The sequence below is a fragment of the Garra rufa genome, chromosome 22 (genome assembly GCF_049309525.1).
Source record: "Garra rufa chromosome 22, GarRuf1.0, whole genome shotgun sequence".
In the NCBI taxonomy this organism is placed as follows: domain Eukaryota; kingdom Metazoa; phylum Chordata; class Actinopteri; order Cypriniformes; family Cyprinidae; genus Garra; species Garra rufa.
In genome coordinates, this window is record NC_133382.1 from 25,977,881 (window position 1) to 26,216,506 (window position 238,626).

Here is a 238,626-nt window from a genome sequence, read left to right on the forward strand (position 1 = left end):
CGGGACTTTAACGCGTTAATTTAGATTAATTAATTACACAAAAATAACGCGTTAAATTTTTTTAGCGCATTTTAATCGCACTTAGTTTTGCACAGCGGAACGTTGCTCACTGGATGAGATTCGGCGGACCGATTATACTGGAGCACCAACTAGCGTTCAGACAAGCTGCGTCCGTCCGTCCTAAATAGTATTGTATGTCCCAAATCGTAGTATGTTTAAAAAAGTATTCCAAAGATTCCCGGATGGTCTACTACTTAACGATCAATGCACACTCTAACGGCTAATATTGCCCACAACACACTGCGCCGTGAACGAGGATTCGATTAGAACTACAAACATGCATAAAAAGTGTTAAAAAACTACAAACATGGAGGATATGCGCGACCACCGGACAGGTAGAGAAAGGGGTTTGAGTGATAAATAATCAGTGTGTAACCTGATAAAAAATATTTTTTAAATGTTATCCGCGTTATATTCCCTGTGCAGCAACATTTATAATGATAGGTTTGGTCATTAACGTTTAAATGCATAATTAAGCAAGCACAAGAGCAAAGTTCTCGGCATGAAAGACTCGTTAAAGAACGTGCCAATTAATTTCTCTCTAATACGGCAGGAAATTAAATTAAACGAAATGTAGATAATGTTAACTGTGATGATTGACAGGGCAGTTTAAACAGTGACAGGATTCAGGTAACTAAGCAACAGAGCGTCCGTTAAAGACACAGTTATGACGAAGTAGTATGTCCCAAAGCTTGCCTACTATTCTGCTACATACTCAAAAGTATGTACTTTTCTTCACAAAAAGAGTACATACTTATAGGGCATAGTATAAGTAGGCGAATTGGGACGCAGCAAAACAAACCACAGTGAACATGGATAAAAAAAGCTGATGGGACCGCTTTGGTTGGCCCTGTGGATGGGAAATTTTGTTATAAAAAACGAATGGATGGAAGCGTCGATAAGAGCATGGTTGTGTGCAAGCAATGCAACAAGGAATTCGCATATCACCGCAGGACATCGAGCCTATTGCTACACTTAATGGCAATATTGCACTGGTCTGTTGGACTTGGTTGAACAAAAATAAACAATATTTTGTTGCTTAAGCTTATGTATTCAGTCATTATTCAATGGTATACTAAAAATCCATATAAAAAAACTTACTTCTCACTGTTCCCAGGTCAAATATTTATATGCGATTAAAATGCGATTAATTTCGATTAATTAATTACAAAGCCTCTAATTAATTAGATTACATTTTTTAATCGAGTCCCGGCCCTAATAATAACCCATAGCAGCTCTATACAGGTGGAGCTGGGGAGGTGGAGGGTTTTTAAATGTAAGGCAGTAAGCTTATTGGCTGCATTTGCAACATGAACTAAGTAGTTTATCGCTGTGAATATCATCCGTTTGCGCCATCAGAGTTTCATGACAGAACTTGGTATGGAGTTCTTTTCACAGTTGTTTTTTTCTCTGTTACTCCCAAATATTGTTATTACCAAAATACTGCTATTGTTCAAATCAACTCAAAACTTGATATTAAGCATCAGCTGTTAAAATTCAGCTAGATTAACACAAAAAACTCAGAGGCTCCATTCTTTCCATAGAAGCAGCTGACAACACACATCAGCTCCCACAATCCAATTCTAACGTCCCATAGATCATTTCTTCACACCCTGAACCCTGAACTGAGGGCAACAGAAAAATGACAACCATGAGGGTCCTCACAAGCATTTCTAATGAATTAACATGCTTGTCCATCATCACACTGTATTGTGAATACATTTCATGTCCTGTTAATGATATTCATGTGGTCTTCACAATATCCTACTTCAGTATGAAGAAACCTCGCTTGCAGTGTCAGATGTCAAAGTATTTAAAACAAAATTCTGGGCCAACTGCAGAAAACTTTTTATTGAAACCTGTTGTAGCTTTTCAACACAGCAACCAGCTGAAATGTGATTTCAAACCATTTTCAGGCACTGCAACAGATTGTTCTTGCTTTCAAAAGAGTCCTTGTGGGGGAAAAAAATTATTATTTTACCAGCATTACGCTGTTTTATAACCAGCAAGACGAGGGAAATATCATTATCAAGTGACACCTCTTTTAATTTAAGGTGAGGACATGCGACATTACTGTTTTATTCACTATTTTGAAGGTTTAATATCGAAAAATATTAACCTTGAGGGAATTTGTCTGAAAGCCTTGAAATTCGGTTTAATGGATAACGTCAAGAGACACAAAAATCCAATTTAGAGACATTAGACAGCACATATTAATAGACTTGGTAAGTAAAATAGACTTGATACCTAAACTGGGGTCAATGTCAACTCAATTTAGAGACTAATTAAAATATCTTAACCTTAATTTACCTCATGCTGTTCCTAAAGTAGCAACTGGGAATAATATACATCTCTAAGTGTTTAATATTTATGCAACATTCAAATCATCTACTGCAGTGGTTTAATGAAACACCACATTTGTTTTTCCTTCTGCCTATTTTGTCCAACTCTCTTTGGGGGCATCATTATTCGACCACATCACAGAGCGCCTGTAGCTTCTAAGCGAGTCCCTTACTCCCTCCAACCACTCATTCTTTTTGATAAAGGGGGAGCGTAACATGGCAGACACAGCTTGGTCCCTGTAGTCAGCACTACAAACTAATGACTGTCACAAAACCAACTCCTCTATGATCAAAAGGCCCCATAAATAAGGTCTGTCAGCGGAGGATTGTCTCTCTCTCAACAACAGTGCCAAAGCACAAAAGGTGCATTGCAGAGTTGAGTGTCGAGCATCTGTGCTGCAATCTCACAGCGTTCTGAGCCAGTAAAAGACTCTTAAAAATCAAGTGGTGCACAACTGTCATACATGAGCTTGAAATGGCTGCCCATTTTGGCCGTAATTTAAAGTTTGAAGCAAGGCTTCTTGCTGTGGGGGTGCGCAGCACACAGCAGTGTCTCATGTCAACCATTCTGTTTAAAGTTCACGCTGTCAATCCCCCTTTCAAAGGGAGAGATTACACGAACAGTGTTTAAAGCTGGTGACCCGATATAAATGCCAGCCAGTCTGGTTATTCAAGCAAGTCACGACTGAAAAAGGGAAAACCCTTTTAAATTTGAGCACAAAAAACAACAATAATAACAGAAACATTTAAATATAGCTATAGAAATGGTCCTTAAAATAAATTGTTATGAAAAATGTTGTGGTGCTCTTGTGAACGCATGTTGAAGACTGACACGGAAGAAAGGAAATGATTGAATATAGACGTTATTTTTGTTTTCGTAGTTTCATAAAATTACAGCTGAACCACTGATGTCACATGGACTATTTTAAGTCCTAACTACCTTTCTGGGCCTTAAATGTGGTAGTTGCATGGCTGTCTATGCAGGGTCAGAAAGCTCTCAAATTTCATCAAAAATATCTTAATTTGTGTTCTGAAGATAGGTCTTACAGGTTTGAAATGACATAAGGATTAAATAATGACAGAATTGTTATTTTTGGGTGAACTATTTCTTTTAAAAAATATGTATTTACACAAACAGTATGAATCAAATGCCTTCCCAATACCTGAAACATCAGGTAACACTTTTTATATGCAAGTATTTTGACATGTTTGTTCAATTTGCAATATCATGTCACTGAAATTGCATTAGAGTTGAAGTTTTGCAAGAGTTGGCAATTATTATTACAGTCATAGTAAGCTGTCATTTAGTAGGAGTTTCTTTTCCAAAGATGACTCACAGACATTTACAAGGATATTCCCTTTGGTCATAATAACAAATGACTGTTCCAGTCTTATAAAGTACAAAATCTTGTAAGTTTATTTGCAGGAAAAGTACTCTTGGCTGCAACGTGACACTGAATGAATGGAAGTTTAAAGGATGAGACATTGTTAATTACCATGTCAGACAAGCTTTGGTCTAGAATTATTTATATAATTCAAAGCTGCAAATGAGGATAAGATGCAAATCAGCAAACGGATGTAGAAAAATGAACCTTTAGACAATCATTCATGGAGAAATATGAGCATGTGTGGGTGGATGGACGGACATTTGCAGGACATAGCAGGTAATATGTGCCAAGACCTGCATTTATTCTATACGATGTTCTGTTTTGCCTCTTTAGGACTGTGGAATTGGTTGTGATTTTCTAATATTTGAAATGCCGTTTCATGGCATTTGTATTCTCATCTTGCATTATTATCTGAAGTAAACTGAGAAGTCCTTTGAGAAGTATAATTGCCTCATTTGTGAACAACACTTTGTGAACAGCACAATTTTCTCAAGCTTTCTGTCTGCAAGAATTACAAAGATCAAAGGTTCTCCCAAATGTGAAAAGGTGAAATGAATATTTGATGTGGACTGGAAGAGACCATGAAATGAATCACCCACCAGAGCAATTTTCACACACTTTCAGTCATAAACGGCAGAAACACAAATAAATTTCACAGAGCAGCCCACTAAATCCTTCCAATCCAAGTTACATTATTTATATAAATAAATCAGCCATACCACTCAAGAAATTTCACTGCACATTTCTCAACAAATCCAATAATGTTATAGGCTATACGAAGAGGAATGTATTTTGTTACCTTGAGTTTCTCAGGTTTTCATGTCAGGTAATTTTTAATCACAGTTAAAGGGATAGTTCACCAAAAAATTAAAATTCTGTCATTAATTACTCATCCTCAAGTCCTTCATCATTTGATGAAATCCAAGAGCTTTCTGACCCTGCATTACAGCAACATATCTGACAGCTTCAAGGCCCTGAAAGGTAGTATGGACATCATTAAAATTTGACATCAGTAGTTCAACATTATTTTTCTGAAGCTATGAGAATACTTTTTGTGCACAAAGAAAATGAAATTTCTTTTCTGTGTCAGTCTTCAACGTGCGTACCACAATGCAGATTTATATCAAAGATCTTCAAAAGGTTTGGAACAACATGAGAGTAAGTAATTATTGACAGAATTATCCCTTTTAAATTCACATAAAAAATGATTCTGTCATCATTTACTTGCCCCCTTCAAGTTATTCCAAACCTGTAAGAGTGTCTTTCTTCTGTTGAGAGTAAAAGACGACGGACAGCTGTTGGTAGCCACTTACTTCCATTTTTTCCCACTCATCCTTTGGAAGTCAGTGGAAACATGAGGGTGAATAAATGACTAAATTTTGATTTTGGGGTAAACTGTCCCTTTAATGCTAATCAGCTCCTAAGGCATAAAAATCCACTGCATAGTTTATTTTGTGACAAAGAGTGTTTATTTATGATTGCGGAGCCTTCGATTTTGCACACAACCCTGAAGAAACCAGAGGATTGGTTGGCTTATAGGTCAGAATCGCGCTCCATCCAGCTGTAAGTGTTGAATATTTCATAATATTCAGACATAACTGATAACAAAGCAAAATATGCACAAGAATTCCATGAACCATTTATTCCTAGAAGCAGTCAATTAAACAAATGTTAAAATACACCTTATAGACAGCATATTTAATTTAACATGAATGAAAATGAGGCTGTGACAACTGGAGATACAGTCTTTAAAATGGCACAAACTGTTTAAAGGTCTTAAATCACGTAATTATTACAACCCACAACTTTCAAAAGTGTTTTAATTGAGTGCACTGAATGCACTGTTCATCTGTCTCTCACAGCCTCACACCATTGCATCAGCAACAACTTGAGGTTGTCTACACTGGACACAACAAAGTGACTGTTGCAAAACATTTGAACCTTGCGTCAGTTTACTGATGGGGAGTTGTCACATCCAGTGGAGCAGGCATTACTGAATATAATGGGTTCTATAGTATTTTGACGCACCACTCCACTTTTTAGCTGTACAAAACACTTGTTTAGCTGCTTGATATTGCAAATTGGTGTCTTGCCATGTTATTTAAATATATTATTTTATCTAATTATGAACACACTTGTTTGTAGTACAAACAATTTTACAGTTCACTGCATGTTGTTGTTCCTTTCGTTATTTCCTTATAGCAGATAATGAACCGAAAGTCTCACCCATAGGCTTACTTCCACGGTGAAGAAAAGGGTAGATATATTAGTTCAAAAATGTGTCTAATTTCGACAAAGCGTGGTGCCAAATAGCCCAAATCTGGATTATATCTGCCACTCTACAGAAGTGGTGCAAAGAGTTGGAAACGTCTTGAAAAAATGTGAATGCATGCAAATTGTATAATATCCAAGGTACACATTTCTAGTAATTGTGCAGTTAATTCTAATATTGTATTTTTAAAAGGTTTTGGAATATTTGTCCTCTCTCCAAATTTCTCACTACTGAAACAGTAATAATAATTTAATTAGAAGGGTTATATTGACCCACAGTATTAAGATTTTGCTTACATCTACATTGTAAATATATATATATATATTTAAAAAAAATCAGAGGTAAATCAATAACAATTACATTGTTAACAATATTTAAAGTGTAAGTTATGAGAGCTGTATTATTTTTAATCCAATTCTTCGTTGTAAAAGCCAAAGGTTGATCATACTGATTTCAAAGTTAAGGATTCATTAATTTGAATATACATTAAACCAAAAACTATCTTGACATCTTAGTTGATAATTCAGTATACTTTATTTTTGACAAAACATCCCATGTTTCGGTAGTGACAGCACATTTTCGATATTGACAGTAATGTAACATTACAGAATTTTAACCCACATACTACAACACTAAAACATAGCCTACTAAAATACAAAAAAAAATTGCATAACTGTACTAAAATTTCCCCTCAATAAAGTATTATGTGTTCCCTTTGGTCACTACCTAAACAATGACTGTTTAGGTAGTTGCAATTTTATGGGATAGCACCCAAAAAACAAAGATGTCACTACCGAAATGCCACCAAATGTTTCAGTAGTGACACTTTTAGATACTTTTAAACCTAGCTCAAAGATGCTAATCAGTACATGGTTACCTAGCACAGTTCTGACCAGTGGTACACATATAAAAACTACAGCACCCTCCAAAAATATTTGCACCCTTGATAAATATGAGCAAAGGCATCTGTGGAAATTTGTGGTATTATTTATCCTTATAATCTTTCATTCAAAAAATTCATAAAATTCTAACCTTTCATTGAAGTAAAACAATGGAAAGTGGGGGTAAAATCTCATTATGAAGTAAATGTTTTTCTCTAGTTCACGTTGGTCACAATTATTGGCACCTTTAGGAATTCTTATGAGTAAAAAATCTCTTAAGTATATTTTTATTCCTATTTTAAAAAAATTAGCACACCAGAGTGACTAGGAGCATGAAATTGTCCTGTGAAATTATACATTTGAGGAACACAAAGGCCAAATTCCCTTAATCATCCATCACAGTGAATAAAACCAAAGTTCATTGTTCTGATCTGCGAAACAAGATTTCTGAGCTTCACAAAATATAAAGTGGCTGTAAGAAAGAGCTAAAGAATTGAAAATCCCCATTTTCACCATCAGAGCAATAATTAAGAAGTTCAACAGAAAATGTTACAAATCTGCCTGGAAGATGGCGTGGGTCTATATCATCCTAATGCATGGTGAGGAGGAGAGGAGAGAAGAAGAAGCACCAACATGGAACTGGGAGTCTGAAGGATCTGGAGTTATTCTGAAATAATTGTCTCTGGTCTCTTGTCAGATGTTTACCAAACTCATTAGGCATTGTAGGAGAGACTCAGAGCTGTTATCTTGGGAAAAGGACTTTGCAATAATTGGGCGCCAATAATTGTGGCCAACGTGAACTAGAGAAAAACATTTATTTCATAATGAGATTTTCACCCTACTTTCCATTGTTTTACTGTGAAAGGTTCGAATTTTGTGAAGTTTTTGAATGCAAGATCAAAAGGATAAATGACACAGATTTATTTCCACAGCTGCCTTTGCTCATATTTACCAGGGTGCCAGTATTTGTGGAGGGCACTGTAAATAAATAGAAAATAAAACTGAATAACAATGACAAAAAATGTGTTTGTTAAAAACGACGTTCCTTATTTTTTTGAACTTCAAAAAGACCAACATTGGCAAAAAATACAAAAAATATTTCAATATTATTAGTAAACATCTAAGATTTGAATACTTAAATGCTTTTTAAATTTTTAAGTTTTTTGATTGTTAAAAAAATTACTAAAAAAATAAAGTTAAATAAACTAGGGTTGTACTTGTTTCTAGTTGTACTACTTAAATAAATTTGATAACATACATTGCAGCAACTGAAAAAAAGTCATCAGTAATGGCTCTGTACTTTTCACTAACAAGACATAACATAAACATAAAAATAACTTGTTCGCAGGAATCATTCACTCACAAATCACACCCTCTAACTCCCGCTCTGTTTGTTGTTGTATGCAAACGTTGATGTGCACTCTAACTTTCTAATGAACTTCTGACAAACCACATGTGGACACAAACCGGGATGTTTTCCAGACTGGATTACGGAGACTATTGTTGCAATTTTTTATTTTTTATTTTTTTCTGGAATCCTGATGACAGTAGTGGTAGAACACTGAGTAGCGCTTAGTTTTTGTGTGAGAAAAAGTCAAGGGTGAATGTTTTGTACAGCTGAGACAGGATGTGATTAAAACCCACATTTGACATCACTCACAAACGGCCTACGGAAAATAATGACAATGATGGCATAATTGTGGCAACATGGAGATAAAGGCAAACACGTCACGGCTGATGTTATCGGTTTACTATAGACGTGCTGCTTGTCTGGCATTTAGCCGATACATAACACATGAGACATAAAAACAAACTAGGTGTGAATATTCATATAGCACCTTCAGTTTGTGGTGTTACAGCTATAACATAACAGGAACAGTCTGTTATGATATTGTTCCAACAGAAACTGCATTGGGCCAATCAGCTGATTATTGTGGTCTTATTTTAAATGTCTCTTAAAATAAACATAACACTCGGACCTTGGGAACACTGAATATAATCATGCTTTTAGAGGCTTGCTATTTTTAGCAGTAACAAGAGATTGCATGTACTCTATGGTGTCTCATTTTGGTTTGCAGTAATTGCGCAGGCAGCGGGAGTCTGTCAGGCAATCACATTTGCAGACAATCAATGAACAACCCTTTAAAAAACACCAATATAGACCTAAGCATATATAGGGAGAGAACAAAGACAAGCAATCAGAAACCGGAAAAGCGCAGCAGAAATCAGTGGCAACCTGTGAACAAACAAATACTGCACGAGCAATTTATGTTTCCAGCATAGTCTAGCAAAATGTTACATGGAGTTGTTCCAGATATGTTTAAACTTGGGCAGATGAAAGCAAAATGAATCAAATAGTATGAAAAGAACTTGTGGTCACATTCAACTTGAACATTTTGCCCAGATCAATGAAGTTGAACTATGCAGAGTGTGGCGCATACCTGCAAACACCAGCTCAGAGAAGAGCTGCATGCTAATAATGTGAAGGATAAAAATCAACAGAAAAATGGATAGATGAAAGAGAAGAAAAGGAGCAAGGGGAGACAGAAGAGTTCAAGCAGCGTTGTCAAAGGATATAACTAAAAATTCAAGATCAGAAGGAATCAAATATACAGCTTTGCAACCTGGTTATTGAGAAATGCATATTGATCAATCACTATTCTGAATTTCAGGAGGACGGCTAAGGTGGTTACGGACCTGGAGAGGGTTGAACCAGCCGCCTGTGAGGTTTTCCTTGAAAAGAATTGTTTGTAGCTATCTCTTTTCAAGGCAGAATTTAGCTAGCAGGTCATAATCTCTCTGTAAAGTAATGCTTAGCCCCATAATATAACACTTACTTTGATTGATCTAATAAGTAGTGCTGAAAAGCCAAGCGTTTGATTTGTGTTCTTGTTGCAGGTTATGTTTCAGTTTTTTTTCTGCCTCACATAACTGTCAGTGGTAATAAATTCAACATAGGTTCATTGGTAAAATAGTCCAATATACAATTCACTGCAGTTTCCATCTGTAATTATCACTAGTGGCAGTAAAACGGCAACAACTTTTAATTCTTCTCACACAAATTATGATTATAGGGGCAGATTAAGATTCATTTTTACACATTTCCTTGTACAATTCTGTTATTATTACCTTAAAACACTTTTACAATAGTTCATGATTTGTAAACTAATACATGTTGAGATGTATATCCCATAACTAGTTCCATATGTATAGTTTTTCTAATGTGGTAAACTTGCTCAGTAACGCCCCTGGTATGGCATTGCTTATGAGTCTTGTGAAACGCAAGATATGCTAAAAGCTCATAGATTTGTCAAAGCAAGCTACACTATATTGCCAAAAGGATTGAGACAGCCCCTTCTAATGAACAGGTTTGACTGCCGTAGTCATTTCCATGAGTACAAATCTTAATATTTAAGCATATAATGATATTCTAAGCAATTGTGTGCTTCTAATTTTATAGCAGCAGTTTAGAAAGGACCCTTTTCTATTCTAACATGCCAATGCCTCTGTGTATAAGGCATGGTTAAAATAGAAATGATTGATTCAGTCAGTGTTAACGAACTTGACTGGTCTGCTGAAAGCCAAGTTCTAATTTCAGTTGAACACCTCTGGTGTGACTTTAAATGCAGACCTTGAGCCAAAAACTCATCACCAAACACCATTGACTTGCACATGCACTACATGGACATGTATTGGGACATCCCCTTCTTTAGAAGAGAAAAAGGCACTTCCAAAACTGTGGCAACAAATATGGAAACATAATTAAAGTATTTAAAAATTGTATTTCCATCTCTGTTGCAACAGTTTTGGATTTGTCTAAAAGGACTGTACCCATGCGTACAAGTCACTGGTGTTTGGTGATGAGTTTTTGGCTCAAGGTCCGCATTTAAAGTCAAACCAGAGGTGTTTAGGACTTGGCTTTATGCAGATCAGTCAAGTTCTTTAAAACTGACTGAATTAATAATTTTGATTTGAACCTTGCCTTGTACATAGAGGCATTGTCATGTTAGAATAAAAAAAGGTTCTGTCCAAACTGTTGCTATAAAATTGGAAGCACACAATTCCCTAGAATATCATTATATGCTTAAATATTAAGATTTGTACTCATGGAAATTGCTAAAGTAGTCAAACCTATTAATTAGAAGGGGGTGTCCCAATACTTTTGGCAAAATAGTGTAACTCCTTTCAAGGCAGAATTTAGTTAGCAGGTCATAATCTCTCTGTAAAGTAAGGCTTAGCCCCATAATATAACACTTACTTTGACCGATCTAATAAGTAGTGTTGAAAAGCCAAGCATTTTATTTGTGTTCTTGTTGCAGGTGGCATTTCAATTTTTTTCTGCCTCACATAACTGTCAATGGTAATAAATTCAACATAGTTTCATTGGTAAAACGGGCGAATGTACAATTCACTGCAGTTTCCAGCTGAAATTAACACTAGTGGCAGTAAAACACCAACAACTTTTATTCCTTCTCACACAAATTATGATTATAGGGGCAGATTAAGATTTATTTTTACAAGGTTCCTTGTACAATTCTATATTATTATTACCTTAAACACTTTTACCATAGTTCATGATTTGTAAACTAATACATGTTGAGATGTATATCCCATAACTAGTTCCATATGTATAGTTTTTCTAATGTGGTAAACTTGCTCAGTAACGCCCCTGGTATGGCATTGCTTATGAGTCTTGTGAAACGCAAGATATGCTAAAAGCTCATAGATTTGTCAAAGCAAGCTACACTATATTGCCAAAAGGATTGAGACAGCCCCTTCTAATGAAAAGGTTTGACTGCCGTAGTCATTTCCATGAGTACAAATCTTAATATTTAAGCATTTAATGATATTCTAAGGAATTGTGTGCTTTTAATTTTATAGCAACAGTTTGGAAAGGACCCTTTTCTATTCTAACATGTCAATGCCTCTGTGTATAAGGTATGGTTAAAATAGAAATGATTGATTCAGTCAGTGTTAACGAACTTGACTGGTCTGCAGAAAGCCAAGTTCTAATTTCAGTTGAACACCTCTGGTGTGACTTTAAATGCAGACCTTGAGCCAAAAACTCATCACCAAACACCATTGACTTGCACATGCACTACATGGACACGTATTGGGACTTCCCCTTCTTTAGAAGAGAAAAAGGCACTTCCAAAACTGTGACAACAAATATGGAAACATAATTAAAGTATTTAAAAATTGTATTTCCATCTCTGTTGCAACAGTTTTGGATTTGTCTAAAAGGACTGTACCCATGCGTACAAGTCACTGGTGTTTGGTGATGAGTTTTTGGCTCAAGGTCCGCATTTAAAGTCAAACCAGAGGTGTTTAGGACTTGGCTTTATGCAGATCAGTCAAGTTCTTTAAAACTGACTGAATTAATAATTTTGATTTGAACCTTGCCTTGTACAAAGAGGCATTGTCATGTTAGAATAAAAAAAGGTTCTGTCCAAACTGTTGCTATAAAATTGGAAGCACACAATTCCCTCGAATATCATTATATGCTTAAATATTAAGATTTGTACTCATGGAAATTGCTAAAGTAGTCAAACCTATTAATTAGAAGGGGGTGTCCCAATACTTTTGGCAAAATAGTGTAACTCTTTTCAAGGCAGAATTTAGTTAGCAGGTCATAATCTCTCTGTAAAGTAAGGCTTAGCCCCATAATATAACACTTACTTTGATTTATCTAATAAGTAGTGTTGAAAAGCCAAGCATTTGATTTGTGTTCTTGTTGCAGGTGGCATTTCAATTTTTTTCTACCTCACATAACTGTCAATGGTAATAAATTCAACATAGTTTCATTGGTAAAATGGGCGAATGTACAATTCACTGCAGTTTCCAGCTGAAATTAACACTAGTGGCAGTAAAACGGCAACAACTTTTATTCCTTCTCACACAAATTATGATTATAGGGGCAGATTAAGATTAATTTTTACAAGGTTCCTTGTACAATTCTATGTTATTATTACCTTAAAACTAGGGCTGTCAAATGATTAATCACGATTAATCACAACCGAAAGAAAAGTTTATGTTTATATACTAAATGTGGCATTATTGTGTATATTTATCATGTATATATAAATACACACACATACATGTATAGATTTAAAAAAATATTTATGAATAGTATGAATAGTTATACTTCTATTTAATTTAGGATTATAAATATTTTCTATATAAATCTAAAACATTTTTCTTTAATATACATGTATGTGTGTGTATTTATATATACATAATAAATATACACAGTAAACACACATTTAGTATGTAAACATAAACTTTTATTTTGGATGTGATTAATCGTGATTAGTCATTTGACAGCCCTACTTAAAACACTTTTACCATAGTTCATTATTTGTAAACTAATACATGTTAAGATTTATATCCCATAACTAGTTTCATGTATAGTTTTTCTAATGTGGTAAACTTGCTCAGTAGCGCCCCTGGTACAGCATTGCTTGTGCAATGCAGAATGATCGGATATGAGTCCCGTGAATCACAAAACATGATAAAACCTCATAGACTTGTCAAAGCAAGCTAATGGTAACTTAGTATAGTTCTCACATGACGTGTGACAGCCGCTTTCTGTGCGTGTGCTCTCAGAAAACTCTATATCACAAGTTTAAATGAATACAGCTTTAAAACACATGATTTCAGCACAGTAGAGATGAAAATCAAAAACAAACAGATGTTTTTTGGCAGAGTATCTGTAGTGTGAGCTGTAAAGACACAGCTCCTATTCTACAAAAAGGGGCGGGGAGCAGCAGATCATTTGCATTTAAAGAGAAATGCACGAAAACAGCGTGTTTCGGCATCTACTCAAAACAGGTATTTTCAAAATGATATAATAAATGATATGTGGGGTATTTTGAACAAAAAAAAATCACAGACACATTCTGGGGACTACTTAGACTTATATTACATCTTGTAAAAAGAGGCACAATAGGTCCCCTTTAAGAACCAATGTAATATAATTTTGCAGAAATGTCACCACAGGCATGTTTTTTTCCTATGAGCCCGAGTTGAATAATACATTAAAATGTACAATTCCATTAAAATACAATGTAAAACAATTGTAAAATAAAATAATTAGCATATTTAAATATTTTATATTAAAGAACTTTATCTAAGATAAGAGGCAATATATTTTTTTAAGCCGCAAATAATTTGTAAAAGTTGTAATTTATGCAGTGCTGGTGCAACAGTCCTCTGGTCCAGTTATTTAACAACCGTTTCTTCCACAGCCCAGACACAAAATTACATATTCATTATAGAGTCATAATTTAAAAATCAGTGTTAACAGACATACAATGTGTAAATAATTTCACCATTCATTAGAGCATTCAGATGCATTATGTGAGACTGGAAAAATGTTTCTAACCCTTGCATTCATCAATCGAATTCTGAGTGCACTTTTAAGAGTTATTACCGCAGTATGAAACCTTGCAATCTTGACAGAAGGCTGAAGTGCGCAGTTTGCTTATCTAATTATAAACAGCATGAAGGTCGTTTGTTTAAAGACATCTGTGCGTTATTTGATCAGGGTGATGCTTTTAACTTTGTTAGTTTAACACCATGTGTTCTGTAAATGCCAAAGCAGGATCTACCTTTGCGTGTCGCTGAGCAACAAACAAACTGGTAGAGTCTAAAACACTGTGAACAGTAAGAAATATTAGCACTTCTTGTCCATTCAAGTAGAGGACAGGAAAAATAGTTGTATTAAAATGAACAAATGCCATAATTAATGAGCATTCGAGATTTTGTTGTCATGACAGCAGATGTTGACATCCTTCGCAAAGCATCAGTTTTTGCAAATTTGTGATGACACTGCTCTGCATATTAACTGAATGGAAATTAAATGGGCTTTTTGAAATCACTTCCAGCCAATTTATTAAATAATTGCCTGTAGCCATGTCTGTTTTGATAAGGGCTTTTTTATTATTGCAAGGCTCCTTTTGGATTTTTAACTAGGGGTATATTAATACACTCCAACAACAACGACACACACACACACAGGGTTACACACGAAACGCCATAATTAAGTCATACTGCTTCCTCTCAGAAGCAGGAAGTATGCAAAACACACTTCAGTCTTGCACTTTATGCTACATCTATAATTAAGCTGCCAAAATAGCAGTATTATGCCTAAAGCACATTTGGGCGCAGTAATGTCACAATCCTACCAGGACTTGGTAATTGAAAGTCTAGAAAACTTGATGACTTTATCACCTAGTTTGACTACACTTACTTGTTATAATAATAATAATAGCTAATTTCGAGCACAGAAACAGCCAAATGTTAAATATTAGCTGCAGTGTATTCTGTTAGGGGCGGTACTATAAAAAGTGTTCACAGTCTACAATTTACTTTGCTTTGCAATCATCATATTCATATGGAATATCTTTATGAAACAGACATTGGAGAAACTGTCTCAATGAGCTATTATGTTAAACTTGTACCTTGTATAGCGTTACTTATACAAATTAGAGGTGTCAGTCAAATTAATTATATGATTTATTCAATTATATGCAAATTAAATAATTAAGAAAAGTAGTATACACACACAGCTAATTTTTTTACCAAAATAAGAGGGATTATACAAAATGCAAATAATTTTTTTATTTTCTACTGACCTGAATAAGACATTTCACATAAAAGACATTTACATGTAGTCCACAAGAGAAAATAATAGTTAGATTTTTTAAAAATTACCCTGTTTAAAAGTTTACATACACTTCATTCCCACAAGTTCCTGGGTTTTTCAGCATTTTTTTAACGCTTTCCAACAATAACTATGATTTTGAGATCCATCTTTTTACACTAAGGACAACTGAGGGACTCATATGCAACTATTACAGAAGCTTTAAACATTAACTGATGCTCCAGAAGGAAAAAAATGCATTAAGAGCCAGGAGTGTAAACTTTTGAACAGAATGTACTTGTGTACGTTTTTCTTTTTTTCTTTTTTACTTAAATATCATATATTTTTTTTAATTAGTACTGCCCTTCAGAAGCTACAGAAGATACTTACATGTTCCCCAGAAGACAAAATAAGTTAAATTTACCCTAATCTTCAAATTCCAAAAGTTTTCACCCCCGGCTCAAATACACAAAAATGCAGGGAAAAAAAACAAACAAACAAAAAATCATTCAGGTAACAACACAGTGTTAAGAATCAAGTGTATGTAAACTTTTGAATGGGGTCAATTTGATAAAATGTATGTTTTTTGATGTAAAATATCGTATTCAGGTCAGTAATAAATAAAAAATAACATGCATTTTGTATGATCCCTCATATTTTGGTAAAATAATTAACATTTACAAGAGTGCAGAAATATATATATATATATATATATATATATATATATATATATATATATATATATATATATATTTTTTTTTCCATTTAGGTGGTATTAAGTTTGAATTGCTTTAAAAAATTCCTTATGTGTGAACATAAAATAAATATTTTATTCATGACCCATATGGTGTATAAATATGCATAAATGTGTATTAATTTTTAAATATATTACATATAAAATACTTATAGACACACATATACGTATATACACACAAGACTGAAAACATAGATTCCGGGTATCTAAACTCATTCCTTGGACATGTGTCCATCTAGAGAAATCCTTGAGTCTCTGTTCAATCCTTGAGACCTGCATTTCTCATCTGGCACCTCCCCCTGCACCCCTAGGGCTCAATCATTACATCGATTACAAAACAGGATTACAGGGCAGTCACATCAAAAGGCAAGGCCTGAAATGACTCCTTGAGATGATGAGAACACTCAAGCACCAAAACAGCGCTAAACAAAAGGCACCTGAGGATACATGGAAATGACTTGACTGTACGAACCAGCGGGGAAAAAATCACAGCAGTCCAGCAGATATCTGCAGCAAAAGAGCTCAGCTGAATATCCAAAAATATATAGATGATGAATTCTGACCTTGGTTTCTCCTTGGACACATCATTAGGTTCAGCGTTCACCGCGCAGCACAGAAAACCCGGGAGAAACCTTAAAATGAATAATTTTGCACGTTTTAATGATATCTGTGGAGACCTTGTTAAACCATCGTCTTTTTCTCATGATAAGTGCCCCATTATGATTGACGTTACATCTGTCAAGCAAGACAAGAAAAGTTCCTGGCAGGGTTATCATTTAAAACATAGATTTTTTTTTCTTTTTTGCAGTTGTGTCTTTTATTAGAATAAATCAGTCTGGTCTCCCTAATACAGGTGGTAATGAGCTTAACATGGTCATTAATATAGATGAATAGCTTATGTTTCCTACCACCAGCTATATGATGGATCAATTGAACTGATGCATTTCAAAGGTCAACTGCTAACACCTAATCAAAAAGCAGGATTGATTCTCTCCAAGAGTCAAAGACTCAAAGCAAATGTTTCTGCAACCCCATCGTGCTGCATATTTAACCAGGTGTGAGGTCAAAAGCCTTTTGAACTCTACAAAGAATAGAAACTATTCAGAATTTTCTCAGAGCTTTTATAAACACAAAAACAAAGATGCATGAATGCAAGCATAAAATAAGATAAAACAGAGAACACAGATGAAAACAGTAGACAAAAACTCAGATTTTACACTGTGGAATTCCATAAAAAGTATGTATAGTCCAGCTGGCGTTGACTGTCTTTGCACTGATGAAGCGTTTCTAGCCCTACAGGCGAGTGCCCAGTTGTGTGAAGAGAGACGGGAAGTACACAACTGTTTGATTTGATCTTTGCTGGCTACACAGCATGAAGACCAGAAACAGTGCCTTGCAGTACATACTGTCTTCTTCCCTGTTCTGTTTCACTCTGCCTTGAGCGTCCTTTCCTTTGACATGACAATACACACTTACACAAGTCCTAGAGGTCCATGCAGTAGACTGTCAAGTTTAGTTAAGTAGTAAGTAAGTTTATTTGAGAAAACAGCTTACCCAAAAATGGGTGAGCAAAAAAGTTTGCTGAAAATTTACTCACCCTCAGGGTACCCAGTAGATGAGTTTGTTTCTTCATCAGAACAGATTTGGAGAAATGTAGCATTACATCACTTGCTCACCAATAGATCATCCGCAGAGAAACAGCTAATAAAAACATCACAATAATCCACAAGAGATCCACATGACTCCAGTCCATCAGTTAATGTCTTATGAAGTGAAAGGCTTCATCATTAAACTGTTTCTTAACTTCAAACTGTTGCTTCTGGTTAAAATTTGAGTCCTCTGACAATAACATTGCTTTCTTTAGTGCAAAGTTGTCTGACAAACAGTCCAAATATGTGAGAGGACAATGAGTGTCTGTGAAGTTTCAGCTCAAAATACCCCACAGTTCACTACCTGATCTAAGGACGAAAACGTACCTGTGGGAACTTTTTTCGCAAGATGCAAAATACGCACCAATAAGTACATATCACTGCAGTTTTCAAAAGAAATGAACACTAGAGGTGGTAAAACAGTGAGCACTTATAGTCGTTTTCGCACAGTTATGATTACAGCTCCATATGTTTCACTATCCAGACTTAACAAGCTTTCCTCAGTAGCTCAGCCAGGCACGGAATTGGACTTAGGATGTGGAATCCTTGGGTACGAATCCCGTGAAAAACATGAATCACAATAAAAGAGCTGAAAGATGAGAGATGGAAAGCTAAAACAAGCTAAAATAGCATGTTTGCTAATGGTTTATACGTCAAATTCACTTTTGTTCATACTATCGGGTAGATTTAGGTGTAGTGCGGATGGTTTGTTATTTTAAAATGACAGCTGTCACATAGCATTAGAGTTAGCGCCACTTAATGAACATTTCAAGTCAGAGCTAAATAAAACGTACCATAAGTGCGTTCATCTGTTCTGGAGAAGAAAAAAACAACAACACTCTTTTAGTGCCACTCAGTGGACATTTCACATTGAATATGTCACGTATATGGAGGTACTTATTTCGCGTCTTGCCCACTGGTTTGTTTTCGTTATTAGACCAGGTTGGATCATTTATTATCTGGAAAATGTCATTTTTAGGGCATGTCTAAAAAGAGCTGTTTTAGTGTGTATCACATTAAATGCAAATAAACTGCATATTCCCACACTGTGTTCAGAAGAGGGCATAGTTTATACATCTCTGCTTTGCATACCTACAGAAATAAACAGTAGAAGCAACATGAGTGAGAGAACCGGTGTTTAGCCGTACATATGGGAAGCCAAACACTCTGAAAGAAACATTCCAGAAATTTTGGAAACTTTCCAGGATTCCTGGGAGTTTTGGAAAGTTTCCGGAAAATTACCAGAAATTTTCCACTCCTTTGCAACTGTAGCTATAAGCCATCGAACAGATCAATTAAAATACTTTGATAATGTACACACACAAATACAGTTAAAACATTAGCTAAACATTACAACGACATAACTTTTACAAAGCAGTCTGAAGTGAAATTATTTGTGCAGATATAAACGTATTTAGGTAGATTTTGACTTTGAGAATCAAAACCGCCTAATAAAACTAAAATAATGGTTTGGTTTAATGTGTATTAAAATATAAGGAATGCGAGGATTTGTATTCATTGTAGGCTGGTTGTGTTCACACACTTCCAAAACACATTTATGTCCAAACCTGCCTGATCTCATGATGGAAAGATACTTGTGGGAACTTGTCCGCAAAACGTGAAATACGTACCAATAAGTACATATCACTGCAATTTCCAACAGAAATGAACACTAGAGGCGGTTTCATACACAGTTATGATACAACTCCATATGTTTCACTTTCCAGACATAATAAGCTTTTCTCAGTAGCTCAGCCCGCTCAGAATTGGACTTAGGATGTGAAATCCTTGGGTACGAATCCCGTGAAAAACGTGACTCATAATGAAAGAGCTAAAAGATTGAAAAACAAGCTAAAACTGCATGCCTCAAGTTGCAAATGGTTATTACGTCATATTCGCTTTTGTTCATACTATCGGGTAGGTTTAGGTGTAGTGCAGATAGTACGTTACTTTAAAACGTCACAGATAATTTATAGTTAAAGCGCATGTTACACATACAAAACCAACATGACATAAAACATACCATATGTGCGTTCATCTGTTCTAGTGGCAAAAAAAAAAAAAAACGATCACTCTTTTAGTGCCACTCAGTGGACATTTCACATCAAATACAACACAAAACATACATGGCAGTACATGTTTTGTGTCTTGCAAAAAATTTCCCACAGGTACATTTTCGTCATGAGATCAGGTTGGATCATTTATTATAGCATCTAGAAAATCTCATTTTTGGGGCGTGTCTAAAAAAAGAGCTGTTTTGGTGTGTATCACTTTAAATGCAAATGAGCTGCATATTCCCGGCTCGTCTTCAGAAGAGGGCATTGCATATATATCTCTGCTTTGCTTTCCGAACATATGGGAGGCCAAAAACAGCAAAAGTGGGACGAAACAGCACGATGTTACAGAACCACGCGACTTAGGCCCAATCCCAATTCTATTTTCTACCCCTTCGCCTACCCCTCACCCCTTCCCCTTGTCCCTTGAAACAAAGTGTAAAGGGGAAGGGCTAAAATATTTCCCCTAAGAAATGGGACACCACTACAACACTGTGATACGTCATCATAGGTTGTCGCTAGTTCCTAATGTTACGTCAGAGGACATGCGCAGATGTTTATCACTCATTCCAAGATGTCAAAATGTTGTCATGTTGCAAAAAGTACAAATGTACGATATACGCACCGTTCATTCACATGTGGCCGTAAGCAAAACAAACAACGCGTTATCACATGCGCGGCAAATTGCTAATCAGTGTAGTGGTGCCTGGAGAAGTATATATGCTTCATTTGTGAATTTCGTTTTCAACTTTCTATTTGAACGCGTTCGTTTTCTGGATCCTTGGACTAAAATGTTTACAGGGGTTCACTTGTTTAAGAAATTTCTGATCGTAAAAATCAGCTTCTTTTTATTTGTAAGGTATCGTTTTTATTATTATGTACTGATATAAATTACTGGTGCGGTGAGCAGGCGCAGGTGCATTAGGCGCAATCATCAAATACATTTCAAAGCAAGCCGGCTCCACGGTCCGGACTGCATCATCACTGCCTTTATTGGGTGTTTTGAGCGAATATTTACATTTATTCACATGACTGGATGTGGTGGACTGCCATGATTTTGGCGAATGCAGGACACTGAATAATGCGCATCAGAGGGGATTTAAAAAGTGGAAGTGTGTATACACCGTATACCTGCGTACACCCTCCACTACACCACCGTTGCAAATTGCCGTGCCACTGGTCTTTCATGTTTCTAACATGCAGTCAAGTGTATATGACATAAAAATATATTTTGTAATATCGTGCAATCAGTGCTATCTGCTAGCAAACTTTAGCGATTTTTTTGCAAACGTTTATTTACAAAACAACACCATAAACACAAACACAAGATTGAAGGTAATATACATATAATGAAACATTGTCATCAAAATCCTTATTAAAGGCAAAAATTACTTATATTTACGGGTCTGCTTGCTCGAGTGAGCAGCCATGTTGGAAATTTCTCTTAGCCCTTCGTTTGAAGTGAGGTCCTGAAAAATCTTCGTTTGGAGGGCTATCTGGCCCTTCCCCTTACCCCTACCCCTCCAACCAAAAGAGAAATGAGACACCCCTACCCCTTCACGTGAACGCGCCAAACGGAGGGGTAGGGCTAAGTGTAGGGGTAAGGGGTAGAATTGGGATTGAGCCTTAACAAGCTTGCTCAGTAGCTCAGCTGCCACGGAATTCTGAATCCTTGGGTATGAATCCAGTCAGAGAGTTGAAAGATGAGAGATTGATAATGCATGAAGGTGCCCTTTAATGATAATAGTATAGGTCATGTAGATTACTTGTGGGTTATTGTTATGTTTTTATCAGCTGTTTGGACTCTCATTCTGAGAGCACCCATTCACAAGTGAAATACTGCAAAATTTCTTAAAATCTGTTCTGATAAAGAAACAAATGTGTCTACATCTTGAATGCCCTGAGAAGGAGTTTATCACATTTTTATTTTATAGGGTGAACTATTACTTTTTAAAAAAATCGAAATAACCACCAAAGTTGATCTCATCTCATCTTGACAGATAAGACAGAAACAAAACAAAGTCCTTTAAGGCCTTTTGTATTTGTGAAGATTATATGATTATATGCAATAAAAGCTAGTCTGCCTTGACAACTTTAAGCCCTTTACAAAAGCTGCTCTCTGCAGGACAGGACCATGGACAGCTCCCTATTAACACACCTGAGAAGACTGTTTTTCCCAGCAGATGAAAACAAGTGTCATGCAACTAATCAAACCATCAAGAATTGTTACGGGAAGTGCTTACACACAAACAACTCCCTGTGACTTGTGTACTTGAATTGGCCCTCTTGTCTGCGAGTTCCTCTTCAGCAGCTTTTATAAAGCATCATCAGTATTCAGCTCCCACTGTTATGCTACAGTTCTGCCCTGCCAATCATGTGTCTCAAATACCCAGAGAGCTCTCAACTTCATGCACACAGTGTACTTACTGTATATAACAACATTCTCTACTTCATGCGGTGATGCCTTTCCGTTCTTTCATTCTTGTGCAAGGATCTACTTGGATCAATGACGGCTCCATTCACAAACATAAAGCAGAGTTAGATTGCAGAAATGTGGTGAATGCTTTAATATAAAATCACTAACCTTTGGTATTTACTTCATAGCCTCTTGAGATATCTTCCAATATATGATTGCCTTATATAGTAAAAGTGAAATTTATTCATATAGACCATATCAAAACAACAGGTGTTGCCTAAAGTTCTACGCTGCGATATCAAAATGACATTTAATGCATGAGGACCACCAAAACATAAATCCATGCTTAACTAGAACAAGAACACCTCCAAACCACTGGGGAAACAACTCTGGTGCATCACACAGCTTGCAAAAACTGAATTTAACATTTTCTCTCAGGAGTGAAATTTAGAAAAGGTGGTTTCATTTTACAACAAATGCACTCTTAAGATTGCTGCTTGTTTTAGATGTAAATCAAGAAGAAAAATTAATTTTATATTAGGTAGGTTAAAACAATATTAACAAACAACAAAATTCAACAATTGGTCTGCCATGTTCAAAACAGTTAATGTTCTTTCTTGACCTTATTTATAGACATTAAATGTAGCTACATTTAAACAGACAGTAAGGCAAAATTATAGCTGAATATTCATTCTGTGAAGTAACAAAGACGTTTTAATCCTAATGAATTTGTACAACAGCACAACTGAATCTAGTGTGTGCATTTGTCTGATTCACGAACAAATTACTCTTAGGAACCAATTCTTTTTAATGAGGCACTTATTCAAATTCAAAAGCAGTTGTGAACTTAATCGTGAATGAACGGTTGGCATCAGAAATGGAATCTGAGCCACTCACAGCTGATCACCCCAATGAACTGTGTAATAAAGCGTTTGCACTTACATCACGATTTGGTCAGTTACCCAGATGCGCGGCCATACTGGCGATACTCTGATGTAAACAACAGCATGGACTCCATGATTAATGTACTACTGAATACCTTATTCTGCTAATTTATGCTGTCTAAACCACGGGAAAATGTGTGGAAGCTGCTAAATCATGTAGTGAAGGACTTAATAAGCAGGAAAGGGCACAATATGTTGACAAACTAAATTAATAGATAGTAGAGATATATGTACAAGCAGTATTAATTAAGATATTAGCGTAATATTTTGCCTGGTTCAGTTTGGCCACCAACTGGTTCAGTTTTTTGCACTCTTCTCCTTGATTTGTTGTAACTAAAATGATCTTAACTCTTTTTCCCAGTCTGACCGATTATTACAGCCCAAAACTTGACAATAATTTATCATTTTCAACAGCAATAATTAGAAAAAATATGCGAATTTCATTCAGTTCAGTGGCATTGTTTACATTTGGCCAACTGATGACTGCTCCTGAAAACACCCTATAGCTAATGCCATATTGATAAAAGTTTATTTAACAGTACTGTTGAATCGAGTGCAACAAAGCTTTTTGCAGGATAAAACTCAAAGGTGGTTGACATGCAAAAATATTCTTACAAATCAGACTTTTAAATAGATACATACACATGACATTAATATACTAGTGACTTTTTACGTGACGTTTACTTTTGCTGAAGACATCTAGAAAAAAAAAGCACCTTAGTTCATATAGCTAAAATAATTCATTGTAGTCTAAACTAAAATGTCAGTAGTGTGTTAAAAGGTAGCATATAGGCTACGCACTTATGGAGTGATTTAGAGTGAAGTAGTAATTTGTCTCTTAAATGTTTCATTTTAGCAAGTAATGGCTCCCTAGTCATTTTTATATTCTGCAGCACCGAATTTCACAGGAAAGGTTTATGAGAACGTTGCAGATCTGTGGGAATAACCCAAGGTCAGGCGCACCGTGGTAATGGGGTTACCGTCATTTGCCACACGCCAATGCAGAGGAGGAAAATATTCCGAAATAGCCTATATTTCACAGCGGAATAACTATTTCGAGAAGGTATCATTAAAATAATAATAATACTCGGTTCAAAACGTGTCTGGAAAGCAGGATGTGGAAGGAGTGAAGCAGGTGCCAGAATACGAATTTATAACCTTGATTGAATAAATAAGATCATACAAATTATTTGTTGTAACATTTCTGCGTTTTGTACAGTTTTAGCAGATAGTATGCGTTTCCTTAGATATTCAGGGTATAATAATAAAAAGACATAAACAAAAAATGTAAATAAAACGCACGATGTATCTCCCTAAACTTTCTCCGAAACATTTAGTGGCGGAAAGGCAAGTGCGGAGCATCGGTTTGACGTCAGGAGCTGCGGACACCGGCGAGTGAGCTCAGACACATCTGTCAAATATCCCAACAGTAGGCTATGTGGGGTCTGGCGCACCTGGCATAAAGTTCCCGTGCAGAGCTCCACATTCAACCCGAGCGCAATGAATTACAACAAGTCTGGCAGTGTGAGCGGTCCGTCCCGTAGCAGCAACTCCGGTTCGGTGGACGAGCTTGTGATAACATCGACTTTCGGGACGCTGCTGTCGGTGGTTTACATCGTTGGAGTTTCGGGAAACGTCTACACGCTGGTAGTCATGTGTCATTCAATACGCTTCGCCACTTCCATGTACATCTCCATCATCAACCTGGCGCTCGCGGACCTTTTGTACCTCTCCACGATTCCCTTCGTGGTGTGCACGTACTTTCTGAAGGACTGGTACTTCGGGGATGTGGGCTGCAGGATACTCTTGAGTCTGGACCTGTTAACTATGCATGCGAGTATCTTTACTCTGACAGTGATGTGCATGGAGCGCTACCTGGCAGTGACTAAACCGCTGGACACTGTGAAACGCTCCAAGAGCTACCGAAAAGCCATGGCGTGGGGAGTTTGGATTTTGTCCCTCGTCCTAACTCTTCCCATGATGGTCATGGTTAACCAGACTACTAAAACAACAGCAGATGGTGGGGTGAAAAGGATGTGCGCGCCCACCTGGGCACCCCAGGCGTATAAATTGTACCTGACCGTCCTGTTCTGCACTAGCATAATGGCGCCAGGTCTTGTCATTGGTTACTTATACACAAAACTAGCCAGGACGTATCTAGAGTCTCAAAAAACACCGGCTATTAATAAAAGCAGCAAGCGCTCGCCCAAACAGAAAGTTTTGATCATGATTTTCACGATCGTGCTCGTGTTCTGGGCTTGTTTTCTGCCTTTTTGGATATGGCAACTTGTGCCCCTGTACCACAAGCCCTTCAGTCTCGCCTCACACACGCACACGAGCATCAATTACCTCGTGGCGAGCCTGACTTACAGCAACAGCTGCATCAACCCGTTTCTGTACACGCTCCTCACCAAGAATTATCGGGAGTATCTTAAAAACCGCCACAAGAGTTTTTACCGCTACACTTCATCGTTCAAAAAGCGCCCACCGAGCTTGTACTCTTGGGGAAAGTCTGCGTCATCCAGTAATCAGTTTGAGTTCAACTCTGAGACGCTTGTCATGGCGCAGTTAAAGGTGATGCAGTGAAGAGATTGGAAAGCTTAACCCGTTCGTGTAAAGGTAAGCATGGTTGTTTAGTTAGTGCAACTTTACTGTGGCCAACGATGACTTTCACAAATAGCCATTCTAAAGTTAAAGTAAGTATTAATATAGCTGAACATTTTTTTTTTAATTTACTAATTATTAAAATGTAGTGTGTTCAAATAAGGAAAATTATCTCTGGACTTGAAATAGCTATACTTTTTTGCTTGTCATTATTATTGCATGAAATAATTTTTATACAAACAAAATATCCTAACTCCAACCCAAAAAATAAATGTTCTTAAGATTTCTTCTTTTCCCAAATCAATAATAACTTAACCTCTTATTAGGTTATGACTGAAATGTCACCCTGAACCACAAAACCTTGGTTCAAAATTATATATTTTTTTATTTTATGTTTCTTTTATATTAAGTAAAGACCATGTAACATGAAGATATTTAGTACATTTCTTACCATAAATATATCAAAACTTAATTTTTATTAGTAGTATGCATTGCTAAGAACTTCATTTGGACAATATTAAAGGTGATTTTCTCAATATTTCGATTTTTTTGCACCCTCAGATTCCAGATTTTCAATTAGTTGTATCTCGGCCAAATATTGTCCTATCCTAACAAACCATACATCAATGGAAAGCTTATTTATTTTATTATTATGTATTTATGATGTATAATAATAATGATATACTTAATAATAACAATGTATTATAATATAATAATATAATTTTAAAATATTACAAATCTAAAAATAAACAAATGACAAGGGGTATTTGACTGTACAGCACAACATTATCATCTACTAGACAGCATTACTAAACATGGATTTTAATCCAAAAGCAATTCATTTCTTTATTTTTAAGCATTCAAATTTTAAAAAATTCAAAAACTGTAGCAAACACCAAAGATGTCAACTTTTTCACCAAAACTCATTACCATCATGCATTATTTTATATTTCCACACCATCACACGTGATATTAATATCCATTTAAAGGCTGATCCAGGCCATAACCTAATCATTATGAAAAAAAAAAACAAGAGATAAATGCTGTAACAGAGGAAATTTTGAAAAAAACGTTTGGTATCCCACTGGAAGAATTCATCTTAAATGTTTGATTAAACACACACTTTTCTCCATTCACAAACAATCCACTCATGTTTTCCAGATTTGTTTGAACCATATTTGACCAAAGCACCTAATGTCTTTCAGTGGAAGAAAGAAATATATACACAGTGCTGGCCAAAATTATTAGAACACTGGTATTTTCACCAGCTACAAAAAATGGTTAAAGTCAGTTATTTCTATCTTTTGCTGTAGTGTGTCAGATGGAAATAAAAGTTCACATTTCCAAACATTAATTTTGCCATTAATTAAAAAAAATCCAAAGAGTCTGACAACAGTCAGTGCTGCACACAGAGATTTGATCTCATCATCATCCGCCTGGAATGACATGAAGAATAAAAAAAAAATTGAAACAATTGGGATTGAGAAATCCAGAAAAACTGTGGCAACGTCTCAGTTTGTTCTGTTTCTTCATTCCAGACAGACTGAATGATGATGAGATCAGGTCTCTGTGTGAAGCACTGGCTGTTGTCAGACTCCTTGTGCAAACAAAAACCTCACTGGATTATTACAATTAATGGCAAAATGAATGTTTAGAAATGTAAACCAACATTTCCTATAGACACACTACAGCAAAAGACAGAAATACCTGACTTAAAACTATTTTTAGCTGGTGCAAATACTAGTGCTCTAATAATTTGGCCACCACTGTAAACAGACAGACAGACAGATAGATAGATTGTTTTTGTTCCCTAGTGCAGAAAGAAACAATTTCAGAAAAGTGACATCCACGTAGGACTGTGAGGATATCAAGACCTTGATACCTCTGTTGAGATTATCTGACAAACCCCATACATTTTCATACATATTATGCAGAAATTCTAAAACATGAATGTGACACATTTGTAATTACAATGGCAGAAGTGGAAAGCACTAATGCTGAATACTGTACAAATGCTAGATACATTCAACTCGCTAATTCACTTGAATAAATCACACATTAATAGAAAATTGAATAAAAATACTGCTGCATCCCAGCCAGATGGAAAAGCATGTTATCAGAACTTTTAATAAGTTTTATTGTGCCAAGAGTAACTGTTCCCACATATTTCCAAGTCTAGCATGTCAAAATGCTGCCTTATCAGAGAAATATGTTACTTTCCACAGGGTTGCAATTAAGTGGATAATGGAAAACAAGTACAATACTGGAAAATTAAGTTTAATGAACCTAGTCTTAAATCCATCATAGGGTCCATATCATTGTAATAATACAAACTGACACATTCATTTACAATGACGTCAGCTCACATTGAGATTTCTTATAGCCAATCTACAATTTACTAATGAAAAACAACAAATGGTAAACTAATCTGAGACATAAGTGCACTAATACTATGCTCACTCATCACTAGTCCTTTCAGCTGTGATTGCATACCATAAGAAATAAATCTTGACGTGCATCACCAGACACTCAAGGCCAAAATCATCATTTGCAAATTCCAAAAAAGATCACTTTCCCATCTCACAATCCATATGGTGGCATTCACCGCTTAGGGCTAAACTGGTCTATGCATATTCATGCATTTGAACTCTGTTCCTCAAGCACTAATGCATTATGCTCAGTCAATGAGTCTGGCGTATTTCTGGGAAAAACTGATACAGAAAAAAACAAACTTGCCAGGAAAATTAGAGAAATTACCACAAAGGTCATGCTGACAGTCTGCGGACTTCATGTTTATTATTTATTGATATAAAGGAAATTCATAATGGCATTTCAGATCGGTACCATCAAGATTACCAGTTGCCAGTTGCTTAGATAATCCATTTGGACGACTAAGAGAACAAACCCCTGTCGTGTTCTATTTTGGTTCTCAATGTCAGTAAGGACTCAGTGGTCCTTCAGTTGTGTAGAGTGGAAAAATCTAACATATTCACTCACTCTATCTACCTCTGGCAGAACCAAGGATGTGGAAGGATAAAAATGATTCTTGCAGTCTCCATTTCTCTGAAGACAAAAGAACAGAAGCCATACAACTCTGTATAGGCTCTGACGTTTTCATGCAGTCATCAAACTCAAGAGAGGGTTGTTGACGCTCAGACCAGGGTCAAAACTGTTATGGGACTTCTTAAGTAGCTCTAAGTGCCAAGCCTCACGCTGGCAAAACACTCTGAGCATCATTTATCATGGAAAGATTAGCTCAAAAGTGGAAGAATTGAGTCTGATGTCAAGAGAGGGTGTATCACTTTACTTAATGGCACTGTAGAGAAAGCACTCATATTAAACAAAGCCTGTTTAATAACAAATTGTGCAACCGCAGATTGAAGGCGCCAGTCAAATGTAACACATTTCCTTTCTTATTTATCAGGCTCTTCAAGAAATTAAATCAATCGCAATCTCGCCGTACGTGTTTTTGTTGGGCTCTGCAAGTGAGTAGTCATAGGAAATTGTATGACTTAAGTGTAAACCGTACCACCAGAGGGAAGCTTGTGTTACTGTAGCCATCAATCCAGAGTTTCTTGCGAACTGCTTGTGGTCGAACTACAAGCTCGAATGTGTCCATCCTTTGTTTTGCTGTATCATTTAATTAGCAACATCTGGTCTTCAAAACCACAACACCCACTGGCAAAACCTCTCTGCCAAAAGCTGTACTTATCAGCTGTGCACTTACATTCCAGGTTGAAAATCTGTCTTAAAATCGGAAGCAGCTGCCAACATTCAGGCAAGTTTTAATCTTTATGACTAGATAACATGTATGAATGTAATGAGATTAAGAAAGATCTTAAAAGGATTATAATATCAGGACTAATGCAGATCAATCTAGCGCATACACTCATGTAGAGCTGAGGTCAGAAGTTTACATACACTTTGCAGAATCTGCAAAATGGTAATTATTTTATCAAGAGGGATCATACTAAATGCATGTTATTTTACATGATGTTGATGTTACCTGAATAAGATATTTCACAAGAGAAAATAATAGTTGAATTAAAAAAAGACCCCATTCTAAAGTTTACAAGCAATTGATTCTTAATACTTTGTTGTTACCTGAATGATCTACAGCTGTGTTTTTCTTGTTTAGTGATAGTTGTTCATGAGCCCCTTGTTTGTCCTAAACAGTTAAACTGCCCGCTGTTCTTCCCACAAATTCTTTGGTTTTTCTGCATTTTTGTGTATTTGAATCATTTACAACAATGACAGTATGATTTTGAGATCCATCTTTTCACACTGAGAACAACTGAGGGACTCCTATGCAACTATTACAGAAGGTTCAAACACTCACTGATGCTCCAGAAGGAAAAACGATGCATTAAGAGTCGGGGGTGAAAACTTTTGAACAGAATGAAGATGTGTATATTTTTCTTATTTTGCCTACATATGATTTTTTTCTTCAGAAGCTACAGAAGATACATGTTTCCCAGAAGACAAAATAAGATAAATTTAACCTGAATGCATGGTTTTTCCTTCTAAAGCATCGGTGAGCATTTGAACCTTCTGTAATAGTTGCATATGAGTCCCTCAGTTGTCCTCAGTGTGACAAGATAGATCTCAAAATCATGCAGTCATTGTTGGAAAGGGTTCAAATACACAAAAAATGCTGAAAATTCAAAGAATTTGTGGGGCCTTAATGGTTTTTCTGAAGAACAGCGGACAGTTTAACTGTTCAGAACAAACGGACTTGTGAACATTTATCAATAAACAAACAAGCAAAAAAAAACAGTTGTGGATCATTCAGGTAACAACACAGTATTAAGAATCAAGTGTATGTAAACTTTTGAACAGGGTCATTTTTATAAAATAATTACAATTATATTTTCTTGTGGACTATATGTAAATGTCTTTCATGTGGAATATCTGACTCAGGTCAAGCCATTTTGGTAAAATAATTAACATTTTGCAGATTCTACGAAGTGTATGTAATCTTCTCAACTGTAAATGTACAGTATCAGTCACAATGTTGATTTATACCAATCGAAAATGTGGTGTCAGCAAGATTTTACATTTTTATTGTTAAGGAAATGATACGTTTACATTGTAGAAATATTCTTTTTAAATAAGTGCTGTTCTTTTAAACTTCAATGAATCCTGACAAAAATGTATGTAATGACTTCGTCCACAAAAGTGTTAAAAGGATAGTTCACCCAAAAATGAAAATTCTGTCATTAATTACTCACCCTCATGTCGTTCTAAACCCGTATGACCTTCGTTTATCTTCGAAACACAAATAAAAATATTTTTGATGAAATCAGGAAGGACATCATTAAATCAGTGGTTCAACCTTATTTTTATGAAGCTATGAGAATACTTTTTGTGCAAAAAGAAAAAAATAATGACTTTAATCAACAATTTCTTTTCTTCCTTGTCAGTCTTTGATGTGCATTCATGAGAGAGTCAGAAAAGTCAGAAAACTCGCAGATTTCATCAAAAATATCCTAATTTGTGTTCCAAACATTAATGAAGGTCTGACAAAATTGGAACGACATGAGGGTAACTAATTAATGACAGAATTTTTCTAACTCTTTAATGAGCATTAGAGATCATTTCAAAAACATCTTACTGACCCCATACTTTTGAACACCAGCGAACATCCTCCTCATTTTTCAAAACAAACAAGCACATTTATGCTCATGATGCACGACCAAGACATCCATCGTCTCAAGCAAATCCAGCTCATCACAGATAAATAAGCAACTCCACAAGATATGGAAGGATTGTATTTCAATCTATTGCATACAGTGGCAATAAATCAACGGTTCAGCCTAGTCACTGAGGTGATCTACCCTGAGACACAAAACTCTGATTGCTGTTGGCAAAAACCTATTTGATTTGCATAAACCTGAAATGAGACATTTAGGAAGAGTCTTTGCACACTAGTTAATTTTCATCCTTGCAACAGATAAATCATGAATGAATAAGCAGCTGAAAAAAGGAACATTACAGCCCAACAGGGATTTCCAATTAAGCTATTGGTGATGCAACAGGAACAGCAAATTAGCCATCAGCTGAAAATTCATGAATCATCACATACAAGTAGAGAGCTTCTCTACCTATTATAATAAAGCAGATGCGTGCATTTGAATAACAAGCATTAAAAAGTATAAGCGGATTCAGAATTTGTCTAATTTAAGGCTAAAAATGCATTTTTGCCTTTGTGTCGTTCCCTAAAATTCACCACAGGTTTAAACGAGAGTAAAAAAAAACAAACTACTGAGAAGATTTTGATGGTTACCCATGCTTAACATGAGAGAAGTAACAACCTTCTGTTCTCAATCTCACTTCAACTCACACAACAGAGAGAGAACATTCAGTTTTGGGCCGTGGGTCTGTAAACAGAAGCCAATTAGCTGTTACATCTCAAAACAAAGTGTCAAAAACAAATGTGTTGTGACTGGTTGAACTTGACTTTTACCACATAATGTCAGTGTAATTAAAACTAAAACCGTTGAAGGAGGGAATGTTTCCAAAAGCTCATCAGACACGTAATACAAAATTGCATACTTGGCACTGGAAAAGTTAAAGAGACCTTGGAATAAAACATACAAAGTAAACTTTCCTTCTCTCTTTTATCAAAGATATCAAAAAGTTTTTTTTTTAAACTTCCACACAAGTAGGAATGCATGGAATAATCTTTGGGTATCTGATACACTGATGTTTCATTAGTAGCATAAGTAGTTTTTGAAAGCAATTCTACAAAGAACATTTTTCAGGTGGTGACAAACAGAGATATTTGACAACTGGGTTTGCAGCTTCTTGTTTTCATTACATAAACCTGTACTTTCATCCCACTTGTGTCTCCTGTCTAGACAGTGATTTAACTATAATAATATAAAAGATTTCAGCCAGGAAAGAAAGTATTCAATTGTAAAGAAGCACCTTCAGAACGAACGTTAAACCCACAAGATGCGTGTCTGCAAAATGACGGCAATTCAAGTAAACCTCTTGAAAATACAAAACACCACTTAAATTAAAAACATAAAGGAGACAAAAGCCATTTGAGCACAGAAAATCCCAAACATTTTTTCTAACGGAACAATAAGAGTTTTTTTATAAGAGGTTTTTTATGCTATGAACCTGACTGTTTCCTGTGTGTTTGCCCTAGGGTTCCTGTCACTCATCCGTCCCTTAGAGCCGGGTGGATCCTACGGCAGGGAGGGGTTATCAATGGCATAATCGGGGTCACATGTGAAGGACACCGTAATGGCGTATCGCGTACCCCAAGTGACCTTCTCCACATGATGGAGGTTCTCAGAACCGGATGAGAAGAAAGACACCCGACCTGCAGGAGATGAAAGAAGATGGACAATGACAGAGTAACAGGAGTTATGCTGAAAAACTGCATATGAAGTATGCTAACATCAGCCTAAAGTCAATCAACAATGTAAGAATACTTTTTAAAAAAGAAGAAAAAAAGACTTTTCTACAGATTCATTACGATTGACGGTTTAAGCTGTATCTGAAGTTATTGTTTGTGTTTACAGTGGTCGTATTTAATGGTGACCAGTACACGGTAAATCTGAGTGCTCATGGATATGATTCTTTTTAGAGATTCGAATTGCATTTATTCCACTTATAAAAAAATTAAACATACTTTTGGCATTTCTAATGTATTTATTATTGAAAATATCTAATCATTTGGCAATGAATGGTATTTCCCCCCCCCCCCCCAAAAAAAATCATTCTTTAAAATGACTAAAATATGTGAAATGGAACCATTAACCTATCATCATTGTTAAAAGGAATCTGTAAATCTTTCATTTAAAAAGCGTCAGTATCGTTTTCAAACTGATATGTATGAAAGCCCATTTCCGCCACTGTGTAAGAATAAAAAAGGTTATTGTGACATTTTATCTCACAATTCTGAGTTTTGTCTCTGAATTGCATGATACAAACTCACAACTGACTTTTTTTCTCAGAATTGTTAGTCGCAATAGCAAGTTATAAAGTCAGAATGGCAAAATTTAAACTCACAATTCTGACTTATTTACTCAGAATTGTGTGATATAAATTTGCAATTGTGAGTTATAAAGTCAGAATTGCGCGATATAAACTCACAATTCTGACTTTTTTACTCAGACTCAGAACTGTGTAATATAAATTTGCAATTTCGAGTTATAAAGTCAGAATTGTGATATATAAACTCTCAATTGCGAGTTATAAAGTCACAATTCTGACTTTTTTTCTCAGAATTGCATGATACAAACTCACAATTGACATTTTTCTCAGAATTGTTAGATATAAAGTCGCAGTTGCAAGTTATAAAGTCAGAATGATATAAAGAGATAAACTCGCAATTCGGACTTTTTTTTACTCAGAACTGTGATTTAAATTTTCAATTGCGAGTTATAAAGTCAGAATTGTGAGATATTTCGAGATATAGTCACAATTCTGACTTTTTCCTCAGAATTGCGTGATGTAAACTCACAATTGTGAAAATAAAGTCAGAATTGCATGATAAAAACAAGCAATTCTGACTTTTTTTTTTTTCTTGCAAATGCGAGTTTGTATCTAGCAATTGTTTTTCTCGCAATTACAGGTTTTACAAAGTGGTTCCAAAGTATCTCTAAATAGGTGTTGGTGCTGGAATAATTACTTAAATGTCCTAATTTTACTTGGTTGGACTTCCTGATTTCATTTGAAGAAGCAAGGCCTTTGCTAAATCTGATATTTATGTAAATTACCGCCATTATGTCTGCCTGGTACTGACCTTTGTAGACCATTCTTGATCATGAAAGTTGTACAGAGTCTCATTAAATGTTCATGTTTTTTTTTTTTTTGAAAAGCTGACTTTTAGAAGTGAAAATGCATGTGTAAAATTCTTTGAATAAATGCTGTGAGTTGGATGCGCACTGCTGGTCCATAATGCAACATAAATCCTTCAAGCTTGATGAAAGTTTGGGGAAATCGGAAGTGTTAGGCAATGCTATTGGAACTCTGTAATGAAAACGGATGGAAGGGATAGCGTGATATGTTAAAGCAGAGAAAATGTCTAACAGAAATATGCTCTGTGATTTAGAAATGTCAACAAAGTATGATTTAATGCACTAATCAACATATGAATGAATATTCAGTTTATGTGTTGTTTATAAAAAAGAGGCTTATGACGAACTATAAAGTATGGCATACAAAGCTATTTGACATGAAGTTCCTACTTTAAAAAAAGACAATAATAAATATTAAGATAATAAATTACATTTGTGCGCATTTTAATTCTCTAGTTGAGCACGGAAGTATTTTCATTAGCATGTCAGTTCATGGTTAAGGAGGGGGAAGGGGGATAAAACTTAATGTGCTTGATATTACATGAAATCCATTCATTTATTATTACCCATGTTCAAAGAAATGTGTAAGCAGGCAAGCAGTTACATAACAGATCGCAAAGACAATGCAACAGGGATTTTTTAGGTCAACAAAAAAATAATTAACTTGGAACATAAAACAATCCTTAATCATTCCTGCATTGAACACAGCAGGCTTTAATATTTTATTAATATTACATTTAATATTACAACATTCTGACAGAGTCTGATATTTATGAAACACTTCTTTCCTGTGAATCAACACAAAGCTTAATTTTTAGAGAATCAAATTGCATTTGTTCCACTTACATTTTTAATATATTTATTATTGAAAATATCTAATAATTTGGTGATGGAATGTCATTTCTTTTTTCCAAAAATTCATTCTTTATAAAGACTAAAATAATCATTAAATGGGACCATTAACCTATCATCTTTGTTAAAGGAATCTTTTAAATCTTTAATTTAAAAAAATGTCAGTATTGTTCTCACACTGATCGGTATGGAAGCTTGTTTCTACCACTGAATAAAAAATGTAAAAAAAAAAAAAAAAGGGTTATTCAAAGGTTACTTTATTTCATAATTCTCGCAATTCTGATTTTTTATCTTAGAATTGTGTGATATAAATTTGCAATTGCGAATTATAAGGTCAGAATTGCGTGAAATAAACTCACAATTGCGAGTTATAAAGTCTGAACTGTGAGATATAAAGTCACAATTCTGACTTAATAACTTACAATTCTGAGAAAAAAAAGACAAAATTGAGTTTATATCTTGCAGTTCTGACTATATTTCTCAGAATTGCAACTTTATTTCTCAGAAATGTGAGTTTATTCTTAAGATTTGCAAGCTTGTCTCGCAATTCCTACTTTATAACTTGCAATTGTTAGTTTATATCACACAATTTTGACTTAATTTCTCAGAATTGTGAGTTTATATCTCACAATTTTGACTTTACAACTCGCAATTGCTAGAAAAACTCTCAATTGCTAGAAAGAGTCAGAATTGCAAGATGTAAACTCACAGTGGGGACTAAATTGTCAGAATCAGCAGAGACAGGCTTCCATAGATCTGAGCATCAAAAGCATAAAAGTCCAGAATACCAATTATAATATTGATAGTAATAACTAATCATATGACAATATATCTTACTATATCTTACAATATGTCTTACTATAAATCAATGCTGTTTATCCACCTCGTTATTGATTCTTAAAACAAACTAATTAGATTGTTACATTACGTAAATTACTTTGATGGTCTGATTATTGGGATATCAGCAAGAGGGGAAACCATATTTTTTAAACTAGACATTTTCAGCAAAAACATCCCTCCATAAAATGTTAGATTTCACAGTGACCCATGCAGGTTAAAGCTGGAGGAAGTTATTAAAAACCGCATGCTGCCTCCACGCTAATTAGCCAAGTCTAATTCTGTACACTTCAAGTGAAGATGCATAAGGAGACATTTGCTAAACAGGATATTTATGCAAATCACCTCCGTTGTGTCCGCCTCGTTCTGGCCTCGCTGTCCATTTTTGATTGTGAAAGTTCCATTGAATATTATTAAAATGTTACTGCACATTTGAGAAGATGACACATTAGGATCAGTATAAATGTGTAAATAACACACTGCATTACGTTGCTGGAGGAAAGTGCATAATGCCATAAAACCTGCAAGATGAAAGAATGCCTAAGGACATCTGGAGTATTAGGGCTGGGAAATTTTAAATCCTGATTACAGTGTTTGCATGGAAATTAGGAGAGGGCTGATATCAAGCAAGAGAGAAACTGGCTAAAAGGAGCAGGTTCAATGCTTTAGAAATTTGACAAATTGACAAATTAAGCATGAAAGGCTCAGAGAAGAGCACAGGGTTTGCCAGCATGTTGTCATGTAACTTGGTTCACTGTGAAATAATAAAATGGCAATTACTTTAGAGTTCCTAATGATGTGGTTTGATAGTATTTCCATGTCAGAAGTGAAAAAAAGTTTAAATTGGAAACAAAATTAAAAGGGAACATTTCTCTGGTCAACAGAAAAAAAAAATGCATATGATCTAGTCTATGAATCAACGTGTTCATAAAACGTGAAGATTTGGGTATGTTTAAACAGGCAAATGCACAGATAGAGTGAGTTTGGACATTTTAGTTTTATTTGGCCCAAGACATTAATTCTCAAATGAATGTGTGATCCAGAACAGCATTTAAGTTCTGATTCTGCAAGACTGTGCAAGCCTTTTCGACATCCCATGTCACAGCTACCACAGTTAACAACATGTAAATTGAGCACCTTGCAGAGCAGCATCCACAGAATTTAATTTTTGGATGAACTATGCCTTTAACAACAAGTAAGCTAGTCTAGCGTTGGAATAAATTAGTGTTATGCAAGGTTGGAAATGCCACCAAAAGGAATAAAAAATCCACGGAAATTCACAATCAAGTGTTATTTTCTTGTATATTTTAAAGGAAACATTGGATACCCATTTTCCACAAGTTGCTATGATTCTTTAGGGACTTCATGAAATGTCTGCATCATACTTTGGTTAAAATTCCTCAACGGTCATAAAACAAATAAAACAACACCCGTTTTACTTCGTCAAAAACAGCTCTGTTCACAGTGACCCGTTTCCCACCCCACCCCTCTCACGTTTTTTGTGTATTCGGTGGCGCGTAACCATCAAAAACAAAACTCCTCCACTGCGTTCTCAGTGGCTCTGATGTCAGGAGAAAATAAAGAATCTTGTGTTCACTTTTACATCCAACTACAAAACACCTACATTGCTTACGAGAAATTGTCGCTACAGCGACTTAAGCATGGAAAAAATTGCGGAAGGCAAACAACTGGCTGAGGGCAGAAATATGTTAATATTGGACAGTCTGTCACAACGCAGGCTCATTGAAAATATGTGCTTTAAATACCCTCATTACGTACCTTGCTGTGCGTTTCACGGCAGTTTCAAAGTAAAATGTCCAAAGAGTGGTGTTAAAACACACGTTCAATACGTGACCGTGGAACATTTTATTACGTTTGTACAGGAACGTATTGCTGTGTTTTTATCACGCTGCTTGAGGTACATATTGCGGCTGTTCAGATTTCAAATACCCAGGTAGTGTCGCTAAAGATGAATGCTCTATCATGTTGGAAAAATCCCCTAAACCCAGGGTTGCCAGGTTTTCTCAACAAATCCGCCCAATTGCTACTCAAAACTAGTCCAATCATATTTCGACTGGGGTCCCCCCAGTAAAAATTGCATTCCGTGGGGTAAAATACACATTTTTTTGGCAGGGTTCCCCTGGTACAATTCACATTCCAGGGGCTAAATATCACATTATTGGGGTTGGACATGAAAAACAACCTGTGGCAACAGTGTTAAAGTTAAAACCGTGGACTTGGCAACACTGCCTATACACCAAACCCAACCCTAAACCTAACAGTGTTAACAAATGCAAAAGTGATATAAAAATGCAAACCTACTATTAGAAAACTCATGCATATGAAGCTGTATATGAGACAACAACGTTCAGAAGTATGAGTTTTCAAATGGAGCAGGATGTTAAAATTATTTTGAAGCCATAATATAATATTCTGCAAGTAACTGTGTAAAAATTTGGCTTTATTAATCAAAACTCTTTACTTGTAAATCATACTTGCGTGAAAAGGAAGTTTTACTGCCTCTATTGTTCATTTCAACTGGAAACTGCAGTGATTCGTATATACACTGCCCTCCAAAAATTTGGAAACGCCCTGGAAAAGTGGGGTTTTGGACAATATTGGCATGAATCCTTTTTAATTTGTGATAATTCTGCACTGATAAGAGACAACACAAACTACAAAAACATATTTAAACAGTTTATACATAGAAAAAACTTTTGATTCATCAAAATATCCACCATTAGCAGCTATTACAGATCTGCATAATCTGGGCATCCGAGCTGTCAGTTTATTCAAACATTGACTTGATATATTACTCCAAGCCTCCTGAAGAATTGCCCAAAACCACACTTTGCTAGGGGTGTTTCCAAACTTTTGGAGTTTCGCAGAAATGTATATAGAGGCACGGATTTCCAATGAGCCTATGTTGGTCCGTCAGCAGTTGTGGGCGGGGCTTGTGCAGTATGACGTCATACTGCTCAGGATATCGAAACGGCTTGATAATTGAGAATGTTTTGGTTTTGGGGGGATTAAAAATAATCACCGTAAAGACATGATAGACTGTATTTCACCACTTCAAGGTCTTCTGCTTTTAAAAAGTGTCCTTATACAGTATTTGCATATCAAACACTTTTCTTTTGTCTGCCATCACAGAAATGAACACAAGCCAAAAATACAGGCTTTTGTTTTTCCACCTGACAATAAAAACGCACCTGTCACCTCCTTTAAACTCCTCAGCTGGTTCTATCCGTACGAGTCGCTTGCTGGGCTAAGAGCATATTGCACCTCCGTGACTCTCAAATCAGGAGATGCAGCTGTGATCCCAGAGGATTCATCCAGCGCCAGGCGTCAATTTTCCCAGCGCGACAAAACTAAAGTGCTTTTCCCCCACCCCGATCTAATCTTCTAACATACCACGTCATCTTTCACACTCTTCTTATGTCTGTACAGACCCCCTCTCCTCTTTCTCATCTCACCTCTGTCCTCCTCCCTTGTGTTTAGCGCTGTGTGCCTCAACAGGCCAATATCTCTCCTGCTCGCATCAATCATGAAAGAGGGAGGTTGATTGTCAGTCTAGTTATAATTACAGCCTGTTCGACAGAGTTATCCATCAGACTAATAATTACCTCAGCGAAGATCAGGGCTCATCAGCCACACCTGATGGATAATCAACACACCGACAGCGCACACTGCCTCTGCCACCCAGTGAACAGGAACACGTTCCAGCTGCTACATCCAACACAATGTATCCTAATTCATTTAAAACTGGAAACAGACATCCAAAACTCATCACACTAGCTGGAGACGGGGCACGACGGGAGGGAGAAATCCAGAGCTGCAAACATTGGGGTCTGATGAATAATGCATTATGGGTATTTTAAGCAGTGAAGTGACACTGATGCTGAAAAACTTAAACAAAATAACATATATCACAAAAAACACTACCTCACCTTATTTCACCATTTTTTTCATACATGAAATATATATATATATATATATATATACACACTACCGGTCAAAAGTTTGGGGTCAGTAAAAGTCTCTTATGCTCAGCAGTGCTGCATTTAAGTAAACAAAAATATAGAAAAAAACTGTAATATTGCGAAATGTTATTACAATATAAAATAATGGTTTCTATTGAAATATACTTTAAAATTGCATTTATTCCTGTGATGCAAAGCTGAATTTTCATCAGCCATTACTTCAGTCTTAAGTGTTACATGATCCTTCAGAAATCATTCTAATATACTGATTTATTATTAGAATGATCTATATTGGATCTATATTGGATTATACATTGCAACAGTTGCCCTGCAAAGTATTTATTTAGAAATTGTGATATTTTTTCAGGATTCTTTGATGAATAAAAAGCTCAAAAGAATAGCATTTATTCAAAATATAAATATTTTCTAACAATGTAAGCATCTGCTATCACTTTTTATCAATTTAACACACCCTTGGTGAATAAAAGTATTAATTTCTTTTAAAAAAAAAGAAGAATAAGATTTACTGACCCCAAACTTTTGACCGGTAGTGTATGTAATGTATATAAACTTGTGTGTATACAGTTGAGGTCAAAAGCTCACATACACCTTGCAAAATCTGAAAAATTTTACCAAAATAAGAGACCAAAATGCATATTATATGCATATTATTATTATTTTTTCTTAGTACAGACCTGAATAAGATATTTAACATAAAAGACGTTTACATATAGTGAACAAGAGAAAATAATAGTTGAATTTATAAAAATGTCCCCGTTCAAAAGTTTACATACACTTGTTCTAAATACTGTGTTGTTACCTAAAAGATCCACAGCTGGGTTTTTTTTCTTTACTTTTTTTGTTGGTGATATTTGTTCATGAGTCCCTTGTTTGTCCTGAACAGTTAAACTGCCTGCTGTTCTTCAGAAAAATCTTTCAGGTCCCACAAATTGTTTAGTTTTTCTGCATTTTTGTGTATTTGAACCCTTTCTGTTCTGTTTCTGTGATGACTGTATGATTTTGAGATCCATCTTTTCACACTAAGGACAACTGAGGGACTCAAATGCAACTATTACAGAAGGTTCAAATGCTCACCGATGATCCAGAAGGAAAAAAACTACTGCCCTTCAGAAGCTACAGAAGAAGCTTACATATTTCCCAGATTACAAAAGTAAAATAAAAAAAAAGATATTACATGATCTTAAAATTGAAAAACTTTTCACCACCCGGATCTTAATGCATTGTGTTTCCTTCTGGAGCATTAGTGAGCATTTGAACCTTTTGTAATAGTTGCATATAAGTACCTCAGTTGTCCTCAGTGTGAAAAGATCATACAGTCATTGTACAAAAAAAAATAATTTGTGAGACCTGATGGATTTTTCTGAAAAACAGGGCAGTTTAACTGCTCAGGACAAAGAAGGGACTCAAGAACAACTATCACTAAACAACAACAACAACAAAAAATCTGTTGATCATTCAGGTAACAACACAGTATAAAGAATCAAGTGTATGTAAACTTTTGAACATGGCCATTTTTATATAAAAAAGATATAGAATAAATTTCATTTATATGGATATATAATAAAAAAATAATAATTATATCTATACATATACGTGCAAAAGCATATTTGAAATGCAGACACCTGCCATCACTCTTTAATGGGCTCAGAGAGCAGTACGTGATCAAAAGTCAAGCTACGTGGCAAAACACCTCTCACCGCATGGGTGAAGATTTTAAAAGAAAGGAGCCTGACAGTTTCTATCATCATTGTGTGACGCCACTTTATCCGAGTGCACCTTGACCGAGTTGGAAAATAGCAGACATTATCCACTCAAAAGTGACAGATCCTAATAAAGAGCTGAAAGGTAAATGAATTCACATGCATGAGCCAGCTTCTCCATGCAGACCAAATAATCAGGCAGCTATTCACAAATCACGTCATCGTGGGGACATTATCAAAATGCCAGGCGGAGAAAACAAAACAATTATTCCATGCAGCAGGTATGTAAAATAAGTCATAAAGAGCACGTGGAGCGTGGTTGTAATCGGTGCGATAGAGGAAAGAGTTTGAACGAAATCTCATGTTACTGCACACGGCATACAAATAAAAAAGTGATAATTAATGCTAATGTTTTTGCACTTTAAAATGCAACTGCTGAGACACTTACACAATTCTTTAAATTGACTCTGCTGTGTGAAAGAACCTCAGTGGTGCCAGTTACCAAAGTTAGAAAGTTTATACACACTACCTGCAATGTACCTTTATGACAGATTAACTGGTTTTAGTACTTATCCCTTGTGGCTTCCTACAGGAGTTACACTTCTTGCTACTTTCGCTAGATCGTTTCGCTAGATAAGACCCTTATTCCTAGGCTGGGATCGTGTAGAGCCCATTATAAGCCCACTATATGGAGAAAAATCCTGGAATATTTATCCTAAAAAAAATAAATTTCTTTTCGACTGAAAAAAAAAAACATGACCTGGGGTTGAGTACTAATTCTTTAAGATGCGGTTTTCCCTCCTAATAGAATGCAAAAATGGAAACTTTATACACATTACACAAAACAATCAATCACTCATTCTATTTTGCATATTATTTTCCACATTAGGCTCAGTTACCAGGCAGAGCATGACTGATCTTAATTTAAGCAGACATAACACCATGCCTTGCAAGAGGTCATTTGAATACTCCGGAGCACAGAAATGAATAAAACTGCCAGTGAGCATTAGGTGTAAATCTAACAAGGTTTTAGCTTTAAGCATTTTCACACATTTCATGTATATTTCATTTAAATTCATGTTCAAAGTTTGAGGTTGGTACGATTTATTTATTTGTTTATTTTTGAACAAGTCTTTTATGATGAAGGCTGCATTTATTTATTAAAAACAGTTATATTGTGAAAAATTGCCACAAAATAGTTTTCTATGTTAGGTAAAATATTTAAAATATATGGAAGCTCGTTTCTGCCACTCAATAAAAAATAAAAGGTAATTTGCGACGTTTTCTGACTTTTTCCTCGCAATTGCAAGTTTACTTTGACTTTTTTTTTTTAAGTTGACTTTTTTTCTCAGAATTGTGATATAAACTCATGAATCTGACTTTTTTTCTCAGAAAAAAACTCACAATTCTGATAAATAGGCACAATTCTGAGAAATAAACTCATAATTCGGACTTTTTCCTCAGAATTGTGTGATATAAATTGCAACCGCATGTTATAAAGTTACAAATGTGAGATATAAACTCTCAATTCTGAGAAATAAAGTTGCAATTCTGAGAAATTAAGTCACAATTCTGAGAAATACACTCATAATTCTGACTTTTTTCTCAGAATTGTGTCATATAAACTCGCAACTCCATGTTATAAAGTCACAATTGTGAAATATAAACTAAAAATTCTGAGAAATAAAGTTGAAATTCTTAGAAATAAACTCACAATTCTGATAAATAGGCACAAATCTGAGAAATAAACTCATAATTCTGACTTTTTCCTCAGAATTGTGTGATATAAATTGCAACCGCATGTTATAAAGTTACAAATGTGAGATATAAACTCTCAGTTCTGAGAAATTTAGTCACAATTCTGAGAAATACACTCATAATTCTGACTTTTTTCTTAGAGTTGTGCGATATAAACTCGCAACTGCATGTTATAAAGTCACAATTGCGAAATATAAACTCGAAATTCTGAGAAATAAAGTTGCAATTTTGAGAAATAAATTCACAATTCTGACTTTTTTCTCAGAATTGTTTCATATAAACTCGCAACTCCATGTTATAAAGTCACAATTGTGAAATATAAACTAAAAATTCTGAGAAATAAAGTTGAAATTCTTAGAAATAAACTCACAATTCTGATAAATAGGCACAATTCTGAGAAATAAACTCATAATTCTGACTTTTTCCTCAGAATTGTGTGATATAAATTGCAACCGCATGTTATAAAGTTACAAATGTGAGATATAAACTCTCAATTCTGAGAAATAAAGTTGCAATTCTGAGAAATTAAGTCACAATTCTGAGAAATACTCATAATTCTGACTTTTTTCTCAGAATTGTTTCATATAAACTCGCAACTCCATGTTATAAAGTCACAATTGTGAAATATAAACTAAAAATTCTGAGAAATAAAGTTGAAATTCTTAGAAATAAACTCACAATTCTGATAAATAGGCACAAATCTGAGAAATAAACTCATAATTCTGACTTTTTCCTCAGAATTGTGTGATATAAATTGCAACCGCATGTTATAAAGTTACAAATGTGAGATATAAACTCTCAGTTCTGAGAAATTTAGTCACAATTCTGAGAAATACACTCATAATTCTGACTTTTTTCTTAGAGTTGTGCGATATAAACTCACAACTGCATGTTATAAAGTCACAATTGCGAAATATAAACTCGAAATTCTGAGAAATAAAGTTGCAATTTTGAGAAATAAACTCACAATTCGGACTTTTTTCTCAGAACTGTGTGATATATACTCGCAACTGCATGTTGTAGTGACGATTGCAAAATATAAATTCGAAATTCTGAGAAATAAAGTTGCAATTCTTAAATAAACAATTCTGATAAATAGTCACAATTGTGAAAAATAAACTTATAATTCTGAATTATAACTCGGAATTGCATGTTATAAAGTCACAATTGCAAGATATAAACTCAAAATTCTAAGAAATATTAACTGAAAATTCTGAGAAGAAACTCACAATTCAGACTCAGAATTGTGATGTAAACTTGCAAATGCATGCTATAAAGTCACAATTTTGAGATATAAACTAGAAAGCAGACTAGCAGACAAAGAAAACAATATTTTATGGAAGCCCATTTCTGCCATGATTAAAAAATAAAAAAAAGTTATTGCAACTTTTTATCTCGCAATTATGACTTTTTCTCTTTTTTTTTTTTAATTCGGAGAACAAATCCTTTTTCCCCCTCAAAATCGAACTTTATAAAAAAAGAGAAAAAAGTCAGAATTTTGAGATATAAACTCACAAATGTGAGGAAAAAAAAAAGTTTTTATCATGCAATTCTGAGGGGAAAAAAGTCAGAATTGTGAGATAAAAAGTTGCAATAACTTTTGTTTATTTTTTAATCAGTGGCAGAAATGGGCTTCCATAAAATATTTGTTTTCTTTTCTTTGTCTGCTAAACATTTTTTATTATTATCAGTGCTCCAAACAGCTGTGCTGCTTAATATATTTGCTAAAACGTCAATCATTTGAAATATAATTTTCTTTGTAAAAATGTCAAAAGATCCCATTGATCGCCAGTATATTCAACCTGTTAATAAGCACAAATAATTTAATCATGCCAATAATCTGCATTTTACTACAGTTTACTATGCTGATTACTTTGATTAATTGGCATATCATTTAATTAACCGCATCATTCATTTGATTTAGTGTTTAACATCAACTGACAGCCTTAATTAAAACCTAATCATGTTTGAATTACTTCCATGCCTTTATACAAACCCATATGATGTATGTGTGTGATATTATTTGTACAGTATTTACCAGCACGTGGCTCCACCGTCCTGTTGCTACTGGGGTCCATGAACACAAACCGGCCGCCACCGAACTCCACCCCAAAATCAGACAAGTAGAGCAAAGTAGTGTAGTCAAACGATCCGTAAGTCTCCTGTTAAAAAAAAAAAAATCACATTTTACAAAAAAAAAGAACATTTCTTTTCTTTAAAACCTCAAACAAATCTCAGCATGAGCCCTAAAGCACTAATTAGGAGGTTTTAATTATTAATCTTAGTTAGTGGAATTTTAATTTTGCACTTGAGGGGAACAGGGTGAACAAAACGGATCATGATCTCTTGATGTATTAAGAGCTAACACATCAAGCTAATTCTAATTTCTAATTGACTGACAGTTTCATTACTCACCAATTTATTAAGTAAATCTCAAAAAAAAAACACAACCCTCAAGTAAAGCCTAAGATTTCCTGGCTTAACGAAAAACGGTAGAATTTAACAGGGTCTCTGGGACTTGAAACCCTGCTCTGCTTTATGAGGGGAATCTCTTTAGTGATCCCAAACCACACAGGCGTCACTGCTCAACATGTCGAATCAAACTTTTAACTACTTTAATCAAATCTAGAGTTTAAGACTGCCAGTCTTCTGGCGGCCACCCGTTATTTCCAGTGGTTTTTCAGAGACGGATTAATGAAGAATACTCCACACACCTATCGCAGAGGGAGTACACTCAGCAATTGAGACGCTGATTTGTTTTTATTACTCTACAAATGCCAAAATATCATCCCACATCCCTAAGGACAAACCCTACCAGCACAGCACATTATCACTATGGCGTAATGCGTTTCTGTCAAAACACGAACTGATTCAAGTGAATTGTAAAACTGAATAAGCAAATGACAGATTATGACGCAACGCAGATTACGAAATTACATTTCAAATCAAACCAATAGGTGCAGCTACAAACTTCCATGACCTTTGGGTAATCTGTTTATCTGTTTGCCTCTCATGCGACATGAAGAAATTCAAAACACGAAAGCAATTCATCTTCAATGTAAGCAGTTTATTCCACTAATGTATTACAGATCAATTCATAAATGTACAACATACTCACAGATCAAAGCTGCATTGCTAAAACCGGACATAAACGAACTTGAACTGATTTTAGATCCTCTCAAGACCTCATTTCGACAGCTCAAAAGTGAAGAAGGAACATTACGCTTTGTTTCAAAAATAAATCATGTCTTTTAAAGGCAATGCTTTTGTGATAAAACAGGGCCGGCCAAATAAAGAGTTCAGGACATAACTATGCTGTAACAAACATCATTGTTTTGGATGCAAATTTTGTTGAGCATTTCCATCTTTAAAAGTTTGGAACGTTAGCCTCAAATATGCTTTAAACCATACGGGCCAGGGGTGTACCACAAGTCTTGGCCCCTTGCTCGTTATGCATGACTATTTATAATTAGATCTGATTAAGACAGACATTTATGTTTTTTTTTTTTTTTTTGTATTTTGCCAGTCTGGTGCTGAGAAATTTTTTGTTAACGTATAACAAGTCAGCTTAAATGTCATATAAATCAGCATGCATCTGTGCAAATCAATATATCAACATTCAAGTGTGTCACTGATTCCTGTGATTTCAATTCCTGTATAAATACATTTAAGCTGTATCTGTGCAGTATTAAAAGTCAGTGTAAATACCAACCACTCTAAAATCAAATTCAGTCCTCTCTTAACCCATTTAAGCCCACCAGTTTATAGTTGTCATTTTCCTTTCGTAATTATTTTTCTAGATGTTATCCATGATTTATGTCTCAATGACATGCAAGCAAACAACCAAATAAAGGATTTCAAGAACAAAAAAAAGCCATAAACTTCCTTCCTGTCACATGAGGCTGTCAACTTCCTACCCCTACTTAAAGGAAGCATGGCGAGGGCAAACCCTCCCAAATAAAGTTAATTTTCATGTTACTAACAAGTACTTTTTGTTGACATAATCATAAAGGTCTCTAGAATCATCGAAACAAAACTAATCTTACAATAGATCTATAGTTTTTTGTATACTTGTTCAAAAGTCGAAGTCTGTGTACATATAACATATATAATGGGGAAATGGGGTGTACTGTTGCTAGCATCATTGTTTCTCTTGTTTCTAGCTTGGTCCTGGCTGGTCAGCGGGCTGGTTTTAGAGGGGTTTTTGGCCACTTCCTTAGCTGGTTTGGCTGGGAGACCAGCTGGAACAACTAGCTATAACCAGCCTAAACCAGCTAAAACCAGCATAAAACAGCTAAAACCAGCCAACCAGTTTAGCCTGGTTTAAGCTGGTCATCCAACCTGGTCTTGGCTTGACCAGATGGAACAACCAGCCTAAACCAGCTAAAACCAGCATAAAACAGCTAAAACCAGCCAACCAGTTTAGCCTGGTTTAAGCTGGTCATCCAACCTGGTCTTGGCTGGTCAGCAGGCTGGTTTTAGAGGGGTTCTGGCCACTTCCTTACGGCCCACCAGCTTAGGCTTTTTTTCAGCATGGTGTTAAAAGCAGTTATTTTGAGTTAGATGTCAATATATCAACATTGAAGTGTGTCATTGCTTCCTGTGATTTTTGATTCCTGTAAAAATACATTTAAGTTGTATCTGTACAGTAATAAAAGTCAGTGTAAATACCAAGTACTTTAAAATCAAACTCAGCCCTCTTTTAAATACTTGTCTTTGTATTTTGCCAGTTCGGTGCTGAAATATTTTTTGTTAAAGTTATAACAAGTCAGCGTAAATGTCATATAAATCAGCATGCATCTCAAGCGTGTGATTGTGATTCCTGTAAAAATACATTTAAGTTGTATCTGTGCCATAATAAAAGTCAGTGTAAATACCAAGTACTTTAAAATCAACTTCAGCCCTCTCTTAAATTATTCTCTTTTTATTTTGCCAGTTTGGTGCTGAAATATTGTTTGTTAAATGTAAAACAAGTCAGCGTAAATGTCATATAAATCAGCATGCATCTCAAGCGTGTGATTGTGATTCCTGGATAAATACATTTAAGCCGTATCTGTACAGTAATAAAAGTCAGTGTAAATGCCAAGCACTTTAAAATCAAATTTAGCCCTCTCTTAAATAATTCTCTTTGTATTTTGCCAGTTCGGTGCTGAAATACTTTTTGTTAAAGTATAAGTCAGCTTAAATGTCATATAAATCAGCATGCATCTGTGCAAATCAATATATCAACATTCAAGCGTGTTATTGTTTCCTGTGATTTCGATTCCTGTATAAATACATTTAAGCCGTATCTGTACAGTAATAAAAGTCAGTGTAAATGCCAAGCACTTTAAAATCAAATTTAGCCCTCTCTTAAATAGTTATCTTTGTATTTTGCCAGTTTGTGCTGAGATATTTTTTGTTCAAGTATAACAAGTCAGCTTAAATGTCATATAAGTATCCATCTGTGCAAACCAATATATCACCATTCAAGCGTGTCATTGTTTCCTGTTATTTCGATTCCTGTATAAATACATTTAAGCTGTATCTGTGCAGTATTTACCATTATACACTGTAACTAGTTCATGAATCCGTGCACCACTGGGCTGTGGGGATCTCTCATACACCAGTTATTGAATTTGAGTACCAATTAATTTCATATCTGTAATAATTAGCTGATGCATGAATATATGAATATATTATTCCTTTTATTCATATACAAATCCCTTTGCATTTGCTGTAAAGATTTGCTGATTTAAAATTCTGCTTTATTTCAAGTCACTGAACTCATTTGATGTGAAACATGATTTATTTATAAATGTCAACTTTGCAATAATATGGCCTATTAAAGCCAGTTCAAAACATCTGGGCCTTTGTGCATGGAGATATTTTTGGTCCATGTTCTGAGGAAACTCATGTGATTGGCAGTTTCAGAACACTGGTCATAGAGTAAACATTAGGAGTTCTTAAACATTCCTGGGATATGAGTTAAAAGCTAGACGATAAAGTGTTTTTGGATGTGGATGATACCTTATCGATATGTGGGTGCCAGTACTCATCATGAGTGGTTTTGGCCGAGGTACTGTTGATCCGCGAGAAGAAGGTGGGCTTGGTGAGGTACATCTGTTTGGAGTCCAGACCAAATGTCTCTGATATTGCCTTTTGAATTCGGACACGGACATCCCTGGTTTAAAAAAGAGCACATAAAATTTCTTAATATAGTACACATTTGCTTGTGGTACTTTTATTCATCCATATCCATAATAGGTATCATACAACCACAGGTTTTCAAAGCCAGCTAGTTGGTGGGCTGCCACAAAGACCAGCTGAATAATCGTTAACGAAGGCCTGAATAATTAGGTTTGTCAGGTAACCCTGAAACATTTTTGTGTTCAGAAAAGTACAAGAATTTTTAACTTGACACGTCATCTTAAAAATGCAATACTCATGGTGTAAAAGGCTACAAAAACAAAAACAAACGAAAAACAGCACTGTTCACAACGAAATTGACCAAAGATGTTTGTCTGAATGTGTATAACTAAAATGAAACAGCTAAAGATGATTATCACTGATTATTAGACATCAGTTTTTATTTTATTTTTATTTGAATTTAAAAGCACCCAAAAAATGAACTTTTGAAATCTGAAAATGCACTCTCCCTAAGGTCATCAAAGATGTAGACTGGTTAGTTTCTTCATCAAAACAGATTTGGAGAAATGTAGCATTACATCACTTGCTCACCAATGGATCCTTTGCAGTGAATGGGTGCCGTCAGAATGAGACTCCAAACAGCTGATAATAATAATCCACACGTCTATAAATTAACATCCTGTGTTTGTTCTCTATCCATAACATTCATTTCTCTAGGTAAAAAGTAATCTTTTAAGGAGAGACATATGCACTGATCAAACACTGGTTACAAGCAAAAGCAGTCCAAAACAGTTCTAGACAAATATGTTCATGGATTTTGATGTGAGGGAGAATAAGCGATGGACTTTTTTACTCGATTTTGGCAAGAAGTGACAGTTTAATGTTAAAATACCTTAAATAACTGATCGACTGGAGTTGTGTGGATTTTAACAGCTGTTTGATCATTCTGACGGCACCCATTCACTGCAGAGGATCCATTGGTGAGCAAGTGATATAATGCTTAATTTCTCAAAATCGATTCCAATGAAGTACTCAACCTCAAACCAAACAAGTTCAAAACAAATGGATTTTGATGTGAGAGGAAAATTAAGGAAAGGCTTTTCCCCTAGATTTTGGCAAGAAATTACAGTTTTTTCTTCAAATTTTCTTAAAATACCTTTGTTTTTTGCAAACTTTTTCTCCTCACAAAATGTTAACTGACTACATGGATCACTGTGATTCTTTTATCAGCCGTTTGAACTCTCATTCAGACGGCACCCATTCACTGCAGAGGATCACTTGCTCACCAATGGATCCTTTAAATCAGAATGAGAGTCTAAATGGCTGATAAATACATCTTAATAATCCACATCTTTTAATTATCATTATGTGAAGTGAAAAGCTGTGTGTTTGCCCTCTATTCATTTCTCCAGTGAAGAAGAACTTTTTTAAATTAGGAAAGAAATATGCACATATTAAGCACTCGTTACAAGCAAAATAGTCCAAAAGAGTTCTAAACAAATATGTTGGTGGATTCTGATATGAGAAGAGAATAAGGGACAGACTTTTTCACCCGATTTTGGCATGAAGTGACAGTTTAAAGTTAAAATACCTTAAAATACCTTTGTTTTTTCACAAACATGCTGATTTTCAACTGATCGACTGGAGTTGTTTGGATTACTGTGATTGTTTTATCAGCTGTTTGAACTCTCATTCTGACGGCACCCATTCACTACAGTTTCTCGATAACGGTTCCAATGAAGTACTCAAACCATCTATATTTTTGATGGCCTGAGGTTGTTTCTTCATCATACAGATTTGGAGAAATTTAGCATTACATCAGTAATGTTTCTCTCCAATGGATCCACTGCAGTGAATGGGTGCCGTCAGAATGAGAGTACAAAACAGCTGATAAATGCATCACAATAATCCACATCGATTAATTAACATCATGTGAAGCGAAAAGCTGTGTTTGTCCTCTATTCCTAATATTCATTCCTTTTATCAGCCGTTTGAACTTTCATTCTGATGGCACCCATTCACTGCAGAGGATCCAGTGGTAAGCAAGTGACATAATGCTGAATTTCTCAAAATTGGTTCCAATGAAGTACTCAACCTCAGGTCATCGAAGATATAGATTGGCTTGTTTCTTAATCATACAGATTTTTAGAAAAATAGCATTACATCAGTAATGTTTCTCTCCAATGGATGCACTGCAGTGAATGGGTGCCGTCAGAATAGGAGTCCAAAATAGCTGATAAATGCATCACAATAATAAACATTGATTAATTAACATCCTGTGAAGCAAAAAGCTGTGTTTGTCCTCTATTTCTAATATTCGTTTCTCCAGTGAAAAAGTCATCTTTTTTAAATCAGGAGAGAAATATGCACAGATCAAGCACTGGTTACAAGCAAAAACAGGCGAAACAAGTTCTAAACAAATGGATTTTAATGTGAGAGAAGAATAAGGGAATTACTTTTTTTCCCAGATTTTGGCAAGCATCAGTTTAAAGTTAAATTACCTTAAAATACATTCTATCCCTAATAGTAATTTCTCTGGGTAAAAAGTCATCTTTTAAGGAGAGACATATGCACTGATCAAGCACTGGTTACAAGCAAAAGCAGTCCAAAACAGTTCTGGACAAATATGTTCATGGCTTTTGATGTGAGAGGAAGACTTTTTTACTCGATTTTGGCAAGAAGTGACAGTTTAATGTTAAAAATACCTTTGTTTCTTAAAACATGCAGCTTTGCTTTACAAGATGTTAACTGATAGACTGGAGTTTTAACAGCTGTTTGAATTATCATTCTGACGGCACCTATTTACTGTAGAGGATCCATTGGTGAGCAAGTTATGTAATGCTTAATTTCTCAAAATCGATTCCAATGAACTACTCAACCTCAGGCCAAAACAAATGAATTCGGATGTGAGGAAAGACTTTTTCTTTGGCAAGAAATGACAGTTTAAAGTTAAATTATCTTAAAATACCTTTGTTTTTTGCAAACTTTTTCACCTCACAAAATGTTAACTGATTGACTGGAGTTGTGTGGATTACTGTGACTCTTTTAACAGCTGTTTTAACTCTCATTCTGACGGCACCCATTCACTGCAGTGGATCCGGTGGTGAGCAAGTCATGTAATGCTTAATTTCTCAAAATCAGTTCCAATGAAGTATTCTACCTCAGGCCAACCGAGATGTAGACTGGTTTGTTCCTTCATCAGAAGCAATTTTGAGAAATGTATTATTACATCATTTACTCCCCGATGGATCCTCTGTAGTGAATGGGTGCCGTCAGAATGAGAGTCCAAACTGCTGATAAACGCATCACAATAATCCACATCTAATAATTATCATCATGTGAAGCGGAAAGCTGTGTTTGTCCTCAATTCCTAATATTCATTTCTTCAGTGAAAAAGTCATCTTTTCTAAATCAGGAGAGAAATATGCACAGATCAAGCACGGAGTACAAGCAATAACAGTCCAGAACAGTTCTAAACAAATATATTTGTTTATATATAAAAAAAAAAAAATAAGGGATGGACTTTTTCACCAGATTTTAAAACTTTTAGAAGTTAAAATACCTTCGTTTCTTACAAACATGCAGCTTTTTCGCTTTACAAGATCTGATCGACTGGAGTTGTGTAGATTATTTGTGGATTAATGTGATGCTTTTATTAGCTGTTTGCACTGGTAAACAAGTGATGCAATGCTGAAGTTCTTTAAATCAGTTACAATGAAAAAACAAACTCATCTACATCAGATTTTCATTTCTGTGTGAACTATTTCTTTAAGATTAAAACAAAATAAAATAATACAATTTGAAATGAATAGATGTTTAGTTACTTGAAACATCACTCACCTGTACAGTTCAAAATCTTCTTCTTTAAAAATGTCCCTTATCTCATTCTTAAAATATCTGGAAATAAAAAAACAGAAAGGTTCACTTGAGATAAAAACCACCTTAAATATTAGTAGGATGGCAGCCATTTAAAAAAAAATACTGAACTGGAATACAGGCAGCAACAGATTCACACAAAGAGGACCAAAGTGTCACCGCAAACGTGCCAACACATGCCAGCTGTACTCATTAACTGCCAGGACAGTGCCAGCCTGTGTGTGGGCACTGAAGTGCAAACCCCATATACAGACATGATCTTTAGCAGCTGAAGCTAGAAAGTCATTCCATCATTGCTGTCATTGATTTCTGCTCTTCTCCAGAGGCCCAAGGGTATACTTTGATGTGCACATGAAACGCACCTTGAGAAGTCTGATAGAGCTGTGATTTGAATAGATCAAGCTGTCGTTGAACTTCAATTGGATACGACTTCCTGTTAGACTCTGTATGAAGCCACACAGCATACTCACCTATAGATATTCACAAACTGCTTCCCCATCGACAACGCCCCAGAGTGAAGGTCCAGGATGGAGGCCTGTATGCAGCAAAAAAAAAAAAAGAATAAAGACACGTTTAGAGGAAACGGTCAATATTTGGCAAAAAAGCAATGCTTTCCCTAGTGTTTCTGGTTTGAATAAACTCCAAAGACAACCACTAAGGGCTTGCATCTACCCTGAGCGCTGCACTGCACTGCTGAGGTTGTTGTTATTCATGCTCAATCACACAGTCAACAGATGGAGTCCACTCAGTCCTGGTATTCCCTGCTCTCTGTCTTCACACACTTCATAAATCATCCTGATGGGGTTGATCTCCTCTTAAAAACTCAGCGGGAACTTCTGTTACACCCTCTTTTAGTTCACTGCTCACACTTTATAAAAGGCCTCTTTGCCTGGTAGGATCTCAAGACTAGGTTTCTATCTTGAAAATTGATTTTATGTAACATTAGATATTCTCTGTGTAATTCAGTGAGGTCAAAATAAAGATAGCACATCACAAAATGAATCTGCAAAAGTTACCACACGCAAACATGCTTCAATTCTGTATTTTTGTAGGGTAACATGAAATGTAAAATTACAAACTGTATTATCAGAATAACAATTTGGTTGAAACGTTTGAAAAAGTGCACACTTACGTTTAAGAGGTTAATTTTATTTATTAATATTTTTAAATAAATGAATACTTGTATTAAATAAGGATGTCAAAAGTGACAGAAAATACTTTTTTTTTTTTTTTTTTTATAAAAGACTATTCTAAATAAATGCTGTTCTTTTGAACTTTACATTAATAAAAGCATCCTGAAAGTACCATGGTTTCCACAAAAATTTAAAGCAGCACAGCAGTACTCAATAGTGATAATAAGAAAAGCTTCTTAAGCATATTAGAATGATTTCTGGAGGATGTATTTTACACATATTGCAGACTTACAGTCAAACCAAAACCAGATAATTGGTAATTGGTTAACAAAGTATTAATTGTTGTATAAATATTGTCTTACTAACAGTTGTCTGAATTTTTGGTTGATTGTAATCTATTATATACCTTTATATCTACAAATTTGTTCTGACACAGTTTAACTCTGAGGTCTTACCATTTTCTAAAATATAGTGAGCAAACTGTGATAATGTGAGAAATGTTAACGGTGTCAGAATACATTTTGGTTTAACTTTAAGTAATTGCTGCTGAAAATTCAGCTATGCCATCATAAGAATAAATTACATTGCATAATATATTAAAACAGACATCAGGTATTTTATTACCAGCAATGGTGAGCATAAAAGACTTCTTTCAAAAACTTTTTTAAAAATGTACCAACCTAAAACGTTTGAATTGTAGTTTTACACGAATTTCAAAATATCTTATTTTGGTATTTCACTTTTTGATTTATTGATAAATACATTCAAGCTAGAATGGACATCTTGATTATGATATAAAGCCTGATTTGGGACTGCTCCAAAGAACATTGTTTCACAAACTTGCTTAAATGATCCTTTAGGAACATTTTCCAAGCCACAATACGATCATCTACAAATCAGTGAAGAAAAAAGATGTTATTTATAACAGCGGTTGTAGAATTCTAAGCAATACTGGACCTTAAATTCAGTCAAAATTGTATCTGGTTTGTTTTATTTTACAATATGGTTTAGGTTTCAGCACCACATGCACTTTTCAACAATGATCTTCTCCAGTATTTTCCCATTAAGGAGCAGAGTGATGAACTGGGGAGCTGAGCTTAATCCGTTACTAATGCAAAATGCAATTTCAACAACCACTGAGAATTTCACATGTTGTTCCCATCAAACACACAACAGCTGATTCCAGAATCTACCACACATCATATGTGATTTTTCTCAAATGTGCTCTTAATGAGAGTGCCTTCCTGTGGAAACTCAATCATACCAAACAAAATGGTGCCATCTAGACACATAATGGAAAAGAAGTTTGCTTCTGAATCCCAGCTGGAGTCAAAACCATAGTGTGTACTGCCCTCTTGTGTTCTTAGGCAGCTGCTACCATGATAGATAAATATTTTTAAACACAGATGCAAGAATATGACCAGAAAAGTGTCTACTCACACCACCATCTGAGCCAGCAAGTGATAAGCCCCGCTCAGCTAACCTGTGAAATAATATTCAAAAGTTTGGGGTCAGTAAGAAATTAATATTTGTATTATGCAATGATGCATTATATTGTAATGTCAACAGTAAATACATAATCAGTAACATTTTTTACCTTAAAAAAACACAGTAGCAATGTCAATATTATTATGGCAATGGTAAAAATCACTTGTTTCTCTAAAGAAACACTGTTCAACAGTGACACCAGCAGGTAAAGCATGCAGTGAGTTTGCTGGGGAGTAATTGAGAATGAATGGGGGAAAGTCACGTGAGAGGAGGAAATGCCTCCATCGTGATATGATTGGATATAACTGGTTATGTTTTTCTCTGATTGGTTCATGCGATAAATCCAGCGTCCTGTGTTCATGTGCATTCTGCGTTTGCGAATTAGTCTGAATAAACAATATAATGGCGTTAATTTGAAAACCAATTTAAAACAATCAGTAAACAATGCACACACTTAGATACAACCACTTTGTTATGTCAACATAAGACCAAAAATGGCATTAAAATATGATCTGTGGGAGTTTTTAGTAATCATTTTGGTGAAATTTAAAGTAAATCTGTGTCTGTGACCAATATTTACAGAGCTTTGATGACTAATGATCCGAAAAATTCAAAAAAAGTTCAAAGTTAACTACTAAAAATAACAGCTGAACATAAGTTCACAAATAAAATATATTGTTTAAATTGTTACTGCCTTGAGTTATATATTTTCCTCTTTTTTTCCTCTTTCTGATAGTGTAAGTAATGTTTATTAAGCCAGGAAAAAAAACTTTGCCTCCTCATTTTGGAACACCACCACACACCACTGTTACAAATTATTTCTATTTCAAATAAAAGTTATTTAAAACTTTATATTCAAGAAATTGCTAGTATACACTACCAGTCAAAAGTTTTTGAACAGTAAGATTTTTAATGTTTTTTTAAAGAATGCTGTTCTGCTCACAAAGCCTGCATTTATTTGATCCAAAGTACAGCAAAAAAAATTGAAATATTTTTACTATATAAAATAACTGTTTTCTATTTGAATATATTTTAAAATGTAATTTATTCCTGTGATTTCAAAGCAGATTTTCTAGCATGATTACTCCAGTCACATGATCCTTCAGAAATCATTCTAATATTCTGATTTGCTGCTCAAAAACATGTATTATTATTATTATTGTGTTGAAAACAGCTGAGTAGAATTTTTTCTTTGATAAATAGAAAGTTCAGAAGGACAAAATTTTCTAAAATAAAAATCTTTTGTAACATTATAAATTACTTTATCATCACTTTTGATCAATTTAAAGCATCCTTGCTAAATATAAAAATATTCATTTCTATAATTTCTTTCCCCAAGAAAAAAATATATATACTGAAGCTTTTGAATGGTAAGGTATAGTGTATAATGGTACAAAATATTTTTATTTCAGATAAATGCTGGTCTTTGATCTTTCTATTCATTAAAGAATCCTGAAAAAAAAAATACTCAACTGTTTTAAATATTGATAACAATAAAAAAATGTTTCTTAAACAGCAAATCAGCATATTAGAATGATTTCTGAAGGATCATGTGACACTGAAGATGGAAGTAAATGTAGATGCTGAAAATTTAGCTTTGATCACAAGAATAAATTACATTTTAAAATACATAATAGAAAGCAGTTATTTTAAATAGTAAAAATATTTCACAATATTACTTATTTTGCTGCATTTTGGATCAAATCAATGCAGGCTTGGTAAGCAGAAGAGACTTCTTTAAAAACCATTAAAAATCTTACTGTTCAAAAACTTTAGACTGTAGTGTGTAACTTGAAATAAACATTACATTTTAAAGTACAAGAAAAATTTATTTTCTTGTAACACATACTCCAATAATCAGTTTTAAATGCAATATTGAAACAATTATTTTTACAGTGAAATATGTTACTTCAGCATTAAAGGTGCAGTGTGTAGATTTTTGCGGCATCTAGCGGTTAAGTTTTGAATTGCAACCTGATTGCAACCAACGGCTCCGTCCACCGCTCACCCCTCCCTTTACAGAAACTACGGCAACCGACACGCGATTAAGATGTCGTCGTTTCAGACAGCAAAGAATAATGAAGTTTCTTTTAAAACGTAAATAAGAGAATTATATTTACTTGATAATTCAATAAAACGATGTTATTGTGAATATTGCAGTTACTTGTTCATCATTGTGTCAGTGTTTTTTCCCAAGAACAGCAGTGATGAAACGCGATCTGTAGAGCAGTTTGTCCGTTCAGGGCTAACTTACAGTAGAAACATAAAGGCGGCTTCCATGTGGGGGGACCCGCGGTGTATGTAGATATAAACTGGTAATTGTAAGGTAATAAAAACATAATGGTTAATTAAGTAAGGTCTTTATTCACCCCTGAAAACATAGTTATGTATATGATATTGCATTTCTGTCTAGAGATAATCTTAAATATTACACACTGCACCTTTAAATCAGCATTTTAGAATGATTTCTGAAGGATCATGTGAGACTGAAGATTGGAGCTTTGTCACCACAGAAATTAATTAAAATATATTTAAAAAAAATGTTATTTTAAATTTTACAATATTACTGTTTTACTGTATTTTTGACCAGCTATATAAGAGACTGTGTACTGACCTCAAACTTTTGAACAGTAGTGTGTATATACAACAAGATATTTGTCAGTGTGCATGTACCTTCTAAGCTTCTGTGCCTCCTCCAAAGTCACAACACTGTCTGAAATGGCTCTGCCGCATTTTGTCGGGGTGCAACCTGAGGACACAATGCATTAGCCTTTCATATCGATTCATTAATTATGACAGCGATTAAAGCATCTGGCTCTATGCCCCTGACAAATTCTTTCTTCAAACTGCATATTTAATTACACATTCAGCGAGGCAGCTTGCCCTGCAAAATGTACTGCATAATGACTCTATAGAGATTGTTCCAGCATCATTTGAGAGAAGAGGTGCTGTCAGTCAGGCAATATTCACAGTGGGGTGTTCTATTGACTGCAAGGCTGTACATCCAATCAAATTCCACAGTATGCAGCATTCTGGCACAGATGCATATGCAACTTAGTAGAACCCAGTTGGAATTCCTGGGAGAATTCAAAAGATCGACCACCACAACAGCTACTTTTAGCTTCAGGACAATATATTTTCCCTCTTTCCATTCTCTTTCCCAAAGCTTATTTACGCTCGTCGTAAAGAGAGTGGGATGAACTGGAGCCAAGGGAGCGCTTGTTAATCCCAGCACTTGCTTTGTTCGTGGTGCCTACAGCTTTTTGAAGCTGGTGTGAGGTTCTGTAATGAGTCCTATGTGGGAGGTTTCAGACTGTCAATCACAAATCTGGCCTCCCACCAAATATCTAAATTCATGGTTTAGGCCGATGGAATGCACAGGTGCTGATTTTGTTCAAGTAAAGCTTTCTACTCCTTGAAGTTGCTTGGAAATGGGTTTCCGCTGATACAACAATGCATTTTAGTTCAAATGTTGCCCCAGTCTGACACTACTAAAAGTTTTTGAACAGGAAGACTTTTAATGTTTAATGTCTCTTCTGTTCACCAAGCCTGCATTTATTTGATCCAAAATGCATCATTTTGTGGAAAAAACGTTAAAATAACTGCTTTCTATTTAAATATATTTTAAATCGTAATGTATTCCTGTGATCAAAGCTAATTTTTCAGCATCATTACTCAAGTCTTCAGTGTCACGTGATCCTTCAGAAATCATTCTAATATGCTGATTTGCTGTTCAAGAAACATTTATTATTACTATTATCAATATTGAAAACAGTTAAGTACTTTTTTTCTTTCAGGATTTTTTATTGAATAGAAAGATCCAAAGATCAGAATTTATTAAAAAAAAAACAAAAAAAACCTTAACATTATACACTATACCATTCAAAAAAAGAGTCAGAAATTAATACTTTTATTTTGTAACAATGCTTTAAATTGATTAAAAGTGATGATTAAGACGTTTATAATGTTAGGAAAAAAAGCTTTCTATTAAACAAAGAAACCTGAAAAAATTCTAGTCAGCTGTTTTCAACATAATAATATATATATATATATATATTTTTTTTAGCAGCAAACCAGAATATTAGAATGATTTCTGAAGGATCATGTGACTGGAGTAATGATGCTAAAAATTCAGCTTTAAAAGCACATGAATAAATTACATTTTAAAATATATTCAAATAGAAAAAAAGTTGTTTTAAATAGTAAAAATATTTTAAAATGTTACTGTATTTGCTGTACTGTATCAAATAAATGCAGGCTTGGTGAGCAGAAGACACTTCTCTAAAAAAAAATAAAAAAAATGTACTGTTCAAAAACATTTGACTGGTAGTGTAGTTTATATCAATACCAAGTAAAATTTATATTATTACAAACTTTTGGAAATACCGGTGTTCAGAAGAGGAAAAAAATGTCTAACCAAATTTATATTCTATAAAATCATACATGTATTATTTTTTATATATATATATATATTGTTTTCAATAGAATTAACAAGCAATACAAGTAAATGCCTTAAATGTCACTGTTAAAAACTATAAAATACTTCCAAAATAATTGTAATAGAATACAGTGTATGAAAGAAATTGATAATAATATCCAATAGAGAAAAACAAATTTGCAATACATCAATTAGAGTTTAATATGCAAATATCACAAATAAAATGATTGTAAGATACATGTAGATACATGTATTGTAAATCCAATCCATGTAAATCAATTGTTTAAGAAAAAGTTTCCCCTTTTGAAGTGATATAATATTATATAATATCAAATTATATATTATAAATATATTTTATTACATTTTCTTTATAAAAATATTTTATTGATCAGCTTGATTTTTATTCATTACAGATGATTTTATTTTAAATGCCACTATTAAAAAACATAATTATACTTGCAAGGTAGCAAAAGAATAAAAAATGTACTAAAATATAGATAGATGAAGTAAGAAGAGTTTGATAACAATATGAAATATAGATAAGACCAATTATCGCAAATATCACAAAAACATAATTGGAAGGTCCCTTTTTATCAGTTTAAAATAAACCAAAAAATTGTTTTAAATTCCCTATAACATTTATAAAAACCAAAAATACAAACCAAGCACAATAGAGTGTTTTCACGATGCATCATCAATTGGCCATATTGGCAGTAAACAATACCACTGCACCGAACAAAACTCACATATTTTTCTGATTATTAGTGCTAAAAATTGTCAATTATCATCATGTTTTGGGCTGTACTAATCAGTCGGACAGAGAAAAACATGTGGAGTACTATAGACTGCCAAGAGTTATAACAAATTAAGAAGAAGAGGTAATTGCGGTTGGCCAAACTGAACCAGGATTTCCAGGACAAGAATCTTGACAACATTCATGTTAGTTCTTATCATTTCCAGTCAGGTAGGTGAAATATTAAGCTAATATCTTAATTAATACTACTTGTATGCATCTTTACCACTTATTAACTTTAGTTTGTCAAAATATTGCACACTTTCCTGCTTACGAAATCCTTCTCTATATGATTTAGAAGATTTCACACGTTTTTTCCGTGGCTTAGACAGCATAAATTGGCAGAATGTATTCAGTAGTACATTAACCGTGCCATCAATCAATGCCGTTGTTTACATCTGAATATATAGATATGGCCTCTGGGTAACTGACCAAACCGTGACGTAAGTGCAAACCCTCTATACTGTACTGTAACACCTATAAACTATACTGTAATACCTATAAATATTTTAATGTTGTCTTCACATTGAGTGACTGGAGTTCAAAGAATGAATGAACAGCCACCTGCATACCTGGAAAGAACTTGTACTTTTTGTAGTCTTCAGAGCACTCAACTGTGAACACTCTGGGCTGAGTGAGGATCTCGCTTCTTGAAACCAATGTGTGTGTAAAGTCATCAGTCCATGTGAAATACACCCAGCTCACTAGTCCAGTGGCTCCTGTCAGCAGCAACAGCGTGAAGACCTTTCCTCTCCAAGAAGAGGCCTGTCTCTGCGCATTTCCCCTGAATGAACACACACCAAATGAATACAGAACACAGGTGCGAGGGACAGACAGGTGTGCATTTCATCCATTTGTTTGACTGAGAGATTGCAAAACGAGACGAAAAAGTTAAATATATATATTTATTCTGACATGAAGTAGCGTTACGTGAAGTATTACGCATGTAAACAATGCTGATTCTGAAGCAGTATCACTATTAGCTGCAGCAATGCAAAGTCAACGTGTGTTCATAAAGTTTTAGAAATTGAAATCATTACCTCTTTATTTTCTTTTCAATGGCGCTACTTTCAGGATTTTTACTGATTACTCGTCGCTGTACAGTCATGTTTATTAAATATACCTATCTGCTTGTATCAACATAACACGTGTATGGTTTCGTTTCATTCAGTGTTTGTCCACTCACTGAACTGCCATAATGTGAAAGCGTCCAGTGTGAAAGCGTCCGCAAAAACGTCGTGTCAAACGCTGGACATTTAGAATATCAAAATAAAAGTCCCTCATGTAACGTTTATACAGAACAATATTATATAATATATAACAAATGTTATTTCTGGATGCTACTGGATGTATTGTGTAACGGTTATTCATATAATTTATTTCTAATTCGAATTTAACTAAACTATATTCGAAGATATTAAAAAAATGAACTTATATGGGTTTTATCTAGGCCCTATTTAAAACTTATTTCAAAATAAAGGTTTACCACACACATACGTTGGATTGTAAGTTTGTTTATACCCAGTCGGTTTAAATTTTAAAATAAGTAAATTAAAATAAATCGTAATATGGAATGGAAGAACTACAGAAACAAACTAATATTTAAACCCTGTGAAAAGTGTAACTTACAGTCTCCAGTTTTTAAGTATCTATTTTATACAGTAATCAGAGCTAGTCTGGTCTTAAACAGTCAGTTTTACCAAAAATGTATTCTAGCGAATAGGATTGTTTGAATTTTAAATAATAATGAGGTTACTCTAATTGGCTTGGGTTCTCATAAAATAATGCCCTTGTTTTTTAGCACTCAATGTATTTGTTGTGAAGATGCCTAAATATTTGTCACAAGAAAACACACATAGCAGAACTAACTTGCTTCTAAATTAAATAAATTGCACTGCTTATATTTATGTACAAACAAGGTATAAGGATAATTTCCCTCAAAACCAATAAATGTAATCAAAACACTTTAATTGGTGAACAGGCCAACTCATACAAAAATAAAAACAAAGTCATTTTCCTTGAACCGAAATCTGCTTATACCAAGATTTCAATAATTGAGAATTTGTGCTTCAGATAGAGGACTTCTGTGGACCACCGCTTTTCAATGTTAGGCACAAAAAAAAAAAAAAAACATTACTTTCCAAAGTGTTTAATGTCCCACTAAATTCTCAATGTCAATGATCAATGCTAGATCTCCACTACAAATCAATCACAAATCACATGCAGGAAGCTCTCAAATCAACACTGGACTTTAGTCATTTAAAAACATCATTCTCCCACAAGAAATTACTTTTTTTGTTGAATATTTATAATTGCACACTAAACAATAAATGAAAACATAAATTATTTTGCAAACGATGTGTGAATGAATACATTTACAGGAAAACAATGAGATAAAAAAAAAAAACATACAAAACATTGAATTTTAAAATGACAATATTGAGGGTATTTAACTTATTTGATGGTCTATTGCTGGCAAACTAGAAACGGAGTTTGCATTGAAATACTGATCTGAAAAGATCAGAGAAAAAAAAAAAAAAGAATATAAGAATAAACATCAGTGCAGACATACATGTGTGTTGGGGTAAAGGTTATTTTAATCAAAGAGGACTAAAACCTTTGTAGGATTGGGCCGTTTTAATATAACCACCCTACTTGGCAAACAGTACACTGTAAATACAAAACGGTATACTGCAAAAGTAAACGGCAAACAATACTCTTGATCATACCAACTTAGAAAAGAACTTTCTAGTGTGTGTGTGTGTGTGTGGTAATTTGATTGGCAACTGTGCTTATTACAGAGCCTCTTCCTTACAACCAAGTTCCTTTGAATCTCTCATCTACAACAATCATTTAGAATGTGCATCCATAAAATGAGGAAAAAAGGAAAAAAGATATGCACTACTGCAAACAACCGATGAACCGCAGATAACCGAAACCCAAGAATCTGTATCACAAAGTTGCTGTAATTAAAAAACTTTAAATGTAGAAGAGCTATACATTTCTATATGACATTTTAGGATTTTATTGTAGTTGTACAACATTCCCTGATGGCCTGTGCTGGCCGTTGAGAGATACAGAGAAGAACAAAAAAATTCAGAGGATCAGAAAGATGAAATTGTCCATTTGAAAGAAAAGAAACATTAAAAACTCTCAACTGGGGAAAACAAGTAGGTCTTGCTCTATGTTGTCCCTTTTTGCTGTGAGAAAAAAAGTTCCACATGTTGGCCATACACACATACACACGGGCAAACTCACACGCATACAACCATTTCACACAGCAGCAGCTTCTGATGTTTATTCTGTGGGAGAGAAACACAAAGACGTGCTTAGAAAATCAGGTCATTTTAACCACTGAACCATATTTCATCACAAATGGAATCTAAGCCCATTTCCACCAAAAAAATAAAGGTAACTGCAACTTTTTAAATCTCACAATTCTGACTATTTTTCTTGCAATTCAGATTTTTTTCTCAGAATTGCATGATACAAATGTGCAATTTGGACTTTTTTTTATTAGATTTCTATAAAATGATTGCGGGACATAAACTTACAATTACGAGATATTAACTCACAACTGCGGATATAAACTGCAATTGTGAGAAATAAAATCTGAATTTTGAGAATAAAGTTAGGATTGCAGAATATAATCTTGCAATTACTAGAAATAGAGTGAGAATTGTGGGATATAAACTCGCAACTACGAGAAACAAAGTCAGAATTTTGGGATGTAAACTCGCAATTGCAAGAAATAAAGTCAGAATTGCGAAATATATAGTCAAAGCTGTGAGAAACAAAGTCAGAACTGTGAGATATAAACTCGCAATTGCAAGAAATTAAGTCCGAATTTTGGGATATAAACTCGTAATTGCGAGAACTAAAGTCAGAATTGTGAGAAATAAAGTCAGAATTTTGGGATATAAACTCGCAATTGTGAGAAATAAATTAAGAATTGCGAGAAATAAAGTCAGATTTGCGAGATTATAATCTCACAACTGCGAGAAACAAAGTCAGAATTTTGGGATATAAACTCGCAATTGCGAGAAATAAAGTCAGAATTGCGAAATATATAGTCAAAGCTGTGAGAAACAAAGTCAGAACTGTGAGATATAAACTCGCAATTGCGAGAACTAAAGTCAGAATTGTGAGAAATAAAGTCAGAATTGCAGGATATAAACTTGCAATTGTGAGAAATAAATTAAGAATTGCGAGAAATAAAGTCAGATTTGCGAGATTATAATCTCACAACTGCAAGAAACAAAGTCAGAATTGCAGGATATAAACTCGCAACTATGAGAAACAAAGACAGGATTGCAGGATTTAAATTTACAACTGTGAGAAATAAAGTCAGAATAGTGGGATATAAACTCACAATTGTGAGAATTAAAGTCAGAATTGCGAGAATATATAAATATATAAACTTGCAATTGCGAGAAAAATTCAGATTCGCGAGATTATAAACAACTGCGAGAAATAAATTCTGAATTGTGGGATATAAACTCGCAACTGCGAGAAACAAAGTCAGAATTGCAGGATATAAACTCGCAACTATGAGAAACAAAGACAGAATTGCAGAATTTAAATTTACAACTGCGAGAAACAAAGTCAGAATAGTGGGATATAAACTCACAATTGTGAGAATTAAAGTCAGAATTGCGAGATATAAACTCACAACTGTGAAAAATAAAGTCAGAATTGTGGATATAAACTCACAACTGCGAGAAATAAAGTCAGAATTGCGAGAATATATAAATATATAAACTTGCAATTGCGAGAAAAAGTCAGATTCGCGAGATTATAAACAACTGCGAGAAATAAATTCTGAATTGTGGGATATAAACTCGCAACTGCGAGAAACAAAGTCAGAATTGCAGGATATTAACTCGCAACTATGAGAAACAAAGACAGAATTGCAGAATTTAAATTTACAACTGCGAGAAACAAAGTCAGAATAGTGGGATATAAACTCACAATTGTGAGAATTAAAGTCAGAATTGCGAGATATAAACTCACAACTGTGAAAAATAAAGTCAGAATAGTGGATATTAACTCACAACTGCGAGAAATAAAGTCAGAATTGCGAGAATATATAAATATATAAACTTGCAATTGCGAGAAAAAGTCAGATTCGCGAGATTATAAACAACTGCGAGAAATAAATTCTGAATTGTGGGACATAAACTCGCAACTGCGAGAAACAAAGTCAGGATTGCAGGATCTAAACACACAACTGTGAGAAATAAAGTCAGAATAGTGTGATATAAACTCGCAATTGTGAGAAATAAATTCCGAATTGCATAATTGTTGTGAGTCCAGTTCTAAGGGGAAGAAAGACTGATATTTTCTCAGAATTGCAGGTTTATCTCACAAACTTGCAATTCTGACTTTTTTTCTCAGAATTGTGAGTTTATATCTCCCAATTGTGACTTTATAACTCGCAATTGCCAGATAAAGTCAGAAATGTGAGATTAAAAAGTCACAATTACCTTTTTTTATTTAGTAGTGGAAACAGGCTTCCATCGTTTAGATAGCCAAATAATTTATGTGCATTTTTTTTTGAAGTGCCTTACCTATGTTAACTTCTTAGCCTTGTTGTACAGTGAATCCACAACTTTGCTCATGTTCTGTATGGTTTCTAGAGCTGCCTCGTAAGACTTGTCCACAGGGGGCTCTTCGAATATGATGAGCACACCTTCACCTTGATCAAGAATGCCTGCAATAGTAGAACTCCATCAGGTAAATGAATTCATTTTGAGGATTTTGCCACTTTTATTAGATTTAGTTACATACTTTATGAACATATTTGGTATAAACACTTAAAGAGGCCATATAATGCTTTTTAATGTTTTCATTTTGCTTTAGTATATAATGCATCTATTAGCGCATGTATTAGATCTGCAAGATTACAAAGCTCATAGTCTCTTACAATATGGATCTATTCTAACAGAGAACATCGCTTTAGACCTGCCTAAAATAAAAGACTGACGTGTAGATACTGTATTGCTTACTTGGGCTTGAAATGTTATGAATTAAACCAATGCCATTATTAACTGTTTGTGTTTACAACTGCTTTAGAAGCACGCTTGAAATGTTTGGCAATTGTCAATGCACTGGGAATTCAGGGTTTTTCAACAAGAAGGGGTTTTGTAGAAACTGGAACTCTATTAGAGCATTTCAGACAGACTGGGACAGAGGTGCTGCAATAATGCATGTTTTTTGTTTTTTTTTGGTTTTTTTTTTACATTAATGCATGTTAACTTAACAAAATAATGACCTTTTACTATATGACCTCTTTAAAATTAGAGAATGGAACCAGTGCTATAATGTCACGGTTATCAGTGCTATTAAAAAAAAAGACAAACCATGAAACTTTTTGTCCAGGATCATTTGTGACAGTTTCCTCTCAACATCATCCTGTGAAATAAAGAGAGATGTCTATTTTAGTGATCATGCATACATGGTAATATGTGACCCTGGACCACAAAACCAGTCTTAAGTCGCTGGGGTATATTTGTAGCAATAGCCAAAAATACATTGTATGGGTCAAATTTATTGATTTTTCTTTTATGCCAAAAATCATTAGGAAATTAAGTAAAGATCATGTTACATTAAGATTTTTTGTAAAATTCCTACTGTAAACCTATCAAAATGTAATTTTTGATTAGTAATATGCATTGTTAAGAACTTAATTTGGACAACTTTAAAGGTGATTTTCTCAGTATTTGGATTTTTTTGCACCCTTAGATTCCAGATTTTCAAATAAATGTATCTCGGCCAAATATTGTCCTATCATAACAAACTATACATCAATAGAAAGCTTATGTATTATGAGCTTATGAGCTTTCATATGATGTATATATCTCAGTTTTGTAAAATTTAAACTTATGACTGGTTTTGTGGTCCAGGGTCACATATATTCACTGTTTTATTTCATAGTGATTTTAATGTCGTCATGATTAAAGCTAATATCAGTTTTTAAAACATTAAAGGGATAGTTCACCCAAAAATGAAAATTGTCATTAATTACTCAGCCTCATCTTGTTCCAAACCCGTAAGACCTTCGTTCATCTTCAAAACACAAATTAAGATATTTTTGATTAAATCTGAGAGCTTTCTGACCCTGCATAGACAAAGCAACTGCCACGTTTATGGCCCAGAAAGGTAGTAAGTACACTGATAAAATGGTCCATGTGTCAGTGGTTCAGCCTTAAATGTTATGAAGCTACTGTTTGTGTGCAAAGAAAAAATAACATTCCTCTGCTTGTAAACAAGGAGCACTTTTCTTTTAAAAGTGCATGGATTGACTTGGAAGAGAAGAAATTGCTGAATAAAGTCACTATTTTTGCTTTCTTTGCGCACAAAAAGTATTCTTGTAGCTTCAAAAAATTAAGGTTGAACCACTAATGTCACATGCACTATTTCACCAATGTCCTTACTACTTTTTGGACCTTGAACGTGGTAATTATGTTGCTAAAGATGAACAGGTTTGGAAAGACATGAGGGTGAGTAAACTATCCTCTACTCTGTTTCAAGTGAGAAAATACTACCTGAAAACAGCCATATATGATTGCAGTTCATTTATAGCATACCTTCAAGCTAAGCTTTTAAGAACAGTGCTACATTGCACCATGAGTGTATAATAGAGCTATTTGTTGTTTGCTTTTGACATCTGAAGGAGCATTTAGACATGGAAATAGTGATGGGTGCGCTATGTGACCTCATACTTAACTGGATACTCTGTATGAGTCAAAAGCTTATGAACAGAAGAGAACAGTTTGTACCTTTGAGAGTTTGATGAGGCCTGCTATGTGTGTTATCTTGAAAATAGAGAAAAGAGAGGAAAAAAGGGCATAATAAGATTGCAGGCTTTGGCTCTTTGTAAATTAAGTGATAAATGAAAAATAAATTATACACTTTAGGAATGGACACACTACCTGTACTCTGGAAAAAGGCTCAATGACCCGAATGAGGTTCTGTTCCAGCAAATTGTCATAAAGCTTGGCCAAATGTGTGTTGATGATGGGGTCGTCCCTCAGCTCTTTAGTGTACTCTGTCAGGGCCTTCATGTGTGAAAGAGCAAACAGAAAGCTGAGCATGACATCAAAGACTTCAATTAGAAAACATATAGAGACAGTCAAAATCTCACCTTTTCAAAATCTGCTAATGATCTGTTCTTGCTGGCTTGTGCTATACATCTCAGTGCATCGGTCTGATGGAGAAAAAAAATTACAGGGTACAGCTATAAATGAGCAGTTGCTGTGGGGAAAAAAAAAGTCAAATGTGTAGCAGGTTGGTAAAAGCATATGCTCAATCATAAAAGCCTGTTGCACGAAGAACCACTGCAGAGCATTTGTTTATAAGCGGCAATTTTATCTATAAAAAGTAACAGGAATTTTAATAAGCTTACCTGTCGCCCTGCATATCGCAAAGCCAGTTTCCCACTGATCAAGGCCTGTACTTCCTCTGGCCTGGAAGAAAAGAAATTAATACTTTTATTCAGCAGGGATGCATTGTATTGATCAAAAGTGACAGTCAAGACATTTATAATGTTACAAATAATTGCCACTATTCTTCTTGTTTTTTTGAACTTTCTATTCATTGAACAATGCTGAAAAAAAACATTACTTAGGCATCAAATCAGCATATTAGTATGATTTCTATATTTAAAATAAAATAATATTTCACAATATTACTGTTTTTACTATATTTTTAATCAAATAAATACAGCTTTGATGAGATTTCTTTAAAAAAAAAAAAGTTAAAATCTTACCAACCCCAAACTTTTGGAAACTAGTGTATAATCTGTGATTTTAATACATTCACTACTTTTTTGCACTTAAGCTATGGAAGTCATTAAGCGTAGGCGATGATTTATGGATACGCATTGTGCTGAAGAAATGAAAGCCTAAGTATTACTTAGTAAGGCGGTGTTACATAAGAGAGCTTGGCATAACTAACACAATGATTGTTGTATTATCCTGTGGCCTCCCACACACAAAAATAGGGATAAACTGCAAGTGGTTATCTCACTTACAAGCTAAGCATGATCTTGCAGAGGAGCATGTATTTCAGTGCAGTGACTGCCCTGGGGCTGTCAATGGAGTCGTAGCCTTCAAAAGCCTCAAAGAAGTAAGAGGAGGCAGTTTTCCAATCTTTTTCCTCAGCTGCATGGATAATACCTAGAGTGAATAGGTGAAACGGTCACAAACCAATGAGAAATACAATTTTTATTTCAAATGCACTTGCAGATCGTTATACTGAGAAGTCAAACTTGCCTGACTGCATATCAAGAGCCGCCTGGAGCTTTGGAGGACAGTAAATGGCATTGGCGGTGGTCCTGGCTGAGGTGAGAGCAGCCCTGGCTTTGGGAAGGTTGCTGAGAGCGTGGTAGGTTTTACTCTCCAGCAGCTGGACCTCCACCAGCAGAGCTTTATCATCCATCTTTTTCAGCTCCTGTAGCAACTGGGTGCCTAAAGACAAAGAACTTTTAAGTTTTAAAATGTTCTAATTATTTTTAGTTTACTGCAAAACATAACAATTTGAGCAAAAAGACAAATTAACATTAAAAAAAAAAAATAACATTCATTGGACAGACATGAATTTAAGAAATTCTTATTATCTGGCTCAGATGTTTGATTCCACCATACATTCACATTTATTTTTTACATTATTCTTACCAAGATGAAGGGCTTCCTGATATCTCTTTGTGTCAAAGTAGAGTGAAATGAGTCGAGCCTGATGAAAAAGAAGAAATATTACTGCTTTTTGATCAAATAAATTCAGCCTTGGCAAAATACAAAAGTGGGAAATATTAAGAGAAGCAATAATGATAAATTATATTGTATACTACTATGTCATGATAACGATATAGTTCAAATAAAAGAACTTTCTATTCAAAGTATCCTATCAAAAACGTTACATGGTTTCTACAAAAATATAAAACAGCATCTTTTTAACATTGATAATAATAAGAAATGTTTTTTAAGTCTCTTCTGCTCACCAAGCTTCCATTTATTTGATCCAAAGTACAGCAAAAAATTATTATTTAAAATAAATGTTTTCTATTTGAATATATTTTAAAATTTAATGTATTAAATCAGTCACATGATCCTTCAAAAATCATATTCTGTTTAGCTGCTCAAAACAACATTTATTTTTATTATTATGTTGAAAACTGGTTAATCTAAAATAAAACAGCATTTATCTGAAAAATAATATATATATATATATATACACATACATACACACACACATACACACACTGACTTTTGAATGGATCTTTGGATCTGATTATCAAAGAATCCTAAAAAAAACTGTTTTAAATACTACTAATAATAATAACATTGAAAAATGACAGTAATGACGCTGAAAATGTAGCTTTGTACACAGAAAATTGGTTTTATTTTAAAATATATTCAATATATTCATATTTTCACAATATTACTGCTTTTGCTGTATTTTGGATCAAATAAATGCTTTAATTTCATTTTAATTTCATTTAAAAAAATGAATAATGATAAATTATATTGCTGTCTACTACTAGTAATTTTAGTTTAATAATTCATTAAATAGTTTAATTAATTAAAATAACACTAAATACAATTATTTTAAAATAATATTTAGAACTATGATGACTATTATATTAATAAAGGCATAATAAAAGTAGCATGTTACAAATAAACAAAAATCCAAATTTTTACATTGTGTTATTATTAGACAATAAAAAGCTGTGGCAAAAGCAATGTAACACATGGAGTGGCTTATTGCTTTTATTTAAAAAAAAAAAAACGCCTGCTCTCTTTTAATGTTTTTCTTAATTTAGTATACTAATATACAATTCACTTGATGTCAGTTCAGTTCGGCATAAACTGTTTATGCAAATTATCTTTACCTCTAGGGCTTGTCTGAGGAAGGTTCTTTTCTCAGCTTTAGCCCATTCGATGCATTCCAGGCACAGCTCAACCTCCTGGCCCGTGGCTGCCTCCATGTCCAGAAATAGATCCAGGAGCGAGCGCACCAACCGGGCGGCCTTTGCCTTGCTTATGGAGATCAGAAAAGGCCTTACAAATTTCAGCAGGCCTCCAAGCTCTAAAGAAACATTAAGCAATAATAGTGTGTCACAACAGCAAAATATTTCTACAGTAGGAACAGCACACCCCCCCCTCCTCCCAGAATTTTGATTCCAACCTGCAGCTTGTCCCGTCTTAGCCAGGAGAGTGCCCAACTCCAGGATGCTCTGCTCCTTGACACGAACCGCCTCTTCATCATCTTCCTGGACATCTCGTCTCACTGTAAAAGCCAGACAAAGAAAGAATACAAAGTTTAGTGGTAACTAATAAAACGTATAAAATCTTCCATCAATATAAATTCATTGACCTACATATTACACCTAATATTTCATAAATATTTTATTAGTTAAGATAATATGCTATAGTTAGAATTAAAATGATTAAATATTAAATACAAAATTATTAATAATACAAATATTACATACACTACCAGCCAAAAATTTTTGAACAGTAAGACTGTTAATGAAATCTCTTTTACATACCATGCCTGCATTTATTTGATCAAAAGTACAGCAAAAACAGTAAAATTTTTAAATATTTTTACTATTTAAAATAAGTTTTCTATTTAAATATATTTTAAAATGTAATTTCTTCCTGTGATTTCAAAGATGAATTTTTACCATCATAACTCCAGTCACATGATCTTTCAGAAATCATTTTAATAGTCGGATTTGCTTCTTTAAAAACATTTATTATTATTGTTGAAAACAGCCGAGTAGATTTTTTCAGGTTTCTTTGGGGAATAGAAAGTTCAGAAGAAGAGCACAGAGATCTTTTGTATCACTTTTTATCAATTTAAAGCATCCTCGCTAAATAAAAGTATCAATTTCTGTAATTTCTTTCCCAAAATCCTGAAAAAAAACTTTACTCAACTGTTAAATATCAATAATTATAATTAAAAAATGCAACAAAAAAAAACCCCAGCAAATCAGCATTTTAGAATGATTTCTGAAGGATCATGTGATACTGAAAACTAGAGTAATGATGCTGAAACAGCTTTGATCACAAGAATAAATTACATTTTAAAATATATTTAAATAGAAAAAAGTTATTTTAAATAGTAAAAATATTTCACAATGTTAATGTTTTTGCTGTACTTTGGATCAATTAAATGCAGGCTTGGAGAGCAGAAGAGACTTCTTTATTAAAAAAAAAAAAAAAAAAAAAAAAAACTTCAATCATTTTATCTTAAACGATTTTTTTAATCAATATTGCTGTTTAACTGAGAAAAGCTCTCCCTGAACACTCCCCCATCAACCATTGGTGGAACAAAACATAATCCAGCCCCCGAACTCTTGCCATTGGCTGAGCCCTTGTAGCTATGTTGGACTTGTCAGGGTGATCAAAATAACAATAATGTTTTGAAAATTATCTTACAAATTGCTTACTTATAGCCGTCTCTGCGTATTTATCTGGGCTGAATACTTCAAATTATTATTTTTTTAAAGATACGCTTATTTCACCTTATAACTTTTTAATAACTTTACGTAATAATAACCAAGTCATACGCCTAATTATCTTCAAATTCGAAACCAAAGTTTTCATAGGACTCAAAGGAAAAAAGAATCAGGATGACATGAAAGAAACTCAACAGGTCTTGAAGACGACAAAAATAAACAGGCAGAAGATGACAAATAATCGGCGGAAGTTTTAAACTATTTAATCTAAGACTGCGTGTTATGCCCCAATTAGGAAGCCCGTTTATTTAATATAAAATAATAATTACAATTTCAGCAGCCAAACAGAGACAGAAATAAATCTCAGCCAATGTCACGATTGCAAAAACAGAAATGTCAAAGCCTGCTTTAGGGTTGGTATAAAACACGCCAATCAAGTTAAAATTGTCATAATACGTCAATCCCAAAATAAACTAATCACCAGTCAAGCTATAATTAATATAACTTTAAAAATAATTCCCAAATATATGTGTTAAAATGCGCCTTGGCCTGGACGGGTGGCTAATATTGCAGGCTAACTGTCCATACACACTGGTTGTGGCTCAAACCGTAGTGAGCTGCCTACCTAGACAGTTTTTAGCGACTCGCAGGCGCTTTCAAACATTTGATTTTACATTTTCAAGCATACATAAGAAGTCAAACAAGCTGTCTTTCTTCTATATTCGATTCGAACTTCCAAACGCGACAGTAAGTTACAAAAATGCTGCCTATGGAGGCAGCTCAGTAGGTTTTGAGACGCGCTCACTCACACAGTACAGTGAGTCAGCACCGCAGCACCGGCTCATGGCTCCCCAGCCTTGCTAATGCTGAAGCAATAAAGTAGCCATGCAGAGTGAAAAGTAAAGTTCTACCAAAAGGAATTGAAGACAGCTTTACCTATTGAATGTAAAATGTCAATAGAAGCGTTTCTGTCTGTGCTGATGAGAGACTGAGCTCTCTGAAACTCCACCACTGCCGCGGCTGCCATCTTCCCTATTCAAAAATCTCACTGCCCACAAGCCCTTGCGAGCCCAACCGGAAGTAAGTTAATACGTACGTACGTGCGGTGGCAGTTTGGGGTTTGTAGTATTTTAAGCCTTTACTATTTCTAGTGCACGATTCAGTAGCTAAAACATTTCAATATCAAATATTACTTTATTATTCTCTATTCTGTTGTTATTGATAATACTATTATTAAGGTTATACTTTCATTTAGTAGGCTACCATGTTTGTACAGTTTTCATTTTTTGTTTGTTTATTTTAAAGGTCAGTAGGTGGTGACAGAGACCCCGATGCTGAAAACTCCTGTAAAATGCTGCTATAAATAAGGTCGCCTAGTGTATGGTTATCCTTCTATGCCATTTTGCTGTTTATGGGTGAAATACACTGCCTTTTGCTGAATGAAAACTCATACCCAGCTAACAAAGAACGTTTACATGTAACTTGGCTAAAATTCTGGCAAAGTTCTCTCAGTTATGGACAAATTTTCTTTCAGTAACGTTCATTCAATGTTACATGGTTTTTACCACATGTATAAAGACATTATACGTCGATTGGAGCATTTTTCTTAAACATTTTTATAAACAGGACATTTAAAAGTAACACTAACACTAGCATTCTCTATTCTTTTTCTATTATACACTACCAGTCAAAAGTTTTTGAACAGTAAGATTTTTAATGTTTTTTTTAAAGAAGTCTCTTCTGCTCATCAGGCCTGCATTTATTTGATCCAAAGTACAGCAAAACTACTACTATCTTCATAAAAAATATATTTTCACTATATAAAATAACTGCTTTCTATTTGAATATATTTTAAAATGTATTTTTTAACCTGTGATCAAAGCTTAATGTTCAGTATTATTACTCCAGTCTTCAGTGTCACATGATCTTTTAGAAATCAATATGCTGAGCTGATTTAATGTTCAAGAAACATTTATTATTATTATTATCAATATTTAAAACCTGGATTCTTTGATGAATAGAATGTTTTAAAAAAAGTGATGATAAAGGCATTTATAATGTTACAAAAGATTTCTATTTCAGATAAATGCTGTTCTTTCTTCTATTCATCAATGAAATTTAAAAAAGATAAACACTAAAGATTCTATAATAATAGTTTTCAAATCAGAATATTAAAATGGTTTCTGAAGGATCATGTGACTGGAGTAATGATGCTAAAAATTCAGCTTTGAAATCACAGGAATAAATTACATTTTAAAATATATTTGTCACAGCACAGAGGGAGGCAGAGACGGAGGTGAATGTATAAGATAAAAGGTAAGTTTATTAACAGGTTTGGTAAGTATATTGAAGCAGGTATTGAGGTAAGAGTTCTTATCTGAGATGTCCAGCGTTCAGATAAGTAATTCCAACTATGGAACCAGGAAACCATAGAGTCCACGGGAAGAGCATGCAGGGGTGTGATCGGTAGATCAGACAACGAGGAATGAATCTGTCCGGGTATATATAGGGGAGCTGATTGGATCCAGGTGAGTAATTAGTACTCAGGTGACAGTGAACGTGTGTGTGTGTCTTCAGGGGGCGTGGTTGGTGGATCTTGCTGTGGTAGAACTCTGACATTACCCCCTCCTCCAGGGGCGGCTCCCGACGCCCCTCTCCAACGTCGAGGACGACCTCGACCGCGAGGGGCAGGACGTTCTGGGTGGCTCTGGTGGAAGTCCGTCAGAAGTTGAGGATCGAGGATATCGTCTCTGGCCACCCATGATCTTTCCTCCGGTCCGTACCCCTCCCAGTCGATCAGATATTCCAGGCGGTTGCCCCGACGTCGGGAATCCAGGATCTCACTCACGGTGTAGATGGAAGGTTGATCCAGGATCTCCGGAGGAGGGGTATCAGCTTCAGCTCCAGGATTATCTGTGGCAGAGGGAAAGTACGGTTTAAGGAGTGATACATGAAAGGTGGGATGGATTCTGTACCTGGGTGGGAGCTGAAGCTGATATGTCACTTCGTTGATCTGCCTCAGGACCTCGAATGGACCGATGTAGCGGGGACTCAGCTTTTTGCACGGTAACCTCAGCCTGATGTCTCTCGTAGACAACCACACCTTGTCTCCAGGTTGGTATAATGGGGTGGGTCTTCTACGAACATCGGCGAATTCCTTGTGGCGTCGGATGGCTCGTTGTAGATGTTGATGAGCTGAGTCCCACACTCTCTCGCTCTCTCGGAACCAGTAGTCTACAGCTGGAACATTCGTGGGTTCCTCCGTCCAGGGAAACAGCGGCGGCTGAAAACCGAGTATGCACTGGAAGGGAGTTAGTCCGGTGGTCTCTTGGCGGAGTGAGTTCTGTGCATACTCGGCCCACGGGAGGAACCTGCTCCAGCTGTGTTGGTCAGCGGAACAGTATGACCGGAGGTAACGTCCAGGCTCCTGGATCTTCCTCTCAGTCTGGCCGTTGGTCTGTGGGTGGTATCCTGATGAGAGATTAACAGAAACACCAAGTGACTTGAAGAATGATTTCCATACATGCGAGATGAATTGTGGACCCCGGTCCGACACAATCTCCACGGGGAGACAAAAGTGACGGAATACGTGCTGGAAGAGTAACTCGGCGGTGTTCATAGCCGTAGGTAGGCCTGCCAAGGGGAGAAATTTGCAGGCCTTGGAGAAATGGTCCACTACAACCAGCACGCAGGTGTTACCTTCAGATTCTGGGAGGTCCGTCACAAAGTCAACCCCGAGATGGGACCAGGGTCTCTGCGGGATGGGTAGTGGCACCAGCTTTCCTGTGGGCAGATGACGAGGAGTATTAGAGGTGGCACAGACTGAGCAGCTTTGGACGTACCTGATGATATCCCGGGTCATACTGGACCACCAGTACCGAGATTGGATGAGCGAGAGGGTCCGTCTGCTACCTGGGTGTCCAGAGCCCGGAGACTGGTGAACTGTGTCCAGAAGGTGTTGATGCTGGGAGCTGGGTACGTAGATTTTACCTTCTGGACATTCCGGCGGAGCAGGCTCTTGGAGAGTGGCTTCGTGGATCCAGGTGTCAATGTCCCACTGGATGGGGCTAACGATGAGATCTGAAGGAATGATGTTTTCAGGCTCAACCACGGCATCGTGGGAGAATTGTCTGGATAGAGCATCAGCAGGAATGTTCTTGGATCCGGAACGGTAGGTTATCTTGAACTGGAAACGTGTGAAGAATAATGCCCATCTGGCTTGGCGGGGGTTGAGTCGTTTGGCTTCTTGAAGGTATTGAAGGTTTTTATGGTCCGTGATGATGGTAAACGGATGGTTAGCCCCTTCCAGCCAATGACGCCACTCCTCCAAGGCGAGTTTGATGGCAAGTAACTCACGATTGCCTACATCGTAATTTTGCTCCGCCGGACAGTTTCTTGGAATAGTAGGCACAGGGATGGAGGAGAGTGGACTCACCAGCTGCTTGCGACAGCACTGCTCTGACGCCGATGGTGGATGCATCTACCTCAACTTCGAACGGGAGATCGGGGTTCGGATGGTGTAGGAGAGGAGCAGTGCTGAAAATCTTCTTAAGTTGCTGGAATGCTTCGTGGGCAGAGGTGGTCCAGACCAGATGTTTGGGTCGACCACGTAGGAGGGAGGTCAGGGGTGCAGTGATGAGACTGTAATCCTTTATGAATCGGCGGTAGAAGTTGGAAAACCCCAGGAAGCGTTGAAGTTCCTTGACTGTACTGGGTTTGGGCCATTTCAGGATGGACTGCACCTTTTCCAGGTTCATTTGCACACCCTCGGGGCTGATGTTATAACCCAGGAACTGAATCTTAGTCTGGTGGAACTCACACTTCTCAAGCTTGAGGTACAGCTGATGTTGGCGCAAGACTTGAAGGACCTGACGGACGTGCTGGCGATGTTCGGCCTGGTTCCGGGAATAAATCAGAATGTTGTCAATATAGACGACCACAAACTTATGTAGAAATTCCCGGAACACCTCGTTCATAAACGTTTGGAAGACAGAGGGACTGATGGACAAACTGTAGGGCATAACCAGGTATTCATAGTGGCCAGCAGGTGTTATGAATGCTGTTTTCCACTCGTCTCCCGCACGAATACGAACGAGGTTATAAGCACTCCGCAGGTCCAGCTTGGAGAAGATGTGAGCCCCACGGAGTTCCTCGAGGGTGGCAGGAACGAGTGGAAGAGGGTATGGTTGTTGGAGGATGTTGGCATTAAGTTGACGGTAATCAATACAGGGACGGAGACCTCCATCCTTCTTACCCACGAAGAAGAAGCTTGAGGCAGCTGGTGAGGTGGATGATCGAATGAATCCTTGCTTCAAAGCTTCCTGGATGTACTCCTCCATCGCCTGGCGCTCCGGGTTGGACAAAGGGTAGACGCGTCCTTTAGGTAATTGAGCCCCAGGTAGCAGGTCGATGGAACAGTCCCATGGCCGGTGAGGAGGAAGTTGGGTGGCAGCTTGCTTGCTGAAGACGTCCTCGTAATCCTCATACTCCGCTGGGATCTCCACATTACTGTCAGTCTCAGGACTTTCAATCTTGGTTGATGCGACGGTCAGTGGAGCAGAAGCTGGAGAGGGTAAACGGGTAAAACAGTTCTTCAGGCAATGTTTACTCCACCCGATGATATCACATGGATCCCAGCGGAGTTCTGGATGATGACGATGGAGCCAAGGACGTCCCAGAATGATGTCAACCGTGGAGTTCTCCAGTACCAGAAACTTGATTTGTTCCTGATGAAATAAACCAACTTGCAGAGTGATGTATGGTGAAGAATACCGGATCCGCCCACGTCCGAGTGGTTTTCCTTGGATGGTCTTGACAGAAAGTGCAGGGCTATGGCGGTGACGTGGCAAGCGTAAGAGATCTATGCATTCTTGTGAGATGAAGTTTCCCGATGAGCCTGAGTCAAGGAGAGCAGAAACACAAAGATCTTGTTCAGCAGTACGCAGTGTCACAGGTATAAGAGTCAGGTGAGCAGTTTCAATGTCTGATTGAATAGTACTCACCACCGGACATGGGGGTCTAACAGGACAGGTTCGTAGAAGATGACCAGGTTGTCCACAGTATAAGCAGAGTCTTTCCTTGATGCGACGTTGACGTTCTGACCATGAGAGACGTGTTGAATCGATTTGCATGGGTTCTGGTACTGGAGAGCAAGCTGCCACCATAGCGGACTGAGGAGCGGTTTCAGGTGGCTGGCAGGCGGCTAGGCGCTGGGATACCCTCGTAGCTCGCTGTAGAAAGGTCTCCAACCCGATGTTGTCGTCATAGATGGCCATAGCGGCGCGAATATCCGGGTGGAGACCGTGACGATAGGCACCCAGCAGCGATGTCTCATTCCAGCCACTAGCCGCCGCCAGCGTCCGGAAATGAAGGGTGTACTCGTGGATGGAAGAAGAACCTTGTTGCAGTCGGAAGAGCTGATCAGAAACGGTGAGTACATCTGTGTTTGAACTGAAAACCTCAGAGAAATGACAGGTGAATTGCTCAAATACCTCAATACCTCAATACCCTCGATACCACGACTGAGGTGAGTCCCTTGAGCAAGGCACCGTTCCCCCAACTGCTCCCCGGGCGCCGCAGCCATGGCTGCCCACTGCTCCGGGTGTGTGTTCACGGTGTGTGTGTGTTCACTACTGTGTGTGTGCACTTGGATGGGTTAAATGCAGAGCACAAATTCCTAGTATGGGTCACCATACTTGGCCTCACCTCACTTCCTTTCCTTTCCTTTCCTTTCCTTTCAAAAGACTGAATTAAAGGAGTTTTAGCTTGCCATATTGACTTCGCCCATTGTAGAGCTTTTCCGGTGAGTAGGGAAATGAGAAACGCTACCTTCGAAAATTGCTGTGGTTGCATCTTGATGAATAGTTGGACTTGCAGTAGGAAACCGCTACACTCAGCCGCTTCACCCGAATATGTGTTTGGTAAAGCCATGGGACTTCCTGAGGCAGATGGCGGCGCGGGAGATGGTGTTAGCGCCGCTTTGAATGCTTTGATGAGTTCGGTGAGTTGATCTGGTGCAGGTGTTTCCTCGTTGTCCATTATGTTGTTGGTCTGATCTTCTGTCACAGCACAGAGGGAGGCAGAGACGGAGGTGAATGTATAAGATAAAAGGTAAGTTTATTAACAGGTTTGGTAAGTATATTGAAGCAGGTATTGAGGTAAGAGTTCTTATCTGAGATGTCCAGCGTTCAGGTAAGTAATTCCAACTATGGAACCAGGAAACCATAGAGTCCACGGGAAGAGCATGCAGGGGTGTGATCGGTAGATCAGACAACGAGGAATGAATCTGTCCGGGTATATATAGGGGAGCTGATTGGATCCAGGTGAGTAATTAGTACTCAGGTGACAGTGAACGTGTGTGTGTGTCTTCAGGGGGCGTGGTTGGTGGATCTTGCTGTGGTAGAACTCTGACAATATTCAAATAGAAAACAGTTTTTTAAATAGTAAAATATATAAAAAAAATATATTACTGTTTTTGCTGTGCTTTGAATCAAATAAATGCAGGCTTAGTGAGCAGAAGAGACTTCTTTAAAAAACATTAAAAATCTTACTGTTCAAAAATGTTTGGCTGGTAGTGTATGTAATTAAATATTTGTATTATTAATAATTTTGTATTTAATATTTAATAAATTTAATTCTAACTATAGCATATTATCTTAACTAATAAAATATTTAGAAAATATTAGGTGTAATATGTAGGTCAATGAATTTATATTGATGGAAGATTTGACTAATAATGTATCTACTTGTTTTCTTTTTATTATTATAAAAAACACCCTTTAAGACTAGCATTCCCTATTCTTTTTCTATTCTATGTATTTATAATCTAAAAAACAGCACTTACATATTACGCTTTTGTTGATTTTGATTGCTTCTGCTGTCACTTTGGATAAAAGTGTCTTCTAAATGACTAAATGTAAATGTTTAAACTTTCAGAGAACATTCAAAAATAATAAAAAAAATTACATAAATGTTCGCTGGGTATTAAGAGTTCATATAACAAATGCGATTTTTTGAATTTCTTAAAAAAAAAACAGTTCATAATATAAAATTTGCTATATGGTGACTTTTAGTGAAACAAAAATATAAAAATAGTGATCAAATCTAAGGAAATGCTAAACAATGTTAAGAGACCATTATATCTAAACTTAATTAATTGTTAGCCTAAATAGATTTGGAAATAAAGAATGTACATTTAAATAAATATTACAGTCAAATATGGAGGATATAAAATGTTTTAGAAAAATGTAGGTTATATAGCTATTCTAATATATTTAAATGCATGCAATTATAAACAACCTACATATTAGCTATCTCTTTATTCTGATCATTATTAACTTAAACTAACCTAAATGACCTCCAAGTCTAAATATTTGTTGTGATTGCCAAGTGCACGAAGGCGGGGCAGTGGAGCAACATCCGGACTTAAGCAAACAACACACAGGGAGGCGCTCTAGCACATGTTTTCTGCCAGCAGGACGCAGTGCGCGGGGCTCTGACAGCCCAACATCAACCTAAATCCCGTATCTGCTGGTGTGGACCAATAGCACAGCTTCACAGTTCTCAGCATCACCAACCAAAGGAGACATCCAGCATCCCCAGACCACTGGAGCGCCTACAGAGACCTCCGACAAGACGCGAAGATTGTTTTTGTTTAATTAAAAGCCAATTATTCTATTGGAATTTAGGCTTCCTGACAATCTCGATATTCAATCTTTTTCTTGGGGTGGCTGGTTTTGCATCTCCTTGATGCGCATTTTATCAAGGATAAACCCAGACTGCCATTACTGCGGCTCTTGTTTTGCCAAAGCATCGTGGAGGAGAGCAGATTCCTGTAAGTGAGCTACATTTTATCGAAGCTTGTGTATTCATATATGTTATATTTGGTTGATTATTGGCCATATTTTTAAGGCATTGCAGTATTCAGAAAAGGAATTGGTTAAATGGCTTGGTTAATGTTTATTTTGTTGATTTATCTTTCTTTCATTCGTTATTCTAATTTTGTATAAGTGATGATAAAAATGAATGCCAGTAATCTAGTGCTCATGTAAACATCGCAGGGAGGATCACACATTTTCAGAACCTTGGACAGTGGCCGATATATTTGAGCAACGTAAATACATTAGTGTAGCTGAAAAACTCGTTTTTTGTGGTTTGTGATTTGTTAAATCATCTACAAACAGGAATTGAATGAGAATGAGGATTAATATAATTAAATGTTCTATTAAATGCGAATTTACGGTGATACAGTGGAATCAGTATTTACAAGAGGGCAGTAAACAGTGGAATCTGCAATCATGGCGATGTCTTTATTTATGTTCATTGGCGGGTTTGAGATGCTGTGTATTTTTTATTTTATTAGAGTGTAAAATGTGATATTGTGCGTGTGGTAGATCAACGAATCAATTGTTTACATTGTAGAAAACCGTGTAGTTGAAAAATAAATATTTGATTATTACTATTGCGAGCGTCTACGACGATTATCTACGACGCAATACCTTTAAAAGGCCTGTTTTCGACATAAAGAAAACAGTAGGGTACTATCGTCAAATGTAAAGCCACCAAGAAAAATAAAAAGCAATTTTAAGTTCACATGTGTAGAAGAGATTACATAAATATCAATAATATATAGACACTTTTTACCCAAGGTAATTATTTTACACCTGAGAAAACCCATCGCGAATATAGCATTAATAATTTAAGATTATTTTAATGAAAACAAAAGGCCTAATTCAGAGACAAGCATGCTGTATTACTGTTCTTAGTGGACTACTACAGGTAGAACCCTTATTTGTGTTGATACAATTTAACATGAGGACAAATAGATCAATCTCATATTCATTAAATGTACTAGTATTATATTATAATGAACCTTTTAATCTGAAAAGAAACTATATTTTGCAATTATACTGCATACACTCTGTGATGCTAAAATGGTAATCAAAATACACATTTATGTGTCCCTGGACCACAGAACCAGTAATAAGTGTCAGTTTTTAAAAAATCGGAGATTAAAAGCTAAATAAATGTGAAAATCTGGAATCTGAGGGTGTAAAAACATCTAAATATTGAGAAAATCACCTTTAAAGTTGTAGAAATTAAGTTCTTAGCAATGCATATTACTAATTAAAAATAAAGTTTTGATATATTTAAGGTAGGAAATGTGCAAAATATATTAATGGAACATGATCTTTACTTAATATCCTAATGAGTTTTGGCATACATTTTTTTTGACCCATACAATGTATTGTTGGCTATTGCTACAAACATACCCATGCTACTTACAACTGGTTTTGTGATCCAGAGTCACTTACATTATTGCTATATTAAAAGGACTATTAAAGTGTGTCAGGAAAGCACCAATTTGATGTATTTATATATGCTTTTTTTTGTTTTACAGGCTTTGCAGTGACACAGCTCTCATCCATCCCGACATCATTCTTCTTTAAATAGAGCACCAACCTAAATTTGGATGTGTAACACAGATTGAACCAGTCTCAGGAAGCAGTGGGGCTCCAGTTTGGTGCCTTCTTTCGCTGACCCCTAACCTTGAGATTCTATTAACCCGCTCCTGGCATCATGGGAACCGTGCTTTCGCTTTCACCCAGCTACCGGAAGGCCGCCTTGTTTGAGGATGGCCCGGCCACCGTTGGACACTACACGGCGGTTCAGAACAGCAAGAACGCCAAAGACAAGAACCTAAAACGTCACCCGCTCATCAACGTACTACCATGGAAACGAATAGTAGCCGTCTCAGCCAAGAAAAAGGGGTCTAAGAAGGTGCAGCCTAATGGCGGCTACCAGAACAATGTTTCTCACCTCAACAATGAGAACCTCAAGAAGTCACAGTCTTGTGCAAACCTCTCCTCCTTTACACAAGACCAGTCGAGTCCGTCAAACCAAGGCTCTAAAAACTCCAACAACACAGTTTCATCAGTCAAGAAAGCACCTCTTTCTAACTCCAACGCTGTTCCAGGGACACCTAAGAGGGTGATCGTCCAAGCCTCAACCAGTGAATTGCTTCGCTGTTTGGGAGAGTTCCTCTGCCGGAGGTGCTACCGACTCAAGCACCTTTCTCCCACCGACCCTGTGCTCTGGCTTCGTAGCGTGGATCGTTCTCTGCTGCTCCAGGGCTGGCAGGACCAGGGCTTCATCACTCCAGCCAACGTGGTTTTCGTCTACATGCTCTGCCGCGACGTGGTCTCCTCCGAAGTGGCTACGGAGCACGAGCTGCAGGCCGTCCTGCTGACCTGCCTCTACCTGTCTTACTCTTACATGGGCAATGAGATCTCATACCCTCTCAAGCCATTCCTGGTGGAGACCTCCAAGGAGACATTCTGGGACCGCTGCCTGTCCATCATCAACATGATGAGCGCCAAGATGCTGCAGATCAACTCGGATCCTCACTATTTCACCCAGGTGTTTGCAGATCTCAAAAACGAGAGCCAGAAGGAGGAGGAGAGGAGTCGTCTGCTCATCGGCCTGGATCGGTGAGGGGGCTCTGGAAGCGTCTTTGGTGGTACTCTCGTCTGGCATTTTTTTAAAGGGATAGTTCACCCAAAAATGAACATTTTGTTGCAAACCTGTCAGCCGTTTTGAAAAATGTTAGTGTTTCTTAGTCCAGAAATAATGGCATCCAGCAGGGTTGTTTTGGACCCCATTGACTCTCACTAGCTGTGTTTCCATTACCCTTCGAATTGCGCAAATTGAAATTGCAAATTGAAAATATGCCTAATTTTGCAAAATCTCTCATATTTCGCAAAACATTTTCATGCTCGCATGAGGTGGTTTTTCAGACAAATTGAAAAAGGAATATTTCGCAAATTGAAACTATGAATTGAAAATATGCCATAATTTCACGAAAACTCCCATAAATCGCTAAACGTTTTTACGCTTGCATGAGGTGGTTTTTCAGGCAATTTGAAAAAGGGAATATTTTGCAAATTGAAATTGTGAATTGAAAATATGCCTAATTTCGCAAAAACTCCCATATATTGCAAAACATTTGCATGCTTGCATGAGGTGGTTTTTCAGGCAATTTGAAAAAGGAATATTTTGCAAATTGAAATTGTGAATTGAAAATATGCCTAATTGTGTAAAAACTCCCATATATCACAAAACATTTTTACACTCGCATGAGGTGGTTTTTCAGGCAAAATTAAAAATGGAATATTTCGCAAATTGAAATTGCGAATTGAAAATATGCCTAATTTTGTAAAAAAAATTTCATGCTTGCATGACATTTTCATCGCAAAACATTTTCATGCTCGCATGAGGTGGTTTTTCAGGCAATTTGTAAAGGGAATATTTTGCAAATTGAAATAGAGAATTGAAAATACACCTAATTTCACAAAAACACCCATATATCGCAAAAATGTATTTACATTCGAAAGAGGTGGTTTTTCAGGCAATTCGAAAAAGGAATATTTTGCAGAACTGCAATGGAAATGGCTTTTTCGCATTTACAGGTCATCTTGCGTACATAAAAGTCACGTCATTCTTTAATGTACTATAACCTCAAAAAACACCTCATATGTGGCCGCGCACCGCAGCTCATTCAGTTTCAGAAGCGTCCCAGAAGCTGCATCTCTGCGCTGCTTCTGTAGATGTCTACGTCTCCTATGAATAAAATTAATGGCTAATGCGGTGGCTGTGACATACATACTGTAAACCTACCAACATCCATTGCCATGACTTATCGCGAGAGGAAAAATTACGTTTAAGTCATATAACATCAGTTAATGGAAATGCTGTCATTTCGCAACAGCTTTTATCAACATATATAAAACATCACAAAAGTTTTGCGCAAATCTATAATGGAAACGCACCTATTGTAGACTCTCAAAAGGTTCCAAGAGGGGATTTTCGCAGTGCTACCATAGAAGAACCAGTTTTGGTTCCACAAAGAACCTTTCAGTTCTTAAAGAAACATTTTTTTGGCCTTTATTATGACAGGACAGTGAAGAACCAACAGAAGGCGAAGTGGGAGCGAGAGAGGGGGGCGGGATCGTAAAAGGTCCTCAAGCTGGGATTTGAACTTGGGATGCCCATAGCGCAACAATGCAATATGTCAGCACACTTGACCACAAAAGAACCATTTTTATTAGTGTGAAGAACATTTTAAACATCTTAAGATGTTCTAATACCAAAAATAGTGAAAACAGTATCTTCTTTTGTCTCTTCTTCTTTTAGAAGAGGGTTTTCATTTTGGGTAAACTATCCATTTGACTAGTTCCTACATGGATGGAATAAATAACAAGATATGTTTTAGTGTATTATTCACATTCATAAATTTTATAGGAAGCTATGGGTAATGCTAATGTTGTTCAAAAAGAGTAGTGAGTCTTTCATTACCTTTATCAATGGCAATTTTGGATCTGAGTACTAAGAAATGCCAGACTTGAGTGGACCAAATGCTCTGAAGTAGTGAATATTTAAAAGCACTGACAGAAAAGACTTCAAAAGACACAACGAGACAAAACGAACAACACAACTTTGAATGTGGACAGAAATCCAGCTGTTGTCTAGCTGACTTCTGGACACTTTGCACCAAGATCCTTGCCACCACTGTCAACACAAATGGAGACTGATTCATAATCAACAGACGCTTGTTCTCCCGTGTCCACGAAAGCGGACACTCGCTGAATGCTAAACACCTTGCTTGTTACAGCCAATTGCAAAAAGGGAAGAGGGGCGCCAGGTTGAGCGTGTTTATGTTCGCAAGCCACAAACAAAGAATAAAGGGAAAGGACTTTGAGGCCAGCATTGCACAGTGGCTTTTGATGTAGATGGTGAAAGGAGCACATTTGTAAGAAAGACCTACTTTATTTTCATCCATGATACAGAATCTCTTCTGTGCGGTTTACGTCTCGGACGCTTTTCATTTGTTATTTTTTAAAACAGCTGAATGCACACACAAGCTGGATGGTGTAAACTACTTGGAGTTTTTTTGGTTTTGTTCTTTTTTTTAAGCCGACTGCATATGTGTTTAGGGAATGAAATATGAAAAAACAAGTTAAATAATAGTTTATCTTGCTATGCCTGCTTCATTGAGCCATTTTGTCATTTTGTTTTGTACTCAGACTAGTTTCAACAGGGGGCTCTGTTTAGAAAAGCCTGTAAATGTATCAAAAACAGTGCCATACCTTTGATGAAAATCACGTAGGTCTAAACATACCAAAGGCCGGCAAACTTTGGAACGGTAGGATTGTCATTAATAACAAGTATCTATCGGAATCGTAATTTATTGTTATTTATTAATTATTTTCACACATTTCTCTCTTGCATTTAGAGATTTTAGTAACATGTTGTACAAAAAAAAAAAAAAAAAAAACAGAGCGTTTAGAACGATGGCTACCTTTTGGTGTGGAATGAAGATTACGGTTAATGCATAGATTTGCATCGAATGAATTATTCAAGGCGTGAGCGTCTATAAGAGCTTAGTTTAAGACCATTTTCAGATCTGAGAAACACCAAGGTAATTCATCATAGTGACAGACGATCGGTTTCAATCCAAGTTAAATACGTGAAACCAGTTTCTCTGTGAAGTACTGTTGGGATGTTCTACATATCAGCACTGCAAAAGCAATCATGAGTGATTAACCCATGACAGCACAGATGATAACAAGCTCCAGGCATTAAACGGAATGAGATGTGGTCTATTTCTGGAGATAAGAAGTGATTTCTATCACATTTACATAGAGGAATGGTTTTCAAGTACCAAATAACATTACAAACTGACATTTACAGCCACATTGATGATTGATCAAACTGGATCTGGGTTATCGAGGGGAAATGTGTTTTATGTGATCTATTTGCCCGCTTTAAAACATCTCAACAGTGCTAAACTGTGCATGCTTTCTTTCAGTAGTTATGTATCTCTTTCTTTGTAGTCAAAAAAAAAAGAAAAAGAAAAGAAAAAAAAAACAGAATGTGACAGTCATATAAGCAAACATTATTATGTCTCTGTTAACTCATGCAAAAGCCTGTTCTTCTCATGATATGAAAGTGGGATGGATGGATACTGTCTGACTGCTTGCCCTGCTGCATTGCTTTACGTGACCGAAGGTCAAGGAAGCCAATAATTTGCTCAAAAACGTGCCAGGAGGTTTGGATATGGGACTTGCACTTGAGGAGGAGGAGACTGCAGGGTTTCGAGGTTGTGGGGGCTTAAGTAGGTGAGCCCTTCTTCACCGCTTGCCTGCTATTATTTGCCCCCAGCCCACAACAATGTGCCATTTTTTCACTTGCATCACAGAGTAGTCCTTTGGAAAAAAAAACACAATAAGTAAAAAGATTAAACTCCTGTCAAACTCTCTCTGTATCTTTTGCGTAATTCTTTGTAGACTGAAAACAGTATTACAAAAAAGGATTGCATGAGTGTGTGTGCGCGAAACGACTGTATTTGTAGAAGAATGTGACGTGTATGCGTGTTGATTTTCTAGGATCAGAGCATGGCCGTGCTTATTAGAGGGTAGGACTCTATAGTATCAGGCTAGGGTTTGACAGGCGGGAGGGGGTTACGGATGTGTTACTGTTTTGTTCTTTTCAAAAAGACGAGAATCTGTTGCTGTAACTTTTTGCATTTTGTTTCTGCTTATTTTTATTTATTTTTGTACTGTGATGACAAATAAACTGATGCACTGATCGTTAAAGGTAGACCGCGCTGTGGTTGTTTCAGGAAGGTTTTGGCTGATGTCAACTAACGGACACTTTAATTCTCGGCTGGTTTGTTCAAGTTGTACCTACTAGTCACATTTGGGTACAGGTTTGTTACATAAGCAGATTAGCGACATGAAAACTGGCAGTTCACCAACATCTATTTTTACAATTATGTGGCCTCACATTATCACAGACTGGTTTATTTAAGGATGATGGTAGCTTCTTAAACAATAACATTTTTCTGTTACAGTATATCACAAACTGTTAGTACACCCCTCACATTTCAGCAACCATTTTAGTATATCTTCTCAAGGGACAATACTATAGAAATGAAACTTGGATATATTTTAGAATGGTCAGTGTGCAGCTTGTATAGCAGTGTAGATTTACTGTCCTCTGAAAATAACTCAACATACAGCCATTATTTTCAAAAAAGTTGGCAACAAAAGTGAGTGCACCCTAAATGACAACAGCAGTGTGTCCTATTCATCATGTTTACGTTTTTGTCTGCTTGACAGGACCATACAAAGTTGTGTATCTTGTATTAGAACATTTAAAATTTGGCGCTTTAAGTACAATTCTCTCATACTGGATGTCCACTGGATGTTCGACATGGCATCTCATTGCAAAGAACTCTTATTTGAGAATTAGAATGGTTGCTCTCTACAAAGATGGTCAAGGCTATTAGAGGTTCAGTAACACCCTGAAACCGAGTTACACTACAGTGGTCAGGGTCATACAGAGGTTTTCCAAGATGGGTTCCATTCGGAACAGGCCTTGCAACGGTCAATCAACAAAGTTGAGCACTCATTCTGTCCATCAGGTGCAGAACCTGGCTTCAAAAAGCAGATGCATGAGTGCTGCCAGCATTGCTTTAAAGGTTGTAGAAGCAGAAGGTCAGCTTGTCAGTGCTTAGACCATACGCCGCACACTCTAGCAAGTCGGTTTGCATAGGCGTCGTCCCAGAAGGAAGCCTCTTCTGAAGGCTCACAAGAAAGCCCACAAACAGTTTGCTGAAGACAACCTGTCCAAGAGCATGAACTACTGGAACCATGTCCTGTGGTCTGATGAGACTATAAGATTAACTTGTTTGGCTCAGATGGTGTCCAGCATGTGTGGCGATGCCCTTGTGAGGAGTGCCAAGAAAATTGTCTTGTCTACAGTCAAGTATGGTGGTGGTAGCCTCATGGTCTGGGGTTGGATGAGTGCTGCTGGTACTAGGAAGCTGCAGTTCATTGAGGGAAACATGGATTCCATTATGCACTGTACATTCTAAAGCAGAACATGATGCCTTCCTTCCAGAAACTATGCCGAACGGCAGTTTTCCAACATGATAACGACCCCAAACCCACCACCAAGATGACAACTGCCTTGCTGAGGAAGTTGAAGATGAAGGTGATGGGGTGGCCAAGTATGTCTCCAGACTTGAAACCTATTAAGCACCTGTGGGGCATCCTTAAGTGGAAGGTGGAGAAGCACCATGTGTCTAACGTCCAGCAGCTCCTTGAGAAGTGGAAGAGGATCCCAGCAACAATCTGTGCAGCTTTGGTCAATTCCATGCCCAGGATGATTAAAGGGGTCTTCGGAGGCCATACTAACTTGTACTAACTTTAATGTTGTTTGAACATTAATCTGTGTTGGCAGTTTGTGTACACAACCACCCTACAATGATAAAAATCCACCCAGTGGTATTTTTTTTAATCTTTAAAAGTAATATCCCCTTTTTAAAATCAGGTCATTCTCAGTTTCTTGGCTGTGTGACGGCACACCGACAGAGAGGCAGCTCCCACGATAGTTGATTGATATGAGCGCCTTACCTTAGACCCGCCCTCACCGAGCTGAAACAGTCTGACTCCGATCGCCATTGTGTCGACTCAGGTGCAGGGGGAGACAAGAATGTCTCCGATTGAGGTGTCCTGTTGTTGGATGTAATAATGAACACAGCAGTAGTCATTTACTCCCGACATCTGAGCCGCTGAAGATGCAGAGGATAACATTACTTTTAAAAGGAAAGTGCCGATCCCGATCTACATATGCATTTATGTTCGTACAAATCGTTCCTGATGCAGCTTCACCCACAGCAGAAGTGAGTATAAGGGTTTTTTTTATGCATCTTTGCAAATCGCCTTTATTAATAATGTGCTTGGTTGCAAGTTTCGCCGCTAAATCCGCTAAACGCACTAAATGTGGCTAAAGTAAACATTATAGCTCATCATCCCAGGCAGAGAGGGGCGGGGTAAGCAGAGCTAATTTGCATTTAAAGGAACCATGCAATAAAATGAGTTGCGTTTTTGCAGAGCTGATTTTGACAAGGTAAAAGGGTGTTACTATTGAGAATTTTTAACCAAAGTATATTATAGACTTTCCATTAAGACCCTAAAGAATCATATGAACTTGTGAAATAGGGCATCCGATGACCCCTTTAAGCCAATGACACATAACAATGGTGCTAACACAATATATTGACACTTTGGACAAGTTCACTTAGGGTGTACTCACTTTTCTTGCCAGCTATTCTGTCAATAATGGCTGTATGTTGAGTAATTTTCAGGGGACAATAAATCTATACTGCTATATTAGCTGCACATTGACTACTCTAAAATATATAGAATTTCATTTCTATAGTATTGTCCCTTGAGAAGATATACTAAAATGTTTGCTGAAATGTGTGGGGTGTACTCACTTTTGTGACATACTGTATATGAAGTATGTACTCACTTTAAAATATCATGTTGTGTATAAAATCCTCCATTATCTACATTTTATGAAATATGATGTGGTGCAACCACTTTTATTCATATTATAAATTTCATCATGACCTTTTATGGGAAACGAGCTTGTTTTGTTCAGGTGGCCAATTCTGTGCTTGTAAATAATATATGCCCCAGATTGGCAGGTTTTGTTCAATTGATGGTTTATATACATAAAAATCCTTTATTTTAGTATCATTTGGAATAGATATACAGTCTTGGCCAAAAGTTTTGAGAATTACATAAATATTGGAAATTGGAAAAGTTGCTGCTTAAGTTTTTATAATAGCAATTTGCATATACTCCAGAATGTTATGAAGAGTGATCAGATGAATTGCATAGTCCTTCTTTGCCATGAAAATTAACTTAATCCTGAAAAAACTGCGTTTCATTGCTGTCATTAAAGGACCTGCTGAGATCATTTCAGTAATCGTCTTGTTAACTCAGGTGAGAATGTTGACGCGCACAAGGCTGGAGATCATTATGTCAGGCTGATTGGGTTAGAATGGCAGACTTGACATGTTAAAAGGAGGGTGATGCTTGAAATCTTTGTTCTTCCATTGTTAACCATGGTGACTGGCAAAGAAACGCGTGCAGCCATCATTGCGTTGCATAAAAATGGCTTCACAGGCAAGGATATTGTCACGTATGTGGTCCATCCTGTCTTCTTGAACTCTTGCACACACATTCTGGACTGCAATCCCCATAAGCCACTGCACCTATCACTGCACACACCTGCTCCTCGTTTCCCACTGCACTGATTGCTGCACACATCTGTTTCACATTGACTCTCATGCATTTAAGCCACTCACACACACAGCTCTTCGCGAAGTCTTGTATTGCCCCGGCTGCATTTCTAAGCGTTTTTCCCAGTTTCCTAGTCTCCGTGTTTTCAGAGTTTCCTAGTTTATTCCTGGTTTTGTTTCCTGTTTTGCCTTGTTTTCTATGTTTGTTTCTGTTGTTACTTTGGACTGCCCATTTGGTTTTTGACTCACGCTTGGTTACTGGTTTACTCTCTGGATTATCTTCGCTGTTGTTGTTTGCTGGTGTTGACCCTGTTTGCCCCGACTACGATCTTGACAATAAAATGCTGCAAATGGATCCGCACGTCTCAGTCTGACCCCCTGTTACAGATATTGTGGCTACTAAGATTGCACCTAAATCAACAATTTATAGGATCATCAAGAACTTCAAGGAACTTCAGGGCGTCCAAGAAAGTCCAGCAAGCGCCAGGATTTAGAGTCTCCTAAAGAGGATTCAGCTGCGGGATCGGAGTGCCACCAGTGCAGAGCTTGCTCAGGAATGGCAGCAGGCAGGTGTGAGCGCATCTGCACGCACAGTGAGGCGAAGACTTTTGGTGTCAAGAAGGGCAGCAAAGAAGCCACTTCTCTCCAAAAAAAAAACATCAGGGACAGATTGATCTTCTGCAAAAAGTATGGCGAATGGACTGCTGAGGACTGGGACAAAGTCATATTCTCCGATGAAGCTTCTTTCCGATTGTTTGGGGCATCTGGAAAAAGGCTTGTCCGGAGAAGAAAAGGTGAGTGCTACCATCAGTCCTGTGTCATGCCAACAGTAAAGCATCCTGAGACTATTCATGTGTGGGGTTGCTTCTCATCCAAAGGAGTGGGCTCACTCACAATTTTGCCCAAAAACACAGCCATGAATAAAGAATGGTACCAAAACCCCCTCCAACAGCAACTTCTTCCAACAATCCCACAACAGTTTGGTGAAGAACAATGCATTTTCCAGCACGATGGAGCACCGTGCCATAAGGCAAAAGTGATAACTAAGTGGCTCGGGGACCAAAACGTTGAAATTTTGGGTCCATGGCCTGGAAACTCCCCAGATCTTAATCCCATTGAGAACTTGTGGTCAATCCTCAAGAGGCGGGTGGACAAACAAAAACCCACTAATTCTGACAAACTCCAAGAAGTGATTATGAAAGAATGGATTGCTATCAGTCAGGATTTGTCCCAGAAGTTGATTGAGAGCATGCCCAGTCGAATTGCAGAGGTCTTGAAAAAGAAGGGCCAACACTGCAAATACTGACTCTTTGCATAAATGTCATGTAATTGTCGATAAAAGCCTTTGAAACGTATGAAGTGCTTGTAATTATATTTCAGTACATCACAGAAACAACTGAAACAAAGATCTAAAAGCAGCAAACTTTGTGAAAACTAATATTTGTGTCATTCTCAAAACTTTTGGCCACGACTGTATATGCAATTTGAGTCATTTCAGATGTTTAATCTTTGTACAATATTAGAAAAAATGAAAAAAAGCATGTAATTTTAGTTTTGTAATAATGCATTTATTAGTAATTTATTAATGACTTTTTAAATCTATTTTACTAGATTCCACTGCCAAGCAAAGTAAAATAAATGCTCATAGGCAGCATGTTAAATCTGACCCTGCAGTCAAGCACAAACTCCATATGCCATTTTCTACTGTAACTAAGATGTTCATGCTGTCATCTTTTTTTAAAGAAATCCAAACAACAATTAGTGTTTTGTGGCTCTTTAATGCGTTGTGACAGATCACTGTAGCATCTCAGTTCAAGTGGCATGTGAAACGATCATCTCTTCATCTTTACTAGTTATAGCACGAAATAAACATCAATGAACATCAGAAGATATCTTGTTTCAACCGTGTAAAGTACACACCATTTTTCAAGCTCCACAGACGTTAATCTACTCCCCTGTCTGGTTTGTTTTTGAGACAAAAATGACGGATTTGGCATTATGATTAGTCAGATCTCCTGTTAATCAAACTCCCAGCGAAGGGTCAATTGAGCAGGCAAGATTAGGCAAAGTTCAGAAATAACTGAGGCTAAAGAAATGTCTCTTTAAATAGATTTTTAATGATTTGTCTTTGTGTCATTTAGAGCTACCACTCATTGTGTGGTGCGACCAGTAATAGCAATAACTGTATTAAAATAAAATATCTAATTTCTGTGGTTGAAATATGAATCACTGCTACAGTATGCTCAAGTAAATGGTATTTTAAAAACGTTTTTATCAGTTTTATGCAGTTTGCAGGAAAAATAAGTCCGCTAACTACATTAAAGAAGGCAACTCTGAAATTGTAGAACAAAAATATGAGATCATTACGTACAAAAACTCAAAAGAAATACAGATACTTGGTTTCTAAACACATTAATTACTGAGAACATCTAAAAAAAATAAATCAATTAATTTTTATATAAATCAAGGTTGCACCACATGAATTTTTTTTAAGGCTACGGACAATTCATCTAGATAAAAAAATACTAAAATCACTTCATTTAAAATCGCAATATAAATTTGTGTACACAACATTCTTAATGTTTGAACAATTACAATAGATATTATTTTTTGCATTTTAAAATTTGCTATCAAAAATGCTTTTACATCAATGACCCTAAAATAGATCTCAATTCTCAAAGCCATACTGGAGTGTTACAACATTTACTACAGTGATTGTTACAATAATTTGTCTATATTACTAGCTACTATTACCCTATAGTAGAATTACCACAGCAAAGTACCATTCATAAGTTACTACAATTTACTTTAGTATGTTTACCATAGTATGCTTCAAAAACACTAGTATTTACTAGAGAATTTTCCATGGTAAATTTGCTATTTTAATGTGGGAAGCAGATTCATTACAGGTACGAAATAAACGTATTAAGTTGTCTTTTGAAAAATGCACTTAAATGACATATACACACAACAGATATTATTTAGTAGTTTCATTTTATTTCTCACGCACTGTAAAAAGTTTTCACCAGATTCAACTTAAAAACCTAAGTTCAGCAGCTCTCTTAAAATTTTAAGTTAAATCAGCTTAAAACTACAAGTAATTTGAACTTATTATAATAAAAATTAGTTGATTTAACTTGTGAGTTGAAATGACCAAGTTGATCTAACTTAAAATTTAAGGCAGCTGCTAAACTTAAAGGGATAGTACACCCAAAAATGAAAATTTGATGTTTATCTGCTTACCCCCAGGGCATCCAAGATGTAAGTGACTTTGTTTCTTCAGCAGAACACAAACGAAGATTTTTAACTAAAACCAGTGGAGTCTGCCAGTCAAATAATGGAAGTGGATGGGCACCAAACCTTTAAAAGTAAAAAAAAAAAACATGCACAGACAAATCCAAATTACACCCTGCGGCTCGTGACGATACATTGATGTCCTAACACACGAAACGATCGTTTTTGCGAGAAACTGAACAGAATTTTTATCATTTTATCACAGGCACGTCCATCTGTCCTGAGCACGAGCTTTTCATCTGGCTCGTTACACGTGTACGCGTTCTGGCGTAGTATACGCAAACGTTGGAAGGGGAAATCGGTGAAAAGTCCCGGATGAAAACGTAATCTTTAAAGCTTTAAATCGGTTTGAACAATCTGGATAAGCGCAAGTAATTACCATTTTGAATAGCCGCTATACCCACAATCTCTGTGCACTGTGTAAACAATGGGGGTTTATGCATGCGACAGATCACTTCCAGCGTTTGCGTATACTACACCAGAGCACGCACACATGTAACGAGCCTAAAGCCCCGTTCACACTACACGCGACACGCAGCAACAAAGCGACACAATCCCATTCATTTCAATGGAGAGTTGGCGATTTCCGGCAAGGAGAGCAACAGCGACCGTTGGCGACCGGATGTGGGCGTGTCCAGCGACGCGACAAAGTTCAGAATCTCTCAACTTTATGCAAATGAAGAGCGACTTTCGGGAGCGACAGCCAATAGGAAAGAAGACGACAGTGCTCATGTGATCATTCTCCTTTCTCGTGTCATCCTTTGCAATCAGGGGACCCACCCTCCGCACCATCTCATCAAATTGGGTCCGGTCAAGCCTGAAGTACTGCTGGAACTGGACTTCATCCAGCCGCAGTTCCTGCACAAGCCGGTGGTACTCGCTGTGCTGACTCTGAGCCTGAGTGATTTTAAGGACCCAGACGGAACGGCGTTTGCGTTTTTACCGTAGATAAACGCACACAATGGAAAAAAGGACTCTCTGTTTCTCATTCAATTTTTGTTTGTATGTATGGATTCAGTGTATATTTATATTATATTCAGTCTTTTGCCTCCAAAATGTTTGTATTTAGCAGCAAGATTCGCTGTCAACAATGACGTTACTAAGCAACCAGTATTAAGAACGCCCACTAGCGACCTCATCGCCAGCCTCTGGCGACATGCCAGTGTGAACGGGGCTTGATACTAAACTCGTGCTCATGACAGATGGACGTAGCTGTGCATCAAAGGTAAAAAAATGATATAAATACTGTTTAGTTTTTTGCAAAAAATGATCGTTTCGTGTCTTAGGACATCAATGTATCGTCACGGGCTGCAGGGTGTAATTTGGATTTGTCTGTGCATGTTTTTTTTTTACTTTTAAAGGTCTGGTGCCCATCCACTGCCATTATTTGACTGACAGACTGCACCGCTTTGAGTTAAAAATCTTTGTTTGTGTTCTGCTGAAGAAACAAAGTCACCTACATCTTGGATGCCCTGGGGGTAAGCAAATAAACATCAAATTTTCATTTTTGGGTGAACTATCCCTTTAAGTTTTTAAGTTGAAACGGGTGAAAACTTTTTCAGTGCACTAATAGCTTTGATTAGGACCAGTAATACCCTTACCTATGTGGCCTCACCACTGATTTAATGTGTTCTGCATTTTAATCCAGTACAGTAATAAAATTATGATTATTCAAACATAAGCTAAATATCCATCATGAACTCAAGAACAAGCATTAAAATCGAGACTAAACCGTGGGAACTATGATACCTCAACATTGCTGTATGTGGATCCGCTGTGGCCACGCCCACTAATGACAAGATTGACAGGTTCAACTATCGTCATCAGCTTCCCAGCGGCAAACAGCTGCTCACCCTGGAATAATAGCAGTGTGTGACAAATCAATGAAATAATGACAGTATATCAGTGTGATGGAGCAAAAAGCCTTGGAGCAGACACTTCAAGGGCATGTTTATTTTCAGGAGCAGATATTTGATACGCAATTTATTTGATTAAAAAAAACTAAACAAATCAGTATGCAATATAATGGTTTAAAAGCTTTTCATTACTAAATGCACAAGTTATCGCATTAATATACATATGAAAAAAGCTCTATAAACTGGATTCCCTTTCTGATTTGGTCCAAGCATGTGTAACAACTTAAAAATTTAAAACATCATTTTAAAATATATTAATTAAATAACAGAAGTATAAAAGTAGGCACGTCATTTGATCGGATAAGACTCAAAGATTAACCAAGATGAACAGGTACAATTACAACAAAGAACATAAAAGACGTTTACCTGGGAATTATTCGGCACTTAAACGGAATCACTGTGGTTCACGACGAGAAAGAAGGAAATTTCTTTATATAATATAATGATCATCTCCACAAAATGGGTTGGATTTTATGCAAGCGAACAATCACATAACTCCTTTTATCATGGTAAAAGAGCATTCACAGAGCACACAAACTGTCAGTATTTTTCTACTGAGGGCCAAAAATATATAATAGTGTCTAATATATAATAGTGTTTGATTAAAGAAAAATAGACTTCCTTACAAGACAACTTTTGGAAATGCCATTTATTGCATTTTCTTGAGCAGAAACTGAATTAGAGCGTCAGACTTTGTCTTCCTAAAGTACTACATGCATTCTTTTACTGACACACTTTACCAATCCAGGCTAATAGTCAAGAGAGAGTACAGGGACTGAGGAAGAAGATGAGAGAGTGTGCACCTGTTTGAAGCAAAATGGAGACTGTGATCAGAGTTCACATGTAACTTGAGGCTATTTAAAACCACACTGACTGTGGTGCATCACCGATCACTTGCTAAAAGTGACAGTCTAACTGTGACTTGGACGGATCAGTCTGTGCCCACAGCTCACTATCGAAAGCACATTGCCTCCATTTTAATCACACCCAGTGATTGGAGCTTAGTGATATTTTTGGCCACCAGAAACGATCCTAATTAACTGATAAAAAAAAGATCTCTCGCTAGAAGCCACGAACAAAACAATGAAACAGATTTATGCAAACACCTTAGGAATGAAGAACAGCAGTCAGTTTGTAGCTTGGCACTTTCTTTATCAGTTACGAAAGCTTCAAACTGGGTCAGACATCTTGGGAGTTTCTACTCAGAACTCTGTTGATTTTGTTCTATGATTCAATACTGCTCTCTTTCTCTCTTATTTGAACACATTTACACACATAGATGTGCAAAGTTCGTAATATCAACACTTGCTGCTTGCAGTGTTAATATTGACAAAATATTGAAATATGACTAGAACTAACTGGCAGAAGTAAAAAGCCTAATGGAACAATTGGTTTGGAGGATTTTCTTCATCTTGTGTTTTTCGGCTCTTAAAATGGCGATGACTTTGTAAACATCATAGTGCCTCTTTTAATGGCTTTATCATCATAGAAGTGATTGATTTTTTATTTTTATTTTTTTGCTTTAAGCCAGTGATGTGAAGAAATAAAGGGACGACTAACTAAAAAATGGCTTGGCCCTGTCTGATTCTACTCCAAGATCCTGAAATATGTGAATAAATGACAGCTCCCGTCCTACCTACATTATATATATAGTGCATACAGTACATTATATAAGCTATATCCAATATGACAGTTTCTGTATACAATATGTGTATAAATGACCAGCTATATGCAGAAAAAGAGGATGCATTAAATTACGAGAGAGTTTAACGCTCCTCTCTGAGCAGTTAATGAGTTTAAGGATATGATCAACACATCCCGCTCAAGAACATCCGATCAAATTCAGCAGCAACTTAGCTTTCAGACTGCTTATGATCTGTGCAATATGTCGGGACACAAGCAGAGCTATTCTTCATCCCACATGAAGCGATGATCAAAACCCAACAGATTCCCTTTGAAGGAAAAACCTCAAAACACAAGATAGATATTTTTAAAATCCCGCATATCCTGTTCCTCATAAATATTACATTTACGATTGCCCTTCATTTGGTTGTAATGTTTAATAAATAAACAGCACCAAGTTTGGTAACTCATCTTCTTTGAGGGTCTATATGGCTACCTCCTTGTCATTTTGAAACTAATCTAAACTGACGTTTGGAATTTAGGGAAGTTTTGTTTCATGATTAAATATTCTTTTTTGCCTGTCTTCAGGCAAATTTGGTATGGCTTCATTTTTGAGGTTTGACTCAAAAGTTTGGACTAGCACACAAAATAGATACCCTGCTGTCAGTGTCCTTTTTTAAAGGGGCCGTTTTGGGATCCCTGGTCCTCTAGTTGCCTGGCACTGAGAGAATGTATCCCGATCGGCTCTTGGTGAAGTCTGGCTGTGATTGGTTGATCTTGGTTTCCACGACGACTGTACACTTCCTTCCATTCATACTGCAGTGAATGGGGCTGACAATGTTCACCTGTAGCTTCCTCTTCTCACTAGAAACACACAGAGAGAAAAAGAGAGAGTCAATGAAATATCCCATATGTTCTTGTTTTTGTTTTGGTCCACAGAGCTCTGTGTGGTTGTCACATCTGGTTGGTTGGTTCTGGCTGGATGGGCATTTTACGCCAGACTGTCTCACTGAGGGGATCAATGAAGCACTAGAGTAATTGGCTGAGAGAGAGCGGCTGTGTTTTTAGAGAGGGGTAAATGGAAATATAAAAGTTCAACTGTCTCACACACACTCTGCAGTTGAAGTGCAATCGAAGATCTAACCGCTAAAAGCCTAGTTACCTAGCAAACTTTATATCAGAAAGCTCTTCTGATGAAGCCATTTTGAACATTTACATTATATTATAATATTACAGGGTTCAGTAGTACACATTAGACTCAGCTGACACTTAAACCATTGTGTTACAAGAAAGATGAACTTCCACTTGCTTTCTTTAAATGGAACCCTGGATATTAAGACTTGTGTGGGTTAATGTAAATCTTTTATGAGTTTCCCACCACATGTTTTAGTAAGAGACATTATTTATATTACATTTTTAAAAAATCCATGTTTCATACATATTTTGGACTATGGGGGCACTATTATTTCGATGACGTGAATGGTTGCACTCTGTACTGCTGCTGCTACCTGTTGCTATTTTTAGCACAACACAAGTTGGAAAATAAAATACTGATACAATGCCCACAAACCCACATTGAGCTTTTGAGTGTAATTTTCAGTTGAAGGGCAACAAGAGAAGCGATGTAAGTCTTTACTGTACTGTTTTCCTAGCGATAAGAAGAGGAGAAAAGAATTGAAAGATGCCTGTGGATGAATAAAAAGACAGCTTGGACATCTACAAGCAATATGAATGCTCCTCAGCTAAATTTCAAGTGTCCCAGAAAAGGGTATGAATACTTATGTAATGGAACATCATTTACTGATTCAGAAGAGTGACCTTCACTAGGCAGCTTTTTAGAGAAATCCTGCAGATGATAAACTCCCCATTATAAAAGCTCTGGCTCTGTAAGTTACTGTACCAGCAGGTTGCTGCGCCAGACGTTTCTATGGCAACCCAATAAACCCCATCATGTGGTAGGGCTGCTCCAGTCAGCCAAAAGTCTGTCTCAACCAGCATCAATCTCCCATATCATTCACAATCATTTCAAAGGGTTTGAAAACCCTGTATTTTCTCAGTGTATATACTATACAATTCCCTTAGCTTCCTATCAAGGCAGCAATGAAAGGTTAGTCGATGAATTGCTTGAGGTGTAGTTAAGTTTTGATTTTAGCAGCAGGGAGCGGCATGAAAACTGTAGATTTCCCCATACTGAGTGTCCCTCTGTGCGCCTGGCTCTCTCACACAGTGCTGGGGAGCAGACAGCTCCACATGGCCCACTGGAAAATCAATTCTTTCCAGCCCTCCTCTCCCCTGTGCCTGTGCCCTTCACGCCAACTGACTCACCACCTTTGAGGCCTGCTCTGCTACCCAGAATAGAAGAAGTATTAAGGGAAGGTGAAGGGGGAGGGGAAGTGAGCACTCAGGAGATGCAGAGGTAGCTTGTAAATACCACTCAAGTCCACTTGTCAAATGCCAGACAGCATCATGACTGACTATATATCTATATTCTCAAGCTTCATTCTGCGATTCATCAGTTTATTGAACAAGTATGCACCTTTATGAAGACAGTTTCTGATTTCCACAGATCTAAAAAGACACCAACAGGCAGTTGACACTAAAACCATATTTAAAAATATATAAATATCAGCGCCTCACCCTACCTTTTTGAACCGAAGTACACAGCTGAAGAACTAACCACACGTGACCTTTGCAACTGAGATTCGGAGCGCTGTTAACATTCTCTTACGATCACTATTCTGCATCAGTATTTACAGTGAGAAAAAAAAGATCCCCTGCTAATTTTGTATGTTTGCCAAAGAAATTATCAGTCTATAATTTTAATAGTAGGTTTATTTGAACAGTGAGAGACAGAATAACAATCTAGAAAAAAAAATCTAGAAAAATGCTTTTCATAAAAGTTATAAACTGATTTGCCTTTTAATGAGTAAAATAAGTATTTGATCCCCTATCAGTCAGCAGGATTTCTAGCTCCCAGGTGTTTTTTATACAGGTAAGAAGCTGAGAGTAGGAGCACTCTCTTAAAAGAAATGCTCGTAATCTCAGTTTGTTACCTGTATAAAAGATACCTGTCCACAGAAGCAATCAGTCAATCAGATTCCAAACTCTCCACTATGGCCAAGACCAAAGAGCTGCCCAAGGATGTCAGGAACAAGATTGTAGACCTACACAATGCTGAAATGGGCAACAAGACCATCACCAAGCAGCTTAGTGAGAAGGCAACAACAGTTTGTGTGATTATTCGCAAATAGAAGAAACACTAAATAATGGTCAATCTCCCTCGGTCTGGGACTCCATGCAAGATCTCACCTCGTGGAGTTTCAAAGATCATGAGAACGGTGAGGAATCAGCCCACAACTACACGGGAGGATCTTGTCAATGATCTCAAGGCAACTGTGACTATAGTCACCAAGAATTGATGGAATTGGTAACGCACTATGCCATGAAGGACTGAAATCCTGCAGCAACCGCAATGTTAACCCTGCTCAAGAAAGCACATGAACATCATGCCCTTCTGAAGTTTTCCAATTAACATCTGAGTGATTCTGAGGAGAACTGGGTGAAAGTGTTGTGGTCAGATGAGACCAAATTCGAGCTCTTTGGCATCAACTCAACTCACCATGTTTGGAGGAGGAGGAATGCTGCCTATAACCCCAAGAACACCATCCCCACCATCAACAATTGAAGTGGAAACATTATGTTTTGTGGGCATTTTTCTGCTTGGGGGGACTGGACAACTGCACTGCATCAAAGGGACGGTGAATGGGGCCATGTGCCGTCAGGGCCAGGGCATTGAAAATGGGTCGTGGATGGGTATTCCAGCATGACAATGACCCAAAACACACGACCAAGGTAACAAAGGAGTGGAGCACATTAAGGTCCAGGAGTGGCCTAGCCAGTCTCCAGACCTTGATCCCATAGAAAATCTGTGGAGGGAGCTGAAGGTTCGAGTTGTCAAATGTCAGCCTCAAAGCCGTAATGACTTGGAGAGGATCTGCAAAGAGGAGTGGGACAAAATCCCTTCTGGGATGTGTGCAAACCTGGTGGCCAACTACAAGAAACATCTGACCTCTGTGATTGTCAACAAGGGTTTTGCTACTAAGTATTAAGTCATGTTTGGCAAAAGGGTCAAATACTTATTTCACTCATTAAAATGCAAATCAATTTATAACATTTTTTGTGTTTTTCTGGATTTTTTTGTTGTTGTTGCTGCTATTCTGTCTCTCACTGTTTAAATAAACCTCCCATTAAAATAATAGACTCATGATTTCTTTGTCAGTGGGCAAACATACAAAATCAGGGGATCAATTTTTTTTTTTTTTCCCTCACTGTATCTGGAAAGAAGTTTCAGCTGTAGTAGATTTAGTGGGTCGAGGAAAGAGGGAAAATGGGAGGAGAGAAGAATGAATGTGTGTCTGCAACACAGTCACACCCCACCTCCAAAAATAGCAGATATGCCCCTGGGCTAATCCGTCTTCACATCCTCAAAAAGAGAAAAAAAAAGCTAAAAAGTATTATGCTTGCTGTGCACTTGAGCAAGCACTGTGCACTGACTGCACTGCCTTCCTCACATGGTGTTATCACACACTTCACATGTGCAGGTCTCTCACCCTTACTCTCTTTTTCACACACACACTGCACCTTTTAGAGGTTGCTATTATTGAAGCTTGTCCTACAGTAAGAAGGGATTAGAATACAGAGATACCTAAATAAAAAAATACAGACTACAACAAATCACATTACACCGAATTGATTAATTAATGAACAATATAGCTTTGCTACATTTGCTTTTCATTGACATTTAGTTTATTTTCAATGTGTGAAATCTACCAAAAGGAGCATGACATTTATTGAAGCACTGGTACTGATGATGAATAAGTCAGGTAGACAGATTACAGTAGGAAATATAATTATTCAGCTTCCTCAAATCCCTCTGTGCAGTAAAGCCCGCCTTCTAAAACTATTATTTATCGAACACAAGCAGAAGCTTTAGCTGCTAATATGTATCAGATCAGTGGCGGGGCTTCACTGCCTCTGCTCTTTTTCACAATTTTAAAGAGAGCTGTTAAGGAGGAGATTACAAAGTAGGTCATTTAGAAGCATGGGGAGAAAAGGCTTAGCAAGAAAAAATATTGATCAAAGCTTGGGCTCTTCTCAGAGAACAGCGGGCATGAATACGAAAGAGGGCAAGGTGGAGAAAGAGTGAGGAGGGGAAGAAAGATAAAGGGATGAACAAGTAAGTGAAAATGAGAGTGCAAAAGAGGAAACAATAGAAGGCCAGACCTGCAGGGAAAAACAGAAAAGAAATTTTCTAATAATAATAATAATAATAATAATAATAATAATGTGCTTCATCTGGTAACGTCTCTATTTACTGGTTTCATTAAAATATGTATGTTGAATCCTTTTATGCATTAATTCTAAATTAGAAAGAAATCATTTTGTTACAAAAGATATTTGAAGTGTTTTGTCATCACTCTAAAATTAAAATTACGCTATGATTTACTCACCCTTAGGCCATCCTAGGTGTGTATGACTTTATTCTTCAGACTAATATCCAAACAAAGTTATGTTAAAAAAATGTCCTGGCTTTTCCCAGCTTTATAATGGCAGTGAATGGGGGTTGAGATTTTTAAGTTCATTAGTTAATTAAGTGCATCCATCCATCCATCATAAAAACTGCTTCACACAGCTCCGGAGGGTTAATAAAGGCCTTCTGAAGCAATTAGATGCATTTTTGTAAGAAAAATATTCATATTTAAAACTTTATAAACCGTAATAGCTTTCGCTAACTGTCATACTCACGTTCACAAGAGAGTGGCGTTCCAGTGGATGATGTAGGACGTAAGATTTGTTGAGAATATGCTAATCTCACAAGAACCAAGTTTTGTTTACTGCAAAGGAAAACCAGTCTTCTCTTAGCTTATATCGAAATCATCCAAAATTTAACCTTTACAAATCATTGTTTTGTACTTCTACAGTTGAGGTCAAATGTTCATTATTTTACCAAAATAAGAGGGATCATACAAAATGCATGTTATTGTTTATTTATTACTGACCTGAATAAGATATTTCACATAAAAGATGTTTACACAGAGAAAATAGTCCACAAGAGAAAATAACAGTTGAATTTATAAAAATGACCCCGTTCAAAAGTTTACATCCTGAACAGTTAAACTCCTTCAGGTCCCACAAATTCTTTGGTTTTCTAGCATTTTTCCAACAATGACTGTATGATTTTAAGATTCATATTTTCACACTGAGGACAAATGAGGGACTCATATGCAACTATTACATAAGGTTCAAACGCTTACAGGTAAAAAAACTTTTTTGAAATCAGAGTAAATTTAACTTATTTTGTCTTCTGAGAAACATGTACATATCTTCTGTAGCCTCTGAAGGGCAGTACTAGGGATGCACCGATACCGATACTGGTATCGGTCTCGGCCCGATACTGAGCTCCTGTACTCGTACTCGTACTCTTACTCGTTAAAATTGCCCAATACCAAACACCGATACAACACAGCTGTGACAAGTGTATATTCAGACAAAGAAACATCCACAACAGAACAACAAACAGCAGAATGGAGTCATTAGAGGTTAAGGATGTCTACGAAGTATATGTATGCAATTAATATAATGTTAAACTTTCAGTAATGCCTGTATAGCTGATGTGTGCAAGAAAACTGATAGCTGACAATTAAAGCACGCAGCTGGATTGATCGTGCAGTGGCGTAGATGCGCGAGCTTGTCAAATGAATGTCCCTTTCTCACAGACATCACTGGAAAGTTTGTAGTTCAGTCGGATATGTCAAAAGGGGTCTACAGTGCGAACATCACACTCGCATTTGCGACTAAAAATTACTGCGTGCGACTGTTAAATAATATTTAGGAGCACCATGTACGACTGACCCGATCAGCATATTTGTGTTTGCGCTCAGAGGAGATTTAAAGGTTTCTACGTGTTTTTGCAACGTTGAGTAATGTATCACAGACATATCTCTCCAATCCTTTCATAAATAAAGTGTAGAGAAGGTGTAAATAAGAGACTGATTGTGCAGTATAGACAGCGTCGTTGATTATAATAGAGCTTTGTGATATCGCGAACTAAGCTTTTACTATTTTTTAAGGGAGTTTGTAAATGGGATATTGATTTAATACAGCACAGCATTTATATAAACAAGAAGTTATTATTAAGTGACTTACATTGCCTGATTTTGCTCTATTTCGTCGTCAAAACTAGTCTGAAACAAGTCACATCTGAGCCACTGCGCATCACTCAAACACAGCGTTGTTTCGTTTATGAATGAACGTGCGTTTTTAAACAAATCTAGTGAAATGATTCAGTTTCCCATTCATAAAGACAGTCACTCACTTTATTCCTGAATGAACCATCCGTTCGAACGAATCAAATGAATGATATGATTCAGTTATTAAATCAGTGTCTTGCCGCCATCTGCTGGCAGTCATTTAAATCTTTATTATTTCTGTATTAAAAAAATGTAGATTTAAAACATTAATCTCAACATGAATTTAGGAATTTGGTTGCACTCCTGCCACCTCTGAGCCTCATTAAGCATATGAAAAGGTAAAAACAAATATTAAATTTACAGTAATAAGCCGCTGCAATGGAGCTGCTCTAATGCTATTGAATTAAAGATGATGTACCATAGAGCAAAAAATTAACAGTGAAAGTAACAAAAAGTTGTAAAATACATTTTAATGGGCATAATTAACTGTAGAAATAATTGAAGGATATACAGTCAAACCAAAAGTTATTCAGACACCACATGTAATTTTTATTATATATTTTTTTACTAGTGGGTGGGGGACACTAGTTCATTTATATAAGTGAGCATAGCAAAATAAACTGTGACATAATATACCCAAAAAAGTTTAATACAGTGGACTACCAGTAAAATTGATAATTTGGGACCAACAATTATAAATTCAGGTTTGCATATACCCGGTTAACAGCATGCCCACGAGACTACAGGCTGCCATTGAGGCTAAGGGTGCACCTGACAAAGTATTGATAGTTGTGTAAATATTGTCATACTAATAGTTGTCTAAATCATTTTTGGTTGATTGTAATGCACTACGTACCTTTCTATTAAAGTTATCAGACATTATCAAGATGAATTTGTTCTGACACATTTGAACTCTTGTCATATTTTATTACCATTTTCTAAACTATAGCGAATAAACTGACAATGTGAGAAATTTTCAAGGTGTCTGAATAAATTTTGGACTGACTGTGTCTATTTGATAAAATGAAGTTAACAAACTACCATTATACATATTTTAGTTTCTGTACCCAATATTTTACTAATTTACCAGTAAATTAAAAAATATCGGTACTCGGAATCGGCAAGTACCAAAAATAAAAGTATCGTATCGGGCGAGTACTGGAAAAAATGGTATCGGTGCATCCCTAGGCAGTACTAAATGAAATATATATATATATTTAAGCAAAATAAGAAAAATGCACCATTCTGTTCAAAAGTTTTCACCCCTGGCTCTTATTGCATGGTTTTTCTTTTTGGAGCATCAATGAGCATTTGAACCTTCTGTAATAGTTGCATATGAGTTCATTAGTTGTCCTCATTGTGAAAAGATGGATGCCGAACTCATACAATCACTGTTGGAAAGGGTTCAAATACACAAAAATGATGTAAATTCCAAAGAATTTGAGGGACCTGAAGGATTTTTTTGAAGAACAGCGGGCAACTGTTCAGGACAAACGAGGAACTCATGAACAATTATCACTAAACAAAAAAAAAAAAAAAAAAAACACAGCTGTGGATCATTGTGGATGTAAACTTTTGAATGGGGTCAGTTTTATAAATTCAACTCAAATTGTCTCTTCTGGACTATGTAAATATCTTTTATGTAAAATACCTTATTCAGGTCAGTACTAAATAAACAATAACATTCATTTTGTATGATCCTGCTTATTTTGGTAAAACAATTAACATTTTGCAGATTCTAAAAGGGGTTGTAAACTTTTGACCTCAACTGTATATCATGACCAGTATTTTGTTTTGCTTTCTCCACTGCGCTTAAGCTACATCCTATGTCATTTGTTGGATGCTACTCTCTCGTGAATGCACATATGAACATTTTTCTTACACAAACACATAAATTCACTTCAGAAAATCTTTATTAACCCACTGGAGCCATGTGGAGCTCTTTTTATGATGGATAGATGCACTTTATTGGACTTCAAAATCTCAACACCCATTCACTGCCATTATAAAGCTTGGAAGAGCCAGGACATTTTTTTTTATATAACTCCGATTGTATTCATCTGAAAGTCATATACACCTAGGATGGCTTGAGGGTAAGTAAATCAGAGTAATTTTCATTTTTGGGTGAACTATCCCTTTAACATCAGTGAATCAGCATGATTCTAACAGGGGGGTAATTTGAAGGCTCAGATCAGATCAAAGCAGGAAGCTGCTCTATAGTTCCTATGGAATATCTGCATGATTTCAAGCTTATGAGACAGCTGCAGGTCTGCTCCTTGACTAAAGACAGACCCTGTGTTCCCGTCAAGTTACCAGGAACTGAAATTACCGGCAGCAGTAATATTTAGGCAGACACACAAGGTCTTCAGGGTTCACATGGATCAAAGTAGAGCAGAGATTACCTGTGCTGAAGGTTTAGAATGAGTCTTATCTTTACTAGAACTGATTCTGATGAACAGCAGGTGTGTAGGGTACAGTATGGACCTAATAATTTGAACAATGTCCAGACTATCTCTGCAAAGGGTGAGGTAAACCATTCACATTCGCTGTAGACAATCTGTTCCTCAATGGTCACAATACAATAGGACAGATGCCCCATGAAAATCAGCACACTCTTTACATCCATCACCCACTGTTATCCACCCTGTTGGTTACTGAGGAGACAATGTCACTTCCTGAAAGAATCCCCATGGGAGCTGCACAATCAAAATGACATTTTATGGGGCAAGACTTTAAAACAGTCTGGGTCCAATTTTGGTCACTTAAAATCATATAAAAATAATCCTGACTTATATTGAAAGATTTTTATTTTTATTTTTTTCAAATAAAGACATGTTGATGTTATATGATGGTATAACAGGAGGAAATCAATAGTGTTAATGCAGATCTCTCAGAGCGTGGCAGGTAGCAAGGACAGCCCAGCACTTCATTTGCAGCAAGAGGCTGTTGCTGGAGTCAAGCATAACTTAGCAAAGCAGCAAATAATGTCTATATACCCATAAAGCTCCTTACTGTCATTCAACAGTGTCTGAATATCAAAGCACAGCCTCAGCAGAGGATCACTGCGGGAGGGTCAGTGTATGTAACAACTGAAAGAGTTTTGGTAATAAAAGACCAGAGATGTGAAGAAAGGGAGTGTAGACTAGGGGTATAAAAGAGCAAAATGGAGAGGCTGAGTGAAGATAAAGATGCTATGAGTGATTTCAGATGTTTTTCTAACTCCAAGGCCAGAGAGTAACAAACAATTCACTGAAGAAGGCTATTTCTCTGACTAGTGTATTTCTAGCATGTACACTACCAACATTTTCAAAATCTGTTTAGTAAGATAATTTTTTTGAAAGAAGTCCCTTATGCTCACTAAGATTGCATTTATTAGATCAAAACTTCAACAAAAAAGTAATATGATGCATTAATTTTATAAAATATTATTACAATTTAAAATCTATTTTTTTATTTTAATATATTTTAAAATGTTTTTTTTTTTCCTGTGATGACATTTGTTTTTCTTCTGTCACATAATCCTTCAGAAATCTTTCTAATATGCTGATTTGGTCCCCAAGGAACTTTTATTTATCCATGTGATAACAGTTGTGCTATTTAATAATTTTGTGCAAACCAGGATTTTTGATAAATAGAAAGTTGGAGGGGAAAAACTTACACAGCATGTTTTAATTTTCTGTAACTTTTGATCAATTTAGTGCATCCTTGCTGAATAAAAGTATACATTCTTTCTTCTTCTTCAAAAAGTCCCCAAACTTTTAACCAAGCAAACTCTGTCTAGAATGAAAATATCCCTCCTCCTTTAAACATGACCTTGTATTATATTTGAATTTAAAGAAATAACAATAGAAATAAAATAAATAATAACTTTCATAAGTGTAATTTCGAGAGAGAAAAAGTAAAATACAATATAATACTGTATATATTCACTACCCGTCAAAAGTTTCTGAACAGTAAGATTTTTAATGTTTTTTAAAGAAGTCACTTCTGCTCACCAAGGCTGCATTTATTTGGTCCAAAGTACAGAAAAAAAACAGTACAATTTTGAAATATTTTTACTATTTAAAATAACTGTTTTGTATTTGAATATTTTTTAAAATGTATTTTTTCCTCTGATGTCAAAGCTGAATTTTTAGCAGCAGGACTCGTCACACGATCCTTTAGAAATCATTTTGATATTCTCAAAGACATTTGTTGTTATTATTATTATTATCATTAGAATATTATATTATTAGAATTTTTCAGGCTTATTTGATGAATAGAAAGTTCAGAAGAACAGCATTTATCTGAAATATAATTTTTTGTAACATTACGAATGTCTTTATCATCACTTAAAAGTATTCATTTATATATATAAAAAAAAAATAATAAAAAACAATTCTCAAAACATTCTCAAAACTTTTGGCCACGACTGTATATATATATATAAGTTTTGAGAATGTTTTGAGAATTGGCCCTTATTTTTCAGGACCTCTGCATTTCGACTGGGCATGCTCTCAATCAACTTCTGGGCCAAATCCTGACTGATAGCAATCCATTCTTTCATAATCACTTCTTGGAGTTTGTCAGAATTAGTGGGTTTTTGTTTGTCCACCCGCCTCTTGAGGATTGACCACAAATTCTCAATGGGATTAAGATCTGGGGAGTTTCCAGGCCATGGACCCAAAATTTCAAAGTTTTGGTCCCCGAGCCACTTAGTTATCACTTTTGCCTTATGGCACGGTGCTCCATCGTGCTGGAAAATGCATTGTTCTTCACCAAACTGTTGTTGGATTGTTGGAAGAAGTTGCTGTTGGAGGGTGTTTTGGTACCATTCTTTATTCATGGCTGTGTTTTTGGGCAAAATTGTGAGTGAGCCCACTCCCTTGGATGAGAAGCAACCCCACACATGAATGGTCTCAGGATGCTTTACTGTTGGCATGACACAGGACTGATGGTAGCGCTCACCTTTTCTTCTCCGGACAAGCCTTTTTCCAGATGCCCCAAACAATCGGAAAGAAGCTTCATCGGAGAATATGACTTTGCCCCAGTCCTCAGCAGTCCATTCGCCATACTTTTTGCAGAAGATCAATCTGTCCCTGATGTTTTTTTTGGAGAGAAGTGGCTTCTTTCCTCACTGTGTGTGCAGATGCGCTCACACCTGCCTGCTGCCATTCCTGAGCAAGCTCTGCACTGGTGGCACTCCGATCCCGCAGCTGAATCCTCTTTAGGACGATCCTGGCGCTTGCTGGACTTTCTTGGACGCCCTGAAGTTCCTTGAAGTTCTTGATGATCCTATAAATTGTTGATTTAGGTGCAATCTTAGTAGCCACAATATCCTTGCCTGTGAAGCCATTTTTATGCAACGCAATGATGGCTGCACGCGTTTCTTTGCAGGTCACCATGGTTAACAATGGAAGAATAATGATTTCAAGCATCACCCTCCTTTTAACATGTTAAGTCTGCCATTCTAACCCAATCAGCCTGACATAATGATCTCCAGCCTTGTGCTCGTCAACATTCTCACCTGAGTTAACAAGACAATTACTGAAATGATCTCAGCAGGTCCTTTAATGACAGCAATGAAATGCAGTGGAAAGTTTTTTTCGGGATTAAGTTAATTTTCATGGCAAAGAAGGACTATGTAATTCATCTGATCACTCTTCATAACATTCTGGAGTATATGCAAATTGCTATTATAAAAACTTAAGCAGCAACTTTTCCAATTTCCAATATTTTTGTAATTCTCAAAACTTTTGGCCACACTGACTCCAAGCTTTTGAATGGTATAGTGTATGATGTTACAAAAGCTTTTTATTTCAGATGAATGCTGATCTTTGAATCTTTCTATTCATCAATACTTGGCTGTTTTCAACATTACTATGGATCAAACAAATGCAGGCTTGGTGAGCAGAAGAGACTTCTTTTTAAAAAATAATACAATTCTTACTGTTCAAAAACTTTTGACTGATAGTGTAGAAGTGGCAAAAATTCAAAAAATAATAACTGCATGAATGACTGATATTGTAGCAGTAATAAAAATAGTAGTCATAATAGCAGCAGTAGAAATAGTAAGTGTAACTGTATTAGTATTAGTAACAATAACAGTAGCAATTATGAAGACAGAAACTGTAATTATGGTAGTGGTGTTAAAGATAGCAACATGTGTAAATGTATAAGCATTTGATTATGTTCAATTAGAAGAAATGAGAGGATTGTAAAGAAACAGAACAGGAGTTAAAACGGCTGTGGAGACAGTAGATGCAGAGCAGGTGCCCAAGAGTCACACAGACGGGAAGAAGGGAGAGGAGGGGGTTTGAACATGAGCCAGCGAAGCATCCTCTCATCATCACATCTCTGGCTGGTTGGAACGCATAGAGTGAAAGAATGTAAGACACAAGGGCAGTGGGGGTGGAGCGGCGCGAAAGAGTGAGACGCGGCAATGCAGAGCTAGCACAGGAGAAAGTAGGTCATATTCATCCACTCCAATTCAAACGCACACAAGCACAATATCATACCCATCCACCTACACTCCAACAGCCATATAAATCCCCCAACCTGTTCTTCAGCTAAGCCTTTCACTACAGGATGACTGAACACACAAACACACCAGCTCATAAATAAACAGCACAACACTGAACAACAATTTACTGTGCATATTTCATGCATTTGAATTCTAATCACAAAGTAGTTGGTAGTACATAACTACAATTATATAAGTGTGAATACTGAATGTATATTGTATAAACCATTCATTTATTTTAAAGGAACACTGTCCAACAGTGACCCTAGTGGTCAAGTTTCTAGCATGAGCTTGCTGTGTTTTCGAATGCTGTGTTCATTCATGGAGCTGGTAATGCTGCATCTGCGTTAATTAATTGTTCTGATTGATTGCTTTGTTGTGCCTGGCAGCGTTTAGTGCTTAATTGCTTATGTCTGGAGTCGTTACTGCACCACCTAATGGACTGGATGGTGAAGTGCTGGATGAGGCATATGAAAGCAATGGCAGCTGCTAGAAATTTACAGTAAAAAAATGGTTTAAAATACACTTAAAGAATGAGTTCACTCCAGAATTATAATTTCCTGATAATTTGCTTACCCCCATGTCCTTCAACATGTGCACGTATTTCTTTCTTCAGTGGAAAAAAAATAAGGTTTTTGAGGAAAACATTCCAGGATTTTTTCAATATAGTGGACTGGAAAGGAGATCAGCAGTTTGAAGTTGAAGTTAGCCGTTTTAGTGCAGTTTTAAAGCGTCTACATGATCCAGCCAAGGATTTTGGGTCTTATCTAGTGAAAGAATCAGTCATTTTCTTAAAAAAATAAAATAAAACTAGCTCTGCGATGCAGGTGTGACTTCACACATTACGTAATCAGGTTGGAAAGCCTACGTCCTCCAACTTCAAAATCGTCTGACATTGTTGTTTTACCTTTTTTGTAAAGGCCGTTTGACTTTCTTTGCACGTTCACTTTGCAAACACTAGGTCGGTACTTCCACCTACGTCATGTGTAACCTTTCCAATGTGACTACGTAATGTGTGAAGTCGCAGAGCGAATCGTTACTGCAAGTTACTGCAAGATGAGATTGTGGTTATAAAGTAAATACTTTTATTTATTTATTTTTTTTAGAAAATGACGGATTGTTTTGCTAGATAAGACCCTTATTCCTCAGCTGGAATTGCATAAAGCCCTTTGAAGCTGCACTGAAACTGCAATTTGGACCTTCAACCAAGAAAAATCCTGGAATATTTTCCTCAAAAAACTTAATTTCTTTTTGACTGAGGACAGAAAGAAATGAACATCTTGGATGACATGGGTGAGTAAAATATCAGGAACTTTAATAATTTATTGTTCAAATCATGTTTGGAGTCAGTAAGTTTTCTTTTTTTTTTAAGAAATACTTTTTAGGAAGGATGTATTAAAAGATTCTAAAAATAATCACTGCACAAAGATATTAAAGGAGAAGTTCTCTTCCAGAATAAAATTTTACAGATAATTTACTTCATATAGTGGACTTCTATGGTGCCCGCGAATTTGAACTTCCAAAACGCAGTTTAAATGAGGATCAAAGGGCTCTAAATGATAACAGCTGAGGAAGAAGGCTCTTATCTAGCGAAATGATTGGTTATTTTCTAAAAAAAATTTACAATTTATATACTTTTTAACCTCAAATGCTAATCTTGTGTAGCTCTGCCTGAACTCTTTGTATTCCAGTTCAAGACAGTTAGGGTAGGTCAAAAAACTCCCATCTCATTTTCTCCTCCAACTTCAAAATCATCCTACATCACTGCAGAAGTACCGACCCAGTGTTAACAAAGTAAACATGCAAAGAAGATCAACCGCCCTAAGCTAAAACAGCGATGTAGAACGATTTTAAAGTTGGAGGAGAAAATGGAAAGGGAGTTTCTCGACTTACCTTAAATGATAACTATTGCCAAAATGCAACCTGGGCTGTTTTTTTTTTTGTTTTGTTTTTTTTTACTGTAAACGAGACAAACATATCTAAAAGCATAATTACGACAAACGAGCCTTTTTTGAGATTCACTGTGATTTAATTTTGTGGTCAGTGGCCGGTGAATGGGAGTTCTAGGGGCATTACTTTGAGCGCATCAAAATCGATATTTTTACAACACTAAGAAGGCTCGACACACCATGAAACTTTGCCCGAAGTATCGCCTGGGTCTCTACACATGAACTCGAGCATTGAGAACATTGTTTGTGTACACAGAGTTTACTAAAAAGAAAGGTTTTGAACAACTCACTTTCACTGTTTGAGTTTCCGCTCGCGGCTGTCTTGCCAGTCAAGAAGTGTCGATCTCCGAATGCGAGGATGGATAGCTCCTAAAGCATATTTCCATATAAACGCACGGCTAATTCGTTGTTTTGTCGCAAGTGAGAAACAATATTAACCTTCTAGTTGTAAAAAGAGCCTCATATAAGCCTAATATTTCGTCCTATGGAGTCCATTCATTCGCATTCGGAGATCGACACTTCTTGACTGGCAAGACGGCCGCGAGCAGAAACTCAAACAGTGAAAGTGAGTTGTTCAAAAACTTTATTTTTAGTAAACTCTGTGTACACAAACAATGTTCTCAATGCTCGAGTTCATGTGTAGAGACCCAGGCGATACTTCGAGCAAAGTTTCATGGTGTGTCGAGCCTTCTTAGTGTTGTAAAAATATCGATTTTGATGCGCTCAAAGTTATGCCCCTAGAACTCCCATTCACCGGCCATTGACCACAAAACGAAATCACGGTCAATCTCAAAAACGGCTCGTTTGTCGTAATTATGCTTTTAGATATAAGTTTGTCTCGCTTACAGTAAAAAAACAGCCCAGGTTGCATTTTGGCAATAGTTATCCTTTAACTGTCTTGAACCGGAATACACGCAGAGCTAGACAAAGACGAGCATTTAAGGTTTAAAAAGTAGATACATTTTAATTTTTTTTTTAGAAAATCGATTGTTTCACTATATAACACCCTTCTTCCTCGCCTGGGATTGTTTAGAGCCCTTTGAAGCTGCATTTAAACTGCATTTTGGAAGTTCAAACTTGCGGGCACCATAGAAGTCCACTATATGGAGAGAAATCCTGAAATGTTTTCCTCAAAAAATATAATTTCTTTACGACTGAAAAAAAAGACATGAACATCTTGAATGACCAGAGGGTGAGTAAAGTTTTTACTGTATTTTTGAACTGCATTTACATTCTATAAAAAAACTAATTTTATTAACTCCTCACTTAAAATGAAATGAAATATGAAATGTTTATTTTGTATTGATAGTGCAGCATAAAAGGTTCCATATTCCCTCAACCTGCAAACTGTGCAAAAATCAAAAGGAAAGTGGAACATGAATTTACACCTGACTAATGAACAAATGCAGAGAGTTGACTGTGCGTGTAAGCACATCAAAGATTGCGAATTCCAGCTTTTTCGTTTCGCTCAGATGGGGTGAAATGAGTTTTCCCTCTGCAGGCTACTGTAAGTGACTCATTTACATACGAATTTCAGTATAATCACTGCAACAGGCAATTCATAGCAGCCTTTACCTTGAAAGGGCAGGCAAATGGAGCTATTTAGAGAATCCTTGCTCTCGCTCTCTTTCACTCATTAGTATTCTAAACCGGCAGGCCAACTAATGGACTAAATATCAGACAGACATGGATCGTCTAGTTGCTATGGGAACTGCATCTGCAGCAGCGAGAGTGAGGTGAGGTGAGAAATACAGAGGAAAAGAGAAACAGATAGAGATGGAATGAGAAAGAGAACTAGTGGAGGCTGAGAGAAATAATGGTGGACAAAACAGAAGACGGAAAAGAAAAATTAGAGAACTAGAGGGACAAATGAGAGGTGACCATTTGGAGCCTGGAAAAGCGTTCAGCATGAAGGACGACCTTGCTGAAGGACACAATGATTGCAGCCAGCACCTCGACCAAAGTCGCTGGCAAACAGACTAATGAGGCCTGAAAAAACGTTCACATTATTGTGTGCATTTATAATCCAGCACATTAGGCACAGAGCAGCTTCCTGCCTCAGCTCTATGCTGTATCATGCCCGCTTCTCATTACACTGACGCTATAACACACACTTAAGCTAGCAAGCATCTTTGGAAATGGAAATCTGATCCCATCAATGAAGGAAATTCACTTATGCCTCTTCTCTAAAACTCTCCTCTTAAAGTTATTGATTTATAAAGAATGAAGAGTGCTGCTGCACAAATTACTGTCTGGAAAAACATTTGTATTATTGTCATATTTGGTGTTTTCTATATTGACAATATAGGTTTAACTCTAAAAAGTTTTTTGTATCCTGGGGGATACAAACATTTGAGAGGCTTTGGGGAGAGGCAGTAAAAGTGAAAAATAAATAAATTAAAAATAATGTATTATTAATATTTATATAGTAAGGATGCATTAATTTGATCAAAACACATAGCTATTTTCTATTTTAATATACTTTAAAATGTAATTTATTCCTGTGATGACAAAGCTAAATTTTAGCAGTCATTCTTCCAGTGTTTTATGGAAACCCGTTTCTGCCACTGAAAAAAAAAACATAATTTCGACTTTTATCTTGACTTCTTTTTTTTGTTGTTGTTTAGAAGTTATAAAGTCAGAATTGTGAGATATAAACTTAAACAAATCTGAGAAATTAATCCAGAATATATAATGATATAAGCTCCCAATTGCAAGAAAAAAAAATTGCGGAGTCAGGAAAAAGTCAGAATTCTGAGTTTGAGAAATAAAGTCACAATTCAGATTTTTTTTCCTCACAGTTGCAAGTTTATATCTCACAATTCTGACTTTATAACATGCAATTGTGAGTTATTACATCAGAATTGTGAGATATAAACTCGCAATTCTAAGAACATATCAGTCTTTCCCCCCTCAGAATTGGACTTAACTCACAAAAGAAAGTTTATAACTCACAATTCTGATAAAATGTCAGAAAAGTGAGATAGAAATTAGAAATGCAAGAAAAAAAAGAATTGTTAGAACTCACATTTGAGAGACAAAAGTCAAAAACGTGTTATTATCTCACAATTCTGACTTTATAACACACAGTTGGAATAGAAAAAAACTCAGAATTGCACATTTCTATTAAATCTGGCTGACTTTTTTTCTCAAATTGCAGGACGTAAACTCGCAATTTCAAGAAAAAAAAAGTCAGAATTGTGAGAAAAACTCGCAATGACCTTATTTTTTATTCAGTGGTGGTCTTTTGTAGTCTTCAGTGTCACATGATACTTCAGAAATCATACTAATATGTTGATTGGGTGCCTTAAAATTATTTTATTATTATTATTTAATTTTGCAAATAGCTGTGCTGCTAAAATGTTTGCAGCAGCCATTATACTTTTTTTTTTTTTTTGATTATTAAAAGTTCAAAAGAACTGCATTTATTTGAAATGTAAATCTTTTGGAAAATTATAAATGTCTTTACTGTCACTTTTGATTAATTTAATACATCCTTGCTATACAAACATTAATATTAATTTATTTTAAAACTAGATTTTTTTTTACATTTATTTAGTTTATTTAGATTTTAGTTTTGCATTTTAATAATAGAAAGTGATAAGCTGTTATTATAATTGTCAAAATGAGCTTAGTGTTCAGAACTGCGGATTTGTCTTCACTCTTAGTAATGTGACAAGACCTTGTCAGTCTTTGTCACACATGAAGCATGTCAACCCAAATTTATTTAACTGATTTGCTTCCCTCTCAAAAGTTCACAGGAAGGACAAAACGATGGCATTTTCCGGTATAGCTTAAATCAACATATCTCTATCAATTACTTAATTATATCTTCTGAAAACAATTCACAACAAAACAAAACTGGGGTTTGATTTAATGTGTTACTCTGCACAAAAAGGGGAAGTAAGGAAGTGTCCAGAGCCACCATGATCCCTATGCCATCATGCCTATCCACCTTATTCTTTAACGCAGAGGTAAGCCTATAGGCGAGACTTCCGGTTTATTATCCACTATAGGAAAATAATGAGAAGAATAACAATGTGCAGTAAACGGTAAGACGGTTTGCACTACAAACCAGTGTGTTCATAATTAAGACAATACATTAAATAATACAGTGAAATACACCAATTTGCAATATAAACAAGCTGTTTTGTACAGCTAAAAATAGCTGAATGTGATGAGACTGAAAGCCAGACCCATACAATTTACAAATAGCTGCGCCCACTCTTACGGTAAAACTAAGGTGGATAGCAATCAGGTATCAACCTCAGAAATACTACTGGATCACTATAGGGATTGCTGTAAATTCCCCCTCTCTCATATACACACACACACACACACACACACACACACATTCAGACTCTTTGTCTCCACTCCTTTGCAGCACTGCACATTAACAGCATTACAGAGAAGTGCAGATTGGAATCTGGCCCAGTTTTGTTAGCGAGGGTATGGAGGTCATTCTGAGGCACTCTGGGTATTAAGCACACAGAAAGAAAGAGCAAGTTGGGATCAATAGAGAGTAATGGCATGTGATTTTGCTGAGTTGAGAGAGTAAAAAAAAAGAGATAAAAGATTGATCATCTAGATTTTAGCGGTGCACATGGAGGCAATAAAGCGAATCCCTAAAGCCAAAAAAAGACCAAACCTGAAGGATGATTTAATATCAGTAAGTGATTACTGTCAATGAGATTTTCAATGACCTATTGACCTTCTATATGCATGTCAATATATAATTACAGTCAGAGGAAGATGCAAAGCCCCCCATTTGCTCTCCTACCGCCTGAAGTCTTTGACCCCGAATCCTTAACGCTATAATGATGTCAGAGGTTCAGAAACGACAGTCACTCAGACATCCATCCAAACCCCTGCTTACTCTCCCAGGAGCTTTTAAACAGGATTTGAGTCCAAAAGGCACTATTCATTCCTTCAGAGAAGTGTTAAAAGCAGACAGACTTAATGAATTCCTGTAGAGAACTCTTTCATTTAACTTCACAGAGCCTTTTAGTTCAAGCCACAGTGATCAATAGAGACAAGGGTCTTCATTCAGATGAGACACTAGCAGAGCTGACACCAACACCTTTGTTTCGAGCCCAATTTAAACAGATTACACAAACACACTGGAGTTGGCATCTCACAGTGGAATTCCCTCATTTGAAAGAGTTACATAGGCTAATGATGGAGACTGAGGACTTTTCTTCCTGCAACAAAGTAGTCAACAGAACCTTAAGACTCAAAATAGTCCAGCTAATCCTGACCCGGGTCTTCACACGTTCTATTTAGTGCAAGAGTGAAGCGCTGCTTGATATCTCTGACAGGATGAGTGATGGCTACAGTGATGCAGACAGATGTGTTTGAGTGTGTGCGCATATCGGGCTGGGTATGTGTGGGTGTGTTTCCGTCGGGCTGTAGTTTGAAACTCTTTGAATAATGCTTAAAGGCAGGTGTGATGGCTGGAGCAATGAGGTATTCCCTCTGTAGAGAGAAAGAGGTGCAGTGCTTCCTGTGTGCCGTGCATGCCAATGAAGAAGAGCCTGGTTAAAAATAAAGCTGCAGTCACACAACCTTAAATATTTAATCTCCTACATCGCTACGCTGGAAAAGATGAGAGAAAGTAGAGAAGGATGAAAGAAATATTGAGACTTCACAGGGAGCATTTTAAAGGGATAGTTAACAAACTCTAGTTATGTTATTATGTACTCACTCTGATGGCATTTAAAACTTAGGCTGGGCTATATGGCCAAACATTTTATCATCAATAATGATCATTCATATTTTTTGCCATATCATACAACATCAATATTTATTATGTTATTCATTTACCATTATTGAGGAAGGAAATGATTTCAACATGTTAGACTTCAAGTATAAATGTAAACAACCTGTTTGTTCACAATTAAATTCCATAGAGTAAGCTGTACTCTGTGGATGTATATATACACATACACACACACTACCAGTCAAAGAGAATGGGGAAGTGTGTCCAAACGTTTGACTGGTAGTGTATACACACACACACACACACACACACACACACACACACACACACACACACACACACCCATGTTGGGTTTACATGTTTTATGGGGACATTCCATAGGCGTAATGGTTTTTATACTGTACAAACCGTATTTTCTATCGCCCTACACCTACCCTACACCTAAACCTAGCCCTCACAGGAGATTGTGCACACTTTTACTTCATCAAAAAAACTCATTGTGCATGATTTATAAGCCTGTTTCCTCATGGGGATCTAAGAAATGTCCCCACAAGGTCAAAATCTACTGGTATTCCTATCCTTGTGTGGACATTTGGTCCCCACAACGTGATGAATACCAGGTACACACACACACACACACACACACACGCACACACACACACACACACACACACACACACACACACTCCTAAAGGCTGCTCCTAAAGGTTTATTTGATCAAAAATACAGAAAAATAATATTGAGAAATATTATTATGATGTAAAATAACATTCTTCTATTTTAATATACATTAAAAATCTATTCACCATCACATGATCCTTCAGAAATTATTCTAATATGCTGATTTATTAGCAGTGCTGGAAACAGTTGTGTTGCTTAATATTGTTTTGAAACCCGTAATACTTTTTAGTATTAAAATAGGATTCTTTGATAAATAAAAAGTTAAAAAGAACAGGATTTATTTAAAATATATATATTTTTCTAACAATATACACTACTGTTCAAAAGTTTGTGGTCAGTAAATTGTTTTTTTGTTTTTTTTTTAAGAAATTATTTATTTTATTCAGCAAGGATACTGAAAAAAGTATCACAGCTTTCAAAAAAAAATTTGGCAGCACAACTGTTGCCAATACAGATAATTCTAATAATAAATCAGCATATTAGAATGATTTCTGAAGGATCATGTGACACTAAATACTGGAGTAATGGCTAATGAAAATTCAGCTTTGCATCACAGGAATTTTTTTTTATGTATATTAAAATAGAACCATTATCTTACATTGTAATAACATTTATATGTAATAACAACGAGTCTTACTGATCCCAAACTATATATATATTTTTTTTTTCATGCAACTACTAACTGTATAAATGAATTTTTCAAAATTCCCAATTTTTCCTCATGTCATTCCAAACCCTTAAGACCTTCGTTCATCTTCGAAGCACAAATTAAAATATTTTTGATGAAATCCGAGAGCACAGATAATGGTTATTTTTGTTTTCTTTGCGCACAAAATGTATTTCCGTAGCTTCATAAAATTACAGTAATGTAATGTCACATCGACTATTCTAACTATGTCTTTGCTACCTTTCTGGGCCTTGAACGTGTCAGTTCCCTTGCTGTCTATGGAGGGTCAGAAAGCTCTTGGATGTTATTAAAAATATCTTAATTTGTGTTCCAAAGATGAACAAAGGTCTTACGGGTTTGGAACGACATGAGGGTGAGTGACAGAATTTTCATTTTTAGGTAAATTATCTTCACACGCAGTGCGCAATTTGTATGAATAGGTTCAATGCTGCCTATGTAGACAAAGTGAGATATGACAAATGATGGTGTAGGATCAACACAAATCAAGTCTCAGAGAAAAATAAAAATGTTGAGAGAGAAAGTGGGCACTTAGAGAAATAATCCTCTCTATTTATGCAGAGCCGAATGAGTTCAGAGACTTTGTTGACAACATTCTTAATGCAGATAAGAGGGTTACAATTTTACTCGCATGTGGTACAGACTGTGCCAGTCAGACTGATTTTCAATACATGAGATGTTCTTCCGGTCTATTCATAGCACAGGAGAAACAGTTATGTCTGCAGTTTTCCCGTAAAGCCACTCTGGCAGAAAAGTCAAACCAGTTCAGTGTCAAACCTCAGCAGAACATGCCCAGAGATCCTAACTCGCTTAACAGCAACATCATAATGTGATAGATTCAGTTTAATTGAAAATGATTTAAACAGACTACAATTTTTGTACCACTAGTTCTCAAAAGCTGCTGCACAAGCTCTTTCCTAGTCGTCACTGTTGAAGTGAACTGAGAGAGTAAGGAACAGCCTTCTCTGCGGTGGCTAGTGCTCAGGCTGCTGTGCAGGACAGCAGAGGAGAGATAAAGGTTAAGTACAGATCTACAGGGAGAGGAAAGCAGCAGAATACAGCAGCCTCAGAGCCTGGCCTTTTGTTCAGTGAATGGATCATGCTGATGGATGGACCCAGAGAGAGCTTACGGCTGCAGGTCATTAGCAGCGAAACGTTAGCAAGGTGTTTTCTAAAAAACACTCGGCTTGGGGGATACAGGGGCTTTATTTACAGAAAAAGCAGTGAAGCATCTGTATAAGGCAAGTCGATATCACTCAGTACGTTTACATGCACAGTTGTTTTTGTAGTCAAGCTACAAACCTCATCTGTCTGGCCTAGAACACATTGCACAATGCACTATGAAATTGATGAAGGATTAAATCAATGTTAAGTTCTGCCATGAAACTCTAGATGGCGCAGGCTGAAGGGTCGTTAGCATAACTGATGATATTTGCAGCGTTAGACTATTTGGCACAAGCTGACTAGTTCTTGTTGCATATGCAGCCAAAGAGCTTGCTGCTTAAAACTCACTAGAGAGTTTTGCAGTATACTTTTAGAGTTTCTCTGAAACCCTCTACCTCCCCAGCTCCACCTGTATAACCGGCTACGGGTTATTATATATGCTACAGTACGTCTTAAAGGGTTAGTTCTCCCAAAAATTAAAATTAGCCCATTATTTACTCACCCTCAATGCATCCTAGGTGTATATGACTTCCTTCTTTCAGACAAATGCAATCGGAGTTATATCAAAAATTGTCCTGGCTCCTGCAATAGGGCTGGGCGATATGGCAATAAAAATTATCACGATAATTTTTTCATATCAGTCGATATCGATAATTATCACGATAAATGTCAAATCTTTATATCTATCCATTTTAAAGGCAGATTTTTACTCCTGAATGAAAGAAAAACTAGACAGTTAATTATTATTTATGGCTTATTGTCAGAACATGACAAATACTTTCCAAACAATGATCAATTGAGGTAGAATACAGATTAGAATATTACTAGTAAAATCAACATCAATAGAATACAATATTATTAATATTAATAGAATATATATAAAACGTTTTTATAAAAAAATAAGAACTGTAATATGATACAACACAAGCTCTGACTGTAAATGCACAGTGATTTTTATTTATATTTATCATTCAACAAAAATAAGAATAGACAAATCTTTTCAGCATGCCAATCCCTTTGTGCAGCTGATTTAACACATTTTGTATAAATAAAAAAATATAAATATACATAAAAAAAATAATGGGTCAGTGCTCTACGCTTACTTTTCTTGCTAACCTAAAAAATTTAGGACCACATTCTAAACAATAATCAAAACTCTGATAAAAAAAATTTCGCCTTCCTATTATGATGTGATATTTGACTCCTCAAAGTGATTTACAGGGGAATTTTGTTTTTTACCTTTGTTTTTACCTTTTCATATGTTTAATGAGGCTCAGAGGTGACATGAGTGCAATCAAAATTATCATAAATTCATGTTGAGATTAATGTTTTAAATAAAACATTTTGAATACAGAAATATTAAAGATTAAAATAGTTGAACAGATCTGCCAGCAGGTGGCGGTAAGACACTGATTTAATTACTGAATCATATCATTCATTTGATTCGTTCGAACGGATGGTTCATTCGGGAATAAAGCAAGTGACTCTCTTTATGAATGGGAAATTGAATCATTTCACTAGATTCGTTTAAAAACGCACGTTTCATTCATAAACGAAACACCGCTGTGTTTGAATGGAGATGCGCGCAGTTGTGACATGTTTCAGATTACTTTTGACGATGAAATAGAGCAAAATTGTAGTCAGACAATGTAAGTCACTTAATAACTTCTTGTTTATTTAACTGCTGCATAAGATCAATATCTCATTTACAAACTCCCTTAAAAATTATTAAAAGCTGTCACTCATCTTAGTTCGCGATATCACAAAGCTCTATTATAAACAACGACGCTCTCTTTACTGCACAATCAGTCTCTTATATACACTCTCTCTACACTTTATTTATGAAAGGATTCGTGAGATATGTCTGTGATACATTACTCAGCATTGCAAAAACACGTAGAAACCTTTGAAGCTCCCCTCAACGCAAACCCAAATATGCTGATGGGGTCAGTCGCACATGGTGCTCCTAAATATTTTTTTTTACAGTCGCACGTAGTAATTTTTAGTCGCAAATGCGAGTGAAATGGTCTCACTGTAGAGCCCTGTGGCTGTAAACTAATTACTGCGTGCGGCATCCGGAAGTGCGGGCAGCAAAATGCCTGCGCAGCGTTACGCATAGTGTGTAAACATTATCGAGCGCTTATCGAACTGTCATTATCGTTTTATCGAGAGAGAGAAAAAAAAAAAAACTATATCGTGGTAATTATCGTTATCGAATTATCGCCCAGCCCTAGGTGGGTGTTTCTCTTTATCAGTCCAAAACATATCTAATAAAGTGCATCCATCCATAATATATAGTGCCTCACTGGGGGGTGAATAAAGGCCCCCTGTAGCTAATTAATGTGTTTTTTAAGAAAAATATCCATACTTAAAATATAATAAATCACTTTAATCTAGCTTGTGCTAACAATGACGTAGGACGTCTGCGTTGCGCACGCGCTACTCAGAAGTACTGAACGCGGACACGCAGTGAAGAGATAAAAACAAAACAATGGTCATTGGTGGATTTGTAAAGAAAAACGTTGGAGGATTTCGATATAAGCCAAGAGGAGAATGGGTTTACTTTGACAAAATCAGGAAAGTTACTTTGCTCCTGAAAACAAACGTTGGTTTCCGCGAGCCTCGCAGGCACATAAGCAATGCCAACGTCGGTCCGGAGCTGCATCCATGTACAATTGTTAGAGCAAGCTAGATTAAAGTGATTATTATGTTTTACATATGAATATTTTTCTTACAAATATGCATTCTCTACAAGAGGCATTTGTTCACCCCCTGAAGCCATGTGAGGCACTTTTTATTATGGATGGATGTGCTTTATTGGACTTGTTTTGGACTGATGATGAGAAACACTCGCCCACTAAATTATAAAGCTTGAAGGAGCCAGAACAATTTTTAATATTACTCCGATTGCATTCGTCTGAAAGAAGAAAATCATATACACCTAGGATGCATTGAGTATGAGTAAATCATAGGCTAATTTTCTTTTTTTTTTGGTGAACTAACCCTTTAAACACTCACAGCACCGTATCGGTGCATGTATTGGCAGTAGGAAATTTTCTCGTAACTGTAATTTTATAAAGCTACGAGAATACTTCATTCAACAATTTCTTCTCTTCTATGTCAGTCTTTGACATGCATTCATGAGATTACCACAACCTTCACAAAATTAAGGTTGAACCACAGATGTCACATGGACTATTTTATCCATGTCCTTACTACTTTTCTGAGCAGTGAGCATAGTAGTTGCGTTGCCGTCTATGCAGGATCAGAAAGCTCTCGGATTTTATTAAAGGTGCCATAGAATGGAAAACTGTATTTACCTTGGCATAGTTAAATAATAACAGTTCAGTACATGGACATGACATACCATGAGTCTCAAACACCACCATTTCCTCCTCCTTATGTAATTCTGGTGTTTGCAAAAGACCACCGAAAAATAGGCCAATTCCAACATAACACCGACTATTACGCAATAGTCCCGATCTATGTAGATATCAGAGAACAATTTAAAATATTGTTTCAATGCATTCTATGGCACCTTTAAAACTATATCTTCATTTGTGTTCCGAAGATGAACATCTCACGGGTTTGGAACAGCATGAGGGTGATAATTAAAACAGAATTTTTATTTTTGGGTGAACTATTCCTTTAAAGGGGTATTTTTAGGGAAACTTTGAGTGAATTTTGTTATGGTGTGTTTGTTTTAAATCATAATCGGCTCTGTCAGCTAGGCTCATTTGTTTACAAAAACACACACACAAAATGCAAACTTTCATTCAGACTGCCCCCATCTTACCCGTATCTCTTGGCTTTCCTCTAATCTCAGTACACAAACAGACACACACTTTATATTTCCAGAGATAACCTTTAGAGTCCATCTCATTTTTCTGATTCATAAGCCATACAAAATCATCAAACGGCCTGTTATACTGTCTACCGCCAGTCGATTTCAGGAAGTGGAACCCCTCAGCCATCAAAGTATGACACACCAGGGCATAATTTAGCAAACATCAAGCGGAACATATTGTATCTCCTCTCTGTACCATCCTCAGCTTTTGTGCAATCATTTGGCAAATTCTAGGAAGCCTAAAGTAGCTCTCAAATCTAGAAGACACACATTTTTCTCCCGCTTCAGAAAAAGCCATAGGGGGTTCCAATCCGACAGGGCTAAGCTGGCTGCTCTGTCCTTAAACGCCCTAAACTGGCACCGCATACAAGAGAGTGGATGAATTATCACGGTTGGCACTCTTAGCCTTATGTGCCCTGGCCCCGTCCCCAGAGTCCTGCTATCTCTCCCAAATCGCTCTCAGGAGTGCCCCCTGTTGGTGTCACCTTTTGAAGTGGCTGAGCAGGGTCCCAACCAGCTCTCCGATGCGGCTGTCCCCCGCTGGCACCATGCCCTGCAGGCACACGATTAGGTCCCGGTTGTCTTTGGTGTGGAAGACGACCAGCTGGTCTTTCCCAGGGGAAATGCTCACTCCGGTCACCTGAGACAGGAAGAAAGGGCGATGCGAGTTAAAACAGCACTCATACAGACACACAGCAGGCCAGCATGCACTAATAAGCTCTGCTATAATTTAGTTCTCATTATCGCGGACCTGCAAACAAGGGCCCTGGGTTTTGGAGGTGCACTCGCAGGAAACATTACACATCTGTTTGTACATCGAGGTGTGGGAACAAATCATAATTTATTGTGTTACAATGAACAAGGTGAAACACACTGCTACTTCCGGAGCAGATGACCTTCAGAACCAGTTGTATGTTAGTATACAGTGATTTATATTCTATTTATTAATATTTTAAATTAGCTTACATTTTTCTATTTTCAGTTTTATTTTAATTTTATTTCTGTTTAATTTTAGTATGTTTTAGTAGTTGTATGTATGTTTTAGTTTACATTATACATTTTATTTCAATGAACAATTTTTAAATAGGTTTAGTTAACAATAAAAACACTGTTCAAAACAATAATTAAACGTGAGGCTCATGATAACTTTTTTTTTAATTATGTTTTTAAATAAGTCTCTTCTGCTCACCAAGCCTGCATTTATTTGATCTTAAATACTGCAAAAGCAGAAATATTGTGAAATATTTTTACTATTTAAAATAACTGCTTTGTAGTTGAATGTATTTTACAATGTAATTTATTTCTGTAATTAAAGTTACATTTTCAGCATCATTACTCCAGTCTTCAGTGTCACATGATCCTTTAGAAATCATTCTAATGTGACTGGCGTAATGATGCTAAAAATTCAGCTTTGAAATCACAGGAATAAATTACATATTAAAATATGTAAAAAATAGAAAAGAGTTATTTTAAATAGTAAAAATATTTCAAAATTGTATTGTTTTTGCTGTACTTTGGATGAAATAAATGCAGGCTTGGTGAGCAGAACATACTTAAAAAAAAAAAAAAAAAACATAAAAAAATAAAAATAAAAGAATAATTAAAAAAGCTGCAATCTGACAAGAAATACATAACAGAGGGCAAAAATATAAAGGAACCCTATAGAGACTGGCCACCAAGTCTCTTAAAAAATAAAAAGCCACAATAAATAAATAATCTTTTATTGAAATTGTGAGGCAAGCTCAGGTTGGCAAAATCGGGGAAAAAAATATAAAACATTCATAATTTAAAAATGAATTATTTTTTCAGCTGCTCTGAAAAACATGTTTGAAAAGGTTCCTGGAAAAAATGTGAAATTAAAAGGCTGTATGTGTACAGGCATAAGTTTTTATTTTCATGGTCACCACTTTTAGTCTAAAAATTTTTTTTTTATAAATGTTCTTCAAAAATATCTAGAAACCAACATAAATAAAAAGATTACATTTCCAAGAACTCATTTTAAAATTAAACTTCCAGACATCCTTTTGACCCTAACACAAAAGCAAGTCTCCATACACAACTGCTCTTATCACGAGACACTTGAAACGATTGAAAATTCAGTTCCGTTTCCTTGAGGTAAAATTTCTTTGTCTTTCATCCTCATCTTATTCACCCAGATAAGGGCTAGGGTTCAACAAACACAGTCTAGGCTATAGGGTAAAACAGCTAACGGCAAGGGGAAAATCGAGAGTACTGACTCCCCCGTGGTTAAGTATTCTCAGGCAAAAATCACTAGCTGAATAGATTAAGAAACCAAGGACTCTACACCACACTGTCAATACCATTTATCTCACCCTCATTTATCTTAAACTAAACCTCGGCTGGATGGGAACCATCTCTACCCCGTCTAAGACCTTGGTGATGGTCTCACAGAAAAAAGAACAGGATGGCGACAGCTGGTGTGACCAAATTAGGTTCAAATGATAATATGGTCATTATGAGATGCCGGATATGAGCAATTTGTCACTTATGAGTAAATATTTAAAGACCAGTTATGAAAGACAAATGCGAGCAGTCAAACATGACACCGATGACCGGGCCAGAACAAGCTGTGGTATCCTGATATCCACATAATGCTTGTGGAAATATGGATCAGGCAACCTTGGTCTCTCTAATCGGTAGGGAATGAGTCACATTAGCACTGACTTCCTGTGTTCGGATGTGATTGAAGAAACTGTACTGCTCCTGCTGTTTAGTCAAAGATTCATTATGTAAGAATTATGCGGTGGGATTTTGTGCACTATAAGGTATAATATAAGGTTTTTTCTCTTTCTATAGCAATAATAGGCAATTTTATTATCCTTTCTTCTTATGATGCTGAGATAAATGACCCAAACAAACAGCATTCAGAAACATAAAAAGGTCTATAATAGAGATAATAGAGATTTCAATAGGAGCACAAAGAAAACAAAACAAAGAAAGCCTATGGAAGTGTGAAGACACACACAAGCCCGAGCAGAAGGAACACACCGAGGAGGCAAATTTGTGCACATGCCGGAACGATACTAGACATCAGCTGATCTCCCCTCCCGCTCCGTCACCATGACAACCCCATCCCCTGGGATGTTGGCATGACAACAGCGGAGAAGGAGATGGATGAAGGAGGAGGAGCGTAGCTGAGTTACAGAGTGGATTGTTTGGGGGGGAGGAGATTAACGTGGTGTTTATTTATTTATTTTTTGGATAATATCTCCGTAATGTTTTTTCTAGGACAAGGTTCCAGCCCAGCCATTTAATAATGCAATCAGTGTCCTTGATATGCTTTTGTCTTTGAGGTGTTAGCTGTCACATAAATCATTCTAGCCATTTCCCTGACCTGTGCGTTCTGTGACACTGGAGCAATAAATAAATGTGAGGGGCAGGGAAGGTTCAGCTGGGTGGTGACCTTTACCAAATCAAGAGATGTTAACTGCTCTTTTCCAGCATCCAAAAAGGAACCAGAGATTTACAAACATAAACCATTTATTATTTGACCCACTACACATTTAATGTCCCTTTTATGTTTAAGTTACATGAGAAAATGTATTGAATTGAACGTGGTCAATAAATTTAATTGTGTCACTTTCATTGTCGCATTGTCGTTAAATTAGATTAATTAATTTAATACAAATTTGTGAAAGAAAGTAATACTTTTGTTCTGCAAGGATGCATTATATTGAACAAAAGTGACAATAAAGTCTTACATTTTAGTAATACATGAATAGAAAGTTAACAAGTTAAGAAAGAATTTAACAGATTTTTTTTGCAATGATGTACCACGGTTTCCACAAAAAATATAGCAGCACAACTATTTTTAATATTATTATTATTACAAAAAAAATTATTTAATTGATTATTTATTTTATCAGCAATAGCTGATGAAAATTCAGCTTTCCTATTACAAGAATAAATTACAATATTAAGACTTGTATGGCTCAATATAATGTTAATGATGTCTCTTACGTAGTAGAATATGTAATACATAGTAGAAAACCCATGAAAGACTAATGTTATTTAGTTACAATGCCACAATTGTGCTTTTTTGATTGTAATTTTCAGTCGAAGGGCAACAAGAGAAGCGATGTAAGTCTTCACTGCTTCCCTAGTGATAAGAAGAGGAGAAAATAATGGGAAGATACCTGTAGACGTATACAATTTTCTAAAGACGTGCGTCTTTGTTCTTTCCACTTTAGCCCTGATGCCTTTGAGGCTTTTAATAGACCACAGCTAATGAAGAAGCTTACAAATGGCAGAGAAAAGAAATGCTAGATGCCATCCTGGTGGGATGTAAACCTGCCAACGCTTGTCATGACACCACAGCCACTGATGGAGTTTCTCAGCATGGATTTCACTCGATATCCTGGGGCGTTTAGACTAAATGTGGTGAAAAATTGATGATATACCATTTGGTTTAAGCCTACATTTATATCTATAGCCACCTGTAAGCTCTTTCAGTAGCTGTGGCGATCGTATCAGTATTTTATTTTTTGTGTATTCCGAGTTGTGTTGCGGTAAAATTAGCAAAAGGTAGCACCAGTAGCTCACTGAGTGCAACCATTTTATGTCACTGAAATAATGGTGCCTCATAGTCCAAAATATGTATGAAACTATGTGGAGCTTTCTACTACATATTTCAGCAAAAGACATTTATGCTACATTAAGCCATACCCAGGGTTCCCTTTAAAATATAGTCAAATAGAAAATGGTTACTTTATATTATAATCATATTTCAAAATATTACAGCATTTTTACTTACATTTTTACTATATTTTTGATCAAATATAGCCCTGGTGAGTATGAGACTTCAGAAACATTTTAAAAATTGTATCAACCCTGTAGTGTATATGTATACATTCAAAAACACAGATATCACTATTGTTTACTGATAAAATATATTTACTAAATCATTCACTAAGAATAAATAAATACATAGTGCTCAAGTGCTCAAGCAGTAAAAAAGTCAGCATTACAGGTCTAAACCCTTGTAAAGCTAATCCCTGATACAAAGGGGTTTAACCTGAGCCACTTCAAACAAAATGGAAAAATAATTTAGTGTAGCGCTACATTATGTAAAGTGACCATGAATGAAAAGACAATATTTTAGCTCAGGATGAAATGTTTCAGGTTTACAGATTAAAATAGAATTTATCAAACCTGGAAAGATATAAGCAGAAGCAACCATTTTTAAAATTTAGTTGCAACTTATGAAAAAATAATAAATTGTGATTGCTAATTTCTTTAACCACTATAAACTGTATTTGCACTCCAAATACCACTGACAAGCATATTCTGCTACTGTGTGAATGCAACTTATGATATCAAGAAGGTGGATATTTACATTATAGAGTGGGATGCTCTTCATGGGCTTGTACAGCTTGACAGGGTCCATTTTGTAGAGGTGGCGATCAGTAATGAGCAATGCACGGTCCTCTGCTTTATTGAAGCGATTGATCTGTTGAGACAGTAATATTGCATGGGTTAGCATTACATGCAAAGCAAACATCTGATACTGGAGCAATAATTCAAGTAACTGTCAGTCATAGAGGATTCGAATATAATGAAGGACATACTTTGCGGACATTGCAGGAGAAGAGGACTCTCATGAACTTATCTTTCCTCTGCAGATCACTGGAAACAAGAGTAAAGGAAGATGCTGTCCCAGGACTGTCCTTTTTCTAAAAACAGAAACAAAGTTTGTGTTCAACATAGTAAACTAAATATATTATAATTTATTTTTCAACCAGATGGTTTTAAACACTAACCAGGTAGTTGCCCTCCCAGGCTCTCTGCAGTCCGAGATCTGCTCTCTGCCCCTTCAGACACTCTAATGTGGCCACTTTAGCCCTGATCTGCACCGTCTCTTCTGGAGACAGGTCTTTAATGAGCGTCCAGGCCCACCATCTAAAATAGATTTAAATAAATATCAAACACAAAGCCATTTCCTGCAACATAAATTGGAATTGATACAGTATAATATACACTGTAGCTAAAAGGTCACATAATGAAACCACATTAGAAATACAGAATTCAAAATTAAAATTTAAAAGCAAATTGATTTTGCTGAGAAATAATGAAATTCATGTAAACTTAAGGTAGATCCACCCAAGCTGTTATGCTGATAATAAGCTGTATTGAAAAATGCTTTTACTTTTTTAAAAGTGATCATACGTTAGCTTTGTTACTAGAAATCTAAACACCAGTAATATTATTTTGATGTTCGGGCTGTTTTCTGCATTGTTTTCAGGGTCAGAGCTGTGTTAAGGCTCTTGTGAATAGATCTCCAGCAAGACTTTGATCCAAAGATCAATAAGTGCTTCAGGCAACAACAACAGCCCTGTTGATTGCAAGAGAGCCTTTCCTTACTTAAAGACCCAAGAAACACACAAGCCCATAGCAAAAAGAAAAAAAAACATTTTCTTGTCCAACAATGATAAAGAGTTGAAAGCATCAGAGTGAGTCAGAGACATTACATTGTTATGGTAACATTAGACCATACTGTGTTCCCCGCCATATGGCTGACGTAAATGCAGCACAGCTGGAGTCATATATGACTACCCCATGAGTCACACGGAGCACCAGTGAGCCTATCCACTTCCTGTGTTCCTCTGCAACTCTGACCTGTTATAGATGTTCCTCAGTGCCTCCTCAAACTTGCGCAAGACCTTGGGCGGTGTGGGCCACTTCACATGTTTGCCGTGATCCTTCATGCCACGGACGTTTTTGAAGCGCCGGTTGACCTCGCGGATGTACGACTTCACCTTGTATCTTCTGTACGCCCGGATGATGATGAGGGCGGCACGCATACGGCGGTAACGCATTCTGGCCAGTGTCCCACGCCACACCTGTGTGAAAGAGTGACAGAGTGTGAAAGGACATAATATTGCAACCTAAATCTCAAGCCTCAACTATTTGCCAATATGCCTTTTTGACTCAATTTAAATTTGACTCTACAATAAATATACAGTGAGGACTTCATTTGATCCCCTGCTGATTTTGTATGTTTGCCCACTGACAAAGAAATTTAATGGTAGGCTTATTTGAACAATAAGAGACAGAATTATTACAACAACAACAACAACAACAACAACAACAACAAAAAACAGAAAAAGCATTTCAAAAAAGTTATAAATTGATTTGCATTTTAATGAGTGAAATAAGTATTTGATCCCCTATCAATCAGCAAGATTTCTGGCTCCCAGGTGTCTTTTATACAGGTAAGGACTGAGTTTCAGAGCACTCTTTTAAAGGGAGTGCTCCTAATCTCAGCTTGTTATCTGTATAAAAGACAACTGTCCACAGAAGCAATCAATCAATCAGATTCCAAACTCTCCACCATGGTCAAGACCAAAGAGCTGTCCAAGGATGTCAGGGACAAGATTGTAGACCTACACAAGGCTGGAATGGGCTACAAGACCATCACCAAGCAGCTTGATGAGAAGGTGACAACAGTTGGTGTGATTATTCGCAAATGGAAGAAACACAAAATAACTGTCAATCTTTCTCAGTCTAGGACTCCATGCAAGAACTCACCTCGTGGAGTTTCAATGGTCATGAGAACGGTGAGGAATCAGCCCACAACTACACGGGAGCTCAAGGCAGCTGGGACCATAGTCACCAAGAAAACAATTGGTAACACACTACGTCGTGAAGGACTGAAATCCTGCAACTCTCACAAGTCCCCCTGCTCAGGAAAGCACATGTACAGGCCCATCTGAAGTTTGTCAGTGAACATCTGAATGATTCAGAGAAGAACTGGGTGAAAGTGTTGTGGTCAGATGAGACCAAAATCGAGCTCTTTGGGATCAACCCAACTCGCCGTGTTTTGAGGAAAAGGAATGCTGCCTATAACCCCCAAGAACACCATCCCCACCATCAAACACAGAGGTGGAAACATGCTTTGGGGGTAAGGACAACAGCACCGCATCAAAGGGATGACGGACGAGGCCATGTACCTTAATCCCATAGAAAACCTTTGGAGGGAGCTGAAGGTTCGAGTTGCCAAATGTCAGCCTCGAAACCTTAATGACTTGGAGAGGATCTGCAAAGAGGAGTGAGACAAAATCCCTTCTGAGATATGTGCAAAACTGGTGGCCAACCTCTGTGATTGCCAACATGGGTTTTGCCACTAAGTACTAAGTCATGTTTTGCAAAGGGGTCAAATACTTATTTCACTCATTAAAAAGCAAATCAATCTGTAACTTTTTTTAAATGCATTTTTCTGGATTTCTCTCACTGTTCAAAAAAATCTACCATTAATACCATTCTTTGTCAGTGGGCAAATGTACAAAATCAGCAGGGGATCAAATCATTTTTTCCTTCACTGTATATAACATGAAAAAATATTTTTATACATTTGAAATACATTTCAATTTTAGACTTTCAACTTTAAAAAAGGAAACACTAAGCTGTACAAAATGTACTGTAACCTGATAAAGTCTATTTTTAAGCTGTAACTGAATTCAGTTACCTTTATTTCTTGCATCCAGATGCACAATTCAAGTATTTCCGTTACTTCAAGTCTAAATATAGCAATTTTTATGTTGTTTATTTGTGTATGAGAATACCCCTGGTAGAGATACAATATACCATGATGCCATATATAACACATTTGCTCCTGTGTGGAATATAGCTAGACTCTCTAATGACACATATAATCTGATCTGTGGCACCCAAAGTGCATTTCAGAGGGTGTAAGGCCTGTCTTAGACATCAATAATAGATGATAATGGACCTCAGGGGAGCAGTTTGAGTGGCTCAGTACTCAGTAAAAATCCTAACCATATGTTGAATCCACTTTACATTGACTTAGGTGGGAAGAAGTGAAAGGAGCCTTTTGTCTGGCAAATATGGCATTATGAACATGTGGTTAAACATGTGGTCCATTTTCTATAATACTATCTTAAATATTTTGAGGATGACCTGAACTGTCTCAGAAGATGCTGCAAGCATGTATTACACTGTATTCAGATTAAAATTCAGTGTAAAATCTGCACTGTAATGTGGGCGAGTATCCCTACATGGTCTCTAGGTTTTGCCTGTGTGCTAGCACTGACCTCAAGGAAGAGCTTGCCTTTGAGTGGCTGTGCTACAGTGGCTGAACCCATTACGTAACGTAACTGTATGACTAATGCAGAGGAGTGAAGAAACAGCAAGGCTCCAGATTCATACTCAGCAAATCTGCTACCAGAGGTCCAGCATCACCAAACTGAGTGATGTACATGATGTACACTTGTCATGTCTAAACACAAACCAATCAATCAGTCTGAAAGAAATGTAGCGCAATTCAGAGAATAACTTATTGATATTATTGATTAGGCATTAATTGTGATGTATTATCGAGTGCATAATGGTAATTAGCTTTGCTAAATAGAGGTTGAAGGGTCAATTTTAAATTTTTACAATGCTGCATGTTTCTGAGATTTGCTTTCTGGATTTAAAACACTCTGAAATGTGCTTTAACTACAATTGCTTTTTTTGATTCTAAAGTGGATTGAAATGAAGCTGATGATAATTTGCAATTCTAATGTCAAACAGTATTAACATATTACATAAAAAAGGAAATACTTATTGCATAACCTATGTTTTTTGTCAGGCTAAACGTCTGAACAGGTGTTTTTTCATTGTTTCTGTTCAACGGGGTGAAAACGATTCTGAATTCATTCTTGACTACAAGACATGTACAGCCAGTAAATGCATGTAAATTTAAATTGAGTTGCAGAAACAACTCCCTTCATATACATGTATGTATCAGAAGTATTTTCTCCGGGGAGGCAAGGGAGGCAGTGTCTCTTCAAAATATTGAATGAGAAAAAAATTCATTGTACAAAAATAAAACAATGCCAATATTAAAAAAGATAACATTAAAAAGTGTATAACTGATTCGTTTTCTAAAGAAACATTGTCAAACAGCATCACCAGCAAGATTCCACATCTCTCTCTCTCTCTCTCTCTCAAGTTTTAACATTCATTTTGTTGAAAATGAACGGGGGAAAGTCACGTGAGAGGAGGCAATGCCTCCATCACGGTAGGACTGGATATGACTGGCTGTGATTGGTTCATGCGATAAATCCTGCCTCGTGTTCATGCATGTCCTGCATTTGCAAATCAATCTGAATGAACAACATAATGGTGTTAATGGGAAGACTAATTAAACAAATTAAGTAAACAACTCACACACTTAGATATAACCACTTTGTTACGTCAAAATAAGATTTAAAATGGCCTGAAAACATGATCTGTGGGAGTTTTTAGGAATTTTCTCTATATAGTTGACTTCTATGGTGCCTGTGAGTTTAAACTTCCAAAATGCAGTTTCAAGGCAGCTTAAAAGTGCTCTAAACTTCAAAATTGTCCTACATCATTGCAGAAGTGTTTACAAAGTGAACGTGCAAAGAAGGTCAAACGCCCTTCACAAAAAAATACAATGAAGTTGGAGGAGAAAATGAGTTTTTGGCATACGCTAACTGTCATGAACCCGTATACACATAGTACGCATGTGCATCACAGAGCTAGACAAGACAAGCATGTGGTTAAAAAGTGTATAAACTTTACATTTTTAAAAGAAAATAACCATGAGTTTCGCTAGATAAGACCCTCTAAACAGCATCTAAACAGCATTTTAGAAGTTCAAACTCACTGGCACCATAGAAGTCCACTATATAAAGAAAAATCCTGAAATGTTTCCCTTAAAAAACAATTTATTTATGACTGAAGAAAGAAAGACATTAATCTTGGATGACAAGGGGGTGAGTAAATTATCTGTACATTTTGGTTCTGGAAGTGAACTAATCCGTTAACCAAAAAAATGTGACTAAAACATGAATTTACATTTGATTAAAAAGTTCCAATTAAGAAATAAATGTTGCAAATATCTAATAAAAACTACTTCATTTCATTCATAACCAAAATAGCAGAATGTCTGAGTGAAAGCAGCCTGAGCTGTTCAAATTGTGTTTATGCTAATTTAGACAGTTGATGTCGACCGCAAATTCACACTGTCCATGCTGATGACATTGGAAATGCTTAAACAGTGGGGCGGACAGACGGTCTGTGTTTGTTTTTAGAGAGGATAGTGGTAGTAGACGACACCCGGGGGAATGTGGGTAAATCAGGCCAATAACAGGACCTCTACTCAACCCGCCCCCCCCTAGTCAGCTTGTCTGGTCAGCGTTTAACAAACCCAGCACAATACCGCCTCTCCACAGCAGATTTACACACTCATCAAAGCCAAACTGGAAAAGTCAAGACAAAAAGTCTGACATTATAAATAATTAAAGCATAAATCTTTCAATCAAACCCCAGTGTTTATCACTTTTTCCTTTTTAATTTTCTTTTCAGGGCTGCTGAAAAAATGTGATTAAAAAGAATGAGTGTGACAAGATAAGATCTACGTCTTTTAATGACCGTGCAAATAGCTTCTTTATTGAGGCGAAATGTAAAAATGAATAAAAAGAGGCTGTTTGAATCTCTCACCCCGCAGAAAACGGGACAAAGAAATTCTAGCAGAATCTATTCAGATGTGCCATCAGGTGTCAAACAGCAATTACAGATGGCTGACAGAATGTGAGGTGACTTATCATTAATCAGAGAGGCAGGCAGGCAGGCAAATCCCACAATCCCTCAACACACACAATTTCACAAACTGGCAGGACAGAATCACGGTCAGGGTATGTGACAGAGTTAAATGCATACACAAAAGCTCCAAACCACAGACAACCCCACGAGACGGTGGGGGAGGAAGACACGAAGGAGCCATTTTCATAAATCAATACCATGTGCTTGGCAAACCATAGACTTGGTGATGGAAGCTTCCATCTTCTCTGTGTCCTCTGGCAGATTGTTGGACTAGTGTGTGTGTGTGTGTTGTGTCTGGGATAGATATTGGGGTGCTGCCACTTTCTCAGCCAAATAACAGCAAGGCTCCTTTTGCAGCTGTCACTGCCTTTACGTTTAACTGCTGTAATACTTACAAAATGTTTTATATTTTCAGAATAAAATGCGAGTGGTGCAACATAAGGGTGCTGCTTTGCATTTGCTAATGTTCTGAGTGTTGTTATGTGGTTACAAAGATTTTCTGGGTGGTTGCTAAATGGCTGCTTACTGGCTTAAGACAATACTTAAAGTCACTTCATGTCATTCCAAACCTGTAAGACCTTCATTCATCTTCAGAACACAAATTAAGATATTTTTGATTAAATTCAAGAGCTTTCTGTCCCTGCACAGACAGCAATGTAACTACCACGTTCAAGGCCTAAAAAGGTAGTAAGGATATCATTAAAATTAGTCCATGTGACATCAGTGGTTCAACCTTAATTTTATGAAGCTACAAGAATACTAATAATATTTTTATTTAACAATTCCTTCTCGGATTTTGTCAAAAATATCACAATTTATGTTCAGAAGATGAACAAAGGTTTTCAACCACAAAATGAGGGTGAGTAATTATTAACAGAATTTTCATTTTTGAGAAAACTATCCCTTTAATGATTCATTTGCAAATTTAACTTTAATTGCAGGTGTTCTCAAGTCAACAACTGATTCAATTATGTTGTCAGAGCGCCAGTTAAAAAAAATCTGACAAAATATTGCTACTTTGTTGTTCTAAAGTGTTGTTTTTTTCTGGTATTTTTATATACAGTTGAAGTCAAATGTTTACATACACCTTGAGAATCTGCAAAATGGTAATTATTTTATCTAAATAGGAGGCATGATACACAATGCATGATATTTTTTATATAGTACTGACCTGAATAAGATATTTCACATAAAATATATGTTTACATATGGTCCACAATAGAAAATAATAGTTTAATTTATGAAAATTACCCCGTTCAAAAGTTTACATACACTTGATTCTTAATACTGTGGTTGATACTGTTGCTTTTTGTTTAGTGATAGTTGTTCATGAGTCGCTTGTTTGTCCTGAACAGTTAAACTGCCTGCTGTTCTTCAGAAAAATCCTTCAGGTCCCACAAATTCTTTGGCTTTTCAGCATTTTTGTGTATTTGAGCCCTGTCCAACAATGACTGTATGATTTTGACATCCATCTTTTCACACTGAGAACAACTGAGGGATTCATATGCAACTATAACAGAAGGTTCGAACACTTACTGATGCTCCAGAAGGAAACACAATGCATTAAGAGCTGGGGGTTTTGAACAGAATGAAGATTTTTTTCATTTAGTACTGCCCTTCAAAAGCTACAGAAGATACTGACATGTTTCCAAAAAGACAAAATAAGTTAAATTTACCCTGATCTTTAAATTACAAAAAAGTTTTTTACCCCTGGCTCTTAATGCATTGCGTTTCCTTCTGAAGCATCAGTGAGTGTTTGAACCTTCTGTAATAGTTGCATATGAGTCCCTCAGTGTCCTTAGTGTGAAAAGATGGATCTTAAAATCATAGTCATTGTTACATTGTAAATACACAAAAATGCTAAAAAAAAAAATATTTGTGGGATTTTTCTGAAAAACAGCAGGCAGTTTAACTGTTCAGAACAAGCGCTCATAAACAACTATATGGATCATTCAGGTAACAATACAGTACTAAGAATCAAGTGTACTGTATGTAAACTTTTGAATGAGGTAATTTTTATAAATTCAACTATTATTTTTTCTTGTGGACTATTTGTAAATGTATTTTATGTGAAATATTTCATTCAGGTCAGTACTAAATAAAACATAACACACACTTTGTATGATCCCTCTTATTTTAGTAAAATAATTAACATTTTGCAGATTCTGCAAGGTGTATGTAAACTGTATTTCTTTGTTATTTGTCCAGATGAATAATCTTGAGCACATCTAAAATAGCTCTTTTCAAGGACAGAATGGTAAAGCACCTTCATTAGATGCAGTACATTTCAATTTCCCACTTTGCCAGTGATGGCGTGTCCCCATTAACTGTTGTCTCGTGAGCCGTCAGGATGGGGATATTGCAATCATACATCACAGAACCAGACTTACAGGCTTATCAGATTTCGCAAAAACCTATGGTATAACATGACAAGTATAAAATGGGAAAAAAAAGCCCCGGTTGACCGTACTGAGTAAAACAGCTTCATTTTTCGATAAAACAGTGTTTGTTTACCACTGCAATCCGACACAGCAAAAGAAAGAAGATGCTGCAGAAAAGATCTGAGCAAAAACAAACAATCCTAGAGGAGGCATAAGGGATTTATGGGAGAAAATATAAGAGATTTATACAGAGAGTCTGACATCTCTGTGCATTGAGTGTTAGTTTGCCTCAGCAAATGCAATAAAATCCACATTGTGTCTAGCAAGGAGTCTTAAATCTGTTCTATCATTTTAGAAATTAGTGATATGGGATTTAACTCAGTCCATAAAATAAACAGAAAGCTTCTCTCATAACAGAAACCGCAACTAACATAGCCAATTATGTGAATGCTGGGGCTTGAACGTATTAAATATTAATTAAAAGGGAGGAAAATCATGAATAATGTAGTCACTCAATGTTTGTGTTTTGTACAGCTGATCCGATTTGCTTCAAATTGCCTCCATTCAAAGCCACATCTTCCTGATGAACCGAACAGAGGGTCGTACAACGAGAGACAGCACAGCATCTTGCATGTGCCCAAAGGAGCTCGCAGACTGAGCAAAGGATCCTGGGTATTTTCATCACCTACGGGAGAAGCGCTAAAGCGTAACGGCTTAGAAATGGCAGTGGAGTGAGGGGGCGGAGGAAGGCAATGGCACAGAAAAATGGCTGGGAATCTGTGAAGGAGTGGTGGGGTGTGACGGACAGGAAATCAGTGAGGAGAAAGTGGGAGGTGAAGAATAACTGAGCATTGATTTGGGGATTGCGGGTTCTTTTGGTTTACGAGCTTAAAAAAGATGAAAGATACATGCATCCCCATGAGCAATGCGCTGAGAAATGAGAGACAAAGAATAAGACGAAGCAGAACTCAGAGGCCTACGAACAAGGAGAGATGAGCAGTAGCATTTTTAAATTGGGTTCACTGAGAGCCTTTGGCACAAATGTTGGAACCGCTGGCAAAACTGGCAGACTTGGCACAAGTCAAACCAGTCTGCCATATGCTGATAAAGGGATTGTGCGTGAAAGAAAGATGATCCAAACCTTAAGACACACATGTGAGCACTGTGTTTAGGGCCAAGCGTAAGCTGGTTTTTGTACAAAATAACACATTAGCGCCTGTCACTCACAGAAGATCGACACAAGTGATATCAGCTCTGCTGGGACGCTCGGTTATTGCCTGAAGGTATATGTGATTAATACACTGAGAACATTCCTACAAATACGTTTGTTTTCCCCCTTAGGGAACCTGAGATGAACCGGTGTCAGGGTGACACCTTCATTGAGCTCTGAATCTATACGAAAGATCAAACAATCAATCTCTGATTCCGGAAGAGCAAAGATTTAACACTTTGATATGTGTGTCTGCTCACAAACGTAGCAGTCCGGTGAGACTATGAGACAGAAATACTGAGAACTGAGAGTTTGATATTGAACACAAGCGTAGTGAAAAACCATGTCAGTTTGTGTTTAAAAGCATTTCGATAACGGATACCCCCTGATACATCTTTTCAAATAGTGAATAAGATCTTGCAACGGGGGAGTGGTAAAAAAAAACACTCAGTGTGCAGACAGGAGCTGACAGAATAGATGCTTTGATTTCTAATATCTGTCAGTCACTGAAGACAGTAAAGCGAGAGTGGGGAATATACACTAAGAACCCACAATCATTTTGTGTGACAGTGAAATGACACTGGCAGTCAACAAATCTGCCATTCAATGTATTCTCATGCTCCTGAGGAAAAATAAAAGTAGAAAACTCCCTGTAAAAAAGCCACGAAGTAATGCGTATTGTGTATTTATACAAACAAAATACGAAAATGCTGTGAGTGGGAGGAATTTAGGTGCCATATTGTTTTATTGTTGCCTTGTTGTTCAGTCTGCTGTGGTGTGAGGTCTGTTGTTGAAAAGTAATGGTGTCAATGAATCACAGGAACGGAGGGCGGTGCGGATGTGGCACCTTGCTGTCTCTGAAGCTGATTAAGTAAGTGCATGAGTGTGTGCCGTAATGAAGTCTCAAAAAATTCCTCAGATCTAAAGATTTAAAGGATTAGTTCACTTCCAGAAAAAAAAATATCCTGATAATTTACTCACACCCATTTTTGAGGAAAACATTCTAGGACTTTTCTCCATATAGTGGACTTCAATGGTGCACAATGAGTTGAAGGCCCAAACTGCTGTTTCAATGCAGCTTCAAAGGGATCTACACAATCCCAGTCAAGGAACAAGGGTCTTATCTTGCAAAACGATCAGTCATTTTCTAAAATTTTCTACAAAATGACTAATCGTTTCGCTAGATAAGACCCTTATTTCTTGGTTGGAATTGTGTAGAGCCCTATGAAGCTGCATTAAAACTGTAATTTGGACCTTCCTCATTAAAGTCCACTATATGGAGAAAAATCCTGAAATGTTTTCCTCAAAAACCTTAATTTCTTTTCGACTGAAGAAAGAAATGAACAGCTTGGATGACATATTAGTAAGTAAATTATGAGGAAACTTTAATTCTAGAAGTGAACTAATCCTTTAATTTTTAAAAACTAACTGAATACAGAATTAAATATGATGCATGTCTTATTAAAATTTGGATGTCGTCCCATTTTTGTGAGATTTTTTTTAATACTCACTATCGTTCAAAAGTTTGAGCTCAGTAAGATTTTTTTTTTAAATACATTTATTTAACATTGATAAAAATAAGAATTGTTTGTTGAGCACATAATCAGGATATTAGAATGAAGTCTGAAGGATCATGTGACACTGAAGACTGGAGTAAAGGCTGCTGAATATTCAGCTTTGCTATCACATGTATAATTTACATTTAATTATATTAAAATATAAAATAGCTATTTTCAATTGAATATTATATTTCACAATATTACTGTTTTATTGTGTTCTTAATGAATAAATGGAGTTTCAATGTTCAACATTTTCTTTCAAAAACATTTAAAAAAAAAAATTACTGACTCCAAGCTCTTGAACGGTAGTGTATAATGAGGTTAGCCTTAAGGTCTAAGAATTTTATCATGACTCACAGGAGTAAGCATGAAAAGCACTTTGTGGGAGGACATTCGATTTTCAAATGCATTTCTGTTTATATGGTGCCCAAAAATATATGTGGAAGCTTAAGTCAAAACTAAAAATGTCTGAATGTCATTGCATTAGGTATCAAAATATTAAACAAGTGATAGTAAAGTTTTTCAGAATGCTGTTCCTAAATGCAGATCGCAAAATAAATGACACTTGTCTGATATATTTGTTATCCATGCAAGTTCATACAGTAAATGCAGATCATAAAATAAATGACACTGGTCTGATATATTTGTTATGTATTTGTTATATAAGTACACAGCAAGTCTAAGCTACACATAACATATCTGAGGTATTGAGCTCGAACCTTCTGCAGAAAGAGGACGATCCTCTTCACCATCTCTGCTCTCTGCTCCTCAAGGCTGAAGATGGTTCGAGGGGTGCGAATGAACACTTTGGTCTTGCCGTAGGCCACATCGTGTTCGAAGCCACAACCCTGCAACAGACGTTTCACCGCCTCCTTATCTGACGGCAGATCATGGTTGGGCCAGGTGAACTCGGAGATCATCTTATACCTTCAATGTGAAAAGTAAAGGAGAATATTTTAATTTATTAAAGGAGAAGTTCACAATTTACAACAATTTACCGATGATGTACTCAACCCCTTGTCATCCCAAATGTTAATGTCTTTTTTCTTCTGTCGTAAAAAAATTATGTTTTTTGAGGAAAACATTTCAGGAATTTTCTCCATATAGTGGACTTCTATGGTGCCCCACTTTCTAAAATGCAGTTTAAATGCAGGTTCGAAGGGCTCTTAATGATCCAAGCCAAGGAAGACGGGTCTATTCTTGCGAAACAATCGGTTATTTCTTTTTTTTTTAATTACAGTTTATATACTTTTTAACCTCAAACACTCGTCTTGTCTTGCTCTGCCTGAACTCTGTTTTTTCTGGTAAAGAGAGGGTATGTCGAAATACTCCCATCTTATTTTCTCCCTCAACTTCAAAATCATTTCAAAATCATCCTACATCACCGCAGAAGTCCCGACTTGATTGCAAAGTGAACATGCAAAGAAGATCAAACACCCTTAACAAAAAAGGAAAAATAGTGATTAGAACGATTTTGAAGTTGAGGGAGAAAACGAGGAGGTTTTCGACATACCCTGACTGTCTTGAACCGGAAAAAAATGAGTTCAGGCAGAGCAAGACAAGACAAGCATCTAAGGTTAAAAAGTATAGAAATTGTAATAAAAAAAAAAAAAGATTGTTTCACTGGATAAGGCCCTTCCTTCCTCGGCTGGGATTGTTTACAACCGCATTTGGGATCATTTGAAGCCGCATTTGAACTGTTTTGGAAGTTCATACTCGGGGCACCATTGAATTCCACTATATGGACAAAAATCCTAAAATGTTTTCCTCAAAAAACAATTTCTTTACGACTATAGAAAGAAAGACATGAACATCTTGGATGACAAGTACAAGTCTCCTTTAACATATATATTTATTACATATTTAGGGCCCGAGCACCGATGGTGTGAGGACCCTATTGAATCTGCTCCGTTTATTATTATTATTAGGGCCCGAGCACCGATGGTGTGAGGACCCTATTGGATCTGCTTCGTTTATTAGGGCCCGAGCACCGATGGTGTGAGGACCCTATTGGATCTGCTTCGTTTATTATTATTATTATTATTATTATTAGGGCCCGAGCACTACAGTGCGAGGACCCTATTGGAATTGCTCCGTTTATTATTAGGGCCCGAGCCCAAAAGGGCGAAGGCCCTATTGTTTTTCTAAGGATTATTATTATTATTATTATTATTATTATTTTTTTTTCAATGTTTTGGGGGATTTCGGGGGCCTTAACATACACGAAAACTCTTGAAACTTTGCACACACATTGGAACCTGCGGCCATCAGGGCCGGACAGACTTTGACATGGGGGGGTCACCTGGGGGGGGCATGGCACAGCGTTAAAAATTGCGACTTTTGAAGGGCTCTGGAGCGCACAACGGTTGATCTACAGTCACCAAAATTCATACACATATAGACCTCATCGGGCCGAACAAATTTCACACTCATAGTCCGTGCTTCGCCAAACAGGAAGTCGGCTATTCAGGGATGTCTAAAAAGTGCATGCAATGGAATTTGAAATACTCCTACTAGGCCTTTCCACCGATTGCCACCAAACTCGGTCAGCATGATCTCAAGACATTGGGGACGCAAAATTGCCAGGGGATTTTTGATATCTCGAACGGTTTGACCGTGACGGGGCGACAAATTTATGGCGAGAAATGAGAAACAGGAAGTGCCTAATAACTTTGACATACTTTGTCTGATTTTGACCAAACTTCAGCAGTTTGTTCATCGTCTGATGCCGATCACAGAGATGTGACTATTATGAGTCAAAGTTATAGCGCCACCAACTGGCAGCAGAAAGCGTGACGTTTTTGAAACGCTTTAAACTCAGCCTCTTAAGTTTACTCAATTTGCTTCAAACTTCATCCCAATAATGTCAAAACACGACCGATAAGAATCTGTGAAGGGCGTTATCCATAACTTTTATCATGTTGCCATGGCAACGTGTCAAACTTTAACTTTAGTTTTTTGTGTTTTTGAGCCACTTAAAATGCTTAGAATTTCATGAAACTCAACACACACATCTGTATTAATAACAGTTAAACACTGATAAAAGCCCATAAATGGGCGTGGAGCAGGCGCTCCATAGCGCCACCTTTTGACAAAAGTTGGGGGGTTACTTTGTCCTACAGTCACCAAACTCGGTACATATATTGGACTCATCAAGCCGGACAACTTTCTAATTTACACCCATTAGCTACGACCAACAGGAAGTCAGCTATTTTTATTTATATATGGATTTTTGGAAAAATCAAGCTGTGGAATTTGAAATACTCCTCCTAGACCTTTCCACCGATGGCCACCAAACTCAGTCAGCATGATCTCAAGATATTGGGAATGCAAAATTGCCAGGGGATTTTTGCTATCTCGAACGGTTTGGCCATGGCAGGGCGACAAATTATGGCGAGAAATGAGAAACAGGAAATGTCTAATAATTTTGACACACTTTAGCTGATTTTGACCAAACTTAAGCAGTTTGTTCGTAGTATGATACCGATCACAGAGATGCGACTATTATGAGTCAAAGTTATAGCGCCACCAACTGGCAGCAGGAAGTGTGTTGCTTGCAAAACGCTTTTAAATCAACCTCTTTATTTTACTCAATTTGCTTCAAACTTCATCAGAATAATATCAAAACACGGCCGATGAGAATCTGTGAAGGGGTCCTTGATAAATCAAATGCTGTTGCCATGGCAACATGTCAAACTTTAACATTTGTTTCCTGTGTTTTTAAATATAGCTGTGAATAAATTCATATCACTCATAGCAGAATCAGACAGTTCACAGCAAACTTTGTCAACATGATGCCAAGATACTGAAGATGTTAAATTGTGAACGGCTTTGGGACATCTTGAACGGTGTTGATGTGGTGATTTATGAAAGTAACAATAAAAAAGATGAAGAGTTATTTTCATATATCTTTAAATTGCATTATTCTAACTCATCAAAACTTTTTACATATAAACAACAAGAAATTCTTAGGAAATACGTGTAGTTTCAAAATGTTATCATGCTCAGAGGCCCCAAAAACATTAAAAGTGTCACATAAATTTGTCAGATTAAAGCTGTAATACCAGGGATGAACACTAGAGGTCCTCATAAGATAAGGAATCGTTTGACCTCTAATGCTATTTAGCTCATTCTCAGTGTATAAGAATGAAAATAATCCATAGAATCAGTTGATATAGACTGTACTGTCAGTGTACTTTTACATAATTATTTTGTATAGGTGCTTAAAGAGCATTAAAATCTTTTTTTAATCTTTTAAGGAAAAATTATATGATTTATATACATATATACAATCTCACTGATAGAATAAAAAATCTTATAAGTATGACACTATACTGCTCAGTTCACTTAATTAGAATGAGAAACAAATACATCAACTAAGTTAATATGTATTTATTTTTAATATATTTGTTTATAATTATTTCACAGATGCTTATAGATCATAAATAATAATAAATAATATTAAAAAATGGATGTAGATCATAAAATATGGTAACTATTTAAAATAGAGTCTCTTTTGTTAACATTAGTTAATGAACTAACACAAGAACGAACAACGAACAATATTTTTGTACTCGATTTTCTTCCAACTTCATCAGAATGATGTAAAAACACGGCCGATGAGAGTCTGTAAAGGCGTCCCTGATGCATCAAATGCTGTTGCCATGGCAAATAAATAAAAATACAAAATACATTCAAATATTTGTTTCCTGTGTTTTTGAGGCAGATAGCGTGCCTAGAATTTCATTTTCCATTTTCAATTTTCAATGATTTATTATATATTTAAAGTGCAGCATCCTAACTCTTTGAAACTTTTTTCATACAAATACCTATTCATTCTGATTAAACACAGTTCATTTCATAATTATACAAAACTCCACGAATGAAAGAAAATTAAAAAACAAATCTGATCTCACTCTGCTCTGCACTCTATGTGTGTGTTTGTGTGGTAAGTGGCTGAGTGTAAGGAGGTGGGATGGGTGTTAAGAGAAAGAGTCAGACAGGAGGAGAGACAGTTAGGGTTAGTCCAAAGGGTTATTGTGAATGCATGTGCCAACTGGGCACCGTTTTCCAGATGCTATCAGTATGGCGACTGCCAGACGGCGAGGGCCCGGTCAACGCTGCTTGCAGCTTTAATTATTCTTCTTCTTCTTCTCCAAAATGAAAAGTCTTTTTGAGGGCCTAAACATGCCCGAAAACTCACAAAACTTTGCACACGCATCAGACCTGGCGAAAATTTACATCTGATATGGTTTTCAAAAGTGGGTGTGGCAAAATGGCTCGATAGCGCCACCTATAAAACTTCAACGGAGTGCGCCTCGAGCTACGTTTCTCGTACATGTACGAAACTTGGTACACATATGTAACACACCAATACCTACAAAAAAGTCTCCTGGTGCAACATCCGAAACCCAACAGGAAGTCCGTTATATTGAATTTCCTGTACGATTTTTGTGCAGTTTTTGCCATTTTCAGGCCTCGTACTTTAACGAACTCCTCCTACAGTTTTTATCCGATCATCTTCAAATTTGCTGAGTGTCATCATAAGGCCTTTGCGATGTTAAATTGCGAAGCTTTAGAGTTTTCGTCGAAGGGCGTGTCCGTGGCGGCCTGACAAACTTTGATGTTTCGCCATGAAAAAGGAAGTTGCTATAACTCAGGCATACAATGTCCGATCTGACTCAAACTTCACATGTTTGATGACAGTCCGGTCCTGAACACACGTCAGTGCCCATATTCAGTTATAGTCATAGCGCCACCTGCTGACAACAGGAAATGACATGTTTAACACTGTTACGGACTCTTAGCAACATATTGAAAAGCGTTAACAAGTCTTAAATAGGCTAGCAACATGCTACAAACATGCTAAAACATGCTAGCAACACTTAGCTAAGAGCTAAAGCATGCTATCAATACAAATACAAAAGGAAATTGCTGTAACTCATGTATATACTGTTGAATCTGACCCAAACTTAATATTCAAGATGCTACAAAAATAATAAAGCATGCTAGCAACACTTAGCTAATATGCTAAAGCATGCTAATTATACAATAAAACAGGAAGTTACTCTAACTCAGGCATACCATGTCCAATCAGCCCCAAACTAAACATGTTTGATAAGAATCCTGGCCTAATCACACGCCCATGCCTGTATTCAGTTATAGTCATAGCGCCACCAGCTGGTAACAGGAAGCCACATGTTTAATACTGTTGTGGATGATTAACAACATTTAAAAAAAATTCAACAACTGTTAAATAGGGTAGCAACATGCTAGAAACATGCTATAACATGTTAGCAACATTTAGCTAAGTGCTAAAGCATGCTCTTAATGCAAAGAAACAGGAAGTTACTGTAACTCAGGCATGCAATGTCCAATCAGCCCCAAACTTCACATGTTTGATAACAGTCCTGGCCTGAAGATGTCTACATGCCAATATTCAGTTATAGTTATAGCGCCACCTACTGTCAACAGGAAGTGACATGTTTAACACTGTGACACACTATTAGCAACACACTAAAAAAGCCATTGAGTGCTAAACTAGTTTAAAACGTACTCAAACATGCTAGCAACACTTACTTAGTGCTAAAGCATGTTGTTAAAGACATAAAACAGGAAGTTACTGTAACTCAGGCATGCAATGTCCAATCAACCCAAACTTCACATGTTTGATAAGACTCGTGGCCTGAAGATATATACATGCCCATATTCAGTTATAGTCACAGTGCCACCTTCTGACAACAGGAAGTGTCGTTTAAAGGTGTTACGGACTCCTAGCAACATATTAAAAAGCGTTAGCAATTTTTAAATAGGCTAGCATCATGCTAGAATCATGTTAAAACATGCTAGCAACACTTAGCTAAGAGCTAAAGCATGATATTAATACAAAGAAAAATAAGTGTAACTCATGCATACAATGTCCAATCTGACCCAAGCTTAATATGTTTGATAAGAGTCCTGGTCTGAACACAAGCCCATGCCCATATTCAGTTATAGTCATAGTGCCACCTACTGGCAACAGGAAGTCACATGTTTAATACTGTTGTGGATGCCAAGCAACATCTTAAAAATATCAACAAGTGTTAAATAGGGTAGCAACATGCTAGAAACATGTTAGCAACATTTAGCTAAGTGCTAAAGCATACTCTTAATGCAATGAAACAGGAAGTTACTGTAACTCAGGCATGCAATGTCCAATCAGCCCCAAACTTAATATGTTTGATAAGAGTCCTGGCCTGAATACATTTACATGCCAGTATTTAGTTATAGTCATAGCGCCACCAGCTGGCAACAGCAAATTACTTGTTTTACACTAACTTAAGTTAAGCATGCAATGTACAATTTGCACCAAACTTGATATGTTTGCCAATAGTCCTGGCCTGAAGACATCTAAAAGCCAATGTTTCGTAATAGCGCCACCTGTTGGCAGCAGGATATGTCATGACTTACACTCAAGCATGCCATGTTCAAGCTTCACCAAACTTCATATGTTTGATAAAAGCACTGGCCTGAACACATCTGCATGCCAATATTCAGTTATAGGCATAGCGCCACCAGCTGGCAGAAGGAAGATTGGCACATATCAATGACTTTGACATATTCCTCCTACATTTTCTGTGTTAATAGCATAGTGCCCACCATTCGCCACCGATCGGCGGTGAGGCCGAGTGCGAGGGCCCTACCATCGCTGCTTGCAGCTTTAATTATTATTATTATTATTATTATTATTCTTCTCCAAAATGAATCGCATTTTTGAGGGCTTAGACATACCCGAAAACTCATGAAACTTCGCACACACATCAGACCTGGCGAAAATTTACGTCTGATATGGGTTTCAGAAGTGGGTGTGGCAAAATGGCTCGACAGCGCCACCTTTACACGTTCCGCGGTGTGCGCTTTCAGCTGTGATTCACGTACATGCACGGAAATCGGTACACACATGTAACACACCAATACCTACAAAAAAGCCTCTTGGAGCAAAATCCGGAACCCAACAGGAAGTCGGTTAATATTAATATTCTCAACAAAATTTGTGTCATTTTTGCCATTTTCAGGCGTCGTACTTGAACGAACTCCTCCTAGAGGTTTATTCGGATCAACACCAAATTTGCAGAGTCTAGTCTAAAGCCCTTTGTGACGTTAAATTGTAAAGATCTAGAGTTTTTATCGGAGGGCGTGTCCATGGCGGCCTCGCAAATTTCGATGTTTCGCCATGAAAAAGGAAGTTGCTATAACTCAGGCATACAATGTCCGATCCGTCCCAAACTTCACATGTGTGATAACACTCCTGACCTGATGACATCTACATGCCCATATTCAGTTTTACTCATAGCGCCACCTGCTGGCAACAGGAAGTGTCATGCTGCACTCTGCAACAAACTCCTCCAAGAGATTTTATCAGATCAACACCAAAATCGGTCAGTCTAATAAAAACGCTTTAGCGATGTTAAATTGCGAAGATCTTGAGTTTTTGTTGAAGGGCGTGTCCGTGGTGGCCTGGCAAATTTCGAGGTCTCGCCATGGATAATACACTTGTTATAACTCAGCCATAAAATGTCCGATTTGCCTCAAACTTCACATGTTCGATAAGAGTCCTGGCCTGAATACATCTGAAGGCCAATATTCTATTATAATCACAGCGCCACCTGTTGGCAACAGGAAATGACTTGTATCAAACTCCTCCTAGAGATTTAATGATATCAACATTATATTTGCTCAGTCTGATCTAGAGGCCTTAAAGAAGTTAAATTGCGAAGATCTTGAGTTTTCGTTAAAGGGCGTGTCTGTGGCTGCATGACAAAGTTTGATGTTTCGCCATGGACATAGAAGTTGTTATAACTCAGCCATAAAATGTCCGATCTGCCTCAAACTTCACAGGTTTGGTGAGAGTCCTGGCCTGAAGACACCTAAAGACCAATATTCAGATATTATCATAGCGCCACCTGTTGGCAGCAGGATATATCATATCTTTCACTAACTCAAAAATACCAAGGTCAATCTGCACCAAACTTCATATGTTTGATGAAAGTGGTGGCCTGAACACATCTACATGTCAATAATCAGTTATAGGCATAGCGCCACCAGCTGGCAGCAGGAAATTTGGCACATTTAAGTGACTTTGACATATTTCTCCTATTTTTACTGTATTAAAAGCATACTACCCACCATTTGCTGTGTTCCTAAAGCCACCGGTCGGCGGTGAGCCCGTGTGCGAGGGCCCGTTCATCGCTGCTTGCAGCTTTAATTATTATTATTATTATTCTTCTTCTCCGGAATGAATCGCATTTTTGAGGGCCTAAACATACCCGAAAACTCATGAAACTTTGCACACACATCAAACCTGGCGAAAATGGACGTCTGATATGGGTTTCAGAGATGGGTGTGGCAAAACGGCTCGATAGCGCCACCTTTACACGTTCCGCGGTGTGCGCTTTCAGCTGTGATTCACGTACATGCATGAAAATCGGTACACACATGTAGCTCACCAATACCTACAAAAAAGCCTCCTGGGACAAAATCCGAAACCCAACAGGAAGTCGGTTATTATTAATTTTCTTAGCAAAATTTGTGTCATTTTTGCCATTTTCAGGCGTGGTACTTGAACGAACTCCTCCTAGAGATTTACTCCGATCAACAGCAAATTTGGTGAGTCTAATCTAAAGCCCTTTGTGACGTTAAATTGTGAAGATCTAGAGTTTTCATCGAAGGGCGTGTCCGTGGCGGCCTCGCAAATTTCGATGTTTCGCCATGAAAAAGGAAGTTGCTATAACTTAGGCATAAAATGTCCGATCTGTCCCAAACTTCACATGTGTGATAACACTCCTGACCTGATGACATCTACATATCCATATTCAGTTATAGTCATAGCGCCACCTGCTGGCAACAGGAAGTGTCACGCTGTACTCTACAACCAACTCCTCCTAGAGATTTATACAGATCAACACCAAAATAGGTCAGTCTAATATAAAGGCCTTAGTGATGTTAAATTGTGAAGATCTTGAGTTTTCGGTAAAGGGCGTGTCCGTGGCGGCCTGACAAATTTCGAGGTCTCGCCATGGATATAAAACTTGTTATAACTCAGCCATAAAATGTCCGATTTGCCTCAAACTTCACATATTCGATAAGAGTCCTGGCCTGAACACATCTGAAGGCCAATATTCTATTATAATCACAGCGCCACCTGTTGGCAACAGGAAATGACTTGTATCAAACTCCTCCTAGAGATTTAATGATATCAACATTATATTTGGTCAGTCTGATCTAGAGGCCTTAGAGATGTTAAATTGCAAAGATCTTGAGTTTTCGTTAAAGGGCGTGTCCGTGGCGGCGTGACAAAGTTTGATGTTTCGCCATGGACATAGAAGTTGTTATAACTCAGGCATAAAATGTCCGATCTGCCTCAAACTTCACAAGTTTGGTAAGAGTCCTGGCCTGAAGACACCTAAAGGCCAATATTCAGATATTATCATAGCGCCACCTCTTGGCAGCAGGATATATCATATCTTTCACTAACTCAAACATACCAAGGTCAATCTGCACCAAACTTCATATGTTTGATGAAAGTGGTGGCCTGAACACATCTACATGCCAATAATCAGTTATAGGCATAGCGCCACCAGCTGGCAGCAGGAAATTTGGCACATTTAAGTGACTTTGACATATTTCTCCTATTTTTACTGTATTAAAAGCATACTACCCACCATTTGCTGTGTTCCTAAAGCCACCGGTCGGCGGTGAGCCCGTGTGCGAGGGCCCGTTCATCGCTGCTTGCAGCTTTAATTATTATTATTATTATTATTATTATTCTTCTCCAAAATGAATCGCATTTTAGAGGACCTAAACATGCCCGAAAACTCACAAAACTTTGCACACACATCAAACCTGGCGAAAATTTACGTCTGATATGGGTTTCAGAAGTGGGTGTGGCAAAATGGCTCGACAGCGCCACCTTTACACGTTCCGCGGTGTGCGCTTTCAGCTGTGATTCACGTACATGCACGGAAATCGGTACACACATGTAACACACCAATACCTACAAAAAAGCCTCTTGGAGCAAAATCCGGAACCCAACAGGAAGTCGGTTAATATTAATATTCTCAACAAAATTTGTGTCATTTTTGCCTTTTTCAGGTGTCGTACTTGAACGAACTCCTCCTACAGATTTATTCGGATCAACACCAAATTTGCAGAGTCTAGTCTAAAGCCCTTTGTGACGTTAAATTGTGAAGATCTAGAGTTTTCATCGGAGGGCGTGTCCGTGGCGGCCTCGCAAATTTCGATGTTTCGCCATGAAAAAGGAAGTTGCTATAACTCAGGCATACAATGTACTATCTGTCCCAAACTTCACATGTGTGATAACACTCCTGACCTGAAGACATCTACATGCCCATATTCAGTTATAGTCATAGCGCCACCTGCAGGCAACAGGAAGTGTCATGCTGTACTCTACAACCAACTCCTCCTAGAGATTTATTCAGATCAACACCAAAATCGGTCAGTCTAATATAAAGGCCGTAGCGATGTTAAATTGTGAAGATCTTGAGTTTTCGGTAAAGGGCGTGTCCGTGGCGGCCTGACAAATTTCGAGGTCTCGCCATGGATATAAAACTTGTTATAACTCAGCCATAAAATGTCCGATTTGCCTCAAACTTCACATATTAGATAAGAGTCCTGGCCTGAACACATCTGAAGGCCAATATTCTATTATAATCACAGCGCCACCTGTTGGCAACAGGAAATGACTTGTATCAAACTCCTCCTAGAGATTTAATGATATCAACATTATATTTGGTCAGTCTGATCTAGAGGCCTTAGAGATGTTAAATTGCGAAGATCTTGAGTTTTCGTTAAAGGGCGTGTCTGTGGCGGCGTGACAAAGTTTGATGTTTCGCCATGGACATAGAAGTTGTTATAACTCAGCCATAAAATGTCCGATCTGCCTCAAACTTCACAGGTTTGGTAAGAGTCCTGGCCTGAAGACACCTAAAGGCCAATATTCAGATATTATCATAGCGCCACCTGTTGGCAGCAAGATATATCATGTCTTTCACTAACTCAAACATACCAAGGTCAATCTGCACCAAACTTCATATGTTTGATGAAAGTGGTGGCCTGAACACATCTACATGCCAATAATCAGTTATAGGCATAGCGCCACCAGCTGGCAGCAGGAAATTTGGCACATTTAAGTGACTTTGACATATTTCTCCTATTTTTACTGTATTAAAAGCATACTACCCACCATTTGCTGTGTTCCTAAAGCCACCGGTCGGCGGTGAGCCCGTGTGCGAGGGCCCGTTCATCGCTGCTTGCAGCTTTAATTTTACATTATTATTGTTAAACAAGAAAGAAAGTTACATCTAGTGTCAATAATAATCAAACAAAACAATTCTTTCAACAATATACTGTAGTTCAACAGGCTATAGGCTTTTCATGGTTGCCAAGCAATGTACAATAGTAATTTTACACATTAATATAGGCTTTAAGAGTGGCTTATCCAATCAGAATACAAAGTCTGAACTATCTGTTTCATAACAAGCATTATGTAACACAATGAGTGCTTATTTAAGAGCAATGTGAGGCCGGACCCTTTGGATCAAATCCTCAATTTTCCAGTCTCGCCTCTAAGTAGTACATTATATTCCATCCACATCTGCAGCCGCAACAGAGACACAAATCACTCCCTGTGAGTGCTGTTAACACTGCATTCTCAATTAGACGAAATTCAGGCTAACTTCCGCTCAGCGATAGACATTCTGTCAACTCAGGTGTTGAATCTCATCAAGTCATCAGATTTGTGGCAAGTGTGTTTGAGAGTTTTTTAGGGGACTATTTGTTTTGAGGCCTTAGAGACACTTCATTTTTTTAAAAACTGAGACTTCAGGAGAATCTCTTATAAGTTTTGTTTGTTCAAGGATTCCAGTCCCTATATATCGAGAATCACTGTATATTGAGTGAGAGTACAATGTATGCTCTACTAACTCTCAAGGCGATTGAAAAAGACTCAGCGTATACGTCACTGTTACATAAAACCCTTTAGCAATTATGACACTTGGTGAAGAAGCGACTCCAGAGGATGACAGCTTTCACACCAACAGACGTTGCATAAGATCTTCACAATCTGATTGATCAATCTGTAGTTTCAGATGTCAGTAGCAACCAAAGACGCAACAGTTTCACACAAGCTGTCACAAGAGCATTGAGCTGAAACCATACACGAATGCCAGATCATGCAGAACACCAAATATAAAGACTATTGAAACAAAATAAACAAACAAACGATTACATAATGCTTTGAAATTGACACACGCTGACCATACAAATGAAAAAAGTAAGAAGTTCACCTTTGAAGGAACCGTGGGTAGGTTTGTCGGCTAGCAAAACCAGCTCGTCGCACCCGGACGTTCTCCAGGAGGCCCAGGTACTCCACTTGGTGCTTGCAGCGCTCATGCTCAAACAGCAGCGGTGATTTCACATCATTCGGCTTTATGCAACGCACGTAGTACGGCTCCTATATGAACCAACAGAGGACTCAACTTCTTACATAGCTGTCTATTTACATTAAAAAAGCAACTGAAATCAATATTTATTACCCACATGTGTATTTATTTGCTAAGTTCTCTTGTAAAAAGCACAATGATATGCATTCGTTGGTCATTATTGCAAAAACTCTTTATATTGCAATTGACTGTATTATATAAATAAGTCATGCTGTACACAAAAATGTTTCAAACACACCCACCTTGCTGGCCAAGTTCTCCACCAGAGAGATCATGGAGTTTTTGAAGAGCGTGGCAGCAGTCAGAGGTCGCTTGGTGACCTCTGTGATGCTCAGTTTGCCCTCTGGCCACATGGCTTTCAGCACAGGGTTTGAGCTGTAAATCAAGGAAGGAGAAGGACAGATATAAGTCACGGATGTTGTGTGGCATCTGGCAGGTATGCAAATAAGATTGGAGGGATGTATATTATGGTAATACTGACCTGTTGTAAAGTAACCTCTTGAAGTCCTGAAACAACGTGTCCTTGTTCTTGTCAATAAAGCCCAGAACAGAGTAACTGAAACAAAACACACAACCACACAGACTAAATAATACAAATATCCAAAAATAGTCATAGTAAATTTCAGACTTAAAGGTGAATTGTGCAATTTCTTTGCCTATAACAACACAAAAAGACTTTCAGGATTTCATCGTTTTTAAAGGGAAGCCCGGGTATTAAGATTTGTATGGTTTAATATAACTTAAATTATGTCTTTTACCTCATACGTCTTTTGTAGTAGAAAACCCATGAAAGATTTATGTTATTTTTAAAATCCACATCGTTTTATACATATTGTAGACTATGTGGGACGCCATTTATTTTTTTAAATTGAGTTACTGCTGCTACCTGTTGCTATTTTTACAGCAACACAACTCTGAAAATAAAAATACTGGAATGATGCCACATTGTGCGGCTTTCGGTTGTAATTTTCAGTCAAAGGCCAACAAGAAAAGCACTGTAGGTCTTCACTGCTTTTCCTAGTGATAAAAAGAGGGGAAAAGAATGGGAAGATGCCTGTAGACAAATAAAACTTCCTAAAGACTTGCGCCTTTTTTATCTCCTCTTTACCCATGATACCTTTGAGGCTTTTAGTAGACCACAGCTACTGAAAAAGCTACAAGAAACGCTAGATGCCATCCTGGCAGAATGAAGAAATGCAGATGCTTGTCATGATGCTGCAGCCACTGAAATAGTTTCTCAGTGCAGATTTCACTCAATATCGAGGGGGTGTTTACCTTACTTTAAGCCATAAGATTCTTAAAACCCAGGGTTCCCTTTAAAAAGGTTTTCTTCTGCAATAAAGTCCAACATTTACGTTCCAGAAGTAAAAATCTCATTCCTTTGGAATTTAAATGATAACTTATAAATCTTGAAATGCAGACCTACTGTGAGGTACAAGTTTGTTAATCATGGAATATGCTTTTATTGCAGCCATCAGCCCGCATTATTAAATTGTTATAAAAAATATATATATATATAACTGATATTTTAAATGATCATGCCTAATTATGTTTTTACAATCCTATTGGAAATGAATGAAAAAAATTCTTCTGAAACAAAGGCTGATGAAAAAGTGGGCGGCTCAATTTCTAATGGTCAATAAATATATAACCCCGCCTCCACACGAATGCCATTGGTTGAGTCCATGTTGCTGTGTTTTGAAACTGCACGGAGACAAAAAGTTTACATTTTTCAGGGAATGAAAATACAACTGGCTAACTCAGACAGAATATAGTATTTTGTCATTAAAAAAAGAATACACTTCACCTTTAACACTGGTCTAAAAATGAGTGTTATTGTAAACACTCAAGCCTCTTTGGAGACGAGCATTATTATAACTGTCATAAAGAGAGCTCTAGCTCCTTAATTGAGAATATAATTTTAGATATCCTTCCCATACCCATTTTTCTCTTTCTCAGACACACACACACACACACACACACACACACACACACACACACACACACACACACACACACACACACACACACACACACACACACACACACAAAGGAGCATGAACATCAACAAGGCGTTTCAATGTGGCGTCACATCACACTTACACCCACAGAACTTTGGAAAACAACTGACAGCCTGCAATCTGGCAAACTGCTCAAGTGAGAATATGAAACTGCATTCACATTCAGAATCAGCTTGTTTTGGTAACTAGCATTTACATCATTCGGAGTGACTAACATGCTTGCGTCATTCAAATGTTTATTTACCAAACCTTTTTAAACCTAATCCGCACCCAAGGGAAGAACTACTTTCCACTTAGTTAAGCCTTCTGTGGGTTACTATCAGTGCTTTTTAATTACTGCATTTAGGGCTTATGGTCCAAAACAACAGAGAGTGCACTTACACCACATCTCCAGCATAATGACGAATGCGGAAGTCTCGGTCAAACTCCAGGTTTTTGTCCGTGGGGGAAAGCTGTGGAGATAGAGATGGGAAATTAGAGTGTTTTAATGCATATTTTATAAATACATTTTAAATAAAGTATCTCTTACATGAACACATTTTTAAATAAATAATAATAATAATAATAATAATAATAATACTGTTATCACTCTTTTTTCTAAAAATCCAAAGTTTCAAAAGTTTACATACCCTTGATTCTTAATACTGTGTTGTTACCTGAATGATCCACAGCCTGCTGTTTTTCAGAAAAAGTCGGGGTGTAAACTTTTGAACAGAATGAAGATTTCAAATTTTGCCTAAATATCATGTTTTTTTGTTTTTTTTTAGTACTGCCCTTCAGAAGCTACAGAAGATACTTACATATTTCCCAGAAGACAAAGTAAGTTAAATTTACCCTGATCTTCAAATTCAAAAGCTCTTAATGCATTGTGTTTCCTTCTGAAGCATCAGTGAGCATTTGAACCTTCTGTAAAAGCTGAATATGAGTCCCTCAGTCATTGTTGGAAAGGGTTCAAACACACAAAAATGCTGAAAAACCAAAGAATTTGTGGGACCTGAAAGATTTTTCTGTTCAGGACAAAGGGACTCGTGAACAACTATAACTAAACAAAAAAAACACAGCTGTGGATCATTCAGGTAACAACACAGAATTAAGAATCAAGTGTATGTAAACTTTTGAACAGGGTCATTTTTTTATAAATTCAACTATTATTTTCTCTTGTGGACTATATGTAAACATCTTTTATGTGAAATATGTTATTCAGGTCAGTACTAAATCAAAAATAACATGCACTTAGTATGATCCCTCTTCTTTTGGTAAAATAATTAACATTTTGCAGACTCTGCAAGGTGTATGTAAACGTTTGACTTCAACAGTAAATAGCCTTTAAATCTATATATTTTTTTAAAAAGTGTTGAAATTTGCAACTGTGCATAAACTTGCTCTAAGACCCTGTTATCAGTTCCAGATCACTGTTCTCCTCAAGGAGCCTCAGTATGCTGAGTGAGGGCAGCTAGTGCAGTTATATAAGACTCACTGTCATTCATAAAATACAGCAGTGACATCAAAGGAAAGCAGCCTCAGCTCTCATTAAGATACAGAATGCTGCTGATCCACTGCATGAACAGGGACGCCCGTTTCTGCGGATTAAAGCAGAACGGAACAATGACACTCCGCATCCCTCTAGCCACAAGCCGTCACATGCCCACATGCTGGATTAATTAAAGGATTGACTATCAGTAAGTTTTAGTGAGCTTTTGTGTCGCCGTCTCTATTGTGGTAGACGCCAGCATCTCTATTCTGTGTCAGGTGCCACTTTATGGGTCTCTGTTTGGTTTGTGTATGTGGTGAGTCACTCAGCTTATTTTAACTGCAATACAGATAAAACGGCCCTCTAAGGGAACAGATGAGAAGCTACTATCTCCACCGGAGAGGACAAACTCTGAACACTTCACCCGAAGTGGAAAAGCAATCAGAATCAATTTGAATGGATGGCTAAAACTGTGTCGAAAAAAACGCAACTATTTAGTCATTTGAAATCGCAATGGAGATTCGTATTTGATGTGGGACATCTGAAGAATGCATTTTCCAAGAGTTTAAGGTCTTTAAGTGTACTACCCAGACCAGGCTCCAAACACACTCACTAGGTTTCTTAAAAAAAAAAAAAAAACACAGAAACACACAGAACCATGCAACAACACAATGTGTGAATAAAATCAGGTCTCTTAGTGTAATCACTGAATATACAACACCAGATTTAAAAATTAAAGAAGCCTGCATTTATTTGATCTAAAGTACAGCAAAAACAGTAAAAGATGGAAATATTTATGCTATTTAAAATAACTCTTTTCTGTTTGAATATATTTTAAAATGTAATGTATTCCTTTGATTTCAAAGAAATCACTTTGATGTAGATTTTTTTAGGTTTCTTTGATGAATAGAAAGTTCAGCATTTATCTGAAATAGAAATCTTTTGTCTTTATCATTACTTTTGATCAATTTAAAGCATCCTCTAGTGTATAATGTTACAAAAGTGTTTTATTTCAGATAAATGCTGATCTTTGGATCTTTCAATTCATCAAAGAATCCTAAAAAAATGTACTCAACTGTTTTAAATATTAAAATAATGTTCCTTGAACAGCAAATCGGCATATTAGAATGATTTCTGAAAGATCATGTGACACTGAGGACTGGAGTAATGATGCTAAAAATTCAGCTTTGATCACAGGAATAAATTACATTTTAAAATATATTCAAATAAAAATCAGTTATTTTAAATAGTAAAATATTTTTGAATTTTACTGTTTGTGCTGTACATTGGATCAAATAAATGCAGGCTAGATAGTATATAGACCACACTGCATATGCCATTTTACAAAGTAGAGCACAGATGACTGAAAGTCAAAATGAAGATGAGTCACAGTAGGATCTGAAAAGCATCTAGAATAGAATAGAATAGAATAGAATAGAAGCATTCATTTAACAGTACTTCACAACCTTATTTTGTCTTATTAATGCACCAAATGTGCTTTTTTGACTCTTACATTACATTATCATTTAACATGATCATTAATATTGTAAAAATGCCAATAAGGGCTTTTTAATTGCAACTGCATAACATTCATTACATATAAAAGAAAAAGATATGGGTCAATTTAAAAATGTTTCATTTCATGTTGAATTTTCTATTTATGCGAAATACAATCTGTATTTGTATTTACAGCATTTACTATCATTTCGATTTCTCAAAATTCAGCTTTATTTTTTTTTACTTTAATATTTAGACTTTATTCTTGCAATATTTAGACATTATTCTCGTAATATTTAGACTTTATTCTTAACATATTTTGTCTTTTCTTTCGTAATATTTAGACTTTATTCTCAAAATATGTAGACTTTATTCTCAAAATATTTAGACTTTATTCTCACTATATTTAGACTATTCTCATAATATTTCGTAATATTTTGACTTTATTCTCAGCTTTGCCATCAAAGGAATAAATTATATGTTTACTGTATTTTCAACTCTTTCAAAAACATTTTGAAAATTTTACCAACCTCAAAATTTTAAACAGTAGTGTACACACGAGGTACTCTTGTGAACATGCGTTGAAGACTGACACGGAAAAGAAAAAAACGTTGAATAAAGTTGCTATTTTTGTTTTCTTTGCTCACAAAAAGTATTCTCGTAGCTTCATAAAATTATGGCTGAACCACTAATGTCACATGGACTATTTTAACAATGTCCTTACTACCTTTCTGGACCTTGAACGTGGTAGATGCATTGCTGTTTATGCAGGGTCAGAAAGCTCTCAGATTTCATCAAAAATGTGGTAATTTGTGTCCTGAAGAAGGTCTTACAGGTTTGGAACGACATGAGGGTGAGTAATTAACAACAACATTTTTATTTTGAGTAAACTAACCCTTGAACCAATAACCTTCTACTTCTAAAAAGAAGAAAACAGATGAGATTTAGCCACCAACACTAAATGCTGCTGCACTTAAGTGTATTTTTGGCTTGTTTACAGCTTTTATTTGTACAATCTGGATTCAAACTCAAATCATCTACACATTTTGGGTCCACCTGTGCTAACCTCTAGACCACAGTTACAAACTAAAAGCACTCCAAATCTACCCAGCCCTGATTTACTGAGTTAAAAAAAGTGTTTGATTGTACAGACACGTTTAATCCTGGATACTGCTGGTCGCACAGATGCCTCCCCGCCCTCCTACTCCAAGCTCTATTCTCACCCCCCAGGACCACACCATCCTGTCTAACACCTGTGCTTCTCAATACTGAGTGTTGGTTAAGCCAACCAAACAAACACAGCAAACATGGCTATAGCACCTGCCAACAAATCCCGAAATGTGCCATTCACACATCGACACAGCCAACAGCAGCCAGATATCCAAATCACAGTGGACTCTAGATGTCTAGATCAAACACAGAGAATATAACAGCAAACTGTAGAAACATTTGAGCTTGTAACAAAAAAAAAAAAATGTAAATCCTTGTGACTGCTTAGATACGCAGCAGGAAGAAAAATAGAGCTCATCAAATGTGATTCACAAAACCTTACTGTTGAATTAAAATCAGCTCAAGAACTAAGGAACAATGATTGAAAAGAACAAAAAAGAAACTGAGGCATTCAAGATCTCTTCATGAAGTTTGAAAGTTTTTAAACTTTTCTCATTTCATCATACTGCAAAAAAAAAAGATACAGTGCCTTGTAAAAGTATTCATACCCCTTCATTTTTTTCACATTTTGTTTTGTTGCAGCATTATGTTAAACTGCTTTAAATTAGTTTTTCCCCCACATCAATTTACACTTCATACACCATAATAATGACAAAGCAAAAACCAGATTTGCAAATTTTACAAATTTATTAAAAATAAAACACTGAAATAAGTACATTGCATAAGTATTCATACCCTTAACTCAGTACATAGTTGAAGCACCTTTACAGCCTCAAGTCTTTTTGGGTATGATGTGACAAGCTTTGCACATCTGCATTTGGCAATTATCTGCCATTCTTTGCCTCACCTTTTCACCTCTCAAGCTCTGTCAGCTTGGATCGGGGCTGGCAGACATTTTCTAGAGTCCTAGTTGTTCCAGTCGTCTTCCATTATGGATAATGGAGGCTACATGCTTCTGTGAACCTTCAATGCAGCAGATTTTTTTCTGAACTCTTCCCTAGATCATTGCCTTAACACAAGTCTGTCACTGAGCTCTACAGGCAGTTATCTTGACCTCAGGACTTGGTTTTTGCTCTGATATGCATTTTCAGCTGTTAGACCTTTTCTGATTGGTGTGTGCCTTTCTAAATCATACTCATTCAAATGAATTTGCCACAGTTTAACTCCACTCGAAGTGTAGTAACATCTAGAAGCAATATGAATGCTCCTGAGCTAAATTTCGAGTGTCCCAGAAAAGGGTATGAATACTTATGCAATCTTTTCAGTTTTTTATTTCTAATAAATTTGCAAAGTTGTTACAAACCTGTTTTTGTCATTGCTTTGTCATTATGGTATATGAGATGTAGGCCGATGTGGAAAAAAAGGTAATTTAAAGCAGTTCAACATAATGCTGCAACAAAACAAAATGTGAGAAAAATGAAAGGGTATGAATACTTTTGCAAGGCACTGTAGATGCATCATGCAAATTGAATGCACTTCAAAAGGTCAGCAGCAAGGTCAAAGTTGAAATCACTTGAGTTCAGTGCACTGGTCAACGCTATCATGAGTCATGTGGAAAGAACCTCAAGAAAAACAACCCAGCTAATGGTAAACTTAAAAGTCCAAAATCCAGTTCCGTTGAAGTGTCAATGCAAGTCGCACTGGGAATTCATCCACCAATTATCCAGTAACATACGTGCTAAACGTGTGTCAGGCTTTCACACGTCACCACAAAAACACTGCAATTACGTCCACTACGCTAGAAACAAGTCATGATCTCTTCCTAATGAACAGCTCCGCAGAAGAACAGGCTACAGAGGCCAGCAGAGCTCTTCTCCAGGAACAGAAACCAACAGCTAATTGGCTGGTTGCTTTGGCCTACACAAGCCCGATCATATAATGAGCCTGCTCTCGGCTTCACACAACCAAGCATCCGTGTGCTCCCATGGCGGCATCCGCTCACACGGCCACACCTGTAATCAGCACGTGATGAAGAGAGGGAAAACAAGGGGTGGGGGATTTGGGATCAAAGAGAGGAACAGGAGAAAGGAACGAAGCCCCCGACGCTTACCACTTGTGTCAGCAAATAACAGTAATTAAAAGCTGATGGGAAAAGAAGCATTTTTATAACACATCTGGAAGGATCAAAGCCATTTTGAGGGTGCAATGCAAAAGTGGGAAGAACAGAGAACACCAAGAGCCTGCGAGGCACATGAAGGAAGACGTAAACAAGCTGATAAAGCACAGAAGGTGAAAGTGGCTGTAAATGAAGCACATTATTGAGATGGATACGGCAGCCCGAGGCTAGATCTGCCATTGCATCTGATGTTTTTATCTTAGATGAAGCATATAAGACGTATACAGACTAAGGCTTAACTCTTTATTCAAGCAATTAGATGTGAAAGTGGGGCTTCCGATATCAAAACACTGTTTTACAACTACATTTCTGGGCTTTGAATGTAAGCAGAAAGCTCATCAAAAATATCTTTTGTGTTCTGAAGATGAACAAAGGTCTTATGGGTTTTGGAACTACATGAGGGCGAGTAATTACTGAATTTAAATTTTTGGGTGAACTATACCTTTAAAATTGAAATCAGTTATTTTAAATTGGAATAACATTTTGCAATGTTTATGTATTTTTGCTCAAACAAATGCAGCCTTGGTGAGCATGAGAGACTTCTTTCAAAAACAATTTTTAACGTAGTAACAGTAGTATTTTGTACGATGGCATTTTTGTGCCATGATAAAAAAAAAATTGAAAATCTAAAATAACGAGATTAAAGTCATAATATTTTGAGAATAAAAACTAAATATTATGAGAATAAAGTCGAAGTTACAAGAATAAAGTAAAAATATAATGAGAATAAATTAGAAATTACAAGAATGTCGGTGGTCCCAATCCAGGCTATTTGCATGTGCAATAGGATAGAATAAAAACTCAAAATATTATAACTTTATAACTTTATTTTCGTAATAGTTTGTAATATTTTGACTTTATTCTCTTAATTTTGACTTTATTCTCAAAATATTTAGACTTTATTCTCGTAATACTTCATAATATTTAGACTTTATTCTCAAAATATTTAGACTTTATTCTCGTAATACTTCATAATATTTAGACTTTATTCTCAAAATATTTAGACTTTATTTGCGTAATGTTTCTTAATATTTGGATTTTATTCTGGTAATTTCGACTATATTCTCAAAATATTTAAACTTTTTTTGTCAAAATAGTTTAGACTTTATTCTTTAATATATTTAGACTTTGTTCTTGTAATATTTAGACTTTGTTCTGTGACTTTGTTCTTGTAATATTTAGACTTTACTTTACTCTCGTAATATTTCGTAATATTTAGACTTTATTCTCAAAATATTTAGACTTTATATATGTAATATTTCATAATATTTTGATGTTATTCTGGTAATTTCGACCTTATTCTCAAAATATCTCAACTTTTTTGTCAAAATATTTAGACTTTATTCTTGTAATATTTAGACTTTACTCTTGTAATATTTCGTAATATTTAGACTTTATTCTCAAAATATTTAGACTTTATTCTCAAAATATTTAGACTTTATTCTCGTTATACTTCATAATATTTAGACTTTATTCTCAAAATATTTAGACTTTATTCTCAAAATATTTAGACTTTATTTGCGTAATATTTCTTAATATTTGGATTTTATTTTGGTAATTTCGACTATATTCTCAAAATATTTCAACTTTTTTTGTCAAAATAGTTTAGACTTTATTCTGTAATATATTTAGACTTTGTTCTTGTAATATTTAGACTTTGTTCTTGTAATATTTAGACTTTGTTCTGTGACTTTGTTCTTGCAATATTTAGACTTTACTCTCGTAATATTTCGTAATATTTAGACTTTATTCTCAAAATATTTAGACTTTATATACGTAATATTTCATAATATTTTGATGTTATTCTGGTAATTTCGACCTTATTCTCAAAATATCTCAACTTTTTTGTCAAAATATTTAGACTTTACTCTTGTAATATTTCGTAATATTTAGACTTTATTCTCAAAATATTTAGACTTTATTCTCAAAATATTTAGACTTTATTCTCGTAATATTCATAATGTTTTAACTTTATTCTCAAAATATTTTGACTTTATTCTCTAAATATTTCAACTTTATTCTCGTAATATTTAGATTTTACTCTCGTAATATTTTGTCATATTTCGACTTTATAATTTACTTATTATTTTGTCTTTATCCTTGAAATATTTCAACTTTATTCTTAAAATATTTTGACTTTACTCTCGTGATATTTTGTAATATTTTGATTTTATTCTCATAATTTTGACTTTATTCTTGAAATATTTAGACTTTATTCTCAAAATATTTAGATTTTATTCTCATAATTAGGGCCCGAGCCCAAAAGGGCGAAGGCCCTATTGTTTTTCTAAGGATTATTAGGGCCCGAGCCCAGAATGGGCGAAGGCCCTATTGTTTTTCTAAGGATTATTATTATTAGGGCCCGAGCCCAAAAGGGCGAAGGCCCTATTGTTCTTCTAAGGGTTATTTTTTTTTTTTTTTTTTTTTTTTTTTCTTTTTTTCAACCTTCCGGGCACTTTTGGGGGCCTTAACATACTCAAAAACTCTTGAAAATTTGCACACCCGTCGGAATCTGCGGCCATCAGGACGCCAAAGAGGCTGGGACCCGGGCGTGGTTCAGGGCCTCTACAGCGCCCCCTGGAACACAGTTTGAAAACTTGATGTACTGCGCACACATACTTGCATGTATTGATATGAAACTCGGTACACATATAGATCTCACTGAGCCAAACAACTTTTGTACTCTATGTCACGGGCTCCACGCAACAGGAAGTGAGATATTTAGGGCTGTTTAAAAAGCGCATGCTCTGGAATTTAACGTACTCCTCCCAGGAATTCCATGGGATTGTCACCAAACTCGGTCAGCATGATCTCAAGACATTGGGGACGCTAAATTGCGAGGAGATTTTTGATATCTCGAACGGTTTGGCCGTGGCAAGGCGACAAAGTTATGGCGAGAAATGAGAAACAGGAAGTGTCTAATAACTGTTGACCACATTGCCTGATTCTGATGAAACTTCACCAGTTTGTTCGTTGTATGATGCCGATTCCATAAATGTGACTATTATGAGTCAAAGTTATAGCGCCACCAACTGGCAGCAGGAAGTGTGTCATTTTCAAAATGCTTTGATATCAGCCTCTTAATTTTACTCGATTTTCTTTAAACTTCATCAAAATCATGTCAAAACACGGCCGATAAGAATATGTAAAGGGGTCGATGATAAATCAAATGCTGTTGCCATGGCAACATGTCAAACTTTAAAATTAGATTCCTGTCTTTTCGAGGCAGTTAACATGCTTAGAATTTCATGAAACTCAACACACACATCAATATTTATGATAGTTAGACACTGGCAAAAGGTCATAAATGGGCGTGGAGCAGGCACTCTATAGCGCCATCTTTTGACAAAAGTTGGGGGGTTAGTTTTTCCTACAGTCACTAAACTCTGTACATATATTAATCTCATCAATTTGGACAACTTTCTAAATCAAACTCATTAGCTGAGACCAACAGGAAGCCGGCTATTTTGATTTGAATGTGGATTTTTGGAAAAATCAGGCTGTAAACAAATGCACACTACTTCTAAGAACAACCAGCTGTTCACACCAAACTTTTTTAACATGAAGAGAATATTCTGAAGATGTTAAATTGCGAGCGGATTTTGGATATCTTGAACGGTGTGGACGTGGTGATTTTTTAAAGATATAGTAAAAAATATTTTTATATCTTTAAAGTGCAGCATCCAAACTCTTTAAAACTTTTTTCACACATAGATCTAATCATTCTGAGCAAGTGCTGGAAATAAAAAATGTATACAAGCTTCTATGAATTAAAGAAAATTTAAAAAAAGAACTCAGAAACCTGCTGTCACTCTGGTGAATGTCTCTACTGTATGTATGTGCGTTCAGTCAGGCACAGAGAAGCTCATTATTGCAGGGGGGAGGGGTGAGAGGCAGAGAGGGTGACAGAGTAGAGAGCCATCCTACAGACCATCTTTGAACAAAATGCACATACTGTATGTAGTGTAATTACATAAATATGTCTGATCTTTGAGAGTCTGATATTTTGAGAAAATATAAAGGGTCACTAAGTCTTTCATTGTTCATTTTTTGCAGTTGTTGTTTTTTATTTATTTTTTACTTAACTGTACCATGAACTTGTCCTATTCAGTCACATAGCAAAAGATTTTAAAAAATACAACTTTTTAGCATGATCAATTTATCTTCATTGATAGACAATATTTACATAGTGTTATTTATTGAATATAAAATCATAATAATAAAAAATTAAGACAAACTTTGACAACAAAACAAACGTTACTGTTATCTCTTCAAAACATCTGAAAACCATAATTTTAAGATCAGTTATATATATGTATCACCCCGTTAAAATACTCAACTTGATTTTTAAAGATATTTTGAAAGAATGAAGCGTTTATAGAGCACTTTATTGTGTATTGCTGTACACCCACATGAACTGTGTTCATGTTCATGTTAATTCACAGTACATAAACTTTATATGAATACTTTTTTTAGCTTAATATTAATTAACATTAATAAATGCTATTTATTTATTGGTCATGTTAACTGATATAGTTAATTTTAACAAATGAAACTGGATGGCAACATTTTATATTTTGTGTGTATGTGTCTGTGTGTTGATTTTAAAGTGTAACCCTTTCAATTCTGTAAACTTAAAATCCAAACTAGCAGATGGTTACTGTGAATGCATGTGCCAACTGGGCACCGTCTTCCTTATTGATTCTTAGTTATGACAACAATTGATTTTATACAAAAATATATTATACAAAAATTGTACAGATAGGTAACAATGACATTTAAGCAGAAGTGGTGGATATAAAGGAAGCAATAATAACATTTTGCTATCATCATGAATTACATGTTCTTATTTGTAGCATACTGGTTCACAGTTGGCATCTATCTGAAGTCCTTGCATTGATTGCATTTAATTAAATCAACATTATATTTGGTCAGTCTGATCTTGAGGCCTTAGAGATGTTAAATTGTGAAGATCTTGAGTTTTCATTAAAGGGCATGTCCGTGGTGGCCTGACAAAGTTTGATGTTTCTGCATAGACATAGAAGTGGTTATAACTTAGCCTGAAAATGTCTGATCTGCCACAAAATTCACAGGTTTGGTAAGAGTCCTGGCCTGAAGACACCTAAAGACCAATATTCAGATATTATCATAGCGCCACCTGTTGGCAGCAGGATATCTCATATATTTCACTAACTCAAACATACCAAGGTCAATCTGCACCAAACTTCATATGTTTGATAATAGTGCTGGCCTGAACACATCTACATGTCAATAATCAGTTATAGGCATAGCGCCACCAGCTGGCAGCAGCAATTTTGGCACATTTAAATGACTTATGACATATTTTTTCTATATTTACTGTATTAAAAGCATACTGCCCACCGATTGCTGTTTTCCTGAAGCCACCGGTCGGCGGTGAGCCCGGGTGCGAGGGCCCGTTCATCGCTGCTCGCAGCTTTAATTAGGGCCCGAGCCCAAAAGGGCGAAGGCCCTATTGTTTTTCTAAGGATTATTAGGGCCCGAGCCCAAAAGGGCGAAGGCCCTATTGTTCTTCTAAGGGTTCTTATTTTTTTTTTTTTTTTTTTCTTTTTTTTCAACCGTTGGGGCACTTTTGGGGGCCTTAACATACTCAAAAACTCTTGAAAATTTGCACACACGTCGGAATCTGCCGTCGTCCGGACGCCACAGAGGCTGGGACCCGGGCGTGGTTCAGGGCATCTACAGCGCCCCCTGGAACACAGTTTGAAAACTTGATGTACTGCGCACACATACTTGCACGTACTCATATGAAACTCGGTACACATATAGAACTCATCGAGCTGAACAACTTTTGTACTCTATGTCATGGGCTCCACGCAACAGGAAGTGAGATATTTAGGGCTGTTTAAAAAGTGCATGCTCTGGAATTTAACGTACTCCTCCCAGGAATTCCATGGGATTGTCACCAAACTCGGTCAGCATGATCTCAAGACATTGGGGACGCTAAATTGCGAGGAGATTTTTGATATCTCGAACGGTTTGGCCGTGGCAAGGCGAGAAAGTTATGGCGAGAAATGAGAAACAGGAAGTGTCTAATAACTGTTGCACACATTGCCTGATTCTGATGAAACTTCACCAGTTTGTTCCTTGTATGATGCCGATTCCATAAATGTGACTATTATGAGTCAAAGTTATAGCGCCACCAACTGGCAGCAGGAAACGTGTCATTTTCAAAATGCTTTGAAATCAGCCTCTTAATTTTACTCGATTTTCTTTAAACTTCATCAAAATCATGTCAAAACACGGCCGATAAGAATATGTAAAGGGGTCGATGATAAATCAAATGCTGTTGCCATGGCAACGTGACAAACTTTAAAATTACATTCCTGTCTTTTCGAGGCAGATAACATGCTTAGAATTTCATGAAACTCAACACACACATCAATATTAATGATAGTTAGACACTGGCAAAAGGTCATAAATGGGCGTGGAGCAGGCACTCTATAGCGCCATCTTTTGACAAAAGTTGGGGGGTTAGTTTTTCCTACAGTCACCAAACTCTGTACATATATTGTTCTCATCAATCTGGACAACTTTCTAAATCAAACTCATTAGCTAAGACCAACAGAAAGCCGGCTATTTTGATTTGAAGGTGGATTTTTTGAAAAATCAGGTAGTAAACAAATTCACACTACTCCTAAGAACAACCAGCTGTTCACACCAAACTTTTTTAACATGAAGAGAAGATTCTGAAGATGTTAAATTGCGAGCGGATTTTGGATATCTCGAACGGTGTTGACGTGGTGATTTTTTAAAGATATAGTAAAAAACATAACCCTAATTTTTTATATCTTTAAAGTGCAGCATCCAAACTCTTTAAAACTTTTTTCACACAAAGATCTAATCATCATGAGCAAGTGCTGGTAATATCATAACTAATCACGCTTCTATGAATTAAAGGAAATTAAAATAAGAACTCAGTAACCTGCTGTCACTGGGCTGACTGTCTGTGTTGACACTAAGAGTGACTGAAGGGGGGAGGGGTGAAAGGGAGAGAGACCAGTGGAACATGCTGTTTTGCTTCAGACCATCTTTGAGGAAGATGCTCATTGCACATTACACATTGCTGTAGTTTAATCTAGATAAATATGTCTGAACTTTGAGAGTCTGATCTTTAAGAAAATATAAAGGGTCACAAACTCTTTCATTCTTTGTATATTGCAGTTGTTTATTTATTTTTTACTGAACTATACCATGAACTTGTCCTATTCAGTCACATAGCAAAAGATTAAGAAAAATACAACTTTTTAGCATGAGCGATTTATCTTCATTGATAGACATTTATTTTCATAATTTAAATTTTAGATTGAATAAAAAAAACACTAACAATTTCCAGACAAACTTTGACAACAAAACAAACTTTGCTGTTATCTGTTCAAAACATCTGAAAATTGTACCATTTTAAGATGAGTTATATTTATATATCGCCCCATTACAATACCCAACTTGATTTTTAAAGATATTTTTAAAGAATGAAGGGTTTATTGAGCACTTTATTGTGTATTGCTGTACACCCACATGAACTGTGTTCATGTTCATGTTAATTCACAGTACATACACTATGTTAAAAGATACTAATTTACCTTTAAACAATATATGAGTACTTTTTTAGGTTAATATTAATTAACATTAATAAATGCTATTTAATTATTGTTCATGTTAACTAATATAGTTAATGTTAACAAATGAAACTGGATGGTAAAATTGTACATTTAGTGTGTATGTGTCTGTGTGTTGATTTTAAAATTTTACCCTTTCAATTCAAACTTTAAATCCAAACTGGCTGAGGGTTAATGTGAATGCATGTGCCAACTTTGACCGTTTTCCTAATTGATTCTTAGTTATGTAGCGCTTAAAAGTGATGTCTTATAACAGGTGTCACCTGCAAAGCAATATCCACACACAAATTGAACAGATAGGTAACGATGACATTTAAGCAGAAGTGGTGGACGTAAAGCAAGCAATATTAACATTTTGTTATCATCATGAATTACTTGTTCTTATCGTCATCCTCAGAATATTGTGAAAATGTTCCCTATATTGTGAACGGCTTTGGGATATCTTGAACCGTGTTGATGTGGTGATTTATGAAAGTAACAATAAAAAAGATGAAGAGTTTTTTCATATATCTTTGAATTGCATTATTCTAACTCATCAAAACTTTTTACATATAAAGAACAAGAAATTCTTAGGAAATACGTGTAGTTTCAAAATGTTATCATGCTCAGAGGCCCCAAAAACATTAAAAGTGTTATATAAATTTGTCAGATTAAAGCTCTAATACCAGGGATGAACACTAGAGGTCCTCATAACATAAGGAATCGTTTGACCTCTAATGCTATTTAGCTCATTGTCAGTGTATAAGAATGACAATAATCCATAGAATCAGTTGATTTGTACTGTATTGTCAGTGTACTTATACATAATTATTTTGTATAGGTGCTTAAAGAGCATTAAAATCTTTTTTTTATCTTTTAAGGAAAAGTTATATGATTTAAATACATATATACACTCTCACTGATAGAACAAAAAATCTTATAAGTATGACACTATACTGCTCAGTTCACTTAATTAGAATGAGAAACAAATACAAAAAGACCAAAAAAATCAACTAAGTAAATATGTATTTATTTTTTATATATTTGTTTATAATTATTTCACAGATGCTTATAGATTATTAAAATAATATTTAAAAATGCTTGTAGACCATAAAACATGGTAACTATTTAAAATAGGGTCTCTTTTGTTAACAATGGCTAATGAACTAACAAACACGAACAAATAACGAACAATATATTTGTACTCGATTTTCTTCAAACTTCATCAGAATAATGTAAAAGCCCTGATGCATCAAATGCTGTTGCCATGGCAAATAAATAAAAATAAAAAATACATTAAAATATTTGTTTCCTGTGATATTTAAGGCAGATAGCGTGCTTAGAATTTCATTTTCCATTTTCAATTTTCAATGATTTTTATTCAATTTTCAATGATTTTATTTTCAATGATATTTAAAGTGCAGCATCCTAACTCGAAGCTTTTTTCATACAAATAACTATTCATTCTGATCAAACACAGTTCATTTCATAATTATACAAAACTCCACGAATGAAAGAAAAAAATATATATCTGATCTCACTCTGCTCTGCAGGAGGAGAGACAGTAAGGGTTAGTCCAAAGGGTTACTGTGTATGCATGTGCCAACTGGGCACCGTTTTCCTGATGCTATCGGGATGGAGACTGCACAGACGGCGAGGGCCCGGTCATCGCTGCTTGCAGCTTTAATTATTATTATTATTATTATTATTATTTTTTTTTCAATGTTTTGGGGGATTTCGGGGGCCTTAACATACACGAAAACTCTTGAAACTTTGCACACACATTGGAACCTGCGGCCATCAGGGCCGGACAGACTTTGACATGGGGGGGTCACCTGGGGGGGGCATGGCACAGCGTTAAAAATTGCGACTTTTGAAGGGCTCTGGAGCGCACAACGGTTGACCTACAGTCACCAAAATTCATACACATATAGACCTCATCGGGCCGAACAAATTTCACACTCATAGTCCATGCTTCGCCAAACAGGAAGTTGGCTATTCAGGGATGTCTAAAAAGTGCATGCAATGGAATTTGAAATACTCCTACTAGGCCTTTCCACCGATGGCCACCAAACTCGGTCAGCATGATCTCAAGACATTGGGGACGCAAAATTGCCAGGGGATTTTTGATATCTCGAACGGTTTGACCGTGACGGGGCGACAAATTTATGGCGAGAAATGAGAAACAGGAAGTGCCTAATAACTTTGACATACTTTGTCTGATTTTGACTAAACTTCAGCAGTTTGTTCACCGTCTGATGCCGATCACAGAGATGTGACTATTATGAGTCAAAGTTATAGCGCCACCAACTGGCAGCAGAAAGCGTGACGTTTTTGAATCGCTTTAAACTCAGCCTCTTAATTTTACTCAATTTGCTTCAAACTTCATCACAATAATGTCAAAACACGACCGATGAGAATCTGTGAAGGGCGTTATCCAAAACTTTTATCATGTTGCCATGGCAACGTGTCAAACTTTAACTTTAGTTTTTTGTGTTTTTGAGCCACTTAAAATGCTTAGAATTTCATGAAACTCAACACACACATCTGTATTAATGACAGTTAAACACTGATAAAAGCCCATAAATGGGCGTGGAGCAGGCGCTCCATAGCGCCACCTTTTGACAAAAGTTGGGGGGTTACTTTGTCCTACAGTCACCAAACTCGGTACATATATTGGACTCATCAAGCCGGACAACTTTCTAATTTACACCCATTAGCTACGACCAACAGGAAGTCAGCTATTTTTATTTAAATATGGATTTTTGGAAAAATCAAGCTGTGGAATTTGAAATACTCCTCCTAGACCTTTCCACCGATGGCCACCAAACTCGGTCAACATGATCTCAAGATATTGGGAATGCAAAATTGCCAGGGGATTTTTGCTATCTCGAACGGTTTGGCCGTGGCAGGGCGACAAATTATGGCGAGAAATGAGAAACAGGAAATGTCTAATAATTTTGACACACTTTATCTGATTTTGACCAAACTTAAGCAGTTTGTTCGTCGTATGATACCGATCACAGAGATGTGACTATTATGAGTCAAAGTTATAGCGCCACCAACTGGCAGCAGGAAGTGTTTTGCTTGCAAAACGCTTTTAAATCAACCTCTTAATTTTACTCAATTTGCTTCAAACTTCATCAGAATAATATCAAAACACGGCCGATGAGAATCTGTGAAGGGGTCCTTGATACATCAAATGCTGTTGCCATGGCAACATGTCAAACTTTAACATTTGTTTCCTGTGTTTTTAAATATAGCTGTGAATAAATTCATATCACTCATAGCAGAATCAGACAGTTCACACAAAACTTTGTCAACATGATGCCAAGATACTGAAGATGTTAAATTGTGAACGGCTTTGGGACATCTTGAACGGTGTTGATGTGGTGATTTATGAAAGTAACAATAAAAAAGATGAAGAGTTATTTTCATATATCTTTAAATTGCATTATTCTAACTCATCAAAACTTTTTACATATAAAGAACAAGAAATTCTTAGGAAATACGTGTAGTTTCAAAATGTTATCATGCTCAGAGGCCCCAAAAACATTAAAAGTGTCACATAAATTTGTCAGATTAAAGCTCTAATACCAGGGATGAACACTAGAGGTCCTCATAAGATAAGGAATCGTTTGACCTCTAATGCTATTTAGCTCATTCTCAGTGTATAAGAATGAAAATAATCCATAGAATCAGTTGATATAGACTGTACTGTCAGTGTACTTTTACATAATTATTTTGTATAGGTGCTTAAAGAGCATTAAAATATTTTTTTAATCTTTTAAGGAAAAATTATATGATTTATATACATATATACAATCTCACTGATAGAATAAAAAATATTATAAGTATGACACTATACTGCTCAGTTCACTTAATTAGAATGAGAAACAAATACATCAACTAAGTAAATATGTATTTATTTTTAATATATTTGTTTATATTTATTTCACAGATGCTTATAGATCATAAAAATAATATAAAAAAATGGATGTAGATCATAAAACATGGTAACTATTTAAAATAGGGTCTCTTTTGTTAACATTGGTTAATGAACTAACACACGAACGAACAACGAACAATATATTTGTACTCGATTTTCTTCAAACTTCATCAGAATGATGTAAAAACACGGCCGATGAGAGTCTGTAAAGGCGTCCCTGATGCATCAAATGCTGTTGCCATGGCAAATAAATAAAAATACAAAATACATTCAAATATTTGTTTCCTGTGTTTTTGAGGCAGATAGCGTGCCTAGAATTTTATTTTCCATTTTCAATTTTCAATGATTTATTATATATTTAAAGTGCAGCATCCTAACTCTTTGAAACTTTTTTCATACAAATAACTATTCATTCTGATTAAACACAGTTCATTTCATAATTATACAAAACTCCACGAATGAAAGAAAATTAAAAAACAAATCTGATCTCACTCTGCTCTGCACTCTGTGTGTTTGTGTGGTAAGTGGCTGAGTGTAAGGAGGTGGGATGGGTGGTAAGAGAAAGAGTCAGACAGGAGGAGAGACAGTTAGGGTTAGTCCAAAGGGTTATTGTGAATGCATGTGCCAACTGGGCACCGTTTTCCTGATGCTATCGGGATGGCGACTGCCAGACGGCGAGGGCCCGGTCAACGCTGCTTGCAGCTTTAATTATTATTATTATTATTATTTCATCAATGTTTTGGGTCATTTCGGGGCCCTTAACATACACGAAAACTCTTGAAAATTTGCACACACATTGGAACCTGCGGCCATCAGGGCCGGACAAACTTTGACATGGGGGGGTCACCTGGGGGGGGCGTGGCACAGCGTTAAAAATTTTTACTTTTGAGGGACTCTGGAGCACACACCAGTTGACCTACATTTATCAAAATTCATACACATATAGACCTCATCGGGCCAAACAACTTTCATGCTCAAAGTCAGTGCTTCGCCCAACAGGAAGTCAGCTATTCAGGGATGTCTAAAAAGCGCATGCAATGGAATTTGAAATACTCCTCCCAAGCCTTTCCACCAATTGCCACCAAACTCGGTCAGCATGACCTCAAGACATTGGGGACGCAAAATTGCCAGGGGATTTTTGATATCTCGAACGGTTTGGTCGTGGCGGGGCGACAAAGTTATGGCGAGAAATGAGAAACAGGAAGTGTCTAATAACTTTAACACACTTTGTCTGATTTTGACCAAACTTCAGCAGTTTGTTCATCTTATGATGCCGATCACAGAGATGTGACTATTAGGAGTCAAAGTTATAGCGCCACCAACTGGCAGCACAAAGCGCAACGTTTTCTAAATGCTTTTAAATCAACCTCTTAATTTTACTCAATTTGCTTCAAACTTCATCTCAATAATGTTGAAACATGGCCAATGAGAATCTGTGAATTGCATTATCGATAACTTTTATCATGTTGCCATGGCAACGTGTCAAACTTTAACTTTAGCTTTTTGTGTTTTGGAGCCACTTAAAATACTCAGAATTTCATGAAACTTCACACACACATCTGTATTAATGATATTTAGACACTGATAAAAGCCCATAAATGGGCGTGGAGCAGGCACTCCATAGCGCCACCTTTTGACAAAAGTTGGGGGTTTCGTTTGTCCTACAGTCACCAAACTCGGTACATATATTGATCTCATCAAGCCAGAAACATTTCTAATTTACACCCATTAGCTACGATCGACAGGAAGTTGGCTATTTTGATTTGAATGTGGATATTTGGAAAAATCAGGCTGTGGAATTTTATATACTTCTCTCGGGAAAACCAACCAATTCACACCAAACTTTTTTGACATGATGCCAACATTCTGAAGATGCTAACTTGTGAGCAGATTTAGGATATCTTGAACGGTGTTGATGTGGTAATTGATTGAAATCGGAGTAAAAAAAGATAGCCGTAATTTTATTATATCTTTAAAGTGCACCATCCAAAGTCTTTGAAACTTTTTTCATACAGACTACTAGTCATTCTGATCAGACAACGTTCATTTCATAATTATACAAAGATCTATGAATTAATGAAAATTAAAAAACAAATCTGATCCCTCTCTGCTCTGCACTTATGTGTGTGCGTGGTAAGTTGGTGTGTGTTTTTTGAGTGTTAGGGTGAGAGTGGGGAGGGGGGATGGGTGGAAAGAGAGTCAGAGAGGAGGAGATAGAAGGGAATATTTAAACTCTTGGTTGTTTATTCATTAGGATGTGAATTAGGGTAGGGTATTGTGACCAATTTGGCAATTCGACAACAACTTTTATTTTAAATGAATACTGTAACAAGAAGTCATAAATATGTGCATCCAATGTACACCATGTAAACAAACTGCAAAATGCACATTACTGTAAAAAAAATAAAAAGACTAAATGTGCAACAGTGAAATTTATTAAGAACTTCAAACATGTTTAAGAAATAAAACATTTTTCTAAATTCAAATCAGGCCCATCATAAAGCCCTTGTCTGTATATACAAAACATTCTAACTGTCCATAAAACTAACAGTTCTTAACTACAGCCTAATCATTTTTGATCACCAGATTTTTTTTGCAAAAAATTTACACCCATTAGCTACGACCAACAGGATGTCAGCTATTTTGATTTGAATGTGGATTTTTGGAAAAATATAGCTGAATAAATTCATATCACTCATAGCAGAATCAGACAGTGCACACCAAACTTTGTCAACATGGTGCCAAGATACTGAAGATGTTAAAATGTGAACGGCTTTGGGATATCTTGAACGGTGTTGATGTGGTGATTTATGAAAGTAACAGTAAAAAAGATGGAGAGTTATTTCCATATATCTTTAAATTGCATTATTCTAACTCATCAAAACTTTTTACATATAAAGAACAAGAAATTCTTAGGTAATACGTGTAGTTTCAAAATGTTATCATGCTCAGAGGCCCCAAAATCATTAAAAGTGTGATATAAATTTGTCAGATTAAAGCTCTAGTACCAGGGATGAACACTAGAGGTCCTCATAAGATAAGGAAACGTTTGACCTCTAATGCTATTTAGCTCATTCTCAGTGTATAAGAATGACAATAATGCAAAGAATCAGTTGATGTGTACTGTACTGTCAGTGTACTTTTACATAATTATTTTGTATAGGTGCTTAAAGAGCTTTTACAAACTTTTTTTAATCTTTTAAGGAAAAATTATATGATTTATATACATATATAGACTCTCACTGATAGAATAAAAAATCTTATAAGTATCACACTATACTGCTCAGTTCACTTAATTAGAATGAGAAACAAATACATCAACTAAGTTAATATGTATTTATTTTTAATATATGTGTTTATAATTATTTCACAGATGCTTATAGATCATTAAAATAATATTTAAAAACGGTTGTAGATCATAAAACATGGTAACTATTTAAAATAGGGTCTCTTTTGTTAACAATGGGTAATGAACTAACAAACTCGAACGAACAACAAACAATATATTTGTACTCAATTTTCTTCAAACTTCATCAGAATAATGTAAAAACACAGCCGATGAGAGTCTGTAAAGGCGTCCCTGATGCATCAAATGCTGTTGCCATGGCAAATAAATAAAAATAAAAAATACATTCGAATATTTTTTTCCTGTTTTTGAGGCAGAGAGTGTGCTTAGAATTTCATTTTCCATTTTCAATTTTCAATGATTTATTATATATTTGAAGTGCAGCATCCTAACTCTTTGAAACTTTTTTCATACAAATAACTGTTCATTCTGATCAAACACAGTTCATTTCATAATTATACAAAACTCCACGAATGAAAGAAAATAAAAAAATAAAACATATCTGATCTCACTCTGCTCTGCACTCTTGTTTGTGAGGTAAGTGGCTGAGTGTAAGGAGGTGGGATGGGTGGTAAGAGAAAGAGTCAGAGAGGAGGAGAGACAGTTAGGGTTAGTCCAAAGGGTTACTGTGAATGCATGTGCCAAACTGGGCACCGTTTTCTTGATGCTATCGGGATGGTGACTGCACAGTCGGCGAGGGCCCGGTCATCGCTGCTTGCAGCTTTAATTATTATTATTATTATTAGGGCCCGAGCCCAAAAGGGCGAAGGCCCTATTGTTCTTCTAAGGGTTATTATTTTTTTTTTTTTTTTTTTTTTTTTATTTTTTTCAACCTTCCGGGCACTTTTGGGGGCCTTAACATACTCAAAAACTCTTGAAAATTTGCACACACGTCGGAATCTGCGGCCATCAGGACGCCAAAGAGGCTGGGACCCGGGCGTGGTTCAGGGCCTCTACAGCGCCCCCTGGAACACAGTTTGAAAACTTGATGTACTGCGCACACATACTTGCATGTATTGATATGAAACTCGGTACACATATAGATCTCACTGAGCCAAACAACTTTTGTACTCTATGTCATAGGCTCCACCTGACAGGAAGTGAGATATTTAGGGCTGTTTAAAAAGCGCATGCTCTGGAATTTAACGTACTCCTCCCAGGAATTCCATGGGATTGTCACCAAACTCGGTCAGCATGATCTCAAGACATTGGGGACGCTAAATTGCGAGGAGATTTTTGATATCTCGAACGGTTTGGCCGTGGCAAGGCGACAAAGTTATGGCGAGAAATGAGAAACAGGAAGTGTCTAATAACTGTTGACCACATTGCCTGATTCTGATGAAACTTCACCAGTTTGTTCGTTGTATGATGCCGATTCCATAAATGTGACTATTATGAGTCAAAGTTATAGCGCCACCAACTGGCAGCAGGAAGCGTGTCATTTTCAAAATGCTTTGATATCAGCCTCTTAATTTTACTCGATTTTCTTTAAACTTCATCAAAATCATGTCAAAACACGGCCGATAAGAATATGTAAAGGGGTCGATGATAAATCAAATGCTGTTGCCATGGCAACATGTCAAACTTTAAAATTAGATTCCTGTCTTTTCGAGGCAGTTAACATGCTTAGAATTTCATGAAACTCAACACACACATCAATATTTATGATAGTTAGACACTGGCAAAAGGTCATAAATGGGCGTGGAGCAGGCACTCTATAGCGCCATCTTTTGACAAAAGTTGGGGGGTTAGTTTTTCCTACAGTCACTAAACTCTGTACATATATTAATCTCATCAATTTGGACAACTTTCTAAATCAAACTCATTAGCTGAGACCAACAGGAAGCCGGCTATTTTGATTTGAATGTGGATTTTTGGAAAAATCAGGCTGTAAACAAATGCACACTACTTCTAAGAACAACCAGCTGTTCACACCAAACTTTTTTAACATGAAGAGAATATTCTGAAGATGTTAAATTGCGACCGGATTTTGGATATCTTGAACGGTGTGGACGTGGTGATTTTTTAAAGATATAGTAAAAAATATTTTTATATCTTTAAAGTGCAGCATCCAAACTCTTTAAAACTTTTTTCACACAGAGATCTAATCATTCTGAGCAAGTGCTGGAAATAAAAAATGTATACAAGCTTCTATGAATTAAAGAAAATTTAAAAAAGAACTCAGAAACCTGCTGTCACTCTGGTGAATGTCTCTACAGTATGTGTGTGCGTTCAGTCAGGCACAGAGAAGCTCATTATTGCAGGGGGGAGGGGTGAGAGGCAGAGAGGGTGACAGAGTAGAGAGCCATCCTACAGACCATCTTTGAACAAAATGCACATACTGTATGTAGTGTAATTACATAAATAGGTCTGATCTTTGAGAGTCTGATATTTTGAGAAAATATAAAGGGTCACTAAGTCTTTCATTGTTCATTTTTTGCAGTTGTTGTTTTTTATTTATTTTTTACTTAACTGTACCATGAACTTGTCCTATTCAGTCACATAGCAAAAGATTTTAAAAAATACAACTTTTTAGCATGATCAATTTATCTTCATTGATAGACAATATTTACATAGTGTTATTTATTGAATATAAAATCATAATAATAAAAAATTAAGACAAACTTTGACAACAAAACAAACGTTACTGTTATCTCTTCAAAACATCTGAAAACCATAATTTTAAGATCAGTTATATATATGTATCACCCCGTTAAAATACTCAACTTGATTTTTAAAGATATTTTGAAAGAATGAAGCGTTTATAGAGCACTTTATTGTGTATTGCTGTACACCCACATGAACTGTGTTCATGTTCATGTTAATTCACAGTACATAAACTTTATATGAATACTTTTTTTAGCTTAATATTAATTAACATTAATAAATGCTATTTATTTATTGGTCATGTTAACTGATATAGTTAATTTTAACAAATGAAACTGGATGGCAACATTTTATATTTTGTGTGTATGTGTCTGTGTGTTGATTTTAAAGTGTAACCCTTTCAATTCTGTAAACTTAAAATCCAAACTAGCAGATGGTTACTGTGAATGCATGTGCCAACTGGGCACCGTCTTCCTTATTGATTCTTAGTTATGACAACAATTGATTTTATACAAAAATATATTATACAAAAATTGTACAGATAGGTAACAATGACATTTAAGCAGAAGTGGTGGATATAAAGGAAGCAATAATAACATTTTGCTATCATCATGAATTACATGTTCTTATTTGTAGCATACTGGTTCACAGTTGGCATCTATCTGAAGTCCTTGCATTGATTGCATTTAATTAAATCAACATTATATTTGGTCAGTCTGATCTTGAGGCCTTAGAGATGTTAAATTGTGAAGATCTTGAGTTTTCATTAAAGGGCGTGTCCGTGGTGGCCTGACAAAGTTTGATGTTTCTGCATAGACATAGAAGTGGTTATAACTTAGCCTGAAAATGTCTGATCTGCCACAAAATTCACAGGTTTGGTAAGAGTCCTGGCCTGAAGACACCTAAAGACCAATATTCAGATATTATCATAGCGCCACCTGTTGGCAGCAGGATATCTCATATATTTCACTAACTCAAACACACCAAGGTCAATCTGCACCAAACTTCATATGTTTGATAATAGTGCTGGCCTGAACACATCTACATGTCAATAATCAGTTATAGGCATAGCGCCACCAGCTGGCAGCAGCAATTTTGGCACATTTAAATGACTTATGACATATTTTTTCTATATTTACTGTATTAAAAGCATACTGCCCACCGATTGCTGTTTTCCTGAAGCCACCGGTCGGCGGTGAGCCCGGGTGCGAGGGCCCGTTCATCGCTGCTCGCAGCTTTAATTAGGGCCCGAGCCCAGAATGGGCGAAGGCCCTATTGTTTTTCTAAGGATTATTATTATTATTATTATTATTATTATTATTATTTCATCAATGTTTTGGGTCATTTCGGGGCCCTTAACATACACGAAAACTCTTGAAACTTTGCACACACATTGGAACCTGCGGCCATCAGGGCCGGACAAACTTTGACATGGGGGGGTGACCTGGGGGGGGCGTGGCACAGCGTTAAAAATTTTTACTTTTGAGGGACTCTGGAGCACACACCGGTTGACCTACATTTATCAAAATTCATACACATATAGACCCCATTGGGCCGAACAACTTTCATGCTCAAAGTCAGTGCTTCGCCCAACAGGAAGTCAGCTATTCAGGGATGTCTAAAAAGCGCATGCAATGGAATTTGATATACTCCTCCTAGGTGTATCCACCGATGGCCACCAAACTCGGTCAGCATGATCTCAAGACATTGGGGACGCAAAATTGCCAGGGGAATTTTGATATTTCGAACGGTTTGGCCGTGGCGGGGCGACAAAGTTATGGCGAGAAATGAGAAACAGGAAGTGTCTAATAACTTTAACACACTTTGTCTGATTTTGACCAAACTTCAGCAGTTTGTTCATCGTCTGATGCCGATCACAGAGATGTGACTATTATGAGTCAACGTTATAGCGCCACCAACTGGCAGCAGAAAGCGTGACGTTTTTGAAACGCTTTAAACTCAGCCTCTTAATTTTACTCAATTTGCTTCAAACTTCATCCCAATAATGTCAAAACACGACCGATAAGAATCTGTGAAGGACGTTATCCATAACTTTTATCATGTTGCCATGGCAACGTGTCAAACTTTAACTTTAGTTTTTTGTGTTTTTGAGCCACTTAAAATGCTTAGAATTTCATGAAACTCAACACACACATCTGTATTAATGACAGTTAAACACTGATAAAAGCCCATAAATGGGCGTGGAGCAGGCGCTCCATAGCGCCACCTTTTGACAAAAGTTGGGGGGTTACTTTGTCCTACAGTCACCAAACTCGGTACATATATTGGACTCATCAAGCCGGACAACTTTCTAATTTACACCCATTAGCTACGACCAACAGGAAGTCAGCTATTTTTATTTAAATATGGATTTTTGGAAAAATCAAGCTGTGGAATTTGAAATACTCCTCCTAGAACTTTCCACCGATGGCCACCAAACTCGGTCAGCATGATCTCAAGATATTGGGAATGCAAAATTGCCAGGGGATTTTTGGTATCTCGAACGGTTTGGCCGTGGCAGGGCGACAAATTATGGCGAGAAATGAGAAACAGGAAATGTCTAATAATTTTGACACACTTTATCTGATTTTGACCAAACTTAAGCAGTTTGTTCGTCGTATGATACCGATCACAGAGATGTGACTATTATGAGTCAAATTTATAGCGCCACCAACTGGCAGCAGGAAGTGTGTTGCTTGCAAAACGCTTTTAAATCAACCTCTTAATTTTACTCAATTTGCTTCAAACTTCATCAGAATAATATCAAAACACGGCCGATGAGAATCTGTGAAGGGGTCCTTGATACATCAAATGCTGTTGCCATGGCAACATGTCAAACTTTAACATTTGTTTCCTGTGTTTTTAAATATAGCTGTGAATAAATTCATATCACTCATAGCAGAATCAGACAGTTCACACCAAACTTTGTCAACATGATGCCAAGATACTGAAGATGTTAAATTGTGAACGGCTTTGGGACATCTTGAACGGTGTTGATGTGGTGATTTATGAAAGTAACAATAAAAAAGATGAAGAGTTATTTTCATGTATCTTTAAATTGTATTATTCTAACTCATCAAAACTTTTTACATATAAAGAACAAGAAATTCTTAGGAAATACGTGTAGTTTCAAAATGTTATCATGCTCAGAGGCCCCAAAAACATTAAAAGTGTCACATAAATTTGTCAGATTAAAGCTCTAATACCAGGGATGAACACTAGAGGTCCTCATAAGATAAGGAATCGTTTGACCTTTAATGCTATTTAGCTCATTCTCAGTGTATAAGAATGAAAATAATCCATAGAATCAGTTGATATAGACTGTACTGTCAGTGTACTTTTACATAATTATTTTGTATAGGTGCTTAAAGAGCATTAAAATCTTTTTTTAATCTTTTAAGGAAAAATTATATGATTTATATACATATATACAATCTCACTGATAGAATAAAAAATCTTATAAGTATGACACTATACTGCTCAGTTCACTTAATTAGAATGAGAAACAAATACATCAACTAAGTTAATATGTATTTATTTTTAATATATTTGTTTATAATTATTTCACAGATGCTTATAGATCATTAAAATAATATTTAAAAATGGATGTAGATCATAAAACATGGTAACTATTTAAAATAGGGTCTCTTTTGTTAACATTGGTTAATGAACTAACACACGAACGAACAACGAACAATATATTTGTACTCGATTTTCTTCAAACTTCATCAGAATGATGTAAAAACACGGCCGATGAGAGTCTGTAAAGGCGTCCCTGATGCCTCAAATGCTGTTGCCATGGCAAATAAATAAAAATACAAAATACATTCAAATATTTGTTTCCTGTGTTTTTGAGGCAGATAGCGTGCCTAGAATTTTATTTTCCATTTTCAATTTTCAATGATTTATTATATATTTAAAGTGCAGCATCCTAACTCTTTGAAACTTTTTTCATACAAATAACTATTCATTCTGATTAAACACAGTTCATTTCATAATTATACAAAACTCCACGAATGAAAGAAAATTAAAAAACAAATCTGATCTCACTCTGCTCTGCACTCTATGTGTGTGTTTGTGTGGTAAGTGGCTGAGTGTAAGGAGGTGGGATGGGTGGTAAGAGAAAGAGTCAGACAGGAGGAGAGACAGTTAGGGTTAGTCCAAAGGGTTATTGTGAATGCATGTGCCAACTGGGCACCGTTTTCCTGATGCTATCGGGATGGCGACTGCCAGACGGCGAGGGCCCGGTCAACGCTGCTTGCAGCTTTAATATTGACTTTATTCTTGTGATATTTTGTAATATTTTGACTTTATTCTCGTAATTTTGACTTTATTCTAAAAATATTTTGACTTTATTCTCAAAATATTTAGACTTTATTTTCGTAATATTTTGACTTTATTCTCTTAATATTTCGACTTTATTCTCATAATCTTTTTTTTTTAATGTGGCACTAAAACGCCATTGTAATTTTATAATCTATCTATAATCCCCAGAATTAAATCCAAAAAGAGCGAATGTATGAAATAATGAACCATTTAACTCTTCCTCACTGCTACTAAGTACGGATAGTGCAGCTTATGACAGAGCAAGCTTCATGTTTTCTGTCAGCCCCAAGTAAAGAGAAAAGCAGTACAGAGAAAGAACTCCAATCCACAGAGCATACATTTCATACTTGAAATCAAGGGAAAAACTTTCCCTCTTAAACAAAGACTGCAGAGGAAAACATCAAAGCAAAAAGGGTAAAAATCCTGTAGAAAAAAAAGAGAGATGCGGCCACAGCGTTTTAACAAGCAACCATTAATTATGCTGTTAAACCGGCCTGCACATACCTCCCAGAGAGGATGTCTATCACCACAAACAAGCCTGGAAACATCTCAAGAGGTGGCTGTGAAAGACAAAGTGTCACAGCCTGGATCTAATATGTGAGATAAACACACACCTGAATACATTAGAGAGCTTTCCTTATCCATTTCCCCCTACTGACCCATCACATGCTCATTTCGCATGTCAAATTTTGCGAGAGTGGCCTTTACATAAATAGATTAGCCATATCTAAAACATACACTATGAAATGGATACACGCATGCAGATGTTTGTGCTCACGCGCAGCAGGAGAAAGGCACATCATCTATCTAGCTAACAGGCCTGAGATTCCTCCACAGTGAGGAGTAATCCTCTGCATTACAAATGAGCTCTGAAGGACACTTATTATTCCTGCATCCAGGGAGACTTTTGATTATTCACACAGCCTGACGTGAGAGAATTATCGTGGGGGCAGGCGATGCCTGCTCACTTCTCCTTCCCCCTTCAGTGTAAATACAGGATGAGGACACATTTGAGGAGTGCATTTTGATAAAGTTGTACCTAAACTCACCCTCAGCTGGGTCTGTGCCCAGGGCAATGCACGAAGGGCCGATTAGTGTCCAGATATCCAGTCTGTCTAGAAGCTCTGCAAGGTGGGTTATGTTTACATTTCATTTCGTTCACTGCCTTGTTCTATCTTTATCTCAGCCTGTCTTCATCCATTACTCTCCTACTCCCTCTCGCTTTCTGACATTTCGCCAAGGCTGTGAGACATCAGTCTTACTTGCTTCCATTGGTCGCCAGTGACATCACCATAGGCTCAGCACTGTGAAATACTGGAGGACATTTTTTCACTGACCATTACTGCCTCCTTGTGTTGGTTCAGGGTAATGCATACAATTCAATTATGTTTAGAATAGCATACTATAATACTACACTACCAGTCAAAAGTTTTTGAACAGTAAGTTTTTTTTTTTCAAGAATTCTCTTCTGCTCATCAAGCCTGCATTTATTTGATCCAAAATACAGCAAAATCTGTAATATTGTGAAATATTTTTAGAATGTCATTTATTCCTGTGATCAAAGCTAAATTTTTAGCATCATTACTCCAGTCTTCAATGTCACATGATCCTTCAGAAATCATTCTAATATGCTTATTTGCTGTTAAAGAAACATTTTTATTATTATTAGCAATATTTAAAACAGTTGAGTAAATGTACATTTTTTCATGGATTTATTGATCCAAAGATCAACATTTATCTGAAATAAAAAGCTTTTGTAGCTTTTTTAACATTATACACTATACCATTCAAAAGCTTGGAGTCAGTACTTATATATATATATATATATATATATATATATATATATATATATATATATATATATATTTTTTTTTTTTTTTTTTTTTTTTTTTTTGGAGGCGGGGTTATAGAAATTAATAGTTTTATTTAGCAAGGATGCTCTAAATTGATGAAAAAAGACATTTATAATGTTACAAAAGATTTATATTTCAGATAAATGCTGTTCTTCTGAACTTTCTTTTCATAAAAAAAATTTGCACTGAGCAGCAAATCTGAATATTAGAATGATTTCTGAAGGATCATGTGACTGTAGTAATAAAGCTAAAAAATCAGCTTTGAAATCAGAAATTACATTTTAAAAATTTATTTAAATAGAAAGCAGTTATTTTAAATAGTAAAAATATTTTACTGTTTTTACTATGGATCAAATAAATGTTCCACTGGGTACTGTAGACTATAGTTTAAAAGTTTGAAGTCAGTATGAGCTTTTTTCGACTTTAATAAAGCATTAAATTAATCAAAATGTAATAAATATTGTTCTTTTGAATTTTCTATTTATAAGGAATCCTGAAAAAACATCAGTTTCCACCAAAATATTAAGCAGCACAACTGTTTTCAACACTGATAATAAAAAAGAATTGTTTATTGAGCACCAGATCAGCATATTAGAATGATTTCTGAAAAATCATGTGATGGCTGCTGAAAATGTATTATAATAGAGTACAGTTATTTTAAATTGTGTCACTGCATTGCTATTTTTACTTTATTTTTGATCAAATAAATGCATCCATGTGTTATTTTCAGTACCTTGCGGCTGGTGTAGTGGGCATGTTTCGCCAGTTTTCCATTGAGAGCCTGCAGGAACATCTCATCAGTCACCTTCCCCACATTCATGCATGCCTCATCCAGGACCGCAAAAATGCCCTTATGCTGCTGTTCCACCAGATCCACGATGATCTGATTGTTGAAGTAGTCAATCTGTTTCCATGAACACACAAACAACAAAGCTTATTTAGTTATTGCAATAAAGCCAGAGAGATTCTTGCAAAATGATAATATAAACAGCAAAGATGTAAAAACATTGAGAAGAAACAATCAAATAAAACCCACATGTTTCCAGGGGATGCCCTCTCTTTGATACTCTTCCTGCTCTTGTTTCAACACCAGCTGAATGAAGAGCTGCTGTAGTTTCTCATTACAGTAGTTTATACAGAATTGCTCAAAGCTGGATAAAACAAAGGAAGAGTTTGTACAGACATTCTAATTATATTAAACCGAGCAGAATAATATTCTTAGAATAAGATCCTAATATGCACTACCGTTCAAAAGTTTGAGGCTCAGTAGGATTTTTAATGTTTTTAAAATAGTTTCTTATGCTCATTAAGGCTGTATTTATTTGATCAAAAATACAGAAAAAAAATCTGTAATATTGTGAAATATTATTGCAATTTAAAATTAGAGTTTTCTATTTTAATGCACTTTAAAAGATAATTGGTTCCTAAGATGCAAAGCTGAATTTTCAGCATCATTACTAAAGTCTTCTGTGTCACATGATCCTTCAGAAATCATTTTAATATGCTGATTTACAGTATTATCAATTTTGGAAACAGATGTGATGGTTCATATTTTTTTGGAATCTGTGATACTTTTTATCTGTAATTTTTTTTGTATTAATAAAAAGTTAAAAAGAACAGCATTTATTAAAAAAAATGTTTTTCTAACAATATAAGTCTTTACTAACACTTTGTATCAATTTAAAACATCGTTGCTGAAAAAAAGTGTTCATTTCTTTTAAAAACCTAAAGTTTTGAAAAGTAGTGTATATTGTTACAAAGAATTTCTATTTTAAATAAATCCTGTTCTTTTTAACCTTTTATTCAAAAAAACTATCAAAGGTTCCAAAATTGAAAATAAAGGTAACACTTTACAATAAGGTTCATTAGTTAACATTAGTTAACCATATTAGTTAACATGAACTAATAATGAACTGGACTTATACAGCATTTATTAATCTTTGTTAATGTTAATTTCAACATTTACTAATACATTATTAAAATTTTGTTAACATTAGTTAATGCAGTGTGAACTAACATGAACAAACAATGAACAACTGTATTTCCGTTAACTAACGTTAATAAAGATTAGTAAATACATTAACAAATGTATTGCTCATGGTTAGTTCATGTTAGGTAATACATTAACTAATGTTTAACTAATGAACCTTATTGTAAAGTGTTACCAAAATAAAAAGCATCACAACTGTTTCAAACATTGATAATAAATCAGCATATTAGAATAAAGGATCATGTGACACTGAAGACTGGAGTAATGATGCTGAAAAATCAGCTTTGCATCACAGAAATGTATAGAAAAAGTATATTAAAATATAAAACAATTATTTTAAATCCCAATAACATTTCACAATATTACAATATTGTTTTTTCTCTATTTTTAATCAAATAAATGCAGTCTTGATGAGCATAATAGACTTCTTTAAAAAAAATAAAATAAAATTAAAGCTGCGAGCAGCGATGAACGGGCCCTCGCACCTGGGCTCACCGCCGACCGGTGGCTTCAGGAAATCAGCAAACGGTGGGCAGTATGCTTTTAATACAGTAAATATAGAAAAAAGTCATTAGTCATTTAAATGTGCCAAACTTGCCGCTGCCAGATGGTGGCGCTATGCTTGTAACTAATTATTGGCATGTAGATGTGTTCAGGCCAGCACTATTATCAAACATATGAAGTTTGGTGCAGATTGACCTTGGTATGTTTGAGTTAGTGAAAGATATGATATATCCTGCTGCTAACAAGTAAGAACAAGATTCATGATAACAAAATGTTATTATTGCTTGCTTTACGTCCACCACTTCTGCTGAAATGTCATCGTTACCTATCTGTACAATTTTTGTGTGGATATTGCTTTGCTGGTGACTCCTGTTATAAGACATCACTCTTAAGCGCTACATTACTAAGAATCAATAATGAAGACGGTGCCCAGTTGGCACATGCATTCAAAGTAACCCTCTGCTAGTTTGGATTTAAAGTTTACAGAATTGAAAGGGTTAGACTTTAAAATCAACACACAGACACATACACACAAAATATAAAATGTTGCCATTCAGTTTTATTTGTTAGCATTAACTATATTAGTTAACATGACCAATAAATAAATAGCATTTATTAATGTTAATTAATATTAAGCTAAAAAAAAGTATTCATATATAGTTTATGTACTGTGAATTAGCATGAACATGAACACAGTTCATGTGGGTGTACAGCAATACACAATAAAGTGCTCTATAAACTCTTCATTCTTTCAAAATATCTTTAAAAATCAAGTTGAGTATTTTAACGGGGTGATATATATATTTATAACTGATCTTAAAATTATGGTTTTCAGATGTTTTGAAGAGATAACAGTAAAGTTTGTTTTGTTGTCAAAGTTTGTCTTAATTTTTTATTATTATGATTTTATATTCAATAAATAACACTATGTAAATATTGTCTATCAATGAAGATAAATTGATCATGCTAAAAAGTTGTATTTTTTAAAATCTTTTGCTATGTGACTGAATAGGACAAGTTCATGGTACAGTTAAGTAAAAAATAAATAAAAAACAACAACTGCAAAAAATGAACAATGAAAGACTTAGTGACCCTTTATATTTTCTCAAAATATCAGACTCTCAAAGATCAGACATATTTATGTAATTACACTACATACAGTATGTGCATTTTGTTCAAAGATGGTCTGTAGGATGGCTCTCTACTCTGTCACCCTCTCTGCCTCTCACCCCTCCCCCCTGCAATAATGAGCTTCTCTGTGCCTGACTGAACGCACACACATACTGTAGAGACATTCACCAGAGTGACAGCAGGTTTCTGAGTTCTTTTTTAAATTTTCTTTAATTCATAGAAGCTTGTATACATTTTTTATTTCCAGCACTTGCTCAGAATGATTAGATCTCTGTGTGAAAAAAGTTTTAAAGAGTTTGGATGCTGCACTTTAAAGATATAAAAATATTTTTTACTATATCTTTAAAAAATCACCACGTCCACACCGTTCAAGATATCCAAAATCCGGTCGCAATTTAACATCTTCAGAATATTCTCTTCATGTTAAAAAAGTTTGGTGTGAACAGCTGGTTGTTCTTAGAAGTAGTGTGCATTTGTTTACAGCCTGATTTTTCCAAAAATCCACATTCAAATCAAAATAGCCGGCTTCCTGTTGGTCTCAGCTAATGAGTTTGATTTAGAAAGTTGTCCAAATTGATGAGATTAATATATGTACAGAGTTTAGTGACTGTAGGAAAAACTAACCCCCCAACTTTTGTCAAAAGATGGCGCTATAGAGTGCCTGCTCCACGCCCATTTATGACCTTTTGCCAGTGTCTAACTATCATAAATATTGATGTGTGTGTTGAGTTTCATGAAATTCTAAGCATGTTATCTGCCTCGAAAAGACAGGAATCTAATTTTAAAGTTTGACATGTTGCCATGGCAACAGCATTCGATTTATCATCGACCCCTTTACATATTCTTATCGGCCGTGTTTTGACATGATTTTGATGAAGTTTAAAGAAAATCGAGTAAAATTAAGAGGCTGATATCAAAGCATTTTGAAAATGACACACTTCCTGCTGCCAGTTGGTGGCGCTATAACTTTGACTCATAATAGTCACATTTATGGAATCGGCATCATACAACGAACAAACTGGTGAAGTTTCATCAGAATCAGGCAATGTGGTCAACAGTTATTAGACACTTCCTGTTTCTCATTTCTCGCCATAACTTAGTCGCCTTGCCACGGCCAAACCGTTCGAGATATCAAAAATCTCCTCGCAATTTAGCGTCCCCAATGTCTTGAGATCATGCTGACCGAGTTTGGTGACAATCCCATGGAATTCCTGGGAGGAGTACGTTAAATTCCAGAGCATGCGCTTTTTAAACAGCCCTAAATATCTCACTTCCTGTCAGGTGGAGCCTATGACATAGAGTACAAAAGTTGTTTGGCTCAGTGAGATCTATATGTGTACCGAGTTTCATATCAATACATGCAAGTATGTGTGCGCAGTACATCAAGTTTTCAAACTGTGTTCCAGGGGGCGCTGTAGAGGCCCTGAACCACGCCCGGGTCCCAGCCTCTGTGGCGTCCTGATGGCCGCAGATTCCGACGTGTGTGCAAATTTTCAAGAGTTTTTGAGTATGTTAAGGCCCCCAAAAGTGCCCGGAAGGTTGAAAAAAAGAAAAAAAAAAAAAAAAAAAAAAAATAATAACCCTTAGAAGAACAATAGGGCCTTCGCCCTTTTGGGCTCGGGCCCTAATAAAAAAATCTTACTGATCTCAAACTTTTGAAGTGTATGTATGGTACACCATATGCTCTCACCTGTTATTCTGAAAGATCTCAAAGCCATAGATGTCCAGGACTCCAATGACTGTGTTCTTCCCATGAACCTTGGCGTCATAGTTTCTCACCTCAATGATATCATTGATCCTTCCGACAATCCAACAGAAAAGCCGCTCATAAATGGCCTGTAAGAAGCAAATAAAGAATGAAACTGGTGGATGAAGAAACGTAGATGTGAATAGTTTAGTCAGTCAGTTAGGTTTTTCTGTCTTTTTATTGTTTTTATAGCCATTATGAGATAAATATTAATAGCTAAAGAGAAAAAAACAAAAATAAAAGACAAACATCACAGTATATTAAGACATATACATACAGTCAAACCAAAAAATATTCAGACACCAGATATAATTTTTTGATATTTTTTTACTAGTGGGTGCAGTCATTTGTGTAAGTGAGGATAGCAAAATTAAGTAAACTGTGACATATTACACCCAAAAATTCTTTATACAATGGACTACCAGTAAAACTGATAAAAATGTGAGAGCAAAAATTATTCATACATATTTTGCTTAAGTGTTTTTTCTTTAATTGCTAATTCAATTCATACCTTGGCCAAAGCATCGCGGCCATAACTGGCCTCTTGATGAGTGTGCTGTTTGTCAATGACATCACGGCCGGTGGCCACAGTACGATAGAGCAGAGCTTTTTCTACATTTTCATCTTTGGTTGACAATAAATCCCCCAGAATGGACACTAGCTTAGAGTTTTCAATGAGAGTCACATCTCCATCACTTCCAAACTTCAGATTGCCCTGAAAAAAGATCAAATAATTCATCAATCAAAAACTTTGGGATACAGCAACTAGCTGCAGTTAGTAATACTCTTTATACAAGCTTAGGAAATACTTCACCAGATGCAAGATGGTAGCCAGGATCTTGTAGACCGTCTGAATCTCCTCTGCAGTGAATCCAATGACCTTCATGGCATCAGTGACAGCTTTAAAATCAGCACTGTCATTTATAGAGGACTGTGAGATTGAAAAGATCATCTTGAGTGAGTTACGGTCAAAAAACAACAGCTGAGAGATCCTAAAACATTAAATAATGTTAAAACCCTTTCCGACAGTATGCTATTAATTCAGCTTTAGGGATAACAGCCTGGTTGGTCTTTACCTAAATGTAGACTGGCTAAAAGCCCTTCATTTAATGAAGGTAAATCAATGCCTTTGAAATGGGAGGTCATTAAACCCATCACATTCACATCTAATTTATAGCCAAGCAATTAAAAGCAGAAAATTGCTGACACAGCAACTCAATCCCTACACTTCCTAAAACGAGTGCAACACCCGAAACGCTAATTATTCTGGCATGCTCATGGCTAACAGCTCCTGCAGAGAAACTCTGATTTTATACAACAGGAACCTTTTGCAGCCACAGTTGTGCTGGACAGAGTGTGAAGTTTAGCCAGCATGTGCACCTATAAAAGACTTGGGAACTGGCATGAAATTTTCAAAGCGCTGCGGGCTGTTTGTTTCAGACCTCTGTGAGCTCAACAATCCAGCCTGTTCCATGACGACACCTTGTTTGTTGCTCTAAATGTGTTTTTGTGCCCGCTCATTAAACTCCCTACAGAAGCAATGGAACAGTGCTAAGTCATCACACCTCTTGGCTCAACAGGCTAAAGATATGAGGCAATTGCAAATAGGTTTTAATATGCACCGATGGCTACTGTACTCGTAAACAACTCCCTGCACAATCATGTGTGATTGCCCCGTAATGGTTTTCATATAATATTACACAAACCTTACCACCCATAATAGTCTGTTTTAATTTGTACATGATGCAATACCTTTATTTGGCCTCCAACTTTGATGTAGGTGTACACTGTGGGATCTCTCTGAATGTGCAGGGACCGCAGCTGAGCATCTGGAGCTCCTTTCACCAGCTGAAAAATACATTTAAAAAGACTTTGACTTTTCCCATTGGATCATTTCTCCTGTGTTGATATGGAGCAGCGTGTAAATTATAGTCTTGGTAATAATGGTTTGCAGAGCATCAACAATCAGATGGAATTGTTCTGATGTTCTGCACATGTTTTGAAGCAACGGGACATTATTTTGTGGGAGCAATAAAAGTGAGAGATGATTGGGCTTTGAAGGCTCTGACAGAGGAGAGTCATAAACAGGTTTAGTGGGATTTGTTTGGTGTCTGGAAAGGCTGGCAAAACAAAAACGGCCTTTTAATGTCTGCGGTGAGTCTGTCACTCACCTGGTAGAACGAGTGGAAACTTCTCTCTCCTTCCTGCTGAAAAATGACTCGGGACTGAGGAAGAAATGAAAAAAAAAAGGTAAGGCTGAAGATCATATGAATTCATAATAAACATAAATAGTAAGTAATAAAATGTATTACAACAATACATTTTATTGTATTAGTACAATGATTGTAGTCCAAAAATCCAATCAAAATTTTAAGGCAAGTTGCGTTTATTACTAAATAAAAATTAAGGGTGGGAATCTTTCGGTACCTCAAGATTAGATTAATATCGATTATTGGGGTCAAGATTCAATTAAAAATCGATTCATGATTTTGTACCAATTTTTTTTGTCTATAGTACGGTTAGTCCTGATTTAAGAAATCATGGTTTCCTGTTAACTATTATAGTATAACTACTTCCTAATAAATCAAAATTATTTGACACTTCCCATTAGGGATGTGCCCGAATACAGTTTTCGGAAAGGAAATGACTTGTACTACGAAACCCCTAAAGGGAACAAATACAAGATGGGAGGGGAAAATATATTTCAATGGTTTCTCTTGCAATTATATCACTGGGTAATAACACTGTATATAAATTGCAGGCATCAGGGAGTCGGAATTGAAATTGGTTTTGAATGCGCGCTCGCCTTTTACTTTCACTTTCAAGATTCGCGATCACACACACTCTGTGTAAAGAGAGTTTTCATAAATCGTCATCAATTGGCCATACTGGCAGCACTGAACGTAAACAATGCCACTGAACCGATCGAAACGTGCATATATTTCTGATTATTGCTGCTGAAAATGGTCAATTTATTGTTATTGTCTGTACTAATCGGTCAGACCGAACGAAACATTTGGAGTACTATAGGACTGCCAAAATTATGACAAATCAAGGAACAAGAGTGCAAAAAACTGTCTGAGGAACAAAAAGCATTTGTAGGTGGCCAAACTGAACCAGGATGTCCAGGACAACATTTGTGTTTGTTCTTATCATATCTTATTAATACTGCTTGTACGTATCTTTACCACTGATTGTCAAAATAATGCGCCCTTTCCTGTTCACTAAGTCCCATTTTGAACATGTTGAATCGCAATTCATATGTAAATCGATTTTTTCCCCTACCCCTAATAAAAATACTGAAGAAATTTAGTAATATTGCTATTGTAATTAATCCAGCATCCATATGACATTTCTTAACTGCTTCATTGTCTCCTCTTTAGTGCCCCCTACCTTCTCAAGCAGGTAGTTGTTGATGTGGCCGCCAATGGGGTCTCCCTTAAAATCAAAGTTGATATCCATGTACTTGCCGAACCGGCTGGAGTTATCATTGCGGTTGGTCTTGGCGTTCCCAAAAGCCTCCAGGACGCAGTTGGACTTCAGCAGCATGTTTTTCACCCTAAATAAACACACATCGTTTAATTTCTACTGCATTTATTAGCCACTTGTGCATCAGTTCACCACTACAGCTGACGAGTGTCAGTTTCAATATGAGGCTGATGGATCTTATTGCTCCTGACATTTGGTATTAGCGTAAATACACAAAACTGTCTGTATGAAGCCTTTATGAGCAAGCATACACGGTTATATCTGGCTATTTTAGTGTATATAGTATCACCATGTGGTATCCCAGCATGGTGGTTAAAAGTGTTTCAGTGGATGATTTATGAGGCCTGCTGTACGGGTCAGACCACAGAATGCTCAACACTGGTTCTGCTTCCGAACAGCCATGCATGACCTGCACTGCACATTGAAGGAAGGTGCCCTACTCGGTGCCTGACAAGCTGAAAAGGTCCTAACCCTGCTCTACTGTTACAAGGCTTTCAGGCATTAATCAGGACACTTTCTCTATTTTGTGACCTAAATACCTAGAGCATCCTGTAAAATTCAATTTTGCCTTAGATTTGGACTAATAGCACAGTGCTGCCCAACTCGGTATCCCAATAGCCCCATCAAAGTTAATTATTTTTAATTATGTTTTAATGTATTTGTTTTAAAAGCATCATACCTGTTTTATAGGTTCAACAAAGCAACATCTAAGTCTTATTACTCTCTAAAACCTGCTTAAATTCCCCCTCAAGTAAGTTACCCTAGTAGGACTACTAAAAATCAGTGATGGATGCCCCTGTGTTTTGGCATAATTTTAGATATACTTCCTGAAAAATATTTTCCGCTGATCAATGCCCAGTTTCCAAAGAGCTTTAACCTTTAGCAAGCAAAGAAAATAAACCATATCTTCTGGGTGCAGTAACACTGATATGAGATAATCTAATAGCACAGAGCACTATACATTTGACAGTGGATAACAGCTGCAAAGCATGATTTTATTGTTATTACTGTTACCGCACAGGTGAAACAAAAGAATGAAGGTCTATGCGGATATATTTAAAGATCTTTGTGATTAAACATGCCCTATATACTGTATTCCTATACTGGGGGTTATAGTTCTCAAGCTACACTGTTAAAAGAGAGATAAAGCAAAGAGCAAAGTAGAATTCCCTGTCATTTATTTATCAAGCTCGACTTGGATCCGTCATATTGCAATTAGCGCGACCCAGCGCTATTTTAATCTCTGCCCTACATTTCACTTCTGTCTCTACCCGTGAGGAGATTTATTATTCATTAACTTACTACCATGAGAATTTCACTTTGAAAATTCTGCTTTCTCTTAGTAACTAAGCAGTGATTCATATGTGATTCATTTTGAACTGCATCTACATAAGCAATATAAAATACTGCAATGCTTAGTGGATGTTGATTATAACATTAGGGAGGCATGCTATACAGCATGGTCTTAATATGACTCATCACTGCAGCAGTGAGGAGAGAGGAACAGAAAGGCTTTTGTTGTACATACCTCTCCACCTCTGCTCTTTGGCCGGGATTGGTGATAGCAGCAATATATTGCATAATATATTTACTAGCCTCCGTTTTTCCAGCTCCACTCTCCCCTGCAAAACAAACAAACAATGACTTATACTTACATGTATATAATATATAAGATGATTTCATAAACTGAAGTAACTAATTATAGCCATTACAATCTACAATAGAATTAAAAACCTGAGACCACTATAGTATATGGTTCTATTTTGGATCTTTTTTCACACACTACTAATAAAATTGAGTGAAAAATTAAGACATATTTTTATTTCTGAACTGTACTGTACACTACTGTTTAATATTTTGGGGTCATTAAATTTGTTTAAAGAAATTCATACTTCTATTCAGCAGTAGATTGATTACACTGTTAAAAAAAAATGCAGAAATTAAATCCGTAATATTACAAAATGCTTCTATTCCAAACAAATGCTTCTCTTTTGAACTTCCTATTAATCAAGAGTTTTATACAATGGTTTCCACAGTAATATTAAGCAGCAATAACTGTTTTCAACATTGATAATAATAAGAAATGTTTCCAGAGCACAAAATCAGCATATCAGAATGATTTCTGAAGGATCATGAGACACCGAAGACGGTAATAATGGCTAATGAAAATTCAGATTTGCACAGGTTTAATTTATTTAATTAAATACAATACAGTAAAATAGAAAAAGCTATTGTCAAAATGTAATAATATTACTTTTTCCCCTTTTTTTTTAACTTACTGACCCAAAACTTTTGAACAGTAGTGTAATTACATTACAACTATAACCATAAGATTAATTTTTATAGTTTTAAATACACACTGCCATTCAAAAGTTTGGTATCAGTACAAATTTTTATGTTTTTTAATGTCTTTTCTGCTCATTAAGGCTGTTTATTTGATTAAAAATGGAAAAAACAGTAATGTCGTGAAATATTATTGAAATGTAGAATAGCACTTTTCTATTTTAACATACTTTAAAATGTAGTTTATTCCAGTGATGCAAAGCTGAATTTTCAGCATCATTTTTCCAGTCTTTGGTGTCACATGATCCTTCAGAAATCGTTCTAATATGTTGATTTTATTTATCAATGTTGGAAACTGCTTAATATTTTTTTTGGAACATGTGATACTTTTTTTTTTTTTTTGAGTTTTTTGAGCATTTATTTAAAATAGAAATCTTTTGTAACAATATACACTACCATTCAAAGTTTGGGGTCAGTAAATCTTTTCTTTCCTCCTTTCTTTAAAAGAAACAAACACTTTTATTCAGCAAGGAGGTGTTAAATTGATCAAAAGTGATAGTAAAGACTTATATTGTTAAAAAGATGTCTATTTTAAATAAATACTATCCTTTTAACGTTTTATTTTTCAAAGAATTCTGAAAAAAGTATCACAGGCATCCGAAAAACATTAAGCAGCACATCTGTTTCCAACATTGATAATAAATCAGCATATTAGAATGATTTCTGAAGGATCGTGTGACACTGAAGACTGGAGTAATGGCTGATGAAAAATCAGCTTTGCATCACAGAAATAAATTAAATTTGAAAGTATATTCAAATAGAAAACTGATATTTTAAATTGCAATAATATTTCACACTTTTTTTCTGTATTTTTTATCAAATAAATGGAATTTTGATAATCATGAGAAACTAAAAAACATTAAAAATCTAAACTTTTGAATGCCGGTGTCCATTGTTACATTCTCCTGGTGCTAAGAGCAAGTCCGGAGGAGAAGAGTACAAACAAAAATAGCTTTTTAACCTATTTATCTTATCAGACAGTATTATTCAACCACACAAAGGCACTCATGGAATTTATTGGTCAAAAAAAACACCAAATAATGATCTCACTCTATTATACCTCATTCTAAAAAAATAAACATGTTCCTCTGTTTGCCACAAGATGGCACCACATATACCAAATATTTTTCCAATGTAGTCACCACCTGTGGTCACTCACTGGATAATAATCAATGTTTTCTTATAGAGGCAACATCTGAGTGGTCACCAGATTATTTCCCCCGAGCTATGTGTCCCACCTCAAAATAGTTCCACAGTGTCCCAGACGGAAAACAAACACTGTCTCAAAGAGACGTTTCTGTAGAAATTGTGAAACAACCATATTGTCGTTAATCTTTTTCACACAATGAGCATGTCTTGAGAAAGCAATTTGCTCATGCACTGAATTCTATTGTGAGCTTCAGTCCTCTTCAACTGGGAAACCACACACCACGTCAGTGCTGAGCTATTCTCATCTGACCACAGATCTAATCACATCATTCCCAGTCATACTGCGGCCCCACAAGAAGACCCCGAAAGCCTCTATTCCAGTAAGGCCTGTTATTTAATTGAATAGAAGCAAGACAAAAGGCTGTTTTTAATATTATTCGAGGATGAAGTAATGCATTTCGTCTCCTTAAAATGTATTACTTCAGTTAGTGGCTGCTTCTGGTGACTTACAACACATTCAGTCATAGTCTACCTGAGATAACAATGCAAGTGTCTTTGTTCCTTCTCTTCATGGCTTTGTACGCAGCATCGGCGATGGCGAATAGATGTGGCGGTCGCTCGTACAACTCTCTGCCTTTGTACTGCTCAATGGTGTCTCGTCCATAAATGTTCATGGCACGGTAAGGGTTAACCGACACCACCACTTCTCCGATGTAGCTGTAGATACGACCCTTTTCAAACCTGCAGGAGAAAGACCAGCACATCATTTATTTGCCGTATTCACATTCATGCATATTGTAGAATATTTATTTAACCATGGCTCTAACAGATCTGTTTGGTTTGCGGTCAGTGTGGCTTGTATAATCACATTTCAGAGCTTTATGTAAAGAAAGGGCAGAGTAATGAATTATCTCCATCTGGAATCAAAAGCAAATAAAAACGCAGGATAGTCAAGGTCATGTTTCATGAGCTGCATAATCTGTTTGCACAATAATAAATCCCGCTGAAAAGACAAGACCAGTGTGAATTTCTAGTCTTGTTAGTCCTGAACCATTCATCCAAATTACTATTATATCTCCATACCCACTCTAAACTGCTTACATATAGTCAGCTGTTGACGTTCACCCGTTTTGAAAAAACTGGCTGTTCTAAGCTGTTCCGTCCTCGGGGGAACCTCACTTCCTTGCACTTTTGAGCAGACCTGGGTCATGCCTAGAATAAGGCATCCTTTCTTCTAAACCTGCGGGTTTGCCAAGCCTCCCTCAGTTCCATCCTGCCCCAGTCAGTGTGCTTAGAAGTTTGAAGCATGACCTCATAGTCTCATACTGAAATATATTATTGTGCAATACTGAAGCTCTGAATGGAACTTTGGCCTTTTTAATTTCAGGATTCCACTTAAGTTTCAAACAGCCAGGTACATGCAGAACAGTTAGACTCAGTAGTATTAAGAACTGCTGCAGCCCTCAGGGAGTACCTTACTTACGCCCTACAGAGCAGAAATGTACCATACAACAACATTCACACAAACAAGTCACAGAAACAGGCCTCGATTCCCTCAGGTCTTCTCACAAATACATCAGGGATTCATAGAATTACCAGCGATCCTTTAAAACAGAAAAAAATCACCATGGGCACATTGGCTACGTACACACTGCAAGCAAATAAGGCCCAAATCTGGATCCAGATTCGCTTTTCTCATGACAATGTGAACAGCACAAATCACACTTTCAATTCTGATTTGTGCCACTTCCATATGTGGTACTAAATCCAATACAGGTCAGATATTTTGCAATGCGGCCACAGTGTAAACGGCCATAACGGTCTAGATAAACAATTCTGTGACACACTTCAATCATTTTACATAAAGTTATCAAGGCAGTTGAGAAAGGTAGTCAGTGGAAGTACAGTGTTGTGTCAGAACTTATGAGTATTACATTGATGACTCTATATACACAAGCAAAAAAAAAGCTTGTATCAAAAGTTTCAAAACTCGTCTGTCACATCCTTGTCTTCATTTTTCATATTGACTGTGTATAATTTCATTGCTGTCTGCAGCCGATCACATGATAAATAAACACATAATCACTTGCTTTATATCCTCCGTGTTTACTACTGCATGACAGCGTGCTTCACAATCCTTGCCAAGACCACAGTTTTTCAACAGAATTGGGCTCTTATTACTCTTTTCTATTGTCACTGTTGCCGCAGGGTGGGTGGTTTTTAACCCCTAGTTTGAAGTGGTCCCACCAACACAATATTTACCCCCCAGAATGCGACTGGGATAGTTTTGGACTAGTTTTGAGAAAAAAAAACATTGGGCAGATTTTGTTGTGAAAACTTGGCAACCCAGTCCGTTTTGTTCTTTTTGTGCATGCAGGTCATTTCAGAACCATGATCTGTTGACACTGGAAATCTATTAGTGGCTACATTTAAAACAAAAATGTGAACAAAAAGGCTCGCTGTGTGAACAGTGCCATTGTGAGGTGTATTTAAGAACATTTGATGTATGTACTTTAAACTCAACCAATTTAAAATCAACCAAAAAAGAACATTTTGTCGAGATTAAGTCACCTTTTTATTGTAAAATTTGTAATATTTTAAATAAATGTTGTTCTTTTGAACCTTCTATTCATCAGAGCTTCCTGATAAAATATGTATGATGGTTCTGCAAAAATATTAAGCAGCACATCTGTTTTCAACATTGAAGAATTGCTTCTTGAGAAGCAAATCCGCATATTAGAAAGATTTCTGAAGGATCGTGTGACACAGAAGACTGGATGGCTACTGAAAATTCAGCTTTGCCATCACAGGAAAGAATTAAAACTACATTTACATTTTACAATATATTTAAAAAAAAAAAGTTATTTTAAATTATAATAATATGTCACAATATTTCTGTTTTTAAACAAACAAATGCAGTTTTGGTGAACAACATTGAAAAATCTCACCCAAACCAAACTTTGAACATTAGCGTAATTTCATTACAATTGTAATAATATCAGATTAATTTAATCATAAAATAAAGTTTTGCAACCCTCAGTTTTTAAAGCAGTATGCTTTTTTCTCTGTGGAACACATTTAGGAGAATTTCCAAGCTACTCTTTTCCATACAACATAAACAACAACGAGATATTACATTTTATAGTTTTAAATATTAATATTTTTCTTACACATACACATTCGCCTTTGAGTACTTTATTTTTCTTCAAAAATTTTAGCGCCCATTCACTCCCACTCACTTTTTAATTTTAATGTTTCTCATTTAAAGCTATATTGGTTTTGAAAACTTGGAAAACAGCTCATAAGGTACTTGAACTGACTACTTTTACAGTGATTTTTAAAATGTATATTGAATTCTCCCCTTTTTACACCATGTGGTCAACATCTACTTTTTTTATAAGCAAAACATCTTTCTGAAGTTTCATGAAGGTCAGGAAATTTAATTTGTGGATGAAGTGTCCTATGAAGTAAATGTAACAGAAGTTTTAGCTCAGTCACACAGATTCAGCATAGTATGTGTGCTGCTATAGATCAGATGTGATGTCAAGGGATGAATGGCAAGCAGGGTGGCATGGTAGTGATGCTTGTGCCTTTGGTGGCAGCAGCCTGTCAGGCCAGCCCTGAAGCAGCCTGCGTGAAAAGGCTCTTTTGTGCCAGCCTGCAGAGTAGGATGCTGCGGTGTGCCCGCACCATTGTTCTTCTGTCAATGTGAGGTCTGTGTGTAAGGAGCAGAGGCCAGGCCTCCACACCCCAACACAGCAGGCTGGCTCTACTCACCCACTTCAGCCCCTCAGGGAGCACAATGTCAGCTAATGGTAATGACAAACGAGTCATTTTGATAGGTGACAGTATTATGTCTAATATCTAAAATAAAATATGATGTAATTTTTATTTATATTCAATTAAATATCGTATCAAAGCAGACATAATTTAGCTTTTGCTATCCTCTACTGATCTTTCACAGGAAACAGAGTTTGAAAAGTTATAGTCTGTTTTCATAATACAATAACCTTCACATTATAGGAGTTATCAAAGGCATGTGACCATGTATATAACTTGGCATGTGACCATGTATATAACTTACGCCGAAAAAAATAAATTTTTCAGAATTAGTCTATTATATCCCTCAATGTATGAAACACACTACAAAGTCACAGCCAAAACATATTGTTGCAATTGCTTTCATTAATGTCACAGCACATGACACAAACCACTGAATCCCCCATCTGTCCTCTCATCACAACTCGGCAGTCACAAATCCATCGTGATTCTCAGAAACTGTCAGCTAAAGACATGACTAACTCTTAACCCTTTAGGTTCGCCCTAGTCCCAGAGGACAGCTGCCTACAGAGATCTATTGTGTGTGTAACAGAATCCCAGCATGTCGTGGGGTGTGTGTGGGAAAACACAGAACTGTCATCTCCCATCTGCCTCTGTGATCAGATTATCAACATCTGATAAAAGCCCACACTGAATATGCGCTTTCAGAAATCTAGAAGCATCTTCATAGATGTACACAGCTCTAATTCAACCAAATTGACTAAATACATCAGATTTCCCCTAAAAACCAGTGCTGAAAATGTGAAAAAGTGATTTGTGACTAAAAGGGATAGTTTACACAACAATAAAAGAATCACCCCATGATACCCTATATATGTTGATCTGCCTGTTCAAAACGCTCTGAGATTTTCAGGAAACTGATTCAAATTTAAAGGGATAGTTCACATAAGAATGAAAATTAGGTCTACCTCATAATTTACTCGCACTCAAGCCATCCTAGGTGTATGACTCTCAGACAAATACAACCATGTTATATTAAAAAAAAAAAGTTGCAGTGAATGGGTGCTGAGATTTTGAAGTCCAATAAAGTGCATCCATCCATCCATCATAAAAGTACTCTACACAAATCCAGGGGGTTAATAAAGGCCTTCTGAAGCGAACTGATGTGTTTGTGTAAGAATAACATCCATATCTAAAACTTTATCAACTGTTATATGCAACATTCACGAGAGAGTGGCGTTCCAGTGGAAGAGTACAGTAGCAGTAAGCTTCGGTGAGAAGTGATGAACGTGGAAGCACAGAGGAAAGTGCAAAATGAAACACCAGTTATGAATTAGAAGTATAAAACAAGGATTTGTAAAAAGAAATGCCGGAGGATTTCAATAATCTTGTTAGTGTGCGTACGACAGTTAGTGGAAACTAAAGACTATGGTTTATAAAGTTTTAATTATAGATATTTGTCCAACACAATCGCATCGTTTTACTTCAGAAGGCCTTTATCAACCCCTGGAGCAATGTGGAGTACTTTTTCTAATGGATGGATGCACTTTATTGGACTTCAAAATCTCAACACCCATTCACTGCAATTATAAAGCTTGCAAGAACCAGAATATTTTTAATATAACTCTGATTGTGTTCACCCAAAAGAAGAAAGCCATATATACCTAGGATGGCTTGAGGGTGTGTAAATCATGAAGTAGGCCTAATTATTCATTTTGGGGGGAACTATCCCTTTAAATTTGAAACAGTTTCCTAAAGATTTCAGAGCTGTTTTGAACAGGCAGGTCAACATAAATAGACCAATATGCAGTGTTTTGAAAGAGGGGGGCTTTAAGGTGGGGTTCAGGTTTTTGTCGGCTTTTCCTGGGAGTGAGCAGAGAGATCTGGGAAGGGGAGTAGTGTGATCCTTTCTCCTCTGTTTCCCAGAAGGCCTAGGGAGGGGTTGCTACTGCATGAAGATTAAGGATGTGTGTCAGACAGCAACAGGCCACTTCCTATAACAGCTGGATCTACTTCACAGATTGAAGCATCAGCATTATTGTCCAGGAATTTACTGCCCTGAACTAAAACACTGCTGGTGTATCTAGTGTTGTTTTTGTTCAGAGGAACAGATTAGCTTCATTAAAAGAATATTTCACTCAAAAATGAAAATTAAGTCATAGTTTATTCACCTTCATGTTGTTGCAACCTGTATGATTATTTTTATTTCCTCCATGCCACATTTAGATCAGCAAGTTTCAGTGTTTGTCTTTTGCCAATGTCAGTCATGCACAATTCATTAAAGAACAATGTGAGGGTGAATAGATGATAACAATGATTTTTGCAATGACTTTTGGGTCAGCAGTTCCTTTAATTGCTTACATACTTTAAAGAAGCTAGTTGAAGAGTTTGCAGTCAGAGCTACACCCTTTACCACATAAAAACCAACCTTTAAAACACTAGGGTCATCCGAAGTCCCAGACAATAAGAGCTTGACACCATTTTTAGAAAGAGATCACTTGCCAGGCTAAGGATAACTACTGGTTTTAGGCTTGTTTGGGTGGGTCTCTTGCGGTTATTTGATTGTGGTTGGACGGGGTGGGGTGTAGCCCGTAAATTCCCTCTGACTAGTTGCAAGAAAGAGTAAAAAAAGTGAGATGAGTGAAAATTAACTGAACTGGACAGCAGCACTGGATAAATAAAAGAGGAACAGAGCATTTGAGACAAAGAGATAAGAAAGACAGAACACGGGAATATGAACATACAAGACATGCACACTAAAGCACTGATTTACAAGATGGTCCGACACCTAGATAGCAAATCAAAGCCTGTGTATTCACAACCCCAGCAATGAAAGGATAATCTGTCCCTGATCCTTGTTTATCCCCTGCACACAATACCACGATGCAATCAGTGTTACTCAGTCCACAGCTTAACACAGAGTATGCAGGGTATGACCTGATAGCAAATTGTCCTCTGGACTCTCTATCATGGAGAGATAGTACAGAATTATTGGAGACCTCAGTTATGGCTCAGATGTTTCTCCTTAAGTTATTTAGGATAAAGACACAATTGTCGAAATATACTAAGACAACCTGATCTCATAACGAAAACATACCTGTGGGAACTTTTTCGCAAGACGCGAAACACGCACCGCCATGTACGATTCGTGACATATTCGATGTGAAATGTCCACTGAATGGCACTAAAAGAGTGTAAGGTTTTTTCCTCAGAACAGATGAACGTACATATTGTACGTTTTATGTGACGTTGGTTTTGGTTGGTTTTACACGTCACCGCAGTTCTGACATGAAATGATGGTTGAGTGGTGCTATAACTCTAATGCTCCATGACGTTTTAAAATAATGTACCATCTGCACTACACCAGTGTTAATTTCGTTGACTAATAATTTGTGTCAAGGTTTTTTCACAGACGGAAACAAGACGATAACGGAATGAAAACCCTTTTTGAATGACAAAAACTATGATGAAAATCTATTGACATTTTTGTCAACTAATAAAAACGAGACGAAAATGTTCATCAGGGACGATTTAGAAAGAGATTCATTCAGAACGAATCTGATGCGTGGTTAGGAGGTTATATGCGCACATTTGAACTTTAACATAGCCAATTGATCTATCCAGTGGGACATAAGCTGGCATTCATTTGCTGCATATTTCATAAAACAATGCAACAATGTCAATATCTGGGAGTAAGAGAAGAGGAGACAAATGGATAAATTTGATTACGCAAAAAAGAGAACCCTAAATCAGCGCCTCTCACGCAGCACAAGAGTAAGTTACTCTTTCGCGTCTCATAAATGTAGAAATACACAAAAAAATCGAATTTTCAGTTATGACGACTAGTCACGTAAACACACTCAGTTACATCTTACGTGAACGTAAACAGTTGGAAGAATATCGGGCGTGCATTAATACTCTGCATCCTTGCATTCGGTTTTAAAGGAACAGCAGCCTAATTTTGTTGCTATATTGTCTTTTGTACTAATGTTAATCAAGCAACAAAAGAAAGAAAAAAAAATCACTGCTCTTGACAACCACTTTAGTAGCCCTAATAAAGATTAATCTAAATTTATTTATATAAATAAATGTCTGCTTGAAAGAATAAAGAATGTTGTAAACAAGTTGTTATAAAGAATGCATATATAACCATAGGTGTTTCATTGAAAAGAGGACCATGTTCTTGTTTCTTTATGAAAAGTGGTTTCATTTCATTTTAATATAAAGGCATGTTGCATGTCAGAGCAGTTAAATCGGTGTCTATCATAATAAAACCTTAATATCGAGCCTATACAACGTAATAGGGCTGGGCGATAAAACGATAACGATATATATCGCGATAGACAAGAGATCGATATCAATATAAAATGTGTTCGATAAAACGTTCGATATTTTGTATTCTTCGTCGGCCCGCCCAGCCCCCCTTTAACGTTCAGTTCATAGCGCCAGACCACAATAGAAGTTAAGGTTATCTTTCCTACAGAACGGGTCCATGTTGTTGTATTAAACAAACTAAATAGCCTTATGTTATTTATCTTATTTACACGACGGCATTTGATTTCTGTCTCTACATGATCGCGCGTTTACAATGTCTCCTCACAGACGGGATCGCGGACTCCATTCATAAAAACGGACTTTACTATAGGGCGGAATGCCGCGGAATTCGTCGATTTTTGGACCAATAAATCAAAAGTTGGTCTGTTAATTAATTCAGATCGCGATATGGACTAGTGTCTGTGAAAACTGAAATGCAAAAAGACCGTTTCAATATGAATCCTGCATGTTCCCGTTTGCCTCTATAACTCTATGCTCTATATGTATGAATGGAGGAGACGCGTTTTATTTTCACTACACGCATGCTGCACACGTGACGCTCCCGCTAATTTTTGGCCTTTGCATCTCACATGAACAGACAAAAATCTCCAAAGCTGCTGTGTCACTTTTTATCAATTTTACCGTTTCATTAGTGAAACTAGCATCATTCATACTGTATTACACACTGAAACTTCAAGGCAACCTGTCAAAATAAAAGTACGGTTTAAAATGTGACAGAACCATATTAGTCTTGTATTACTGTACAGTATAATGTAGGTGTTTATATGTTCACATTTAAATAATTTACATAAAACAATATATATGATAAAAAACAAAATAAAGAGTCACCACTTAATTGTTGAAAAAATACTATTATTATTAAACCTTTTTTTAACTGAATATAATTTTTCTTCTATGTATTAATTTTAACAGTAAAGCTCTGTTTATTTTTATTTTTAAAAATAAATCTGTGATTTTGCTTTCATTTGATTATCAGAAAAATTTAAACAAGAATTTCTGAAAAAAAAAAAAAAGATTGTAAGGCCCTATTGTTCAAAATGTTGAAAGTTTTGGACTTATTTTTTCACTTAAATAAATATTTTTGTTATTACACAAAGTATAGGCTAAAGTACCGGGAAAGAAGTAATGTTGGCTACTGGCAACCAGCAATCTGTGCAGAAATAAATATTATCAGCCAAGTACTTTGCAACAACCTCTGACCTGTGGTCAAGCCGTACTTCTGGGCCATACATTAGCTTGACCATTCACTTCATCGACAATGAATGGGGTTTGAATTGAGGATTAAGAGATAATTAAGTGTATATTGTGACTTTAGACTTATGTTTACATTTTAATTATTTGAGTTTTCCATGGTTGTTGACATTTCTGTCTTAATAACTGAGGGGATTATGATCAGAGGCAGGTTAAAGGTTGTATCAGCGATTTCTAGCCTAAAACATAAGTGTCAATTTCAGCTTACCTTTCTTCAGGATCCGCTCGCTGCCTGCCCCATAAATTGTCTGTGAAAAAACCGCGTCTCTCTGGTCAGCCTAGGGTCCGAGATATGCCAAAAAAACAATCGGCACTACCAACCTTTCCCCACAAAAACAAACAGTGTTCCAACCAATCAGCGTCAGGGGTTTGGTGTTGTGGACTTACGCTCCGCCTCCCTCCCATCCCTGCACCAGCAGGAAAGTCCACAACACCAAACCCCTGACGCTGATTGGTTGGAACATCTGTGGTGTGTTGATAGCGCCGATTGTTTTTTTTGGCATATCTCGGACCCTAGGCTGACCAGAGAGACGCGGTTTTTTCACAGACAATTTATGGGGCAGGCAGCGAGCGGATCGTGATGAAAGGTAAGCTGAAATCGACACTTTATGTTTTAGGCTAGAAATCGCTGATACAACCTTTAAGTTTAAAATAAAAATGCTTGAGTGTAATATATTTTTCTCCTGGTCCTTATTTTAAATGGGTCATAAAAATATCAATAATTATCGATATCGACCAATATGAAACACTGATATCGTGATATAGTTTTCAGCCATATCGCCCAGCCCTACAACGTAATAAGCAATTTTAAAGAAATGCTTAATAAATGCATTACACTGTTTCTAACCCCATTAGATTTTAGTCAAATAAAACTAAATTTGACTACAACTAAATGGCATTTTAGTCAAAAGACTGACTAAGACTAAATCCAAATTTGCTGTCAAAATTAATACTACACCTAAACCTACATGAACAAAAGTGAATGTGATGTAAAAACGCAACCGCAAGCATGCCGTTTTAGCTTGTTTTTCGATCTTTTTTATTGTGAGTTTTTCACAGGATTTATGGTCCAATTTCATGCCTGCTGAGTTACAGAGCATGCTTGTTATGTCGGGAAAGCGAAACATATGGAGCTGTAATCGTAACGGTGTACAAAAACATGAAAAGTGCTCACTGTTTTACCGCCTTTAGTAGGGCTGTGCAATTAATCCAGTTTCGATTTCTGCTTCAAACGATCATGAAAATGCAGTAATCAATGAAACGATTATTGCGCCCCATTTCTCACCCTTACCAGTGGTGCGATTGCGCTCCTCCATAAAAGCCTAATTTCACATGCAAATCAGCAAAATCATGTAACGTGACTTTCATAAAACGGGACATGCTTGATTTATTAATGTTTCTTGTTATGTTTTTTAAAGTGCGTAAGAAAACATGCGCTGTTCTGTGTATGCGCTCAGAGACGGAGCAGAACACAGACATGTAAAGTTATCTTTTAGTTCAAGGTGCGCGCCTAAACGGCCAAATACACGCAAAAATATTTAAAAATGAGGCGCTTGATTATTAATGTAAACCCTTGTCAGTTATGTCTTAAATGATCATAAACAGTTGAGAATGAAAATACGTGTTTAACAGTATACTGGATCCGTGTGGCACTTAAAGCGGCAACAAATAATATTCCTTCTGCCGTCTCTGTGCTTAATATTAATAATACGTAAAAATACAAAGAGAAAAATCACTCACTGCTCTTGAATGAAGGACTTTTGTAGTTTTAATAAGAAACAAACATGTTTTATTACAGTGAAGACGCTGTTTTATTTTACATTCAAATAATTACATTCAATTTCTGTAGTATTGTTAGACTACTTTAGACTTGCATAAAAGTATTCAGTAAAAGTTTTTTTATTATTTGTATCTTTTTTCGTTAGCTTTAAATTAATCACTAATATAAAGTTTTGGACCTGGTCATAATCGTGTTAAATAATCGTGATTACAATTTTGACCAAAATAATTGTAATTAAGATTTTTGCCAAAATCGAGCAGCCCTAGCCTTTAGTATTCATTTCTGTTGGAAACTGCAGTGATATGCATTTATTGGTACATATTTCACGTCTTGCGAAAGTTCTCACAGGTATGTTTTCATCATGAGATCAGGTAGAAGAATACAGAGCAACAAAAGCAAAGCACAATAATTTGATGAGAAATGTTGGAGGTCACTGAAATGAACTCAGGTATCATAATATTAAGATGCATCATGCACTATTAAACATCCAATATATCCCTTATTCTAGAGACAGCTCCTGTTCTCTTGGTCTGTTAATTTAATCTTTGAAGCATCATGGCACTCCCACCTCATCAAATCTTCTCGCCTATTTGAAATGAGTTTCTGTGCAACTTGTACATTTGTTTGCTGTTAAACACCAGCTGCTTCTGTACTGCTGACAATCCTTTAAAGCTTAACACACACATCCTTCAACGGCAAAAAAACTATTTTTCTGGAGAGCTCTTCATGCCCACAGGACTCAATTTGACTCAGTCTTGTCAAGCTAACCTCCTTTACAAACATACTACTGTGCGTAAAGCCTGAATGAGGAAAATGTGTGTCCCACTTGGCGAAACTTCAAGCCATGTCTTAAACGTGCAGCTTTCACGCTAACTTTCATTAGCTTTGCACTGACTACTCAGGAAATGAGAGCCAGGTGTAAAAGTCAGAGCGCGCCAGCAAGCTGAGATTTTTGTTATTTTGGCCCACTCCCTTCATTGTCTCCCTGAGATCACAGGCACTTTTTGTTCTCCCATCAGGATGAGGTAAAGAAAACGGAGGCATGTTTTGACGATTGCGTTTCAGAGGTCAACGGTAAAGTGACTAAACGTGGCCTTGAGCCAATCTCGAACTCATCCGAGCTTTTAGCACATGATTCGGATCTCAATATGATGTCACTGAGCAGTAGCGGATGAGATGACGGCCAACTCGAGAAGAAAAAAGCAGACAAAAAGACAAGACCGGCCAAACAGAGTCAGACATTACTCAGCAAGCTATTTCAAGAAGAAATCTCCATCAGGGTAAAAAGAGGGCAGGGATGGAAAGTACAAAAACAGACATGAGACGAGAAAGAGAGAAAGTACAGTTAATGAGGTAATTGGCTGAAAACTAAAGGAAAGAGAGAAGCAGAGTGGAAATTAGTGTGAATGTTACTGACACCTGGCTGTAACGCGGTTCCACCGACACAGCAGGACACTGACCTGCTTAAAAATGGGTTGAACCACTAGAGAAAAAGTGCATTGAAATACATGACACATCCATCATTGTGTCCCATCTAAATGCTATTACCTAAAACAGATTACATATAATCTCATTAATGTGTCTATGTAATGTAATGAAATGAAATCAAACCACATCATCAGTTGGAGAGAGGAAATGGGTTTCCAGCAGTGGCGAATAGACAATTTGGGAATTATTTAGAAGTCGGTTATGTGCGTTAAGGAAAAACAGATTCATGAAATCGTGGCTATGGATGTGGCCTGTTGTAAACACGAGAGAGAAAGGGGTTATGAAGAGGGTGAGGGGTCAGTCAAGACCGTAAAATATCAAAGCTATAAACCATAAAGACAGTGAATGTGAGTGAGCGAGCTCCTCTAACATGCTTAGTGGTATCAGTGACCGCCAGCCAAGGCACACAGTCCACAAATGAGACGTCTGTGGAGCTTGAAGCTTATTCTGGGGGGAAAAAAGGCCAAAAAAGCAACAGCCTTGTTTATGTAAGGCCGGTGATGTGTTTCAGATTACAGGGGGTTGTATGGAAATTCTTGAGGGCAGACAGGCCCTTTTCTTCACTGGAGAGTGAGAGAAAATCAGGCTGGTTTTTGAAGCCATCAAACTTTAAAGTAGACTTTTGAGGGACATATTTGACCATGAATGGATGCCGTAAGAATGAAAGTTAAAACAGCTGATGAAAACATCGCAATAATTCACAGCAGGACTGCAGTGCATTGATTAACATCTTGTGAAGCAAAAAAGATGTTTGTTTGGAAGAAACAGACCCATTTTAAAGGAGTAGTTCTCTTTCAGAAAAAATGTACAAATAATGTACATCCAAGATGTTCATGTCTTTCTTTCTTCAGTCGTAAAGAAATTATGTTTTTTGAGGAAAACATTTCAGGATTTCTCTCCATATAGTGGACTTCTATGGTGCCCCCGAGTTTGAACCTCCAAAATGCAGTTTAAATGCAGCTTCAAAGGGCTCTAAACGATCCCAGCCGAGGAAGAAGGGTCTTATCTAGCTAAATGATCTGTTACTTTCTAAAAACATTTACAATTTATATACTTTTTAAACTCTACACAGAGTACACACAGAGCTAAACAAGATGAGCATTTAAGGTTAAAAAAGTATATAAATTGTAATTTTTTTTAAATAACCAATTGTTTTGCTAGATAAGACTCTTCTTTCCTCGGCTGTGAACATTTAGAGCTCTTTGAAGCTGCGTTTTGGAAGTTCAAACTCGGGGGCACCATAAAAGTCCATTATATGGAGAGAAATCCTGAAATGTTTTCCTCAAAAAACATAATTTCTTTACGACTGAAGAAAGAAAGACATGAACATCTTGGATGATAAGGGTGTGAGTACATTATCTGTACATTCTTGTTCTGAAAGTGAACTACTCCTTTAAGGGTGTTTTAATTTCACTTTTGAAAGGGAGCTTCATCTGTGCATATTTCTTTCCTGATTCAGACAAAATGGCTGTTTTGTTGTTACGATCAAACATCTTAAAGGGGCTATATGCAATTTTCTGAAATTTAAACTCGCGACTGACACCTGTGGTCATCCGCTGCAAAGAAGTCAACATTGTGTTTACAGAGGTAAGAACAGTCAAATACATATATTGTTTGAGAAACTAAGTTTGTTTGCAATATATATATGACACAACAAAATGCGCAGTAGTGCTTCGGAGTTATATAGTAATAGTGTTTGTATATTTCAGTGTGTGTTTAGAATAGTGTGAGCGTTTTATAAATCGTAACACAAAATGAAGATAACGTGTCACAAAATGACACGGATCTGAGCTCCCTCCAAGGCTCAAATGCAAAGCTGATGTTCACTCTAGTCCTTTTATTTGACTAACATGAACGGTCTTGACATCACATCCGCAGACAGAGCGCGAAAAATCCGACCCAACAGAAAATAGGAAAAATAGGATACAGGCTTATAGGTGCACCCACTGTGAGCTGACAAGGTGTCAGTATGCTCATCAAGAGATGTTTGAGTCATAAATGGTCGAATAAAAAGGCTATTGTTACGTTTATTTTGGGGAAAAAGTTGCATATGGCCCCTTTAATGATGGATTTATTACAAACACACAGCTTTTCATTTCATAAGATGTTAACGGATGAACTGGATTTATCTGGATTACTTGTGGATTATTGTGATGTTTTCATCAGCCGTTTGGTCTCTCTTTCTGATGGCACCCATTCACTGCAGAGGAGCCATTGGTAAGCAAGTGATGTCATGCTAAATTTCTCCAAATCTGTTCTAATGAGCAGATGAGCCTGAGGGTGAGTTCTCAGCACATTTTCATTATTCGTATCTTAGGAAATAACAGCAAAGTTCAGCAGGGAAATGATAAGAAGGGATAAGATCTGCGATGTTATTCTAAACAAAAAAAGGAAACAATCGTCCAAAACAACAGGGATAGAGCTGAAAACTGAAGTAAATTACTAAAATAAAATACAAATTATAAAATTATTATATAGCAATCATTTTGCTGATTTTACATATTTTATTGCAACTTACATTACCAGTCAGAAGTTTTTGAACAGTAAGATTTAAAAAAATTTTCAAGCCTGCATTTAATAAATCCAAAATACAGCAGAAGCAGTAATATTGTGAAATATTTTTACTATTTAAAATAACTGCTTTCTATTTAAATATATCTTAAAATGCTAAAGGATTTTAATGCTTTTAAAAAAGCTGTTGTAACATTATAAACTATACCATTCAAAAGCTTGGAGTCAGTATAATTTTTTAAGGGGAGGGGGGGATAGAAAGTAATACTTTTATTTAGCAAGGACGGTTTAAATTTATCAAAAGTGATGATAAAGACAATTTTATTGTTGAAAAGATTTCCATTTCAGATAAATGCTGTTCTTTTGAACTTTCTATTCATCAAAGAAACCTGAAAATAATCATCAGATTTTTTTTTAACATAATAATAATAATAATAATAATAATATATGCTTTTTGAGCATCAAATCAGATTGTTAGAATGATTTCTAAAGAATCTTGTGATCAGAGTAATGATGGTAAAAATTCAGCTTTGAAATTGCAGGAAGAAATTACATTTTAAACTATATTCAAATAGACAACAGTTACTTTAAATAGAAAAAAATATTTTAAAAATGTTACTGTTCTTTGGATTAAATAAAAGCAGGCTTGGTAAGCAGAAGAGACTTCTTTAAAAAACATTAAAAACCTTACTGTTCAAAAACTTTTGACTGGTAGTGTAACCCTACCAAACACTTTTAGATATTTATTGCTTTCAAGTAGACAAGCTGTACTTGCATATCACTGCACTTTTTGTAAGCAAAAAGGTAAAAATCTCATCTACTGGGAGTACTGTCTGTGTTTTTATCAATAACAAAAAAGATCTGACCACACAAGAACCCATAGCTGCAAGCAAGCATAGAACTCAAAGCAGGACAAGATGTACCATGCATTTGGTCAAGATCTCTTATAGCATCACAGGACAAATCCTTTGGGCTTGTAACATTTATATGGAAAGTATTTTTCCAGTGGCATTCTTTTTTCATCTCTTCTTCTCTGACACTGAGGACCTTTAAAAATAAGCACTGGTGGTCAAAGTACCTAAATATACACATAAGCCACTGACCATAAAAAGATCTGTAAATGTATCATTCTTCCTTACAGGCCAAATTATATCTCTTCTCCTCCATCTATCCTTACAGGATAAGGAAATAAAACCTTCGACCTTGTTTCTGGCTCTGTGCATTTAGTGCACCTGAGCTCTGAGAGGACTTTGATCCCTGTGCAGTTCGCTGTGCAGGATGGGAATCGGGTTGCCATGTGTCACAGCTGGACTCCACGTGGCCCTGCTGTTAAGGCAACAAGTGAGCTTTTATACCAATGATATGAGAGAGGCTTAGGCTTATTCAGCCAACAGCTACACAGAACTAAAATCCTCAAGATATAACTACAACAGGAAGATCAAATTCAAACAGCACTATTACAAATGGAGTCTTTGTGATCTTCCCCATGAGGACTTATAAAAAGTTAATTTCATTCAAAAACACACAGAGGCTGGAATTCATTTGCTTTCCTGAGTTTATATTTGTCTCCAGTTTGTATTTGTCCAGTGGCACCGTACTGTAAATATGGAACAGAAACAAGCATATGGGTTCAATTTTCATGAATTCCTGTAGCGCTCTTTAAACCTAACCTTTACGGTTATCATCCGGCTGATTTTGCTCAACAAAGACCCTGATAAAAAGCTGTGAGGAAATGGCACAGATTTACAACCTTCTGCTTTAAAAGTTTCCCTCATTCCACTCTATGACCACACAACACAGCATGTCAATTTTTAAGCAATCATCTGCGCTAGATGTGTAATTATTTTTAGAAAAAGGAGAGAAATAGACCCCTGTGACTAAAACCAGAAAAACAGATGACTAGAAAGATATATTATGCCAAAAATCATTAGGAAATTAAGTAAAGATCATGTTCCATGAAGATATATATCTCAGTTTTGTAAAATTTAACCTTATGACTGGTTTTGTGGTCCAGGGTCACATATATATATATATATATATATATATATATATATATATATATATATATATATATATATATATATATATATACACACTGTATACACTGTACACACCACCCAAATGTTTTGGGGTAAGTAACATTTTAAAGAATTAATACTTTTATTTGGGCAGGATACATTAAATTGACAAGTAAAACTGACAGTAAAGACTCTTACAAAAGATTTTCTTTTATACCTTCTATTCATCAAAGAATCCTGGAAAATAAACATATTGTGCTTTCCACAAACATATTAACTGATTTCAACATATACTACTGGTCAAACGTTTTTGAACAGTAAGATTTATGTTTTTTAAAGAAGTCTCTTCCGCTTACCAAGCCTGCATTTATTTGATCCAAAATACAGCAAAAGCAGTAAATATTGTGAAATATTTTTACTATTTAAAATAACTGCTTTCTATTTTAATATATTTTAAAATGTAAATTATTTCTGTGATTAAAGCTACATTTTCAGCATTATTACTCCAGTCTTCAGTGTCACATGATCCTTTAGAAGTGATGATAAATACATTAAATGTTACAAACATAAATGCTATACTTCTGAACGTTCTATTAAGAAACCTGAAACAAATTGTACTCAGCTGTTTTCAACATAATAATAAAAAATGTTTTTTGAGCAGAAAATCAGAATATTAGAATGATTCCTGAAGGATCACATGACTAGAGTAATGATGCAGCTTTGAAATCACAGGAATAAATTACATTTTTAAATTGTACTGTATTTGCTGTACTTTGGATCCAAATAAACACAGGGTTGGTGAGCAGAAGAGATTTAAAAAAAAAAACATTAAAAATCTTACTGTTCAAGAACTTTTGACTGATAGATAATAAGCCATTTAGAATGATTTCGAAAAGATCATGTGACCCTGAAGACTGAAGTAATGGCTGCTGAAAAGAAAATGGTTATATTAAATTGTAATAATATCAATTTTACAATATAACTGTTTTATTATATACTGTCGATTAAATGCAACCATGGTGAATTCTTTCAAGGACATAAAAAATGGTACAGACCCAAAATGATTAAACAGTAGTGTGTTTATACAAAACACTAGGGTGTGTTCTCTTCTCTCTTAAAGGTATAAGTCTAATATATTCTGCCACCTGAAATATGCATGATTATATGGTTAGCTACATTTTATTATTTGCATTCAGCATAGTTTTTCCCAGCTGTCTGTGACCAGCATGACGCACAAGTTGAGAGATACAATTGCAAGATACAATAATAAACATTTCAATTGGTCCTTTATCTTTTTTTTTAACACAAAGACCATGGAACAATCAAGCCCATTACAAACTGTAAGGGTCAAAAGTTACATCTCTAGTACAGGAAAATGTCAATAGGAAGAGCACTGAGGCCTCATAAGTTACCAATACTCTTTTCCTGAGGCCATACTTCCTGTCACTTCTACCCACTCAATGCAAGTACACAAAAGTCAAAGGTTAAACTCATCTAAGCAAAGGGAAAATGTCAAGACTATCAAGGATTGATTCAACTATATATACAGTACATAATGTATACAGTGCCACAAGTTCAAACTATGAAAATTAGTTTGTTAACGACTTTTTTTAGACTTGACTTGTCTGAATGACACATGAAAGCTGGAAGGCTCTGCCACGGCACACCGATTATCAGCTATTTCATCTGCAGTATCAGAGCCAGTGTCTGGAAGAATTTGGAACAGGGTCTCGGGCAGCACTTGTAATTGTTTTTGGAAATGTGCAGAGGATTGCCAAAAAATTTCCCAAGATCCTAAGGGCAGACAAAACAACACTGCCATATAAAGTCAAGCCCTCAGCGCACATCAAATTAAGCAGTTATTTCAGAGTGACCACACAAACTCTTGTTCTAAAAAAAAATATGTTGTGTAAACATAGTCATAGACAGAGTTTAAATCATGTCACAATGTACAGTATGTGTCAGCAGTCCTGACACTTGTTTAACTTTGACACCTTACTGTAAAGAGCTTAAACCCTCACGACTAAACACACACTGACAAATTTGCTTTAAATCTCTTGGTTAAACATTCTGTCATAGCTTTGCATAGAAAGCCTGCATTTCAATTTTTGTTACATTTAGGAGCTTCTCTGGCAGAGCTCACTGTAAACACACCTTATTCCACTGGATAAAAATGCATCTACATTATCCAAATGAGTTCAACCAAAGTTTTGCTTTGACATCACATATGCCCTTCCTGAATTCAAAGCATATGGCCTTTAAAAGGCATCACATTAAAATTGATTTCCAGTTCAACAGCACTCTTCTTTATCACTCTAGAGGGCACAGGATGTGATCTGGCATCCCATTGCTGCTGCTCTTCCAGCTGAAGCCCCAGACACAGATGTGGAGACTGAAGAAGCAGGAAGCTGGCCTGGTCACACCCTCTGCAAATAACAAACTGCACACGCCATCTCCCAGCCAGGGAGAAAATCAGGCCATGGCTGAGAGGTGGGAAAAATAGACACCCTGTGCTTTTTGAGTCACTGGAACCAGTAAGCATCTCCTGTTGCTAATTAATGGCCAAGTTGTTTATCCGCATCCAGATGGTGTTTGAATGGATTCTTTGTCATCTATATATCAGATACACTACTGTTGAAAAGTTTTGGGTGAAGACTTTTTTAAATGTTATTCAGCAAGGCTGCATTAAATTGATGAAAAGTGACAGTAATATTTTAAAAGATTTACACTAGTTTTTGAACAATAAGATTTTTAATGTTTTTAAAGAACTCTCTTTTGCTCACCAAGCCTGCATTTATTTGATTCAAAATACAATATTAAAAAATTTGGTGAAATATTTTTACTATTTGAAATATGCTTTCTATTTGAATATTTTTTCAAATGTAATTTATTCATGTGATCAAAGCTTCAGAAATAATTCTAATATGATGATTTGCTGTTCAAGAAACATTTATTATTACATTCATTATTAATATTTAAAACAGTTAATATTATAAAATAAATAAAATACTTGGATGATAAAGACATTTATAATGTTACAAAATATTTATATTTCAGATAAATGCTGTTCTTCTGAACTTTCTATACAAAGAAACCTGAAAAATCTACTCATCTGTTTTCAACATAATTAAATGCTTTTGAGCAGCAAATCAGAATATTAGATGATTCTGAGAGAAGGATCATGTTACTGGAGTAATGATGCTAAAAGGTCAGCTTTGAAATCACAGGAATAAATTACATTTCAAATAGAAAAAGAGTTATTTTAAATAAAATCTTAATTTTAGGATCAAATAAATGCAAACTTGCTGAGCAGAACAGACTTCTTTAAAAAACATTATAAATCTTACTGTTCAAAAACTTTTGACTGGTAGTGTTCGTTTCAGCTTTGAAATAAATTACATTTCAAATAGAAAACAGTTATTTTAAATAGTAAAAATATTTAGAAATTTTACTGTTTTTCCTGTACTTTGGATACTTTTTTTTTTTCAAATAAACTGTTCTTTTCATCTTTTTATCCACCAAAGTATCTTGAAAAAAATGTATCACGGCTTCCAAAAATAAATATTAAACAGCATAACTACTTTCAAGATTAATAATAATTGAGCACCAATCAGCATATTAGAATGACTTCTGAAAGATCATGAGACACTAAAAAGAGTAATGGCTGCTGTAAATACAGCTTTGCTGTCACAGGAATAAATATATTATAGAAAACAATTATTATAAACAGTGATAATATTTTTCAATATTACTCTTTTTACTGTTTTATTACTGTATAATACTTTAAAAACATGAAATAATCATACTGACCCAAAGCTTTGAACAGCAGTGTATATGGTTTAAAAAAGCAGCTTGACTTCATTTCCAATGGCATCTATACATTTGAAATCATTATTATTTATAGTTTATCATATGATCCAAAATATCTCCTTCAATTAACTGGAAACACCAGGCCCTCCCTGTTAAAATCACTAGAACAATAAGCTAATTCAATGACCTTGTGAGACATCCACATATAGGTCACTAGTTAATTGACATTGCAGAAGCATACAATTAATTCCATGGTATTGTTATATGAACCATTAACAAAAAATACTGAATTCTCAAACTACATTCACTTTCATCTTATCAGAGCCAGCAAGACAGTGTTATTGACAGTGTGCTGATGAGGAAATGTGATCCACATCACCGAAAACATAAAACACAATAGCAGGATATCCACTGCAAACTTGTTTAAACAATAAAGGCGATCAGAGGGGGGTGTTGCCATGGCTAACAACACACCTCTGAGGCTGTCAGACAGCACTCTGGCTTAGCAGGTGCAGCCAGTTGTATGAAGCTACAGTAGACACGGATAACACAATGCCATGAATTCCTTTCATGTTGACAATTCTTTCTTCCCTTAACCTGAGAAACGTATGGCAAGTTACTCCAGATGTATTATGTACCATCTAAAACATGAATCAGTTACTATATGATTCATTCCTCAAGATGTTTTGAATAGCTCCTTCAACTGACCACAGTAGATCCAAGGTAATAAAGCATTATGCAATGAGGATGACTCAGATTTGTAGCCTAGATTAGTTACTAGCTCAGAATACGAGTACAGTTGAGAAACACAACCACTATGCAACTGTGTAACACTAACCTGCATTACCAATTGATCTGATAATCACAGATGTGAAAAATAGGTTTTATTAACATAAATGGAATTTTATTTTAAATACGGGTACTTGGTTACCTGTCCCGTACTAAAGCACATGGCAAGAGGGATCCCAGTAGGCTGAATGATCTTACCTGAGTTTGAGGTTGGCCATAAACTCTTCCAAAGACACATTGTCCAGAAGAACAAAGTCCGCCTTTCCGAACTCCAAACTTTCGTGTTCTGCCATATTAACGCGTTAGTAATATAAAAAAGCAAAAAAATACAAAGCTAACTGTTGAATATCCTACGAATACACGCGTCAATTCGACAACACCAAACTGGAAGGATAATTCATCTCCATGAATTTGTTTACATTTGCCTAGCGCACTTCTCGTCGGCTTCTTTTCATGTTATTAGTAAACGACTATATAAACACGCATTGTTTGTTAACTACAAGTTGTCTTCTTTTCAAAGTTTGAAATTCCTAAAGCTACACGCTCCTCGGTCGCCTGTAAACTTCACGAAACTTTTCGAGCCTCCCGGTGTTTGAGTGATAGTCCGCTACATCGAGCGTCGCACCTCTCATCCCTTTTTTCCACGAGCTTCACTCGTCTCGCCTAAACACACACTGTGGCTTCGGTATCCTGCCAGTCTCGCGTAAGCCCCTCCCCTCTCGGGCGAGAGCTAAACCGTTCGCGCCTACCTCTAAACATCAACTATTACATTACAAATGTAGATTTAGTGTCGGGGTGACTATAGCAAACTGTATTCACATCTGTTACTTAAACCTATAAACTTGTTACTTTTAGGCTATTGTTATTTTTAGGCTATTACATAATCCAAAACTTGCAACAATCTAATTCAAACTAGTAGACAGAAGTGAAAAACTGATCGTTTAATCTCACATTACGATAGAATTAAATGGCGAAAACGTGAGGAAATAATTAGAGGAAATAACATGTCACTCTTTGTATACTCATTATTTTAAAATATGTTTTTGCAACATACAATACTAGTCTAAAAAGTAGTAAATGTTAAAATTATTTGCCATGGGTAACATTATAATTATCAGCAATTTGAATGGGATAGTCTCATTCGAATTGTACATAGTTGGCATTCTTTTTAGTCAACTATTAGTCATCATCAGTGAGTTTCTGGATATCCCTGGAATGTCCGTCTGTCCTCTGGCCATATAAGGAAATGGATAAAATCTCATTTGAGTGAACTGTCACAGGGTAGCTCTGCACAATAGCCTACTTACTTAATCAGGGCTCGACAATAAAGACTGTCCGATGGCCCGGGGCCAGCATGCGAGACGCTCGGGACAATTTGCCTGCGACTGTTTGTCAAATTCGTGCAAATACAGTCTTAGAATCGAGAAACAGCTTTGCTGCGTCCCAATTCGCCTACTTATACTACGCACTAAAACAGGGGTTTTCAACTCTGGCCCTCGAGGTCCACTTTCCTGCAGAGTTTAGCTCTAACCTTGATCAAACTCACCTGCCTGTAACTTTCTTGTGATCCTGAAGGCCTTGATTAGCTTGTTCAGCTGTGTTTGATTAGGGTTGAAGCTAAACTCTGCAGGAAAGTGGACCTTGAGGGCCAGAGTTGAGAAACCCAGCACTAAAAGTATGTACTCTTTTTGTGAAGAAAAAGTACATACTTTTGAGTATGTAGCAGCAGAATAGTAGGCAAGCTTTGGGACGTACTACTTCGTCATAACTGCTTCTTTAACGGACGCTCTGTTGCTTAGTTACCTGAATCCTGTCACTGTTTAAACTGCCCTGTCAATCATCACAGTTAATATTTATATACATTTGTTTAATTTAATTTCCTACCGTATTAGAGAGAAATGAAGGCACTTTCATTATAAAAGTTCATAATGTTGCTGCACATGAAATATAACACGGGTAACATTAAAAAATATATTTTTTATCAGGTTACACACTGATTATTTATCACTAAAACCCCTTTCTCTACCTGTCCGTTGGTCGCGCATATCCGCCATATTTGTAGTTTTTTTTAACACTTTTTATGCGTGTTTGTAGTTCTAATCGAATCCTTGTTCACCGCGCAATGTGTTGTGGGCAATATCCGGGAATCTTTGGAATACTTTTTTTAAACATACTACGATTTGGGACATACTAGTTCTATTTTCGAATAACTTACTATTTAGGACGGATAGTATGCGAATTGGGACGCAGCACTTGTGTTTTTAAGCCTTTAAATGCTACCTTCTCTGTGATGTCGTGAACACCGTATTGCTTTTCGGTTCCTCTTATCTGATTGGATGTTGTAAGCACTGTAAGCACTGTTTTTTTCATAACATCTGTTTCTAACTCGCATTTGCGACTAAAAATTACTAACTTACGTGCGACTGTGAAAAAAAATATTTAGGAGCACCATGTGCGACTGACCCCATCAGCATATTTGTGTTTGCGTTCAGGGTAGCTTCAAAGGTTTCTACACGTTTTTGCAACGTTGAGTAATGTATTACAGACATATCTCACGAATCCTTTCATAAACAAAGTGTAGAGAGAGTGTAAATAAGAGACTGATTGTGCAGTAAGTTATAGAGAGCGCCGTTGATTATAATAGATCTTTGTGATATCGCAAACTAAGATGAGTGACAACTTTGAATAATTTTTGAGTTTGTAAATGAGGTACTGATTTAATACAACAGTTAAATAAACAAGAAGTTATTATTAAGTGACTTACATTGTCTGACTATATTGCCTGATTTTGCTCTGTTTCGCCGTTAAAAGTAATCTGAAACAAGTCACAGCTGAGCCGCTGCGCATCTCCATTCAAACACAGCGGTGTTTCGTTTATGAATGAACGTGCGTTTTTAAACGAATCTAGTGAAATGATTCAATTTCCCATTCATTAAGAGTCACTTGATTATTCCCGAATGAACCATCCGTTCGAACGAATCAAATGAATGATATGATTCAGTAATTAAATCAGTCTCTTGCCGCCACCTGCTGGCAGATCTCTGTATTCAAAATTTTAAAACATGAATTTATGAATTTATTTGCATTCATGGCACCTCTGAGCCTAATTAAACATATGAAAAGGTAAAAACAAAGGTAAAAAAAAATTCATGGACGACCACCGTAAAAACAAAACTTTTAACATAAATTCTGCTTAATAACACTCTATTTACTAATATTGTTTAATTATGCTGATCTGGGACCATCAACCTGGACATAAATACATAAATTTAGTTACATCGCAATTAAAACATTTTTTAAATTGTCGATTGTATTTAAGGAAATATACAGTTATATTTGGCTTTTGACACATTAATTAAAATGTGGCTAAGAAATAACTATTAACTTTTTTTTTCTTTTCTTTTTTTGGTTGGGCCAGTCAAAATTTTGGCAGGGCAAGTAAAAATCTGAACCACCAGTAGAAAAAATCCTTAGCGTTGAACCCTGTTAATTACAACAAATACTAACTTAAACCACATTTAAAGATGCTCACATGTACACACAATAGTGGTTGATTTTTTGTCCTGCTAAAACATTAATAATACACATTTATTTGCTTTCTTATATGATTTTTGGCTGGGCATGTGCTGTCAACGTGTCTGTAGTGACCTCAAGACACAAGGTGTTTAAGTTTAATGAGGACTGAAGATGGCTTCAGGTTGCTTTGTGCCGCTATCTGTGGCCAAGTGACATCCTGCCTGATTAAACACAATGGGATGACTCTGCTGCCCCCACCTGTGTCTCTAGGAGACTGGGACAATAATACTACTAAAAGGTGCATAATTTGCCATAGTTATCTACCACAGTAACAGTAATAATGCTGTAAAAGTAAACAATATTTACAAAAACATTTTATAATAAAATATTTATATTTCAATAAAATAAAAATATTATATGTGACCCAGGATCACAAAACCAGTCATAAGTAGTACGGGTGTATTTGTCCCATACATTGCATTACATTTTTCAAAATTCAAAATTCATTAGGACTTTAAGTAAAGATCATGATCCATGAAGATATTTTGTAAATTTCCTGCCATAAATGTATCCAAACTTAATTTTTGACTATTATTAAGAACTTTAATTTGGACAACTTTAAAGGCGATTTTCTCAATATTTAGATTTTTTTGCACCCTCAGATTCCAGATTTTCAAATAGTTATATCTCGACCAAATATTGTTCTATCCTAAACCATACAAAAATAGCTTATTTATTCAGAAAATTGACCCTATGGCTGGTTTTGTGGTCCAGGGTCTCATATATTATATTACTGCTTTTATTGTTTTACAATTATATTTAAATCTAAATATTTTTTTAATTTTATATATATATATATATATATATATATATATATATATATATATATATATTCATGTTTAACAATATTACTTTAAAATATCATTTTTTAAGTAATTATTTAACAGAACTACTGCTTAAAATGTACTATATTTCCTGCTTAAAATGAACCAAGAATAGTTTGGAAATTAACATTTTAAAGGAACATTTATTAGTAAGTTAAATAATTAAATAATAAACATTTTTTAAAGCTGATGCCTTTATGTGTCAGATTTTTTAATGTACAACATATTTTGGGTTAATTTTAAGCCAGCCATAAATAATTTTTAAACATATTTAATTTTTTTTGGTCACTGAGTTTGTCCATATTTTACCCATATATGAAGAGTTAATTTGCAAAAATAGTTAGCAGTATTTTTTGTTATTATTGTTTAATTAAAACAACACAACGGCACTTTGACTGATATTACTTGTAATGCAGAATAAAAATGATTTTTGAAAAGTTTTAAAACTAAGTTATGTTTTAGCAAGAGATGTTTTTTTTTAAATGTTGTTTTACAATATTAATATTAAGACATTTATATTATATTATATATATATATATATATATATATACACAATAATGACAAAAAAGCTGTTGTTTAGTCTTTAAATTCAGAGGTTTTATGGCAAAGTAATTTCTTAGAAAAAAAGCACTTAAGAAAAATATTAAAGGTATCTGCATTTCAAAATGTATCTCAGCAAGTCACATGTTTTAAAACAGGTAAAGCAATGAATAAACAAAACTAGCAGATCATTTTACCATTGTATATATAATTTAAGTCAAACCGACTAGTTGGTACTATTAAACTGACCTCTAATTAAACTATAAATGTTCATAATTATGTCAAAGATGGCGTTTACATTCTCTTAGATTTTTCTGACCATAAGCAATGAACCCCCAAAAACGATGGTGTTGGATGCACTAGTGGCCCAAGAGCGGCCACGGTTGTGGGTCACATAAACCGTAGCACCCTTGCGCAGAGTCGTCATGTATGTAGAGAGATTCCCAACCGAGCTGGAGCCCTGAACATTGCTATGGGACACAGCCACCCAGTAATTATTTACAACCAGCCATAGATCAGTTGACCCACTCCCCCCAGTCTGCGTAGAGAAGAAGAACTGATAGACGCCGGAGACTGGAGCTCTGAAAATCCCAGTGCGAGTGTTGAAAGCCCCGCCTTGATTCACAAACACTTTCCTGTACATAATCCTGTTCACTTTCCCAGAGATGCTGGCCGGGTAGGTGACAAAAAAATGGACGTTTGCTTTCACTACAGAGCACAAGGAAAGAAAATCCAGCATTATTTACCTTAAAAAGTATAATTGTGATAATAAGAACTAAATTTGATTGTTTGGATATTTGAATATTGATAAAGAGACTCACCTCTCCTTTTGTTTTTCTTACACATATAGGTGATTTGGTCTCTGCTGATGCAAGATTCAGATTTTTTGCACTTTCCACACACAAGTGTGTTAATATCTGAAAGGATGGTGTACAACAGTCAATAGTTTATATATAAATACCTCAGATTTCTCTGAAAATCCATGTTAATCATATCTTACCTGCACAATATGCCAAATGGCAAGCTACCGGTTTGACAAACTTGTAGACATAGTAGTTTCCTCTGCATGCTTTCACTTGAATAGGAGGAGATTTGAACAAACAGCAGTTGTTTTTCCAGTTTCCACACACCTTGCGGGTGACCACCCCATCTCGTATCCGGGGATGACCGCCGACGAGCCACAGTGGAGCGTGCGTGCCACACGATTCTTTCTTCACACATCTCCCGGGCATTTGGATAGGTTTCCCACGGTAGAAGAGACGGTACCAGCCCTTCCACTGGACATGGCGGTCACAAGCAACTTTCTTGGTGGTGAAGTTTGTGGCTCTCCAGGCTTGGTCCAACGCGGTATAGTGATTGCAGGGGTCGAGGGATTTGTCACTGTCATCCTCACCAGAGCCTTCATCTTCATCGCCATCTCCATCCTGGGTGAGCGTATACAGCAAATGACTGCTGCCTATTAAAGACAGACATAAACAGACCTTTTTTGAAAAATAAAAACTGGATAGTATGAATAAATAAATAATCAGGAATTTTCGGTAACACTTTACAATACTTGTACAGAATTTATTAATCTTAGTTAATGTTAATTTTCTCATTTAATGCATGATTAAAATCACAAGTTGTGTTTGTTAGCATCAGTCAATGCACTGTGAACTAACATGAACAAACAATGCATGACTGTATTATTCTTAACTAACATTCACAAAGATTAATAAATAGTGTAATAAATGTGTTGTTCATGTTAGTTAATACATTAACTAATGTTTACAAATGACACCTTATTGTAAAGTGTTACAGAATTTCTTTTTTTACTTGTTTTTTACCTGTTTGTAGTGATGTTAAATTCATTTCCACATCTGTATCAATAGGCTTCTGTGAACAGTATGGTAATGCCTACAACAAAACATTTATATTAGTTTCTGGAGAAAATAGTAGGATACATTTAGTTAGATTAGGTCATATTTTGACATTGGGATGTATGTAGTAGCACAATAAATCTGCATATATATGCATTATATACACAGTTCATTTATTTGATCCAAAGTAAAGCAAAAACAGTACAATTTTTACTATTTAAAATAACTGTTTTTATTTAAATATATATGAAAATGCAATTTATTCCTGTGAATTCAAAGCTGAATTTTTAGCATCATTACTCCAGTCACATGACCTTTTTGAAATCATTCTAATATTCTGATTTACTGCTCAAAAGACATTTATTATTACTATTATTATAATGTTGAAAACAGCTGCGTAGAATTTTTTCAGTTTTCTGTGATGAATAGAAGTTCAGAAGAACAGCATTTATCTGAAATAGAAAGCATCCTTGTTAAATACAAGTATTAATTTCTATAATTTATTTCCCAGAAAAAAAAATTATACTGACTCCGTGCCTTTGAATAGTATAGTGTATAATGTTACAAAAGATACATTTAAGATAAATGCTGAAAATTGGATCTTTCTATTCATCAAAGAATCCTGAAACTGAACTGTTTAAATATTGATAATAGTAATAATAATAATAAATGTTTCTTGAACAGCAAATCGGCATATTAGAATGATGAAGACTGGAGTATTGATGCTGAAAATGTAGCTTTTATCACAACAATAAATTACATTTTAAAATACATTCAAAAAGAAAACAGTTATTTTAAGTAGTAAAAATATTTCAGAATTTTACCGTTTTTGTTGATCTTTGGATCAAATAAATGCAGGCTTGGTGAGCGGAAAAGACATTAAAAAATGTTTAAAAAATCTTACTGTTCAAAAGCGTATTTATTTTTTAACAACAGCATGCTTAAATCTATTTCTATGTCCAATATGATTTAATAGGTCTGGATCAGGTTATAAAACCCTTTCTTTAATTAAATAATAAAGAAATTCTTTCTTTTCAAACCATCAAAAAAAAAAAATGATCAGCTTTAATTTTACCTGGCTGAAGGCTTCTTGCTTTTGTTTCATTACTGCTTGTTCATGTTTCAAGCTTTCCATCTCCTAAATAAATACAGAGAAACAAAAAAATGCATTGCTCATACAACTCTCCCATTAGAAATTGAAATGTCTATGAAATGTCAAAGCATTTTTAATTCACCACTACCTTATAAACAGCAGCAAGTTGCTCCTGTAAAGGCTGGTCAACCATATTCCAAGCTCTAAATGTATACTGGAAGAAAAAACATGAGCTAAGTTATTTGCACAGTTACTACAACTGCAGTTATAATGTAATAATATTATAAAATGTTGCTCTTGTTCGTTTATAACAATATTATATTAACAAAATCACTGCTTACTGTAATATCTCTGTGTCCAGTGTTGGCTGCACAAACAACCAGGATGGCAAACACTTGAACGCATAAGGAAAGCATCTATGGGTAAGAGTAAAAAAACATCATTAGACTTTATATTAATTATCTATATACATTACAAAATAAAAACAGTTTAAATATAATAAAGTATTATATTAAAATATGTATTTTTAATGTAAAAATGGATTTACTATTTGGTAGAAAGCAACCTTGTGAGACTTTTAGATAATATGATTACTGATGCTTTGATTTGATTTTAAAAGTGATCTATTTTTATTTTATTAATTTATTTATTTTTAGAAATCATAAACATTTGATGCTTACCTTTTCACAAAAAGTACTTCTCTATGCGTTATGCAAGTCAACTATATAGAATAGAGTTTATATACAGCACCAGCTTTTGGGAGGACACTCCTGCCATGCAAAAGGAAGTTGCTGGTTTGACTTTCACACCAATATTCTCTTACATGAGACTGGTGACACTCTTCACAAAGAAGGTGCTAACATGCACATGAAAAAATGGCCACAAGCAGTTTTTGAGCTCATGAGGTCAGCAAAAAAAAAATTGTGCAAAAATGTATTTGCATATGTGCAGGCAAACTATTAATGAAATAAGTTGCATGAGTCAAACGTATAGAATGTTAATGTAAAGCAAAAACAAGCAATCAAAGTGCATTAAGAGAGTTAAAAGGGATCAAGGTCAAGGCTACGTCAACTTTTGTAAAAGACTTTTTTTATGACTGACCAGGTTTCAGTCATGAATTACCAAGTCAACCATTACTTACACTTACAATGCAATTCAACAAGTTAAATTTGACAGTTAGAATTTTGCCTTTGCAAGTATCATTCAGAAACCACATGTCAAGTCAATGGTTAGAGCAAAAACCTATTCTTGCATCATCAGCACAATAGTGACAAGGACCAAAAAGTACTCCTGTTTTGTGCAAACATGTATTATGTTTAACATATGATCTTAAAAACACTTTAAATCTGTCCTGCTTTGCTTTATAACAAATGATTATTGCATTCCTGAGGAATAAATGAGATTACTTTCACTTTTAAAACAACAAAAACTGGTTCAGAATTATTAGTTGAGAGAAATACAGCCATTGAGAAAGATTTAAACAGTAAAAAAGGCAAAGATGCGCTTGTTTTGACTAGTAGAAATGACTGTCAGTGTCTGGAGGAAGGATGCAGTAATAACTTAAAATAATAATGTGTATTTGCTACACCACAAGCCACCACTAGGTGGTGACCTCTAACCTATTTTAAAACATTGGGGTTTGACAATTTTACTAGACAGGAAATTGTAAATTACAAACCTGGTAATGCATAACCATGTACTAAAACTATGCACTTTGATGATAATTATCAGTTTAGTCCTCATTATTGCCTTGCTGAGATTTTTTATGTTGTATTTTATATTACATATTCCAATTATTATTATAACTGAACTTTATTTTGTTCCTTTTTTATATATATACACACACACACTGCCACTCAAAAGTTTTGAATCAGTAAGTTTTTTAATAGTTTTTAAAGACGTTTTTATGCTCATCAAGGCTGCATTTATTTGATCAAAAATCCTGTAATATTGTGAAATATTCTTTCAATTTAAAAGTAGTGTTTTCTATGTGAATATATTTTAAAATTTAATTTATTCCTGTGATACAAAGGTAAATTTTCAGCACCATTACTCCAGTCTTCAGTGCCACATGATCCTTCAGAAACCATTCTCATATGCTGATTTATTATCAATGTTGAAAATAGTTGTGCTGCTTATTACTTTTTTGGGACCTGTGATAATTTTGTAAGGATTCTTTGATCAATGAAAAGATAAAAAGATACACTACTGTGCAAAGGTTTTGGGTCAGTACATTTTTATTCTTTCTTTTTTTTTTTTAAATTGATAAAAAGTGAAAAGATTTATATTTTGAATAAATTCTGTTCTGCAACATTAATTAACTGTTTCCAACAGTATATAAAACGTTATATATATATATATATATATATATATATATATATATATATATATATATATATATATGTGTGTGTGTGTGTGTGTGTGTGTGTGTGTATACAGTCAAGTCCGAAACTATTCATACCCCTAGCAAATTCTGACTTAAAGTTACTTTTATTCAGTCAGCAAGTTTTTTTTTTTTTTTTGGACTGGAAATGACACAGGCTTCTCCCAAAAGATAATAAGACGATGTACATGAGGCATCATTGTGGAAAAAAAAAATTCTCAGCTTTTATTTACATTTACAAAAAGTGGCATGTCCAAAATTATTCATACCCTTTCTAAACTGTCACATTATGGGAAAATCCAAAGTTCTATACCATTCCGAATAGTCCAAGCTGTTCTAAATCATCCTAATTACCCTGATTAATTGGGAACAGCTGTTTTAATCAACTCAACAGGTGAAAAATAGAAGCTCTCTGCTGTTGGTTTGTGAACAGTCATGGCTAAGACAAAGGAGCTCACTGAGAACCTGCGGATGCGCATTGTGGCTGCTCACAAGTCAGGAAAGGGCTATAAGACCATATCTAAATGTTTTGAAGTTCCAGTGGCTACGGTGCAAAGTATTATTAAAAAATACAAGATGTTCCGCACTGTGAAAAATCTCAGAGGACATGGTCGGAAGCCAAAAGTAACACATGTGCTGGCCAGGAGGATAGTGAGAGAGGTAAAAAAAGAATCCAAGGATCACCACCAAGGCCATCCTGATGAATCTGGGCTCTGCTGGTGGCAACATCTCAAGGCAGACAGTCCAACAGACACTGCACACTGCTGGGTTCCACGGACACAGACCAAGGAGGACACCACTTCTCCAGATAAGGCACACAAAAGCCCGCTTGGCCTTTGCAAATGCTCATCTTGACAAAGAAGAAGACTTCTGGTCTTCTGTTTTATGGTCAGATGAAACAAAAATATAATTGTTTGGCCACAATGATGTAGCCTTCATTTGGCGTAAAAAAGGAGAATCCTTCAACCTTAAGAACACCATCCCCACTGTCAAACATGGTGGTGGGAACCTATGTTTTGGGGGTGTTTTTCAGCCGGTGGACCAGGGAACCTAATCACAGTAAACAGCACCATGAAAAAGGAGCAATACATACAAATTCTCAACAGCAACATCAGGCAGTCTGCAGAGAAACTTGGCCTTGGGCACCAGAACACACAGTAAAAGTGGTGAAGAAATGCTTAGCAGACAAAAACATTAATGTTTTGCAGTGGCCCAGCCAGAGTCCTGACTTAAATCCAATTGAGAATCTGTGGAGGGAGCTAAAGATCAGGGTGATGGCAAGGAGACCCTCCAACCTGAAAGAGTTGGAGCTCATCGCTAAAGATGAATGGGCAGAAATGCCAGTGGAGACATGCAAAAAGCTGGTCAGCAATTATAGGGAGCATTTGATTGCTGTAGAAAGCCAATAAAGGCTTTTATATTGATTATTGAGAAGGGTATAAATAATTTTGGAGATGACACTTTTTGTTCAAATGTAAACAAAAGCTGAGAAATATTTTTTTTTTCCACAATGATGCCTCTTGTACATCGTCTTATTATCTTCTGGGAGACGTCTGTGTCATTTCTAATAATAAAAGTAAAAGTAAGTCAGATAATAGTGGGCTTGACTGTATATATATATATATATATATATATATATATATATATATATATATATGTATTTTTTTTTTCTGTCAGTTGTTTGTGTGTGTGTGTGTGTGTGTGTGTGTGTGTGTGTGTGTGTGTGTGTGTGTGTGTGTGTGTGTGTGTGTGTGTGTGTGTTGATGCTTTGCAAGATTATATGTAAAACATCCTAATAAAGTACTTAACTGTAATTGTAAGAATCAAATCAAACAGGTTTAATTAGTAAAATGGGAGTAATGAGTTTCACTGGTTACTCATTAAGTGACTTACAAATAGGTACAAAGCTGTCACTAAGGTAAAAATAGGTAAAAGGTACATCTTTCTACCTTATTAAACCTCAAAGGTATATATTAGTGATTTAAAAGTCTGTATTTGTACCTAAAGTGTACAAATAATACCTTTTGAAAGGACAGTTTGTGCCTTTCATCCAAGGAGTGTAGAGTTATTTTAAATAAGCTGAATCTACTCTTATCTCCTCTGGGTATATTAACGGAATAGAGTCAACAGAACATTGTGCTTTCGTTCTCATGCTGTACAAACCATGTCACACATCGTTTGGTAATGTATTAAAGCATTTGGCAGCAGCCTCAGTTCTCACTGTCAACAGAGCAATGAGCAGTCGATTGTGTGATTAGATAAGACCAGTCCAGTCGGTACAATAGTCCACCCAGAAAAACAATGTCCATGTTTTGATGTGAAGCACAGGCCTCAGCCTTTTTACATAAGCAGCAGACATCAGTAAACAGCCCTTGGGGAATGACAGGCGTGCCAGAAAGAGAACAGCCGCCTGGACACACGGATTACAGCCTGTTGTGGACTGTGTTATGTTTGCATACATTACTCAACCCCACCCCACCTGACGACCCCTCCATTGCCACTCACCCGCAGACGAACACTTACACACCATCGTTTATAGCTTGCTTTAAGGGCTGTACTTTTCCTATCAAGGTTCCTGGAATTGCATACGGTTGCTCATAGCTGTTCTCGCACGTCTCTGTAGATTCTAGCACATGAGGGTTCAGCTTTTAAGAGCTGCATAACAGGGCACTCTATGAAGGGAAGCCATCTGTTTGAGTTTCTTTTTTATGCTTGGATATTCATGCAGTCTTCTGCATCTGTGGGTATATATAGCAAAAAAAAAAAAGCATTAAAATCTGTGGGCACAAATATTACCAGGTAACATGCAATGGTAATATTTGTAATGGAAAAGTTAACAAAATTATTATATACTCACCCTCATGTTGCTCCAAACCAATATAACGTTCTCTTAAAAGAACATTAATGTTTTTGTTATTACAATGAAAGTCAATGGAGTCCAAAACAACATCCGACTTTTCTTTGTATGGAGAAAATACTGAGACATTTGTATCATATTATAACAAAATTTGAAAGTATGAGACAAAAAGTCAAAATTATGAGATACAAAGGCATTATTATGACCTAAAAAAGTATGAAATAAAAATTATAAGATAAAAAGTCCAAATTTTGACATTAAATATCTAAATTATGACATCAAAAGTCACTATTATGACATAAAAAGTATGAAAGTATGAGATAAAAATCCTTAATTATGATTAAAGGCAAAATTATAAGATAAAAAGTCTAAATTATGACATCAAAAGTCTAAATTATGAGATACAAAGGCATTATTATGACATAAAAAGTATGCAATTATGAGATAAAATCCTTAATTATGATTAAAGTTAAAATTATAAGATAAAAAGTTTAAATTATGTCATTAAATGTCTAAATTATGAGATAAAAAGTCATTATTATGGCATAAAAAAGTATGAAAGTATGAGATAAAAATTTCTAATTATGATTAAAGTCAAAATTATAAGAAAAAAAGTCAAAATTATGACATCAAAGGTCTAAATTATGAGATAAAAAGTCATTATGACAAAAAAGTATGAAAGTATGAGATAAAAAGCCTTAATAATGACTAAAGTCTAAATTATAAGGTAAAGTTATTATTATGATGTAAAAAGTATGAAAGTATGAGATAAAAAGACTTAATTATGATTACAGTCAAAATTGTGAGATAAAAAGTCAAAATTAGGACATCAAAAGTCTAAATTCTGAAATAAAAAGTCGTTGTTATGACCTAAAAAAGTATGAAAGTATGAGATAAAATCCTTAATTATGATTAAAGTCAAAATTCTAAGATAAAAAGTCCAAATTATGACATCAAAAATCTAAATTATGAGATATAAAGGCATTATTATGACATAAAAAGTCTAAAAGTATGAGATATAAAAATTAGTTAAGTCAAAGTCAAAATTATAAGATAAAAAG

At 36.1% G+C, this 238,626-nt stretch overlaps 6 protein-coding genes across 6 annotated transcripts; 2 read left to right on the plus strand and 4 right to left on the minus strand.

Annotated features, from left to right (window-relative positions):
* Nucleotides 1–24,889: 24,889 nt before the first annotated feature.
* Nucleotides 24,890–25,990, plus strand: LOC141297735 (urotensin-2 receptor). Its single transcript, XM_073828183.1, has one exon. The coding sequence runs from the start codon at nucleotides 24,905–24,907 to the stop codon at nucleotides 25,988–25,990; it is 1,086 nt and encodes a 361-aa protein (XP_073684284.1). The 5' UTR covers nucleotides 24,890–24,904.
* Nucleotides 25,991–31,761: 5,771 nt separating this feature from the next.
* ogfod3 (2-oxoglutarate and iron dependent oxygenase domain containing 3) lies at nucleotides 31,762–63,036 on the minus strand. Its single transcript, XM_073828184.1, has 9 exons — nucleotides 62,873–63,036; nucleotides 62,405–62,616; nucleotides 59,275–59,350; nucleotides 56,554–56,596; nucleotides 54,451–54,515; nucleotides 53,945–54,001; nucleotides 49,985–50,138; nucleotides 46,014–46,137; nucleotides 31,762–33,341 (listed from the first exon to the last, which is right to left on the minus strand). Exons 1-9 carry the CDS (start codon nucleotides 62,938–62,940, stop codon nucleotides 33,205–33,207), a joined length of 936 nt encoding a protein of 311 aa, XP_073684285.1. The 5' UTR covers nucleotides 62,941–63,036; the 3' UTR covers nucleotides 31,762–33,204.
* Nucleotides 63,037–63,779: 743 nt separating this feature from the next.
* psmd11b (proteasome 26S subunit, non-ATPase 11b) lies at nucleotides 63,780–75,354 on the minus strand. Its single transcript, XM_073828245.1, has 13 exons — nucleotides 75,235–75,354; nucleotides 73,020–73,121; nucleotides 72,724–72,920; nucleotides 71,510–71,567; nucleotides 71,108–71,302; nucleotides 70,867–71,011; nucleotides 70,240–70,300; nucleotides 69,979–70,041; nucleotides 69,767–69,892; nucleotides 69,614–69,649; nucleotides 68,195–68,246; nucleotides 67,403–67,545; nucleotides 63,780–65,134 (listed from the first exon to the last, which is right to left on the minus strand). Exons 1-12 carry the CDS (start codon nucleotides 75,323–75,325, stop codon nucleotides 67,403–67,405), a joined length of 1,269 nt encoding a protein of 422 aa, XP_073684346.1. The 5' UTR covers nucleotides 75,326–75,354; the 3' UTR covers nucleotides 63,780–65,134.
* Nucleotides 75,355–82,837: 7,483 nt separating this feature from the next.
* Nucleotides 82,838–89,620, plus strand: cdk5r1b (cyclin dependent kinase 5, regulatory subunit 1b (p35)). Its single transcript, XM_073828778.1, has 2 exons — nucleotides 82,838–83,131; nucleotides 84,698–89,620. The coding sequence occupies exon 2, from the start codon at nucleotides 84,877–84,879 to the stop codon at nucleotides 85,789–85,791; it is 915 nt and encodes a 304-aa protein (XP_073684879.1). The 5' UTR covers nucleotides 82,838–83,131; nucleotides 84,698–84,876; the 3' UTR covers nucleotides 85,792–89,620.
* A 9,036-nt stretch (nucleotides 89,621–98,656) lies between these two features.
* On the minus strand, nucleotides 98,657–225,090 carry myo1d (myosin 1D). Its single transcript, XM_073828070.1, has 22 exons — nucleotides 224,632–225,090; nucleotides 203,204–203,412; nucleotides 200,708–200,801; nucleotides 199,084–199,249; nucleotides 197,862–197,915; nucleotides 197,443–197,538; nucleotides 196,505–196,621; nucleotides 196,202–196,405; nucleotides 195,634–195,779; nucleotides 191,355–191,469; nucleotides 191,052–191,222; nucleotides 160,728–160,798; nucleotides 158,807–158,881; nucleotides 158,568–158,700; nucleotides 158,170–158,336; nucleotides 145,546–145,753; nucleotides 134,721–134,944; nucleotides 133,865–134,003; nucleotides 133,673–133,777; nucleotides 133,441–133,554; nucleotides 128,570–128,724; nucleotides 98,657–101,151 (listed from the first exon to the last, which is right to left on the minus strand). Exons 1-22 carry the CDS (start codon nucleotides 224,724–224,726, stop codon nucleotides 100,995–100,997), a joined length of 3,015 nt encoding a protein of 1,004 aa, XP_073684171.1. The 5' UTR covers nucleotides 224,727–225,090; the 3' UTR covers nucleotides 98,657–100,994.
* Nucleotides 225,091–229,531: 4,441 nt separating this feature from the next.
* Nucleotides 229,532–232,532, minus strand: LOC141297282 (uncharacterized). Its single transcript, XM_073827687.1, has 6 exons — nucleotides 232,474–232,532; nucleotides 232,308–232,370; nucleotides 231,200–231,269; nucleotides 230,374–230,829; nucleotides 230,195–230,290; nucleotides 229,532–230,081 (listed from the first exon to the last, which is right to left on the minus strand). Exons 1-6 carry the CDS (start codon nucleotides 232,516–232,518, stop codon nucleotides 229,678–229,680), a joined length of 1,134 nt encoding a protein of 377 aa, XP_073683788.1. The 5' UTR covers nucleotides 232,519–232,532; the 3' UTR covers nucleotides 229,532–229,677.
* Nucleotides 232,533–238,626: the final 6,094 nt, after the last annotated feature.

Excerpts from the sequence above, each read along its gene's own strand:
- psmd11b (XM_073828245.1), bottom strand. The coding sequence starts at position 75,325 with ATGGCAGCCGCGGCAGTGGTGGAGTTTCAGAGAGCTCAGTCTCTCATC. Across the intron at positions 68,247-69,613 it reads GCCTCATCAAACTCTCAAAG|GATGATGTTGAGAGGAAACT; the intron begins GTACAAACTGTT and ends TTTATTTCACAG. Across the intron at positions 67,546-68,194 it reads CCTGGACAAAAAGTTTCATG|GCATTCTTGATCAAGGTGAA; the intron begins GTTTGTCTTTTT and ends CTACTATTGCAG.
- LOC141297282 (XM_073827687.1), bottom strand. The coding sequence starts at position 232,518 with ATGGTTGACCAGCCTTTACAGGAGCAACTTGCTGCTGTTTATAAG. Across the intron at positions 231,270-232,307 it reads AGCAAGAAGCCTTCAGCCAG|GCATTACCATACTGTTCACA; the intron begins GTAAAATTAAAG and ends GTTTTGTTGTAG. Across the intron at positions 230,830-231,199 it reads TTTAACATCACTACAAACAG|GCAGCAGTCATTTGCTGTAT; the intron begins GTAAAAAACAAG and ends TGTCTTTAATAG.
- LOC141297735 (XM_073828183.1), top strand. The coding sequence starts at position 24,905 with ATGAATTACAACAAGTCTGGCAGTGTGAGCGGTCCGTCCCGTAGCAGC.
- myo1d (XM_073828070.1), bottom strand. The coding sequence starts at position 224,726 with ATGGCAGAACACGAAAGTTTGGAGTTCGGAAAGGCGGACTTTGTTCTT. Across the intron at positions 145,754-158,169 it reads TACCCACGGTTCCTTCAAAG|GTATAAGATGATCTCCGAGT; the intron begins GTGAACTTCTTA and ends TTCACATTGAAG. Across the intron at positions 134,004-134,720 it reads CTGAGGAACATCTATAACAG|ATGGTGGGCCTGGACGCTCA; the intron begins GTCAGAGTTGCA and ends AATCTATTTTAG.
- ogfod3 (XM_073828184.1), bottom strand. The coding sequence starts at position 62,940 with ATGACTGTACAGCGACGAGTAATCAGTAAAAATCCTGAAAGTAGCGCC. Across the intron at positions 46,138-49,984 it reads GGCACCCACATATCGATAAG|GAGACTTACGGATCGTTTGA; the intron begins GTATCATCCACA and ends TTTTTTTAACAG. Across the intron at positions 33,342-46,013 it reads GACGGTGGAGCCACGTGCTG|GTCGGGTGTCTTTCTTCTCA; the intron begins GTAAATACTGTA and ends CATCTCCTGCAG.
- cdk5r1b (XM_073828778.1), top strand. The coding sequence starts at position 84,877 with ATGGGAACCGTGCTTTCGCTTTCACCCAGCTACCGGAAGGCCGCCTTG.